The 288358-nt window shown below is 44.3% G+C and overlaps 1 protein-coding gene across 2 annotated transcripts; it reads right to left on the bottom strand.

Moving 5' to 3' along the window:
• Positions 1-128968: 128968 nt before the first annotated feature.
• On the bottom strand, positions 128969-260584 carry LOC146799534 (carbohydrate sulfotransferase 8-like). 2 transcript variants are annotated; one of them, XM_085627110.1, is made up of 3 exons: positions 260242-260403; positions 190964-191109; positions 128969-132072 (listed from the first exon to the last, which is right to left on the bottom strand). In XM_085627110.1, the coding sequence occupies exons 2-3, from the start codon at positions 191064-191066 to the stop codon at positions 131225-131227; spliced, it is 951 nt and encodes a 316-aa protein (XP_085483236.1). In that variant the 5' UTR covers positions 191067-191109; positions 260242-260403; the 3' UTR covers positions 128969-131224. The 2 variants fall into 2 exon arrangements, with proteins under 2 accessions (XP_085483236.1, XP_085483235.1); XM_085627109.1 differs by lacking the exon at positions 260242-260403 and adding an exon at positions 260425-260584 and having other exon boundaries at positions 130384-132072.
• Positions 260585-288358: the final 27774 nt, after the last annotated feature.

Below are 288358 nucleotides of genomic sequence, written 5' to 3'. Positions count from 1 at the left end.
ATTAAACAACGTTATAATTCATAAAAAAATATTTATACCAGCTTCTTAAGGCAGCTATAGTCAAGTCATAGTCAAGGACCTGCTCATATATATAAAACCTTGCAAACACTTAAAAGGAATCAAATGGTACACAGCCTATGCCTCCCTCTCTAAGGTGCTAAATACATCATACATCTACCAAATTGTATTGATTAGGCATAAGTTATATTGGTCTATGTCTGTTACAAATGTTAATAAACTTGATGTTCCTCCGAGGTTTTTCAATTGTTTGCCGCTTCGCTTTTATCAGACAATTTCTATAGTATCGGCCTTATATTAAAAGTTCATCAATCCCACTATGACCAATGTCAGCTTCACTTTGAGATGAAATTGTTATCACACACAGGCCCATCGAAAGGGTACCGACATTACATAGTGTTTATCAAAAACTTAAAATCACTTTTTACTCTATTTGGGTAAGATCACTGTAGTGCCATCTTTACATTATGTTCATCAGACCTTTTGCAATTAGAAGCTGCTCTGCTTTGAGATAAAATGTTGTGGAGGCTGCTATTATTTGTGGAGACTCCCCTTTCATATAGAATAGTAAAGCGTGCCGACATGAGCTGATACTATACATGTTAAAATTTATTTTCAATAAAAATTCTTCTTGCTATTAATAAAATCAGGCAGATCAATAGAACATGAGTCAGACTTTCTTCGTGTAGTTGTTAGAGTCTGTGTTTGGCATAAACCAAAACATAAGTGAAGTAACTTCTTTTTATGAAATGATCTAAGCAATGTCGTAAAATATTTCTGAGGATGAAGCTCTCTTGATCCAGCGGAAAGGGGCGACATTTTTTACAGATCCTCCCTGCATCACAGATCCGTCACCGCACTTACTCATTCACACACGCATTCATTGGTAGGGCCCATAACACCAACACTCGCACGTCTCACTCAGAATCTGCACACAGGAGGGCGATGTATCCGCTGGACATGTGGGGGGGTACCTTATTACCTATAGGGAAGGAAATATGTTATCATATTTTACATATATACATCAATACCCATAGAATCCTAACCTTAACATCAAGGCACTCCACCACTTGGTCGATGGACCAATTAGTTGGACTGGTTGATGGCGATTTAGAAACAGCTAAAACACATTAAAGCTTCGGAATTCAGATAGCAATTAGTCCCACGTGTAATTTGTGTTTATCAAAAATGCACTTTGTTGATTAATAAATCACAGCACTCAGTTAATTCAAATCAATATATAAATTGAATATGTCATTAGTATTTTTATGCAAAATAGAGAAGGTATACAAAATTTTGTTTTACCTGCTCCATCACTCTCTATAAAAGTCAATCGTTATCCAGGCGTGCCTTCTTTTTCTAAACTCTTCTTTATCTTCAAGCCATGCCAGCCTCCTCCTTTGTTTATTGATAACTTTGTTAAAAGATTCATGCGGATGCGTCATGTCCCATAACTCTTTGTCTTTCAGTTTTGATAATGCTGTAATTAAAGCTCGGGCCCAATTGTTCGAATTTTGATGTGTGTTATTTTGGATTTCATTCCATATCAGAGCTCGCAGTGTGTTTTCATAGGAGGATCTTATTAGTGACATATATTTAATCAGTGCACCTGTTTGTGCTAGTTTTTGATTTATTAGCCCAAATTCTAATTGGATCTGAGAAGGAGATGCACTCTGAGGAAGCTGAAATAAAAGTCTAAAAACCTTATTTTGTGCTGAATTAAGAAAAGTCTCGAACTTACCGGGAAAGCTTCAGTGCCATAGCAGAGTGTGGGAATAAACTTGGCTTGTATTGCAGCTCATAATGGCTGAAAGGTCGGGCTTTGCAATTTTCGGTGTATTCTCTGAAATGCTGAGATCAGGAAAGCAATTCATTGGTTTCAGTGCATTCTGGTGTACATAATGTGACTACTGGTCTTGTAGCTAGACGCGTGCGTCGAAGAATTGGTTCCCCCCCTCAGCAACAAGCTTCCTTTCTTATTTATTTTTCTGCCAAAATCACTACCTGTGTTTTGGTAAGATTAATGGCCATTTCATTCTCAATTCAGTACATGTTTAATTGGTTAAGTAGCCTTTGATGATCCTTCCCAGTTAGATTCATAAGGACAAGATCGTCAGCGTATTGTAGTGAGGCCACTCTTTTGGTTGCCAGTCTTGGTGTGTGAGAGATAGATGTTTCGAAGTAAACACAAAGATCCACCAGAAACAGATTAAAAGCACTGGCGCCAAAGTGCAGCTTTGCTTCAGGCCTCTCTTTATTGCTTTTTTTTCTGTCAAGTTGTTGTTTTGACCGAGTTTAACCTGGGTCCAGTTGCTAGTATACAAGAGTTGAATTGCGTGTAATACATTTGTGGGGATTTCCCAATTGGGTTGCTTTTTCCATAGTAAGTTGTGGTTGACATGGTCAAAAGCTTTTGAGAAATCCATAATACATCAGAATTTCCACTGTGTAGGATTTACAGGAGGTACCATGAGGGCTACTTGGCCCCCAAGGTTCCTCAGGAGTAAAGTGGACTTCACCTCCCAACCAGTAATGCGCCAAGAGCCATGTTTGCAGAGAGGGGATCTGGACTCCCAACACCTCTTAGCAATCCTGCTGTGTGGGACTCATTGAGGGTGGTGGCCAACTATCCAACACTCTACCAATGCACCCCCTGTCGCACTACTAGTTGGGGGATGAAGTCCCCTTGCCTCCTCAGGGTCCTTGGGGGCCAATTGGCCTTCCTGTTACCTCCAGTAAGACCCATACAGCTGCATTGCTGAGAGATCATCAGAGAACATGCCCCCTTTCTCCACCACTCTGCAGACGCAGCTCCTGGCACACTACTGCTTCGGGGATGAAGTCCACTTTAGTCCTGAGGCCCTCAGGAGACAAAGGGGCCTTATCCCCCCACCAGCAGTGCGTGAGAAGAGCGTTTGCAGGGTGGTGGAGGAAGGGGTCGTGGCCTCCGACCACCTCAATTCAAATGTGTGAGGCCTACTGGAGGTAACAGGTGGTCTTCTTGGCTCCTAAGGACCTTCAGCAGTCAAGGGGGCTTCATCCTCCAACCAGGAGTGCACCAGGAGACGGATTTGCAGAGTAGTGCAGAAAGGGGGTGAAGCCTCTGGCCAGTTGCTGGCTTTTTGTTTTTATATTTATTTTTTAGGAAGAAGAACATTCGGCCCCCCTTCCCTGGACCAATTTGGGCTCCGGGATTCCCATCCCCGGGGCCTGACCCATTTTTATTTGTTTAATTTGAAAAACGGGAGGGGGGCCAGGCCTTTATATATTTTTTTATAAAAAGGTGAAGGGGCCGCGTGGACCCCCTACTCAGGCCAACTTAGGCCCTGGGGACCCCATCCTGTGGGGCGAGGCCTTTTCTTCTTTTTAATAATCCATAAAGGAAGGTGGGCAGAGCTGCCCCCCTCCAGGGCCATTTTTGGCTCTGGGAACCCCATCCCCGGGGAATGGCCACCTCGTTGGGAATCGCGGAGGAACTTGAATGCCCCCGTGGTCCCGACAGGCTCCTGCCTCTTGCGGGAGCCTACATTGCTTTTTACACCCAGTTAAATGCCGACATGCAACTCCCTGTGTGTAAAAAGCAAAGTGTGCTCCGCTTTGAGTAAGCAAGAGCATAATGGTCTCGCTTGCTCAAAGTGGAGCATACTGTTGGCAATGACATGGCAGAAGAAGTGCAATGTCCTAGGGATGGGCACCCCGGGGCATTGCTGGAGTCGGCCCTGGGGGGTGGTAGGCCCCATGGCCATGGAGGGCCCCCCTCCTTTATTCAAATTTGCCCCAGGGAGGTGATGGTCCCCGTGGTTAGGGGTCCAAAATGGACCCCCTTAATTATTGTATGTGTGCCCCGAGGAGGTGGCAATCCCCGGGGCAGGGGGTCCACAAGGCCCCCTCATATTGTTTTAATTAGCCCCGTGGAGGTGGCAGTCCCTGAGGCAGGGGGGTCCACGAGGCCCTCTCCAAATAATTGGAAATAGCCCTGGAAAGGTTTTGGTCCTCGAGGCTGCAGGCAAGCCCAATGGGCCCGGCCGCATTATAATGTAAAGTGCCCCTGGGAGCTGGCATTCCCCGGGGCTTTGACAAGCCCTAGAAGGTGTAAGAAAGTACCCTCTTTTTGCATTGTTGCCCCCACTTTTTGCTAAACTTCTGATGTACTTTGACTTAGTGGGCCTCGGGCTCCTGCCAAACAGGTACCCAGGGACTATGTCCTTTCCCTAAATTGCATTAAAGACAAAATCCAATTGGCACTCTATGGCCACAGGGCAGTCCCTTGTAAATTATACTACAGGTACCAAGGGCACTGTGGCCAGGGAAGACCTCTAAGGGCTGCAGCACTTCTTGTGCCACCCTTAGAGGCCCTGTGCCTTTACACACACACACATACACACTACCTTTGCAGGCTGCGTGTTTTGGTGCAGAACAAAGGGAAGAGTCGACATGGCACACAGTGTGCCATGCCCACAACCCACTGCCCTGGCATAGGTCAGCCACTCCTATCTCCCAGCGAAGCCTGCAGCCTCTTTCTTGAGGATCCCACCGACAGCGACAGGAGCTGGTAAGAGAACCCCGATGCCTAAAGTCACCCCTGTACCAGAAGTCCCACGGCCCTGGGTGGCCCAACCTATGGTGTCTCAGCATCCCACCTTACCTCTCTGATTGGTGGTCACTTCCAGAAGATCTTAGTCCCCAAGCCTGCAGTCTTTGTTGAAACCAGAGAATCCCCATTGAAATCAACAGGGCACCCGCCCCCAAACCAGCACCCTGCACCCAGCCGCCCCTGCGCCACTGCAGGTGCACTCTGTGTGCTAAACAAGATCCCCCTTTGCCCTGAGCCTAACACTAGGAGCTTTGCTCCCATAACCCAGTGGCCTGCTCATAAGCAGCCACCAACCGGAGGCCCCCTATCCCCATTGGATAACATTGGGCCTCAGCACTCTGCACCCGTCCACCCTAGTGCCGCTGAGGGTGTTTTGATTGTGCATCCTTGACCCTGAGGAACTCGTTTCTAACCCCAGAAACTCAACACCAAAGACTGAGTACTTACCTGGTAACCGATAACTTCACTTTTCTCCATAGGATTACGTTGACTGTTTTTGTCTGAAAAATGTTCCAAGTGTGAAGTTGATTTGTATGGAAACTTGAGAAACTACAACTGTGCAAAACTGTTTTTACTTGCCTTTTCTCTAGGAAATGTCCCAGTGTGATATCTAGGCACATCACACTGAGTAGAAAAAATAACTTAAAAAGTAACCTGAAAAGTAACTAAAAAGTAATTTGAACAGTAACTTCGGTATTTCAATCAACCTGCATTTGGACCTGCATACAATTGTAAACAACGCATAAGATTTTGCAAAGCATTTATTTCACTTACCTGTGCCAGGCTTGGCTTGTTTCTTGAAATAAAATAACTTAATAATATTTTTATACAAACAAAATTGGTCTGAGTTCAGTCTTTGAGTGTGTGACATCATTTGCTGACTGAGGGCCCGATTCACAGAACTAACTTAAGACAAAATCCTAAACTTACTACCATTTTGGTATTCACAGAAGGCACTTACTCATTTCGGTATTCACAGAAGTTAGGAGTCCTAACTTTAGCACTCCTAAATGCCTTCTGTGAATACCAAAAGTCTTAAAGTTAGGATTTTTCTCAGTTTAGTAGTAGTAAAGTTAGGACTCCTAACTTTAGGACTCCTAAATGCCTTCTGTGAACCCGAAAGTCTTAAAGTTAGGATTTTACTCAGTTTAGGAGTCCTAACACACTTTAACTAATAAATGACAGAGGTTTTAGACCAAGTAGCCCCACTCAAACTCAAACAAATGAGGCGAACCAAATCTAAACCCTGGTTTAAGGTGGATCTTAATAACGAAAGACGTCAACTCAGACAAACGGAAAGGTCTTGGAGACTAAACTCCTCAACCTTGCACATAGCGCAACTTAGATCTGCTCGGCTGGCATACAAAAAACTAACTTTTAGTGAAAAGTTGTCTTTCTTCCGCAGCCAACTAGATCTGGTGAAAAACAGACCGAGATAACTCTTCAACATTGTCAAAAGCCAAACAAACTGCACTCCCTCTCACAAAATCAAAGCCACCAAAGAGCGATGTGAAGAAATTGCCACTAATAAAGTCTCAAAAATTGATCAATCCTTCATCCAAACCACAAACCCTCCTTCCTTCTTAACCTGCCCCCCTTTATCCACCCTTGACCAATCAGAAAGAGTTCTTACCAAGGACAATCAGGTCTGCCTCCAGATAAAAAACAATGCGCATTGGTCAGACTTTGAGATAATGTCGGAAAACGAGCTCTTCAGTATAATTTCTAACCTAAAACCTTCTTCCCACACTATGGACCCCCTCCCATCCACAATTATAAAAGAACTCAACCACACCATTTTCCCGTTCTGGACAAAAATCATCAACGCCTCTCTCATCTGAGGCTGTGTCCCAGACTCCCTTCAACTAGGAGAAATCACACCCATTCTCAAGAAACCAGGGGACGCCCCTAATGTTCTTAACAACCTCAGACCTATCTCCAACCTCCTGCTCCTTGCAAAAACATTGGAGAAATGCGTTCTCCTCCAACTCAACAAACACACTGATGAGTTCAGCCTCCTCGGCACCTTTCAATCAGGATTCAAAAAGGCAATATTCACAAGGCTTTAGATGAAGGTGATGCCTGCCTACTCATTCTTATTGACCTATCTGCGGCATTCAACACAGTAAATCATCCAGCTCTTCTGAAGACCTTGTTGAAGGGCTTCGGCATTAATGGCAGAGTACTAAAATGGTTCACCTCCTTCCTTCAACACCGCTTGCAACAAATTAAAATCAACTCCTGTCTCTCGAAGCAAACAAAAGTCACACTTGGGGTCCCGCAAGGCTCGATCCTCTCCCCGTCCCTCTTCAACCTCTTCATGGAGCCCCTCACAATCATCTTGAAAAAAGCTGGAGTGAATTACCACCTTTACGCTGATGACACCCAAATCTATTCAAAATCAAGTCTCCCAGCGACATCCGACACCTCAATGTCACTCTAACCAAGATCCAAACTTGGTTCAACGCTAATCATTTAAAGCTCAACCCAGATAAAACAGAACTAATCCTATTCTCTCCAAAAAGCAACCACCGACCAATCCAAGAGTGGCTCAAGAATCTGGTTGCCCTAAACTGCCCCCTCGTCCTATCACACTCTAGGCATCACCCTTGACAAGAACTTATCAATGGAGGCCCACATCAAAAACTCTGCAAAAGGTGCTCTTTTCTCACTAAAACACCTCAAGAAATTGAAACCTTTTCTTCCCCATGATGACCTCAAGACAGTAGTTCAATCCCTAGTTCTCTCTAAAATCGACTACGGGGACGCCATCTTAACAGGGACTCCAAAATCTCACCTAACCCCACTAAGGGCAGTGTTGAACATAGTCGCTCGACTCATATCTGGAGTAAAAAGATTTGAACACATCCCTCCAGCTCTCAACTCCCTCAACTGCCTTCCCATGGAAGGGAGGTGTATTTACAAGCTGGCCTGCATCACACATATAACCTTTTACTCTCCGGCCCCCAACTACCTGAACAACAAACTGGTAAGAGCAGGTCAATCCAGAACTCTGAGAAGCTCCAACTCACTCCTTCTTATCCCTCCGAAACTGAAAAAGGAAACCACCCAGTATCGATCATTGTCTGGCAACGCTCCCAGGACGTGGAACGCTCTCCCTAGAGTCCTCAGATGCAACCCCTCCTTCTCCTGTTTCAAAAGGGACCTTAAACTCCATCTCCATAACAAATACTTTCCTGACCAACGTCAACCAACCTAGACTTCATTATCCGAGCTGACTCCTCTCTCTCTTGACATTCAAGGATAGTTGGTGACCGGACTGTGTTGGCCACCTTTGTTTGTTTTCTCTCCCTCCCCTGCACTGTTTAACTATTTTTCATGTTGTACTTTTATATCTCTGTTTTGCTTCCATGCTGCCTTCCTACTATGTAATGCAATTTCCTTCTGTTATTACAGTGTGTATGTAAAGCGCTCTGATACCTACGGGTCAAGCTAGCGCTATATAAAACTTTAAAAAGAAAATAAAATAAATAAAATTGTAGGAGATTGAAAGCTATGCTCGACTTGTTAAAATATTTATTTTTCTTTCCATTTGAGGGCCCCTTTAAATTGCCAATTTGTAATATAGTTATACAAAAAAAACAATGCAGGTGTTTTAGAACAGAGTAACAAATTCCCTAATAATCCCAGCACTTTATCGTAGGTGTAATGTCAACAAATATTTTGGATGGCATCTTAAAATAAGCCCTAAACGCTTGCGATCAACACATACACATTGGGAAAGCAGAATAAAAGAAGCTGCCCTCTGTAAAGAGGAAACTGTCACCTGGAAACATGGTTTGGGGCAAAAGTATGACTTAACGGCTAAGCCGGCAACCTTTGTAGCAGAGGAACGAAGTTCGAGTCTGGCAGTAGACTCACACATCCAGTCATTCTGCACAAATAACAAACTCCCTGTGCCTAAAAATGAATATGTCCCTCTGTAATGCAACTGGTGCTCGTGTGAAGCAAGCTAATACATTCAGGTCAATTTTGCGCTATATAAACTGTAAAACAAATAATTACAAACATCTCCCATGAGCCTCCTACTCAGTGCCGCTGCAGCATAAGACCGTGACGTTATCAGCTGCGGCCAGAAGGCACCAGTGAAACGACCCTGAGTAAAATGTCTCAGCCTGTTTGGCAGCATCAGCGCTTAATTTGTAAAATATGAGGTGCAGGTGCTTCAATTTTTTTAGGAGGCCACACCCACTTCTCTCAGCTCCACCCACTTCCACCAGTGGCTCCACCCACTTACTCTAGTTGCGCCACCCCAGTGCTTAATTTGTAAATAAAAATAAGTGACAGGGCCCTTTTCGGGAGATCACGACAGCCTACACCACCCATTACCCCTGCCAGTGCTGCCAGTGATAGTACCAGCACAACTACATACAATCTCAGTCCTAAAAGTGATACAATTAAGACTATTTTTATGTATTTTGACTTATTAAACACAGTTGTTGTGCTCTTGTGGGCAATATTTTACAGGCATGGTTAGGATTTTAATGTCGAGGTAAATAAAAATTAAGTGAAAAAAAAAAAAAAAACTACGGAGGAAATCATACAAAACCGGCGTTTTCCCTTTTGTAACATACACTTTAAAAAATATATATATGTACAGAAATTATACAATTCAAATCTGTTTTAGACCCATCTCATCTATCCATAAATGATTAGTAACACAAATAAAGACAGAACAAAAGGTGATACAGAGGACTGTAAACAAGTTCGTATTGAACCTTCCAGAATTACAAATTAAGATCAAGTGAAGAAATATTTATTCCACTGAGTAAGGGGCAGCCCTGGCCTCAGAAATAGCAAGAGAGGGGAGGAATAGGGAGAAAGAAGAGGGGAGAAATGACTGGAAAAGTACGACGGAGAATAGAGCACCTGCAAGAGTGAGAAATATGAACAGAAGTGGCGCAAGGTGCAGAAAGAGGAATGGGGGAAATTAAGCAACCTTGCCACGCGGCTGCGCCAACAGGCCCCAGAAATCCTCGAGGCCCCTGCGCTTAAAATCTTACAAGATAAGCATTGAGTACAATGCACCTCAATCGAGTCCAGCAGCAAAACATGGCACCCACGCACAGCTTCTATGCTAATGCACCTCAACAGCAAACTTGCTTTACACTTGCTTTACTCTGGTAACGAAAGCATAGAACTCCCACAGTTAATGCAGGGCAAAATACAACGGTAAAGAAACATAACAACGATGCGAAAACCACCACTCACGCAGTATGGCAGCATTATACTTCATCAATCTAATGAAAAACATCTAATTCACCTGGGCCTTGTAGTGTTAGGTGATAGGTGCGAGGCTGGGGCCCGTCCGCCTGGGATTTGCTGTGGTAAAATATGGTTGTGACTGCAAGGCCTACTGGGGGCCCCTACTATCATGGGACCTGCAAGAGTAGACCTTGGCATTGTACTGGCACATGGACGGCGCCGGATGCATAATTGCTTAGGGCAGGCCAGGGACTCGCATGAAGTGAACTGTGAAGTCCACTGTCCAAGGCCTGCCCTAAGCATTCATGCCTCCGTAGTCGGCACTGTCCGTGTGCAAGTACAATGCCATAGTAGGGGTCCCCAGTAGGCCGCACAGCCATGTTTTATGGCACTGCTGCAAGCCTAGGGGAGGTGACCCACTGCTGCCCGGAAGGACCACTGGCCCAGGTGAGGGAAACACGCAGAAACCTACTCTACTGACTGCCAGTGCCAGGAGAAGGCTGGTCTGCTGGATGAAGGGCAGCAGGGCAGGTGCAGCCTGCAGGGCCTTTAAAGTTAACCCTGGAGGGCTAGACTTCATCACGCCCGTGGGAGCCGGAGCTAGCCTACGCCTACAACGCCCATGACCGTCGGTCGCAGACAGTGTCACTCCACCCACCACGCTCCAAAATAAAAATAAAAAGCATCCAGCGTTGCTACTTACGGTTTGCTGGTGGTGGTGGGTGGCCGGGCACTGGCTGGGTTGCCTGCCTTTTTTCAATAGGCGGCATAGGTCTGCTGCAGCCTGCACTCGCCGTCGGGCTAACCCTCTGCCTGTGAACCCTGGTAATGGCGAGGACAGGCGTGTGCGTAGGTGTGCTGAGGCGTGGCATACTGAAAAAAATACACGCACGCGCTGCCTGCCGCAAAACCAAACTCAGCCCACTGCCCAATCAGTGTCCCGGAGCCGCGGCCCGCCCATTGACAGCAACACTAAAGGGCCACAGTCCATCCGCTGTGGCGCCGCGCAGCTTATAGCAAATTTGAAATGCCGTGCGTCATCATTGGAATTAATAAAATAAGTCGGACCGACGGTCTGTGGAGTCAGTAATATGACTCATATGTGAGGCGCGCCGCGCCTGAGGTAATTTAATTTTATATACTGCCTAACATTCACATTGCCTACCATATGACCAATTATATGATGTGCAGAGTCAGAGTTGCAGATTCGTGGTGGTAGACCCGGCCCTGTCAAATAGGTGCCGGTGCTAAGCACCGGCAAGCACCAGCACAAATTAAGCACTGGGCAGCATACGAAAATCTGCGGAGGCAGACGCGGAGAAAGCGGCCGAAGACACCCTCTGTTAAAAAACACAGCACCTTACAGGAGCAAAACTTTTCAATGCAGGGAGGTCTGTTTGCCAAGAGTGAATGTCAGTGGTAATTGCACTCCTAAATAGAAATGCCTCTTTGTTTATTCAAGAGAGTGCATGTATTTTCACTTCTTTGATAATATCAGCTTCTAGAGGAGCTGGGAGGCTAGCTCATTTTTTGAATTTGTTTTTGCATATTATATAGCGCAAACTCGACCCAAAGGTATTGGAGCACTTTATATAGCACCGTATTTACATTACACATTCAGGCACGGGGAGATTAAGTGATTTGCCCAGAATCACAGGATGTGGACGTGACCTCGAGGCTCGAACCCTAGTTTCCTGCACCAGAGGTGGCAGCGCAGCCGACGGACTCATAGCTGTGCCTGGCACTAGAGGAGCATGGCTCGGGAATGAGCTCATCATGGTTTCAAATTCCTGGATTGCGCTGGGCTGCAGCATTGTCGGGTACGGGTGGCTTCGCACTTGTGAGTGTCCCCTTTAACAAAATATAATTATCATAAAAGAAAGTAAAAAGCGCTCTTTGCAATCCTGAAAGATAAAACGCGAAAAGATAAACCGCGGTATATTCTCTTTCAAAATTCAACAGAATGCTGCACTAATATGCATGTAAATAACAGAGTTCCCTTGAAAAGATAATTATTATTTAAACAAGCATTTGCAATGCAAATAGGTCTCGCATTTGTGAGTTCGAGCTATTGACGTTGTAAATGGCAATGTTTTTTACCTACATGTTTTATTTTTGGAGTGAATGTACGTAGTGTGCAAAATCCCTTGGGAAGGTCCTGCACTTCGTAATAAATATATTGAAAAAGACGCAAAGTGTGGATTGTGTCAACAATAGCTTGGCACATACCTCATGGGTGAAGTGTCGCCACACATGCACACCGTGGTGCTTTAATAATGCGAAACTCATTAATAAAAGTAGTGCTTACAGACTAATCAACGCGAACGGGATCGGAGCATGGGACCGAATCCCGGTTTCTCTCATTTTCTAGACTATTTGACTCACTCTCCTGCGTCTTGGTTATCCCCCAAACACTGGGAGGCAATGAAGTTTGACAATGGCGCGGAGAGCAGGGGCGCTTCGGGGGTACATGAAAATTTATTCATTGCCTAGTTGTCAAAGGTCGCCTGGTGCTATTAGTTAAAAGTTTGCAGATTTCATTAAGATATTAAGAGTACTTTATTCGCATCTATGAGAAAATCAACATTAACTAAACAAAATGCCAGAATGCATGTCAGTTTTCACAGTGTTTTAGACAGTACTGGTTGCTTAGTTTCATTGCATTAATTTTTGTATTTATTCTTTCACACGGCATCCAAAGTAGGTTACCTAACCCCAAAGCCCCGAGTTGTTAAATGACCCATAGAAGGGAGTGTTTTACAGTTGAGCAAATGTGTCAAATGTAATTTTGGTGGTGCCATGGAATGATCAGCCAATGAGGTACTCGATGAGCAGGTATTTAACTACACGTTCAAAACGTACAGTATTGTGGCTGTTGTTTGTTTGTACACAAGCACCTCTCTGAATATGTTTATTAACACAGAGCTCCATCTACCAGATAGTGCTCACAGAGGGGCGACTAAAGCACAGAGCAAAATGTATTTATTTATCCTGAGTGTGAAGGCACCCGGAAGGCTTAGGTGCCCGCCAGGAGAGGCTAGGGATCCCAGTGCTTCAACAGACTCTGCCGTGCTCCTCTGCACCAGGAGGGCACAGCTCATAATCTGCCGCTTCTGCTAAGAATAGGTGAGGGGGATGAGGTTGGGGCATGCAGGAGTTGCCGGCAGATTTCCAGGTTATTGAAAGTGATGATTCTGACGTGAGGCAATGGAGACTGACTTTGTCTGTTTGTCTGCACCATTCTATTTCTCTACCATCTACCAGGCTCACTGTCATGTATCCATTCATCTCTCTTTGTTAGAGGTGCGCGAGCCAATATATTAATTAGCAGGTAGAGCCAGCCGGAGACGAGCCAAGCGTATACGAGCCAGTGGGCGAGCCGTGAAAATGATCGGCATGTTAATCATACAGTAAACATGATGTAAATGAGCGATAATGTCTCTTCAGAATTCAAAAGAGTGCATTTCTTTAGCGCCTCACCTCAGTACACAAGATTATAGCACTGAATTGAGAGGAAGTTATTAAAAGTGCTCGTTTTAAGCTTGCGTTAATACACTGCCGCTCCTCCCGCCCGACAACAATGCCATTTGTGAACCAAGAGGCGTCAGTTGCCATGCATACCCCTGGAGTCTTATTATATTTAGAGTGAAATTAAAATCTTGTTAATTAAACACAAGATGTTTTTGTACAGCACGCATCTTGAACTCGCATAGTTCAAGGTGGCAATAATAAAGATGAAAACGGAGTGCCGGCAGGCAAGAAAACACGAACGGGAGTGGGGGGCGGGGGAGGTTGAGAAGTCATAGACTGAGGAAGGGGGCGGTGGGGTGGGGAGACAGGGAAGAAAATAGTGTTAGGAGTAAAGGGGCAATAGCCATGGGAAGATAAAAATGATGAATGAGGAGGGACTATCAACCCTCAAACCAATCGAAAGGCAGTATTTAAGACAAAAGTCAATGGGAAGAGAGTGGGCAGAGCTTCCACGAAGCTTCCACACTACAGTATATACTGCATGCCTCGCAAAGCGATGGCAACGCATTCGTGCTGCAACGCTAGGCAAGACCTAAAAATGTAAAGCGCTGTTTCCTGATACCATGGTAAAAGAAAACCACAGTATATTCTGTTTAAAACATAATCCAAAATGCAATGCCATGTCAATATCGAAATTTCCTTTACATCGTTTGATACAGGCAGACCACGAGGAAGTGACCGAGGCCAGGAAGACTTGGAGCCTGGCAGCATCAAAGCAAACTGAAACACAAGTGGAAGGGCATTGTAAATGTGACCAACATAGTATGTTATACATGCCCTGTTTACAGAAACAGCATTGCAGAGAAGCTCAGCTCAGAGCAACAATGCTCTGCAAATGAAAAGGGAATATACCAAACACTAGCAAGAAGCCCAGAAAAAAAATCCCTTAAGAAAGGGTAAAGACGACAAAGTGTAATGATACTGTAGTTAGTCCATGCTGCTGGGAGGAACAAAACAGAAAAGGAGGGAGAAAGAGGCAGTACTGACCTTTTGCAAGCAATTATTTGTAAAGGACACTGCAACAAACAAATCAAAGGCAGGGGGTGGCTTTAACCTCACAAGAGAAGCATACTAAAGTATACATGAGGTTGTACGTTTACACTAGAAACAAATGCCAAGCCAGTCCATGTGATGACAAGCCTGATTCAGATGTTACACAAACACAGTCGCTAACTTTATTTAGCATACTTTATTTTGCATGGGATTTTATTTTATATATTGTGCCCTAAAATGGAACCATTATCTTTTCTATTTTGACCTTGTATAAAGTGTGACAGATTACAAAAACGCCCGGTATTGTTTCTCCAGGGTTATGGGCGGTGTTTCTGGTTTCAGCAGCGGTGTTTACACAAAATATCACGGTGCTTCATGTTACCCCTGCTGGATCCTTGCCACCTCTGGTTTGATGTCATGGGTGGAGGGAGGTGGGGAGGTCGGGAAGAGCTGCCTTTTGCTCCCTAATCTCATTTTAAGTAATTACTGTCTGAGAACAAAGTCCAGTACTTGTTACACTGGCACTTAGATATATATCGGAACATGTAATTGAGACAGGGCACAGCGGGCATTGAAGTGCCATTCATAATGTGTTTTATAGTTGCAGGCTGACACAGGGTGTTGTTTTGATCCACTACTAGAATGAGTCACCGTCCATTAAATCGGAGCACAGGTAGCCGTTTTAATAAACACCACACATAACCTTCATTCTGTTGAAGAGCAGGTGGTGCTTCTACTAAACAGAGGGGCTTACTTACAAAGATTTAACACAGCGTGGTGCCGCAAACCATTTGGCTGTGCTGCGTTAATTTCGAAGCACAGGGATGCGTCATATCTACAACGATATGATGGATACTGTGCTGTCCTCCCCAATTAGCTGCCATGTGCCGATGCAGGCACCCTTGCACCCTGGTGCAAGGAGGCCTGTCTCACCGGATGATTGTTTATGTGCAGGAAGGGACACCTTCCTGCACATAAACAATCAGAAATGGCGTTTTACAACTTCTAAGTGTGCTACATTAGCACCCATAGAACTTGAAAAATGCCATTATTTTTAATGATTATTTATGTGCAGGAAGGGACACCTTCCTGCACATAAACAATGACAAGAGGTGATTTCCTCGTTGTATGTGTGCTGCAGAATGCAGCATGCATAGAAAGAGCAAAGAAACAAGGTGAAATGAATACATTTCTCCTCTTTGCGCATCCCTACACCTCTCCTGGGGAGGAATAGCATTCAGGCGGATTTCCAGGTTTACAATTTCTCGTAAATCTGGAACTGTGTCATGTTCCATGCATGTTGCGTGGAAACACCCACAGCAACATCCATGGAATACCCCTTTCATGCATAGTCAAGTGTGAAGGGGACATATTTACAAAGACAGGAAAAGCCTTTCAGGGTGTCTTTTTGTGTCCTTGTGAATATGGGGCAGGAAAATGTGCCACCGGTGCGTCACAAAAAGTGACACACTGGTGGCGCAAGAGTGTTTTTGTTCATTCTACTGAAATGATGCCAGTCGTTTTAATAAACATAGCCCTCCATTATTTCTATTGAATAGTTGACTCTATCTTTTTTTAACACATTGTGAGATGTGAAAATCAGGCACATGCGTCTGCCCTCCCATTTGAAATTACTGAGTGCAGAAGGCGGCCCGAGCAGAATTTTTAATCTTGCTCAATGAATTGGAGGAATTTGGGGGTTTTGCATTATACATTGATACAGAGATATGGCCAATTTCTGCTAATTGCCACATGATGGAATTTCTTTCCCATTTGACCGATGCGATGACAATGGGAACAATGCAAGCCTCCAGCAAGCAAGCGACATCCCCTTCCATGATTTCAGGTCACTAGGAAGCCTTCTGATGCGATTTTCTAATGTGAGCGGTCGAAATAGTTTTTCAAGTTGGTATTCTACCCAAATGTATGGTTCCGGTAGTTGCTTCAGCGAGAAACTAATTTTTTTTCGTTTAATTTATTTTGCAACAGGAAATGCCACAAAGACTCTAACTCCCTCTTCCTCTTCTGTGCCAGAAGGCTCCTTCCACTGCTTTGTCCATCCCTTGGTCACTTTTCATTTAGATTTGTAGGGGACAGAATCACTCTCTTCTTTGTATGCAATCTCTGCCACACAGACCATTGGATTTTAAGGATTTCTTTGTGTGACAAATCAAATAAGTTAAAGTGCTTTTGTTTAGGTTTGTTGTTTGATGGAGGGCATTTTTGAAATTGTATTGTGCATTCACTTACCTAGTTTCTTTCTCCATTTTCGTGTATGTTGTTTGTTAACTTTTGATGCCTTGGGATGTTAGTGGTTGGGGAATTTTTAAAGCTGGCCAATTGGTCATTTTCATGTGGCTAGTGTGTGCGGGTTTGCCATAGGCCACCTTTTTGTCTTTGTTCTAGGCCTACTTTGTGCTCCAAGCCATGTGGCCAGGTGGTCATTTAGTATAGTCATTGTCCTTTTGCCATTGGCCTTCATGTATTCTTGGTTATCCATACCTTCTTGCTTGTTGTTGTCACCATATGGCCGGTGGACTTTTTGTGTAATCAGTGTGCTTTTACCATAGGCCTGCATGTGTTCTATTGTTGTCTATGCCTTCGCCCTTGTTGGCCATGTGGCAGGGCAGCCATTTTGTGTTGCCAGTGTGCTTTGCTTTTGTTGTAGGCCTGCATGTGTTCTTAGTTGTCCATGCCTTTGCCCTTGGCGGCCTTGTGGCAGGGTGGTCAATTTGTGAAGCCAGTGTGCTTTTGTCCTAGGCCTTTATGTGTCTTTCTCCTTTGCCGAGACCCAGGGCCCACCTCCACCCTCCAGCAACAACTACATCACACCCCAAACCCTGCAATGCATCCTCCTCAACCTCCGCTCCCTCCACAGGCACGCTGCGGAAATCTGGCACCTCCTCGACAGCACCACTGCTGATGACGCCTTCCTTACCGAAATCTGGACGAATGCCGCCTCAGGACCTGACATCAAGATCGCCATCTCCGAAGGCTATAAGATCACCCAGAAGGTTCGCCCTAACCACCCGGAGGTGGCATCACCATTGCTCAAAAGTCCAACCTCCGACTGAGCACCTGTTCTGCTCGATTTTCCCGGCCTTCTTGTGTTAGCAAGTGATTGAATGTGACTTCAGTCTCTTACCATTCAAGCCTAAGGGTTAGAGTAGTGAATGGAGCCTATTTACTAGGCACTTCGACATGATTCTGTGCTCTTCCCCATAGATCAGGGCTTGTACACATAGCCTAGGGGATAGATTTGTAAGTATTAGGGATAACCTGTCCTGTAGTGAGGGTATTTCATGGAGCTGTGCTGAATTCAGGCCTGGTAGGCCTCAAACGGGAGAGACTCCATCTTTCTTTCTGCTCCGGCAGCTTGGGATTCTTCTAGGTCAAGAGTAATGTTTTAGTTATGAGGTGTTATTCGCTTGGAGAGAACCGGTTCAGGCCGGCCCTTATCGAAGGATTGTATTTTTCTTCATGCCGAAGACACTACATCAGGCCGGCCGGCTGGGAACGTGTCCTTGGTACGGGGAGGTACAAGAATTTGGTGGGCGGCAGGTTACGGGCCGGAATTTTCCATGAGGAAATGCACCTCTATATTAGTGAAAGTCTGAGGCAGTTACATGTTCAGTCCGTAGGCGGCATCTAGCCGTTAGCAGTAAAGCTACTACTTATTCCAGGGAAGACAGACGCCATCTTGAAGGCGGAGAAGAACTGAGAGAAAGATGCTTTCCTAACAGAATAGCCAGAGAGGAGAGAGTAGCCGATAAGGAAGAGGTCCCAGTGACTCGGAGAAGGGTGATTCCAGGCGAGCCGAGGCACAGACGAGAAGGGAGCCTAGATGACCACTGAGTGCAGGCTACATACTACTAAGGTGATGTCGACCCTTTCTTATTAGAGTGTACAACTTAATCTTTCACTTTTCTTTGCAGGTTATGTGTCATATCGTAATGTTATGTGATTGTGTATGCAATGAGTAATAAAGTATCCAGTTTGTAGTGAACCAACATGTGCTGCGTGTTCTTGTATAAGAGGGTAGCCTATTCTTCTAGTCAGCTGTGGCTACATGAACAGATGTTAACCCTGATCAGGTAAGTGGTAACTGAATAAGGGAAAGAGGAGCCCCTCAAACCTGAGAACAGGCTATGCCCGAACTGGCAATCCTTGTGTGATCTGATGAATAGTGAGACTGATTCCCTTTTGTATGTTATGATGATCATAGGATGAACTGTCGTATGAGACTGCCGTCTAGGTAGAGAGGTCTGGATTCGTAGGGGATCGCGAGGCCGCCGATTGTGCTGATACTGTCGTATGGGCAGAGAGGTCTGGATTCGTAGGGGATCGCGAGGCCGCCGATTGTGCTGATACTGTCGTATGGGCAGAGAGGTCTGGGTTCGTATGGGACCGCGAGGCCGCCGATTGTGCTGATACTGTCGTATGGGCAGAGAGGTCTGGGTTCGTATGGGACCGCGAGGACGCCACTTGTGATACTGTCGTATGGGCAGAGAGGTCTGGATTCGTAGGGGATCGCGAGGCCGCCGATTGTGCTGATACTGTCGTATGGGCAGAGAGGTCTGGGTTCGTATGGGACCGCGAGGCCGCCACTTGTGATACTGTCGTATGGGCAGAGAGGTCTGGATTCGTAGGGGATCGCGAGGCCGCCGATTGTGCTGATACTGTCGTATGGGCAGAGAGGTCTGGGTTCGTATGGGACCGCGAGGCCGCCACTTGTGATACTGTCGTAGGGGCAGAGAGGTCTGGATTCGTAGGGGATCGCGAGGCCGCCGATTGTGCTGATACTGTCGTATGGGCAGAGAGGTCTGGGTTCGTATGGGACCGCGAGGCCGCCACTTGTGATACTGTCGTATGGGCAGAGAGGTCTGGATTCGTAGGGGATCGCGAGGCCGCCGATTGTGCTGATACTGTCGTATGGGCAGAGAGGTCTGGGTTCGTATGGGACCGCGAGGCCGCCACTTGTGATACTGTCGTATGGGCAGAAATGTCTGGATCTGTATGGGATCGCGAGGCCGCCGATTGTGAGATCTTGGTATGCATAGTAGGAATCCCCTGTCCTTAGGTGATAGATATATGTGGTTGTAGGATTGTAAATAGGTTCTAGGGAGGGGTTAACGTTCTGGCTGGGTTAGTGAGGCTCTGATGAGCGGGTTCTATCTGATCCGAAAACCCAAGCAGAACATTTGGCGTCACGAACCGTTTACGAAACCTGTGTGCGTTGTGGTTGTATTGTGTTTGCCTTCGGCGCGTGCGTGGTTTTGTTTGTATATTATTTGTATCTACCTGCGTGTAGTTTTCTTTTCTCTTTCTTCTTTTTCTTTTTCTCTTTTTCTTTCTTTTCAAAAATGTTTTCTAGAAAGTCGAAATCTACTTTTAAGTTGCCCGTTGATATTCCCGGCTGGGATTCAACGCCTTATGAAGCCTTAGCCCGTGAGTGGGCTGATTCTACTGGTTTGAGTGAGAATTGGAATTCTTTTTAGGAGCTGGCGGAGCCGGCTAATGTGATTACTTGTTTACAGAAGGCGCCGGTATCTAAGGGTGATGAGCTTCCCGTTTTAGGGCGCAGAGGTTGGATTGTTCTGTCTGCGTACAGGATTCTCCATGAGAGGTTGTTGAAGTTGCAGAACTTGCATAAGGATTTGGAAGCGAACTTTGTTGAGATTCAGAATGCTCATACTTTGTTGCGGTGTCAAAATAAGTTGCTTGCTGACAAACTTGAGACGTACCAAACTATTGCCGAGAGGGCGGCTGTGCGAATTGCTCGTTATAAATACAAGAATCGGCGTGGTCGGGTTTCGACACGGAAGGTGCGTCTGGTCGTGGCGAAAGCCGGACTGGATTGGAATCCTGATGAATGGGATGGTAATATCTGGAACTCAAGTGATTCTCCTTCCTCGGGTGAGGAGTCTGCCAAGCGCGAGTCCTCTCGCTCCGGCCGTGCTTGTAAATCTGCTTCTTGCGCCTCTGATGGTGCACCCCGTGATTGCGCTCGTCCTTCGAGCGGGGTCGTTGCTTCTTCCACTGATTGTTCCTCTACGTGTACTGGTCGAGCTCCTTGTGATGCTCATCCCGCGGTCTCGGCGCATCCAGTTTTTCGACGGAAGGTACAGCAGGCTCCCGGTGCTCCGAATGGTATTGCTTTAGACTCTTTGGAGGATTTTACTCAACAAGAAATTAGTGATATTTTGCAGCGATTTCGACAGCGAGTTGGTGAGCCCTTGCTCACATGGATGGTGCGCCTTTATGAACTGGGCGCTGCTGGCATTATGCTGGATGCTGGCGATTGTTTGAAGTTTTGTTCCTTGAGTTCGGATTCTACTGTACAGGATCATTTTCGTAACTTTAATGGTGGTGGTCAAATTTCTTTGCTTCAATTGGCAACTGAGGGTTGTAATCAAAAATATCCTACTGAGTCTGACTGGCCTCTGAATGACAAACCGTGGTATACTTTGCGCGATGCTGCGCAACGTCTCAAAGAGGAGGTGATGAAAACGGCAATTTTTCTGAATACTGCTGACCGGTTGCTTGATGGTTTCTTAACATCTTCTGTGCGGAATCGTATTATTCGTTCTTCCCCTGTTGCTTATAAGCAGGTCATGATGACTTTATTGATTAATCAGACTGGTAACATGTTATCTGTGGTGCTGGAATCGGTACGCCAACTCGGTGAGTTGGGTGAGTGGTTTAAACCTGAACGGCAGTCCCGGCCTGACACTCGTACTCCTGGTGACAATAAACTTACTAGACGTGATATGTTTTTTGGTCTTATGGCCGATGGTGTGCGGAAGGAGGACATTGATGGTGAGACTACTTCTCGTTTGTGGGAAATGTTTCGCAAACGTGGCTTGGATCGAAAGGAGGGTGCCCGGCGTGTTCGGACAACTGAGTATGATCGTGGTTTTTCTGACGGTAGCGGTGATGACGACCGCCGTGGGCGCTCTGATCGTCGTGATGATCGACGTTATGCGCGTGATTTGTCCCCCCGTCGTGAGAGAGACAGGGAGAGAGAGGGGGAAAGAGAGAGGGGGAGAGATGATTATGTTAACAGCAGACGTAGAGATGATAGGGATCAATCCCCTGAGTTGAGAAGGAGAGAGGATCGACACATATTGGCCGATCGAAACCCGCAGTACAATGCAGGGAACAGTAATCCATTTCGTAATGGAGATGGATATGAACAGGAGGTATCGATACCTAGGAACCGTGAGAGTCTTTATCCTGATTTATCCTGGTACACAGAACACAATAAAAAGGACTAGGAAATAGGTCAAGCTCCAGTACACAGATGGGCTCACAGAGATAATAGACCCTATGTAGATATTGATATTTATTGGAGACATCGTAATATCCAAAGGGCCCGAGCATTGGTAGATACAGGAGCGGAGGCCACTCTTATTCATGGAAAATCAAAGAAGTTTAAAGGTCAGCCTTTTACAATTACCGGATTTGGTGGAAAGGAAACTCCCGCAGTTCAAACCTTACTTGAAATGAGAATAGGTAGAATTCCTAGAAAAGAATACTCTGTATTAGTGGTGCCACTCTTAGAATTCATAATTGGAATTGATATTTTGAAAGGAATGACTTTGCACTTAGATGATGGATGTTATCAATTTGGAACTAAACATTATATATCGTCCAGGCCTGTACGGGTTGGTCGTTTAAGAATGCCCCCCATAAAAGTCCCCCAGGCGACAAAAGTGGTTCATCAGAAGCAGTATCGTATTCCAGGTGGTCATGAAGAGATTAGTACCACTATTCAGGAGTTGGTGGATGCAGGAGTTATAACCCCAGTTACTTCTGCTTGGAATAATCCTGTTTGGCCTGTACGTAAGAGTGATAATTCTTGGCGCATGACTGTTGATTATCGAGAATTGAATAGACACACACCCCCTTTGACTGTTGCAGTACCGGATGTTATTACCCTAATTGAAAGAATCCAGAAACATCCAGGTACATGGTATGCGTCCATTGATATTGCTAATGCTTTCGTTTCGATTCCGATTGCCCCTGAGTGTCAGGAACAATTCAGTTTTACGTGGAACGGGCGTCAGATGACGTTTAGAAGTCTTCCTCAGGGCTATGTGCATAGTCCTACGATATGTCACCGGCTGGTGGCAGAGCATCTGGCTGAGGTACCAGTTCATCCACAAATTCAGATATGTCACTATATTGATGATATTTTGATCCAAGGTGAATCACAAGAGGAAGTTCAGACCCAATTGGATAGAGTCATTGAGTGCTTGCGTGAGAAAGGTTGGGAAATCAACCCGGATAAATTACAAGGTCCGTCCCAGGCTGTGAAATTTTTGGGTATTAATTGGCATGAGGGGCACCGAGAAGTGATCCCTCAGGTTAAACAGAAAATTCTTGATTTTGCAGTTCCGAGAAATAGGAAAGAAGCCCAAAGCTTCATTGGTTTGTTTGGATTTGGCGCCAGCATATTCCTCATTTGAGTCAAATATTGGCCCCTTTGTACCAGGTCACTCGTAAAAAGAATGCATTTGAATGGGGTAAACCACAGCAAGATGCGTTCAGTCTGGCAAAAGAAGCAATTCAGCATGCTCTGGATTTATGGCCTGTATGTGATGGTGATGTGGATTTGAATGTGTCTGCACAAGGCCTTTATGCGAATTGGAGTTTGTGGCAGAAACAAGGCAAGAGTAGAGTACCGTTAGGTTTCTGGACCAAAACGTTACCTGATGCTGGTGAGCGTTATACACCTTTTGAGAAACAGTTACTTGCATGTTATTGGGCTCTGGTGGATACCGAGCAATTGACTTTGGGACATGATATAGTTTTGCGACCTGAAATTCCTATCATGCAGTGGGTTATGAGTTCGCCGAAAACTCACCGGATTGGACACGCTCAAGAGGCAAGTGTGATTAAATGGAAATGGTATATACAAGACAGGGCACGTGTGGGACAAAAAGGAGTTGCATCTTTGCATGAGCAGGTGGCACGGGCGCCATCAACTGAAACTGAGAGTGAATGTTCCGTACCTTTAGTACAGGAATCTCCTGTTAAGTGGGGTAAACCTTTTGATGATCTGTCCGCAGAGGACAGAAACCATGTCTGGTTTACGGATGGTTCAGCAAGGTTCATAGGGACGAAACGGCATTGGAAGGCAGTGTCCTATAATCCGATCACACAAAAATTGCTGAGTACAACTGGTGAGGGTAAGAGCAGTCAATTTGCTGAACTCTATGCTGTTTATCAAGTTCTGAAACAAGAGTTACCTGGCACATGTCATATTTTTACCGATTCTTGGTCTACTGCCAATGGACTGGCAGTTTGGTTACCGACTTGGCATTCCCATAGTTGGAAAATCCATTCCAAAGAATTGTGGGGAAAAGAATTATGGCAGGAGATTTGGGAAATGCTCCCACAGAGTACTGTTACAATCTTCCATGTGGATGCTCATACCCCGATAGACTCTCTTGACAAATTCTTTCATAACATTGCAGATGAGAAATCTAAAATTGCTGAGGCAGTGGTGGACACGCAAGATTCTGATATTGCGGGATTGGCGAAATGGGCCCACCAGAAAGCAGGACACTTTGGAGAAAAAGCCACTAGCAGGTGGGCTGCTGATCGAGGAATTTATATTCCCCTAGATTTAATTAAAAATGTTATTCTACATTGTCCCATTTGTCAGCATATCAGGCAGCGCAAAGTGCCCCAAATTGTTAAAGGTCATTTACATCGCGGGAAATTGCCCGCTCAAATTTGGCAGATTGATTACATTGGTCCACTTCCTATGAGTAGGAATTGTCAATATGTTTGCACTATTGTTGATACATACAGTGGCCTGTTGGTGGCCCTTCCCTGTAAGCAAGCTACCCAATTGAATACTATTAAAACATTGGAATTGATTATGATGTATTATGGTGTGCCATTCCAAATTCAATCTGATAATGCATCCCATTTTCGTGGAAGATTGGTACAGGAATTCTGTGTGGAAAACAATATTGAATGGGTATTTCATATACCATATTATCCACAGGCCTCGGGTCTTGTGGAGAGGTTGAATGGCCTGCTAAAAGACCAACTGCGCAAATTAACAGATGACAAGTATAAGAATTGGCGAGATTTTTTGCCTCAAGCGCTATTGATTTTGAATAACCGTCCTTTTCTAAATGCTGAATCCCCACTTATGCGTTTGTTTCCTCCGAATGTTGAAGCTAAGCCCAATAAGATCAGAGAGACTGTGATGTACTGGAAGATTACTCCCGGAGCTTTGGCTCCATGCAGAGCGACCCCAGGGTCGGCAGGTTTAGACTTGCATGCCATGAATGACACCATTATAAAAAGTAAAGATCGAGTCATCCTTGAAACAGGTGTTGGTGTTCAGATACCACCTGGAAATTTCGGATTAATTGCCCCTAGATCGGGGCTGGCTGTAAAAGGCATTCAGGTGCTTGGAGGAATCATTGATAGTGATTATCAGGGAGAGATTAAGGTGCTCCTGCTGAATAGCAGTGAGGTTGACTTACTGATACATAAAACTGACCGAGTGGCTCAATTGCTAATAATGCCTGTGTTCAGCGGTGAGATCACAAAAGGCACTGCCCCAACGTTGCTAACGGTACGAGGCCAGAAAGGTTTTGGCTCCACAGATAATCCTGGGGCCAGAGTTTGGGTGCAGTCGCCTAAGAATCCCCCTGAACAAGCAGAAGTGATTGCAACCGGTCAAGACAACACCATTTTAGTTATGAGACCAGGGAAAGATAGCTGGGAAGCAGTCCCGGCTGACAAATGTTACTTACGAGAATGAATAATGCCTGTATTTGATTCTTTTTCAGATCATCCTTTGGACTGTTGCTGCAGGATGTGTCGGCATTGGACTCCTTTTGGGATGGTACGACGAGAGAAGAGGGATCCCATCAAACCGGGCTGAGTTGAGAACCCGAGTGTCGCGTTCCTTCGCTGCGTGGGATTCGTCGCCAAACTTTTGGGTTACATTGGCCAAGCAAGTGACAAAGACCCCTCATTTCTGCTTGACACCGATGAGATCGGTAACTGATATATTGGCAACTTGTTTGGTTGCTGTCCCTGCTTCATTGGAGACCCTGACTCATATTTTTAATATAACAAATGCTCGTCCCAATGTTCTAATGGGCGATTTCGCTGCCCATGAGTATTGCCCCTTGTGTACTGTACTGTCAGACCCGATACCGCCTGTCCAGTCCCAAATAGTTACCTATAATATCACACAAGGTGATTTATGTTTTTTCCTTACTTGTGATCCTAGTGCGATTTCTGAATGTATGCGTTTAAAATTGAAAGGTGCCACCTCATTCACCGCTCATGAACGAACTTTGTGCTTTCAAAGGACACCGAAAACATGTACTTCTGTTCAGAACAACATGACTTGCAAGAGTATGGTAGTTACCCCCAGTCACTATCGCACGATGTTACTACCTGCCGGATGGCTTTTCTCATGTGGTAATACTTCCTGGCCATATATCCCCGCAAATATTTCTGGAGGCCCTTGTGCCATTACTAGACTGAGCCTACTCATGTTCTCGTCACATCCGAATGCCAACTCTCGTGTGATCCGAGATACAGTGAGGTTACAGGAGGATTGTGACTCATCTTTGCATTTATATTCCAAGTCTGAATACCTTAGCCTGGCTGTTTCAATTGTTGGTGTTCCTGCTTTGGCAGTTTACAATGCCAAATCTATTGGGAAAATGGCCTGCTGGATGGTAAAATCCATCAATCATACTTCTACAATCCTGTCTGACATGCTATTAGACGCCCAGGGTGAACGAAGGGCTATCTTACAAAATAGAGCGGCCATTGATTATCTTTTGCTTAAACATGGACACGATTGTTCTGATTTTGAGGGTCTTTGTTGTTTTAACTTGTCTGATCATACAAAATCCATTCAGGTTCACATTGACAAATTACATGACTTGACAGAAGAAGTTAGAAAACACATTGACCAGGGCTGGTTTGACTGGCTCTTTAATTGGTTACCTGATTTGCATTTGTTACGTCAAATATTAGGAGGTATTCTGATTGCTATCGGTTTTTTGATTTCTATCTGTTGCTTTATTCAGTGTATTCCTTCACTACTTCAATTCTGCACACCTGGTACTAGACATAGATCAGTTAGTCTTGTTTCATATTATTCTTCCACAGATATTAGTTCTGTTTAATGAATGTATAATAGACTGAAGTCAAGGGTGAAATGTTCTGCTCGATTTTCCCGGCCTTCTTGTGTTAACAAGTGATTGAATGTGACTTCAGTCTCTTACCATTCAAGCCTAAGGGTTAGAGTAGTGAATGGAGCCTATTTACTAGGCACTTCGACATGATTCTGTGCTCTTCCCCATAGATCAGGGCTTGTACACATAGCCTAGGGGATAGATTTGTTAGTATTAGGGATAACCTGTCCTGTAGTGAGGGTATTTCATGGAGCTGTGCTGAATTCAGGCCTGGTAGGCCTCAAACGGGAGAGACTCCATCTTTCTTTCTGCTCCGGCAGCTTGGGATTCTTCTAGGTCAAGAGTAATGTTTTAGTTATGAGGTGTTATTCGCTTGGAGAGAACCGGTTCAGGCCGGCCCTTATCGAAGGATTGTATTTTTCTTCATGCCGAAGACACTACATCAGGCCGGCCGGCTGGGAACGTGTCCTTGGTACGGGGAGGTACAAGAATTTGGTGGGCGGCAGGTTACGGGCCGGAATTTTCCATGAGGAAATGCACCTCTATATTAGTGAAAGTCTGAGGCAGTTACATGTTCAGTCCGTAGGCGGCATCTAGCCGTTAGCAGTAAAGCTACTACTTATTCCAGGGAAGACAGACGCCATCTTGAAGGCGGAGAAGAACTGAGAGAAAGATGCTTTCCTAACAGAATAGCCAGAGAGGAGAGAGTAGCCGATAAGGAAGAGGTCCCAGTGACTCGGAGAAGGGTGATTCCAGGCGAGCCGAGGCACAGACGAGAAGGGAGCCTAGATGACCACTGAGTGCAGGCTACATACTACTAAGGTGATGTCGACCCTTTCTTATTAGAGTGTACAACTTAATCTTTCACTTTTCTTTGCAGGTTATGTGTCATATCGTAATGTTATGTGATTGTGTATGCAATGAGTAATAAAGTATCCAGTTTGTAGTGAACCAACATGTGCTGCGTGTTCTTGTATAAGAGGGTAGCCTATTCTTCTAGTCAGCTGTGGCTACATGAACAGATGTTAACCCTGATCAGGTAAGTGGTAACTGAATAAGGGAAAGAGGAGCCCCTCAAACCTGAGAACAGGCTATGCCCGAACTGGCAATCCTTGTGTGATCTGATGAATAGTGAGACTGATTCCCTTTTGTATGGTATGATGATCATAGGATGAACTGTCGTATGAGACTGCCGTCTAGGTAGAGAGGTCTGGATTCGTAGGGGATCGCGAGGCCGCCGATTGTGCTGATACTGTCGTATGGGCAGAGAGGTCTGGGTTCGTATGGGACCGCGAGGCCGTCGATTGTGCTGATACTGTCGTATGGGCAGAGAGGTCTGGGTTCGTATGGGACCGCGAGGCCGCCACTTGTGATACTGTCGTATGGGCAGAGAGGTCTGGATTCGTAGGGGATCGCGAGGCCGCCGATTGTGCTGATACTGTCGTATGGGCAGAGAGGTCTGGGTTCGTATGGGACCGCGAGGCCGCCACTTGTGATACTGTCGTATGGGCAGAGAGGTCTGGATTCGTAGGGGATCGCGAGGCCGCCGATTGTGCTGATACTGTCGTATGGGCAGAGAGGTCTGGGTTCGTATGGGACCGCGAGGCCGCCACTTGTGATACTGTCGTAGGGGCAGAGAGGTCTGGATTCGTAGGGGATCGCGAGGCCGCCGATTGTGCTGATACTGTCGTATGGGCAGAGAGGTCTGGGTTCGTATGGGACCGCGAGGCCGCCACTTGTGATACTGTCGTATGGGCAGAGAGGTCTGGATTCGTAGGGGATCGCGAGGCCGCCGATTGTGCTGATACTGTCGTATGGGCAGAGAGGTCTGGGTTCGTATGGGACCGCGAGGCCGCCACTTGTGATACTGTCGTATGGGCAGAAAGGTCTGGATCCGTATGGGATCGCGAGGCCGCCGATTGTGAGATCTTGGTATGCATAGTAGGAATCCCCTGTCCTTAGATGATAGATATATGTGGTTGTAGGATTGTAAATAGGTTCTAGGGAGGGGGTAACGTTCTGGCTGGGTTAGTGAGGCTCTGATGAGCGGGTTCTATCTGATCCGAAAACCCAAGCAGAACAGCACCTACACCGACGGGCCCTAAGAACTGATGGAACACCTCCACTTCAAGATACAAACCAACCTGACCACCACCCTCTGAGGAACCCTCACCTACAGACCCCCCAGACCCCACACACCTTTCTCTGACTCCATCACCGACATCATCCCCCTGCAAGCCATGACCTTCACCGACTACACTTTGCTGGGAGATCTCAACTTCCACCTCGACAACCTCCAAGACCCCAACACCACCTACCTCCTGGACAACTTCCTCAATATCTGACTCAAACAGATCGTACTAGAACCCACGCACTCAGCAGGAGACCCCCTTGACCCCATCTTCATAGCAGGAAACTCAAACACCTTCAGCCACACCTCAGAACTTCCATAGACAGACCATTGCTATGTTCACTTCACCTTCAAAACAAACATCACCCGCAAACGTCCCCACCAGCTCTAGTGCAGGAATTGGAACAAGATCTCCATCGACCTGCTCACCGCCTCCCTCTGCAGCTCCGTCCCACCACCTCAGACGACGACCCAACCACCGCCGCTCGTACCCTACTCAACTGGATCACCGACTGTGCCAACAACATCAGACCCATCAAGAAAACTTTCAACCCACATGCCAAGAGAGCCAGCTGGTTCACCACTGAACTCCGAGAATCTAGACAAACCTACAGACAGCTCAAAAAGTTATAGAGGAACTACAAAACCACAACTTCAAAGCAGCTACTGATGCAGATTGGGGTGAACAAAATCTCCCTACTTCCACGGATAGAGTAATTTCACAGTTACACGCACATACACTCACCAAACACTAGGGCCCATTTCACTAACATACACTCAAATACTCCACCAGCATTGAACCTGTGGAAAGAAAACCTCCTAAACACCCCACATCTACACTGAGGTCGATAAGACCTAGTTATTGTAATTGTCCTGAGTCATAATCTAAACAATCTATACAACAATAATCAAATAGAGTACTCAATAATTGACAAGAAATAATCACCAACACTGTATTTAAAATTATGATTCTTTATCTAAAATTAGTCAAAAGAAATTAATCAAAATAAATCATTTTCTCATAATTACCTATTCTAGCTAAATGTCAGAATGGGTCATCAGGACAAGTCTCTCAGTAGAAGTCTCCCGAGTCACCGTCCTCACAGCATCGATCCTCACCAACGCAGGTTTGGGAAGAAGTGGCAAAGTGGCCTCCCACCCTCTCTAGGCTAACAATATTGATAATGAAACTTGCAATATTATAGAAACATTAAATGTTCTACACGTCCGCCGAACCGCTGAGCAGAGCGAGCAGGAAAGGATGTAGCATCGCTACATTTGGAAAATCTCCGCTCAGGAAAAATCACAAAAATAAAAAGACAGAACAGGAACTAAAAAAATGTATCCTTTAACATCCACATTTCCTCACAGCTAACACGATGACTTCAGAGTCCATTCAGTTCATTCTTTATGGCTCCTTTGTCCTCCAAGGCTATTCAAACATTTCTTGGTTCTTGGAGACTTGCCCAGCACTGCTACTGTCCTCACGGAAAGTTTTAACCAGGCGAAGACTGTGGTCAGATGATTCAACCATATTCAGCAAGGCCCTCTCATCACAAATCTTTCACTCGAGGCCAGGCTGCAAACGGCGGACATTTTATGCTAGGCCAAAATGGACCATCTTAATTAAAAGAGACAAAAACAACGTTACCACAGCATAGTGATTAAACAGTGTTAACCCCACTAATACCCTTATGTGTATGTAATTATCTAGCTTTTGCAACACAGAAAAGCATTAATTCAAAAGCGTTTCGTGCTTTAAAATAAACAGCACTCAGCAACGTTTATTTAATAAAACATGCACATTTATTAAATAGCAATACGAAAGCATTCCCTCGTGTTGGTTTTCTTTTCATTAGTTCACGTTGATAAGTTTAAACATATACACAAAACAAATAATTAATAATTTAATAATTAGTAATTTTAATTATGACAAATAGACAAATCAGAGCTTAAAAACCCAATAGATTTTCATCAGAAAATCCTGCTCCAGCAATCCCCCCTTTGGTGATTTTATCACCAAATAACCCCAAAAAAAAATTTAGTGAAATTTAGTCCCATTTTAGGAGAAATTGGAAATGTCTTTTTCCTCCTTACACAACACTACACACCAGACACTCTTTCATCACCCCTCTTTGTTTCTAAATAAACACTCTCCCTTAATTCTTCTAATTCAATTTCTTGTGGTTCTCTTTTCAACCTTTTATTTCTCTTTTTATTGTTTCTTTTAATTAATTTCTTTTTCCCTCCCCTGTTTTTACAACACAAACACACCAATCTCAATATCAATAAAGCAACAATTATACAAGTTAAAGGAAACAATATCTTACCTATAATAGTACTACCTATTTTTGCAATAAAACTCTTAACAGCAACTATTTTATTAGCTATTTTAGTCCAAATACTTTCAGCTTCAAGTGGTACTAATTCTTCATGCAAATCAGTAATATTTTTGATATAGACCTTCAGGTCTTTGCTTTCGTCTGGAATGTAAGTGCAACAATGTTGTACTTTCAGCATTCCACAAACTCCACCCTCCTTAGCCAATAGAATATCAAGAGCAAGTCTATTTTGCATAGACATGGCACGTACGGCAATTAGTTCCGTATTCACCAAAAGAAACCCTCCAGCGGTATTTGTCGATAAGCGATCCACCACTGTTGACAGTTTCCGAATCCCATAGGCATTTAAAGAAATTCCCACTGCTGGAATTAAAGCTCCAAAAATGTCACCCACTATTTCAGACCAAGTTTCCCTCTTGAAGCGCATTAGTAAATTAATATGTTCTACATCTTCTATTCTATCTATATGAAAGATCTTTGGAAAAACCAGGCCCACATAACACGTGCCATACCAATGGTCAGGCAACTTGTAATAAGCCTTGTTCCCACAAACATAATACACTCCTGGAAAAATTATATCTTCTCCACCTCTGAAACCCCATCCTGTTGCAATGAAGTATGTATCATGACATTCACTAGTCCCAACAAAATATGTATCATATTGGGATTTCCCTCTTGTAATGCACAGCTTACCCTTCTGTGGTGCATCTAAAGCTAAAGTTGGACTAACCCCATTTCTCAATTCTTTTCCCATCTCAATGTCCCAAATCGTCTCACTCACTTTATATTTCCCTGCCTTTTCATTCATACTCAATCTCCTTTCCTCCACCATGTTTAGGAAAGCTTTCTCCTCTTCTTCCAAACTACAAGTTAAATTATTCTTAAAAATGTAATCTAATGATAATTCTTCTTTCTCAATAAAAATCTCACCAAAAATGTTAGCTTCTTTAGCTGGATTCAGCTCTTTGTTCATTGGCAAGTGCCCAAAAATACTATCTTTGTTAGACATCTTATAATCTATTTTCCCTAACAGATAAAAAACACTACTTAATACACTACAAGAAATTCCATACGTAGCTGGTAAATGGTGATAAGTAACACCCTCTGAAACGGATGCAGGTAATTGCATACAAACATAGCAATCCCTAACTTCCATTGTTTTCACATATTCGTATAGCAACTTTGAAAAAACATTACTAGAAAAATCATTAATTGACCTATCTTTATGCATGTAAGTATTACTAATTCTAGTTGGAACTACTTTTTGCGAACTCTTCTCTGCATTTGTCTCATTCTCAGTATGTATTTCAAATGTACCTATTGAAACTCTAAATGTAACTAAAAAAGCTAAAACACCCCATAGTAGCATTAATAATCCAGTACAGCAGCAGCACATTCTACACCATCTTCTTAAGAAGGCACATCTACTTTGATTATTCTCTATGTTAGCCATTTTACTACTTTGACCTTGTCTTTTGACTTAGCCTCTACTACTCCACTACTGAAATTTCTCGAACTTTGGATTACTTCAGACAGCTGAATTTCAGACTTTCTCCTTTTCACTTTCTCCAAGTGATTTCTTCAGTTCACTCAATTTGGATATTCATCACTTTTCACTCCTTCTTCTTCAGCAACATCAAATTGTATCAGATCATCAACAACATCCTGTGCATCCGACTCTTCTCCAATGTCAGTCAGGATAACTTTTAAGATTCCAACAGATTCTTCCTTTTCCTCAACCACTTTTCTCAAGATCCCCTCCGGATTGTCTCGATTCACTGTTTCTTCTTCTCCTTCTTCAGACAGTGCCACATAAGACCATTCTGGTGATCTGTACTTTTGGTTGGGTCTTCTAATTCTCTTTATCTCCTCAGGTTCTCTTGACTCCTTTTGCTCCTTCCTCTTTACTTCGTTTTGACTCGACACTTCATTCACTTGTTCAGCTTTCGATGTATTTCCTCTTATCAGTCTGTATCTCAGCCTCTTTACTCTGTTGTTAGGCCAAAAATCTCCTCTTACGACCTTTTTCGGTCTTGTTTCTGTATTATTTCTTTCTCCAATCCAAGTTCTCTTTCTCAGAACTCGACCCTCTGATTTTCCATTCTCACTTTCATCCGATTCTGTTTCAAATGCCTCTTGTTCTTCAGCAGTTTTCTTTCGCTCCACAGTCTTTTTCACCACTATTTGAGACTTCCCTACTTCTGTCCCTCCTCGGGTCTCCGACACGCAATCTTCTTGCTGTCTACTTGTCCCTTCACCTAGCTTGTCAAGAATGTTCCCTACACCTCCTCGGGGGTCTTCCGCAATCTGTCCCTCTCTATCTTCTTCTGACCCTACTTCTTCAGATATAATCTCAAGTGGTTCTTCAATCTCCTCCTCTTCTGATTCAGGAGTAATTTCTGTGGAACTGCTCTTTTCTTTTCTTTTTCCTCCACTGCTTTTTGGAACTTCAGGCTCTCTTTCAGAATCTGATCTCCTTTCTGAGATTTTCAATTGTTCTCTTGAAGCCTTTTCTGCTTCTTTTCCTGAACTTTGATTTTTTCTCACTGGTTCTGGGTCTTCATCATCACTGGAATCTGACTCTTCAAAATACTCTCTACCAGTCCCATCTTTTGGGTTTGGAACTCTCAGAGTATGACTCGCATGCACCCAGTTTTTCACACCAGCACACTTCACTGCAGTTGTCGTAGTTAGAATGACTTGTCTTGGTCTTCCCCACCTTGGAACCAAGCAAATTCTTCTTCTGTGAACTTTAATCCTCACCCAGTCTCCTGGACTCAGATCATGAGGTTGCTTCTTCTCAAGTGTGGTAGCTTCTTCTCCAATCTGGTGAAACACAGAATGAACTGCGTCAGCCAGGCCTTTACAGTAATCCAAAATCATGTCATCAGTTATTGTCATCAACTTATTGACAGGTACATATGCATGTCGCATTGCACGTCCCATTATGATTTCGTGCGGACTTAAACCAGTAGTTCTATCTGGAGTAGATCTAATAGTCATTAACACTAGAGGCAAGACATCCGGCCATTTCATACCAGTGGCTAAACACATCTTACAAATCCTGTTCTTGATTGTGCCATTTATCTGCTCAACAACACCAGAAGCCTCTGGTCTGTATGCACAATGTAGCTTCTGCTGTATGCTCAATGCTTCACAAATCAAACTCATGAGTTCATTATAGAAGTGTCCACCTCTATCAGACTCAATCGTTACCGGAAATCCGTACCTAGGAATCAACTCTCTTAACAGTAACTTTGCCATTGTTACTCCATCATTCCTCCTAGTCGGATAGGCCTCAACCCATCTTGAAAACAAACAGACTACCACTAGTACATACCTCAGTCTGTTCACTTGGGGCATTTCAATGAAATCAATCTGCATTCTTGTAAAAGGACCTTCTTCTCTGCCTATTGTTCCCAGACTCACCACTGTCTTTTTCCCAGTGTTAAATTGCTGGCAAATCAAACATCTTTGACAGATACTTTCTGCAATTGTCCTGAACTTTGCATTGTACCAGGTTTGCTTAAAAGACCTAATCATCGAATCCCTTCCCAAATGTCCCTGGCCATGATACATCCTTGCCATTGCTGACAGCATGGAGTTCGGCATTACTGGTCTGCCATCTCTATAGACCCAAACATGGTCTGTCTCTCTTGGGGCACAACCTGCCTTAATCCAATCTTTCTTTTCTTCCTCCTCTGCCTCATCCTGCAACTGTTTTACTTCATCCCACGTCTCTAAGACATTAGTAAACATCACAGAACAAAAAGACATTTCACCTTCTCGTTCCCGATTAATGGACTGGTTATTCTTGGCGCAATATTGAGCAATGTCATTTGCATAACGGTTGCCCACTGTCACAAAATCATCTCCTTGTCCATGAGCAGCACATTTTACAACTGCTAATTCTTTAGGCAGCTGTATCGCCTCAAGTAATTTCCCAATCACTTCAGCATTCTTTATTGGAGTCCCACTCGACGTCAAGAAACCTCTTTGTAGCCAAAGTTGGCCAAAGTCATGCACAACTCAAAATCCATACTGACTATCAGCCATCACAGTCACTCTCAAATCTTTCCCAATTTCACAAGCTTTTGTCAATGCCACTAATTCTGCAACTTGTGCAGATTTCACTCCTTTCAATGATGATGCTTCCATTACTGAAACCTTACACACTGCATATGCTGCACACAGCACACCCTCATCATTCCTCAGACATGATCCATCCACAAACAACACATGATCACTCTCATGCAAGGGAAGATCCCTTATGTCTGGTCTCGGTTTTGTACAGTAATCAAGCACATCCAAACAATTGTGATCATCTTCTGTTTTCACACCCACATTTTCAATATCCGGCAACAATGTCGCTGGATTCACATTCACACATCTCTCAAGAGTCACATTTGATGCTCCCAGAATGACTTTCTCATATTTAGTCAACCGACTATGTGACATGTACTGAGTTCTGCTTCTTGTCAAAAGAATTGCCACATTATGAGGTACGAATACCCTTACAGGATATCCCATTATGATTCCCTCACTTTGTTCTAGGCTTCTGCATGTTGCAGCCACAGATTTCAGACAACCTGGTAAACCCACAGCTACAGGGTCAAGTGTCGATGAGAAGTACGCAATAGGCCTTCTCAGTAATCCATGCTTCTGAATTAACACTGAAAGTGCACATCCATTTCTCTCACTGCAGTACAATTCAAATTCTTTTTCATAATCTGGCATACCCAAAGCAGGGGCTTCACACATTCTGCTTTTCAACTCTTCAAATGCTGCCATTTGTTCTCCATCTAGTTCCAATGGGTCTGTCATCTCATTTTTAGTCAGCTTAATCAGTGGCTTTGCTATCAGCAAAAAATTAATTATCCACTGACGACAGTAACCCAACATTCCCAGGAACATTCTCACTTCTCTCTGGGTCTTTGGGGCCTTCATTTCCCTGATAATTTTGATCCTGTCATCAGTCACTTTTCTCAGACCTTTTTCAATATTGTGTCCAAGATAATGCACCTCTTTCTTGCAGAATTGCAATTTGGCTGGAGATACTTTTAACCCTCCATCTGCCAGATGATTCAGTAAAGCTATAGTATCTACTTCACAAGCTTCACGTGTCTTTGATGCCACAAGTAGGTCATCAATATACTGCACTAGTACTGAGTTTTCAGGCATGATCAAACTCTCCAATGACTTTTTCAATAACTGATTGAATATCGAAGGACTCTCTGTATACCCCTGTGGGATACGACACCATGCTAAAATACGCTGGCCAAATCTAAATGCAAAAATCGGCTGGCTGTCATGATGCAATGGAATTGAAAAGAAAGCATGACACAAATCAATCACTGTATACCACTCAGCATCATGTGGAATCTGATACAAAATCACTGATGGATTTGGCACAATAGGACAACATGCCACCACAATTTGATTAACTTTTCTCAAATCCTGTACAATCCTGAACTTCCCATTAGGCTTTTTTAGCCCCATTATCGGTGAATTACACGGACTACTCAGTAGTTCTCTCAGAACTCCCTGCTGAATCATTTTCTCAATTATAGGAGTTATTCCCTCAATTATTTCTGGTGTCATTTTTAGTCAGCTTAATCAGTGGCTTTGCTATCAGCAAAAAATTAATTATCCACTGACGACAGTAACCCAACATTCCCAGGAACATTCTCACTTCTCTCTGGGTCTTTGGGGCCTTCATTTCCCTGATAATTTTGATCCTGTCATCAGTCACTTTTCTCAGACCTTTTTCAATATTGTGTCCAAGATAATGCACCTCTTTCTTGCAGAATTGCAATTTGGCTGGAGATACTTTTAACCCTCCATCTGCCAGATGATTCAGTAAAGCTATAGTATCTACTTCACAAGCTTCACGTGTCTTTGATGCCACAAGTAGGTCATCAATATACTGCACTAGTACTGAGTTTTCAGGCATGATCAAACTCTCCAATGACTTTTTCAATAACTGATTGAATATCGAAGGACTCTCTGTATACCCCTGTGGGATACGACACCATGCTAAAATACGCTGGCCAAATCTAAATGCAAAAATCGGCTGGCTGTCATGATGCAATGGAATTGAAAAGAAAGCATGACACAAATCAATCACTGTATACCACTCAGCATCATGTGGAATCTGATACAAAATCACTGATGGATTTGGCACAATAGGACAACATGCCACCACAATTTGATTAACTTTTCTCAAATCCTGTACAATCCTGAACTTCCCATTAGGCTTTTTTAGCCCCATTATCGGTGAATTACACGGACTACTCAGTAGTTCTCTCAGAACTCCCTGCTGAATCATTTTCTCAATTATAGGAGTTATTCCCTCAATTATTTCTGGTGTCATTTTGTACTGAGGAATATTAGGATAAGTAATTCCCTCTTTCACTGAAATTTTCACTGGATCTACATTATTCATCAATCCCACATCCTCTCCAGTAAAATCCCAAACTGTCCTTTTCACTGTGTCTCTTAGCTCTTGAGGCAAATCCTCTGGATCAAACACAGCATATGCACCAATTAACTCACTCTCTCTATTTTCTAGAGTCATTCGGTACAAAACATCCTCATCTGGTGTTTCAAAAGCTATTCCATCCGGTGTACAAAAAATTGTACAATTCATTTTACAAAGTAGATTCCTACCTAACAGGTTCACTGGACTTGTGTCACAGACGATAAATCTGTGCATGTCTGAAAATTTCCCTATTTGTACTCTTACTGGTTCAGTAAGACGTGTCCTTATTTGTGTATTGGCTACACCAACTACTTGGATTGCTTCATCCGAGAGAGGAAGATTTCTAATATCTGTTGACCTGACAGTTGATCTTGTCGCACCTGTGTCTACCAAAAAAGTAACACCTTCTTCATTTATTTTTCCATCCACAAATGGTCCTGCCTGGTCTATTTCTAGAGTTGCACCAAGTATGCACTCTTCCTCCTCTCTTCGGCACCGTCAATAATCACCCTCAGACTCACTCCCTTCATTCTTTAACAAGTACTGTTGTACCTGGTTAGAACGCCTTGGTTTGTTTACCTGCTCATCATTGTAGAATCCCGAATCCGGATTATACTTTTGTGATCCTCTATTCTGCGGCAAGGGCGGTTTAGGGCTCTTGACTCTGCTGTCTCACAACTTTCTGTTGTTGCTGCTGTTGATTATTCCCCTCGTTCTATACCTGTTGATTTAAGGATTTTCCCTCATTATTCACTAATGGTGGATTGGTACACTCAGATCTCCAATGTCCCAGTTGGCCACAATTGTGACATGGGAACTTTTTTTTAGCTTCCTCAAGATTCCCCTTTCCTTTCCCTGCATACCTAGGTCTATTCCCTGCATTATTTCCTGCATTATTCGCCTGTTCCACCAACTGTGCTTCCTGTCTTTCCGCAACTTTCACTTGTGCCCACATTGCTTTCTCTTTCAGCTTTCTCTGTTTTGCTTCAATTTCATCACTGAAGTATTTTGCATGTCTCAGAATCTCATCTATTTTCTTACTCTGCCAATCCACAGTATGCTCACGAATTCTTTCACTAATCTCAGGTCTCAGGCCATATACAAATCTGTATACAAAATGACTCAAATCCTTGTCACCCAGGTGTTCATCTCCACTGAATTGTTTAAACGCCAGTATCAGCCTCTCGTAAAAAGCATGAACTGATTCTTTTGCTTCCTGATGTGTTCGATCTATTTTAACCCAGTCTGTCTCTTTTGGAGGTACTTTATTTTTCAGGTATACGATCACCTGCTCATATTTTCTCATTACTTCTGGATCTGGTGCTCCTGTTCTCTGATCTCTTGGATATTTCTCAGTAGGCCAACTCACAACTATTTTACACTCAGCCCACAAGTCTGCTGGAACAATTATATCAAACAGACTATTCAGGTCAATCCACAGCACTTTTGACAATTTCACAAACCTGTCTACCTGCCTATACCACTCGACGGGCTTTTCTCTCAATCGAGGGAAATCATTTGTAAATGATAAAATATCCTGTCTGGTCCATGGAACATGTACATATCCTCCTCCAGGTATTTCTCTCATAGGATAAGTATCTACTGGTTTCTCTTTTTCTCTCACAGGAAATGCTGAATAAGTCCTATCCCCTGATTCTTCTCTCTTTTTGTACCACCTATCCTTCCACTTCTCAACATCACCCCATTTTCGCAATAAAGCAATCATCTCTTTAATCTGTCCTGTTCTACCAGTACCATTCAAATTTTCAATATCTTTATCTGTGAAATCCATCCTGTAAGACTTCTGCAAAACTTTCACTTTATCAATGTCCACTCCATAGTCATTTGCTATTGCTCTTAATCTGTCATGTGTATTTCTTGCTCTCCAGGTGATATTCTTACACATAAATAACAATTCACCATCATGATGATTTTTTAGAATTTCTGTTGGAACTGTCCCTGCAACAAGCTCTTCTAATTCTACACGTAACCTAGCAACATCAATTGCTTGTGAATCTTTATCCCTCTTTTGAAGAACTTTCATCCATTCATTCAAATCTTCAGCTGTTATTTCAGTAGATTTTCTCACTGGAACCACTTTCTTCTGCGGTTCTAAAATTGGCATTCCTGAACAACTAGCTTCACCAGCATCCAGTCCTGAATTAGACTGTACCTCTAATCCTTCACTACATGTGTCATGTCTGAATTTTCCTGCCCTTTTTCCTGAATCTCCTGAAGGACCAGCCAAACTTGTCAATCTATTCCCAATATATGGAATAACCAAACCATTCTCACCCGTCCTCTGCTTATCAAAAACAGGCATAACCGGACCTATGGTTACGGGTACCGTAAAAGCGTCTAGATTCTTTGTCAGTTCTTTGATCTTTTCAGTCAACTCCGATGTAGTTCTGGCTAGTTCTCTCGTATTTTCGCCACTGCTTCTATTCACTCTTTCCCTGAAAGGATTACCACTTCTTAACTCAGGTGTCACATTTTCTGTCTCAATAATACGCACTGTATCTCTTATCGGAGAAACAACTGGTGTACTCTCTTCTGGTTCCGGTCTATATGGAGGTGGTCTTTTGTAAATCATGTCATTTAAAACCTCATCCTCATATTCATTAACTCCATATCTTCTCACTTCTACCTCAGTAACCCTTTCTGTTCCCTCTTCAACTGTTCTCATAGGATATAATCCCTCTGACATACTAGCATCTCGCCATCTCGTCATTCGATCACGATGAGTTTCACGACCATGTCTCCTCCCGAACATGTACCTATAGTTGCCTCCAGACCTCTGTTTCTCTCGCTCATGCACTTCCTCTTCCCATTCCACTAAAGCCTCGAACTGTGTCGGCCTTGGTCTTGGGTCAAGACATAACATCTTTTCCCGTAAATTTTTCAACACGGCCAGATTAAATGAACCATGTTCTGGAAATGCTAAAACTCCATCTTCCTTGGTATACCTAACCCAATTTTCCAACCATATCCAAGTATGATACCCATATCTCGCAGCCATGAAGGATGCAGGCGTTTTCGATGGAGGTAACAATTCACCCTCTCTCGTTTTAACATCTTTATCCTTGTCGAACCAATTTTTAATCTTTCTGAACAAAGATTTTTTCTTTTTCTCTTCTTGGTAATACAATTTAACGTTTACCAAAACTCTCTAATCCCTTCCGTAATACAACTGCACAATATGATTTTTTTAACCAATAACAGCGCGACTCACACTAACGCACCAATCCTGAAGCGTTTACGTCACTAGAATAGCTCTTCCAATCCTTGCGCGGCTCACACCAACGCACCAATCTCAGCGCGAGCACTATTCTGATCTAATATCCAATCAGAGCGCGGTCTGTCTGACGTCAGCAGTCGCTGCAGTCGCTTCTGTCTCCTGTCTCTTGTCACTCGTCTACCCCTCCTTTACAAAATTTCTCAGTAGACTCCGTGTCAAATTTCTACAAAATCTATTAGTTACAACATATAAACATCTCCATTGTCTGCTTCGCTAACCACAGAATAGTAAAGAAAATCTATTTCACAAGAATCCCGTTGACACAGTAGCACATCCCTCTACTCTGCCCTTCTAACATACATTCATTAATTGTTTCCTCTAGGACTTGTCCAAAGAGTCTTACAATCAACTAAATATATGAGCATTCACGCACATTCATACAAGAAAATATAGTACATACACACAGAATCCTGCTTTTCCCGAGAACAGCAAACAATCTGCTCCACTACAGAATTATATCACACATTAACCAAGCAGTTTACCTCTACCCAGTTTCTCAAACAAGCTCAGAGAATACCTATTACTTCTCCCGCGATAAGCTTTAACGGCGAACCTTACGGATCCCTGGGACTTAAGACCAGAGTTTCACAGATAACCTTCGCTACCATACGCACTCCTTATATACCAGAAATATTTCTAATAGTAACATACGACAATGTCACTGATTCCGAACCCAGACAATGTGACGCGCAACTTCAATTGTCACACGTTTTCTTTTCCCTGCATACATACAGGACCAACAATCCCGTCTTTCCCGAGAGCAGGATATACTTTCCTCTGCCCTTCTACGGAACTGCTACTAGCTCCCTAGTTCCAGAAGCACTACATATAACTCAACATGACGACTCCAACATATAGTATTAGTACATATACCAACATCAATCAATAATCAATAATCAATAAGCTAATGTACAAGCAATCTAATCAGATCAAGACAATCATCAATAACCATCCTCACTCTGCTACCAGGAAATTGATGCAGATTGGGGTGAACAAAATCTCCCTACTTCCACGGATAGAGTAATTTCACAGTTACACGCACATACACTCACCAAACACTAGGGCCCATTTCACTAACATACACTCAAATACTCCACCAGCATTGAACCTGTGGAAAGAAAACCTCCTAAACACCCCACATCTACACTGAGGTCGATAAGACCTAGTTATTGTAATTGTCCTGAGTCATAATCTAAACAATCTATACAACAATAATCAAATAGAGTACTCAATAATTGACAAGAAATAATCACCAACACTGTATTTAAAATTATGATTCTTTATCTAAAATTAGTCAAAAGAAATTAATCAGAATAAATAATTTTCTCATAATTACCTATTCTAGCTAAATGTCAGAATGGGTCATCAGGACAAGTCTCTCAGTAGAAGTCTCCCGAGTCACCGTCCTCACAGCATCGATCCTCACCAACGCAGGTTTGGGAAGAAGTGGCAAAGTGGCCTCCCACCCTCTCTAGGCTAACAATATTTATAATGAAACTTGCAATATTATAGAAACATTAAATGTTCTACACGTCCGCCGAACCGCTGAGCAGAGCGAGCAGGAAAGGATGTAGCATCGCTACATTTGGAAAATCTCCGCTCAGGAAAAATCACAAAAATAAAAAGACAGAACAGGAACTAAAAAAATGTATCCTTTAACATCCACATTTCCTCACAGCTAAGACGATGACTTCAGAGTCCATTCAGTTCATTCTTTATGGCTCCTTTGTCCTCCAAGGGTATTCAAACATTTCTTGGTTCTTGGAGACTTGCCCAGCACTGCTACTGTCCTCACGGAAAGTTTTAACCAGGCGAAGACTGTGGTCAGATGATTCAACCATATTCAGCAAGGCCCTCTCATCACAAATCTTTCACTCGTGGCCAGGCTGCAAACGGCGGACATTTTATGCTAGGCCAAAATGGACCATCTTAATTAAAAGAGACAAAAACAATGTTACCACAGCATAGTGATTAAACAGTGTTAACCCCACTAATACCCTTATGTGTATGTAATTATCTAGCTTTTGCAACACAGAAAAGCATTAATTCAAAAGCGTTTCGTGCTTTAAAATAAACAGCACTCAGCAACGTTTATTTAATAAAACATGCACATTTATTAAATAGCAATACGAAAGCATTCCCTCGTGTTGGTTTTCTTTTCATTAGTTCACGTTGATAAGTTTAAACATATACACAAAACAAATAATTAATAATTTAATAATTAGTAATTTTAATTATGACAAATAGACAAATCAGAGCTTAAAAACCCAATAGATTTTCATCAGAAAATCCTGCTCCAGCACTACCACCACCCACCACAAGCTCATCAGATACTCAAGCAAGAAAGCACTCCAGGACAGAATCTCCACCATGCACACAACAGCAAGGAACTCTTCGGCATCATCAAAGAGTTCGCCCAACCCAATGGGGAGACAAACGACATCCTTCCCTTCCAGCTCCTCTGCCACAGACTCAGCACCATCTTCCATCACAAAATCAAGACCATCTATGACAACTTCGACAACCTACACATTCCCTACACCACGTAGTCGACACTTGACAGCTGGACCGCCCTCACCATCGAAGCGCCCTGAAGACTATGAAGTCAACCGACTCCGGGGCCCCCACGGACCCCTACCCCCACCACATATACCACAGAGTCACAGACATCATCGCCCGAGCTTCGATGAATCATCAACGGCTCCTCCGAGACCGCCTACTTCTCCGCTGACTGCAAACATGCCTAGATCAACCCTCTCCGGAAAAACCCTCGGCGGACTCCACCGACCTCAAGAACTTCAGACAAATCTCCTTACTCTCATATCCGGTGAACGTCACTGAAAAGCTGTAACAGTCAACTCGCCTCCTTCATAGAAGAAAACAACATCCTCGACTCCTCCCAATCAGAATCACAGCACCGTAACCGCCCTTCTCGCCGCGACAGACGACATCCACTCCCTCCTCGACAGAGGAGAGACTGTGGCCCTCATCCTCCTGAACCTCTCTGCTGCATTCGATACAGTCTCACACCACACCCTAGTCCCCAGACTCCATGACGCAGAAATACAGAACAAGGCCCTCAACTGTATCCGCTCATTCCTCTCCGGCAGAACGCAGCTGGTCATACTCCCTACTCTCCTCTCGGAACCCACACAGACAACCTGCCTAGTCCCCCAAGGATCCTCCATCAGCTCCACCATGTTCAACGTCTACGTGGCCCCATTCACATCCATCGTCAAATCACACAGACTCAACATCATATTGTACGCAGACAACACCCAACTCTTCCTCTCCCTATCCAATGCACCCAACATCTCCATACACAACTTTCAAAAAGGAATGGAAGCAGTCGCCAGGTGGATGAAGAACAGCTGCCTACAACTTAAGATAGACAAAACTGAAATACTCATCATGGGCCCACACCCCAATGCTTGGAACAACACCTGGTGGCACCCCGCCCTCGGGAACCTTCTCTCCCCCACGGACCATGCACACAACCTCGGAATCATCCTGGACTCCAAAACTCAAAATGGACCGCCAGATCAACTCTATCGCCTCTACCTGCTACCACACCCTCTGCCTCTTCCGAAAGACCTTCAACTGGATTCCCCTCGAACACAGGAAAACCGTCACCTATGCCCAACACCCTTTACACTGGGATCAACAAGAACCTCACCCGCAAACTCCAGAACATCCGGACCGTTACCGCCAGACTAGTCTTCAACCTACCGTGCCACTGACACATCAGCCAAAACCTACAGACACTATGCTGGCTCCCTGTAGAGAAGATAATCACATTCAAGATTCTCACCCACACCCACAAAGCTCTCCTTAACACCGGACCCCCTACGTGAACCACCGCCTCTCGTTCCTCGCACCCCATAGATCTCTCCGCTCAGCCCAGCTCTCTCTTGCGAAGGTACCACTCATCAAAAGACCAGAATAGGAGGATGCTCCTTCTCCTTCCTCGCAGCCAAGGCATGGAACACCCTCTCTCTCCACCTCTGACAGACACCAGCACTCTCCAACTTCTTGAAGGACCTCAAGACCTGGCTAGTCGGCAAATCACTGTGAACTTCCAAGAGTTGTGTGTCCCCCCCCCCCCACCTCAGCACCTTGCAACCCTTTCAGGTGAGTAGCTGCACTTTAAAAAAAACCTGATTCATTGATTGATAGCCATTTTGTGAAGCCAGTGTTCTTTGCTTTGGTCATAGGCCTGCATGTATTCTTTTCTGTCCATGCCTTCACCTTTGGTGGCCATATGGCAGGGCAGCCATTATGTGTAGCTAGTGTGCTTTGCTTTTGCCATAGGCCTGCAAGTGTTTTTTGTTGTTCATGCATTCTTGCTTGTTGTTCTGAACATGTGGCCAGCAGACATTTTGCGTAGTCAGTGTGTACTGTAAATCAATTTTCTTCCACTTTTCAAAGCTTTTTTCTAGGGACATTGAGTCCTATGCCTTTTAGTTTTTTGTTAATTTTTCCTTTTCTCCCTAATCTGGGTTCAGTGTGCTTCAGGATGAATGTAGTACTGTGCTCACTTGCCTCTCAGAGGATTTCTCATAGTCCCTCGGAAGACACCAGCAATTTCTTATTTTCAATTATTTGATTCTTCCCTGTATCCCCTGCCTGCCACAGGTATCTCATAAGCCATAGGCGTACACTAGGGGTGGGCGGAATTTGCGGAATTAACCTTCGCAAATTATCGCGAGAATGTTTAAAATTATCGCAAACAAGCAGAAATATCGCGAAGATGCGGAAGTTTTTTTCCGGCATGTTCGCGCGATTTTCTGCATGGTTGCGGGTCGCCAACTTACCCATGTGGCTGCTTGCGGGCGCGGCCATCTTGTTTTGAGTTGTTCTCGCGGTGCATGATCGCGAGAAGAAAGACGTGATCGCGCGACGCATGACGTCACTGCGGGCGCGAACTGTCGCGAGACAGCGCAAATGGCTAAAAACAATACAACATCTCATGGAGAACGCGACCGGATCAAGAAAACTTGTCGGCGAACGCAGGGATTCAGGTAAGGCGATCGCGCGCGCGCGAGAATGTATCATTTTACAGCGCGAGCAAGAAACAAATTATCGCCAAGCTGCGGAAACCGGAATTTTTGACATTTTCGCGCTCTCCGCGGAACGCAAAAATGTCAAAATATCGCAATTTCCGCGAACGGAACGAAATTTTTGCCCAGGCCTAGCGTACACCAGCAATAATTTTGTAAGAATGATTCAATTTTCCCCTGCAACCCCTGTCTGCCATAAGTGTCTCATAGGGCATAGATGCCCACCAGCAGTAATTTTTTTAAGGATTATTCCATTAACCCCTGCGCTCCCTGCCTGACATAGGTGTATAGTCTCATAGGCTATGAGAGCAAACCAGCAAAAATTTTGTAAGAATTATTCAATTTTCTCCTGCCTGCCATAGATGTCTAGTCTCATAGGCCATAGGCGCAAACAAGCAATACTTTTGTAAGAACTATTACATTTTCGCCTGCACCCCATGCCTTCCGTAGGTGTCTCATGGGCCAGATGCACACACGGGCAATACATTTTTCAATAGTGATTCCATTTTCACCTACACTCCCTGCCTGCCATAGGTATCTTGTAGGTGCATACTAGCAACACATTTTTTAAGGATTATTCAATTTTCTAGCCATAGGTGTCTCATGGGCATACACCAGCAATAATGTATTTAAGGATTGTTCCATTTTCCCCCACAACCCCTACTTGCCATAGGTATCTCATATGGGCACACCAGCAATAATTTTTTAAGGGTTATTCCATTTTTTCTTGCACCCCTGCCTCCCTTAGGTGTCTCATAGGCACCCACCAGCAATGATTTATTTAAGGATTATTCCATTTTCTCCTGCACCCACTGACTGCCATAGGTGTCTCATAGGCTCACACCAGTAATTATTCTTTTAAAGAATGATTCAATTTTCCTCTGCCATAGGTGTCTTATAGGCCATAGGCGCACACCAGCAATATATATTTCAAAGAAAAATTCAAAATTTTTCCTGCACCTCTAGCCTGCCACAGGTGTTTCTTAGGCCTTGGAGGCCTATGAGATTCCTTTTCAATCTGTATGTTATTGAAATATTAATTTTATGTATGGTTTGGAATAGATACACTTTTGTTAATTATTTGTGATGACCTGATTAAATGTTATTGTCTGCAGATTCATACTGCAAATGTCACGTTTCACTGAATGTTTTTCTTGTTTGTTTGCTTTTAGGTGCACAAGAGACATCACACACAGTACTGCCAAACATAAGGCCAGCAGTGACATCACCTGAGTCCTCCTCTGTTTCTGTGTGTGCGGCAAAGTAGCAACTGCCAGAGCTAAGAAAGAACTTGAAGATGGCCCCAATGAAAGGTGTACCTGTCAAAAAAGTGACCAGAGAGGAGGAGAACAAGAAGATGCCATCCACCACTATTTTCAGGAAACGTGGTGTACCCGCCGTACCTTCCTCTGGGTAGCAAAAGACTGGGAGCAGCACTCCAGCATCAACTGCTCCACCTCAACCTTAGGCTAAGCCCAAACCCAAGACAAGATAAAAAGGAAGTTCCTGAGAGCCTTAGAGTAATGAAAAGTGACGGCGATGATGACGAACTAGTGATTGTCAGTATGGAGGCAGCTCAGAGGACTCTGTGTTGACCCCTCCCATTTAACCTGCTCAGAGGGATGTGTTACCACCATCACCTCCAGCTTCAATATTTGTAAGACCCCCGTCAAGACTTGCATCCGCCACTACCATAGCAAAATTATGTCCTACAGGGATGCAAGCAACACAGCCACCTAACTTCAGTTCTTCAGGCATTGGCAGTGGCACACTAAAAACTTTCTCCTCCCCAGCTTGGGACATGATTATGATTAGCAGGCCAGAGGATAACATTGCAATAAGCTCCATTTGCCATGCAAGAATTCACCAAGGTAAGCCAGGTTAGCATTTCGGTTCTGGAGGTCAAACATCCCATCTTAGAAAACAATCCAGTGGGAGGAACACCGTAAAAAGATAGCTAGTGGTAAAGGTGATGAGAGAGGGGAAGCAGCTCAATTCGCAGTGATAGAAGAAGAAGGTGGTCATGAGGAAGAAGAGGATCATGTCATTACACAAAGCAGACCTGTCCCCTGTAGTGTGCTAGCATCATCTGCATCGGCAGCATCGAGATGGCACAATATTCAGATGTAGAAATCGCCATATACATTGATTCCCAAAAGACCCACATTCAGTCTTCCACCTGCTGGTGCTCTCTGAAAGTTACCTGAGTCAGAAGCACCACAAAAGGGAAAAAATCCAAACTACAATTATGGGTATGTTTAGGCAGGAAGGGCCCCATACACGCAACCACCCAATAGACAAGTTTATACAGTGGGAAGCTGGCTAAAATGTTGGCATTGGACCTCCTGCTATTTTCTTTTGTGGAAGGTGTGGGATTTGTAGAATTTGATGCAGCCAGCTACCCAAAATGGAAGGTTCCCATCCAGATGTTTTTGCCAGAGTTGCTGTTCCAGCACTTGATGATGATGTGCTGCAATTGGTTGGCTAAGCTACGCAGTGATGTTCAGACTATCCACCTGATGTCACACATGTGGACCAGTTGTCAAGCAACTGATTATATGTGTATTACTACACAATGGGTCTCTTCTGTGGGGTAAGGCAACATCTATCAATCTGCAGGTCTGAGCACTAAAGAAAGTTTTCAGGTCATTAAGCGACATGCAACAGTAGCAATGTTTGCCATGGAGAAATTGTATGGAACTGTAAACATCTTAGAAGAGCAAGGTGTTTGAATGGAATCGACACAGAGGTCCCAGAACTGGACTTGTGGTCATGGACAATTGCAGTAATATATTCAAAGCCATGGCAAATGGTGGATATTTCAGGGTCCTGTGTTTGGCACATTGAATCAACCTGATTGTGCAAGACTTTCTCAGAAAAGAAAACACAGTCAGCAACATTCTGGCTACTGGCCACCTGCCAAAGAATCTGCACTCATTCCAGTCTAAAGCTGGGAAGCTGCTGAAGATCATTCAGCATGCTAATAAAGTACCGGCTAAAGCCCTCATACAGGACATGCCAACCCATTGGAACTTGGCCTACTACATGCTGCAACATCTGTTTGAGTAGTACAGACCAATCACCGACTATGTCCTTCAAAGAGGAGAGGACTCAACTAAGAAAAGCATGACTAAGGAGGTGGACAAATGGGGGGTAGTCAAGGGCCTGACACAAATCCTACTTCCTTTTGAGGTTTTCACTCCAGAAGTCAGCAAGGAGGATAGTATGATGAGTAAAGCACTCCTGTAGTTAAATCTGCTACAAGACCAGTTGAAAAAGGTGGCACAAAGGTTTGCCAGTGTGAACGAAGAAGCATATGAGTTGGTGCAGAGCTTAATCCTTCTTTTGGCTGTTAATCCAAGGTTGCAAAGAGTGATCATGTCCGCAAAGAGTACATATGTGCCATGATACTTGATCCACAGTACAAAAGAGTATTCCTTCCCCCAAACTCTAAATGAGGCCCTTAGTCCCACATTACACCCTGGTCTCCACTGCAAATTATTTTCAACAAATTCCTTCCAGTGACAGTAGAGAGTTAGTCTATGGGAAGGCAAATTATAGAGACAGGGTTAGGTAGAGGTTTAGCTATGTAATGGTTGGGTGTCACTAATCATGTACTATGCTTTTGCTTACTCACACTGAATGATGGAAGGAACAAAATTAGAACTGTAAATCCATAATGGAAGCCATAAAATTTGTACCACACTGTTAACTGAAGCAGATCCACATTTTACCGCCTACACTGTAGCACTGTGTTTCAGTTTTAGGTGGCAAAATGCCTTGGGCGGGGGAGTGATGGGCTTAACACATACAGTATTGAAAATAAGAAAGCAAGGTGACTCACTACTTGTCCCCGTCACCAATGGGATTGCTCCCCCTCCCTCGACATCCTGGGTCTCCCCCACCGTCCCTGGCTGGAAGTGGCGGGGGCACTGTTGAACTGCGCACTGCGACAAAAGCATAATGCATCCATTTTATATATCAATTTAAATTTAAGTTTATTGTTTAGTTAATTGAATTAAAAGCATCACAATGTTATGTTTTTTTTAAACCAGATTTTATTGAATTTTCGTGTATTCATATCTTACATTTCATGCATACAGTATTGTACACATAGTGCTGTAATCATACATTCTGGTTCCATCCAACAACATAAAACTATTCTCCCTCACCCCTACCCCCCTTGAGTTGTACTCGCTTCTGGTTAAATGTCTGCTCGTCAGGTGTTCACAAGGTGTTGACATTTCCTATTTCCTGGCACTATCTGTTCTCATATAGTAGGGTTAGTGTCATCTGGGAGGCCTTTCTTTATCCTGTGTCGCCTCGTCCCTCCTCTCCCCGGTTAGGTGTTGAGGGCTATGCGGGTTCTGCTCTCTCTTCCTCATGCCCATTGACTGCTAATACTTCCATTAGTCGTTCCCATACTCTAGCCCTGTCTATTGTGCTGATGCTTCGTCTCTCTTCTCTAAGTCGTAGTGCATAACAATGTTATGTTATATAAGGATAATTGTAAGTCCTTGTCGGGGTGTAAATTAAATTACTGTTGAACTCACCCATCAGGATTAACTCCCATGAAGGATTCTCATGACTGATTTCCTGTACCTTAGAGATGAACATTACATAGAGAGCCTGCTTTTCCTTTGGATTGGGATGCGCATACACATTGAGCAGCAAAACTGGGTTTGTCACTTGACTACTCTATGTTTTGAACTTGGCCATTTGGAGGCCTGGGTCTGGCGATGGAATCTGTTCAGACTTGATATCTAAGGCCATTGACACATAAATTGCGAGACCGACATTTGAGTCTCCCAGGACTATGTATGTTGTCTTTACATAATGTTGCAGGTAATCTTCCACTGGCAAAGGTTGAGAAGCCCATGATTCCTGTACTGTGATAATTTCATATTTTTTCCAATTCCTTGGAAGTGGTCCATCTTGGAGTATGAATCTTGCCACTCCTATATTCCAAGAGACCAGATGCCTTTTTACAGCCTCAGGAGTCCTCAGTTGTTGCGATCGGAGTAATACCTTTTTTTGCGACATTCAGCTCCACTGGACTGGGGTTGAAATTGGATTTGATTTCATTACCCGATGGCACTGTATTAATATGATTGAAGGGCACCAAGCACCCCTTAGCACTGAGTACGTGGGTACTTTTTTTAATTTATGATCATCCGGATCAGGGGAATCGGATACTGTGGCTTTGTGTTCTGTTCGCCATGTGGTGAGTGTGTATTCTGCCTGGCTACGATAGTTGTTGGGAATAAATTTCACAATCGCCAGAGTGGAGAAGTACTAGACCAGGGATTTCTGCAAAAAGTCTCATTAAATTCCCGATGTTTCAAATGTCTTTCGGCCCTCTTGAGTTGTATTCAGGTTTTAGGAGAATTTGCTGCTCTGTCATCTTCTTTGTGGGTGCGTTGCTCTTACTCTTATATTGATCTGAGGCTTTTTATTTTGGTTGAGTTATTTATTAGTTGTTCTGGTTTATCTTTTCTGTTCTCTTTGGTATTTGGTGCCATGATTCCTGATATAGACCCGTAGTTGTATGGCCTCCAATGTGCCATTTGGCTGATCACCCCCCCCCCCTTCTTGCAGGGGAGATGCTGTTTCATTCATTTGTTGTCTAATGGACATTGAGTCAGCCTCTTGAGTATTTATTACAGTTGACACTAACACATTTTCAAGCCTCATAGTCTTGGGGATTGGTTTGCTCATTGACACCTGGTCCTAGACGTGAGCTCTGTTAGTGGCAGCAGTCCTTGTGCTGTCTGAGTGGTGCCTTGCATGATTATTTGTATTCCAAAAGTTGGTGCAGGCCCAGTCTTGCTTGTGCCAGTTGCTCAAACAGTCTGTAGTATATGTTGCGAGTTGTTTCATGGTTGTATTTCACCACCCATGGCAACTGTGATTACAGTAGGCTGTTATAAAGTTACAGTCTCGGGAGAGCGCGCGGCCCTTTTATCGGCAGCATTTACACACGGAAACGACGGATTCTATCATCAAGAATGGCCGGGCATATTCGGGCAAGTTTTAAGAACTAAATGCGGTCTTTTGGACATTCTGCTCGCTGAATTTGTTTCCTCTGACAACCTGCCGCCATTTTGTGTATTCCCCTACGCAGCGTATTTCTTTTATCTCTTGCTGCAATGTTGTTCTTTGCTGTGCCTTCATAACCACTACTTCTTTCCATTGCTGACGATGCTTGTTTCCTTTACTCATGTCATGCTGGAATAGTGATTTTTCCAACATACCTCCGTTTATGCTTTTCCAATTACCTCAGTACTCCATTTACAAGCAATGGCTTTAAATACCAATTACGCAAGGAAGAAAGAAGTGTGAGTACATTCTCTACACAGCATTCTCTGTTTACGCAGGTCATATCGTCTAACAGTTGGTTTTTCTGATATTTGATTGTTCTTTTAATATGCTCTTTCAGTGCCCTACATTTCAATCCCTTCTATCACTGCATTGTGCGGAATATTTGATATTCTCTGGACAAGCAGGGTGCTGTTTTACTTCAAACTTTCTCTTGGCTCCTCCTCTTCATTTACACCAGAATTGTTTCCTTCTCCGCCTTTAATTCTGCTCCTTGCTGCTACTTTCTTGTGATATTATATTCAATATGGATTCCTCACATTCTATCAAATCTCATGGGACTTCTTCCGGAGGTCGTAAAGAGCCACCTGCATCTTCTGGTAAACGCACCAAGAAGGATCCACCTTCCCTGTCAAAATCACTGCTTCCTCTCACACTGGAGGATATCATGGAGGAATTGCGCCTCATTCGTCCTTTTATGACTGACACGGTCGCTACTCTTCAGAGGTTGGACGATAAATGGTCTAGCCTTGATATGAGACTTACTGATGTAGAACAAAAGGTTAGTGATGCTCAGGATGTTGTTGCTAAAGTCGATAGCCTTACTAAAGAAGTCAGCCAGCTTAAAAAGGTCACAGAAGATTTGGAAAATCGCAATAGGCGCAACAACCTTCACATTTATGGTATTCCGGAAGGTTTTGAAGGGTCTGACATGATTCAATTTCTGAAAACTCAAGTCCTTCAAATTGCTGGTCTCCCAAAACCCACGGATTTCAACATACAAAGAGCTCATCGTTAGGGACCAAAGAATACATCTTCTACATCTAAACCTAGAGGCATAATTGCTTAATTTCTCCTATATTCAGACCTTATGATGATTATCAATGCAGCTAAACAACATAAGCAGATGCTTTGGTCGGGCCACAGAGTCTTCTTCACCCAAGATGTTTCTAAACCAACTGCCAATCGACCGAAAGAATTCCTAGACCTTCGACCTGCGTTGAAATCAATGAATGCGCGCTACGACTTAATCCATCCCTGCTTTTTCAAAATAACCTATAAAGAAAGATGTTTTAGCTTTGAAGATACTGCTGACCTTCGAAAGTGCATTCATACTCACAAAGGAGAACTTATGGAACTGAGCAAACCCTAATTGTTCCGCTAATGACTCATTGCTTTGCTCTGTTAGTTTTATTTCAATATGTAACTCGTAAATTATAATGGTTTTTTTGTTTTTCCTTTCCCCTGTTTCACAGGTCTCCCCTTTGCAGTTTCATTGTAAAATGTTTTCATCTGTGTTGTCCTGACGTCTGTAATGTGCAATCCAATCTGCTGCTGTTTCCCTTAAATGTTTGGTAAGTCCCCTTCATTTTGTCTCATTTGGTCACCTTCCGTTTTCAGACTTCTCTTTTCAGTTTGTTTTTTATTATTGCACGGTGACCTGTTCTTCTTTTATCGGTGTCTCTTGTGCATGTGGTTGTCTTGTTCCCTGCCGCCCCCCTCCCACATTAATGTCTTTTGGTGATTTGTTCTTTATGGCTAAAGCCTTCTAGCTTTCTGTCATCCTCTTTTCGATGTCTTCTTTTGGGGTACTATGTTCCCCTCTTTCTTCCTCTTTCTTCTCCTTTCCTTTTTCTTCCTTTTTTCCCTCTCTCCTTCTCTTCTTTTCACTGCTCCCTTCTTTCCTGTCCCTTTTTCCCCCTCTCTCTGGCAACATTTATATCATTTATTCTATTCTCCATCTCCCTTTTCTTCTTCTCAACGTATGATTCTCTACTGTTCCCTTAACCTGCTCTGGCTTATATTTTTGTGGTGGTCATATGGTTCAATCTCTTCTCTTTTTGCTTTTCCTTACTATTTATATCTCTCTATCCTCTTTTTATCCTTATTTTTTATCCATCTAGTCTTCTTTGACTTCTCTTTACTCTTCAGTCTACTCTTACTTAACTTCCAGGGATGAGTGGTCTTCGCATAATCTCTTGGAATGTTAAAGGTATTCGCAATCCTGTTAAAAAACAACGCGGTTTATCTCATTTAGCGAGATTGAAATGTCAAGTTGCATTGTTACAAGAAACACACCTTAGTTTCCAAGATCTGTCTTCACTGCGTAAACAATGGGTAGGAGAAGCCGTCTGCTCTCCGGCAGTGAACAGCAAAAATGGTGTTATCATTTTGTTTCATAAGTTATTGTCCGTTCAGTTACATAACGAGTTTCATGATACCAATGGTAGATGGTTGTTTTTAGATATTACTGTTAACAACACACGACTTTCCTTTCGTAATGTATATGGCCCTAATGGCATTGATTTATGCTTTTGGAAAGACTTTTCCATGCTTCTTTCTTCACATGCGACTGATGATTTAATTGTGGGCGGGGATTGCAACCAACTCATGGATCCCTTTTTATACTGGAAATCACGAACCAGATATGTTCCCAACAAGATGCAAAAAGCCTTTCGTGGAGCCATTTCTTCCAGAGGCCTCATAGATTCCTGGAGAATCTCTCACCCTGACACCCTTGAGTTCTCTTTCTTTTTGCCAGTACATGCATCACACTACCGTATTGATTATATTTTTCTCACCCAACACGCCTTTTAATTCATGACTAACTCGGAAATAGGCTCTATTCTTATTTCAGATCATGCACCCGTCATTTTAGATATGGACTACCCTTCACCTACTACCATCACTTGGCGCTGTCGCTTTAATAACTCTCTTCTCTTAGATCCCCAGTTTAAAGAACATTTTCTGCTTTTCATGGAAGAATTCTTTCATAATAATCTTCTTTCCATTTCTCAATTTCATTTTATTTGGGATGCCTTCAAGGCCGCTGCTAGAGGATTCATTATTGACTTTGTATCTCGAAAGAGGAAGAAAGCCCTTTCACAGTCGTGCCTCATCCTTAAACAAATTAAAGAACTTGAACATACTTATTTCACCACGAATTCCTCTGACACACTCTCTTCTCTTATCAAAGCGAAAATCCAATATAACAAGCACTCTTGGGATTCCGCATGTAATAATCTTCTCAAATCTAACGCTAAAATGTATGGAGGGCGAAATAAAGCAGGCAAATCCCTTGCAAACTACTTCAAAATTAAAAAACAAAAATCCAAGATCATAGCTATTAATAATATCCATGGAGATCTTCAGTCCACTGATGACAAAATCCTTGATTGCTTTGTCCAATATTACTCTTCTCTTTACACTCCGGAATCCACTCCTTCTTCCGCACAAATTGACTCCTTTTTTCAATCTATTCCCAAATCCCCTGATAATCTTACAGATCTTTCCTCCCTAGATATTCCTATCTCGGAAAAAGAAATACTCAGTGCAATTACTCTTCTACCCAAGGACAAAACACCTGGTCCCAACGGCTTCACTGTTCGTTTTGATATCCACTTTAAGAACATTCTAATACCACATCTGCTTTCCCTGATTAGTCATTTTGTCGCCAAAGGAGAATCCAAAGGTTCCTTTACACAGGCAATGTTATGCCTGATCCCCAAAAAAGATAAGGACCCCTCCCTGTGCAAAAATTATCGGCCCATTTCCTTAATCAATACTGATTGTAAAATTTACGCAAAAATTTTAGCCATTCGTATTAACAAAGTAATTCCCGACCTTACTAATATTTATCAATCTGGGTTCATCAAGGGTAGATCCATTGCAGATAATTCGAGAACTCTCCTCAACATCATCCACCTTGCCTCAATGATGGACTCCCCTGTCGCAGCTATCACATTAGATGCCGAAAAAGGGTTTGATAGGTCAGCTCGGACTTTATGTTTGGAGCACTGAGGTGGCATGGCTTTAGCCCCACCATTATTCAATATATTCAATTGTTGTATACTGCCCCCTCTACATCTATTTGGGTTAATGGTTCTCAATCCAATTATTTATCTCTCCATAGAGGCACCAGGCAAGGTTGTCCCCTTTCCCCTCTTCTTTTCATTCTTGTTTTAGAACCCTTCTTGGAGAAAATTCGACGTTTACCATCCTATACCGGTTTCACTTTTCAAAACATTGATATTAAATTCACTGCTTATGCAGACGACATTCTACTTCATATTTCTAAACCAACCACTTTACCTTCACTTTTCACTACAAGAATACTCCTCAGTTTCTGGATACAAATTGAATATAGATAAGTCTGAAGTCCTACCTCTTAACAAATTTTGCCTTTCCCATATGTTCCATGGCTCTGGCTTTGAATAGAATCCTAGTAATATTAAGTGTTTAGGAATTATTTATGCTGATACTATCAGAGAAACTATTAAACTAAATCATAAAGACATCCTTAAAAAGCTTTCTTCGCTCATAGACGGTTGGTCTCCCCTTTTGCTATCTTGGTGGGGAAGGTTAGCAACTTTCAAAATGATGCTTCTTCCTATCGTCAACTTTTATCTCTCAATGCTTCCTATTTCTCTCCCACTCTATTTCTTTAAAACCATAAACCGCACCCTCACGAAATTCTTATGGAATAACCGTAAAGCTAGAATTTCTCTCTCTCGTCTTCAACAACCCAAAGACTTAGATGGAGTCAACTTTCCCAACCTTACTCGATTTTACCCAGTTTTCACTTTAAAACAAATTTGGCCTTTTTTAACAGATTTGTCTGCTCCTCCCTTAACAGCCTGGAGTGCAATAGAACTTACGCAACTCACACCTTTTTCATTTCTTACAGCTACTCGCTTATCTCAACCTCCAAAGCGATTTCTCACTACTATATTCAAACATTCCAAAGCACTTGCTCTCTCACTGTTCCGTTCCTTTCTTTCACAAGCTGATCTTCACCTCCTAACTCCGATTTGGTACAATAAATTCTTAAAGATTAACAACAGAGCGCTTTTCTGGAAGGAATGGATTGACAAAGGTATCATCACTTACGATAATTTACTTAAAGACAATTCCCTGAGGGATTTAACAGACATTCGTGATTCTTTTCTTCTTTCCAATAAATATTCCTCCCAGTATCCTTTGCTTAAAAATACCCTAACCTCCCTTAACTCTCAAATTAGTTCCCTGACTACTGCTGTCTCCATCCTCTCCCCCACACCAGACTTTTCTATTCCTCTCAAAGCTGCTGCCATTTATAAACTACTTTCCCATCCCTCTGCTGATAGGTCCAAATCTAAACTTGAGCTCACATGGGAAAGGGACTTAGCCCAGGAATTTTCCCTGCAGGTTTGGGACTCTATATGGTCTAAAATACATACCGTTTCATGCTCTGCCAGCACCACACAGACTTTATACTTCTTTTACAACAGACTTTTCTTTACTCCTTCTGATTTTCATAAATTCAAATTACTTAACTCTACAAAATGCTGGTCCTGCTCATGTGTTGACAGCGCCTTTCTTCATATGTTTTTTCATTGCCTGTTGGTTAAATCCCTCTTGTCTCATATCTGGTCAAAATTAAATGATATTTTAGCTATAGATCCCCCTTTTGAGATTGTTCATATTTTTCTGGGTGGTTCCTCACCCATTTGGAATGTTCAATGTAATGTTCATAAATGTATAGATCTATATATAGCCATTTCCTTTCAGATAATCACAACTAATTGGAAAGATACCCCAAATATTTCGTTTAGTGCATGGTGGAACCTGTTATGTCACCATCATAGGCTTGATCGTGCCTTTGCTACCACTGTACCTTTATTGATCAAAAAAGATTTGTTATGGTTGCCTTTAACTAATTTCCTTTCCATACAGGTTTTTTGATTTTTACCTTTTACCCTTTTCCTGTTCTCCCTGTATGTATTGCTTAGCATTTCACTTTTACTTGATAATGTCAATTTATGATGTTAAAAATGTATTTTAGGTTGCCTTTCTTTACACCCTCCCAACCCCCTCTTTTTTTCTCCCCCCCCCCCCCACAAAACAAAATACTCTTTAAAAAGCTTGTTTTATTGTACAGTCCCTATGTCCTTTTTGGGACTGCATTGTATATTGTTGAACTGTATTATTCTTTTGCCTTATTTCATTGCCATTTGTTTTGTATTGATGTGTTACTTGGCCTATCTTATTTAATAAAGCTTTCTAAACTGAAAAAAAATGTTACAGTCTCTCCAAGTAGTGGTGTAAATATTTATTCCAGGCGCAGAACACAACACCAACTGTACAGCAGGAAGGTCCGGTCAGAATGCCCCAACAACCCTAGCATGCATCACAGCATTCTGTGACATAGTAAGATTCCAGGCATGACATAGCAGCTTCCAAGATCACAACACATCCCCCTTCGAAAAAAGAGAGAACAAAAACATTTGCAGATAAAAAGAAAAAATCATGTAAAGACTAAGCAATATAAGTAATAAGAAAACATTGCAGAGCAATAGCAACATTCAAAATCCTGCAAGAAAACAAAAAGTTAAAAATACAAGAAAAACAAAATACTAAAATCTTACCATCAGAATAGAACATAATCCTTAAACTTGACAGGTACGTTTTTACGTCTTCCAGAGGAAAAACTATCTTTGCAGCTGACATTCATATCTGAGGAGACATGATCATCAGAAGAATCATCCATAGGAGGCACACATAAACTTGGAGATGAATCTGAAAATCTTCTAGTATACCTCACAAGTCTAGACATGCTCCATATACAACCTGTGTCAACCTTCACCACATTCTTCCTAATGGCAACTATGGTAAAGGGACCAATGAAACCAGATTTCCCTTTTAAGGTGTGTCTGGGATTTTTCACCATGACTTTTTCACCAAGGTGCCATTTCTTCCACTTCACACACATCTTAGAGTCATAACTGGATTTGTATTTTTCCTGATATTCAGAAATTCTGTCACGTCTTGTCTCAACCGAAATGCCTCCTTCAACACAAACTGGTAGCCAAACAGGATTCAACTTTGAAACAACTTTCCACCCCCTCAAGGCTTCAAAAGGTGACTTTTACGTGACTACATTGGGTTTGGTGCGGTGTGCCCACCATGTATCCCTCAAAACGCTATTGAAAGGCAACTCAGATTCTAGAGCACGCTGGGCACAACTTTTGACAACACGGTTCATCCTCTCAGTCAAACCATTAGCTTGAGGCGTATATAAAGCTGTTTTCTGATGAATGATGTTATGATCTTTCAGAAACTTACACATTTCATGGGAAACAAACTGCACCCCATTATCTGTAACTAAGAATTTGGGCACACCTTCTGTGGCAAAGACATCTCTAAGAAAATCAATCACATTCTTGGTGCTCACAGTGGACACACATTTGGTAGTTACCCATTTTGAAGTGTAGTCCACTAAAAAAATAAAAAAACGTTCATGAGAAGGCAAGAGCTCAAACGGGCCAGCAATATCCAACCCCAGTTTTGTCCACACATCATCAGGAACCTCCACAGGGGACAAAGGTGCAAGGCTGGGAAAGCGAGACTTATCACTAGAAGCACACAACACACAGTCCTTGACCACCTCTTCCATCATGTGATCCATCCCAGGCCACCAGTATCTTTCTCTCACTCGGGCCTTGGTGAGACTCCATCCCAAGTGTCCCTCATGCGCTATATTAATTATTCTGTTCCTGAACTCCACAGGAGGAATTACTCTCACCTCTCATAAGGTTTACTCCATAAAATGATAACTCGTCTCTCACGGACCAATACGACTTCAATTCTTGGTCCAAAGTCTTATAGTCAGGCCAGCCTTGACGCGTCCATAACCTGAGGGAAGAAAGAATCTTATCTTTCTTTACGCCATCCAACCACTCTTCACCAGACAAAGTTGACGCAGCCACCAAACAAACATTCTCAATATCAGACTCACTATGCTCACACTCGACTGGTAGGCGTGAAAGGCAGTCAGCAGATTTGTTACTCTCTCCAGGTATATGCTGCACACGGAAGTTATATTCCTGAAGACCCTCACTTCAGCGTTTTAATCTGGGCGTGATATGCTCACTCTGGCGGCATGAAAAAATTTGAATCAAAGGACGATGGTCTGTCCTAACCAAGAATGGAATGCTCCAAAGATAGAACTTAAAATGCTGAATAGCCCAAAATACACTCAGAGCTTCCCTCTCAATACACGAATAGTTGGCTTCTGCATCCCTAAGGGCCCTGGAGGCAAAAGCGACTGTTTTCTCCTCTCCATCCACAATTTGGGACAGTACCGCCCCCAACCCCTTGAGGCTGGCATCAGTGGTTAGTACAGTCTTCTGGTTGACATCAAAGAGCCCTAAAGTTGGTAACTTTCCAATTTCAGTCTTAATGTCAACAAAAGCTCTTTGACAATCATCTGTCCACAAGAAATGTGTGCCTTTCTTAAGAAAAGCCCTGATGGGTTCAGTAACACTGGCAAAACCCTTCACAAACTTAGAATAGAACTCAGCCAGTCCCAAAAATGACCTGACTTGATCTTTATCTTGGGGTGCAGGAGCCTTTACAATACTTTCTGCCAGTTCTAATTTGGGTTGGATCCCATCACCAGAGATTACATGTCCCAAATAAGTAACTGACTTTAACCCCAAACAACATTTCTGTTTCTTTACAGTAAGTCCCTTCTCTCTCAACTTCTCCAAAACAGACGTGAGAGTCACGCTGTGTTCAACCTGGTTCTTCCCATAGACTAAAATGTCACCCTGAAAGAACATGATGTTTGGTATTCCCTTCAAGACCATCTTCTTTACTCTCTGGAAGCATGCCGCTGCCGATGCTAACCCGAAAGGCATTCTCAGGAAGCGGTAAGCTCCCAGAGGAGTCACAAAAGACGTAAGGTGCCTAGAGTCTTTGTGAAGGAGAACCTGGTGGTAGGCGGACGACAAGTCCAACACACTAAAGACCTGGGCCCCCTTATGCACGCTAAGTGATTCAGAAATGTTAGGCAGGGGTTGGCGATCCACCCATATCCATTCGTTTAGGCCCCTCAAGTCCACACACATCCTCACGCTGGTACCACTATCCTTGGGGGCCAAAACGATGGGGGCCAACCACTCCGAGCCTTCAATTTCTTCAATAATCCCCAAATCCAAGAGTCTTTTGAGTTCAGACTCTAATGGTGCCATCATCATATTGGGCACCCTTCTGACCTTATGTACGCAGGGCACAGCTCTTTCTTTGAGGACAATCCGGTGCTCAAACCCCTTAAGGCATCCCAAGGTGTCTGTGAAAACTTCTGGGAACTTCTTGAACTTACCTGAAACCAGATCCACATTTTCACAGTCTACTAACATAACTTGGTCTTTGGGATCTCGCGCACTGGGATTACGTATGATGCCCAGGTCACGTTGATGTCTACAACCCAAAAGATTATCCCCTCTCACAGCCGCATAAACTTTACCAACCGTACATCTCCCTTTAAAACAAATGTTGGCTTCAACATATCCTAAAACATCAGTTTTTGCGCCACCATAACTGACTGGGTTTATATCAGGTGGCATTAACGTCACATTATCCAACCCCACAATCTCATCCCATTGCTTATTGCCAATCATGGTGAATGGTGAGCCTGAATCTGCAAGAACTACAAAGTCATAGCCATCCACTGAAATGTCACATTCTGGCATCACTATCTTTCCAGCATCAACTTCTCCATTGTTTTGTTCAACATTCATCGCTATTTCCTCAGCATCAACTTCATCCTTGCCATGACCGATGCTCAGTATCACAGTACGCACAGTGTCAGTACCTTTCTCAGGGTTGCGAGTTTTGAAAGAAGAAGATGATGATTTACAAACTCTGGCATAATGCCCTTTAACACCACATTTGTTGCAAATCGACTCCCTGGCAAAGCAGTGGGGATAATTTGAGAAGTGCTAAAAACTGCCACACCTAAAACATTTGGGTTTAGGAAATCCACCAGAGGTTTTATCATTGGCATTACTACTACTGGCATTCGGAGGACGATTCTCACAGTCTGGTTTAGTTGGTAACCCTCTGGGAGAACCACGTGGCCGTGCATCTTTATTTGAGACCTTATGTTTCTCATTAGGCGAGACCTTAGCGACACTATCACAACACTCCAAGGTTTCACAGTCGGTTACTGCATGGACATCACTTTGCACCTTTTTTTTGTCCTCTCGGTTTTTCCTCATCTCCTTTACCCAAGTAGAAGTGTTCTCCATACCTTCTACAATGGCAACAGCTTCAATTAATGATGGTTTTTTTTACAATAATTCTTCTTGAACTCGAATGCTATTACTGCATCTCACGAGCTGATCTCTGACAAGTGAGTCCGAGAGTTCACCAAACTCACAAGTTCTTGCTAAAGTCTTAATAGAAACTTATGTCTTTCTAAAACCACATTGATGCGTGGAGCAAAATATTTCTCTAACATGGTCATGGACATTTCATAAACGTCAGCTGGCTCTCCATCCCCACTACCAGTAGGGATAAGATCCATGCTATCGTAAATGTTTCTTCCCTCCACTCCTAAATCATGAAGAAGAATGGCTTGTTTTCTGAACGCTGAGAATTTCTCCCCTCCTATTCCTACAATATAGGAGTCAAATAAATTCCTCCATCTTTTCCAAGGGAGAATCGGTTCACCTTCCTCAGACAAAAATGGTGGTGGTTGGGACATACTAGAGGAGGTAGCCATGACCAGTGATATAAAGTGGTATAGAAAGATAAATGCAAAACAATTCTCACAGCAAGACGAAAATATTAAAATAAGTCCTTCTTCAATGTTAATGTCTAAAATCTCCCTGTCAGTGTAATGTCGCTGCAGTACTAAACCAAAAATATTAAAAACATTGCCTTGTCTCACCATACATGTCTTTGCGTGGGATCGATAACATTTGATGACAGACAGACCTCTTCAGAGTGTGCCGGTAAGTAATGTGCAGTCAGCCGAGTGAATAAAGGAATTCAAAAAGGCTGCATTACGTAACAACTAGACGTAATAGTAATCACATCTGAAATGCGGCGTGCGTTTCACTGATGCGTTTCACTGACAAACAGGCACGCCGCGTAGTCACAGCGTTGATATGCTGGAGTGCGGCGTGCAGCGTGCGTTCCAACGAAGACAACAATGGAGGAGAGTGCGTGAGGAAGTTGGAAGATGGCTCGCGTCGCGGCAGTTAACGGTGAGCCAGAGTCAAACAGCATATCGCATTACGCGCCTCTAAACGTGGCGATAAATTTCCAAAACATCGTACTTAGAGTACACCCATAGAGCAGGAATGACCTCTAGTGGTTGATGAGGGCAATAAAAGGAAAATCCAAAAACGGAAAGTCGAGATGAACAGGGGAGCTGGTGTTGAAGGTTGCCTGTCCCCAATCAGGCTAAAATAGCTCGTCGTCAGTGTTAAAAAGTTACAGTCTCTCCAAGTAGTGGTGTAAATATTTATTCCAGGCGCAGAACACAACACCAAATGTACAGCAGGAAGGTCCGGTCAGAATGCCTCAACAACCCTGGCATGCATCACAGTATTCTGTGACATAGTAAGATTCCAGGCATGACATAGTAGCTTCCAAGATCACAACATAGGCTTTACCTGCTGTATTGCAGTAGTACCAATCTCTTTAATTGGGCCCATTGTGTCTAGTAATTTGAAGACATCAGATTTCTCCTCTGTTGCAGTACTTAGATGCAGGTCAGTTGGCGCACCTGTATTGATAGCTTAGGATCTGGTCTGCTGTTTTGAGAAGAGCAGATACATTCTAGTGATCTCATCCTTTGCCAGGAACTGATATTTATTTCTGACCTTCCTGGCCCGTTTTTTCAGCCTTTTGGTTTGTATGCCTTCTCTGAGCTTTTTCAAATCAGATTTACTTGATGATTGCTGCGTAGCTTCCATTACTCCCTATATAGTCTCTTTTGCTATGCCTACCATTTTCATTGCCTGTTGCGTTGGTTGCCTTATTTCTTCCTCTCTTGTTTGAATTTGTTGAAGCGTGTGGACTCCCCTTGGTGGCAAGCCTGCACTGGGAGGCCGATGTTAGAATCTTGTCTCATCAGAGGGTATTATTTCTTCGTTTCCATTATACTGATTAGAATCTCAGGGATGGAGCTGAGTTTATCGATTATTGGGCCGCAAGTGCAGATAGATTGATGCATCAGATGGATTGCTTGAGCTCTAGATCAGTTCGTTTTTACATCTTTTTATGGATTCCGGAGATGTTGGAGTCCATAGATTCATGAGCTCTGTTTGAATGTCTACCTTGTCAGACTTCATATTGAGGGCCACAATCGAGGCACAAAGTAACATAAGGGACCAGGGGATTTTCATTATTTTCATCACTTTGGCTTGCAATCCTAAGTGGCTGTGTTTTTTTTCTGTATCGAGTGTAGAGGTTGGTAGCCTTATTTCTTTGGTTTGGCTAATGTACGATACGTTTATTTTGATTATTCCTACATATGTCCATTGATGTGTTATTGAGGCCTTTGGCACCCAAGCAGTAGTGTCGCAATCTGTGTGTGGCATTGCTGTATTGTTGTTTGGGGGTTTTTACTGGACCGGCCAAATTTATTGTTTTTACTTCCATCACTTGCACCCGGTCGGCATTGCTTGATATTGAGATTGAAGGTATCCAGGAGGTATCTGGCTCCTCTACTGATCCCACTGCATTGCTGTTGGTTCTTTGCGTGATGCTCTGATCTTGACGGATCTGGGGTTTGAGTGAGGATGGTTTGAAGCATGTACTCCGGCTTGTATTGTAACTGCCTTTAAGCCTTTTTATAGTTGGCTTATTCTCTGGAAGCGGTTCAGGACTGAACAACATTTTTCAGGTGTCAATGACGTTTGCAGGTCTGCTAGGGTCACAGATAATGAGTAAATTGCTGCTGCAGGATCTTTGAGAAAAGTAAATTTATGATTTTGGACCTTGTTTCCAAAAAACAATTCTGTCAATTTCAAATGGTTGTCTGGAATGTCCCTTGAGTTTAGTGTTGTGGTTGTATTGACAGGCCTTGAATTTCTAGGGTTCCTTTTTTGATGTGTACGTTTCTGTTTCTTAACAGGCTGCTGCCTAACTTTTCCTGATCTCATTTTCCCCAGGACTCTTGTTTGGCGAGCTGGGAATTTCAACCCCTAATGGTAGGTTTTTCTTAGGGGAATGTTGCAAATGGTCCGGAGCAGTGAAGTACCAGCAGTTGTTATGGCAAAACAATAACGATCCGTGCTAGTCAACCTAGCGGAAGTAATCAAGGCTCAGTCCTGCCTGGTATCAGTAAAACTCCAGTGAGTTAGTTGCAGAGGCAGCAACACCATCCTCACAAATGGCACCCCGGCCTAGCAGGGTGTCTCCATAATACTACATGGCATAGTTTTAATAATACTTACATCTTGCTGTTTTTGGCATTATTTAATGTGTAAAATATCTGTTTCTATATGATTTCCTTCTCTTAACCGGTTTAGAAATTCTGCAAATGGTAGGTCATTTAGTTGTCTCATGATCTTTGTAAGTTCATATATTTTGAAAATGTGTTACCCATAAGTTAGTACTTAATAGTCCATATGAATGTTTTGAATTGTCAAATATGTATGTGTCAAAAAATGTTTTTAATTGATAAAAAGTCTCCTTTAGCTAAAATGGAGATGCCTCCAAACGGCTGATTTGATGCTTTTATTTCTCGTAAACTATTTCGTATAAAATTGAACATATTTATCCCAAGCATTGACATTTCATCAATTGTTAGTACTTTCAGATGCTTTATTTGACTTTGTAGAGTATTCTTGTTTTCATGACTTAGTGGCTTATAAGTGAAATTGTGCGACACAGGGATTTTGAATGTGCTATGTAGTGTTTTCCCATTAATATTATGTGCTGCTTTGCCAGTTGGTGCTATACGCAAATGTAATCAATAAATATTGCCTGGCTTTTCACCTGCTTTAGTATTGTAATAACATAAGATTGTTTGATGAAGTGCTGTAATGAGAAAGCTTTTTCCAACTCTTGCCCTAACTGTACAGAATGCATAGCATGGTGTCTCTTTAGTTTTGATCCAATGTAAATGATGGTAAAAAAAGTTTAGATGTTCAGCTGTTAAATTTTGCATAATTTTATAGTATTTGTCATTTGGTAAGATAGAATTAGTTATGGTTTCTTCTTCAGTATTTTCCCTAATACCTAAATCTAATGACAAGCCATATAAAATCTGGTGTTCAGGATATTGCTTTTTACATTTTTTAGTAGAATGGTGTCTGTATATTAAGTACAGCCTCGACAGAGGCCTCATCCACATTCAAGTCCCAGCAACTGACTGAGCTTGAAGTACAACACAGTCCAACATAGAAACCACCCAAAATTCTAGATCCCTACATCACCCCTTAGATACAGAACACCCCATCACCTCCCTTATCCAATACCACAAAAGAGGGGAACATCAACCTCGGAGAAGTATAAAATAAAGTGAACAAAGGAAACTGAAGAATAAACAAGAATGAAGTTCTACCCCAAAACAAAGTACATACAACAGCAAGACATCTTACTTCACACAATCTTGGAACCGGAGAGGTACATTTTTTACACGTTGAGGCCTACTGACACCTATATGTTCATTTTGTGCTTTCCAAAGAGTTGGTACATCTTCGACAGTCTGGAAGTACTTAGCCACCCTGTTGAAGTTCCAAACTCTGTAATCTTTCGTTTTTATTGTATTCTTTCAAAAAAAATCTTTTTATTTTGTTCTAAAAAAAACAGCATTACAAACTTTGGTTACATGCCGATCTTGCCCTTTTCGATAGCAACCCTTCATTTCCCGGTATTCTATGTTAAGTTTATATAATATCCTTGGTCATTCCAAACCCATGACCCACCCTGGAGGGCCCTGAAACAAGAGAGGACCTAGAGTCTTTGCACTAGGGCCACTCCTCATTGTGTGTCCTAAGTGTCCCCTGATAATTGTGAGGCGTGTCTTGTGGCGCGTCATTCCCTAGATCAAACCCAAAGTACAGTCTCCACAGCCCCCAAGTTTTGTAGAATTTTTTGGGCAACCCCTGCCGAAATATGTGGTGCATTTGGCTGCCATGTAAAGGTCCATTCCATTTGTCCACTCCTGGACTGTCAGGATCTCTGTCACTCCCCACTTTCTAGCCACATCTTTCTTAGCCACCACTAGTCATAGTGAGGCGAAGATCAATTTTTCCTCGTAATGTCCGCCTCACTCTGAATTCCTGATAATGCAAATTTCGGTTTGATTGGCCGCGTGGTTCCCAGTATTTCCCACAAGGTCCCTAATATAGCTTCCCAGTAGGTCTGCCCATAGTGCGTGGAAGAAATCCCCTTTAACTGTTTTGCAGGTGTGGCAGTAAGGTGATTCAGGCCTCCCCATCTTGTGCAATTTGCCCTTATTGTAGTCAATTCTATGTAGCACCTTGCATTGTATAAGGCGTAGTCTCGCCTTGATGGCAACTTCTCTGGGGTGCATTAAGTCTGCTTCCCAATCAGTGTCTTCTAAGGGTCCTATCTTCTTTTCCCACTTTGTCCGCAACCCCCTCAATCTGTCCGACATGTTGTTATTGATTGTTTTGTTTGTGAGGGAGACCGTCTTCTCCACTAATTCTTCCTGTAATAGTTGCCCCTCTAATGGGGCATAGTCCGGGAGGTGCGCTTCATGATTGCACTCCGCATGACATGCATGGCCAAACTGCATACTTCATGAACTGGGATATATTTAGATCACATTCCTGACTAAGTTGTGCTCAAGTTTTGAGTTCTCTTTCGCAAAGTATGGGGCAGATTTACAAGCCCCTTACGCTGCCTGTATGTCACTTTTTGTGGCGCACTGGCAGCGCAATACACTCTCCCATATTTACAAGGACAGGAAAAGCCACCTTGCTGGCTTTTCCTTTCCTTGTAAATATGGCCCCTTAACACGCAGCACTTTGCGTGAAAGGGGCGTTCCATTGGTGTTGCTGTGGTTGTTCCCACGCAACACCCTGTTGTGTTTCGATTTAGATGTCCGTATATAGGTTTTTCTAAATCATGTCCTTATAAGGCACAATTCGTATTGCCCTTATTTAGGCATAGAATCCCAGTCCTTATTTAGGCATTAGCCATGCTATCCAAATACAGGCATGGTCACCTACATCAGTCCAACACAACGAGTTCTTAGAAGCCAGACCCTTAAGCCTTTGGGACTTTCCCTAGCTAGGATTATTGATTTCTTAAAGAACTCATCTATGCGCTTCACTTTGACAGAAAAAAGTCTGACAGCAGTTCAAACTGCAGTAGCAAAAGAAAGAGCTCCAGCTCAGGGGAAACGCATTATTGTCGGGACTCAGGTACCAGCATTAGAGGCAGTTACAAAAGCGAGCATTCCAAATGCAAAAGCTTTACATCCAAGATGGATACAATGGGTTAATTCTCTTGCTGCAATGGATGTTGAATATGTTTTTGATCCTTATTTAAAAACACAAGCATTCCTGCAATATGAACATGAATGTACTCCGCCTATTGTGATTCTCCCTCTTGATCAGTACGAATTTATAATTTATACTGACGGATCAGCACAACACGCTACGGAAAGTAAGCAAGCTTACAGTGCAGCGTGCGCAATCGTCAACCGTCGCATGCGCGATGGTAAATTCCGACCAATGGTCACTAAAACACAATCTCTAGGAGATTGTACAGCTCAGCGAGCTGAACTACAAGCATTCAAATCCGCCCTTGAAAGACAGATCGCAAATTCCCCACACTTATAGTGTGCGATTCTTTTTACTGTGTTCAATCATAAAATGAATATTTACAGAATTGGCTTCAAAATGGTTTCAAAGATGCAAAAGGTGGCACAATCAAGCATGAAACGCTTTGGGAACAAGTAGTTCAGTTGGGAAATGGACTACAAAACACTCACGTGATACACACGCTGAGTCATCAACGTGATTGGCTGACGAAGCCGCGAAGGTGGCTGTGCAAACGGCTTCCGTAGCTGCGATCACTCGTTCAAAAATTAGAATAGGCAGTGAGATATTGTTGGCTGTCAATGCATCGAGCAAAGGCTGTGGTGCAGCGTTACCTAAACAATTTCCACTCAAATACTCGTATATAATTGATGCGAACAACGTTCCGTTTGCTCGAATCCCTGGAGTGGGGGATAGGGTAATTCGAAACATGGAACGTAGAGCAGCTTTGATTTATGAAGCACATCTAGGAGAGGGTCTGTCACATCAGGGGATCACTAAAACCATATTAACGTTAAAAGAGATGTACTGGTGGCCTGGAATGAATACACTGATTCACATCATCAATAACTGCATAGACTGCAATAGAGATCGCAGTGCAGAACGCCACCAGATACCAGACTGCGAAGTAGCCTACCCAGTTTAGACACCATTGTTAGACAGCATTAAACTATCTACACGCAGGCGTCCTTTTGGACAAATACAATCCCATAAACACTAAGTCAAGGTTCCATATGGATGTGGCCTCAGCGCTCGGCTGACGCTCGAACTGTTATAAAAGATTTGCGAGTCTTTATCAACACATACGCAATTGGCACACTACATTCTGACCAGGGCCCTGCATTTAGCTCTCGGGCTTACAAAGAAGCCATGGCCAGTTTGGGCGTTGCATTGCGGTACTCCTATCCATTCCATCCTGAGGGAAATTCCGTTGTGGAAAGGAAAAACCGGGACATAAAGCAGTCTATAACAGCTAGGGTATTAGGTTCGGGGGATGGGTGGGTGAAACATCTTTTTGGGGTCCAACGCTCATTAAACAATTTTCCAAGAAGTTCTCTAGGGGGACCTATTTGGGACAAGAATGTGGGTTCCAGATCTCGAATGTAAAGGCACAGTGGTGGAAAATAAACTGTTTGATATCAAAGATTGTTTGGCTGTTTTACAGGACTTAAATGTACCAAGATCGAAACAAAGCAACGTATTCCTGAAGCCAACCACCACTGGGGAAATTCCAGCTATCCCAGCAAGGCCTGTCTGGATCCCAAAGCTTGGGGATCTAATCAGAGAGAAGATCGCGGACAAGAAGGAATTTGGGCCTTCTTACAGACAACCAGTACCTATCCTAGCCATCCACGGAACAGGAACAGTACTTCTGCCGCCCCTTGCTGGAAAAAAGGAGAAAAGATTTGTGTCAATCAACCTCATCAAACCACACTATGTGGGAAATACTAAGCAGTAGGCCTTGTGGACTCCGACCAAGTAGCAGATGCACTCCTCTAGCCATCATCCAAGAGGTTCAAACTGAAAGACTCATCACCAACGAGCATTCAGCAGTAAGAAATTAAGGACTAAGCAACAATGCTATGGACCTCGTTCCTCTTGAAACCCAAATAACAGTTCGTCCTGATTTACCTGTCTACACAAACGTAACACGTGATCAACTGGTGGCAGCGATTTTAATGAATCCTGATACAATTTCAACCATTGACAGAACTGCCTCTGGCTATTTCATTAACTTTGATAAGTTTTCTGAGGATCCAAGAGAACCAGAAACGATGCCAGCCAAAAGAGCTTTCAAAGAACGAGCACAAGACTTTTTTCATCTCCTGGAAAAGACTTATCTGGTTTCACCATGGATTGAACTATGGATTATTTCCGGAATACTTTTCTTTCTGCGTTGGCTAGCTTTAGTAATGACTCTGAGCATGCTGATAAATGAAAGATATATTCACTTGGACACAGAAAGTGAAAATGTGAACTTACTTTTGAAACAACACAAATCATCCCATCGTGAAGCAAGAGACTTGTCAGCAATGAATATCACAGCCGTTCCTATACAAGATGGTATAGTTTGGGACAAAACGGATTATGATATATTCGGCCCGTCTGAACTTTTGAGGATTCCACACTTATTTAGGATTTCATTAAATGTCTTTATTACCTCCAGTACCTATTCTGATGATTGGGACTTTGAGACTGTTAATAACATGATGTCTGATCTAGAAAGGTCTGCTGCATTCTCTAACCATGAATACTTAGAAGGTTCAACAGACTATAAACAGCTTTATTGTTACAACCACAACGGTCATCATTTCTTGCATAGATCTGCAACACCTAGAAATGTATTTATGTACAGGCAATGGGAACCTTGTCCTACACCACCAAGGGGTAGCTCAAAAACATTTGCAATTAAGTTTCCATATTTTTCAGGGTACAATACATCCAATCCGGAAACGTTTTACTTTAAAAATGTGAACAAAACAGGCATGAAAAATATGTTAACTAATACAAAACATATTTATTCTGCAGCTTTTATTGCCCAACTGTCTAGACAGGGTTTCGACTTTTGGAAAGACACAATTGACACAAAATCTGTCTGGGGTACAAAAGATTGGCAAGTGCAGGGAATAGAAGCTTTGTTTAGAGCCTGCATTATCCCACAGCAAATGATGTTTTTGAATGACACTGTCCAACAAACGTCTTGCCTTGGGTTAGCCAAGATCAAAGACATGAACACACCATCCATACCTACACCTGCAAGTAATAGCACTACACAGGGGGAGGTCGTCATACATACTATTTTACAAAACAATAGATCAGATCTTGAATGGGATAAATGGTTGCTCTGGTCCACAGACACAAACATCTGTCAAGAAAGATTCCTGAACAGAATACAGGGTTTTACAATCAATAGGCCAGACACACGTTATGTTCAAAGGCGGTATCCAGGGGTAGTAACAACAGACAATGTAGGAAAATTAGGCCTTGATTGGCTACAGAAATTTACACTAAAGGATGTGAAACAACACTTATCTTTACTTAAAGAAGACGCAGACCGTAGGGATTTCTTGCTAGGTCCAAGAAAACCGCGTCAAAAACGTATCATATATGCCGCCGGCATTTATGCTGCTTATAATGAAATATGGAAGGCTACCGAAGCAGATGCCGCAGAAAGAATGCGAGAAATTGATTAATTTAGAGAAATCTCTCGCTATGGTCGACAATGGGTTAACGACTCTGTCATCCACGATATATTCACTGGGCAACATTGTATCCTCTGCTATAGACATTATGGAACAAGATTTGGTCCTGCTGCAACAAGGCCAGTCTCAATTACGTTTTATTCTGTTATTAGGCTGGACCCTACAAAACTTGCGTGCAGACTATGTGCCTTGGCGTTTCATCAACACGTCGTCTCTGTTTTCACAATACAATCTCACTGATAAACAGATTGAACTGGCACAAAGGGAAGCAAAGTATACAGTGCTGAGCATTGAAAAACTGGAAAAATTGCCATTTTCAGTAGCAGAAAAACCAGCTACAGAATGGATCATTCATGGCAAAATAACTCTGTCTGTTACAACTTTCCATTTTCAGTATTGCCTCAAACAAATGCAAGCACGCAAATATAAAAGGTTGGGTAAAGAATACATCAAGACATCCTGGGATTTACCTTACACACACAGATGTTGAAGTGGGGGGCATGAAGTGTTTCTTAGCAGTACACACGGTGAAAATACACTGAGCGGTTCACTCATATGTCGGGATATTAGTTTACAAGGGGCCTGTAGCGGTTCTACTGCAAATTTATCCTGCCACCTGCAAGGATCACCGGCCGCTGTGATTAATCCAACGTTTGGCCAACTTTCAAATGGGAGTTACCTCATGTTGAATGATCAGAGCTGTTGTGGCATGTTGCCAGGCATCCCATATCTGGTAACGGTTGGCTCCAGGGTCACTTGCTGTAGCAAGTTTTGTTCCCCCAAATAGACACAGTCAGGGAGTCGCCTTGATGGCCTTCACTGAACATCTCTTCTATACAAATTGATACTTTAAGCAGAATGAAAGCCATTCTTTTACAACAAACCGTGCCTTTGACCTCGGCCAAAGAAACCTACGATCTACAAATTGCAAGGACTTCGGCTGAGATACAGGCTCTGTTACGTACAAACTGCCCTACACATTTCACAGAAATGTTGGGACATATCTTAAACATGTCTGATACGAGCGGTGTTGTGCATGTATTTAAGACCATATGTTCAGGGCTGTTAACACCTTTTCAAGCAGTCCTCGGAATCATTCCAAACTTCGTGCACTCAGTGTTTGGTGGTCTGCCGCTAATTCTAGCACTCGTTGCAGGAATCCTGTTTTTAATCCTACGACTACGCTATGGCAAGCCAATCCACCAGCGTCACTCCCATCACCTTGGAGAAAGCTCTCCTGGAAAGGAAGTGTCGTGAGTGCATAGTACAACTTTTGAGCTTACCTCATCTACGAGAATTAAATACCACATGGTTTCTGTCATTCAGACCAATCTGGCAAGATTGCATCTTACTTGTTCTACGCTGCCTGCTTTGCGGTGAAGAATGCGTGCCAGACATCTGTCTAACACTCCCATCAGTCATGCCAACGGATATCGATACTCTGCTGGACCCAATAACGGCCCATGCTCTGTGTTGTCCCCAGAGGCTACCAATCCTGATGACGACATTCATTGCGATCTCACAGACGCAACATGCTACTGCTGAGATACAAGATGGATCAACGGGCACACAGGTAACATCAGAAAGGAACATTGCTACTGGCGATGCTTCACATCTATGTGCAGTTAATCTTCTAAACAACCTATTCCAACTATTACCGACATCGGTAGACAATCTTTTGTCTACAGGAATAGATGATTTCATGTTTTCACCAGTCCCTTACACTGACTTTTGATTAGGCTCACAGTGTACCGGGAAAACTATGAATTTGGCCTTCATTTTTCAAAACAAAGACAAAACGTTGGAACTTTTTCATACAATTTATATATTTTTTCTAAATTTGAATTTTTCTTTTTATGGCAAAGTAATATGCTTAAAGTAGAACTATTCATAGAGAACAGACTTCTTTGAACACTTCCAGGGACACATTGTCACCATTATTCACAACAATTTCATTTATGTAATATGACATGAAATGGCTTTGATCTTTTCATCTGTAATTATGAGCCATTTCATCATATGTGTATATATTTCTGTTCATTCACTTAGGATTCACTGTGAACATATGCCTAGAATGAAACAATGCTTTAATATGTACAGCACCTTTGCATTTCCTGTCTAGCAAACGTTTTTTAACATAAACGTTTTTTAATATTTTTTTACAAATGTTTTTAGCAAACATGCGGTACCCAGTTTTAAATGTTTAGCATTTCATGTTTAGCATTTAGTATTATCGTTCATTCGAAAGTGGAGTGGGTGCTGTGTTTCGCTTTAGATGTCTTTATATAGGTTTTCCTAAATCATGTCCTTATATAGGCACAATTCGTATTGCCCTTATTTAGGCATAGAATCCCAGTCCTTATTTAGGCATTAGCCATGCTATCCAAATACAGGCATGGTCACCTACATCCATCTATCCCAACGTCACAACGAGTTCTTAGAAACCAGACCCTTAAGCCTTTGGGACTTTTCCTAGCCAGGATTATTGATTTCACCAAGAACTCATCTATTATGCATGAACTACTATTCCTTAGGGGTTCATTCATGATGTCTTCCTCTGCCCGACTTTACGTCAATGCCAAAATTCCTAAGCACTTTCCAGGTATAAATATACCTTCCCTTACCATGGCAAACCACGGCTCAGCTGCACAGCTCAATACGGCTCACAACGGCAAGTTCGGAAGGAATTCGAGTTCCCGCCTGACGCACTGACCAGAAACTGTCATCCTTGCTCGCAGAGAATCCAGCTTCTGACTCCCTTCGTGGGGTGTTAGAGTTTCAGACCCGGAAAGAGATTCCCACCTCTCTCATTCTAAGGTATGGAGCTGACTAGAACCTAGAGGGACTCTTGGCATATGCAAAACTATAGCTTACCATACTATAGAATACAGCACCTACTTCTTACCTTGTACTACACTTAGGTTAGGTACACAGGGGTAGAACTATTTAGAAGCATCAAACGAGTATCCACTTTTTAGTTTATGGTATTTATGTATGTGTATTTGAATATCTGTCATAGCTAGAAGACAATGCTATTGCAGTATTATTTCTTCTTACTGCTTACGCTGTAGGTATTATATCTCGCATACTGTCTTGCGATTGCAACAGCTCATATCTCTTACACAAGAAACAAGACTGTTCAATAAATCATCTATCTATTTCTGTGTAACTCCGAAGAAACTAAGCATGCACGATTGACTGAGTGAAACTGTTATCTGTTGCTTCCACAATTCTGAGACATGTTCCGATTCTAAGGGAAACAAAGTTATCATGTTTATGCGGTTGCCAGAAACTACTCCCTTCTTGTTTATTCAAGGAGTTTCTAGTGGCCTCTGAGTTAGCTGGCACACAAAGTAATTAAGTTTAATTTACTCGATAGAGGCATACTGGCCTTAGTCCGATGCCAAACCTATAGTGTATATTATTCTAATGCGCAGAGCCTACAGCCCATGGAAAGAGACCCATTTCCAGATTTACGAGGAATCGTAAATCTGGAAATGCGTGTGAATGCTACACCTCCCCAGGCAGGGATGGGCAATGAGGAGAAATGTATTCATTTCTCCTCGTTTTTGTTTCCTCTTTCCATGCGTGCTGCATTCTGCAGCACACATTAAAGGAGGAAATCACCTTGGATGATTGTTTTTGTTCAGGAAGGTTTCCCTTCCTGCAAATAAACAATCATTGAAAGAATGCTGTTTTTCAACTTCTATGTGTGCTAATGCCGCACACATATAAGTTTAAAAACGGCATTCCAGATTGTTTTTGTGCAGGAAGGGAACCCTTCCTAAACAAAAACAATCGCCCCATGATGCAGGCAACTTTGCACCATGGTAGGGAGATCCCCCCATTATATGGGTTCCGCTGAAGCGTTTTAAGTGCTATTCTTGGGTGCCCTCCCTGCTATAGTAACGATCGAACCCCACTTTCCAATTCTGTAAAAACTTCCCTTGGGAGCGGATGATATGTGTTTTGTAGTGCATATAACAGTTGGGGCAGTGCGATCATTTAAAAAATAGCTGCTCTTCCGAACAGGGTGAAAGGGAGGTTCCTCCACCGCTCTATGTCTTTCTTAAAATTCCAGAGGGCCTTTCCATGGTTATGGTCTCTACATTTCTCCAGATGTAGGGAAATAAAAATTCTTAATTATTGAAATCCCTTCTGTACAATTCTCAGTTCTCCAGGGATCGGCCAACTTATCTGTGAGATGTTGGGACAATACAGTGTAGATTTTTTCCAGTTTATTTTGTACCCGGAGTAAGTGCGATACTCCCTTATAGTATCAATTAATAACAGGATTGTCATGTCGGGGCTTGAGATGTAGAGGAGGATGTCATCAGCATAAAGGGAAATTTTTTCCTCCTTTTTGTCAGTGTCGCTAATTTGGAAACCTCTGATTCCAGGGTGCTCTTGGATTTTGCAAGCAAGGGATTCAAGGGTTAATGCGAAAAGCAGTGGAGAAAGGGGGCATGCATGTCTTGTCCCTCTCTCTATAGAGAATGGTGTCGAGCTTGTCCCATTCACCTGCACTGTAGCCATGGGTTTGTTGTAGAGTGGTGTTACCCAGCTCCAAAAATTCGGGCCTATCCTTAATTTAGTTAGCGTGCAGTTCAGAAAAGGCCAATGAACCGCATTGAATGCCTTTTCTGCATCCAGCGACAAAAATATGTGTCTTGTTTCGCTCTTTTATCCTCATCAGCCAGTGGTGTGTCTGTCTTAGGTTTAAATGAGTGGCTCAGCTCAGCATGAACCCCGACTGGTTGTCTTGTATTAGGGAAGTAATGTACTTGAGCAGTCGGGTTGCCAGGATTGTGGCCAGCATTTTCACTTCAGTGTTTAGCAGTAAAATAGGTCTGTATGAACTACATTGGTCTTTGGGTTTTTCCTCTTTCTTTATTACCACTATGATTCCCATTCTTAGGTCAGGGGGGAGTGTACCTTCATCGTGTGCGTCCACAAAGAGCCAGAGTAGCTTTGACACTGCCTCCTGGATTTCAGTGAAGGACAGGTCAGCCTCTAGTTCCTGCGACTCCTCCATCCCAGTGTCAGGGTCTTATTTGGAGCTAGGTATTCTACTATCTCGGTGTCTGACCTTGCAGGCAGTATAGAATTCTCTATAGTAGACCGCAAACGCCTTCGCCACTTCTTCATCTGAGCTGTGAGTAACCCCTCGTGTGTCCACTATCTCTTTGACCCACCTGGCCTGTAACTCTTCCTTGCTTATCCAGGCGAGTAGTTTCCCAGCCGTCTAGCCCACCTCCTATAATCTTTTTGCAATGCATTCAACTTACGGGATAGTATGGGGCTTTTCCCTCGAATGACTTGGCTCTCTAGCTCCAGTAGTTTGTGTTCCGTTTCTCCTAGGTATTTACTTCTCTCTTTTTTTCCCCAAGCTATATGGCTCTGGGCTCTATGCCGTAGTACCGTTTTGTATGTTTCCCATACTGTCACCACTGATGGGACTGAATTAATATTTTCTTAGAAACATATTTCTGTGTTGGCCGGAACACCCTTCAGTACTCTGCTTGTCTGTAAGTCACATGCATTGAGATGCACCCTCGCTCGTTGCCTTGTCTCCTCACTCCCAATGTGACGAGGAGCGGTGAGTGGTCAGAGTGGCCTCTCGCCACATAGTCCGTTCATTTTATCTCGCCCATTTCGTCAGCTGGGATGAAAACATAGTCTAGTCTAGAATATGTATTACGTGCGCCTGAATAATGAAAGAATTGTTTAGTGTGTGGATATTTGAGTCTCACGGCATCTGTAGGTCTCATTGTATTAGCAAACCTTGACAAGGAGGTGATCTTATTGGGTTTATCCCCTCCTCCTGAGCGGTCTGGGTCGAGTACATCATTAAAATCCCCACCCACTATATGCAGGGCGGAGGGAGTCTTGAGTATGAAATCTACTACTTTGCTCATTGTAGGTGCCTGGAGCATTGGTGATGCATAGACACAAATCAAGGTCACCTCCTTCCGCCAATAACCATCAGAAGGTGCAAAGTCCATAGAAACAAGAATAGCTAACCAATAATTGCTATAAGGGAGTGCATGAGATCCTACAGGTAATCGGGACACCACCTAACAGGAGGTAAGAGTCCATCAGCCCACCCTTATTGGCGGAGCATCGTCATCTGGAACTCTAAGGAATCACGGTCTGAGCCCAGAATCGTGGGTCACAGAAGACTCTGCTTGGTGCACAGGCCAGTGATACCCAAACGAGAAACAAACTCCTGAAGTACTGGGTATTTTAGACCCAGCGGTGCAGGGGCACACACCCTATGACTTCTGGGTTCACCCTGTTCCAGACCTACAGAAACACAGAGTCTTCTGGGTGAAGTCAAAGATTCGTTTATTGGCTGCAGACCAATTACAGGTATCCTAGAAGTACAACAGCGTGTATGTTCTCAGGAGACTGCTGAAAATCATAGGAACGGGTTTCTCCTTAAGTACAAAATATCATGCTCCAGGCACACATTCCTTGGTTTACGATATGGCCATATAAGTATACATTACAAACGAAAAAGCAGAGTCATGATGACCATCCCACATTCCAGTTCGGCCAGCCCACAATGATTTACACAGTAAGGTTCAGATCCCACATTTGATGTCAATAGACCCCCCAATAAACATGAGCATCTCCTGTTTTGGGAAACAAGTCATAAAGCAGGAACAAGCCAGGTGTGGAAGAGATTAGCCGGGGGATTGTATAGAATGAAAGGGTTTTATGACGGGTCAAGCCCTGATGCTAATCACAGGTAGACGGAGGAAGGGGAGCTCGTGAGACCGGTTTGACCTTGGGCAGCAGAGCCAGCTGCCCAGGTCACAGAGAAGTCAGAGGAGAAGCCCATGTACTGTGAGGCCCGTATTTACTCCATTATAGCCTATGTGAGGGCAATGACAAGATGGCCACTGCTTCCAAAATGGAACCCGCGTAGTGAAGCAAAATAACGTGTACACAGTGCATTCATAGCTAGAACGATATATAAAGCACTCGTACATGCCGCATTTACCATTTGCGGTTTGCTAATACCAAGATAGACAGGGGTAGGGCCCTGTCCCCTACGCGGTCCCGAATATTAAAGTACGACAGACCCTCCTTTTGCCCTTACATAGGCAATCACTATACTCATCTTAATCCGAGTCTAGGTCAATGTTCACAAAGTCATGGAGATGTTGCTGTAGCATCATCCTATTACTTAGCTCGTCCCTCGATACAGGTTTCCTTACACATAAGGTAGCACAGAGACCACATATCGCAGGAGCACAATGTATACACAGACAGAACAGGAAAAGAATGGCTAAGATCATTCCAATGACCATCAGAACTTTCCAACCCCAGGCAGATATCAATTCCCAGAACCACCCCACCAGTGACCAATCTCCCTTATCCACGTGTATGGATTCAGATATTTTATGGAGTTTGGAGATGGCTTGATACACTGTTGGAGCATTATCTGGTATGAAAATGCAGCAACTGGATTGGATGACCTTGCATACCCCACCGCGGTCTGCAAGAATAACGTCTAGAACCATGCGGTTCTGCAGAGTCATAAGGCGATCCGCTTGGAGCTCAGCCGTCAGATTACTAAGGGCACCAGCCGTTACATTGACAGTGGATTCAACCACACGAGTCAGCTGTCTCAGGTTCCTACTATTGACCATAGGTCCCCAAAACGGCAGGAAACCCAAGAAGAAGTCTCCTGCTTCCTGACCCGCAGTATCCTCCTTACTAATCACACCTCTCACAACTCTGGTCTTGTGATAGTCAGAGGCAGCAGTAAATGTCGGCGGTAGCAAGTTCGCAATATAACATGTGCCCGAGAAATCAGGGGGCAGCCATGTATATGCTCGGTCATTACAGATGAAATATGTGCCCTTGGCAGCCAAAAACGCAGGGGAAAACTGTGACGGGAAAGTGTACGTTTCAGTACAGTCACTTCTTCCCAGTTGAGCTCTAGGATTCTGACCATTACCCTGTAAGCAGAACCGACCCATGTGGGGTACGACCCAGATTGGAGATGAGATTTTTCGCTGTCTTTCACCCAGACTAATACTATACCCCGTCGCGTTCCATCCTACATAAGGTCTCAACTCTTCTTTGGGAATGGATGAGTATGCATCGATATCTCTACTCATATCGGCAACTCCTTTTATCAAAGCCTTATTATTGGTGATAGGTCTGATGGAACGCGGTTGGCGAGGGGAGTATGTATCTAGAGCATAGAGAAACATGGTCTGGAATGCCCATGACGATCCATTGTAACTATACGGCAGCACCAGGTAGGGAATACCTTTGTTAATGGTATGTGGCATTAACCCACACACCCAGCAATTGGTCGTATTCATTACTAGTTGGTGCTGGTGCAAGAGTTGGATAAACGAGTTATTTACGAACTCCGATCGTCTGGTCTGTTCGTGCTCAGGCAAAGGGTGAAAAGAGTGAGAGGAGGCAGTAGAAAGAGGTATAGGCTGTTCAGTGGGTTCAATGGGCTTTTGAGCGGAGAAAAACACAAATCCTACAATAAACATTATGATACTACACAGTGTAAAAAGGCCCAAAAAGACAAAACATTTACTTTTTACAATTCTACACATCCTTGTGTTAAAGTTCATTTCCTCAATCGGTCTCTCCATCTTAAAAAACTCCATCCTCTACTCGGGCCGCTCGCGGTGGATGAGTTTCTTCTGCTAAGGAGTACGCCTGTCAGTCCAGGGAAATGCCCTAGACCAACCAGAACCGTTGACCTAACGTCTTCGGCCTGTACCCCAAAGTCTTGGCACCGCGACCCTGCGGCAGAACCCGGATGGTGGTTCGAAAAACAAAAATCAAGAAAGTCCTTCAGATGGGAGAGCAAAAAATGTTAAAAAGGAAATAGTGAGGAAATCTTTATTTGTCCATGGGCCTAGGTCTCAAATTATAGCGGAGACGGCCAGGTGCTGTTTGGTCTTGAAACAAAAGTTCAGGCTCAGTGGTGTCCAGTCGATTTGATGGTGGCACAGCTTCCTGCAGAATATTGTCACTCTCTTGGTCTGAAACTGTGTCTCTTATGCGTGCATCACTGAATGGTACAAAACGAGGTACAGTGTCTGTCTCAGAGTCGGCGATACCCTCCTTGACCCACTGGTCATATGGCAGAGGCAAGGGGACTACTTTACAGTGGGTACCATGGATCCAGTGTTTCTTCCCTTTTACTCGCACTGCTGATCTTGTCGAAAGAAGAACAAGATGAGGGCCGATCCAGCGAGGCTCGTCGTTGCTCTTGCGCTGGAAATTTCGGACTAGCACCCACGTACCAGGGTTGATAGGGTGTCCAGGAGGTTCAGAGGCTTGAGGGAGAGTATCATGTACCTGTTGGTGCAAAACACGCAGTTTAACAGTCAAATCATACAGGTAATCGAGCTGTACTGGATGCTCTATCTCACTGAACTTCGTAGGCCTCGGTACACCCCATACGTTGGCCGGACGGCCAAAAACAACCTCGTAAGGGCTAAGTCCCACTCGTGAGTGTATGGTCATTCTGGTGGACAGGAGTGCTAAAGGCAGAGCGTCAGGCCATTTAAGACCGGTGCTCGCCTGAATTTTGGCCAGCTTGAGCTTTAAGGCTCCATTGTAGCGTTCTACTAATCCAGCTGATTGGGGGTGATTTGCAGCATGGAACTTCTGCTTTATCCCTAGCCCTTCACATACATTCTTCATCACTTTACCCACAAACTCACTTCCGTTATCACACCACACCATTCTTGGCATCCCAAACCTAGGGAAAAATTCCTTCACAAGGGCTTTGGCTGTGGATAGGGCAGTGTTATCTTTCAGAGGATAAGCCTCTATCCATTTTGAGAAAGCACAAACAACCACCAGTACATATTTCAGGTTGTTACATCTTTCCATGTGAATAAAGTCCAGCTGCAAAACTTCAAATGGACATGATGGGGGTGCAAAGTGACCAGCTGGAGTTGGGGTTCCCCTACCAGGGTTGTACTTCAAGCATACTATGCAATTCTTGACCACATTCTCTGCACACTTGGGAATCCCAGCATTCTGCCATACTGGAGCCAACAACTTGCATATACCTTTCGTACTGATATGTGCCATTCCATGTGCCATAGTAACCACTGGAAGCACATATGCATCAGGCAACAACCATCGCCTATGTTCTGTCAGATCCATCCAACAACCATTCTCATCCAACTTACCCATACTTTCTCTCCACTTGCTTAACTCTTCCTCTGTGGCTTCAGCTTGAAGCGACTTCACACTCTCTATTGTGTTTTCACACATTCCCACATCATTAACCCATCTTGCGGGGCCTGCAACATACATTCTAGTCTTTACATTCTGTGCTGTTTCTCTCGCGGTCTCATCAGCAAACGCATTCCCACGTCCAACATCATCTGTGACTTTCCTGTGCGCACTGCATTTCATGATCGCAACTTGCAGCGGTAGGGTCAGTGACTCAAGGAGATCATTCACCAACTTGCCATTCTGAATTTTAGCTCCATGCGACGTCAGGAACCCACGTTCCTTCCACAGTCGCCCAAAATTATGAGCCACGCCAAAGGCGTACTGGCTATCTGTGTATATGTTTACTCTCATTCCTTCAGACAACACGCATGCTCTCGTGAGAGCGATTAATTCTGCTGCTTGGGCCGAATTATGTGGCACTCGTGCAGTTTCCACGACCGTGTGCAAAGTCGTGATAGCATATGCAGCAGTCGTGTCACCATTAGGGAGCTTGAAACATGAACCATCTACCCATAAAGTGCCATCACACTCAGTCAGGGGAGTATCCTTTAGATCTACTCTCCCTTTCGTCTCTTCTTCTGTTCTGAACAGACAGTCATGTTGCTCAATCTCATCTGAGTCTGCTGGAATTGGCAACAATGTGGCTGGATTCAGCGTATTGCATCTTTTTATGTGTATGTGATTTGCTAACAGTGTAAGTTCATAACCTGATAATCGCGCACTAGTCAAGTGTTGTGTCTTAGTCCTATTTAATAATGTGTCTACAGCGTGTGGAACCATAACAATCAATGTATTGTCCATTACCAAACCAGCAGATTGTCGGATAGACATCGCTGCAGCAGCTGTCGCTCTCAGACAGCTTGGCAATGCCCTCGCTACAGGGTCCAAGGTTGATGAAAAATATGCGCATGGGCGCGGTCTGTCGCCAAAAGGCTGTGTTAACACTGACAACGCACAACCATCTTTCTCGTGAACATACAATGTAAAAGGCTTACTGTAGTCAGGGGTACCCAACACAGGTGCTGAACATAATGCATTACGCAATTCCACAAAACTTTTCTGGCACTCTTCAGACCATGGGATAGGATTCGGTGTGTCTTTGCATGTTAAGGCTAACAAAGGTTTTGCCAACAAAGAAAAACTAGGGATCCAATGCCTACAGTATGAAGTGATGCCCAAGAAAGCACGCACTTCTCTCTGTGTTTTTGGCACACTCAACTGTGCAATGGCTTGAATTCTTTCTGGGGTCAGTTTCCTTCCCTCCTTCGATAAGAGATGACCTAAGTAGGTCACTTCTTGTCGACAATATTGCAGCTTAGAGAGAGACACTTTGTGATGGAAAGCAGATAAATGGCGCAACAGTGACAATGTGGCTTCTTTACAGATCTTCTCAGTATCCGCGGCAATTAGTAAATCATCCACGTACTGAATCAGGATAGCGCCACTAGGTAAAACAAGTGCATCAAGCTGCGCTTTCAAAGCCTGACTGTATATGGATGGACTCTCACAGTAGCCCTGGGGAGCGCGTTTGAAGCGGAAGCTTCGGCCTCCCAGACTAAAACCAAAAATGTCTCTACTCTCTTCTGCAATTGGGATACTAAAGAAAGCATTCTTTAAATCAATCACTGAAAACCATGCAGCAGAGGCTGGAATCATCGTTAACAAGGCGGTTATATCGGGGACAACCGGAAACTGTGGCACAACAATCTTATTAACCTCTCTAAGATCAATCACAAATCTGTAAACAGGTGGCTGTGAAGGGTCCGTTCGTTTTAAGACAGGTAAAATCGGACTATTGCAAACGTTGCCTCTTGTCTCTTCAATCACACCCTTATTAATCAAGTCGCTGACAATGTCTAACAATGCTTTCTGCCCTTCATTAGAGATCTTGTACTGGGGAATACGTGGCAGTCTGACATTAGCCTTTAAAGTCACCACATATGGCGGTATCTCCAAGAGGCCCACATCATTGGGACCAGTAGCCCAAAGGGCATCCGGAAGGGATGACAATTCAGGCGGCATTGTATTCTTAGACAAGTACATTGGGGAAATCACTTTCTTGCCTAATGTAAGTTGTACTCCTGAAGGAGAACAATACAGTGTAGCATGCAATCTTTTCAACAAATCTAATCCCAGCAAATTCTCACCACAACCTGTTGTCAGAATCAGGGGTGCTTTCAGCTCGCAAGGTCCAACAGAAAGTGACATGGGACTAGAAATCGGGTTCCTAACTGGGGCGCCAGAAAAACCTACTGAAACATTTATATCGCCAGACAAAGGTGCGCCAGGGAGTTTTGAATGCATGATTGAACTCTTTGCAGCACCAGTGTCTAACAGAAAAGGCTCCGTTACATTTGCTGTAGTCACCTCAACATACGGTCCACTCTGATCCACTGGCACTGAAACAACTCCCTCTCTCTGTCTATGGCTGTCCTAGTAATCATTATTTTCTGCATCACCGTCCTCTGCATAATAATCATTATTATAATACTGGGCCGTATTACTAATCGCGTTAGCTTGCTGATCAAAGCTATTGATGGTATTTTGAGGCGGCAGAGGACGCGCATTCTGGGGAGCATTTCCACGCCCTCTGCCTCTAGGAGCTTGCTGACCACCCCTACCTCTGGCGCCATACATATTGCCGTTACGCTGCATCAATTTAGGGCAACTGTATTTAAAATGACCTTCCTCTTTGCAGTATGAACATTGGTTGGGACCTACAGGGACACGTGGTTGGTAATACCCATTCATTTGCTGATTGTTTTGAAACTGTTGAGGTTGGTGATAGACACCTTGGGGTTGCCTATAATTATTCTGACCACCACGTGGCGGATAGGCCTGCTGTAAAAGGACCTTTGTCTTTAGTTCCTTCGTTTTCTTTTCTGTTCTATCTTTCTCGTCTTTATCTCTATTCTCATAATACTGTGCAGTAGCCAGTATTTGCGCTGAAGAAGAAACAGCCCAAGAACTTTCTGAATCTTTTAACTTTTTACACAGGTCAGGAAGTAAATTCTGCACAAACTTATCCACAAATAACCGTTGGCCACCCTCAGTACTCATATCCTGCCCACTGTGGTCAATAAATGTTTCTTCAAACCTAGTAAAGAAGTCTGACACTGTCTCATCTTTCTTCTGCTTGCATGCAGATAACTTGTCCCAATTTACGCGCATCGCAGGCATTATTGTCTTCATATACGTGATGATTCTACCAGGCAGTTCAGCTACTAAAGGTTCTGGTTTCGCACCACCAGTTTGTCTAGCATCAGCAGCAACAATGTTAGCCCATGTATCCCCTAGTTCTGCATTGTGATCTACATTACGAATTGACCCCCATAGAGGCTGTGGAACAACATTACCAAACAACATGTCTATGTCGGCCAGATTCATAATGCATGACCCTGCCGTCTGTGACAACTCTTTATAATAACCTGCTGGGTTTTTACGGGGATCAGGCAAGGACTGCTTAAGCGCTAACACCTCAGAGCGCTTCCATGGAACATGCACCCAAACACGCTGGAAATGCGCTGCCACAGCGGGGTTACCACCGGCAGCTGCAACCGCTTCCTTCCATACCGGGGGAACTTCTCTCATAGGGTATTGTCGCGCTTTTACCTTTTTCCCCACAAGGACATCTTGTTCAAACAATGACTGTTGGCAATCATCATTCCTAAAGGACAATACAACCGCAACTGCTTTATCTATAACACGGTCCACAATTATACCAGTTCCAAAATCGAACCTCACTCTACACAATTCCTGCGGGTTCGGATTTTTACCACTATCCTCCAATTCTTCACAGAGAATTTCGCACATTTTCTCAAACACATATCTCTGTTTCGGGGCATCCCATTGATGGAAAACGTTGACAACTGATTCCACATCATACAGTGAAGGAAAAACAATCCATCTACGCGCCATGTTATCTATTACCTTTTTCTCATCGGGGTTAGGCAATTGGCTACGCAATTGCTTACGCTGTAAACCAGGAGTCGCACCAGATGACTCAAAGAGAGGAGACATTAATGTAGTAACCACATTAGCTAAGCGCTGTCGCGCTGAAGGAGAAGCTGAGGCGAGAACAGGGGGAAAAACAGAGGGAAGAAAAGAGGATGTAGAGACAGGTACTGGAGTGGTGGAAGGAAGAGTGTCAGGGGAGGCAGCTGCTGTATTAGGCAAAGTCGCAGGAAGTGCGGGGACAGTTGGAAGCACAACCGGCGGTCTTTGAGAGGGCTGCGCTACAGGGATAGGAACCGGCTGCAAAGCAGCTGGCGGTAGCGGCAAGGCTTGCAGTATATGCACTGGAGGTGGCATATTTACAAGCTGGGGAGGCGCCGTGGCATTTTGAGCATACGGGGGTGGCGAACTCAACAAATGTGACATCAGGGGATCTTTCTCCTTTTCTTCTAACTCATTCTGCTTAGAATATGGTAAAGCTGGGTAACATTTGTCAATCCCTAACTTGCGCTGCCTGTGCAATTGCTCACTCATCTGCTCCTCCTCATTGTCTTTAAATTGTACAGCTGCTTGCATTACTGTCATACCTTTCTCTCTCTTATTCTTTTTCGCTAACTTAATTTCCTTTTGTTTGGCTTCCTTTCGCCATAAGCGGAAAGAGTCAAACATCGCCGGCCGGGCTTTCTTCTTAAACAATTTAATTTCCAAATTATCTAAAATATCGGTATCAAAACTACCATTTTGGGGCCATTTTAAAACACCATCTTTCCTGGTGTAGTGGATCCACACTTCGTTATATGCAATGGGGCCTACGCCATGTTTTACATAGAGCTCATAAGTTGGAGTTCCAACCGGAGGAACCGGACATGATTCCTCTAGCTGGAAATCTTTTCCACAACCCAAACAGAATAATCTACCAAATAGTCCAGAACCAGGCATCTTTGCTCACTAGTCTAGATCCAAACGTCAGAGGATTATCGATTACGATATTCTCGTGAATACACGAGTCCTCTGGCTTTGGCGTTTGCAAACTCCAAAGTACCAAATTACCAAATCAAACGATCCCGAAGGATACCAAAAACAAATAGGAGACGCTCCACTTATACTTAACTGAATATTGTTGATCGATGGCGTCACCAGAAGACTCTCTCGATTGTTTCGCTCTCTCAAAACTCGTCAAGGGTCCAAAACAGGTCGATTAATCAGGGCAGCAGTCCTTCGTAGCCGTCGGGACGCGGAGAACCTCGCAGAAAAGACTTTCGGACCACGTCGACATGCAGGGGTCGATGAAGTGGCGGCCTTCCTCCGGAATTTCCACACGAAGCTCCTCACGAACCTCTGGCTTGGACTGGTACCGCTGAAATCGTCCCGAGTTGGGCGCCAAACTGAAGTACTGGGTATTTTAGACCCAGCGGTGCAGGGGCACACACCCTATGACTTCTGGGTTCACCCTGTTCCAGACCTACAGAAACACAGAGTCTTCTGGGTGAAGTCAAAGATTCGTTTATTGGCTGCAGACCAATTACAGGTATCCTAGAAGTACAACAGCGTGTATGTTCTCAGGAGACTGCTGAAAATCATAGGAACGGGTTTCTCCTTAAGTACAAAATATCATGCTCCAGGCACACATTCCTTGGTTTACGATATGGCCATTATAAGTATACATTACAAACGAAAAAGCAGAGTCATGATGACCATCCCACATTCCAGTTCGGCCAGCCCACAATGATTTACACAGTAAGGTTCAGATCCCACATTTGATGTCAATAGACCCCCCAATAAACATGAGCATCTCCTGTTTTGGGAAACAAGTCATAAAGCAGGAACAAGCAGGTGTGGAAGAGATTAGCCGGGGATTGTATAGAATGAAAGGGTTTTATGACGGGTCAAGCCCTGATGCTAATCACAGGTGGACGGAGGAAGGGGAGCTCGTGAGACCGGTTTGACCTGGGGCAGCAGAGCCAGCTGCCCAGGTGTACTGCTCGATTTTCCCGGCTCTCTTGTGATTAAGGGGACTAATGTGACTTCAGTCTCTTTCCATCCAAGTCTAAGGGTTAGAGTAGTGTATAGAGCCTATTTATTAGGCACTTCGACATGATCCTGTGTTCTTCCCCATAGATTAGGGTTTGCACATATATCCTAGAGGATAGATCCGTTAGTATTAGGGGTAATCTGTTCTATAGTGAGGGTATTTCATGGAGTCGTGCTGAATCCAGGCCTGGTAGGCCTTAAACGGGAGAGACTCCATCTTTCTTTCCTCTCCGACAGCTTGGAAAGTTTCTAGGTCGAGGGTGATGTTTTAGTTACGAGGTGTTATTCGCTTGGAGAGAACCGGTTCAGGCCGGCCCTTATCGAAGGATTGTATTTTTCTTCATGCCGAAGACACTACATCAGGCCGGCCGGCTGGGAACGTGTCCTTGGTACGGGGAGGTACAAGAATTTGGTGGGCGGCAGGTTACGGGCTGGAATTTTCCATGAGAAAATGCACCTCTATATTAGTGAAAGTCTGAGGCAGATACTGGCACTTGCTTTTTAGTCCGTAGGCGGCACCTGGCCGTTAAGCAGTAAAGCTACTACTTATTCCAGGGAAGACAGATGACAAACCTGAAGGTGGAGAAAAACCGAGAGATAGATATTCTTCTAACAGAATAGCCAAAGAAAAGAGAGTAGCCGATGAGGAAGAGGTCCCAGTGATTCGGAGAAGGAGAAGGGAGTAGATCCGTGACTGCGGAGGTGTGACTTCCAGGCGAAGCCGAGGCACAGACGAGAAGGGAACCTAGATGACCATTGAGTGCAGGCTACATACGACCAAGGTGATGTCAACCCCTTTATTATTAGAGTGTACAACTTAATCTATCACCTTTCTTTGCAGGTCATATGTGATATGTATTATGTTCTGTGAGCGTGTATGTAGTGACTAAATAAAGTATCCAGTTTGTAGTGAATCAACATGTGCTGCGTGTTCTTGTATAAGAGGGTAGCCTATTCTTCTAGTCAGCTGTGACTTGATATGAACAGATGTTAATCCTGATCAGGTAAGTGGTAGCTGAATAAGGGAGAAAGGAGCCCCTCGAACTGGGGAACAGGTTGTGCTCAACTAGCAGTCTTTGTGTGATCTGATACATAGTAACACTGGTTCCCTTGGTGTATGTCGTGGTAATTATAGGATGAACTTGTGCTAAGGCTGCCGTCTGGGCAGGAAGTCCTGGGTCCGTTTGGGACCGCGAGGCTAAGGCTGCCGTCTGGGCAGGAAGTCCTGGGTCCGTTTGGGACCGCGAGGCTGAGGGTGCCGTCTGGGTAGGAAGTCCTGGGTCCGTTTGGGACCGCGAGGCTGAGGCTGCCATCTGGGTAGGAAGTCCTGGGTCCGTTTGGGACCGCGAGGCTAAGGCTGCCGTCTGGGCAGGAAGTCCTGGGTCCGTTTGGGACCGCGAGGCTGAGGCTGCCGTCTGGGTAGGAAGTCCTGGGTCCGTTTGGGACCGCGAGGCTAAGGCTGCCGTCTGGGCAGGAAGTCCTGGGTCCGTTTGGGACCGCGAGGCTGAGGCTACCATCTGGGTAGGAAGTCCTGGGTCCGTTTGGGACCGCGAGGCTGAGGCTGCCGTCTGGGCAGGAAGTCCTGGGTCCATTTGGGACCGCGAGGCAGCCACTTGTATTATAAGAGGTCTTGATATATATATATATATATATATATATATGAGTAGGAATTCCCTGTCCTTAGGTGGTATGTATATATGTGGTTTCTTAGGTGTGAATAGGCTCTAGGGAGGGGGTAACGTTCTGGATGGGTTAGAGAGGCTCTGTTGAGCGGGTTCTATCTGATCCGAAAACCCAAGCAGAACACCAGGTCACAGAGAAGTCAGAGGAGAAGCCCATGTACTGTGAGGCCCGTATTTACTCCATTATAGCCTATGTGAGGGCAATGACAAGATGGCCACTGCTTCCAAAATGGAACCCGCGTAGTGAAGCAAAATAACGTGTACACAGTGCATTCATAGCTAGAACGATATATAAAGCACTCGTACATGCCGCATTTACCATTTGCGGTTTGCTAATACCAAGATAGACAGGGGTAGGGCCCTGTCCCCTACGCGGTCCCGAATATTAAAGTACGACACTCCTGCCAGGGTTTGTACCCAAGACTTGAGGACTCAAGTGATGTGCAGTGCTTATATGTGATGTGAGATTAAAAATGAATACTTGGTCAAAAAATATGTTTAATGAGGATTAACCAGGTTTCATATCTAAAAGAACCTATAGTCTTTTTAAAAAAAAATTCATAGACTAATTCTTGGTTCGATTATAGTGTGGTCGACATGTTTCAGCCGGAGTGGTCACTTGACCCGGCTTTCTTCAGGACCGAAAAACAAAACACAACTAAGATGCTACTGCTGAAGTAATAATATGTGAAAAAAGTGAAAATCAAAACCCATGCAATCCAAACGTGAATGTTGGGTAAGATAGTGGCAGATGCCACCCTACCAGACAAGCAGTCTCGTGCTTGAGCGCAAGAACAATGTCTCCATTCCCAGCTTTTTGTGGGAGAACTACCTCACCTCACCCGGCTGACTGCTCGGAGAAGGAGGCACCGCTCTGTCCGTCGATACCTCAGACTGGCCAACGAGCTGTCTGACAGAGCGGTGCCTCCTTCTCCGAGCAGTCAGCCGGGTGAGGTGAGGTAGTTCTCCCACAAAAAGCTGGGAATGGAGACATTGTTCTTGCGCTCAAGCACGAGACTGCTTGTCTGGTAGGGTGGCATCTGCCACTATCTTACCCAACATTCACGTTTGGATTGCATGGGTTTTGATTTTCACTTTTTTCACATATTATTACTTCAGCAGTAGCATCTTAGTTGTGTTTTGTTTTTCGGTCCTGAAGAAAGCCGGGTCAAGTGACCACTCCGGCTGAAACATGTCGACCACACTATAATGGAACCAAGAATTAGTCTATGAAAATTTTTTAAAAAAGACTATAGGTTCTTTTAGATATGAAACCTGGTTAATCCTCATTAAACATATTTTTTGACCAAGTATTCATTTTTAATCTCACATCACATATAAGCACTGCACATCACTTGAGTCCTCAAGTCTTGGGTACAAACCCTGGCAAGAGTTTGTTTCTCGTTTGGGTATCACTGGCCTGTGCACCAAGCAGAGTCTTCTGTGACCCACGATTCTGGGCTCAGACCGTGATTCCTTAGAGTTCCAGATGACGATGCTCCGCCAATAAGGGTGGGCTGATGGACTCTTACCTCCTGTTAGGTGGTGTCCCGATTACCTGTAGGATCTCATGCACTCCCTTATAGCAATTATTGGTTAGCTATTCTTGTTTCTATGGACTTTGCACCTTCTGATGGTTATTTGTAGTATTTTGATGGGATTGGAGGTGTTGTAGTCCTAAAACTAAGTGTCCCTCTTTGACCCCCTTATAAAGTAGGTTTTTGGTCACCTCCTTCCGCCCCCATTGGCCAGTCACTCCCATGTATCTGCCCATAGGATCATGCCAGAGTCTTGTGGTTTGGAAAGGGATCGTTTTCCAAATCATTATTGCCACCCCTCTCACCCCTGTAGTGTAGCCAGAGTGTGCTAGGACTGTGTACGCTCCTCTGCCAATTTATTTACATTGTGTTCCCTTAAGCTGAGTCTTTTGAAGCATCACGATATCTGGGTGGAGTCTTTTAATGAATTGCGTCACTTATCCCCTTTTTATTTTATTTCCAAGTCTGTTGACATTCCACGTCAAAATTGTGAACTTTGTGTGTTTATCTGTCATATGTTTGATTCTTGGGCATTATCTGCTTCCCTCAGCCCATGGCAGAAATGTCTTACTATGCTTTTGGGTATGTTATATGGGTTCCATCTCCTGGAGGTTTCAGTGACCAATGAACAATAAAATGAATAACCAACCCCAAACTTATTTTCGAACCTTTGACCCCCCCATTCCACCTCCTGCGATCCCCCAAGCATCTTTCCCCCTCATCAAACAAAGTGGCTCTCAGCCAGAGAAGAATGGACAGTCTGTTGTCCCCCCCACCACTCTAAAGTAAATGAATTCCCCAACTTTGGTAACTTTAAGTTCAGTATGCTATGGTACCTATCACCTTCTGGGGGGCAGTGTGGCTTCTGAGTGTCCTCCTTCAAGTGCCTGTACCCACGTTCGTCAGCTCCGGGCCGGGTGGATTCTATTCTTTCAGCTGTCCATCTACCTCTTTTTCTCTCTCTAAGGCCTGTATCTCCGCCGCCAATGGGTGCAGTGATTCTGCACCCATGGGACACCTCAGCATCATCAGAGTCTATATGCGGGTCTGGGGATTTAGCTCCCTGTATCATCTCTTTTCCCATTCCGGGCCTGGTGTTTTCTGTTTGGGTTTGGCGTCTTTGGTCCTGTGTTGCTTTTATGATGGCATATGGAGTTTCACCTTCGATTCTTCTTGCTTGTCTTTCGGTAAGGTGTTTGGTGTCTCAATCCCGTACTCCGTTTGTTAGACCTGTCAGCCCTAGGGTGGTCTTACCTCGTTTTTTCGTCCTTGTCGGCTCATTTTTGCCACCATCTTTTTGTTGGGCCTAGGTCTCTGGGCACCTTACAACTGCCAAACAGTGCTGAGGTGCAGGTGCTCTCTCCTAAGAACATGGCTGCCACAGGCCCCTGCTACTGCGGAGTGGCCATTGAATACCCGCGCTAGTGGTTAGGGACATCTTGATACAGTATCTTTGCCATCCCATGAACCTTGCGATCCCACTCACTTTTGTACTCCTCTACCGCCCCCCTCAACCTTTGCTTCACTTCATTCCAGCCATACAGGACTTACTGGCTACTTTGGTGGTCAACAACTCCGCGGTCCTTTTATTGGGTGACTTTAACTTCTGGCCGGGTGTTCCACGTGAAGACACCATGTCCAAAGAGTTTTCCGACACCCTCACTGTCTTAACTTTATCCCTCACATTTTTTTTCCTACCCATGCTCAGGGGCATACCCTTGATCAAGTTTGGTCTGCTAATCTGTCTATTTCTTCGCCCACGATATCCCCCTGTGCCTGGTCTGATCACTTCTTGATCACCTTTTCCGCTCCATTGGGGGAGATTAACACCCCCCCTCTCCCAAAAAATACCCATGCTCCTAACTGGAATAGGGTGGACTTGACCGCCTTAGGCCATTCTTTAGCCTCCTCCGCCCCTACTTTGACAGATTTGTCTCCCAATCGACAGGTAGCCACCATCGATACCAGGCTCTTAGAGGCCTGTAACCATGTTGCACCTCTCAGACGAGTCAGAACGCGCCGCTCTCACGATGCCAACAGATGGTTTCCTAGTGCTTTAAAGAACCAGAAGTTGGCACTTCGACAGGCTGAGCGTCAGTGGCGCCGCAGATACTGCCCTGACCTTAAGTTCCTTTATTTGACACTACTTAGAGCTTATAAAAAAGCCATACTCGCCGCTAAGCTAGAATATTTTTCCCAGAAAGTTCATCAGGCAGCAAACAAACCCATGGAGCTATTTGCGATCGTCCACGAGCTTGCTGCCTCCGACAGAGTTGCTGCTAGACCCATTCCTTCCCAATCCCTCTGCAACTCCCTCAATGACTTTTTCATTGAGAAGATTGCTACTATCAAGCAGAATATTCCCATGGCCCCTCCTTCTTTTTCTTGTCCCCCTTTACCCCTGTCCCCCTCCTCTCTTGACCAATTCCCCTTGATTTCAGAAGAGGCCTTTTGTACTTTCCCCCGGAAAAGTCAAAACTGGTTCCCCTGCTGACGTTTGCCCGGCACACATCCTTAGGGAGATTTTCTCCTACTGCCCAGTCCCCCCCATTACCTTGCTTAACACCCCTATTACCTCAGGAATTGTACCTGATGTTTTCAAAGCAGCTACGGTAATCCCTATTATAAAAAAAGCGGCGCTAATCCTACTGCCCCTTCCAATTTTAGACCGATCTCGCTTCTCCCACTCCTGGGCAAGATCCTAGAGAGCCATATCACCTCCTCACTTTCCACCTACATTGAGGCCCATCATCTCCTGGCCGACCACCAGGCCGGCTTTCGGCCTGCACATTCTACGGAATCTGTTGTCCTTTCGGTGGTTGATGAGCTCAGACGCGGCGCCGACACCAATTCCCCCCAGGCCTTAGTCCTTCTCGATCTCTCGGCCGCCTTTGACACGGTCGACCATTCCATTTTTCTCGACCGTGTCAGGGGCGCCGGCCTACGGGGGTCGGCCTTGACCTGGCTCACCTCTTTTTTAGCAGGCCGTACTCAGGCTGTTCGTTTGGAAGGCTTTCTTGCCCCCACCCACTCTGTTTCTTGTGGGGTTCCCCAAGGCTCTTCTCTCTCCGCCCTTTTATTCAATCTTTACATCCATCCCCTCATTATTGCTTTACAGGAGTTTGAGGTCACGGCGTTCAATTACGCTGATGACCTCCAGCTCATTTTCAACCTTTCTTCCTCTCCTGACTCAGTTTCCAGGGTCCACTCTACCCTTACTTTCATTTTCAACTGGATGAACCTCAATCAATTAAAATCGAATCCCGATAAGACGGAGCTGGTTCTCATTGGTGGTCCCTCTAATCCTTGGTCCCCCGCTTTTTGGCCCCCCATTTTTGGCTCTCCCCCGTCTCCCTTGGCAGCTGTTAAAACCCTGGGCATTAAAGTCAGCCAGGACCTCTCTCTGCGTCCCCAGATTAGCTCAGCTGTTTCTTCTTGCTTTCTGGCCCTAAGAACCATCCGGAAAGTCTCACGCTACTTCACGGTCGAAGCCCTTAAACTCATTGTCTTGGCAATGATCTTATCCCGCCTAGACTATGGCAACGCCCTGTATGTGGGCATTCCCACCTACAAGGGCCGTCGCCTGCAACTTATTCAAAATCAAGCGGCTCGCCTTATTTACAGGCTCTCCAAGTCTAATCACATTACTCCCTTGCTTAAGACTCTCCATTGGCTCCCCATTAGGGAGCGCTCGCTCTTCAAGATGGGCTGTCTGATTTTTATGTCTCTAGCTGGCACTGCCCCCGCATTCATTAGATCCAAGATCAATGTATATGTCCCCGTTAGAAATCTTCGCTCTTCCACCCAGTTCCTTCTCCTTGTCCCCCGATTCCGCAAAAAGAAATCGGGTGGCTCCAGGTTTTCGACACTCGCTCCCCTCTTCTGGAACTCACTTCCTCAGGCAATTAGGTCTATTTCTTCCTACTTGGACTTTCGAGCAGCTCTGAAAACTTATCTTTTCTCCTCTGTCTTTTCTTCTTAATTCCCACCTTTCTCCTTGCTTCAGTGTTAGTTTCCTTCCTCAGCGCCATGAAACCGTTTGGTAATAGAGCGCTTTACAAAACCCTTTCAACTTCAACTTCATCCCGCCTTTTTGTCCCATAGACAGATATGTGGAAGCTCCTGGAGCCTTCCAGCCCTGGGAGGGATTATGCTTTGCCGCCTTTTCAGGAGGGTCACCTGACCTAGGGGTATAAGAGGAAAGGAGGGAAACTGAACTAGTCAGTTGGGGCACCACTGGACCTGGGGAACCTCTGCCGGAGCGTAGGCGGTTGGGCCTAGGGGAGGAACCTACACTACTGGGACTGACTGAGTTTAGGCCCTGCTGTACCCAAGTTAGATGAGGGACTCTGCCTGCCTATTGATCTTGCCCAGTGAGGGGGAAACCCAGGGGACCACCTCCAGTGTGCCGCAGGGACCCACCCTGCCTCTGATGCCTTCCAACTCAACCCCCTTCTCCTCCTCAAAAGCCTGCAACTGAGAACTGCCATCTTCCTTAACCCTGAGATAAGCGCTACCCTGAAGACATGGGCTGATTGTTGTGAGCCACTGGAGGATCCACAGGTAAAGCGCTGGTCTGCCAGAACCAAGCCACCTAGCGCTGCACTGCCAGAACTGTGCCCCCTCACTAGCGCTATGTTGCGGGAACTGTTCCCCCGGAGGAATAATCCCACCATGCTACCAAGCGCTAGATCACCCAAATCACCGCCGCCGCCCAGGGCTGGTTCGAACTAATGCTGGGCCTCTGCCTGCCGTGACCCCCAAGAGCTTTATCACCCCCAGTGAGGTCTTCCCTTTGCTCTGGGCCAACGGCGCGCAAAACGGACCAAATACACCCCCCTGGTGAGCGTTGAGCCAGCGCGCTCACGTAGGGCCCCTCGGCACTGAGGAATCGAGCACGGGTTGCCCATGATCACTGCCGCTGCCCGGGTACCTTAGGGTGGCGCTGGGACTGCTTGGTGTGCTATCACCGGAGGCGCTGTGGCTGAATCTATCCCCGCGGTCCCGGGACTGCCACCGACGAAGATGCGGTGGTCCGGTTCGCCTCTGCGGCCCCCGTAGGCTGGGGAGGGCCGCCGTGGCATCAGAGAAGGCCGAGGGCGCGAAGAGTGCGCGTTGCGTGGATACCAGGGCACCGGCCGCGTCATAGGCCACACCCCCGGAACGCCGCGCCCCCATTGGTTGCTGCCCCAGGAGCTGAGGAAGGAGTCCGGAGCCCGGCCGGGCCTCGGCGAAGGCCGCATGGTGAAGAGCGGTGCCCGGACCGGCCCGGACCGGGCCCCCTGAGTGAATACCGCCAAGCGAGAGGCTGCCTCCACCAGTCTGGGCCCCAAGCGTCATGAGGAGCGAACTGGTGAGGAGGGGGCGGCCTCCCTCCATCAGGACCAACACCGCTGCGGGGCCTACCCCCCTCAGACTTCCACCGATGGAGCGGTGAGTGCGGGGATGCTGGGGGCATGCCTGGGTGCCCCCCCTGTGGTAAATAAGCACTGCAATCGCCTCTCTGCCTGGGTGGAGGAGGGGGGGTTATGTACTGTGATTGGACCTTGCCAACCCCCCTTCACATTAGACTGGGCCACACGAGTCAAGCTGCAGTACTGGCATTCCCATTGCGCCTAAGAAGTACTTCCCCCTCTAGGGGAGATGGGCCCAAGTGTTAACAGCTGGGTTAATACCCCCTGAGGAATGGTGCCTTTGTTGTGTCTCCGCCAGGAGAGTGGGCTGATGTTCTTTTCATGCCAGACTTACTTGAATGCATTAATTGTTGCCCTGAAAATTACCTGCACTAGTTACCTGAATGAATTAACTGTTACCATGAGATTGTTGGAATTATACCCTTGAATGAATTTATGCCTGTTTTGTGCCGCAACAATGAATTCCAAGTTGCCCTGAAATTCACTGCTTCATTACTTGGATGAACTGATTGTTGCCCTGCGATTATCTGTTTTAGCTACTCGAATGAATTGACGGCTGTCTTGAAATTATCTGCATTATTGCTGAAATGAATTAATTCGCCATGACTTGCATTAGATAAAGGATCTTGTTTTATCAATCAACCTGGTGTGGTGTCCTTCATTGTGTGCGCATTATTGAATCCATGTGGGGTCCTTCTCCCACCGCGCCGCCAAGACCTGGAACACCCTCCCCCTCAACCTACGACAAACCGAAGACCTGCTGACTTTCAGGAGACGACTCAAGACCTGGCTTTTCGACCAGTAGCAGCAGCACCGCTGCTACTGGTGCTACACAACTGCTTTACACATTGCCTTCAGGTGCCTTCCTACCTCGCGCCAAGCTACCACATCGGAATTGGTGACCCCAGTTCTAACACCGTTGTTTTGGCTTGTCCCCTGTCTCCATTCCCATGGCCGGAAGGTTTGGTCTCTCCTCTATCCAGGTCCCTGCCTCCTCTTGGGTCTGGAAGAAGCCTGATTTACCGAGGTAGTTCACTTTGAGCTTGGCGGGGAATAGCAGCATGTACTGGATTTGCAGGGCCCTGAGTCTTGCTTTAACACAGTCCAACGTTCTGTGCTGTCTTTGCACTTCGCGACTATAGCCTGGGAAGGTCATTATCTTTGCGTTCTCATATCGGACCTCTCCCTTGTGGCGCGTTTCGTGTAGGATCATGTCCCTGTCCATGAAATTGAGTATTTTTGCAATGATTGGTCTTGGCGCCACTCCAGGGGGAGGTCTTAGTGCACGGTGCGCTCTTTCTATTTCAAAGCAGGTGGAGAAATGTTCTGCTGGGATTACATCTCTGAGCCGGGTCATCAGGAATGCTATTGTGTTCGCCCCTTATGTTTTTTCTCCGCAAATCCCACAAAGTGGAGGTTTTTTCTCCGGGCCCGGTTTTCTGCATCTTCAATTCGCCACATCATATCTGCAGTCACATTAGGCATTTCTTTCATCACTTTCTGGAGGTCTTTCACTGTGTCTGCAACTTCTGAGACTCGAGTCTCTGCCTCCGTCACCCTTTCAGAGAATTCAGGTAGGTCCTGGCGAAGAAGCGACAACTCCGAGCAAACCTACCCAATCCTACCCTTGAGGACTTCTCTCGAGTCCTGTATAGCTTGAAGGATTACTACTGTATCAGATGGAGGCTGCGATTGCTCTGCTGACTCGACTTGCGGCTGCAGTGGTTTTGTGTATCGGTCCATCTTCCCTTGCTTCGAGGTTTTGGGCTCTTTGTCCTTTGCCAACAACCTGTATAGCTCTCTCCCTATCATTTGTCTAGATGGGGCTCACCAAAACTCTTCAGTTCCTGCCGTCTTTAGTTCTTTTGACTTGTGAGAGAGGTGCGGGGGGGCCCACAGGTGGGGAGGGCCGCCAGGCACAGGTCGTTTATTCTGGGCCCCTCTTTCCAGCTCGTTGCCTCTCTGGATTAGCCCACGGGAGTTCAGGGGGGTGCCCTGCCATCCTGTCACCTTCCCAATCCCCATGCGTATTGTGGCATCCTTGGGTCCCTCCCTCCCCCGTCTCTACAGTCCCTTCTCTGTTGGTCAGGTTTATCGCTGCTTTCTCCCCCTTCTGGGTGCTACCTCCGGTCCTCAATGTGGAATTGATATGTCGTTTTCGAGTGAGTCTGCCAATTTGTCTTGTGACGGTCTTCCCCGTGGCTCTCCTCACCTCTACAGTGTCTCTGTGTGGTTTTGCGCGAGGCGTCTTGTGGTTGGCACTCCCATATGCAACAGATAAGAAGGGGGGGCCCCAGAGCACTGCCTTCTCCGGGGCGTTGGTTTATTTCCGCCCGGTTTCTCTGGCTGCATCCCGTTTTGCCTGTGAGGTTTTGCTCAAGCGCTTCAAACGGGCTGCTGGGTAAGCTCTTTGTAGCCTGGGTCTGCTTTCCTGCATTCGCGCCAGGCAAAGTTTGCCCCTATCAGGTCTGCATCTCGCCGCAGGGATCGACACCCAGTGGGCTCCCTGTCATCTCTTCCCCCCTGACCTCTGCATCTCTGTTCCCAGGGAGAGGGCAGGGAGGCCCAGTTCTGCCCTCCTCCCTCTGCCCGCGGCGTCTCTGATGAGGATCATGGCAGCCCAAGGGCGTTCCACACTTTCACCTCTCATTGTCCTTCCCCCAGTCTCTCCTGCAACAGGCACTCGCCCCGGAGGGACACAGACCAACCGTCTCAGGAGGGGTCTCTCTCCACCCCTCCGTCTGTATGTCATTCACTTTCCACCAGACGAAGCAGGCTCATGTTATGTTGTGGTGGTGGGAGGGGGATATCTACCTCTCCCTGACGGCAGCAGTGTCCGGTGATTTTGCAGGCATTCCGGTCTCACTCCTTCACTTCCCTTCGGCCGGGTGAGGCTCCGGCATATCAGGTCACCACTTTGAGTTATGACCGGTGATTTTTCGTCTGGTATGTTTTCACTGTAATTTCATTCCCTGACACTTATTTCTCATTCTGGAGCAATGCAGTGTGGTTCTTTCACTTCCGGACACTCGTCAAGACCAATTTTAAAGCAGGATTTCATAGGATTTGACCAAGGATGGTTAACTCCGGCAGGACCTCTTTTAGGCAGCATCTTACTTGACCATCAGTCAGGCCACGCCCCTGTTCAAGATATTGTTGATCACTTAATGTTGCATCATATGGTATAGCGTTGTTAGTGATATTAGTTATTGGTGTTAATAAAGGTGTCAATACTGTTTAATTATTGATGGTAATATTTAATAACAAATAAGTTTAATTTGTTTATTATATTTTTCATGATTTTTATTAACAATGTCTTTAACATGAATATATCTTTGGAAAATTATTTGGCTTTCTTCTCTTCAGGCAAAGTATAGCATTAATAGTTCTCTATAATGATTCACTGTTTTTGTTAAATCTGGAGTAACATATAACTTCCTTTTGTTTGCATTTATTTATGGTATTGGTTCTTTCCATATGCACATTGTCTTGTTCATTTGCATTGTCATTTCGAGTTTTTGTTTGCTTACTTGTGCTTTTATGATTATACATCAAAGCATAATCTGCTAGTATACATTGTTCTAATGCTTGTGGCCGCTTGCTATATTTTTATGTTAGTTGATGTCTCTGGCAATGAATTTATAGTATTTAGGTCACACATTTTCTGGGGGCTTAGTAGTAATAAATACAACGGCATAGAACTTTTGCACAATGGAATTTGAAGAATGAGGTACGCATCTTCTTAAGCACTTCTTTCTGTACAGTTTCAAAATGTGTTGCCTATATGCTTTAGTTGTTCTTTTATATTGGCATTGTAATATATTTCTTTAGCTGCTTGTGCAATTATTTTGCTCATTCCTCTTTGTGATTTACTGATATATGAATATATGATATATGAAAATATACACACAGCACAAGCTTCAGCATCTAATATAATCTGTAAGTTTATGTTTGCTTTCCAGTATTGTAAAATAATGGAATTATAGTTATTAATAAAGATTTCTGCTAGTGTTCTTCTATTAAAAAAATAATTCTAACATTGATCTTATTCATGTAATATATTGTTCTCCATTCAAATGTATTATTTGTAAAAATTGTACAAAACTGAACGTATTGAAATCTAGTGTATTCATAGTTTCATTAAAAAAAATTAATTTGTTCTTGCAACTGTTTATCTTATTTGTCTATCATTAAAGGTTCAAGCAAGTGGCATTGGAAATTTGCGAAATTTATGTTTGCATGTTCTTTTGTTTTTTTGGTGGCATTTTTTTGTGTGTCCATGCCTTTGTATTGGTAATAAAGGTTCTAGTTCTGGCTCTTGTGATTTAGCACATGTGATATATTTATCAATAAATTGAATGACTTCTTCCAGGTTCGTTTTTCCATACTGTGAAGCATTTTCAATCCGTAATAAAGCATGTATATGTGGTGAACCTCTTTGGTGTAAATCTAAGCTATAAAAGTAGTCTACTAATTTGTCAAATGGGTTACTGTCATGCAAAAGAATGCAATTAAATAATATCCGAAGTTGAAAGTCAAAGTGTCTTGCACGTGTAATTGGAACTTCTTGCATTAATTTACACTTTGGTTCCATATTTTCAAACTCTTCTTGTGTGTATTCATTTAGTTTTTGTATTCTTAGTAGTATATTTATTAAATGGTGCCATTTTGCTTCTGCTGCTGATGAACTTAGGAAACATGTAGGTATTCCAAGTTATTGTACCATAGTAAAAATATATTTTTTGCAATGTTCTCAATATGATACGGAACTGTGAATAGTTTTTAATATTTTGTAACCTTCTTTGTATTGTAATATATTTTCTTAAATGTATTTTATTTCTTTAGCAGTAATACATTTTCCAGTGTTAAAATGTTTTCGTATTGATTTGTTAATTTTAACTTGAATTTGTTTTAAATGTCATTTGTTTAACTTAAAGAAAATATTTGTGATAGATTCTACCACTCTTCTGTCACAGCTCCTTAATTCCAATTGACATATTGTACTGTAATGTACAGATAAGTATCTATCTTTATTATTGGGTCTTCGTTCTCCACAAAAAACTGTTGGAAAAGCCAAAAATTCAGAATCTTTGTCTTCATATAAACCTTTTGATGTATTATAATCTGCAGGTGCTAAACTTACAATATTAACACAATCAGTGGTAATACTTTCATTTGTTAACATGTTATCTAAATTTCCTGCTGCTGTATTGTCTGAAGTGTCTGATAAATCATTTGTTTCTCACGTTTCACTGCAGTCATTTAATTGTTGTGGTATATACTTCCAATCTGGATTAACAGTCATTCCCATATTCTTTGAACATGTTACTGTTTATTACTAACCAAAGTGCTGCTAGTTTGACTCTATTGGGTCTAACATTTTTAAAATATGTATCAGATGTATAAGCTAATTTTCTTTTTAATTTAATAGGAATTGGCATGTCATCAGCAATTTGCCTTAATAATATTGTAACTGTTGGTACATCAGCAGGTACAATAACTACAGCACCTGATAATGATTTTTGAAAGCCACGTGGCAATGTTCTAATTTGGCAGAAGAGAATTCTCTTTGAATCTCTTTTCTTCCAAATTATGCTAATATGATTGGGTTAGAAACTTCATCCCATTAATAAATGAACATGGTGGTATTTTATTGCTGCTAATGTGTGCATCGCAAGTGCATTTCAAGTGCTGCATATATAGTAATTTGTATTTGGTGTTATTTTACATTGTATAAATGTAGCATCTGTGCTAATGTTGTAAACTTTTTTTAATGATCGTTTTTGCCAGAATTGATTACAAATAGCACAAATGTATTCTGGACTATAACAGATTTATCTGTGGAAGTTGCTACTGATGTTATTTGTTGTTTGTGTGTTTGTTCATTAGACTCATTGTTTGTGTGTTGTATATGCTGTTATTGTGCATATGTAATTTTTGTTAGGGAGGTTAATAGTTCTGATGGTGAACTATTTCATTTTCTTTTTAGTGCATGTGCTAATGTGTTAGTTTCTGAATTAGAAAATGGAATTGTTGCTAAGTTGAAGTTTGTAATCCTATTAAATTAAATATTGGTATGTATAGTATTTTCTGTATGTGTATTAGGAATTACTGCATTTTTACTTGTATCTATATATTTATGTGCCTTATCTGCAAATAATATTTTGGTTACTATTTGTTTCAGATTTTCTTTTGTATTTTAGGTTTGCAGCTTGAAGTGCTTGCTTTTAATTGTATTTGTAGTTATGGGAGTTACTTCAGATGCTGCAGGATTTTTTTTGGAACTTTAATACTGTATGCAAGTTGATAAATATATTGTATTACTTCTTCAAAACTCATTATTTGAAAAGTATGGCATGTTCTAATTGGCAAACCTGGGATATTCCGGCTTTGTGAATCAAAAATGAAGTAAGTATAAGCATTTGTGAAAATTGAAATAGTACATAAATTCATGCAGAATATTATGCCTGAATTCAAATGTACTGTTAAATGTTATGTACTTTTAAAAGCAGGATATAAAGGATCAATATGCTGTAGTATGTCACCATAATAAGATATCCCTAGTTTAAGTGAATATATTGTGTTATTGTGCTGCATATAACTAGGTAATACTTCGGTATCCATATGTGTTTGATTAGTAATGGAATACATTTCAGTATATAAATTATCTCCTAGATCCATAATATAGTGTAAATCATTGTGACCCCAAGTTTGTGCAGGTTGACACTAGTCATGTAAAATTGCAAGAGTACTATTTGGTAAGCATTGTTTGCTCCTTGAATGAATAATAAATAGTTGATTGTCTTAAGGATAATATGATTGTGTATTTTGTTATTCATAGTAACTTTTTTGTAATTTGAAAAATGTTATGTTTTGTTTTGGAAGTATGTATTTATTTTGAAGAGCTATTGGTGTTTGTAATTTGTTTTATGTATGTTGTATATTATTGCAGTGGTTGTTGAAAATAGTTAAAAGGGTTTGGTAGTTTCTATTGTAGTGTCTATTGTGTTACATGTATTGCTTTTTTATATGTTATGTGTGCTAATTTTATGTAAGTTAGTTACCCTGTAGTGCTTATGTTTTAATTTTTAATAAATGTGGTAATTACTTTTTTGGAGCTCTTCTGTTCCAGAAAGAGAATAATAAGAATATAAAGTTGTTTGTAGTAGTGTAAGTGTATTAAGTGTGTTGAATTGAGTGGGGGTGATTTGGGGTGGGTTGTCGTGAAATGTATTGTAGTGGGGTGTATTGGAATGGGGTTGAGTAGTTTGGATTATAGTGCTGTTGTTTAAAATTGGGTGTATTGGAATAGGGGTGGGGAATGAGAAATTTTGCATTTAGAAATGGAAAGGTAGTATGGATGTAGGATTATGTATATTAATGCAGTATGGTAATGTTTATGGATTATAGTGTAGTTGGAAAGAAAAATATATATGTGACACATAAGAAAACAAATGGAAAATATTTTATTGTGACAGATAACCAAAAGGAAAAATTGGCAGCTAAGATAATAACATGTTAGTTTGTAGTTAGCACCAGTCCGGAACACTATAGAACTATTATTTTGCTGCAATGTTTGTGGAATATAACTTACTGAACTACAAGTTAGCTGTATTTAATCTTTTTTATGCGTTAAAAGATTGGTGAGCCAATTACATTAAACAGAGATACTAATAGTAAACAGCCTTCTCTATGCAGTGGGTACTATAAATGAGTATTTGCCAATTAATGTATGTATTTCATCACATTAGCCTGCTACCAAGATGTTCTTTTGTGTTTTGTGGCTGGCGTAGGTGTAGGCATGCACTTTTGAGCTGAATGACTTCATATAGAAAGAGCGAAGTGTAGAGTAGCTGTAGTGTGACAGCCCTGGGGCATGAGGTTTCGCCATTTCTTCCTGACGGACGCGAGCTACTGGATATTATCACAGCATCTAAAGCCTGTATGCAGGGGTGTTCATCTAGTAAGAAGCTTCGTCTTGCCACTCCCCCTTGCATCTACACCGAGAGTCAGCAGACATACAACCGAGAATACACTATCTTTACAGTTGGAGATATTGTTTCTGACATGAATCTTTTTAAGACTGGTCGACATATAGATCAGTCTCTTCAGCTCACCATCGAGCTGAGTGGAGTTTCCAGTCCCATTTGGGTTTCTACATTACCTAGGAAACATATGAAAAACATATAAACTTGAATTGTTTGCATTCTGTGCTTCTCTGTGTAAATTTTCAGTTGGAACTATCAGAGCTTTATAGCTCAAATAACTCAGCTCCCTATGCGTGAAGTCCACCCAATTTATCATCCAGAAATGCCTGCATTGACAGATCAGCATGGTGCGATTACTAGACCAGCCGTGGCTGCCCGTTTCCAGGAACAATGGGTTTATACTCCATGGAAAAGAAGTTAGGTTTTAGCCCTTAAGGCTACTCTTCCCAATCCTAGGAAAAAGCCTACAGCCTATTATAAGGAATTAACAGAAGCTGCCTCTTCAACTGTAATGACTCCTGTTGATATTGAAATGTTTTTTGGTCTTATTGTTCCGGTTGATATTTGGCATCAGGTGCATACTCAAGATAATTTTACTGAGTTGGATGTGAATAAGGGATGGGATCAAGAAAGGAACCCAGGAGACAAGCTGCGTGCTGAGATTCTTGCTTTGCCTGGTCATATTATTAGATATATGCATATACTTATTCCACCTGAGAAAGTAAGCTGGGCTAGATTGGCGGCCTGTCGACAGAAGAAGGATGAGAGTGCATCTGATTTTTTTACTAGGTTTGAAGATACGTTTTTGGATAATAGTAGGCAGGATATGTCCACGGAGGGAGGAGTTTGTTTGTTCGACGACAGGTTTGTTACTAATCTTCTTCCTGAAATAAGGACTCATTGGCAGGCGTCTGAAAGTACTTGGTCTACGTCTTCTCCCTCTGTTATTTTGAATATGGCTAAATATTATGAGCATAAAGATCAGGAGGAAAAGGATAAAACTGATCAATAAGTATAAGGATTTAAAGACAAAAGTGTTGTTGCAACAGGCATTTTGGGGTAATACCAGAAGACGGGAAGGTCCTTCCCAACAACTCCCACTTCCTAGGCAGCCTTCTGTGACAACTTTGGGACAGAATCAGTGTGTGTATTCTAAGGAGGAAGGACATTGGCGTAGCCAGTGTCCTGTGCTTTTACAGAAGGTTTCGTCCCCTAAAGGACACGGTTCGGGTGGTAGAGGCTGTGGGACTGACAGAAATCAGAATGCTGTGGCTCCTGTGGGCCACTCTGACAACAATTATTTTGATGACCCCAGAGATGGACAGTGTTATTATGATGACTATGATATTGATGATGTGACAGGTATGTCTTACAGCTAGGACTGCCAGGGACAGGGTGAGGGACCAGTTCAGATACTTGTAGATCAGCATGGTCCTTATGTCACAGTGGATTTGCAAGGCTCGACTAAGGAATTTCTGGTGGAAACAGGAGTGACAAAAAGTTCTGTTTCTCGACATATGGTCCCTGGGGTGGCTCTGTACGGCCAAAATAATGTTTCAGTAGGTATTTCCGGTGTACCGGTTGTCAGCCCCATTTCACGCCCCATGCACTTACTGTTGGTCCTTTCACTGTGGAGTCTCCATTCTTGTTAACATCTCATTGTGGTTAAAGTTTGATGGGTTTGGACTTGTTGAAGAAGTTGCATGCTACTATTTATTGTTCTCCTGATGGTGTCTATATTACTATGGGTCTGGATGTGAGTACTATACAGCGATTGTCTCAGGATGCGCCCCTGCCAGATGAGTTTGCACAGCTGCCACCCACATTATGGTCCAAAGGCGATACAGACGTGGGACTGTTGCATATACCACCAGTTTCTGTAAAAGTAGAAAGATAATGCTATTCTGCTCAGTATTCCTCAATATAAAATACCGCAGGCAGGGGAACGGGCCCTTTTTCAGATTATTCAGGATTTGATACGAAAGGGAGTAGTTGAAGAAACATCTGTTCCTATTCCAGCGGTGTCGCCATACTTGCAGCGCTTGTCTGTGGAAGCTCTGTGTTTTTAATGACCCGTTTTTGTCTTTTACTTTAGTTTGTGTTTGGACACTTATCCCCTGTTTTTAAGCCTGGCCTCGCATACTCGCAGTGCAGACATCTAACCTGCACTATAATTGCCTGAAAAACACCGCACTTTGCGGGTCCTTTGCCCCCGACTCGTGGAGGCCATATTGGGTGTGGGTGATCCTTCGCGCGCTCTAGTCCCCTTTCTATTTCGCTAGGCGTGCTTATAGGTAGCCATGCTGACGCGCAGCGGTCATGCGCAGCGGTCACGCCGGACTGACGCCGGAGTTACGCCAGAGTTCAGCCCGTCTGTGCCCGTCCGGGCCCAGACGGGCATAGGGCCGGTCCCCCTGCCCGACTCACGGATGCCATCTCCGGCTTTCATCAGGTACACGAGGGATGAGCTCATGCTTTGGCGGCCACCGAAACTCGCCGCATGTAGGTATGTTCACGAGGGAAGGCAACCGTTCCTGCCCTGCGGGGCCTGTAATACGGGTCTGGTAACGGCCAAAGACAATTGTTTGTTGTCAATGGCCCTGTTGAACTGTCGGTCCCTCCCTAGTCATGCGACAGAAATTAATTCCCTCATTCTCGACCACAAGTTGGACGTCTTGTTTTTAACAGAAACCTGGATCTCTTCCAGCTCCGGCCCGGATATGGTCAGAGCACTTCCACCAGGCTTTCTTATATCTCACCTAGATAGACCAGTAGGGCGGGGAGGTGGAATTGCCATCCTTTACAGGGATACGTTAACCTGTAAGGTCCAGGATGGAGGGATGAGCGACTGTGAGAGCTGTCAATTCTCTCTACGGTTGTCGCATACCGCTTCCTTGGCAGGCCTCCTTGTCTATCGCCCACCTGGGACCATGGGCAACTTCCTCAACTCTTTTCTTGAAACGGTCGCGCTTCTTGCCTCTTCCACAGTCAACTTTGTGGCACTAGGTGACTTTAACATCCATTTTGATGACCCCTCTGACTCTCTGGCAGTAGATCTTCAGGGTGATCTGAAAGCATTCGAGATTAACCTGGTCAATTCAGGTGCAACGCACGGGAAGGGACACTTGCTCGACCCCATTTTTTCGAACTCGGAACGCCTTAAAGTACTGCCCGCGCTGGTTCTGCCCTGGACAGATCATTTTATGGTTCCGGCCCTGTGGCAGTTTGATGTCCCAGTGGTACCTACACCTAGAGTATACACGGTGGAAAGAGCCTGGTCTAGGCTCCCAGTGGACACCTATTCAGTACACTTGGAGGCGACACGTCCCCCCCCGGGCCTGACCCGCTAGTCGCTGATGCGAACTTAAACACCTGGTTGACCAACTCGCTCGATGCTATCCTCCCTAAGAAAAGACTACTCACCAGGGGTAAGAGAGTGGGCTCAGCTCCCTGGTACACGCCAGACCTCAGAGCTTTGAGGAAGGGTTGCAAGAGGCAGGAGCGGATCTGGAGGAGGGACTGGGGCGAAGTGAGCCGGAGAGAATACCGGGCAGCACTTAACATCTACAAATCTGCCATCCGGGCAGCGAAATTCAAGTTCTTTGAGGAGAGAATAGGACTCTCATCTTATTCCTCGAAAGAGTCGTTTAAGGTCATCAGAGAACTTCTGCAAACCCCCGAACCTCCGGTCACTCATGACAACCCGCGTGAAAAATGCTCAGAATTAGCCACGTTCTTTAAATCTAAGATAGAAAACATCTTGGCGTCCCTCCCTCGGTTAGCGCAGGAGCAATCCTCCGAATGCAACCCTGGGTCTCAGCCTGGGGTGAGGACAGCAGAGCTGGACTCCTTTGGTCCAGTCACTGTGGACGAGGCTCTTGGGGTCTTGGTGACCCTGAAGAGTGGGTCTCCGAGAGATCCGGTACCGATGAAATACCTGAAGCAGGTAGCTTCTATCATCGGCGGCCCAGTGACGGACCTTTTGAACCTATCCTTCACCCAAGGAGTTGTGCCTCCCAGCTGGAAAGGAGCGGTAGTTAAGGCCCTCCTGAAGAAGCCCAGCCTGGACCCCGCTGACCTTGCTAATTTTAGGCCTATCTCCCCGCTCCCCGGCCTTAGCAAGGTGGCGGAGAAACTTGTGAATAGGCGCCTTTCGGGTTTTCTGGAATCCAACTCTCTCTTGGGTGACTCCCAAATGGGATTTCGCCCTGGCCAGGGGACGGACACTGCCCTGCTGGCAGTCGTGGAGAATGCCAGGAGCATTTTGGATTCAGGGGGATCGGTGGCAGTGATCCTCCTGGACCTTAGTGCGGCATTTGACACCGTAGACCATCAGGTGTTACTCCAGCGGCTGTCGGGGGTGGGGGTCTCCGGGTTGGCCCTGAAATGGCTCGCGTCCTTCTTAGAAGATCGGACGTTTGAGGTCTGGGAAGGCCACGAGAAGTCAACATCGGTTCCCCTCCAGTGTGGTGTGCCACAGGGCTCATCGCTGAGCCCCACACTATTTAATATCTATATGGCCCCACTGGAGAGTGTGGTACTGCCACTGGGTATCAAGATCATCAGCTATGCGGATGATACCCAGTTGGTGGTTGGGCTTCCCCAGCCGGCGAACCAACCCGACCTGCTGCATACATGTTTAGCCAGGGTCTTCACCTGGATGTGCAACTCAGCACTTAAACTTAACGGTTCAAAAACCGAACTGATGATGCTGGGGAACTCCCCTCCCTCCTTGTCCCCTAGTAGCTGGCCTAGCTGTCTGGGAGCGCCACCTACCCCAAAACAGGAGATTAAGAGCTTGGGGGTGTGGCTGGAGCAGGACCTATCCTTCAAGACACACGCAAAAAAGACCGCAGGCGTGTGTTTCGGCCTGCTCCGGTCAGCCCGGAAGATCCTACCCCTCCTCCCGATGGCCACTAGGAGGTTACTAATCCAGGGTCTCATCATTTCACGGCTGGACTACAGCAATGCGCTGTTTCTGGGGGCTCCAGAATCAACTCTAAACAAGTGCAAAATGCTGCCGCCAGGCTTTTGACGGACCTTCCCAGGCGGCTGTCAGCCCGACCTGCGCTGAAGGCGCTCCACTGGCTCCCTGTGAGAGAGAGGGTGAAGTTTAAAGCACTCTGCATGGCTCACAAAATCTTGCAAGGAAAAGGGCCCCCTATCCTGCGGAGTATGGTCTAACCTTATAAGGCCTCTCGCGCTCTCCGCTCAGACCACCAACATCTCTTGCAAGTCGCGAAAGTAAAAAAAGCCAGGACTGGCGGTAGAAGATTTTCCGTCAACGTGGCAGCATTATGGAACTCCCTTCTGCATGCCCTTCGCTCCGAAACTGGCACCTTGCGATTTCGCAAACTTTTAAAGACTCATCTGTTCCCTGCTTAGTGCTCTGCTGGTTTGGTGTGTACTCTGGACGAGCGCTGGGATGCCCAAGGGTAACTACGCGCTATACAAGACTCAATAATAATAATAATAATAATAATAATCTGCCAACATTTGCAATAGTCCTATTCTTCCGGTCCTTAAGAGGACACCATCGGGTACCTCTGATGCTATTGATAATGTCTATCGCTTTGTGATTGATTTGCGAGAGGTTAATAAAATAGTAGTTCCGCAATTTCCGGTGGTTCCTGATATTACTACGCTTTTAATAATGCTCCCATCTATTGCTAAGTTCTTTTCTGTTATCGATTTGAAAAATGCATTCTTCAGTATTCCTATACATCTGGACAGTAGGTATTTGTTTGGGTTTACACTGGCCGGCAGAAGCTTTGGATTCTGTCCTCAAGGCTATACAGAGATAACTAGTATTTATAGTCAAGCATTAAAAAGTCAGTTGGATTCACTATCGCTTTCCCTAGGTAATTTATTTGTGCATTATGTCGATGACCTATTAATTTCTTCTAATTCGGAACAAGGTTGCAAGGACAGTACAGTGAAGGTATTGTTGCATTTGACACATCACAGACATACGGTCTGTCTTTTGAAATTTTAGTATTGTTGACAGGAGGTTACCTATTTAGCTCGCATGCTGTCAAAGGAGGGAGGATAGGAGGTTGACCCCTGAGCGTATTAGTACCATTATTAAGATGCACATTCCACAAACTCAAAAAGATGTACTTGCTTTTATAGGTATCACTTCCTACTGTTGCCAGTGGATCCTGAATTATTCTTTACTAATCAAACCTTTGCTTGCATTAACAACGAAAGCAGTGCATGAGCCTTTGCCTTGGACACAAGAATGTCAGCAATCTCTTGAGCAATTAAAAACTGCGCTTTGCTCTGCTCCGGTGCTTGGCACACCTAACTATAGGAAACCGTTTGTGCTTTGTGTTCATGAGATGGCCGGTTGCGCAGTTTCTGTCTTAACACAGAAATTTGGGGATAAACAGAGGCAGTTTGCTTATTTATCTGCTGTGCTTGACCCTGTTGCTAGGGCCCTTCTGAGTTGTCTGAGAGCGTTTGCGGCTGTGGCCACTTCTATTCGACAATTGGCTGGACTCGTACTTGATACTGACCTCACAGTTAGGGTACCCCATGCTGTGGATACATGCCTGAATAAGACACAGCACCTCACCAGTGCACATCTTGCTGGTTATGAATTGACATTGTTTGCTAAACATATTACGATCAAAAGATGTGCCACTCTGAATCCAGTCACGTTACTACCCCTCCCTTCTGAAAATGATGCAGTTGACAAACATGACTGCATTTTCCGGACAGAAGAAGAGATTAAAGGATGGATAGACCTGACTGATGCTCCCTTATCTGACCGCCAAGGAGAACTATATGTAGATGGCTCCTGTTTTAAATTACCAGATCACACTACCACTGCAGCTTGTGCTATTACTACATTGCGGATGGTGGTAGAGTCATCATGTGTCCTCTATCAGTCGGCTCAAGCCGCTGAGCTCGCTGCCCTTATCTGAGCTTGTGAATTGAGTGAAGGGTTGGTTGTTAATGTTTATACAGATAGTCGGTACGCGTTCGGGGTTGCTAATAATTTTGGTCAACTGTGGGCGGAGAGAGGGTTCCTTACTTCTCATGGTACTAGGATACAGCATGGACACCTCATATTGCGATTGCTTTCGGCATTAACGCTCTCCAATAAATTGGCAATAAATAAATGCAGCGCTCATAGGAAGGTTACTGATGATGTGGGTAGAGGAAATGCATTTGTAGATCAGGTAGCCAAGGAGACGGCCCGAAGTAAAATGAAAAGAATGTTTGTTGCCGGTCTAGCTAGGTGGGTTCCTGAGGTTGCTATGTTTGAAAATATCATTGAGAGTGTAAAGGAGATACAAAGCAAAGCCACAATAGAGGAATTAGCTAAATGGAAGGAGAGTACAGTACAGTTAAATGAGGAAGGATGTTGGTTTGATAAATTAGAAGACCAGAAACGGATGTTGCCCGATGCATATGTCCTTTCTGTGGTTATATGGCCCATGGTCCAGACCATATGAGTGTGAAAGACATTTTTAAATTGTTAGCCCCTGTTTGGCATTATGATAACATATGTAAGACAGCTGAACATTTGGTGAAACATTGAATGATCTGTATGAAACATAATCCAGGGATAGGTACCAATACACCACCTGGTAATTTTGCACCACCCACTTTCCCGTTTAAAGTCCTCCAAATGGATTTCATTGAATTAGAACGATGCAATAATCTTAAGTATGTTTTATTGGTCATACGTGCATTCAGAAAATGGGTTGAGGCTTACCCCACTAAGGACAATACGGCCATTACAACTGCAAAAGTACTCCTTAAAGAGACTTCTTCTCAGTTTGGTTTGCCTCAAATTATCTGGAGTGACAACGGGTCTCTTTTTAATGGGAAAGTGATTACATTGATTTGTGAGGGTCTGCACCACATTAAACAGAAATGTCATGCTGCCAATCACCCTCAATCAGCTGGCCTTGTTGAGAAGTACAACGGTACTCTCAAACTGAAATTGGCAAAAATCCAAGAAATGACAGGGTTGCAATGGTCAGATGCTCTTCCATTAGCCATTTTGCCAACTAGAACAACAGCACACTCTAGAACTGGGTTATCAACATTTGAGGTGGTTTTTGGGCACCCAGCGAATATTTGGGGTGTTCCCCGACCTAAACGTTTCTCAGAGATTGAATATCCTATGTTGCTTGATTATCTTGGCCAGTAAACAGAAAGTTTGCATTCTAATCACCAGCAGGTATGTGAATCACTACCTCCTATACCAGAGGGGCTCGGCCACAATATTCAGCCTTTTGATTATATTTTGTCTAAGAACTTCCAGGGGAAGAAAAGTCTGGAGCCCCGCTGGAACGGCCCTGGGCAGGTCCTGTTGGTGACACGGATGGCTGTAAAGGTTGCTGGTCAAAAGATCTCGGTGCATGACACCCATTGCCGGAGGATTCCTTTGCCGTGCCATACGACCAGTGGGTCAAGGAGGATATTGGCGACACCGAATATGAGCAAGTGCCCACGTTTGTACCCTTCAGCGATGCTCAACTGACCTGGACACAAACAGACAAGGAGAATGACAAGGTTTTAAACGAGGCTGTCCCACTAGAAATACGACCTACTCAGGAGCCTTTGTTCATTGATCACACAGTGCCTGGGGCCACCAGGTACAATTTGTGTCCTTGGCTGAAGGCTACTGAATCTAAGGAGAAAAAAGATTAGGGATGGACTGCACAAGATAGGTAGTACTGAATAATAGTACCAACAAATAACGAAAATAAGTGAAAATTCTGTATTTGCTTTGCCTTTGTTGTTTGAACATTAGTCAGGGAAGAAAGTATACTTAAAAGTATACCACCTTTATCGACGTGGGATAAAAGAGCTTAGGACAGAGCAAGCTCCATCGCTGGTGCTCAGACCACCAACTTTTTGATGAACGATAGGAGCCTGTACCAGTGAGGCTCTAACGGACACTGGGAACTTATATATTTTCTCGTATTTTCACGATGCATCCTTTCGGCTGGAATGTTGCCGAGGAGGAGCATCCAAAGTTTACTGCACAACGTAATATGATGTGATCAAGGAAAAGTAAAATAACATGCGTTGTTCTTTTGATATTGGTGATAATATTACTGTGTGGGGTGTCATGGGTTTTAGAAGATGCTCAGAGCATGCCTCTACGCAGTAAGGGTAAGGTTATTTTCCCGAGATGAAATAAAGGAACTGCCTCAAGTGATGTCTTCTTGGAAACACATAAGAGGTTCCTTGGTGAAGGGACAGCCTGTTACCCCACCCCATCTGTCACTAGTCTGTGGACTGCATATCCATTGTCACTCGTAAATTACACAAATACTCGGCCACCTCAGTTTACAGAAGTGAAAGGAGTGTTTGGTTTTGTTTATCCAGGGCCATGTCTATACCATTGAAAGCCACTGGGAGAGGGTTATCCAGGTTTTGATAACAATCCAGTTAACTGTTCTATTGGGGTGTCATTAGTTATAGGATATATCTGGCGCCTGTAAATTTGTGTCCGTAAGAAAAAATAGTGATTCCAGCGGTGCTAAAGGCGAGGGAAAACACCCTAGACCCTCAAATATTCCGACCCTGAGGTCTTTTTCAAAGTAATTCTTATCCTTTACACATGCACATATCTAGTACAAAATGAACATGACTTTGTTATGAAACAGTAAAGGGAGTAGTTTGTTATGATCTTTTCTTTGTCTTTAATTCGAAACGCCCAGCCAACACGTGTTTCGTGATAGGGGAAGACCCCACGACTTCTTCAGGGCTGTCAGGCTTTCTTTCCTCTTATTACTTCTATCCTCTCTGAGAGACATTTAGATGGTGAGTTTTCAAAGTGCTGGTGGCTGGCCTAGCGCTTGCGTTCACGCGCGTGTGCACGTGCGCAGCCGGCAGCTTTGCAATATTTACAGCCGCGATCACTTTCACTTTGGCGCGCGCAGCCTACTTTCATTGTTCCCATCGCGAGCGCGTGCACCACTCGCGTACACTTTTTGCTCGCGCTTCTTGTTTTTGTTTTTCTAACCACACGGTGTTTATAAAGTTGATTTGCCCTTTTCTACAAGCCTTATGCCCTCTGTGTTTCTTACATCTTGTCTCGGCGTCCCTTAGGCCTAGTAATTTTGTTTGCTCTGTACTGGAAATGTCATCGCTCACACTCCAATTGAGGTGGAAAGAGAACACTAGGTCGAGGTCAGGGGCTAATCGCCAAAAATTAAAAGGGCCATTAATTGGAACGCAAGAGTTTATCGAAGTAATTGTTTGTCAGCAGTCTGTAAATTTTCCAAGGGACAGGGGACGGGACCTGCCCCTCACCCCGCCTCTATTTTAAATCTGGTTTCCTTGCATCCATGCCTCAGAAATAATAAAAATTGTTCAATTACGAAGTGCACTCTCGGGCGGCCTGAAGGTTGTTAATTTTCTAGTATTTGTTAGCTACGGCGGAGTTAATTATATTAGTCAGTGCTGACGCCTGAGCAACATCTTGAAGTGGATCATGAAAGTAGCAGGGTGTCATAAATCTAGGATTATAGGGCCCCCTGCCCCCACCGACACGCACGTGCCATAGGCTACGTTTAGCCTTAATCTCAGCCCCCTTTGCACGATCGATGGGTCATGGTTATATATATTTCGCCCCCCCGGACCACGAGTTTCTGGATAGTACCAGGCATTGGCCCATTATTAAACTGTTTGCTGTCCGAGGGCAGGCTCTGTGTGAGTATGGATGGGCTCCTGCAGGTCCAGTTTTCATATAAATACTTTGGTGGGTTATTGATCTAGCAAAGACGGTTGTAATCAATAGACGACATATTTGAACGCAGTGCAGGCCGAGTCAGGCTAACAATCCCAATACTTTCAGTAACAGTTTGTGTCTGGTAATACGTATGATCAAAGTCTTACAACATAAAGCTTGTTGGATAAACGTGCTGTTAATGAAGCTAACTATTATTCTCTAGTGACTTTAATTTTAACCACAGCCACACATTTCAAGGCGCTTCTTCCATTTTAGGAGAATGAGTCCAGAAACCTATAGCATGGCACAGAGCCACAGCGTGTTTCTGCTTGCTTACTACTTTTATTCACCTGAATCGGATTATGGCAGAAACGCCTCTGAATTGGTTATAGTATGACAAATCAAGCAGTTATTTTTAGGCCTGACGTTAAGCAAGACCTTTTGAGTTTGCTAAAATTATATGTATATTATGCTAACGTATTAGGATCTTCTAGCTTGGCCTGTTAATTCATTGATCTGTTTTTGTCGTTCACATTTTTCTTCTGCGCGCGGCAGCATGGGGCAGTGGTCAGTACGCTCAACTATTGCCTAACTTTACTGTGAGTGACGTCATTCAGCCCTTTCACAAGGAGCACATCCACGCATAAAGTGTCTCTCTTATGTGCCAGGGGCTAAAATGGTAGTGGCTGCTTATTGAGACCAACATTGTTGTGGGCCTGTCAGCTACCCAGACAATATTTTCCCAAAAAATGTCAAAAGAATTTGACCGAGCAAAAAGGCTGACGGCCAATGCAAGACATGGTGACCTTGCCATGCATGTTGAGTTTGTGACAGAGCTGAGTATTGATAAGGCCGGATTCTTGCCAACCTGGTTATCTCCAAGAATCCTCACAGGTCGCCAGGATCTTTTTATCTGCCAAATAGCATAAAGGGGATAAACACAATTATCAAAATATATCTACCACAATTAGACTTCATTTGGAAAGGACCACTGACTCTGAATCTAAAAATTTTAAGATTTTATTACAATCAAAAACATCTGAACATACAAACACCTCAATACACGGTGCATAAGGTAAATGGGCACTAATACAAAAGCGAGCCTAAGCAAAATTCTCATTCGACTTAAAACGAAAAGAAGTACAGATTCTAAAAGTATCAAAAATATAATGGTCAAGCTGATGTCTATTTTAGGAATCATTAGTCAAAGAAAAACATTTCTATCCCTACACTATCTCTAAGGTGACATCCCTACTTAGCATTCCCATCCCAGGCAAGAGAATCGAGAAAAAGGTGTCAGAAGTGAAGACTTCCTAAGAAGTACATTCACTTAGTCAGAGCTCGATCTAAGATACTCCTTCTAGCTTCCCACCCAAGTCTCATCTGTTCAACCCATGGGGCACTGACGGAAAGGCCTGAACTCACGAGAGGAGTGGGAATCTCTGTTAGCAAGGTGATTTCTTACATCTCAGCCTGGTAATTAATGGTTTATCCTGTTATCATCCTGTTTTTTGGCACTGCTCATTCTCTGTGTTCCTGTGTCTAAGGCTCTCTTACTATTCATTTTAACTTTTCCTTTGTAAATTGCAATGATGACTTGAGTGATGCCAATAATTTAAGAAGAGCGCTCTTCACTGATAGCTAACCCTTTGAATTAGTTTAGTCATATTATTGGCACATAAAAATTAAATAGGCGGGGATAATTATTGCTGTGATGACTATCTGTCTGGCCTTCATTTCCCTTATTGATTGTGTCTAGACTTACAAGGATATACGAAAAACTCAATATTCAATTGGGACAATGAGATACCTATTAATTAAATTAATGTATTCGCTTATTTTTCTCCCGTTATAGTATTTATGGAAGTCTCTCGGCTAAGCCATCCCTTTTTTGTTCTCGGGTCGTAACGCATATGCATTCACGCGTTAGTCGCTGTGATATTTGATCCATTCTTTCGAGTACAGTGTAGAAGACTAATGTCTGTCTATGTTATAGAACGAATTGAGACAGCATTATCTCCAGTATGTAAGAAAAAACGGGCTCTAATACAGGATTGCACTAGTATTGAGACAGTGCTAAGATGGCGGCTACGGTCGTCTAACATATGAGCTGGCATTTTGTATTTTTGTGCCCCGGAAGTAAAAAAAAAAATTCAGTTCCGTTGTTGGCATTTCCCAGATGACATTTAAGCCGGAGAGGTTACGGGTTCCGTGTTCAACATACTTGAAGGAATCCATCTTGCGGACAGCATTGAGCCCTACTAAGGTATGTGAATAGAGAGCGTTAGAAAATATTTCGTATTCACGCTGAATACGGGGTTTGTAACATTACTCTAGCTCTGTGTCTTTCCTCTGTAGGGACGTACTGGATCTGAGTTTTTATCTCCACCACGCCGAAAGGGTTTTTGAATAATTAAAGGTACCTATAAACATGGATGATATTTACTAGTGTAGAGAGGAATGCCGTGTGTACAACAGTTTTTCTGGGAGTTAGAGTAGTAATCTATATGCTCCTTGTCTTTCCTCTGTAGGGACGGATTGTATCTGAGGTTCTATCCCCATCACGCCGGAAGGGTGTTCGAATTGTCAAAGGTACCTATAGGTACGGAGGATTTTTACTAATGTAGAGAGGAAGGCAGTCTGTACAACTCTGAGAATTAGAGTAGTAATCTGTATGCCCGCAATGCTGCATTGTAGTCTGTAAAAGTTGATTAGCAAGATAGGATCCGTTTTTTACGAACAGTTACGTACAGCAGGGCCTTTATGTGGCCGCCTATGGTAGTAATATTCATGAAAGTATAGCTTTGTCTATCCAATAGATTATATATTAAAAAAAATAATTTTTAGCCTATCAAGACAGAGGCTTAGTAACATAAACGTGAAAGAATTGTGATACCATGGTTAGTTACAGATCTCTGTGCCTTTCTCTGTTTTAGATACTTCATAGGATAACGACCTACGATTCCTTCAAAATTAGAATACCTTAGTCGAGGAAGTGTATATATACAACCTGGCTGTTTTAAGGATATAATCGGTAAATATAGGACCTAATGATTGCAACAATCGTGATCGGACTAATTAGATATGGAGCCTAGCCTGTGGGTGGGTGAAAATTTAAAACATACATCTGTCTGTTATTGGTATTTTTAATAGGTAACAGACTTTCATGAGAATATTGTCCATGAGTCTACCGATGGAACACTAGCCCTATGGTGCTACGACATATGCAAGCCAAAAGAACTAATAAAGAAAGGAACCTATAAGGTAACACCCAGGAACATTGATATATTCCAAGAAATGATATATAGTGAACACTCGATTTTAATATCTGTACATAGTGAAATAAAGCACTTTTGTGCTGAGCAGTACTGTATAAATTGATGAAAATAATCGTGCTATAGTGATTACGGAATGGCAAATTTAAATATTGGTAAGCCATTTTTTGTCTAACATGAGAGACTTATTTTAGAGAGAGAGTATATCCTCCTAAAAGCTACTTAGCTCATATTACCTTGAACGAGTAGCTGAACGAATATATTTCTTGGGGGCAAAAGAATTCTCTTAAACCCTTTTTTCTGTGGAAAAAAATATATATTATATTTGTAGAGTGTTGTGTGAAAGATTATATGTGTGTTTATCCCAAAATCTCTATAGCAGGGGCTGAGTCGGGGTCACTGAAGCATATTGAATAAATGTCCCAGATATGTAATATGGGGAGTCACTCATGCTAGTTTGTTGTACATGTTTTTCAGATTTTAACATAATTAAATTGGGATCAGCAAAATATCCTGAGGAAGGTGTTGGCTTTAACCTGTGGCCTACCAAAACGCGTCGATGCTCTAACAAAAAGGGAATCTATGACAATATGGGTTGTGTCGTATATGTAATGTAATTGTAATTCCATTGGGATCACAACCAATTAGTCTTTGATTAAGCGATTTTCTTTCTTGAGTAGGAATAATTTCCCTCTTTGTTCCCCTTTTTCCCAATTTCTTTGTTTTTATGAATTGTTCAACTATGTACTGACATTGATTACTATTGTTGGTGCTTTGTTACACTATGTGTCATTTATTCATATGTAAATTCCCAATGATTTTAATTTGCTTACATGTTTGAGAAATTGTTTTTCAATTGTTTTTTAACCGATGTGTACAACTGCTCGCTTTGTGGGATACCATTGTGACTAATTTTAATAAATTCACTATTTTGTAGCTTGTTTGCTTCGTTGATGCCAATTCGTACCCTGCTATTTGTTTAAAGTTTTGTGTGTTTGAATGATTGTTGGCATAGGTCTTGCTTGGCACCCCTCTCCCTTGGTGTAGGGGTCCCTCTCTCTTTGTTTGAAACTTTGAGTACAGCCCTTGGGCACTGTCCCTAATACAAAACCCCTAAATTGTAGAATACGCCCTCGGCACACCTCTTCGGCCAGGTCTTCCTTCGGTAGTTTTCCATCGAAGTTGTCTGTCGTCCAACGTCCGTTAGCTTGACCTTGGGTCCCAGGCACCTTGCTCGGCAAAAGTAACTATTTCACATTCCAATGCACTCCCCTGTTGGCTTCTCACATCATCCTAACTCCTAAAACAAATATCTATTCTCACTAATGAGCTAAATGTCCTTGCACCTGCAACAGAAACATGGGAACGAGAAGAAACACTTCACGTCTTTAAGATTTTACATTTCTCTGCAACCCAAAGCCTTTACCAAGGGAATCATTTTCGGACCTACAACATTAGCTAACATAAGAAAATTAACAGACTCTTCTCTTCTAACATATATGCGATCAGGCCTCTACATAATGAAACACACTATTAAACCACACTCTTAGCGTTAGTTCATTATTTTCATATGCGTGGGTGAGCAACCTACACGTAGAACTTTAACATGGCACACGTTTAACCTAACACATTCCATTGTACAAAAACGAATGATTATTTTTTAATGAACACATTCATGATAACTTGCAACGTTGATCCTCGCAAAAGCGTTATTACTTTTCGAATCACCTCTATGTTAAATGATTACAGCAATACATTTCTATGACACTTCTAAACATACATTGATTAATATGCGGGTGCTGACTAACAGTGAATATGATGCACCCCTACAAATTTCTGAATCTCATGACGCTCTATCAGTATTTAATCTCCGAAGGCCCCTGGTATGTATTATTTTTGGAGGGGTAGGGGGGCGGCAAATGACTACAGCTTTAGAAAGGAGATGTAATCAGAAAGGGACGAGTCATGAGGGAAGGGTGGCAGTCGGCTTATAGTTTTGCCACAGCATGTGCATATCATTTACAAACTTTACACTTAAAGACATTGGAAAGGAAACGTGCTAGTAAAACTTTTCTGTTTAAGGTATTGGTAACCAAGAGATTACATTTTAGTATAGTTTAGGGTGTTGAGACTCATGCTGGAGATAGGAGACCTCTTTGTGTATCCAGGAAGCCTCAGCATAGATTAGCCGTAGGAAAGCACAGATGATAAACCCATTTGCTGCGGGGATCTATCTCTTTGTAATCTACTGGTGAGAGATTGTAATCATCATAAAATATTGGAGTGTTAATATGCTGCTGCGGGGATCTATCTCTTTGTAATCTACTGGTGAGAGATTTTAATCATCATAAAATATTGGAGTGTTAATATGCTGCTCACAGGTGTGTATCCAGGCAAAACAGCTTACTGCTTTAATTCATTTGTAGCAGGGAATCCTGGAGGTCACAGTTCTGATCCTTGTAAAATAATTCAGTGAGTTATCCGTGCCCTACAGACAGCTGCATGTAAACTCGAGGAATATGTTCAAACCTGGCAATTCACAGCTCAATCTTTAACACATCTAAGGTTGATAAAATAGGTACCACTGAGTTGGTTAGTAATTAATACCCAAAATGCAGTTTGGCACGTGTGATGCGCTCATAGTCCATATTACTTTAAGTTCAAGCATAGACCTATATACACAAACTTAGAGCAAACTTATACGTACACCCCTTACATTTACACAGCGATTCAGAAAGTAAAACGCTCCTATACTGTTCTTAATCTGTTGACTCTTTTGAAGAGGCGCTCAGAGTGTCTTCGTGGGGGCCAGTAGAGGCAGTGTCAAGCTGCTTGATTTCTGACACATGCTCACTACCGAAACACCAGCATTGTCGACACCAGTGGGTCTGGCATTGCCTGCCATCTTTTGGAGCTTTGTTGATGTTTAGTTTTTATAACACTTCATTGTTGGGGAAGTTCTTCCATCTTAAATAGCTAAAAGCAAAAATATTTTTGGACTCAAAGCAACAATTTGCCACAGTCGTTTCTGGTCCTGAAGGGAGCTGATATGCAGGTGGATGATCTGCTGATGAAAGCAGTCACTCATAGTGAAGTTAGGCAGTCACTCATAGGGAAGTTAGGCAGTCACTCATAGTGAAGTTAGGCAGTCACTCATAGGGAAGTTAGGCAGTCACTCAGAAGTTAGGCAGTCACTCATAGGGAAGTTAGGCAGTCACTCATAGGGAAGTTAGGCAGTCACTCATAGGGAACTTAGGTAGTCACTCATAGGGAAATTATGCAGTCACTCATAGGGAAGGTATGCAGTCACTCATAGGGAAGTTAGGCCGTCACTCATAGGGAACTTAGGTAGTCACTCATAGGGAAATTATGCAGTCACTCATAGGGAAGGTATGCAGTCACTCATAGGGAAGTTAGGCAGTCACTCATAGGGAACTTAGGTAGTCACTCATAGGGAAATTATGCAGTCACTCATAGGGAAGGTATGCAGTCACTCATAGGGAAGTTAGGCAGTCACTCATAGGGAACTTAGGTAGTCACTCATAGGGAAATTATGCAGTCACTCATAGGGAAGGTATGCAGTCACTCATAGGGAAGTTAGGCAGTGGCTGAAGTGAGCTGACCTACGCCCGCCCCCATGCTGTACGCTGTACTTGGGGAAATTAAAAATGCAAATGAGGCAATACTAGACCAATGGGTGAAATTGAGCGGATGGATTGCTGAAAGCTTCTACGAGTGAGTATATTATACAAATCATTTTAGTCAAATTTAAAAGGTCTTGGGTAACACCAGACCTTTAAAAAAAATCCTAGATGTAAGGCATTTGGATCCTGGGGTACTGGCAGGGAAATTAAAGCCTCTGATTCTCTAGCCTCCCTGTGCACACTGAAGCTCAGCAAATTACATGTGTGTATAGGTGCTGCTACTGTGTTTGCCTTTACTTGTCTGAGTCAAAAGACTGCTCTCGAACACACTTGGAATGAAATGTCAGGGCTGCAAGAACCAGAATCCCAGCCTTTGCCACTCTGCCAGCACGGACCTGTTTCTTCCCATGTGTCTGACCTATTGAGGCTTTGCCAATAGTGGAGTTCTGCCCACTTTAGATTACAATGTTTTCTCTCTGTACTACGCCATCCTCGTGATTCCTACCTGACTTTCAAGACAAGTCCATTTTCTACGACAAGGCAGAGGTTGAGCAGACTACTTGAAAACCAAATGTTCTTTTATTTTTCCAGCTGCACTGTGAGAGTGACTCCTTCAGGGAACTTCCCTGAGCTTTTCCTGCCTTCCTTTGAGGAGGGTAGCAGGGCAGCCCAGGTAGCTTTGATCATCCTCCGTACAGATCAAGCATTTTCTCCTAGGATTCTGAGCACAAAAAGTATCAAAGAATGCACGCGCTGAACAGTTTGATTTGAACATGTAGAAGGTAAACTTTACACCAGAATTGTTGAATGGTTTGTTGAAATGCATTTACTACATTCATTGTTTGAGCTCAGCTAAGATCCCTATTGGGAAACTTGGAAGACAAGAACATTTACCATTTTAATATATTCCTAATTGTCAATACTCCAAGCCTGTTTTATGTCTCCTAGAGGCATGGGAATATATATATATATATATATATATTGGAGTTAACAGATGAGGATTGGCAAAATGCTCTCATGTGCCCACGTAAAGTTATTGTATCTGCCCGTTTCCGCCTCATCCGGCTTAAATACCTTCATAGGGTATACAACAAAAGGCACTGGCTGTACTAAATGGGCGGAACATCATCCCCAACAAGCCTGAGACGTCCTCTGGATTTTGCAAAATTGCTATACACTGTTTGGAATTGCCTTAGGCACCTGGCCTTCGGGGGGCGGAGGGGAGGTTGGGGTGAAGAGGTATGTGGTACTTGACACATCGACTCCATATTTACTATTCTATACATCCTCGAAGACATAGATGCCGATTGCTCTGCCAGACTTGATTACACCAGGGTTTGGTGCTTGCCCAATGAGACATTGCCCAGCTCTGGTTGGGCACTGCTCCTTCCTTTATAGTGAGATGGATATAAGGCATGAACAGATGAGTTCTTGAAACGCCCATTTTATGAAGCCAGGGGTTCCTTCGTAAGCATGTTCACACCTGCAATTCTTGGAAAGAGACTTTTCACTTGGACAGATTCTACTGAGGTATTCGTAATTGCAAGTATATACACTTTTAATTCTGCATATTTATACTTAGACTGATTTTTTCTCTCCTTACAACATAGATGAGCAAAAGTTTTGTGTCCTTTTTAGGTCTCGCCTAGCGAAAGCAGTGCATGCGCTGCACTTGCTATTACGAGTACCTTTTGTAATCAATTCTGCGGAGGGCTTGCATGCACGGGCCTGCATGGACAAACATGGCTGCTCTCGCCATGTGTCCATAGCAGACAGCATGCACGTGCCCGTCGGACTGTGGACAGCCCGACGCCATCCTGAGATGCTTTCGTTGTCATAGAAACAAAAAAGCGATCGCTTTTACTGCTGCTTGTTAATTTGGTAACAGCACGTTCCTCTGTCGTCTTGTTTATTTATGTTTTGAAATCACCATGGCGTGGTGACAGCACGTTTCTGGCTTCTTGTTCCCTTTAATGTGTTGACAGCGTTAAGAAAACACTTTTGATTTTCATTTTCGGCTTAATGCATTTTACTATTGCCGAGAGGACAGGGGTCTCGCACTGTGCAGCGTCGCTATGTCCAGCTCAGGTTATTTATTAGATGATTCATTTGTTCACTGTTTTTAATCACGTTCATGACTTTTCTGTTTCTATGTGTTGGCAGCGTTTAGAAAATAGTTAGTTTCACTTTCGGTTTAATGCCTTTTACAATTGCCGAGAGGACAGGGATCTGGAACTGTGCAGCGTCGCTATGTCCTGCTCAGGTAGTTTATCAGAGGGTTCACTTATTCACCGTTTGTTCTTGCCTTTTCCGCTTCTATGTGTTGGCAGTGTTTACAAAACGCTTCTGATTTTTGCTTTCGGTTTAATGCCTTTGTCTATTGGACAGACTCTGCCACAGGTAGTTAAAGGACTACCAAAGGGAGGGGTTTATTCCACTTCTGCCCTCTTCAGTGATGCGGTGATCAATGTCCTTTGTTGAAAGAGGGAGAGACAGACATGTGTTGGGGATTTCCGTGCGTCCTCAAAATACCGTGTTTTTGGGACGTAAAATAAAAGGTCAGCATCGTCGTTTTTGGCATTTCAGCTATGAACAAGGTGACTTGAGGACACCACCCCCCCCCCCCAGATGCTGTTAGAGGGCGGGCGGGGGCACCTCGTAAAGTCTTTGCGTCCTGAGGATTTTTGGGCACATGTCCGAGTGCAGAGAGGAGACCAGAGGAATGGCCCAGCTACCGACGGGTGACGGCGGAATACGTCAGATGTCTGGCTCGCTTCAACTGGTTAGAAGCATCGACAACTCCTGTCTTTAAAGTTACTGTCCTCTCTCCCTTTAGCCGCCAAATGATCATGTGACACTGTAAGTCGCTCACGGTTTTTTAGACAACAGTGCTCTGAGCGCATTGTTGTGTGAGCTGACCTTGCTGTGCTAGAAGCAAAACTACAAGTCCCAGAATGCAAGGGTTGTTGATGAAATTGCAAGAAGTGGATGAATGTGTCAAAGATCACCCTGGTGTCATTTGGCAGATATTAGACTTGTCTTCCTCCTTTAGTCTGCACTTCGAATTATAAATACAATGCTCCAGTAGTAGTTGTTTTTAAAGAGTGATTGCCCCCCTATTCCCCTCGTCCTAATACACACACAGACTGCATCACAGAAGTAAGTGTTTGAGTCGAACTGGTAGAAAAATAATGTATACAATATATCTGAAATACTCATTAAGTGGCAATCCTGAATGCACGTGGGGGATGTATAATACTGCCCCTTCTCATCAGGTTACGTCATGTTTGGGCAGGTCTGTATTTCTAGCTGAGAGAAGTGTGCTTTCGTTGACCCATTGCTTCACGTTTTCTAATATAAGCTGAATCCGAAGTGATGATGGTCAAAATGTCAGGGTATTGAAGAGGTAAAACACAAGGGTGATGAGTAGCACACCGGTAGGAATCTCAGCCGCTGCAATTTCTTGGGACTGCACTCCACTCCAACGTTTTTTGCCCTCTGTCACTTCCTATGTGGGTCATCTTGTTCTGCTCTAATAGCACCATGCAGCCTGAACTGCACTCCAGTCCATTGTTTTTTGCCCTCTGTCACTTCTTATGGTCCATCTTTGGTGCTGGAAACCAGGGTTCGAGCCTTGGGGTCGCGTCCACATCCTGTGATTCGGGGCAAATCACTTAATCTCCCCGTGCCTGAATGTGTAATGTAACCGGTGCTCATGTAAAGCGCTCCAATACCTTGGCGTCGAGTTCGCGCTATATACAATCTGCAAAAATACATAAATAAAAAATTGGGGGTCCCCTTGTTCTGCCCTAATAGTACCATGCAGCATTAAATGGACTCCAGTCCATCCTTTTTAGGTCTCGCCTAGGCAGCGCGCATGCGTTGCTCTAGGAGGGCCTTTAGCCATTGGTCTTCACTTTTCAAGCACTGCACTAGTGCTTGTGGCGGCATCCACCTTGCGGGAGCGAGCAGCGGCGCGCCACAAGCATGAGTGCAGTGCTTGAAAAGTGAAGACTGCGCATGCATGCACCACTCCCAGGCTTACTCTAGCTCTTGTGTTTTTCCCCACACCCATCCCACTCTCTGCGTGCCCTCTCCTTCCAGGCTCCTAACTAGTCCCGTGTACTTTTATCCCCAGACCTCGTGTTGCTATGTCTCTTGTTTCCTTCTCCTACCATGTTGCTGTCTTACAAGTGCCCCTACGTCAACTCCTACTCTCCATTGTTCCCCACTCAACACCTGCTGTTAACTAGTCCGTGTACTTTTCCCCAAGACCTCGTGTTGCTATGTCTCTGGTTTCCTTCTCCCACTATGTTGCTGTCTCCCTAGTGCCCCTACGCCAACTCCTACTCTCCATTGTTCCCCACGCAACACCCACTGTTTTTTTGTTTCTATATTTTTTGCGCACAAAAGTGTTTGGCGCTCTTACAATTTCTTTTTAATTGACTGATGTATGTTGGAGGGATATTGCACGTGCTTACCGGGTAACATTGCAGGGAGAAGCGGATGGAACCCATACCTGTTAAATGCTCCTGGGCAACTGTGGCATTTTACTAGTGAGTATTGGTATTACTGGCGAGTTTTCGAGTGATAAGATCCATGCAATAGGTTTGCATTAAGCTGTGCAGCTAAGTTGTGTTTGTGGGTCCGTGAGAGGGGTGTGGCTATAACTTTTATTGCAACTCCTATTAGCGTGCTTAAAACTTTCTTTACAATAGCAGACAAAGCTGCAGCTTTCTGTAACTACCAGTGGTATCCCTGTATTCGCTCACGTGTCAGTGGCGGTGCCCATATAGTTTAGGGACAGTGGTAGCATACATGTAACACATATTTGCATATTGATGACCCCCTCCCCCCGAATGTGATGAGGAGCTCTTAGTGTCCCATGTTTCACAATATTGGCCTCGTGCTCAACGAAGACCTGCTGCATCGTTAGGGGCCCGGCTCTGCAGGGTCTGCAGGGGGATGCGTTACGCCCCGGCACTTATTGTTGGTCGGTGTTTATCTCCTCCAGTCTCAATGTTCTGATAATGGCCATTCTTTCTGCGACCCACCCTTATTGTGTATATCCGTGGGCTCAGAATAATATTTGAATGCATGGATAAATGTCGTACACATGGGACCTCAACATATCATGTTGTACAAAAAAAAAATACAGCCATGTAACAAACCAATCCGCGAGGTTAGAATTTGCAGCGTTGCACGATAAAAACGTCAAAAAGAGAGCTTTGCACACCAAATCCGAATCATTCAATATTATATTCGCAAATCACCATAGTGTCTCAGACCTACTGTAGGGAACGTGGGCGGGAGGCACCTCGGCTTCTCAAACTAAAGAAAACTATTTGGCGTGAGTTAGCTATGCTGCTTCTACACAAAGGGTCGCTTGTACGCATTTGGCTCTCCCAATGTTTAAGTTCACTTTACACTGAAATAGAAAATATGAAAATATTTGCTGCGTCGTACATTAGTTTGTAGTAAGTGAACGTTCTGCTTGTAGGGACATTTTTTCTGACCAGTGAATGCTACTTCATGTTGCTTTTGGCTGATTTGCGTCGAGCCTATTGTGGGCTTACCAAGAAGGGATTTACAGCCTGCCCAGTACCTACCACTGGCTGGCTTAATTGTCTTTCTCATTTGTTTGCTTCTTTATCCATGTCTTTCCTTGTTCCAGCTTGTCTATCCTGCGTTTGTTCCCGCTGTGCAGACTCCCGATCCAGGGCACAACTTGAGGGTACATGCAGGTAGACGCTGTCTACCCACTCTTTTCACAGGGTGGACGCCGTCTAACCTGTCAAGAGGCATTGATCTTGATTCACCAAAATGCTAAGGGTAGCACAAGTTACACCATATGTCCCTTAGATGACATCAAATGACCTTTGACCCCAGATCACCACTATGAAATGATGTCACTTTACGTTTCACCGTGTTGGAATTACCAGTAGTAGTTAAAAAAAACAAAACAATAAATGATAATGAAAAAAGCATACTAAAGTACATAAAACAGCATTTTGGTTATCACCCATATACTGGAGTAGGTTGCTGTCATGTTATACCAAGTGTGCCTCCTCAAAGAGTACAACAATCTTGGACCAGGGAAAATCATTCATAGGTCAACCACAGTCATCATATTCCTAAATATAATTTCAAATTCCATAGCCAGTAGGTCTTGCTTTTGGGACCTTATAAGTATTTAGTTATGCAGCACAATATCCTTGGTGCAACAATTTCAACTGTTGCATGGCTAAACACTTATAAGGTCCCAAAGGCGAGACCTATTGGCTATGCCAATGCTTGTCTCTAATGTTGTCACATTTAAATACAGGGTCGACTAAACAAAATATCATAGGTACCTATTTAAAACATTCTGTTGAAAAGGTTCATAAAGGATACATTATTGGTCACTCAACTACTGGAGTAGGTTTCTAACACACCAAATATGGGGGTCATCTTCCTGATCTAGGTTCTATTCATAGATAAGGTGGGAGCACTCTTTTAGGAATGAGAGTATTTTGCTGGTGTCACTCAAGGGAAAAATATGCACAGATTTTTATTGCAACATCTTGAGTCGATCAGCTTCAATGATTACACAGACACAGACCATTTATCCTCACTGGGTGAGATAGTTTGAATCCTCTCCTGTTTCCTCACAACACCATGAAATATGGTTAAGAGTTTTAAATCACCACTGCATTTATACATAATCAAAGCGGTAATACACACTTTGATTTATTAAAAGATGTAACATCCCAAAGGAAAGGGTGAAGTCTCTGGTGAAATTTCCAGTTAGCCAGTTAGAATAGTCTCTATCGATTCATTTGCTAGATTTTGAGTTTATGATGAGCTGTAATGAAAGGAATTGATATTCATTAAATCTACATTGGGGAATGGGTGTCTTATGGCGTTCAATGTTTTCATCTGGTACCCAGCCACATTTCCTTGGTTTTGTCCACCTCACAGTCATAGTCCAGTATACAAAAGACAATAAAACACAAAGGATGGAATTTCTTGTTTTGGTCCACAGGACACATACAATTACATTTTACTAACACATGGTCTACACACTAGCACACTAAGAAATGTTATGACAAATGTTGTACTGTGCAAATAAAGATCTTAATACTAAAGCCCATATGCCCCAAGTGGATTAAGCTGAAACCACTGATGGTCAACTTGATTTCTCATCAGTGTAGGGTGTTTCTAAAACTAAGGGCCTGATTATGATGGCGGTAATCGCCACGGGAAAGAGCCCGCCCAACAATCAGTTGGGGGTCTCATCTGCCCCATCATGATGAGACTCCCGTGCAGGCGGTCTGGAAGTGTTTTTTTCTACTGCAGCCACAGCATAAGCCACAGTAGTAAAAGGCAAATTGTACACATCCATGCACCATGTGCCACGCACTATGTGGTGCCTGGCACATGGTGCATGGATATGTCAGGGGGCACTACATGTGTCCCCAAGGCCACATAGCAGTGGGCCATGGCGGTCCTGCTTGGGGCACTCAAAGTCCCTTTCTGGCTGCCTTTCCATGGCAGTGGGACAACCATGAAAAGGCAGTCAGAAAGGGACATTCTAATCCCTACGGCGGTGCCTGCACAGGCACCGCCCTCCTGGTGGGAATAGGAGTCTGACCTCCGTCCCAACTGGATCCTTGATCCTGTTGGATCTGGCGGTCAGTCCCCCAGACTGCTGCGGTTCAACTGCCTGCATCGCAATGCTGCAGTGGGACCGAATGCCTGGATGTCGGTGGGACTGCCACCGACGGCCTTCTGGTATCGGTCATACCGACATCCAAATGAGGCCCTATTTATTTTTTCTCTCAAACCTTCAGGTAAAGAGCGGGCAAGAAGACAAAGTCGCTGTAGGTGTTGAAGACAGTAACCTCATCAAATGTGGTGCACAACTATAATACTGAAATAAAGCATTGCCTGAATAAACCTTTTGCCAGATCTAAACCTTCCTTTTTAATGCATAAAGTCACCACTGCCGTAGGCCCTAAACATTTCATATTGGTAGGATGTAATGCATTCAAAAAGTGGATTATGTGTTTTTAAGTTTTACTACTGCGGGGAACAGATCAGAATATCAAGTTTGGACTCAAATTAATAGTAAGTTAAAATGTTCTTTAAAACATGTAGCCATTAAAATACACTGCTATACCCATGTAAGAAAAAAACAACTTTCATATTATGCAGATTTTACTATAAATATTGTACATCGAACATTTACATGCAAGTAAAATTTGCTAAATTGAATGGAATGCCAAGAAAAGCAGACTTTGAAAAATTATTGAATCAAACATTTTGCAATGGCCAGCACAACCTGGATCAGCAAGGTTCCTGGGCGGCTTCCTTTTCCCGGAAATTTCCCTTTCCAATCTGGAAGAATGTCTCATTTATTTTCACCTGTTAAGCATTTTAACCTTTTATGATGCCGTAGAGTTAAATGAAGAATTGAAATGAATTATATTTTGATGCTACAGATCAATAGTATCGTTTACAAGCGTACACGTTGAAACCAGTCAGCCAACACCTTTCATGGGATTCATTTACCACTTCTTTAAGAAAGAAATAGCAACCACTGAGTAGCAACTACATTTCCTCAAAGTTTTAACACCTGATATGAATATATCCACATTGTTGTACTTGCTTTCCTATATAAAATGGCTGTCACTTGTGGCAAATTATGTTTTTCCTCCTAGCTTATGATACATGATGACAACATAGTATAACATGCTTCCATAACACTGTTTGCAGTCAGTCTCTTGTCCAAAACTAAAAGTGCCTCCAACTATGTAATATCTTGGAAAGTGTTGTTTGTGATGTAACTGGGGTAGTTAAACAAGATATAATCCAGATGATAATAGTCCTGTAGGGGCTGGAAATAATCACTGCTTAGATTTCGAAAATATTGTTGGATCATTCTCTTATTGGTTTCAATTTCATTGGGATGTTGCTTGATATTAGGGAAGTGCAGGTGCTTGGGAGCACCGATAATCCTCAGAACATGCTCAGCATCGTCCCTCATTGTCTCGAACTTCCCCAGTATATCATAGTGAATGGAGCAGGGGCTGCAGATACGCGATGCTGCATCCCAGTGGGTGTCCCTGATTGTTGGGTGTTCATTGAGGGCATAGCGTACAAATTCTTGGAAGGTCACAACACCGCTGGAATTTGTGGAATTTCTATACATTTTCTTAATAATGCCTGCAATTAGACTACTATAGTATTCTGTTTTCTCTTTGTGGAGGAACTTGTTTTTGAAAGCAGAAGTAAGCCTTTCTAAAGGGTGCCTTGAGAACATAACTTTTGTATAGTTGTTAAGCATCTCCATTTGTTCTTGATGCGGGTAGTCGATAAGCCTACGCAGGTTGCTAGTGTTATGAACAAATTCATGAGCAATCTCGCCGGGTTCTTTTGTGACGTTGCTCTGGAGGAGAAAAAGAATCCTCTTCCAATTGGAGCAGCCTGTCTTGGGCACCTCACAGTAGATGACTTTGTGGTTGTGCTCCACATATAACTGTGCGGCAAGACTGCGGCTCAGGACTAAGGTTGAATTTGAGATGTTATATCTGGCGCACATGGACTTTAGAATATTCTTGCGGTGAAGCTGGATAACTTGCCAGTCCTGAATGGGACCTGGAACAGAGGAAGCAGAAACACAGGTGAAATCTCATGAAATATGACATGGCAAACACACTTTCAGGGTGGGGTTTTATATTTTATTTTGAATCGGTAATGTAGCCATGGTCAGGCTTGAATGCCCTAATCGTAATGTTACCAATAAACAGTTACTACAACAGCTTTTTTGTTTCTCTATGCTGTAGATAATAGTTATTATTAGGATCCAAATATAATAGTAAAGCAATTTACCACAATAAGAAATACGTTCACAGGAACAAATTTACCCACTATTTCTCTGGCCCACAATATTTGATCTTGCACCATTTTGTGGTTACAGAATGTGCCTATGCCAATTGTTTCCCACCGTATTAATTCCTCACACCTGGACTTGCCGCCGTTTGCATGCATGATGTGCAGCAAATTTTGGCCATGGGCTGCAATTAGTGCCTGAGTTAAAATCCCAATTCAGGTGCAAACAAGCATTTGAATGGTGATTGCGACTGCAAGCCATTAATCACAGAGTTTTTAGAAAATTTTGTATGATTATTCTCATTTGAAAAGTGGAGGAATTTGTTTTACCCATTTCTTTTAACATAAGCAAAACAATATTTAGGGCCAGATTTTCGAAAAATGCACGCAATGCAGCGCAGCCACCAAAGAGGCTGCGCTGTGTTGCGTGACAGGGAGGGAGGAGGAGAGCGCCATATCTACAGAGATCGGGCTCTCTCCTCCCCGAGCCCTAGCACCAGGGTTGTCATGTGCCACGCACACACCTTAACGGCACAGCGCTAGGTAGCGTGCCTGAGTCTAGCATAGGTTTTGTGCAGGAAGGGTACCATTCCGGTACAAAATACCATGCCTAAACAAGTTTAAAAGCTTTTCCAACTTGGTATGTGTGCTGCACAGTGCAACATCCAAGCAAATTCGTAAAAGAAAGGAGAAATAAAAACATTTCTCCTGTTTGCACCTCCTTTGAAGTGACATTAATTTTTGGCGCTAAACTCTGTCTACAATTCTTTGTAGAGAGAGTTTTACTTCAAAAGGCCCGGGTGGTTCCATAGGAACGCCCATATAGCACCCATGTAATGCCTCCTTGGCACCGAGTAATACTAAGCAATGCTTTGCGCTACTTTTAGGGTTCCAGTTTTGTTCTGGAAAGTAACTTGGTAAAAAAACATTATATACGGATTAGCGTCACAACCCAGCGCAAAATGTTTGAGAATCTACCCCTCAGTGCTTTATTTGAGCTGGAGCCTAACAGGACTCTTTTTTGGAGACCAGCACTTATTTTTCGCAGTAGACATTTACCGTGAGTGTTGGAGGTGAAAACACAAGTGGAAAGATGGAGGAAGAGCGAAACGCAAAGGAAAAGCTGTTACAATGGGAGAAAGCAGTACTGGAAGAGTGAAATAAAGGTGCAGGGAGTGCCTGGTATTGGATTAAAGTTGCATGAGGTGGAATCACGGCTGCACAGCCTTGGTATTCGGCTCGCTGACATGTAGTGCCACCTGCCACGGGCTTCTGAGCTTTTGGGCACCGGCACTCATTCTTTTGACAAATGAACACTGACAATATTAGTAAGAAATGTCTTTGGTTCCCTTCTGTTAAATTAGCAATTCATTAAGAGACTTTACCAAAGAAAAAGCTTGTATAAAAAATGGTTTTTGAAATGAACGCATACTAGAGAATATGGATTTGTTTTTTAATATTTCAGGTTGCCAATTTAGGGAAGGGTTGTTGTCTATTTTTGATACAGTGATTATGATAAAAGAGTATATGAACCACTGAATAAGCATGTTTGTAATAAATAATGCACAATTGCTGTACCATTTAATCTATTTGTCAGTGGTTTTTAAATGATCTTGGACAAACATTTTTTCATAAAATAAAAAGTTTTTATGGGAAAAATACCTATTTTTCTCTTTATTGACTCAAAAAAATTGAAGGGTACCAGATATGTTTCAAGATAGATTGTGAACAATGTAAACTGATAGTAGGTTTCTTTTCTTATCATATTTTAGAAGTGGCAATGATGAGAGGGATGTGATATACAGAATATTAAAACTGGAAGTTGCAATCCGTGGCCTTTGGCCCATTAATGACATCACAGGACATCATACTAAATGCTACGGAACATGAAAGGGATCACATGGTTTCTGCCTAAAATGCCATCATAAAAAATACACATCATGAGGTAAATTATTGTAACTGTGCGCTATGGCTACTTGTTACCTCGCCCCCTCACCTCAGCATCATCAAACACACCTGCCTGGGCCAGTGTCTGCAATAATCTGCGAAGGATGCACTTCAAAACACTCAACTTTAATTTTTAATTGACTTGTTGGTAATTCGCTCCCTAGTAATGGACTAGTATTGGAGTCACTTTAATTCCAAGATATTTTCACACTCGCTTTGCCAAAAATGGTAGTCTTCCTAAATCTGTTGAGTTGGTGTAAGATATTGGGTTATTGATTGAGGGCATGAAGCCCTACTCATGCAACAACCACAATCCATGTTAAGGTGAGCCACAAAAGTCACTAAAATATCCTGTTTTTTAGCTTGGCAAAAAATCTGTCAGTTAACTTAGATGCACTGTGTAAAGTATTTATTCAGCACACAAACAGTAGTAAAGTGAAAATACAACATAAGAAGAATCCCAAACCAATTTAGACAAACAGTATTTTAATACATAAAATGACACAAATACAAATAAAATCAAATGAGTGTTTCAAATTTTTAGTGAAATCTAGTGCCTAAAAGATCAAAGCGCCACCCACGGGTATCTGGTTGCACAAGACCACGGCAAAGTCAAAAGTTGTGGTTGACCACGATGGACAGCGGGTCGGATAAACAAGGTGGATTGGGCCCGGTCTTGGCTTACCTTCGAACATAGGCATTTTGTAGAGTTCAGCAGGGCAAGACATCGGACTGCGGCCAAGGAGGCATTGGCGCTGTCGGAAGGCCTCTAGATGAAGTCTTGGTGAACCCATAGACGATGGTGAGAAAAAGCTCAGAGAGTAAAAAGCTGGCTCTCCCAGCCAAGGAGGTCCTTGTTGTTGAAGAAGAGCCTATCACCGTGGAGCACACGGGAGATTTTTGCCTTCGGACTTAGACAACTTCTTGGAAGTCAAAAACCTCAAGTATACTAAAGCTGCAAGCCGTAGCCATGGAAGGCTCCATGAGGCCAGATACCATCGCTCAGTGGTCCCGCTGAACAGGATTTGCGGCTCTGGTGAAGGAGATAGCATAAGCTATGGCTAAGTAAAGCCAACCAGTGAAGCGCCAGCCAACTAGCCCTTGGAGTCATTCTTGTAGTTCTGGGTTTAGGAGAGAGTCATGCCTGAAGGAGCAAGGCAACCATCTGGTAGCAGCAGGGCAGAATTCTATGGAACAAGGCAGGCCTCAAGCAGCAGGGCAATCATCTTGGTGTCCAGGCAATTCTTCCTAAGTCTTCCATAGGGGCTGAAGTGTACTGAAGAGTGGTTCAGTAGGTCCAATATTTATCCCTGGTGCCAGCCTTTGAAGTGTGGGGAACATCCTGGCCATCCCAACATCTGGCTCTGGAAAGTTCTTGCCATCGCCTGTCAACAATCCAAAAAGTCTGGGGTGACAAATACTAGTGTCAGTTTCCTTTGAGTGTGTGCTAGAGGCAGACCTTTGAAGTGTAAATGGTCAGGAAAAAGCTCCGTCCCCAACCATCTTAGCATAATGACCCAACCTGCCAACACGTATTCCCCATTTGTCTCACTGTCTGTGGGAATACACAAAGCCCAACAGATAAGCTATTCAGTCATTGTGGCTTAAAATCTAACTTTACCATTAAGGAGGATTTAAAATTACAATTCATGTGAGCCCAAACTTGACATCCCTATCTGTTCCCAATCAAAACTTAGCACATATTAAATCTAATAAGCTAACTCAATTGTATCCAATGGGTGAGATAGGTCCTACAGTAATTAAAAGATATGTAGGAGTTTTTCACTGCCAGGACATGCAAAACTTAAAAACACATCCCACTTTCTAAATCCATTGCACACTGCCCTCTGACCTTGTTAGGGCCTATGTTAGGGGTATAATTATAAGTAAGGTAAAGGCCTGGCAAATGTTTATTTTACTAGCTTGAATTGGCAGCTTAACCCCTTCAGTGCCCCGCCCTTTCCCCCTCCTGTGCCGGCCGTTACATTAGCGGGCGGGGTTCATGACGAGATAGTCTCGTCATGGGCACAGCGCAACCGTGCTCCATGACGAGACTATCTCGTCATGGGCACAGAAGAGGTTAAAACTGCACTACAAGCTGCAAAGGCAGGCCTGAGACTTGTTTTAAAGTGCTACTTGAGTGGGTGGCACAATGAATGCTGGGGGCTCACTAGTAGCATTTAATTTACAGGCCTGGGTACATATAGTATTAATTTACTAGGCACTTCCAAGTAAATCAAATGTGATAACAAGATGTAGGCCAATTGTATGATGTTTTAGGGAAAGAGCACAATTACTTTGTCACTGGTTAGCAGTGGAAAAGTGCTAATGCCAACAAAAATATCAGTAAACAGGAAAGGTGAAGGCAAAGATTTGGGGAAAGACCACACCAAAGATGTCAGAACTAACAGTTGGGATATAGGCATTATAGGTTGCATTATCATTACTGCAACCATAGCACAAAAGTACATTTTTGGAGTTTTTGCTGTGTGGACATGGGAATGTATGTAACTATTTCAACATCGGCATTAAGATGCAGGACATAAACGATGCAGCCATTAGTATGCAGGTAAGTGAAACACATGGCATACTCCGGTGCTTTAAAATGTGGGACTTTACTACACCAGTGTTTTTTAATAATACAAAATAATAGAGTTAAGGAGAAGTGAGGGCTGTAAGTGGTTTTAAGGGTTCAGAGATGAGTACGGGTAAGTGGTGGTAGGAGTTTTTAAGGGTTTTGGGAATGGTAATAAGTAGTGAGAGATGTAAGGGTCTATCAGGGTTCAGGGATGGTTAATGTTATGCAGTAGTAAACAGTTTTTATGGGTTTTAGGGGATGTTTAAGGGTATGAGTTAGTAAGAGGTTTGGGGGAGTTTCTGATTCAGAAATGGTAAGGGTAGAGAGTAGTAAGGGGTTTTTAGGGTTCTGTTGTTGCAGGGCTTCTGCACAAACACAGAACTATGCACAGGATTATAGGACCTTGGTGTATAGGGACTGGATCTTCCTACCACCTTAGTACCCACAAGCCCAGGACCGACTAGCTATATTGTCTCACTTACTCTCCTACTCACTCACAAAGAAACAAATGATTAGACACCCCAGAACACAACACTCCTAGATCTCTCAGGAATTGCGGTAACAAGACACACCATTTCGCTGGCACTCTTGTACTTGTCCACAATAAGATCTGACAGAGACAAGAAACAGTTTAAAATATGTATTTAACTAACGTGCCCTAACATACAATACACGTGCCACAACAAGAAGGAAAATGCATAATTCAAATACAGTCAGCATAGCAACTTGTCCATAAATCATGAAGGAAGATGTCATCATGGAAAGACAATAGAGCCTAACCTCCCTCCCCTTATTAAGAAGAAGTAATATTATATAATAGAAGATCTCTGGGCTTTGTCAACAGACACCATACCTTAGCCAATAGATGATAGATCTACATCATAGGTGCTCTTATCCCTGGAAAAGCCCAGCTCCAAGTGTGTGCTACCTACTCGTGTATGCCACTAAAAAACACAAAGTATGTTGTCCAAACAACAGCTGCATCTGTATGTTTTGTCTAAGGGCTAAGGTCTGGCCAGAACAAAATAACAAGGGGCATTGTCGTTCGACTTAGCACATAATGTTCAGTCAAAATCCCAGGAACATGTAAAGAGTGAACCCACCGATGAATTCTCATGTGAAAGCAGTCATTGACATTACTGCAAAAATGAAGACGAGTAGTAGTACTGTGTGCCAAAGCAACAGGCAAGCTGCAACGTGCTCATGCTAACCTAGTGAAAAACGACAATGTGCCTATGGGCCATATTTTAGGAATGATAATAAGTAGTGAGAGATGTAAGGGGTTATCAGGGTTCAGGGATGGTCAATGTTATGCAGTAGTAAAGAGTTTTTATGGGTTTTAGGGGATGTTTAAGGGTATGAGTTAGTAAGAGGTTTGGGGGAGTTTCTGATTCAGAAATGGTAAGGGTTGTAAGGGGTTTTTAGGGTTCTAGGTATAGGTAGAAAGGGTTTTCTTGGGTTCAGGGATGGGTAAGGGTAGGGGGAGTAAGTGGTTTAAGGGGTTGTTAGGGTTTAAGGATGCTAAGGGTATAGGGTAGTAAGGGATTTTTATAGTTTGGGATAGGAAGGTTATAGGGTGGTAAGGGTTTTTTAGGGTTCAGCAATGGGTAAGGTTACGGGGTTCTAAAGATTAGTAGGCTTCAGGGATGGGCATGATTATAGGGTAGCAAAGAGTTTTCAGGACTGTAGGAGTTCAGGGAAGGATAAGGGTGTGGGGTAGTCAGAGATTTTGAAGGGTAGTAGATCTGGGAGAGGGATGCCAAGGTCAGCACGTTGTATTACGTGCATTGTAAGGATATGTGCGGTTAATTCACATGTGTGGAAACAACTGATATTTTTTGGGTATTACAATTGTAGCCTTCGAAATCTTTTTGTAATAGAGAATGTGCAGCTACGTTTCCTGTTGCTACAGACTCAAAAGACAGCCGTATTTGTCTTGATGCAAATGAGAGAATCAATATTGTTCCTGTTCCCAAATAGCAACTTATGATCATGCTGATTGCCTGGCAGTCAGCAAATGGTGGGCAATATGCATGTGGAGGAGGATGCAATCCTTACATTTTAGTTACTCTATATAGCCCCTTGCATGGGGGGTGCAGTCATGTCCTGTATCCGCTCATGTTGGTGACGGCGAGTCTTGTTTTCCATTCATAGTGTGACTAGGATGTCCCTGTGTGTATAGACGAGGTAAGCAAACAGGATCCGAACATTTGTGGCCTGTATTGTGGACATTCAGGAGACCTGGGGTATCCAAGTGAAAATGCAATCTGGCACTGCATGGAACTTTGTGGGGGCTTTCTAATTCAATGAAGGGGACCGAAACCGCCTAAAGTCAACACTCAGAGCAGCAGGTAAGCACGTAACTACATGATTGTAAACTTGTAAGCACGTAACTACATGATTGTAAACTTAACTCTTGTGCTTGAAAGCTCACATGGGCAGCATGCCTTTGAATAGGAGACTGCACTCTTACTTTTGCAATCCAGAACATACCTCCAGTGTTGTGCTCATAGATGTGTCAAAATTCATTGCATGCTAGTTTAATCTTAATACAAGCTGTATGTACTTTTTTTGCTACATATTATGGTAGTGTTGTTCTATAGTACAATTGAGAAAACCTCGCAAAGTGTACTTGGACACCAGAACTAGGTGGCATAAAAGATCCCTGCCTCTTAATGTGCTGTTTCATTGTTGAAATAGTTTTGTTTTTTAATGGAAGACATTGACTTCTCAGTTTCCTAGATGTTAACTGAGCTTGTGGCCAGGCTAATGATCCTGACTCTGCGGGGGCCTGGAGGTCCTCTGGTTTAGCACAGAGGACATCATTACGAGGTCCCTCCTAGTATCACGTTAACTCCGCCCCAGTAGTTACTGATTTTGGGGTACTGGTAAACCCAGAGGGTGCATTTACCAGGAATTTCAAGTGAGACTTTGAATTTCTTTTGAGAAGGGAGGAATTACTGGAGGAATACGGAAAGGGTTGAACTTCCCCTCCTGTTCCTTTACTGAGGTTGCTCAGGGACTGATCTTGGACTGGACAAACCTAGTTGAGATTATGTGGAAGCTGATAACATAGGAAGGTAAACACCTGCCCGCGGTAGCACAGGGCTCTGCCTCCCTCACCTTTGATGTAGTTCCAGCAGATTTCAGAGGCAGTCGATAAAGTTGTTGCTTTGGTTTTGCAGTAGGGTCAGGGTGGGGGTCCTTGCCTGGAGATGTAGCATCACCCGCCAATGCTAAAGACCAACATGGAGAGCAGCAGCAGGAATGCTCAAGACGCAGGAAGGGCAAGTCGGTAGCAGTAACCAGTGCCGGACTGGGTACCCAAAAGCAATCCTGGCAGAAATGTTCAAGCCATCCTCCACTCCACTTCTTTTCTTCTCGGGCACTCCTCGCTATCCTCTCCCTCTAACACAAAGCTGGAGAAAACTGGACAAAGTGACAGAGGCGCCGGCAGCGCCCCCTGCCCTATTTACCAGCCTCCAAAGGATCCATCCACTGGGGAAATGCCCAGTGGCACAAACAGGCAGTCCGGGCCTGGCAGTAAACGGAAGTGGGAGCAGACAGCTCGTCTAGCTACAGGCCCCAGCAAGTAAATTCTTTATTTACATAATTAATAAAAACCATTACAACATTCTCTAATTCAACATATTAAAAACATTAGAAAATGACTTACATAACAAGCATTGGTAAATGCATTAGGTTTTGCCTATGAGATTAATAATAGGCTGTTTTTTGTTGTAAGCTGCAGTTTGCTGAGTGGTTGTACAATATAAGTTACAGAAAGTCTGTTATGACTTGAATATGTACAAGAAAGCAATATATTATGCGGCCACTAGTGGTATAGTGTGGGTAAGTAACAGCAACATTTTGAAAAATGAAATGAAAGAGGGAAATACTGTTGTAATAGAAATAGTATGTGTTTAGAGGAGTTCTGACAACGTTTAGGCCCAGTGCCACTGCACCTGATGCACCGTTCAAATCATGACCCTATTGCTTGTAAGGTAACTGCACTTGTGACTGCCTGTTTAGTAATAAAATATTGCAATATTTGGTGTTTAGAGGGGATTGTAAAGCTTTGGACCCCGGTGTCACTGCACCTGCTGCACCATTGAAATCCTGGCCCTAGTGCTTGCAAGGCAACTGCACTTGTGACTGTTTATTTAGTAGTTAAATATAGCAATATTTTATGTTTAGAGGATTTCTGACAACTTATGGAGCAGGTGCCAATGCACCTGCTGCACCTTTCAAAATATGACCCTCTTACCGCTAAGGTAGCTCACTTACCTCTGCCTTTTCATCCTTCCAGGGTTCATAATTTCCATGCTATTGAAACGGGGGTAATAATAACAGAGGGGGAGGGGTCGAACAACACGAGGGGGAAGTGTCTGGGGAATCATGTGCTGTCTGCTCCCACTTCCGGTTACTGCCAGGCCTGGACTGCCTGTTTGTGCCACTGGGCATTTCCCCAGTGTCTGGGGAAGCACACAAGGAAGTCACCTGGAATAAATATGCAGTGCTTAAGGAAGAAGAAACGAGAGAGAGCAGTGCGAGGTGGACGAGAGACCGACACAGAGCAGTAGAGGGGAAAGAAGCGCGCATGAGGGAGATAACTGGAAAAAACACGCACTCACGGGGAGTTCTTAAGCCGAGAGAACACACAGCGATTCCCTTGTGGAAGCGAGCCTTGGGCATCATCTGTTTGGAAGTTAATTACTAACAGATGTTGCCAAAGCTCGCTCTCGCAAGGCAATCTCCAAACGTGCACGCGTTGCCATTGAAAGCAATGCAACGTGTGCACATTTTTGGGGACCAAAGCGGATCGATTCCAACAGGTCCCCCCTATGCAGCGCATGCGCTGCGTAGGCGAGACCTAAAAATCAAGCATTCCAACATGCTGTTAGAAGCTATCTGCCTTGTCCATGGGAAGAGATCTTATCTTGACAGGGAATGGCAATTAAACAGTGTGAACAGCTTTTGTAGAAGTATCCTAAATGTGTGCAGCCAGAGGAAGTTAAGGAAAAAAGCTGCACACAAAAGCAAATGAGCACAGTAATTCATCGATGGGAACAGATAAGAGTCCCCTTTTGAGATATATTAAATACAAGAGATTTCACAAGCACAGAGCAGGCGAAACCTAAAAAGGACATAAATGTTAGAACATACTTATTTAAAATATTTAGTATTATTTAAAACATACAATTCAGAGCATACGTATCCAGTCATACACCTCACTAAAAAAGTAGATGGGGCCTTAAAGTGCATAAATTGATTGAGTGGTGGCGAATGATGCTATGGCTGAAAGAAAAAGTGGCATATCAGATTACTGTATTTTCCAGCCACTCTTGCTTTTAAATGTACATTGTATCTCAATTCAATTAAAAACAGGCAAGTTAGTGATGCTAGGGTTCTCAGTGCCTCACTAGAGCGATGTTGAAGCCCCTAAAAGTGCATGTAATGTGTAAAGTGCTGTCTTGCAGGATACCTTATGAATCACAAGCACTTTTTATGGGCCTCACTGATTACAGGTTGAAACCCCCATCTCCTCCCCAGATGTGTCGCCAATTATTAAAGTGATGCCTTTACTGTGGCATTGTGGGGCGCAGGCACAAAAACCTGGCTGAGGTGAAGTTAAACCCCAAAATGTGCATGCAATGCATGGAGTTCTGTATAGGCTACAGATTTGCGAATCTCTGGCACATTTGATAGCACTTTCTATTAATGCAGAAGGTAAATAAAGTGCTGTCAGCAGGGTCTGAATGGGAACCCAGTGCAGCCCTGGCAATTTTGTAGGACCATCCCCCGGTTGGGTGGGTGTGGAAGGGGTTGGATGTGGGGGCGGTGGGGGCAGTTCAAGTGTGAAGCACTGCTGGTTTTGGTACTGAGCACCACTGAAAAACAGGCCCTCAGTAAAAGAAAACTTGCCCCCACTTCTGCAAAGCCAGCCGTCACCCTTCCAGCCTCCTGGGAAAACACCTGATGCCTGCTTCAGCCAGTCTGGCTCTGGCTGTCGGAATGGCTACATTGCAAGTCACGTACACATGATACTAGTTTCTCTAAAACAACGTGAAAACCCCCAGTGTGCATGCAGTAGATAGAGCACTCTCCAGACTGCAGGTTTGCTGATCACAAATGCGAGCCTCACTAAATAGAAATAGTAGGTAGATCATAGACTGCTGCATTGCTGATCGCGAACACGAGCCTCACTAAAACAAAGCAAAAGGGTTGAACTCCCCGGTGTTCGTGCAAAGAGTTGGGTGCTTTCTAGATTGCTGCACTGTGAATCACAGGCACATTTCATGATGCCTAGTGCAGTACATAAGACCACTTAGGAAGTGAACCACAGCGCAGAGAGCCCGGACCCCCTAGGATGTCCCCCGCCCCAACCTCATGAAATCCCGCAATCAAAAATTGCTAATCCAAGAGTGTGGGTGAAAAACTGCCATGTTTAATAACAATCAACATACATAAACATGACAAAATGCAGTTATAAAATTCACATTTACAAATTCAATATTTACACTTTTAATATCTACAATCTTAATCACAGATCATAACCACCGGTTATGCAATATTTACTTGCTCCAGCACCAAGGGGCCCTCTGGCTCGCATCTCCTAAACTGAGAACCACAAAAGGCGCAACCCACCTGCGTCCTTGAGCGGTGAGCCCCAGCCCTAAGGTCCTTGTCCGCCATTCATGGGGCCCACCCCTCTACCACCAGGCTGCCAAGGAGGCTTGCAGGGAATTACCAGGGGCCGCTGCCCCATGCCCTAGATCGTGACCTGGCGCCTTTGCCTCCCCAGCCGGTGCCCCCATTCTCCTTGTGGAGAGCTTACCGTCTCTCCCCTCAGTGCTGGCCTAGGGAGTATGTAAGAAGGCCTCTCGTTAACCCTGCAAATCAATGTACTGTGGCCTCTTTTCCGCCACTCTCCCCTCCTATCCTTCCCCAAATCACTAATCTCAGGGACGGGTGGGTAGTAGATTGATAAAACCCCGTAATATCCTGGGGCCTGGCACAGGAAAAAGAGGACGTTCCAGGTGGACCCCAGGTCTAAATATCCCCCCCCCCCCCCCTGCGCCTGCTCCGGCCGGAAACACGTCACGGCCGACCCGGAAGTAATTGATATGGCCGGTAGCCAATCAGGCTACACGGCCGGACTATGGGGGTGTGGCGTGGGGCCCGGGGCCCGGCCCTCAGTGCGCACTCGTTGAATCTCACGCTTTTCATAGAGCCCGGAACCCCTAGGATGTCTCCCGCCCCAACCTCATAAAATCCCACAATCAAAACTTGCTAATCCAAGAGTGTGGGTAAAAAACGGCTATGTTTAATAACAATCAACATACATAAACATGAGAAAATGCAGGGGTGGCGCTACAACTGGCACTACTTCTGGCACTATGGGAATTGGGGGATTGGGGATTGGGGGCTGGCGTCAAGGCCTTCAAAACCCCTCTAATCTCGGCCAATATCGTGCCCACATCATCCCGCCCCTCCACTGGTGGCACACTTACTGGCTGCTTGGGTACATAAGGAGTGGGTTGAGGAGCAAGGTTGGGCACTGGTGCTGCAGGTACACTAGGTACTGGGAGCACAGGTTCTGGCAAGTTGGGCATTGGCGCTGGGGGCGCACTAGGCAGTGGGACCACTGGCTGTGGAGGCCTTTCAGGGGAAGCCGGTGCAGGAGGTTGCTCTTCCAGTTCCCTGCACCCTTTTCCCTTCTTACTCACCCTGGGCCTCTTCACTAAAGGGGGAAATGCCGATTTAGGCGGGACTATGGATATGCGAGGGCGGGCCCTATTTGCTGGCTCAGAGACCTCTTCACTATCTGACACCGGAGCCTCACCCCCTTGCTCCTCCTCACTATCTTCATCCCTGCTCAGTTTCGCTAACACTAGCTTCAATAGCTGTGCTATTTCGGGGTCGCCCTCCTTCCTCTTCTGGTTGCGCTCCTTAGCTGGCATTCTGTGTCTCTCCAACAACTGATGAGCCGCCTTATCAAACACGCTTGCAGCCACCCACCTTTAAAAGGATGCCTAACCAGAGAAATGCCTGCGTTGCTGCGTGCGCACCACAACCCACGAGCGCACTCCTTTCACTCGCGAGTCTCGCGAAGGTGCTTTAATTCGTGTAGGCAAATGTACCAGCGTTTGATCCACACAAGCAAACAAACAGCTGATTTAACCGCCCGCGCATGCGTGCAGTCAGTTCCCCGTTTAGCGTTTCAGGTGCAGCCTATTTTTAAATCTCACGCCACTCCTGACCCGCCCTGCAACAAAAAGACCAGTGCAGCGTACCTTGAATCCCGCGCTACTCCCAACCCGCTGCTCTCGCGCTCTAGAATCAAGATACCGGAGCAGCGTACTATGAATCCCGCGCTACCCCTGATGCGCTGATAATGGCTCGCTCACCGCAGCTTTGCAAAATTGCCGCTGCCGCCTCAACCGCTAGACCACCCTGCTTCCCGCCAATAACCCACGCGTCCACAATCCGGGACTAACTCCCTCGGCGAGACGGACCCCGGATCCCCGGAGGAAGGTGTCCCGATACCAGCGCCCAGCAACAGCGAGCTGAATGCTGAGGGAGGCTCCGGGCAGCCACAGGCATCCTGCGGGGGCCAAATTCCCTAACTTGTCAGTACAATCCCTGATCACCGCACACCGGCCACCCACGGCTGTCCTGCGCTCCCCAAAGCCCCCGACACCTTACCTCCGGATCCGCGATGCCCGATCTCAAGACGCCTCGAGTGCTACCGAGCTCGACTCGTAACCCGCTACCACGAACAGCAATCGTGAGTCCACGCCGACGACCGCGATTCGAAGATTGATAAACCAGATAGATAAAACCCCGTAAGATCCTGGAGCCTGGCACGGGAAAAAGAGGACATTCCAGGTGGACCCAAGGTCTGAATAGCCCCCCCCTGGCTCGACCCCTCCCCGCGCCTGCACCGGCCGGAAACACGTCATGGCCGACCTGGAAGTAATTGATATGGCCGGTAGCCAATCGGGCTACACGACCGGACTATGAGGGTGTGGCGTGGGTCCAGGGGCTGGGCCACAAGGGTGCGCTCGTTGAATCTCGCGCTTTTCAGTCTATTTGGGGCGTGTTCAACCAGCCACAGACTGGAGAAGAGGTGTGCAGTCAGAAAGTTCCTAATAAATTCTTCAATCAAGATGGACTAAGTTGTTCAATGTTCTCTCAACTGCATAAATATATTTCATGAAGGTTTAGTAAGGCATGGCAACTGAAGAACACATCAAAAATGTGTATGTAGCTTTTGCTTGCCTCGCTGCCTACATCTGAAACTGGCTCGGCATAATCACACCTTAGCAGTGGCAGCCCCTCCACAATGGAGTGTTGCCCCACTTGCTCAGAGCCAGCAGCTGAAAAATAAAAAGATATTTTCTTTTTTTTCCAGCTCCTGGCTGAGCCAGTGTGTGCAGGAAGGGGAGGGGCCAGGCCATGGGAGGGAGGAGGAGGAGTTGTAGATGTGCACTTTTAAGTATGCATGTCAGTTTGTCTGGCCACATTTAGGTTTCTCCAACCTAGCTGTATTGCAGCTGGGTTGTAGAAACAGCAAAGACTCCCTGTCAAAAATGTGTATGTAGCTTTTGCTTGCCTCGCTGCCTACATCTGAAACTGGCTCGGCATAATTACACCTTAGCAGTGGCAGCCCCTCCACAATGGAGTGTTGCCCCACTTGCTCAGAGCCAGCAGCTGAAAAATAAAAATATATTTTATTTTTTTTCCAGCTCCTGGCTGAGCCAGCGTGTGCAGGAAGGGGGGGGGGGGGGCAGGCCATGGGAGGGAGGAGGAGGAGTTCTAGATGTGCACTTTTAAGTATGCATGTCAGTTTGTCTGGCCACATTTAGGTTTCTCCAACCTAGCTGTATTGCAGCTAGGTTGTAGAAACAGCAAAGACTCCCTGTCAAAAATGTGTATGTAGCTTTTGCTTGCCTCGCTGCCTACATCTGAAACTGGCTCGGCATAATTACACCTTAGCAGTGGCAGCCCCTCCACAATGGAGTGTTGCCCCACTTGCTCAGAGCCAGCAGCTGAAAATAAAAATATATTTTCTTTTTTTTCCATCTCCTGGCTGAGCCAGCGTGTGCAGGAAGGGGAGGGGCCAGGCCATGGGAGGGAGGAGGAGGAGTTGTAGATGTGCACTTTTAAGTATGCATGTCAGTTTGTCTGGCCACATTTAGGTTTCTCCAACCTAGCTGTATTGCAGCTGGGTTGTAGAAACAGCAAAGACTCCCTGTGTGTGAGCTAGTGTTAATCTAGCATGCGCAGGCCAATCATCACGCTGCTCTCATGCTTGATGGGGAGTCCATGATGCTGTCCCAGGCACTGGCAGCAGAGGAGCGTGAGGCGGCTGGCATTACCAGGTACGTGTTTTACATTTTTTTGTTTTATTAAAACCTGCACCCCGCCCATCTCCAAATGTGCTCTTTCAGCCGGCCCCACTATCTCCCCCGCACCTCCTCCACCAACCCCGCCGTTATTTATGTGTGTCGCCAGCCACTGCACCTTAATCGGTGCGCATGTGGCCTACCACCAACTCCAGTTGGACCACTCGCCTTTCTGTGTATTACACAGGGTGTACTGCATTTAAATACCAGCACTCTAACTACTGAGTTGCTAGCTGTGTGAGTCTGGCAAGGGCAACATTACGGGAAGAAGTTGGGCAACAGGCACCGGCAAAGCATGTTAAGCGGAGAAGTGAACGTCCGTCTTGCCGGCATTGTTTACTTAATCACCCTCTCACAGAGCAGGTCAGGGGAGGAAACAGAGGCTATTGGCAGGGCTGGGCCCTTGCTACTTTTGGTGTGTGTGCATGAAACACTGGGAACCAGCTCAGGTTTGAATCCCTGGGCCCAGCTCCATGTTATGTCCGGATGTCCATATGATTATTATGGCTGAATTGTACTGTACAAAATCGGGGAATCTAGGGTCAATCCTGACTTCCCTGCTAGACCAAGTTGTGTGATCATAGGCAAAGATGGTAACCACTGTCAGTGCTGGCCCTTGCTGTAATATAAGTGTGTTTGCAAAATAAAGTGCAAGGTAGTCTGTGTTTGTTGTGAAGTGCTTGTCAGTCTTTGGTCAGGGGGGCTCACCAAATGTAAAACTTCAAAAGCTTAAATGTATATGCTGCCTATCACTACTCCTTTAACCTCATCTCTCATGAATTAAGGACCAAATGTCAACCCTTGATGTCAGAAAGATATGCCCATCTAATCATTATGGCTGAATTGTACAGTGCAAAACTGGAGAAATATTCTGACTCATGCCGGCTTCCCTGCTAGACCAAATCATGTGATCATAGGCAAAGACGGAGACCACTGTCGGAGCTGGGACCTTGGTGTGTCTTGCTATAGAGGTGGGTGAGCAGCTGAAATCTCGAGGTCCTCTTTGAACCTCAAGTAAAAACCGAGATGAGAATACATGAGAGGCGAAGGCAATGTGGCCTAGGGACTGCAGCTGCCAACCATGAGACACAGGGAAGCAAGTTAGAAACCTTAGGCTCAGCAGCACCCTTAGAATTCCTGCAAATCCGGATGTGCCAGGAAAAAGTGTAATGTAGTCTGTGACTGTCTGTTGTGAAGCAGTTGTGTAACAAAGGCCCCCGCAGTGTGGGGGGCCGGAGCGCCAGGGGGCCTCCTCAGCACAAGACCCTGGCGTGACAGCTCCTGACTGAGTCCAGAGGAGACCATTTGATGTCGTTTGCAGGGACTCCCCCTCAAGTTTCATTACGCTAGTGTTGTGAAGTGCATGTCAGTCTGTCCTTGGTCAGGATTTGAGCCATGAAAAACTTTTTAAAAAACAAGCATTTGCAATGCAATAGGTCTCGCATTTACACAAGTTTGATCTATCTGCATTGTAAATGACAATGCCTTTTTTATTTTATGTTTTGGTTTTTAAAACGTAAACAATAGGCATTGTCATTTCCAATGCCAATAGCTTAAAATAGCGTAAATGCGAGACCTATTGCATTACAAATGTTTATTTTTAATTGGTGGAAGACATATGGGGTGCTTTGTGGCAGCCCTTTCAGACTTCCCTTTAGGTTCTGAAAACATGAGGAAGAAGACCATGAATGAAAGGTACAGTCAATACGAAGACATAGCTGAGTACCATCAATTTAGTTGCACAGTGGTGTGATGTCACAAAAGTGGATACAAATGTGACGGATTTATAATGGCAGACATCAGGAACAAGAAAAAAACTAATTTATGGATCTTGGATATGCACATGTATTGAGAACGTAAAATGTCATTTGACACATTTCATGAATAATGAAAGGGTCGCTCTCGCCCTTGTCCGAGGCTTCCTAAAATGTCATTTTCTGTAAACATCCATAAAAGTTGTATAACGGTAGGGATTATTAATACTTAATGGAGGGATCCAGTGCTTAATTTGTGCCAGTCTTTGACGGTGCTTGGCACCGGCAGGGATTGTGTTTTTAACACCGGCCCAAAATTATCCCAGTCCCCAACACGGTGGCGATGTCTGCTGTTTAGCCAACAGAGCACATCAGCAGAGCGTTTACTAAGGTTTAAGTGTACACTTTTAAAAAAACTTATCAGTGCTAGAATGTCTAGGCCCTTTTTATATTGTCACGTATGGAGAGGATGGTTAATAGGTAGCGCTGGAACAGCCATTTGAAACGGTGGTAGGGACTGCGTGTGGGGAAGCTGCTTTGGCCCCTCGAGAATTATGGGGGCCCCTGGCACTTACGTTTTTACAGGTTAAGCACTGGATGTTCTTTATGATCAGATGAGCTGTAATGGCTTTCCACTTGTACACATGGGTCTAAGAAACAACAGACCATTACTCACCTCCTCTGATTCATGTTGGGACATCCCCCTTCTGATTTTCATAGTATTTTTCCAGGTGAATGCGCGGCTTCTGAGCTGTGATTACTTGGAAGATGAAGACCCAGGGGCAAACAGACCTCTCATAGGGACCTTCCGATGCAGGTGCCACCCAAGCACACATATTGTTTTTAATAATATTACTACAAACAGAACAGCTCATGTAGCCAGCGTCTTTTGCATCCATGGGATTATAATTCATCTTTGCCATATACTGAGCAGGCTGAGACACTACATCCTAGTACTGAACTGACAGAAATGCATTGAGCAGGCTCGAAAGTTGTACGCTATTCACAGGTTCATTCTCTGATGTGATAGCTCCCTCCACTGGTTGATGCATGTATTGTCACACATTTCGTTGAACTTGAAAACTGACTTTCCGTGGCATTTTGTTCTCTGGGGATGATAATGCCAGCACACATGGGATTACCAACTCTGATCATGACCAGTGTCTACACATGCGTCAATTATTTTGTTATAGAGTCTAGCGTTTGAACTTGTGCCGTGACATGACTGTGGGACATTCGTGGGCTCTCGTGCGTAACCAACCGCAGCCTTCCGACCACTTCATTACTCAGACCTGGGCCTCAAGATGGCAACTGGTCACCCTGGCAAGAATTCGATTTTTGACGGTTCTTCACAATTGTGGTGTGCTGGCAGCACCCTGTTCGTCTTTTGCTGATCACTATGTGCCTCTCAATTAATTGCCCTAGATCCTGATGTCGCCAGGGAACAGACGCCGCTCATGCACATCTCTTGTCGGAACGCGCGAAAGTGCTGAGATCGCCAGAGAAGAGAAGAGACGACGCGCGTGCACATCTCTAGTCCGACGCGTGCACGTCTCCTGCCCCCTTTGGACGCAAAACCCACAACAGATCTCGCCAAGGCGCCCCCCTTCGGACGCAAAACCCACACAACAGATCTCGCCAAGACGCGCAACGCATGCGCTGCTTCGCTAGGCGAGACCTAAAAATGTGGATTTTGTTACTCCTGCACTAATCTCATGCCCCATTAATTAAGGTCAAAGTCTTAATCTTTCACGTCAGGAAGAAATATGCATCTAGTCATTAGGGGTGAATTGCACAGTGTGAAATTGGAGAGCTGGCATCAGTCCCGGCTTCCCTGCTTGAACAAATTGTGTCATCATAGGCAAATACTTTATTTACTCAAGCAAAACACCTTTTTGTTCATTGTCACATATGAGAGCACCTTCAAATACACAAGTTCAAGATGTGCTCTTCACAAAACCCCACTTGTATTTGATTTAATAGCCTATAATGTTGCTCGATCAATGTAATCTAGGCCACAATATAGAGTACATATCATTGGAGCCAATAGTGGAAGGGGTGAAGCCTACGGCAGTGTGTGGTGGCCTCTAAAAAAATTCATTTGGCACCTGCACTTATTATTTTACAAATTAGGTACTGGGTGCACCATTTTGGCGGTTATCCTTTTGAAGTTAACAAAGGAGGTGGGGTTGGCCACAGTACGGCAAGCCTGTAGGTTCTTGACCAATTGTTCTAGATAAGCCTGGGCTGCGGAGTGGCTGGCAGTTTTAGATATCTCTGCCCATAGTTGGTTCCCTAATGTACCAGTGCCTGCTGTGCGAAGCTTGAAACATATTTTCAGGAAGGCAGCTTGTCTTTCCAGGACTTGACTATACAGGCCAAATTCAAGCCAGGTTTGTTTTGGAGAGGCATGTGTTGGTAGGCTGAAGACCTTTTTATAAAAACTCACGAGTAGTTTGTCCAGTAGGAGGGAGCCACTTCTGTACATGACCTCTGAACCATAAGCTACGATGGGCACTAGCTTGGCACGTATCAACTTCATTAGAGGGTAAAGTGAGAGTCTGTAAAGATTTTTGGAGAGCTTGAGGACTGCATGTAACAGCGTGGCCGATTTCAATTTTAGGGCCTCGTTGTGTAGGGGAATGGCTCCACGGTTGTCCACGATCATGCCCAGATACTTGTGTTCCACAGTGGTGCTGACAGCCAGAGCATTTAGATGCCACTGGCCTGGTTTGTTTTTCTGTCTGCCTATGTTCACTATACTTGTTTTTATCAAGGATGACAATGAGCCTATTTTGAATTGTGTAGGAGTGGAGCAAGTCCAAAACTCGCTGAAGCCCCACTCTGGTCCTGGATAGTAGGACGGCGTCATCATCATAGAGTAGGCGAGGGATTGATTTGTCTCCCAATTTGGCGGAGTGGGCGTTCAGTTCCCCAAGGGCTAAAGAAAGATCCACAAGGAAAATGTTGAAAAGAAGGGGAGTGAGAATGCAGCCTTGTTTGAGCCATGTCGAAGTCTGTATTTGTCTTGACCGGGATCTGTCGTCCCCCCAGTTTTACTTCAAGCCAGGTGTTTGTGTAGAGGTTAATGATGCTTCTTAATAGATAGGGCAGAATGTTCCTTGCCGCAAGCTTCTGCTATAATAATTTGCATGAAACTGAATTGAAAGTCACTTTGAAGTCCATGAAGCAAGAATATAAAAATGATTTGTTTTCGGATGTTTTATCTGCTAGTGATATCAGTGCAAGAGGTTTGCAGTGGTTTCGAACCCCTTTCTAAACTTTGCTTGGTGGGGGGGAATGATTTTATTTCCATCCGTCCATGTTTCCAATTCTCCTATCAGGAGACCTGCATAGTGTTTGGCCTCATTGACCAACAGGACGTTTGTCAATAATTTTCAAAGTTCAGGTGGCTTCCCTTCTTTGTATATGCATGGTGTGAATTATCGCTCCTCACCATGACTCAGGAATTTGTTCTGTGGTAATGCAGTGAGTAAATAATGGGGTTAGTAGGGAGGCTTAATATTCCGGGTTATCTTTAAACAGTTGTTGAGGTACGCTTTTTGATCCTGGGGTACCTTCTCATCTGCCCCTGGTGAGAGCATCTAGAACCTGATTGCAGGAGTGACATATCAATTCTGTGAGTGACGGGGAGGGGCACAGGAAACTGTACTCTGATGATTTGGTCATCCCGGTTCTGCACCAGTTTCAACCCCAGCGATTCCTGCTGCTATATACTCTGTTCTTTGTGCGGTTGGATGAACCATTTCTGTTGAGGTTTCAACATCAATGATTCCCTCTGCTGGGAGACTTTGATAAGCCATTGCATGCATACTTTGGGCCAAGGTGATAAAGTCTTCCCATTGGTGCGCAGCGATGTTTGCAGTGTTTACCACTTGCTGAACTTGATGGCAAATGTTCACGATCTCCCAGGGCCGCCCAGAAGTTGTCATGTGCAGTGCGTTGGAGTGCTCATATTTCCTTCTCGTATAGCTTCGTGCTGGCTGAGTTGGGTTGCTTCTAAGGGTTTTGAAAAGAATGCTTTTTAATGGCCCATACATGAGGTGGAAGCCTTTATAGAATTTTGTTGTTTCATGTGAGAGTGCAGGCTCTCTGTGACTGGGAGGGGAGCTTCCCAATCAAATGTGGCTGGGAGGGGAGCTTTCCAATCACATTTTTAGCTAACAGTTCCCAGGCTGTACTCGCGCTCAGACCACTTGAGACCACATTTTTGATGAGCTGTTGGCAATGCTCCTCTCAAACCTTCGCAGAGATGCCTTTTCAAATGTAGTCTCTTTAGTGTTAGTGGCTAGTGTTGCAGAGCCCCAGTCAAGGCTTTTGATTAGCGGAGGGCATTTATTAGTGAATTGCAGAATTTGTGGGTTACGATCGCTTTCTGGGTGAGAATCGAATCTAAAGTGCACCAAGTATCCAAACAAGGGGAGGCTCATAAAGGTGTGATCTATAATGAAGCATGAATTCAAGGCAATTTAAGTTGCTGCCGGAGGCTGATCCTCACATGTTCTTCCATTCAGTGATCTAAGGCCGGGTTGCAAGAATACGCCCAAAATCTTTATCCCAAAACAGTCACGTCTCTTGGCGGAAGGGATCACTCCGTGGGGTATGTGGCAGAGGTTGTCTTGTACCAGTGTGGTATCCTCTCCTTGACTGTTTATTAATAAGCTTGAGTTAAAATCACCAGTGAGGGTGATGTGCTCCCTACCATCTATTTGGCTTAATTTTGTTATTATTGACTCCAGCTTGGGTATGATCTCCCGTTTGGAGTGAGGGGAATTTAAATTTTTGTTAATGTGGAGTGTCTGTAGGTCACACGCCCATTTGTGCCCAAGTACAGCCATGATTCATGGTTCTCAAAGGTTGATTTCTTCAGTTGCAACTTCCAAGTCTAAGGCAATGTAAATAGCCAGGCTGCCTTTGGGTCTGCCTTTTTCATTCGTTTTGATTGCCACAGTGTAGAACTCAGGGTACCCAATCGGGGGAATTGAAGTGGTGCTTCATGTTTCCTGCAGCATAATTAGTTTACATTTTTGCAATCACATTTTCTGCTTCGTCGATTATGCTACTCATACCCCTTGCATTACAGGAGGATGTTTTTAACCCAGTGTGTGAATCAAGGGGTCTACACAAGTGCGGGGTAGATGATTATTTTCCTGTTTGTTTGGGTTAGACCATGGGCAGCCATGACCAGTCTGGTACAGTGTTTAAGGCTTGGTCCTGCCTATGAGGTCTGCCTGGCATAATTTCTAGTCTTTTGGGTCCTTCTTTGGGCTGGCTGCTACCGCCTATACCATTTCTCAGGATCAAGAACGTTTCCTTTGAGAGACCTCTGTTATCATTAGCTGTTGTAACGGGATCGCAGAACTGTGGTGGAAAAGCTTCAGTCCCATATCTTGTTAGCTTTATTCCCCAGTTTTTAAAATGGCCCTTTTCATGCCATATTTGGTTGCTTGTTCAGACGTGGACAGAGTTATTAAGGTAGATTGCTTTTCTCTCAGTGGAAGGAACACTGTTGATATTAGGTCCATGCTAGTAAAATGTGCCAGGGGTGCATTACTTCCAGGTAGGCTTAAGATGTTTCCCATGTTTAAAATGTGTAGAGAGCCTCTTGACTAATATTTAGGATACATGAGGATCTTGTTACCTGATTTGTGAGTTGGTCATGCACACTGGACAGTTGCAGTGCCCAGTAACATCTTATTAAATGCATCTAAGATAGGGGGGCGTGGTTTGCCGAGCTGCGGAATGGCCGCTCTGTGAGCGAGCTCTATCGGCCAAGAAATAATCCTTCAACATATCCGCACAAAAAAGGAGCCTTTCCTAGAGCGACGCGGCTGTAGATGCGCAACTAACTCCACAGCGACTGTCCTATTTTGTGCACCGAAGTGCGCTCGAGCCTGATCCTGATCTTGCCCTACTGGCCTACCTTTGCCGGGCACTACGGAGAACTGGGACCACATTGCATAAGCGACAAGCCTAGCGAGGAGTGTGGTTCACGGTGAAGGCCTTGGCTGAACTGGGTGCTGCTATCCCTCTTTTGCGTCTGGGCGACTCCCCGGAGCCAAACTGCCACGTGGTGGTGGAGGATCGGTGTGTGCAGAGGGCATGGTGTTCATACTGCCATTGTGGTGTCGATCTCCTTGGCAGTCATGGGGAAACAGGACGCCAAACAGCCTAAAATAAACTTTGAACAAAGGAGGATGACCTGACTTACTGAATCCGACCCAGAGACTGGTGCCGGAGAGTCCACCGAGAGTCTATCGGGTGATCGGAAGAGGACATTCGTACGCTCATGCTTGAAATGAGATCCATTTATGCCAAACTGGACACACTGACGACTCAGATGGAATCTGTTAAATCTCAGGTTGGAGTTCATGAACATAGATTGGATGCATTAGAAAACAAACAAACAGACTTCCACGAGTTTCAAGTGGAGACGAGACGAAAGAGCAGTTGTTGCAAATGGACAAGTTATTAGGAGTGATATGTGCCATGAACGAAGATTTGGAGGCGAGGTCCCGCCGCAACAACTTACGCATTACTGGCATCCCGGAGACCACAGCCATTGTTAAAATGGAGTCCTTCGTGTCGGACCTGTTGCGAGAACTCTTTGAGTGCTTCTATCACCTGTTTTTGCGGTAGAAAGAGCTCATCGCCCCTTGGGTCCTAAACCACAGATCGGGGCAACCCCCCGGCCAATCTTGGCAAAACTCCTTAATTACCAAGACCAGAATATAATATTGCGGCAGGCGCGTGAGATGGGGAAAATCATGCACAAGGGGAACCAGATCTTCTTTTATCCGGACTTTACTCCAGCGGTCCAGTCGGCGAGGCGCAAATTCTTACCTGCCAAGAGGATCTTCATGCAAGGGCACATTCCATAGTCGCTGCTACACCCTGCTAAACTTAAGGTGTCACATGATGGTTCTACCCACTTCTTTACTGACGCCATGTCTGCACTTAAATTTGCAAAACTTGTAGGAGGTAGAGGGGCACAGCGGAGCACTAGACTGGAGGCCTCGGCGGACACCCAGCTAAGTGACAATGATTGAGGGCACATGTGACTTAATATGCATGATAGTTCGGTCCTCTCTTATTTTACTATGACACTTTCTAACGCATGTTATTTGAAGTCTAGTTTGCTGTAATGATCTCGATTGGCTCCTATTGGTTGAAGTTAGAGTATCATTTAGATTCATATGACCTTTTAGAGGTGAATACATATATCTTGGAGAAAGCGCATGGTTTGATATGGGGATGTGTCAGTTTATTTGCCATCTACCTGAGGAATGTTATTCTATTATTCCTGATGTGTGGGTATGCTGGGTTGGGCGGGGTTGGACTGCCGTGCAAACAGCTCATGATTTTAAACCACTGTCATATTATTTAGAAGCATTGCAAGCCTAACTCTCTGTAGTTTCTTGGCCACCCTGACTAGGTAGGGAAGTACGCCGCTGCTTTTACACCCCCATGGGAAGTTTCCCATATCTCAGTTGTTATTATTTCTGTTCTAGGGTGGGTTTACTCCAACCTGTTTGGGGGGTTGGAGTGGGAGGTGGGTGGCGGGGTGGGACTGTTGATGTATGGTTTGGCCATGTACCAGAATACTATCGGACTATATGCACAACCACAGTTGCGATGATGAAGTGTTGCCATGGGATCTGTGATCTACTGTTTATTGAATTATTGTACATCACGCTAACAGCCTGAACCTTATTACTTGGAACATTAGAGGTTTAAATGACGGACAAAAGTCTAGACTGGTGCACGCCTATCTGACCAGACACAATATAGACGTATGCCTCCTGCAGGAGACTCACCTCAATACCAAACCCTCCCGAAGCTTAAACATAATAGATGGGGATATGTTTAATCATCGGTATACTCCCAACTATGCCCACGGTGTGGCAGCACTGGTTAAAAGAGGCCTAGATTGGAGGGAACGGGAGGCATACACAGATCCAGAGGGCAGATACATTATACTATCGGGGTCACTGGGTGGTGTCGCCATTGTGTTAGTAGTGGTATACGGTCCGAATATAGACTCCCCAATGTTTATTCAAGATATATGGGCCAAAATTAGAGCAACCGGATGCAGTACGGTTCTGTGGGGGGGAGATTTTAACGCTGTGTTAAATGACGATATGGACAGACAAGGGACGGCACAGACTCTCCATCCCGCTGCCGGCGCAGCTTTACATGCCATACTTCAGGATGGTAACTTAGTTGACATCTGGCGTCTGGGCACTTGCTTCTCAGAGCATCACAGAGCTTGGTCCCAGCTGGACTTTTGGTTGGTATCTAAGGACATGGCCAGTTGGGTCATAGATGTATCACACTTGCCGCAAACCTTATCAGATCACGCACCGTGCTATCTGCGTTTGGCTCTCCCGGACTCCATTCCGCGTGCATTCTTTTGGAAACTCCCCCGCATGCTTTATTGGACGAGGCATTTAAGGGAGAGATAAAATCTGATATAACTGACTACTTTACACTCAATGCAGGCTCGGTCGACACTGAAGCCTCATTGTGGGAGGTATTCAAGGTAGTCATTAGAGGCCAATGTATCGCCCGTCAGGCAGGGGTGCTGAAATCAATCAGAGGTATACTGGCCTCACTTGAATCCCAAATAAAAGACCTTGAGGCACGATTCTACGCCATGATGACTCTGAAACCATAGCCCTCCTGAAAAGGAAATTGCTAGACTATGCTGAGGAAGCACAGCGAGAGGTGAAGTTTCTTGGGAAGCATGCAGAAGCGCGCAGATATGGAGAGGGTAATAGGCCGGGAAGGACTCTTGCTGGTATGATTAGTGCCCCACAGTTCACAAGACGCACATGGTGAAACAGTCAGGGGCCAAATGGATATTCTCAAGGAGTTCTCTACCTTCTACTCTACGCTGTATACCGCCACTCAAGATAGCTGCCAGGAGGGCATGCAAGCATTCCTAGACTCCTTAGAATTAATTTTGTTTAATAATAATCACAGGGAATATATGGACTTCCCATTTACTACTGAGGACGTGGCTCAGGTGATAAAAAGTTTGCCCCCGGACAAGGCTCCGGGATCTGATGGCCTGATGACCACTTTTTATAAAACGTATGTGACAGAGCTTGCGCCTCGTCTGCTGGCGGTATACGAGGAGGCCCAGGAGTTGGGCATATTGCCCCAAACAATGCGGGAGGCGATCATTGTCACTTTGTTAAAACCTGAGAAACCCGACATGAAGATAGATTCGTATGATTAACGTGGAAGTCAAGATTCTAGCTAAGTTCTAGCTAAGTTGATAGCCAATAGATTGCAACCTCTGCTCCCCCTTATTGCCTGCCAGTCAGGGTTTATCCCCAGTAGGTCTACATCTCATAATCTCTGGACATCTCATAATCTCCGGACAATTTTCTCGGTACTACACTACCTACACCCGAATGTGCAAGCTGCGGTGGTATTCCTAGATGCCACTAAAGCTTTTGATACACTGGAATGGCCATATCTCTTTGCGATATTAGGCCGCATGGGATTCATCAGTCCCCTTTTTATTAATCTGATCCGATTATTATACACTGAGCCAACTGCTCGGATTAGGGTCAATGGTATCCTGTCGGAACCTTTCCCAATCTCACGAGGTACACGGCAGGGTTGCCCTTTGTCCCCCTTGCTTTACGCAATAGCGATGGAACCCCTGGCTGCACGTATACGACAACATCATACAGCCAGGGAGATAGGATTTTGCACCAGAAGCCTTCTTATCTTGCTTTACGCGGATTATGTCACTTTGTACCTTATAGACCCTGAGATAAATCTGGGCCCCATTCTCAGAGAATTTATTAAATTTGGAGGGCTAGCCGGAATATACGTCAATTGGGCCAAATCAGTCATATTTCCCCCTAACAGTTAACACTAAAGCTCTCACTTCTGAATTTCTGCTAAAATGGGAGGCTGAGAAGGTTAAATATCTGGGAATCTGGATCAGTCGTAACTTGCAGGAGGTCTGGAGGTTAAATTATGGCCGTGCCATAGATTGGCTTTAGGGAAAGGTTGCTATATGGTCAAAGTTACCACTATCGCTGGCAGGGAAGATTGCCCTGGCTGAAATGGTGATACTAACCAAATTTTTATATATTTTTTGTTAATCTGCCGATCATACTCACAAATGCCTTTTTTTAAACATTGCGCTCCCTACTGATATCCCTGGCGTGGGCCGACAGGCAGGCTCGAGAGACATGGGAATTGCTGACCCTTCTGTTAACACAGGGGGGTATGGTCACTCCCGATATGAAACTGTACGCACTCTGCGCACAAGCGCAGTTTTTACATTTCTGGGTTCAGCCAACACCATTTCAACCTCATGTGGCAGTGGAGGCTGACGCGGTAGCGTCTATCGCACTACAGGTGGCGCTACATCAGCCCTATAGGCGCCCTAAACACGACATCGACACCACAGAAACACTACGTTGGGGCTGGGATGAGTTACGTAGATGGGCTGGTGCCTGGGTACTATATGCCCCCTCTAGTCCATTAGCACACAACCCCATGTTACCAAACGTTAAGGATGAGATAAGTACGAGAATAGCGCAGAAGCTGTCACTGAACACGTTTGCTGACCTTTATCCAGTATAATGCTTTCAGGTGCCCCCCGGCTGAGGTCGAGGGACAGGGAGTGCCTTTTGCTGAAATGTTTCTCTACCATAAATTACGGGCCGCCTGTCGTGATTTACATGATGACTTCCCGGCTCCTCCACCAACCCTCTCCGCCCTAGAAAATTTGCTGCATTCACGGTCGCCACGCAAACTTGTCACACGCAAAACACTGCTCCAGTGATACGACCCAGGGGACTACAGGGGTGGAACGACAAGCTCCCCATCCCGTTACCCGAGGAACAATGGTCATATTGCTGCTGTCAACTCACTGAACTATCCCCTAACTATAGGCTTCATTTGGTACATTTTAAATTTCTTCATAGGTATTACAGAACACCTATAGGTCTGTGCCGTATGGGGCTAAGGGAAGATGAGAGCTGTTGGCGTTGTGGATTTGCTCCTGCCTCTTTCCTACACATGGCCTGGGACTGCACAACTCTTGCCCCATTCTGGTCCGCGATTTTCACATCAATAAATCAGATTGTTGGTGTGTCCCTGCCACCATCCCCCCTGCTCGGGCTGCTGGGCTATGTCAAAGATATTATCACTAGAGGCAACTGTTGTTTTACTGTTTATCCCAAAGGGTATGCAGTATTCCAGAGTCAGTTCCTTACCAGGTGATCCTTCAAACAACTGGTATGTCCTGTAACCACTTGAATATGGTGGAATATCCAAAGATATTGGAGGAGAGGCCTCACTCACTAAATAGTGACATGCTTCATCATAGGCGTCTTTCCACACTCAGGTAAGATGGTACTACCTGGGCGGACTCAATCAAAGATGTTCTGGGAGTTCTTATATAAGGTAACACTGGTTAAGCAGGGAACCAGAAAGGTGATATATAAAAGTACCTCCAGGTATACCCAAAATCTATGTTTTATTCCTAGGGTACCTGTGGTATAGGATAAAAAAGTGAAATCAATGTTTTTTTTTAAATAATTGTTTCAAATGTGCCCTCTTTATACTGCCAACATGTTTCGCCCCTCGATAGCAGCCCTACCAGGTCTGGGGCCTTCTTCAGGGCTAGAATATCTACTCTTGAAAGTCCCTGCCTAATGTTAAGCAAAAAATGTCATGCTTAACACAAATGAGGCCTATTGCACTCACCTAGATTTCTTATGTGTCCAGTAGTTTTTCTAAAAGACAAAAAGGAACAGGGATATATACATAACTTGGTCAGTGTTTCAGGATCTAGTCGTACTATGGTGAACATGTGTTATTCACATAGTAATTTTTAATGTGCAACAAGTCTGGGTGATTTTAGGGTAGTTAATATATTGTGAGATCGCACAACTCCACCAGTGCTCCTACCTCTAAAAAATATTATTCTATTTTCCATTTAAAAATTTCCGTGAACATACTAAGTGAAATTAACATCAAGTAGGGTAAGGTGTTGTGCTCGCTACTCTCACCACCTGATGTCACATACCTTTTCTCGTTCTCTTCAAAACATATATATCAGTCTTTTACAGGGCATGCCCGATAGTCCACTCACTCGTGTCCCCAATAGAGCATGCACCCCTGGTGATGATCTAGATCTCGTGTCATGCAAAGATAGGTGCCTGTTAGCGTTTTCACAATGTTAATCTCACCTACTGTATGATGCTACTAAGCATCATGCGGGTCTCGTGTGTTATGGTGCCGTCTGCTACTAAGCATCATGCGGGTCTCGTGTGTTATGGTGCCGTCTTGTAGTCACACACTAGAGATAAGGAAAGCAGGACTCTCTTATTGTAAAATGTTTGTTTTTACATGTTCAATTTTTCATCTGGGACGTTATTTGGTTTGATTCGTTACATCGCAAAAGGGTAAATTCTACTGTTTCTAACATCCACCCAGGTTTTGTTCGTTTGTATCACTCGGTAGAACACCTAATCTAAATGTCATTTTTTGCCGCGAGAAATCATTGTCCAAGGTTCTTCACTGGCACACATCATTCAGAATTGTTACACCCGTTCGTGATTTTTTGAAAAACGGATTTCAACAAATTTAAATAGTAATCGTGCTGTGGTTTGTTCCGGCACTGTATTTTAAAACCTTTCATTACATAAAGGCCCATCCAAAGTGTACATCTTTTATTCAATCATTGTAATAAAAACCGGGGGACCCTGGGTTATTAAGTATAACTCGTTTCCTTTGCGTTTCTATATGCACAATCATTCTCATGTGACCCGATTACGTTCTTTAGAAAGGCGTGTTCTCTTGACAAACCAAACTCTCAAAGTTATGTCTGTGCTGTTAGCTCAAATCACGCAGCCACACTGCTCAAGCACAGACATGGCGCAATGACATGACCCTTTCATTCTTTTCACCCACATAACTTACTTCATCAAAGATCGGACACCATTTGGCCAACTATTTCCTGCACACCGCCCGCCGCCGAGTAACCAACATGGGGGCATATCAACAAGGGCTTTATCTCTGCTTTTTTGGCTTTAAAAGCCAAAAAAGCAGAGATAAGACTAGCACCCTATCAACAACACGGTGCTAACATGTAAATTTGCATGTTAGCACCCTTTTACTCTACGCTTCTCCTTGCATCTCTAATGAGATGCAAAGGGGGCGTTCCAGAGTAAAATAATAGGAGAAATGTCGCTAAGCGACATTTCTCCTATTATCAAGAATATCGCTAACCCTGTTAGAGACAAAAAAAGCAGCGCTAACCGCGGTTAACGCTGCTTTTTTACGTCTGGTATTTTTCTGACTTAGCCGTGATATCCTATGGAAGGAGGATATCATGGCTAAATTTGTCTGTCCCTATCAACAAGCTAACATGAGATTATCGCTGGGTTTCCAGCGATAATCTCACGTTAGCCACTTAGCGTGAGGATTTTTATCGCTATTGAGATAAGCGTTGCTAATAGCACGCTATCTCAGCGATAAAAATCAACGCTAGCCGGCGATAATTATCCTAGCGCTAAGTGCGCTTAGCGATAATTATCGCCGGTTGTTGTTGGTATGCCCCATGGCTTGGCGGCGTTTTAAATACTTTCTTCTATTCCTCAGATTCGTGCGTGCAGGAGGGCATGATTCGAGCCTCGCGACCTAATTGGTTCGAATTGTTTCTCCGGTGCCGGTCCCTTCTCGATGCCTGCTGGAAGCTATTGCTCATGGGAAATGTAGTACCAGTTTCATTGCGTGAGGAAAAAGGCATCCCACGTGGTCTATATTATCGGAAATAAATCATTTGCGTATTAATCTAAAAGGACAGTGGCATGAAGTCTAGAAGGATAGTGACATGAAGTTTCAGTCTATTAAACCTTAATTATCTTAACCAACCATCGTCCTAAAGAGGAACTGCATAATATTTATATATCGATGTATGACCAATAAAGTTATAATTGAATTCGGGAAACCGGGCATCTCCTTTGGTATGAAAGTTCCCACTGCTTTATTTTAAAATTTATTCTTTAGCTATATCTTTCCGCTTAGTACTGTGATTTCTGAAGCCTTAGACAAAGTCTGATCTTAAAACCTTGTGCTTATAAGAGTGGTTACAACCAATTCCATGCAATTTATTCTCTTTCCATCTTCTCCATACATTATGTATAGGCTGGACTCCCTGCGGGGAAGCTGGTGTTCTGGTCCCTACACTTAGGTATAATCCAGAAGGGTAAGGGTGTTACAGATAAAACTTCATGGATATTTATCAGTTGTGTGTCTTTTACCCTACTGTTATCGCAATCAAGTGGGACAGGGGTTAATGATGGTTCTTTTTTTTATCATATTACCTCAGCATCATCCATGGGATTTCCTCATTTAACCCATTTGCTACGCTTGACAACCGATAAATCCATCTCTGTTCAAGTGTCAGAAGTTGCTTTTCGCTACAAGTATTAGGTAATCTTTCGATCACTGTCCATGTGAAGTCATTTTCAGTATGACCAGATGTTTGAAAGTGTCGCATCATTTTTGTGACCAGCTTTCCACATCTGAACGTACTTCCATGTTCATTCAATCGTATTTTCACTTTCCGAGTGGTCATTCCAATGTATTTTAGATGCCATGTACAGATCATGATGTACACGACATCCTGGCTATTACAGTTTGAAAATTTCCTCTGTTCCCAGGGAGTTTTTAGACCCAGATTGATGTCTTTGCTAGCTTTTGTTAGACAACATACATTGCATGTGCCGCATGGGAAATGTCTCACCACTTCAGGGAGGTTCCACAATGTGTTGGTCTGTTGTCTAATGCCTCCTCCTTTGTTTGGGCGAGTGTGAACAATCGTGTCCTGCAGCGATTTGCCTCTTTTAAAAGCAAACATTGGTTTTTCCAGTTTTAGCGTTCCTGAATTCAGGGTTTTCCAATGCCGCAAAATTATTCCTTTCACCCTATTGGATTCTGTCCCATATGTGGTTACACATACTAGTCTGTTGTTTTCTGGTTTTGAATGTATCTCTAACAGCTTTTCGCTGGGGTTATTTTTTGCCCTTTTGTAAGCTTGTGTTATCAGTTTTTTTAGGTAGAGCTTGGTTTCTAGTTTCTTCGAGAGTCTTTTAGCATGGACTTCATAGTTTTTTTTGTCTGAACAGTTCCTACGTAGTCTTAGGAACTGTCCTACCGGTAAATTATCTATTATGTCAAAGATACACCTATTAAGAAACGCAAACTACATGCACTACTTCTGTAATTTGCCAAGCTCCAAATAGCCATACACTGGGGGAGGGTGCCCTCGATTAAGGAATGGATCAAAGATATAACATATGAACACTCACAGTTAAGCACGTTCTGGGATTTAATGCCAGTCACTTCCATGGCATGCGACATCTGGGAACCCTCTATTTCTTGGGCCAGGGAGCGGGGCGGTGAGGATGGTGTCGCATTGGAAAATAATGGCTCTAATGAGGGAAAGGCATGATCTGATGTGGGGTTCTGATTTCTTCTTTGCAGGGGTCATGTTGGAGGGGAACTGGGCTGGATTCCTTTGTTCCTAAAACTGTAAACCTCATGTACGTTGCTGTATAATTAACTGTTCATGGTGTTGCTGAGATGTAAGGTTCCATAGGGCGAACACTACTTTACACTTGTAAGGAACAATATGTACAATTGACTGATCCGAGTCATGTACAACTGGTATACTGGTCTGTTGTATTGAATGTATGTTGTATTCTTTTGTAAATGCCAACTAATTTTTTTTTTAAAAAGCATCTAAGATTAGAGATTGTGCATTCGCACATGCGCTCTTGTATCCTGGGAGAGGGGATGTGCTACACAGAAGTTGGAGTTGGCTGCCCAGTTGTTGCTGAGATGCAGGTCTAGCAGCTTCCTAAAACTTACAGTGGTCATTAACCACTGTACATTTTGGAGATCGTATGTTGTGAAAGGGGTTTTCTGCTGCAGTTATGGAACTCCTCAATTTAGGGTGATGGGTTATGGCTGCAAGCTCTTCGTTTGATACATGGGCATGCCAGTCGCTTTGGAGGTTAGAGTTGTGTCAGTATTGGGGGTATGGAGTTGTCATTTCCTGCTGTGGAGGTAACATTGATGACGGCTGCCTGGGCCTTTTGCCATTCTGAAGAAGGGTTACTGCTTTCCGAGGTCAAAGCAACTTTAGTTTGTGGGCAAGCCATGCTGGTGGAGACGTGTGCCTGAGCACCCTGCCATATATCCTTTGCAATTGTGGAGGAGAGATTAAGCATTGTGGAATATTTTCACCTGTAGAGGCAGCAGCTTCGAGTGTGCCTTTAGGTGCTTTATTCCATTTCTCAAAGACTGGGTATGTATTGTTTGTTTTGTTAATCAATGACTGGAGGTTGCCTGATTATCTGTTTGTTCCTTCCTTGCCGCGCTTTTTACACTCTCGCTTTGTGGGCCATGATTGTTAATGCTAATGTTGAAGAGCTTTCCCCAGTGGGCTACCTTGTACTATAAGCTCAGTGCTCTCCACCTTATCTGAGATTTTAGTGGTTGTTACTTCCAGGGTTGCTGCTGCCATGCACTTGCTCTTGTTGGCGGTGCACCTGTACTCGTTTTCTGCATGTATCTTCTCTATTTGAACCGCACGTTACACGCAATAATTGAAGCGAGTTCTATGGTTTGGAGCTCTAAGTGCCCTTTGAGGTGATTGAAAACATTGAAGCTGATGGGGGCCTGTTTTGAGACCCCTGCTTGATGTTTTGACAGTCGACAGTCAAAGATGCAGTAAAGCATGGCGAAGAAGAGATGTTGATGGCTGGTTTAGTGGCCTTTTCCACAGACTTGCTTCAGTCGCTACTGCTGCACCCTGATGATGGTATTGTCGAGTTGATTGAGACTTAAGGTCCGTAATGAAAGATGCAAGATCTTCCAGCAAAGTTGACAATTTATTAAGGATTAATGAGCAGACGCATTCTCCGAGCTCAGGAGGCACCAAGGGGTCCGGAGCCAGTGATGACGCTTGCGCTTGCATGATCAGGTTGTTGAGCTTGTCCAACTTTTCATCTATCTTGGAAACAAACACCGCCAGGCTGTTCAAGAGATCCATTGGAACTTCTAGTTTTTCGGTGTGAAATTTAAGCGATTGCATGATGGAATGGAGTGTTGTCAACAGTGCAGGTCGGCATGCTGGTGGCAGAGATGTGGGGTTTGTGACAGAAGTTGGTTGTGTCCTCGGTGCCCAAATGGTGAGAAGCAACAATGGGGTCAGCAAGGAGTTTTTCACGCTCGTACTCTGCCCATCTCAGCTGCTTGAGTGCTGATCTAGTGCAGGGCCCCCTTTGCACACTAAGGAGTTAAGCCTCCCAATTTAAGATTTGATCACACTGACCACCAGACTTATGGAGACGCGGCAGTGGTGGTCTCCAGACCGCCCTATCACAATTAGGTCAGTTGGACTATCACTGCCCCAACACAGATACCAGGGAACCACTATGTCCTGGCGGTGGTGTGCCGATGTAGAGGCAGTAATATGCTAGATGGGACCGCCTCCATGAAAACCATGGTGGAGAGAACACAATGAGGGCCCTACTGGGTCACCTGGTGTCTCATACCATGTGAATGCACTCAGGGGGGCACAACTTATGACCCCCTGTGTGCATGCACCCCGCAGTTCCTGTACGGCATTGGCTTTTCAGGCCATGCCGTGCAGGAACTGTTTTTGGTGTTCCCAATGTAGTGCCCATTTTCAGAGGCACCGCTGGGGGAACGTAAAAAGAAAGCCCAGCAGACACAAGATACACTCGTAATCTGGAGGGAGGCCCAACCACAGGCTTTGCGGTATAGCGATAGGGAAGACCAGGTGCCGCACCGTCAAACTTGTAATTAGGCGCTCAATCAACTTCAACTTGATTAGGGTAGACGTTGTACTTGACTGTGCTAGAGGCACCATTTCTCCTAACTCCACCCCCTGTACCTGTGTATGCCTTGTCTAGCAGCACACACAACCCAAGAATATATTTCATTCTTAAATTTTGCTAGAATTTGTCCCATTTCTTAGATTCCAGCATGTGCGTCAATAAACAGGATGCACCTTTAGCCTTGGCACATGACTGGTTCTCAAAAGCATGCACAGCTTGTTTTAGGCCCCTCTGTCTCATTGCTGAGTCTTACTCTCTCAGTGGCACTTAGCTGAATCTGCACGTTTAATTGACAAAGTGTCTAATATGAATCAACATTAAAAAGGCAAAAGGTGAACAGCCACTTTAGGTTTTTTATTTTTAGAAATCTTGGCTGCTTTGAATAGAAATGGAGACCAGTGCCATCTAAAGGAGTTTGGGGTACCCAGCAAGACATAATTTGGGGCCACTGTTCGGAACTACTATGAATTTATTCTCGGTTTTCAGATAATTCCAGCTCGTGTTATGCCAAATAATGCTGAAATATACCTTAAGCTTCCAGAAACATGTGCATGCAAAAACAGCCAAAAGCTCACACAACAGAAAGCTTGAACATGCATTGATAAAACTATTTCTTATTGTGATTGGAGTGAGAGAGATATCTTTGTCTTGCAACAGACACATTTTACGTGTAATTTAGGGGCCTTATTATGAGTTTGGCGGTCCAACAGACCTTCAAACTCATGGTGGAGGTGCATGTTGGTCGGGGACTGCCGCACCAGTGGTGCGACCGCCGTATTACAAATACAGCTTTCAGACCGCAATAGGGCTGCTGCAACCACCAAGGATCCACGATCCCTGGCAGCGGTGCGGCAGTCTGAGGCTGCAATATGCTTGGCCATGCCAATATGGTACCACCAAGCATATTACGAGTTGTCTCACTGCCAGCAGTCACATGGAGGTGCTGACACTCTGAAAATGCTGGCAGTGAGGAAACAGGGGGCCCTATAGGGCTCCCTGTTCCCTCATGGCCTTGGGATGCAAGCAAGGGTGCACATGGTCTCCACAGTTTATGACGTGCAGGAATGGGCTTTGTTATTCTCATTGCAGAGCCTTTTTAATAGGCACTGCTGTAGGAACACCAAAAGACCGCCCGACAGACCACGAGAAAACTCCTAATCTGGCGAGTGGCCAGCAGTGAGGTTTGGGGGTGTGGGGGAGGGGCGGTGGCATGCCAGGTGGATGGAAATTCTTTCAGTGATCAGCAGGTCATGTTATTTTCCTTTTTTCCCCACAGAAATCGCAAGGCTTTGGATGAGAACTGCTAAAAATGGTGGCACTAAACCTTGGTTAGCTATCTGCCTCTCCATCTCCTACTTCTTTCTAAGGCTTGCCCATCGCAGTCGCCAGAGGATCAAGGAAAAATGTCACCTCTGGTCAAAGGCTCCTTCAGATCTGCCATGGCCCTTTGACAGGTAGAGATGACCAGGGAGGGAACACCGGAACAGCATGACCTTTTTTCCATAAAAGACTTTGCTGGATGGTCGCTCCCCAATGACATTGAAATGTCATTCACCCTCAGCTCCAGAATGCTTGAGGAGGGTCAGCTTAACAGAAGAGAATGAGCCACCAGTATGCCATTTCTCACCCAGGGTTCTTCTTTCTGGCAGCAGAGATGCTGCTCTCCAGCTTAACCTTTGAGGGCCCTCACTAAATTCAGCACTATTTGTGAAAAGAGCGGAAGACAGAGCTCTTTTTCCTCTCCATGCCTGCCAATACATCACTCTCTCCTCCAGGGGATTACACATAATCTGCACTCTTCTCTCTCAGACACACCAAAGCCTTTTCTTTGTTAAATCTCCCCTAATGCTGTTTGAGAATTACATATTGCTGATCTCTTGTAGGTGCCGGATATAACTCGCAAGCACAATTTAAAATGATGATAGAGTAAATTAAGTGAAATAAACTGGACTCCTTTGTTGTATAACCCTTTGTACACTTCTCAAGAAGGGGGCCTTGTATCACAATACACATCTTTACATTGTGCCAGAACTGAGAAACACAGTCTTGAAGTGGTGTCATTCTTCGGTCTTGTCTGGTCCACCCAGCATAACAAAAACCAGAGAAATATGCCTCCGATGGTTCTGGTGGGAAATATGAGGCATGACATAAGGCATTTGCATCCTCTTGTCCCATCTGCACCACCAACAAAACCTTGCACGCCCCTCCAGCAGGTCTACTGCAACCTCCTTTTCCATGGCATACCATTAGTATGGACCTTGTTACAGACCTTCTGAAAGATTAAGGTCACGCAACGATTTTTTTTGTAATGGATTTATTCTCTAAAACGGGCCATTTTGTCACGTTTACCAAGATACCTATGGCCAAAGAGTTTGCACACACATTTATACAGCACGCAATAAGGCTACAAGGTATACCATCAGATATACCTTCAGACAGAGACGCGCAGTTTGTGTCAATGTTTTGGTGGGAGCTGTGCAAAGCACTACACATGGAACTACGTTTGTTCTCAGCTTACCACTCACAAAGTGATGGACAAACTGGACACGCTACCCAGTCAATGGAACAATACCTCCGGTGTCTTTTATCCATTCTAACCAGTAGCTGGGTTACTGTCCTACCAGTGGCCGAATATGCATATAACAGAAGTCAACACTAGTAATGTCACCTTTTTTTGTTCCATGATTTTTCACTCTAAAGCTAAGCCCATACAACCCACTGAGGGTGTTTAGCCAAAATATCGAGTTTTAAATTTCGACCTACAATAATATCGTGTTTTTAATATCGTAGGTACAGAATATCGAAGTCAAGAATATCGATGGACAGAATATCGATCCCAAGGTAAGTAATATCGAAGTTAATAATATCGAAGTAATTAATATCGATGTAAGTAATATCGTAAGTAAAAATTTTGATGTCAATAATATCGATATTTATTTAGTGTAATGTCATTTAATATGTATTTTATTTGTATGTTAAAGATTATTGTAATGTATTTTAATACATTTAAAAATAAATGTTTAGAGATTTATAATTATTTTACATTTAATTTAGCGTTTTAGTATCAGAGCGGGTTGTGGGTTTATAGGGGAATAGGGTGGGAAGTAATTTAATTATAATTAATGAATTAATATGTATTGTTTAATTGGTATTTATGATTAATTAATTCGTAATTAATTAATAATTGGTAATTAATTGATTAATTAATTGTTAATTAATTATTAATTGTGCAATTATTGTATTAATTGGTTAATTATATACATTATAATTAGTTTATTATTAATATTTATTTATTGTTATTGTTAATTAATTAATTGTTAATTAGTAATTAATTGGTGATTTAATTTTATTAAGTGATTAATTGATAATTAAATTAATTATGTGAATTTTTATGTGTAGTGGGTTGTGGGTTTATAGGGGAATAGGGTGGGAAGTAATGTAATTATAATTAATGAATTAATATGTATTGTTTCATTGGTATTTATGACTAATTAATTGGTAATCAATTAATAATTGGTAATTAATTTGATTAATAGATTAATTAATTTTTAATTAATTATTAATTGTAAAATTAATTTATTATTTGGTTAATTATATAAATTATAATTAGTTTATTAATAATATTTCTTTATTGTTATAGTTAATTAATTAATTGTTAATTAGTAATTAATTGGTGATTTAATTTTATTAAGTGATTAATTCATAATTAAATTAATTATGTGAATTTTTATGTGTAGTGGGTTGTGGGTTTATAGGGGAATAGGGTTGGATGTAATTAAAATAAAATAAATAATGATATATTTTATTTATTTGTAATTATTATTAATTAATTGTTATTAGTTAGTTAAATATAGTAAATATAAATAATTGATTATTGTATTTTATTTGTTGTTATTGCTAATTAATGTATTGTTAATTAATAATTAATAGGTGAATATTTGTAATTTCGTAGTTAATATGTATTAATTAGTGAATTAATAACTATATTAATTATAAAGAATGTATTATTAATTGTAAATAAGAGATAAATTGATATTTAAATCTATTGTGTACTTTGTATGTGTAGTGTGTTGTGTGTTAAAGGGGGAATAGTGTGGGATGTAATTTAAATTTATTTATTTAAATATTTATTTTACATAATTGGTATTTAATAATAATTTTTTTTTGTAAAACATTGTTAACATGCAATTTTTTTATAAGAAATTATTGAATTGGTTATAATGTTAATAGAATCACTATGCTATCTAGTGCTTTCCCAACTGTTTTACTATCTGGAGTGGGAATAGTAATTTTTACCCCTACGCTATCCAGCGCTTTCCCTACTGTTGCACTCTCTGGAGTTGGAATAGTAATTTTTACCCCTACGCTATCCAGCGCTTTCCCTACTGTTGCACTCTTTGGAGTTGGAATAGTAATTTTTACCCCTACGCTATCCAACCTTTTCTCTACTGTTGCACTGTCTGGAGTGGGAATAGTGAATTTTACCCTTACGCTATCCAACACTTTCCCTACTATTGCACTCTCTGGAGTTGGAATAGTAATTTTTACCCTTACGCTATCCAACACTTTCCCTACTATTGCATTCTCTGGAGTGGGAATAGTAAATTTTACCCTTACGCTATCCAACACTTTCCCTACTATTGCACTCTCTGGAGTTGGAATAGTAATTTTTACCCCTACGCTATCCAATGTTTTCCCTACTGTTGCACTCTTTGGAGTTGGAATAGTTATTTTTACCCCTACGCTATCCAACGTTTTCTATACTGTTGCACTCTCTGGAGTGGGAATAGTAAATTTTACCCTAACGCTATCCAACACTTTCCCTACTATTGCACTCTCTGGAGTGGGAATAGTAAATTTTACCCTTACGCTATCCAACACTTTCCCTACTATTGCACTCTCTGGAGTTGGAATAGTAATTTTTACCCCTACGCTATCCAACGTTTTCCCTACTGTTGCACTCTTTGGAGTTGGAATAGTTATTTGTACCCCTACGCTATCCAACGTTTTCCCTACTGTTGCACTGTCTGGAGTGGGAATAGTAATTTTTACCCTTACGCTATCCAACACTTTCCCTACTATTGCACTCTCTGGAGTGGGAATAGTAATTTTTACCATTACGCTATCCAACACTTTCCCTACTATTGCACTCTCTGGAGTTGGAATAGTAATTTTTACCCCTACGCTATCCAACGCTTTCCCTACTGTTGCACTCTTTGGAGTTGGAATAGTAATTTTTACCCCTACGCTATCCAATGTTTTCCCTACTGTTGCACTCTCGGGAGTTGGAATAGATATTTTTACCCCTACGCTATCCAACATTTTCCTTACTGTTGTTTTTGTTGAAGTTGGACTAGTAGTTTTATTGTGTCTGATATTAAATATGTTTTGTAATATTTTAGCTATTGTAATATATAATTAATAATAAAAATTATTCAAATTAAAATTATTGATTATTATTTGCTATATGTAATTATTTAATATGTATTAATGTTATTGTTTTATGTGTATAGATGTATTGGTAATTTAAATAAATATTTAATAATTTATATGTTACAGAAATTATTATTAAAAGTAATTATTAAGTAAGTGTATATATTATATATTATATATATGTTTAATTAAAGTTTCATTTAATTATATATATTTATTATAAATTTTACATATTATACAATATATTTAATTATGTTTCTTTGATTTATAAGTATTATTTGGTTTATTTTACATATATTTTTAAACTAAAAAAAAAACGATATTTTTGAATTACGATAATTTTGACATCGATATTAAATTATCGATATTTTTGTACTTACCATGTTGTAGATAGGATGTCGATATTCTTGACCACGATATTTTTGTTGCGATATTTTTGTAGGTCGAATTTTTGTCTTTTGAAATTATGTCATACAATCCCACTGAGAGAGAACAAGCAGCAGACACATTGTGTTCCATCTTGACAAAAATCTGGAAAAAGGCTCAGGTACATTTGCAGGCTTCAAAAGAGAGCATATAAAACAAGCAGATAAACATCAGCGCTCTGCACCATCTTATGCCTGGATGATTTGGTATTAATGGCATTCAAAAACCTACATTTGGGGTGGTCCTAGAAACTCCAGCCTAGGTATGTGGGGCCTTTTAAGATTATACATAAAATAAACCCTGTAGTCATAAAACTGGAGCTTCTTACTGAGTATTATATCCATCCTGTCTTTCATACCTCTTTGCTCAAACCTTATTTTTCTATCACACAAACTATTCCACCACCACCCCTGCTTGTTATTGATGGTCAAGAAGAATATGAGGTGAACTGTATCCTCGATTCTAGGCAACGCCAGGCTTAGTTGTTTTATCTGGTGGACTGTGAAGGGTATCACTCGAACGTACCTGGGAGCCTGCCTTAGATATGCATGCTCCTCATCAGGATCGTCTATTCCATGCCCACAACCCTCCTAAACCAGATGGCAGTTCTTCTAAACTAGTTCTTGGTTAATGCAGTGTTTTTTTTCCGGGTTTGCTCCTCCCTTGTCGTTCTGTGAAACCCTTTCCCTCCTCGGACCACGGGACGGGCTGTTCCCTTTTCGAATACTGTTTCTATTCCACTTCCCTGCCTAATCTGTGCTTCCCTCCTCGAACTGCTGGTTTTATTTCCAATTTCGTAGCAGTCGCCAGGACAAGTAAGACTGCTCCTCAACCATTACATTGTGTTCCTTCATACCCTATGTTTATGTTTTTTGATTCAGTGAAAAGTGTCCAAGAGTTTTTTGGAACATTTTTGGTTAAAGGCTTGCCTCTTTAGACATACTCAGTGGATTCCCGGCTACTTCTTCCGTCTTGACTCGTTGCTTCTCATTTCAGATATGCCAATTTTCTTCACCCCAAAGGAGGGGCACTTCATTTTACTTCAATTGTTTCATTGTTTCCTATGAGTATAATAGAAAAACCTGTTTGGACTCGCTCCTATGGATTACTAAGAGCCCCTTTTTCTGCCGTGGGTAAGCATTGTATACGGATATATATGTTTGTTCTGCATGTGGATTTTGAACACTACTAGTCGCTATTAATGTTGTTTTACCTTTTTTCTTAAAGGAGGTAATGCAGTAGCACCTTCCCTGAAGAAAGGGATGCCAGCTAGGGTCAGAAATCCTATCCTGGGAACCTACCCAAGAGCAGGCCACTTCCCTGCTTGGAGAATTCTGCCTTGGTTCCCTGTTTTTTCCCCATTTCCCTGGTGTTTTACCGCCCACTTCTCGTTTCCAGTCAGTGTGGAGGGTTAACCACTTAGTGAGAGGACAGACTATCTCCATTCCCGCTATATATGGTCTTCAGGTGAGTGGGACTCTAACAATAGTGCATCTGATTTAATTAACCTACACCAAAATGGGTTAATATCTTCTAGACTGTTCACAAACACACATTTTGTTGCAGAGGCTTTAAATGTTTTCTCTTCAGAGCAGACTCTAGCAACTATATTTTTCTGGCCTGTTAAACTTCCTTTTTGTGGGTTAGGATAGACTGCATTTTTTGACCAGCTCCCGGGGGCAAATTCAGTTGCCTACGCCACTGTCAGAATAGTGATAAATCCAGGCCAGTCTGTACTATAGCTTTTCCCCAGCACCTGCTTGTATTGTTAACAGAGCCATTGGTCATACCTATAAGAGGAGTGTATGGACAAGACCTCCAATATCAGACTCACTGAAACTAATATTAAACAAGCCTTTGCTTCATTTCATCATTATTCAACTCTGGGAGACTAGAAGGGCAATGCAGCACAACCTGAAGTTCTGACATTTAATATGGACCCTCAAGTACCTTCAACTCTGCTGCAAGATGTTTGCAACTAAAAGTCTCAGAGGTAATTAGGAGTAAATGCTTCAAATATCAAATACATTCTAATGATATCTATGAATTGAATTATAGCCCCCAATGAAAAAGGTAAAGGCACTGCTCGAAAGATGGAAGCCACTGTTGTTCTTTTTAATTGACAGCGTTTTTACAATTAATATCAATGTATTTCCTCTTTCTCTTTTTCACGTTTGCCCTGTTGATGACTTATTTTCTGACTTTCTCTTAGATAATAATCAGGTTGTAAATAGTTTAAAGGCAGTAGCGGCTGGTGACATTTGAAAGTGGTGAGGCGTAAAGTTATCATGGTACTGCACTGAGGCGAGCGAGCGAGCCCTAACAACTCCTCCGAGAAAAGTTTGAAAAAAGAGTGGATAAATGGAGCATTTTCAAGCAAATTTGAGGGAGCAGGAAGGTTGTTAAAGCACTTGCGAAAGTATTATGACAGGATCTGTAATAACATCCTTATATCCATCAACTTTACCCCAACACAAGTACAAACACACACTCATACAATACATGGGGCCCTATTCACTTGTGTTGGAGGCCCTGCAGTTGTGGTGGGGTGTGTGTGTGGGAAGTGGAGGGGGAGGTTGGAGAGGGGGTGACGCACATGTTGCTGGATCTTCGCAGTGAGAGCCTGCGACGAGTGCGGGGTCACCCGCCGCACGACTGCGTTTCAAACAACCTCTGATTCCTCACTGTGTAAAACGTGCAGAGTGAAATTGATGGGAACACTTAGAGAAGAAAATAAAAAATCGAGTGCCCTGGATCTAAGAGCAAGATTTCAGAGTAAAATATGTGATACAACATTTGGGACTATTTGAATCTATTGTTTTTGTGTTTATACTTTGAACTCGATTAGATAACATGTAACAATCGATTGCTATTCCTAATTTGAAAAAGGCAGTGTACCATCAGAAGTTCCCATGCCCGTTATCCCAACCAAGACAATCAGATTGGCCACAACTAAGACACCAAGCAGCCTCAATAAGTCGGACACAGTGAAACAACCTACTACATATATGTCTATCTCACTTCTTAAGATATTACCAGCAACATCTGATACACAATAATATAGGAAAGCGGTTCCTCCCTTCCCCACTCTGCCTACAGTGGTGGCTACAGGAAACCATGGTAGCAAACGGACAGACTCTCCTCTCTGGCCTCGGTCGCTGGTCTTTTTGCTGGGTTATGTACCTGCTGTGAGTTTATGAACTCTGTCCCTATACCCATAGCACATTAGATGGCATCACGATGCGTCGTTGCGGACATTCCCACTTGTCCTACAGAGGGTCATTGGTTCTCAAGTACGGACGCTCAGTCATGTCTGACCTTCAAGCACCACTGACTCAAACAAGGAGTCTGCCTTTTAAGTAAATCTTTTCATTTCACTGCCATCCTCTGCTGAGCTCTCTACTGGGTATATGGCGGCGTCATGTCATTTATTAAGAATAACTCGTTTTTTCTCCTCATAATACCATCGTTTTTGCCAATAAATAACTGACGACGTTACTCAGTATGAAAGTTTTCAAGTTATTGTTCTTGGGAACATGAGTCCTTCGGCCTTCCCCCACATCGCCTGCACCTGCCCCCTGCTTACGTTTTATTGCCCCAGGGTGCTATCAGTAGTTGTGTCAGTCAGTCACTACTCGCAATACTAGCTGGGGAGGCCGTTAAATTAAATGTATGACTGAACTCCGGCTGTCTGAGAGGCATTCATTTCTTACAGAGGACACCAGGAAAATGCAGCTCATAACGTCGCACTCAAGTTACATTGCCAAGGTCTATCGAAATAACGCATTGTACGGCTCAACATAAAACATTTCTTCGCAGTGATTTAAGGCTGCTTGCTATTATTGTGAGGTACATTAAATCTGCCATGCATGGCTAAATCTAAAGCAAGCACGCGCCTCCTCGTGTTCTCAGCGACATAAGCGCCTGAGACATGAATTCTCTGAACATAAATCCCTCACTTGTGTCTGTAAGGAGTGCGCCACACGGATAAGCTCTCCTCTAGTTTATTTATTCATGATTAACGGCCCCTCTTGGGTTTGCTTCGTGTGTTAACGATGTCATAATAATTCAAGTTTGGCTGAACCCTGCGTATCAGGTTACAATCTTGAGCACAGCGTTGCGAGGTAAGGCACAACCGATGAGAGGGTTCTTTGTTTTGCGTACATCACAGACATTTCAAGCTGACAAGCAGTTTTCCAACATTAGAAAGGCAGGCAGAACAGCGCTTGAATGAAAATGAGCAGTTGGCACCAGACTCGACAGGATAGGGAAAGCGAACATTCGCACAGGGATTCACAAACGAGCAGCAGACACATCTGAAAAGCGCAGCAGCTTCGACTATGCAGGGACAAACCTGCAAGTCCTCAAGGACCGGGCACGGAGAATACGTAACTCTTACATGGTTCTGTCTCAGAGTGTCTGTCCATTGTCTACTGAATTATCAGGGGAGGAGGTCGCCGGGGGTGGGGGGGGGGGGGGGTGAATTACAATTTAAAAAAGAAAGCTTACCAGACCAGGTCCGCGCGGCGCCTCTCTGCTTCTCGGCCGGGTCCCGTTGGTGCCTCTTCCAAGGAACAGCACTGGTTGGCAACCCCTCTAAGCCAATACTGACGCTGCTCCAGCAGGATGACTCACCGCCCGCCTGCCCATTAGGAGACCAAGGTTTGAGCCTTTGCTCAACCCTCGCTCTCCTAATGGGCATGCGCCAGCCACAGCAGACAGTAGTGCGCATGACTAGGCACGGAGCGAAAATTCGCCTCCTTCACCCAGCATGCGCACTGCTGCCTGCTGTGAGCTCTGCGCCACCCCTGGTCTGCTGCATGTCAGTCACTCAGCAGCATGACGTCGGACCGCCCTCCCTCTTCAGACTCTGAAGGGGGTGGGCAGTCCGAGTTCATGCTGACTGTGACTGACATGATTGTCAGAAAATTCTCCCTCGACGCCGAGGAAGCTGCCGGTGCGGGTGGCTTGTGGGGCAACGCCCCAGCGCCCTTAATGGACGCACCGCCACTGTACAGGGTTATAGCTTGCTAAAAACAGGGGGGGTGGAGGGGAGGGGGACAGAAGGGGTGGCATTTCCAGATATTGAATCCTAATATGCATGAGCACATGCATCAAATAATTCTATTTCTGTGGAATAAAATGCAAGTATGCTTTGATAATGTTCATTAACCACATTTCAAAAATAAAATCTGCAGCCCAAAATTGATTCAGTATCAAACCTTAGAAGGCTTTCTGGCCTGTTAACCTTGCTTTTTTTTAAACAGTTGAGAATCTCTGGAAGCCATGAGGAACGTAAGTTGAGCGAATGCTTCTCCATAGCTGCATGTCGCTCTCACGGAGATGCTAGATAGGCTAAATTTGGATTAAGAAAGTGCGGGACTGGTTTATCCAAGGTACTATTATAACTTGGAAATCAGTAATGGCAAGAGTTAGAGGGCATAATGGATGATATGGTTGGGCTTGACATCAGTTATGAGAGAATCATTAGGAAAGGGGCTTTGGCTTCTCCCACTTGTTGAGAGCTAGGAGTTCATATTTGTATTGGGCACCTGGGTGCTTCCTCAAAATAAAGTGCTTCCCTCCACACAGCTGTAATCCTTTGTTTATTTATCCAGCTGCCAGAGCTTGAAATTTCAGGAGCACACACATGACACAGCAATGCTATTAAAGTGTCTTAGATAGCTAAGTAATTTATGTTGTTTTTCTCTGGAAGCAGCACTGATGGCAGGAGGGCAGAAATGGATTTTTAAAGTCAGGTTTCATTTGACCTTTTAACATACACCATTATTACTCTATAGTTCTTTGCTTCCACAAAAATACATACCCATTTCCATGCTATTTACTTCACATTACCATACAACCTTCATTTAAAGCTCACCTATTAGCATTGCCAATGCTTGTTTAGTCTTCTTATTGACCGATTGCTAGCACACTTTCTTATTGCAAGCTTTAGAACTTATGACTTTGGTTAGTAGGTTGTTTGCCGATAAATTTCAATTTAAGGGTGCATGACAATGGACAAAGTTTCTTAGGAACCTACAAGATCCACCTGAGATTTGGAAAGAGGTTGGTGGGCACAATGCAACTGTTCTTAGAAGGACTAATCACCCCAGGGTGCAAATCTTGGGTGGTTTATTATACGTGGGCTTATCTCCATATGCTCCATATGCTTTATCATAAGTAGGCATGTTTGTTTAATGGAATTTATTTATTAGACATTTCCGTCTATAATTTTCCGAATTAATTTTTATCAGTTAATCCATATTTATTTCACAATTTGCGGAAAAATAAAGCTACAAAATATTTATTTCCACATGTATTTAACCAATAGAGTACATTCTCACTTGTAAGTTTGAATAATGTTGGTGCTTAAGATGCACTATTTAACGCATCTCCAATATGCAATGCAATGATTGACTCCTATCACTCCCATCTCTCCTCTGCAATGCAATGATTGACTCCTATCACTCCCATCTCTCCTCTGCAATGCAATGATTGACTCCTATCACTCCCATCTCTCCTCTGCAATGCAATGATTGACTCCTATCACTCCCATCTCTCCTCTGCAATGCAATGATTGACTCCTATCACTCCCATCTCTCCTCTGCAATGCAATGATTGACTCCTATCACTCCCATCTCTCCTCTGCAATGCAATGATTGACTCCTATCACTCCCATCTCTCCTCTGCAATGCAATGATTGACTCCTATCACTCCCATCTCTCCTCTGCAATGCAATGATTGGCTCTATCGCACAGGCTTCATGCAGATGCCTTGTCCTGTTGGTTTCCTCTTCTGCCTGGCATTCTGCGCAGCTATTGGTCTGACAGTCATTCTTGACAGCATCGAGAATCGCTCAAAAGAAGTTATATTTTTGTGTTATTCCATATTTAGAAATGAATACAGACAGTAAACTGGATGGTGTTCTGTCTATATTTAGCAGTAAAATCAGTAAAAAATGTAAAACCGAGAGCCTTAATCATAACATATCTCATCAATTATCTTGGTGTCAAGATTTGAAGTATGTGATGACGCCTTGCCTCAAAATAAAAAAAAAATACAAGCATTCGTAAATGCATTAGGTTTCACCTATGTGCTTAATAATAAGCTGTTTGTGCCGGCGAAACCTAAAAACAAAGATATCCGAGTTGACTACTGGTACTCGGTTCAGTACATGAGCAAAAAAAAACATGAAGAGAAAATGTATGCAAGAGCAATTTTTATATTCAATTGATACATAAGAAATAAATGGCAGTGGTGTCCAGTTCTTCTAATATGGGGAGAGAGAGTGGTGTGAGATCTTCAGGCAGGCACACTAATATAACTGCCCAAAACAGAGTCATGAAATCAAATTCAAGAACTTAAGACCACATAAAATGAATGTAGCCCACATAAAATGTAGAGTGAGATCAAATGAATACTCCTCGGTGGCTTCACAATGAAAAGATGAGGAATGTAACACAGCGGTTTCAATGCATGCAGCCAGGGAAAGTAAACAAAACAAAAGTTCCACATAACAGCAGGTGGACACTGTAATCCGGGAACGGGAACTGATAAGAGCCCCCTTTTAAGATATATTAAATACAAGAGAATTGTGCTGTGTAGACGAAACCTGAAAATGAGGGCCATTTGTAACTATTGAAAGCAAATGTTTGTGGAAGATACTCTGCTCAGAACTGCGTCCATTGTTAATGGGTATTACTAGACATGTTAGTGCGCATGAAGCACGTACAGCTATGTCGATAGGCAGATCCTTATGGACATCGCACAAAGGACCTACATTTGAAAGGCGGTTTGCAAAAATGAAACACATTTTTAAAATTAGAAAAAAACATTTGCATTAAGATATAGAGCTCAAAATAAATGTGAAACAATGTGGGGACTGTTCACCCAGTATAATAACCATGGATGAAGAGAATTATTTCAAGCATGCATTTTTTTCTGGGGGCATTTATATTTTTCAAACTTGGGTTTTAAGGTTATAACTTATGTGTAAGATACTATGTTTGTAAAGATTTTTTTTTTTATTTGGGTATGATTTTTTGTTCTACTGCCTAGGAATCAATAAAAACAGCGCACGTGATCTGTGTTTGGGGCAGAATGTTGGCTGTGCTAGAAATGGTGAAAGTGTTGGCAAGAAAGCATGCAAACAAGATTAAGACATGAAAATATGACAAATAACAGACCAGAAATATACCCAAGGAAAGCGAAACGTGGCTGCTGCCTTCCAAACTTGCCACCTTCTTGCCAACAGCCGTATAATCTGTATAAGAGGGCGTTATATTATGTTAACGGGGATTTCTATAGAACCTTCAACTGTTGATGGACGTCTGTGTGAGAAGTGCCTTGTTAAACATTAGACGAATGACCCCAACTAACAGTGTGACATCACAAAACACGTGTGTCATGTTGGACTCCAAGGTCTAACGTGCTATTCAATACAATAAGGCTCTATTGTACAGAACCTCAGTGTATCAAACAATGATGGAAAGTAGAGTCTTAATGCTTTTTGTATGATGGGAGGAAGGGCACTGTATGTTATTATGTATCATTTCTTCAGAATAAAAGATGGAGGGCCTGTGGAACTTTATTTTGTAACAACCAATAGGATATGTGGATGTACACTCTGCAGGAACCCTGCAAGGCAGAGTGGCCTGACTGCTGGAGCTGTGTCCACCATTCCTGCCCTTGGGCTCTGCTTCTCCACATCCTCCATTGTAGCAATAATGCTGCTATGCCAGGTGGGTGAGTGAGTACCTGATAAGTGTAACTGACCACTTCGCAGGAACCGGGGTGTAGCTTCAGGGGGAGTTTTTGAGGTGTGACACCCCACATATAAATGCATTTTTGGCCTGGTAGTTGGATCGGGAGGCCCTGAGTCGTGTTTGCTGTGTCTGTGTCAGTTTCCTCCTCATGCACCAAACATAAAAGACTAAAGTGTGACCTTTGATGCAAAACAGGAGAGGCAGAGATATATATCTGGCAGCTGAATTTCAAAAAGTGAAAGCAGATAAACTGGAATCAATACAGCTTCTCTGCTTGTCCAAACTATGTGATCCTAGGAAAACATTTTACTTCACAGAGCCTTCTTTTTCTTTATTATCCGATATGAGAGCACTTTGAAGTACTTGAGTTCAGGATGTGTGTTGTACAAGCAACTTGAGTGTTTGGTTTAATATAGCCTTATAGCCCGCCGTTGCGGGCTATACCGGCTATTAAAGGCCCGCTGCATTGTTACAGACCCGAGCCGAAGGCGAGGGACTTTAACAAGACAGCGGGACTTTAATAGCAGCAGTACCACTCTTCACTGCCTTTGATGCATCTTTAAAGGGACTCATTACAGTATCTTATGCAACTAATAAACATTGACAAAGCCAGTAGTCCTGGCTTGCTATAGGTGTAATGCTACTTGTTGTATTATATATCTGGATGCAAAGACAGAAAGAAGCACCAAAATAAGAGCCGAGAGGCACAATATCTAATCAGAGATTTCAAACTAACGTGTTACCTAAAAGAAATGCAAGTGGATTGCTGTAGGTGTAATGTTGCTTGTTGTGTTACATATTTGGATGCACAGACAGAAAAAAGCAGCACAAATACAACCAATGACAAAGCCAATAGTCCTGGCTTGCCGTAGGAGTAATGTTACTTGTATTATATATCTGGATGCATTGACAGAAGCAGCAAAATGCCAGTCAGGCAGCACACTATGCTAAGCAAAGAATTTCATTTAACGTGTTTTTAAGCCGCACCCTTAATTACATCGGTCACACCCCTTTAAGAGACCCCCCAGTTTTTTCACCACACTTAAAGACCTGTTTATAAGATTCTTGGGTAGTTACTGTAAATATAAAAGAGCATATATAGAAGTTCTAACATTATGGGGTTGGGCTAAATGTAATAAAAATATTTTTCTAGGTTCCTCGTAAAGCATCTATTTTTGAGGATAACACCTCACGATCCTGCAAAGGGGCTTTATCTTTTATCCTATCAGATTATCAAAAATCCGTCAATGGCCCGTTAAGCCTTCAATTAAATATATCCTCTCTGACACCTTCCTCCCACCACCCCATCCTCCTCCCACCTGTGTCTTTCATTAGCAATCAACTGTATTTGTCCCCAGGCCCCTTTTGTTCCTTTGCTATGGCGGGATGTGTTGCATTGGCTTCTGGCCCTGACACAGGTCGGTAATTGCGACATACAGATGTTCAGTGACATGATATTATGACTTTGCATGAGAAGGTTATTGGAGCTGAAAGGTGTGTGAACATGTTTATTGAGGTCTCTCGGGGTCGCTCTGAAGCCCATCATAGGGCTGGAAAGAATAAGTACTAAGTAGGCAGCTATATAATGCCTTTTTATCCCAATATCTTACCCCAAGTCATATTTCTTTGCACTGCAGCTGTGGATGCTCTTGGTACAATATGGAGATGTGCAGATTTAGACCCTCATTACGAGTGGCCTAATTATCGCACGCGATAAAAACTAAGACTGATGTGTACACAGATGTGTGCAACGCCCATAGGGCTCAAAGGGATTCAGGCCCCCCGTCGTGTGTGTTAGCCCAGGCTGAGACAGCTTCCCGGGCACACACCCGAGTACTTCACAGGTCTTTAAAAGACCATTTACTTGTTAACGAGGCTCTGCTGTTTTTTCACCCCTTCCTAGAGCCCCGCATCTCCACTCTGCCTATTGCTGGAAGAATTAGCCCCGCCCCACCCCCCCACCCCCCACCGAAATTTGGCTCTAGCTGCGCCTCTGTGTGTACACAATTGATTGTGTTATAATTATGATATGTGGTGACAGGAGTTAAAGGGACCATTGTTAATGAGGAGCAAAGTGTTCTTCACGCATCCTCAAGTCACCTTTTGCAACCGCACTTTCTTGCCTTGATTCATAACAAGATTCCTTTTTCTTTTAAAAACGGAAAAAAGCATGCTGAATAGCATTAATAGGAAGAACACCAAAAAATAAAAATCAGTGAGCATAATGATGAGGCGCAAAGTACAATGAAAATAAAGTGCTGGGTTCCCTGAAGAAACCTTTCATGCAAACCCCAAAAATGCAAGCGCAAGCCAGTTGTTTGCAATTATTTCTAACCTGATATTTACATTGATCGGAAGTAGCTGTAAGATGCGGTAAACAACGTTTACCTCGAAACTTTTTCAACGAAGGGAATCACAACGCTGTTGTTACAACGACCGCGTTGTGATTCCGCATACCATTACTCCGCAAGTCGGAACAACGACTTGTGGGGTGGGAGGGGGGGGCGGTGGAGGTGTTGGATTTAAAAACCAACACCTTCCCTAGTGTCCGCACAGACTGGAGTTGGAATAGTAAATTATACTATTCCAACATCCAGCGCCCCCCTCCGCAAGTCGTTGTTCCGACTTGCGGGGTAATGGTATGCGGAATCACAACGCGGTCGTTGTAACGACCGCGTTGTGATTCCAAGCGGGGAAAAGGGCGGCGGAATAACTTCGTAGATTCGTAGGATGCACCTAAAGCTTTATAGAACTCGCAAAAAAGATAAATCACGAGTTTTACAAAAGTGCAAATTGTTCTGTTAATATCCAAGGGGCAGATGTAGGCATCCATACAGAACAAGGGACTGTGAATTGGAGCGGTGCACTCATTTTATTTGTATCAAAAATCGGACAGGGATGCACTGCAGCAATAGACTGGCCCATTCACGTCCACTAATTGCTACTGCATGTGCCATGCTCAAGCACACAAAGTTAATCTGGAAACGTGTGCGCTTGACATACCCACTCGTCCAGCTTGAGAATAACTCTATAAAATGTATATTTGGACAAATAAAGGGGGCCAATTATCTGATAGAGACCAATTAGCACAGGCCATGGTGAAAAGGTTGGAAATCTGCAACTGAACGATTACGCATTCATGTGGAATTAATTTCTGATTTATGGTATTCACAAAGAATCCCTGGAGTATTACTTGGAAAGTGGTAGTTTTCCTGCTTAGATAAAGTGCCACCGGCTGCTATTTCGGGGATTCTCTCCGTCTCTGCATCCAGGTATGTAATACAACAAGTGACGTGCCAGATGCCACCCGCATCAAGTCCAAAAGCACGATGTGTAAAGCACACCTTGTGCTTTGGACTTGATCCATTTCTTTTCTTAATAGAGTGCAGCTGCGGGCTGATTGCGGGTATTCGGGAAAGTATTCCTGTTAATCGCAGTAAAGTCATGCGCTTCAATTAACATGACTATTTCCACAATGGCCCACAATCAGCCCGCAGCCACGCTCCATTAAGAAAATAAATGCAGCAAGTGCCGGAGCCACTTGCTGGTGAACACGTGCAAAGGCTGCCGTGTAAAAGTACACTTATCTGCCGCTGCCTCGTGTCCTCCGTGTTCTCCTCTTCCACAGTGGTAACACCGCTTACCGCAACCAGGAAATGACACAGGGTGTGCTGTGTGTGTGCGTGCTTCACACAGAACACTGCGCGCTCGGGGTCACAGAGGTGCGCGCATGAACACTGGCACAAACACAGGCCTGCACCGGCATGGCCTGACCCGGAAGTTAGAATACAGGGGAAGCCGGTATACCCGCAATGGCAGGCTGGGCCCCTATCCAACATGGCATAGGTGCCGGGGCACATCCTTCAGCCTGCCACAGCAGGTGGGTCATGTATCCGAAACAACATCAGGGCTGATGCGCACACCCCGGTCTGCGTTGGCAGACGAAACCATGTTCCAGAACAGCACGTCAGTGCCTCTTCCTAACCTGTGCAGGAAGGCGCAAGCACTTCCCACTTCTTTGACAGTGAGGATATGTGGAGGCCCTGAGGCCACTCCAGAGATTCAGTAACTCCCTGGAGTATCCACGGGAAAGCAGGGAAAGCTCTATTGGGGGGTCGATCACTACTCGGGCAGGAAACACTCATATGTGACCACCCCGCCTTCAGTTTACCACCCCCCCCGGTGCCTGTCAGGGCTCCCCTGGGGGTTACCCTAATGATATGGTGTGACTCACTCCAGGTTGACCGAGGCATAAGTGATGCCAACCTAGGCAGGGGCGCGATGTCGCCCCACAGACCTGCCACGACAACCCGATATAGGGTTGAATGCTATCCCATGGGTGGCACACTCTGTGCTATGCCCGACTACTTAGCCCGTGCAGTACCACCACAGGTATAAGGTGTACCTGTTTACAGAGCTCAAGGAGGTAGGGCACCAAAACCCCATTGTATCCGCACTTCCAGCTCAATGCGGGCGAGGTGGGCAAACGCACCTTCCGTCTGCCACACAGGGGGAAGGTGCCCAATTTCCTAAGGTTATGCAGAAAGCATCTGCAAAGATTAGGAGCAAAAAGTGAAACATTTTGGGGTAATTTTCCCTAAGGAGGCCATGTCCAACACAGGTTTACCAAACAAAATGGTAAATCGTCATCGATAGAAGTATTCCTTGATTGGGTGAAAATTTACAACTTTCTGGAACACACAAACATTGGCAGTAGTGATCTTGGTAAGCTGCGCCAGTCTCAGGTTTCCAAGTATACTACTGGCAATCAAAACACCCAAAGGTTGATGATGTTAATGCTTGCAAATAGTCTAACCAGTTTCAATTGCTCCAGTGTCATTTCATCCCGTTGTTTTCGCCCACTATGCCACTCTAGAGAGAGGCCAGCCTAATGGAAACAGTCCATCCTGAACCTTAGTCATCTCACCCCACCACCCTGCAGCCCACAGCTTTTTTAGTTGACAAATTTGAGATTCACCCCCCACCTCAACCTCCAAATCTTTTTGACTATGCTACTCCCTTAATCAGGCATTCAGTGTCCCACCATGCAGTGGGTGAAAATGCAGGTTATAATGGGTTGCGCTGATGGAGGAGGCGTGACAGGCAGTGGTTTCCGGTGAAGGCAATGCATAGTGGCACAGTGAATGCCTTATGAGCAGCACTGGTTGATCTTTAGGCATTCATTGTTCCATTATGCAACAGGTGGTGCCAATGGTGTGGAAGGGCAGCATGAGCAGAGAACACCAGTTACAGAGTGCAGTGCTGGTGGAGTGGAGCGGAAGGGCAGAGAATACCAAAGACACCATGTGGTGCAAATAGAGAGGGTGGATTGAGAAGTGGGCCAGCAACCTACATTTCTACACATCACCAATGGGAAGTGTACAAGTAATAATGCAAGCATTTGTAGAATGTGATGGACTGCAGCCGTGGCTCGTTAGGTTCCAGCTGTAGGGCGGTGGGACCGGGTTGGGGGATTTCGATAAACGAGGGAAAATTAAATAAATAATTAATTTTCCTTCGTGGTCGTCTGTCGAAATATCCCCCACCTGGCCTCACCACCCCTCTGCTCTTACCTGCAAGAGCCGCGGCTGATGGACTGGTTCCAAAACATGACGGATAACTATACAAGCCAATGCTTAATGGAGGCTCAATTAAACACACAAATAGAGGACGAAGACTTACCCATAGCCCCTTTCTGCATGTTATATGTTGCGTGTGTCATGTGGTATATTGTATTTGTTGAGCTATTATGAGGCTTATGAATTTTTTAATGGTTAAATAAAAATAGAACCAACCCGAGGCAACTAATCATGCTAGATCAGTACAAAGGTAAGTTTTAAGGCCAACCCGCAAAGGAGCATAGGTTCGTTAAAAGGACCAGGATGTTCCTGGTCGAAGAGTTTCCTTCAGGCTCAGAAATTTTCTGAGAAGGTAGAATCTTCAACAGGCATAGCTGCAGGCTAGATCTGTAATGGGCTTGTCATTGATGGGTTAACAGAGGACAAAGCCTCGGTGAAGCTGTCAATGAAGGCCTGATGAGCTCTGAGTAAGAAAAGTCTGGAGTTGGTGCATAGGAAGCCACTTACTTTAATCTGTCGCTGTTCAGTATAGACTTCTACCTTCGGACTTAGACTAGTTTCTAGAAGTTGAGTTTCCTCAGCTGGGCAAGGCTGCAGGATATAGCAGGAGAGAATTCCACATCATTGAATGTTGGGCCACATCGGGCTCGCTGATTTGGATTTGCTGCTGTGGAGAGGGAGGTATGGAAAAGTCAGGCCCACACTTGGCAGAACCGCTTGGCAGATTGGTCCCAGTCCTCTTTCAGTGCTCCAAGCAAAAATTCTTGAGAACGTTTCTAACTCCAAGGTTTTTTTGTCAGGCAGGAGAAGCACACTTTGACACCTGTCAATGGTTCCAGGACCTCAGGAACAGCACTTGTGGGTAAGGACTCACTCCAAAGAAGCCACCATCAATGTCCAGTGCAGGTCCAGTTGAAACTGTCCAACTTCGCTCCTTCAACAATGGGCTTCTTGCAGCTTTAGTGTCCCTGTAGCTTAGCAGGAGGTCAGTCAACTGAACTTTGGAGTCCACTTCTTTGTGCTGGCTACAAGCAGGAGCAGGTCCTGCCCTTGTAGTTCACCTCACAGGTCACAACAACAGTTGCAGTCCTTCTTCTATCTTCCAAAGGTTCACTAGTGTTCTGAGGAGGGTTCCCAAGGATCCAATATTGATGCCTGGAACTAGCCTGTGGGTGGGGGTCTCTCTTGGCCCCTCTCTGACCAATAGGGAAACTGTTTCCAGGGTTAACCCTACCCACTTTGCAGCAAGACCTGTGTGCCTTTACTACAAACAATCCCACACTGCCTCTCACTATCTAAAACTAAGATGGCAGAACGTTTCTTCCCTTGTGTGGAGGTCCCGTGCCCACACTAGAGGTCTGGCCAGGGAAATGATCAAACCCTTCTATGTGGTCAGTCTAAACTGGTTCTGAGGGCAGCTCTTCTCCCTAGCCTGTCTGGCTAGTTAAACAAATGGGAAGCAGATGTAGCTGTGAGCTACATCTGCCAGTGACAGGTTAGGTACCTTTTGAAAATATGCAATGGGCTGGACACTGCCCCTAGGCTTTCATGTCGGGGTAAGTTCAACTTATCTCCAAAAGCCTTTGTCTCAACTCTGGAAACCAATTCACACCTAATCAAGCAACTGTTCAGCTCCTGGGTGACAGTTTGAAGCTCAAGTAAATGGGCTTCTTGAAGCTTTAGGCAGGCTAAAAGTAACTTTTTAAAAGTACTTTTTGTAAAACATTTATTACAAATCTGTCTTTACCAATTAATTAAATTTGTGATACATATTTTATTATGTCCAAGAATTAACTTTTTATCTGGTGCCTACACTGAGATAACTTTATGCACTTTAAGAAATCGTCCTAATGTGTTCCTAGGGAACAGCTTACCCTGCTACAGCGAAAATAGCTTTTAGGGCATCATCATGCAAAGACATGTTTAACATTGCACCCTGCTTAATGGTCTTTTAAGGTTGCCTTAGGGGCTACGTAATACTACTTAAAAGGAGGGTTTAGGCTTGTCAAAAGGGATTATTTTAATAGCTCGAATTCGAAGATTAAACTTGCATAGCCACTTTACTGGTGGCAGGCCTGGAGTCATGTTTTGCATTGTCACTTTAGTGGTGGTACAACATGTGGTGCAGTCCACTAGTGACATTTGACTTACAGGCCATGTGTACTCGTTGTACCACATACCAGGGCTTTAAAGATAAGTAAAATGTGCCAATTAGGAGTGTAGCCATTTTCAACATGTTTTAGGAGTCAGAGTACATGCGTTGGGGCCTGGTCAGCAGAGTCCCAGTGCACAGATTAAAAAATCAGCAGCATCAGTCCAAAGAAATGTGGGTGATCATGCAAATAGGGGCATTTTTCTATACAAGTCAGTCAGTCAGTAACTAACGACAAAATGATGCTTGAATTAAAAAGCTCAAGTGACATGAAGATTGTATTATAGTGATTGTGTTTTGATGCATTTTTTTAAATATGAGCAGCAAGCTCAACTGTGCTTTTAATTGGCTTAGATCAAATAATTGGTATGTATTCAAATTGTTGAAAGTTGAGTATATAAGCATTCGGTGGTATTATGTGAGGATGCTAAACTGCCATGGTTTGGACTGTTTTCGGATAGAAATGGCCCCTGAATGGTGTACAGTTGTGTTCCTCTGTCCGTAGTGCCCTACTGTGAGTATCTGGTACCCCTTTGTTAACATTTGGCCCTGGAGTGTGTGCATGAAGACCCTGGCTTGTCCTTTGACATGAGTGAACATCTGGACCTGTCCTGGATCAGAAGGGATGCAGGAAGTGCTCCATTATTTGTGTGACAGTGGATTATCATTCTTATCAAAGGTTTAGCATGTAGAGTGGTTTTGGCAGTCTACTGTGTTTGGTTTCGTTAATCAGTTGTTGTGACTAGACCTGTTTATCTGTGTCACCGGAGTGAAGGCTTATAGGTCCCCTCACTTTTAGTTCTGCTTCTAGGTGCTAACCCAGATCCTAGTGTTAACATCTCAAGTGAATGTTATGTGTGTATGTATGTTTATGTATCCTGTGAGGTACATGCATTGTGTGTGTGAGTGAAAGTTATGTTCCATTTTGGAAGCCCCTGACCTGTTCCTGTGCACACAATGGAGGTGATGTTGCTTTCCGAAATCATGGAAATGTATTGTAGATATTCCTGGTGGTGGACGGAAGAACCTAGACCTTGAAGTGGAGGAAAGAAAATAAAGGGTTCCTTTACATTTTTTAACAGTTCCTTTTGCTGAGAACTGCTGCTAATTAGTTCTCCTGAGCACTGCCATTTGATAGATGGTGGAGGCGAAGGCTGCGACTGCAGTCTGTTGTTCAGAATTATAAAGGTCAGCCTCTAGTTTCTCGCCTGATCAGTGTTTAGTGTGATTGTTGATAGCCAGGTGCAGAAATTTCACATCTCTTTGTGGCTCTTTTGAGAGGACTCTAGTCCGGAGACTACCCTGCTCCGAGGAACATCATAGGTTTTCAAAAGACCAGACAGTATTTGAGTAGACAAGCTAGTCGGCTTCTCCCACTACTACTAAAGAGGACACCCAATATAAATTGTGAAGATTACCTGAGGATGTTTGGATGTTCGCATGTGAACAAGATATGGGTGGCATAGACAAAGAAAGTACTTCAAACCCAACAAGTTAATTGCAATGCTAAGCAAATATGGGGAAGGGTGTACAGAAGAACAAAGACAGAATAACACTGTGGATTCCCAGAAGAAGATGGAAAAGAAGATGTTTGGCATGGAACTAAAAAAACAGAGAATAATCGTTCAACAAGATAAAGGTAAAGTCAGACTCAATAAGGTTTTCATCTACTTACTTATGTTCCAGGTGTACCATGAAATCTGAAGCACAGAAAGAAATCCTAGTAGTGCAGATGAAGGAATGATAAGAAAGATCCATTTCCATCTTGTTCTTCTCATCGTTTGTTTTTTTAATCTGAATGATGGCGGGTAAAATGGATTTCTGAAAATGTTGATTGAAAAAAGATACAATTAGAATTAAAAAATATATTATCTCTTTAATGTTAGTCCTAGTGCATTTTACTAGATCTTTTGAGGGTCGAAGCTACATCATGCAACTATTACATCAGGATACTTGCTATGTAAACCTGGCATGGACATAGGGTTGTCACTTAGCTCCATGTTGCTACCTAGCGCCATGTCATCAGGCTAACTTGTTGCCAGTGTTGGGATTTTTCATTGCAAATTATTGTCCTCAAACCCATTACTACAATAATGAACACATTCTTTCCAAATTTTTGCTGATGATGCCCTTATCTATGTCTGATTACAAGAGAGACATTTACAGAACAACATCACCTCAAGCCTCATTTCCATTCCACGTTGGATAAGATTAAGTCATTTTTACCTTATCAGATCTAAAACTGATGTTCTAATCTTTGATAAAATAGACCCGAGAACCCGTCTTCCCGACACAATGCAAGAAACTTGAGTATGGTCTCTGATTGTGAAATACCTTTTAATTCCCAAGGGAATGAAGTGAAAAGGAGCTCAAGCTTCCACCTCAATGTACTCAGCAAAGTGTCACTATTGTTAAACTTCTATCACAAGGCAGACCTCATATGTGCATTGGTATGCCTGTCTTAACTACTGTAATAGTACATATGTTGGGCTTCACCAAAAGGATCTACTATTTCTTCTATTAGTCCAGTACCACTGCAAGACTAGTAACATGTCCTAAAAAATCATAGCACATTACTCAACCCTTCGCAATCCTTTTTGGCTTCCCATTAAACAAATGGCAACCTACAAGTTGTTCTGCGCCAGGCAATATAGTTTACTGACCCCAGAGCCCAAAATATTTCAGTAAACTCCTCTCAAGCTACAAGCCTATACACCTGCTTAGATTTTCCCAGGGCAACAGGATTACTATGGCACCTTTCATCAATAATACCTGGAAGAAAAATACGGAGCATTTGTGGAGCATCGTCATTTCGCTGAACCCAGGTTTTAGAAGGACTACTTCAAATTTAGGAAGAAACTGAAAAGGATTCCTTATTGAGGCCCCCATTGGGGATGTACTCTAAGACCTATCCGAATCCTCTGTCAGAGCCCTTGATCTCATTGTCCCATGTTTTCCATCCCTTGCTCATTCTGCTGGCTTCTTGAATCCTCCTTTGATTGTAAGGACTTTTCTCCGTCTTTCATCCTTTCCGGTTCTGGGATGTCCTGATGGACTGTGGGTCGAACACGACCCTGGTTACATGTCTGATCTTGGCTGTGGTTCCTTGCATATCTCCTTTCTCTCCTTTGCCTCTTGGCTCTCCTTCCCCTACAACCGCACCCCCCCACCACCACCCCCTCAGCAGTTTGAAGAATCTCAGTGGCATACACTGCTTTACAAAGCACATTTAAAAAAATAGAAATAGAACTCAAGGGGCTGCACGGTGCATGACACTAAACTTAGGCTGGTAATATTGAACTACAATAACATTGCATTCACTCTATTGACCTACTTCTATATTGTAATATAATTAGTTAAGTACAAGTAGAATTATGAAAAGTAAAAATAAACGAATCTTACAACACAGTGGTAGGTATATATATATATATTCACTGAAAAAACCATAGGTTTCACACATGTTATAGTTAGCTGGACATTTTACTGATAAAAAACCAATGAAATTCCCCCGTTATAGTTACTGTAGGCAACTATAACTCACGCGACCGCAATCCTCTGCTGATGCTAATACTGTATTTAGACACTTATTTGCCCATGTCTTCTTCCATTAAATTTTAGCTATACATATATTACAAATATTTTTTTTTCATAAAGACACATATGTCATCAGCAGAGGATTACGGTCGCGTGAGTTATAGTTGCCTACAGTAACTATAACGGGGGAATTTCATTGGTTTTTTATCAGTAAAATGTCCAGCTAACTATAACATGTGTGAAACCTATGGTTTTTTCAGTGAATTTGCAAGGTTTTTTAAATGCTAATTCCTAACTATAACGTGTGTGAAACCTATGGTTTTTTCAGTGAATTTGTACGTTTTTTTAAATGCTAAGTTACTTTACGCCATTTGTGGCGTGCGCGCCCACTTAACGCAGTTCGTTCCGTGCGTGCACGGTGCGCTTCGCGCACCGTGCGCGCACAGTGAGCACGCGGTGCGCTTCGCGCACCGCGTGCCCACGTTACGCTACATGGGCCATGAACGCACGATGCGCTTCGCGCACCGTGCGCACATGGAGGACATATGATGAGCATCGTTGTGACAGGTAAAATATATGTTTGATTTAGCTCTTATAAGGCATGCACAAAAGGTGCACCTTTTGCGCACGGGGTGGGGAGAATGTGGATATTTCTTTTTTTTTTTTTTTTAATTTCTTACCGTATGCGTACGGTAAGCGTAATCAGCGAAATTTTCGAAAAAATTAAATTTGCCTTTTTTCACTTGGGGGATCGTTGGGGACTCCCTCAACATGGCTAGGTGCTTGGGAGCTGTCTAAACAGCCCCTTTACATGTTTTTGGACTTTGTTTTTCAACCCCCTGTCAGAGTGCGAGAGAGAAAATGGCGGCCGCCATTTCCTGGTTTCGACCGATTCGAATGTTTACTAAGATCTAACAGCCAATCAGAATCGCGCTCGCGCACGGCACCGTACGCGTACGGTAAGCTTACCATAAGCGCACGGTAAGCGCACCGTAAGCTGCCACAGATATATATATTGGTTTAAAGGCTATTTTCTCAGGATCTACTGAACAGATTTACACCAAACCTACAAAAGGCACTTCCTTGACCTGAGGACTACCTCTCTGCCAAATTTCAAGTAATTCTGTTCAGCCGTTCGGGCTGTAGCTGTGTCTAAAGGTCCTATGGAAAAATGCATGGGAAAAACGCGTTTTGGGACCCCCCTTTTATCTCAGCCCCCGCTTGACGAATCCCCCCGAGACTTTCAGGGTAGGAGCGGAGCGTAGCGCCCCACCTATTTTGAAAAATTCGCGAGGATTCGTCAACCGGCGCCAAAGTTATTCAAAATAGAATGTTGCGGATTTCCTATGGAAACGTGGTCCTAACTATAACTATCTACTGGCGACCGCCAGTAGATAATATATATATATATATATATATATATATATATATATATATATATATATATATATATATATATATATATATATATATATATATATATATATATATATATATATATATATATATATATATATATTATCTACTGGCGGTCGCCAGTAGATAGTTATAGTTAGGACCGTGTTTCCATAGGAAATCCGCAACATTCTATTTGGAATAACTTTGGCGCCGGTTGACGAATCCTCGCGAATTTTTCAAAACTAATGGGGCGCTACGCTCCGCTCCTACCCTGAAAGTCTCGGGGGGATTCGTCAAGCGGGGGCTGAGAAAAAAGGGGGGTCCCAAAACGCGTTTTCCCCATGCATTTTCCCGTAGGACCTTTAGTCCGAGCTACAGCCCGAACGGCTGAACAGAATTACTTGAAATTGGGCAGAGAGGTAGTCCTCAGGTCAGGGATGTGCCTTTTGCAGGTCTGGTGTAAATCTGTTCAGTAGGTCCTGAGAAAATAGTATTTAAATCAATATATATATCTGTAAGCGCGCTCCGTGCGCTTACGGTAAGCTTACCGTACGCGTACGGTGCCGTGCGCGAGCTCAATTCTGATTGGTGGTTACATGACTGTAAACATTCGAATCGGTCGAAATCAGAAAGTATCGGCCACCATTTTCTGTCTCTCGCACTGAAAAACAAAGGTTGATAACATGAAAAGGGGGCAACGAAGAGAGTTGCAGACCCCCTAGCGTTCGTCAGGGGGTTCACGAAGGACCAAAAAGTATGAAAAATAAATTTAATAATTTAAAAAAAAAATCGCGGAGTGCGCGTACGGTAAGCTTACCGTACGCGTACGGTAAAAAAAAAAAAAAAAAAAAAGAATTAACAATCACATTTAATATATAAATTTAAGGACCCCCAAGGGAGAAAAAAACAATTGATATTTTGTAAAAAATGGCGAGGCGTGCACGGTACGAAATGCGCAACGTGGGCGCTCGGTGCGCGAAGCGCTCCGAGTGCCCACAGCGCGCGCACGGTGCGCAACGCGCACCGTGCGCGCAAAAAGTTAAAAATAAATACATAACTTAGCATTTAAAAAACCGTACAAATTCACTGAAAAAACCATAGGTTTCACACATGTTATAGTTAGGAATTAGCATTTAAAAAACCTTGCAAATTCACTTAAAAAACCATAGGTTTCACACAAGTTATAGTTAGCTGTACATTTCACTCGTAAAAAACCAATGAAATTCCACGTTATAGTTAGATCAGGTAACTATAACTTGCGCGACCGCAATGCACAATGTGTCATTTCAGATGTCATCATTGATGTCATGAGTGATGTCACTGACCATGTCATAAGTGATGTAATATGTGACGTCATCAGCAGTGCATTGCGGGGGCGCGAGTTATAGTTACCTGATCTAACTATAACGTGGAATTTCATTGGTTTTTTACGAGTGAAATGTACAGCTAACTATAACTTGTGTGAAACCTATGTTTTTTTAAGTGAATTTGCAAGGTTTTTTAAATGCTAATTCCTAAGTATAACGTGTGTGAAACCTATGGTTTTTTCAGTGAATATATATATACATACAAACACACACAGGTATACATGCAAACGATATATCTTTAAAATCCTTAACTTCCCTCAAAACTGATCTGTGCAATGCATATAATCAGGATTACACAGAGTAAATGTGTCATGTCTAATAATATATTCTAGGTTGATGTAGTGGATGTTATGATATTACCAAATAAATATATTGCCCCCCCAAATATAGGCACTACTTAGCTTTTCATTAGTGCTGATCCAAGTCTATACTGGCTTTCACTGATGCACAGGTGACATTTGAAGCATTTGACTAGTGCAAAATAAATGTTTTTTGTTAAGTCATCAGTGAAAATGACATGCATGCACTCACGCAACCAATTGACTGTAAAACTGTCCAAACCTGTTAGTTAGTAATCCGTCCCTAGTTAAGATCTCATTAGGAATTTCTATTCCACTAGAATGTGAATAAATAGAGATTAATATCATATCCTTGTGAAAATTACTGATGCAACATGAGACCATAGAAATCTATCCTTGCCTCAAATATTTGGATGAAACAGTCTGCAAAACCTTTTTAAGCACAATCATGGACATCAGATAGGAGTTGTTACCTCTGGCTTGCCTTTTATCATCCTTGCAGTGCCCTTGCTATCCCTGAACTAAGGGTGTGTGTGTATTTGTATATGTATATATATATACATTCACTGAAAAAAACATAGGTTTCAGAGACGTTATAGTTAGAAATTAGCATTTAAAAAACCTTAGAAATTCACAGAAAAAAACCATAGGTTTCAGGGGTGTTATAGTTAGCTGGCCATTTCACTCGTACAAAACCATAGAAATTCCTCCGTTATAGTTAGTTCTGCTAACTATAACTCGCACGCCCACAATGCTCTGCTGATGATGTCACATATTGCATCATTCATGACATGGCCAGTGACATCACTGAAGACATCTCAAATGACATCACTGATGACATCATCCAGTGAATGTGGTTTAGTTTGAAATTTAAATATGTATTATATACATACCAATCTATATTGAAGATTGAGTGGATATATAACTGTCTGGATGGAGGATTTAGTAGCTGTCTGACTGTCTGTTTAAGTGAGTAATTAAAAGTGTCTCACTTAATACATGGATTAGTAACTAAACTATTTGAATGTGTGCAGCACTGTCTCTGTTGGTGTATAACATGCTGCATCAGTTGGTCACTAACTACATGAGTGTGTATATTAGTTATTGATTAGTTGGGTGAGTATTTGTATGGGACACTGAGTTTGTGTGTGGTTGGATGGGGTGTGTGTAACTATGCATAGATGTGTGAATGGTTCATTGACTAAGTGTATAGGTTTAAGAGTGCATGTGGAAACAGTTGTTTGGGTGACTGAGTGTATTTATTTGTGTGTTGGTGAGCGAATATATGTTTTAGTTGTACATCTTCAACAAAGTAAAATAACAAAAGGCATTGTATGTGAGAGTTGGTGTATATAAATAAGTATGTGTAAGAGTCAGTGATTGTGAGAGTAACTACATGAATGAGTGTATAATTGTAATGGTGATTTTTTAACATATTAACTATGAGTTACTATGTGTTTGAATAAATGAGTAGTTGGATAATTGTGTAAGTGTGTAAATGTAAGTGTGATACATTTTTTCATGAGTGAGTAGGATGACTGCATAACCGACTAAGATGACTGCTGATGTGTCAATGTCTATATATGTGTATAAGTGCATTTGATAGGGTTCTATTAATTAGTGACTGCATGTATAAATGATTCTGTTGTTGAATGGGTAGTTGTGTGTGTAGACTTAGGAATCAGTGAGTGGGTATGTAGTAACTGGTATTGGTGTGACAATGGTTTCAAATATGGTACTCTGTATTTTACAGTGAGTGATGAAAGGTTATAGTAGTGTATGATGAGGTGAATCAGATTGTCACGTGGATGATGTCATCAGTGATGTCATTTGAGATGTCATCAGTGATGTCATCAGTGATGTCACTGACCATGTCATGAATGATGCAATATGTGACATCATCAGCAGTGCATTGCGGGCGCGCGCTCGAGTTATAGTTTGCAGAACTAACTATAATGGAGGAATTTCTATGGTTTTGTACGAGTGAATTGGCCAGCTAACCGTAACACCCCTGAAACCTATGTTTTTTCTGTGAATTCCTAAGGTTTTTTAAATGCTAATTTCTAACTATAACATCTCTGAAACCTATGGTTTTTTCAGTGAATTTCAAAGCTTTTTTAAATGCTAATTTCTAACTATAACGTCTTTGAAACCTATGTTTTTTTTCAGTGAATTTCAAGGTTTTTTAAATGCTAATTTTTAAGTGTGATAGTAGTTATACCTATTTTTTTGTACTGATTTTCTACAGTTTAACTGTTTATTTATAAATATGTTATTCATTAAATAACATTATATATTTTTCTGAAAATTGCACAAAAAAATTACAAAAATTCAAACTGAAATATTGATTAATTTTCTTGTTTTCCTTTTTTATTTTAATATATGTATATTATTATTTTTATTTTTTTTTTAATCAATTTTTTTTCCGGAGCTGCGCACTCAAAGCTTACACATCACGGTGGGTGCGCGCATTCAAGCCACCATTTTAGAAAAGTCGTGAAGGATCCGCGTACGGTGTGCGACGGCTGCGTGTTTTTCAGTTACATCATATACATTTAATATTACGTGATGTGCGCGATTGGTATGCAACCAGTCAGCGACTCCTGCTTCCGTGCATTCACAACACATGCGCATTACGGTACGAGATGCTTGCGCGGTTACGGGTCCCGCGTGATGTCATATACATGCTGGGGCACGCTGGGTGCGTGACTACCGCAAAAAAAAATGTATGTTCCAAAATGATATGTATGTGTCTTTAATATACATATTAGGGCAAGAGATTAGCTAAGATATTCATAAAAATAATATATTTGTACTTATAATAAACATATATTATTTTTAAATATATTTTCGCGAAGTCAGGTGTGTGCATCGTGAGTGCAGAGAACCAGGTCAGCAGAGCTGTTGTAGAGCCAGAGAAACCAGGTCAGCAGAGCCGTTGTAGAGCCAGAGAACCAGGTCAGCAGGGTTGCTCTAGAGCCTAAGAAGCAGGTCAGCAGAGCTGCTCTACAACCAGAGACCCAGGTCAGCAGAGCTGCTCTAGAGCCAGAGACCCAGGTCAGCAGAGCTGCTCTAGCGGCCGAGAACCAGATCAGCAGAGCTGCTGTAGAGCCAGAGAAACCAGGTCAGCAGAGCTGCTTTAGAGCCATAGAACCAGGTCAGCAGAGCTGCTCTAGAGGCAGAGAACCAGGTCAGCAGAACTGCTTTAGAGCCAGAGAACCAGGTCAGCAGAGCTCTTTAGAGAGGGAGAACCAGGTCAGCAGAGCTGCTTTAGAGCCAGAGAACCAGGTCAGCAGAGCTGCTCTAGAGCCAGAGAACCAGGTCAGTAGAGCTGCTATAGAGCCATAGAACCAGGTCAGCAGAGCTGCTTTAGAGCCAGAGAACCAGGTCAGCAGAGTTGCTCTAGAGGTAGAGAACCATGTCAGCAGAGCTGCTTTAGAGGGCGAGAACCAGGTCAGCAGAGCTGCTTAAGAGCCAGAGAACCAGGTCAGCAGAGCTGCTCTAGAGCCAGAGAAACCAGGTCAGCAGAGCTGCTTTAGAGGGAGAGAAACAGGTCAGCAGAGCTGCTTTAGAGCCAGAGAACCAGGTCAGCAGAGCTGCTCTAGAGCCAGAGAACCAGGTCAGCAGAGCTGCTTTAGAGCCATAGAACCAGGTCAGCAGAGCTGCTCTAGAGGCAGAGAACCAGGTCAGTAGAGTTGATTTAAAGGGAGAGAAGTAGAGAGTGAGGAGTAGAGAGAGAGAGTACTACTCAGTGAGTAGTAGAGTGAGTAGTAGAGAGTAGTAAGAGAGAGTAGTAGATAGTGAGTAGTAGATGGTAGTAGAGAGTGAGTAGTAGAGAGTGAGTAGTAGAGTGAGTAGTTGAGTGAGTAGTAGAGAGTGAGTAGTAGAGAGTAGTGGAGAGTAGTAGAGAGAGAGTAGTAAAGAGTGAGTAGTAGAGAGTAGTAAAGAGTGAGTAGTAGAGAGTAGTAGAGAGTGAGCAGTAGAGAGTGAGCAGTAGAGAGTGAGTAGTAGAGAGTAGTAGAGAGTGAGTAGTAGAGAGAGAGTAGTAGGGAGTAGTAGAGAGTGAGTAGTAGAGAGTGAGTAGTAGAGAGTAGTGGAGTAGTAGAGAGTGAGTAGTAGAGAGTAGTAGAGAGTGAGTAGTAGAGAGTAGTGGAGAGTGAGTAGTAGAATGAGTACTAGAGAGTAGTAGAGAGTGAGTAGTAGAGAGCAAGTAGTAGAGAGTAGTTAGGAGTGAGTAGTAGAGAGTAGTAGAGAGTGAGTAGTAGAGAGAGTAGTAGAGAGTGAGAAGTAGAGAGAAAGAGAGAGTAGTAGAGTAGTAGAGAGTGAACAGTAGAGAGTAGTGGAGAGTGAGTAGTAGAGTGAGCAGTAGAGAGTAGTAGAGAGTGTAGGAGAGTAGGGTCTGCTTTCTATGTTCACCCCCACTTTTTGCTTTTGCTTTACTGGTTTTCGACTTAGATGTGGCTGTGGGCCTGCTGATCAGACCCACAGCCCTGCTGTTCTCTCTCTAAATTGATACTATGTACTTTAGGTGCATAACCCATTTGGATAGGGTCACCTTATTGGCCCCTGTACAGTGTACCTTAGGTACCCAGGGCATAGGTGTACCCTAGGCCTACCAGGGGCTGCAGCATGTATTATGCCACCCCTGGCTTGGCCTTCCATTATGACACAACTGGCTGATCACTCAGCTGGGGCAAGGTCGTGTAATCACCCCTTGCTTAGGTGTAGTATTCCTATACCTAACTTACATATAGACACATGTGTACCTATCAGCCACTCCTATGGCAGGCCTTAACAATCCTGGACGCAGAGTGCTTGGTAACATGTGAGATGGTGCTCTAGCATGAGCTGAGCCTGTCTGCAGCTTTCGGAACCATGTCCTTATAGCTGTTCTATGATATAGCCTACCATATACTCTTGAAGTGCCTTATAATCTTAAACGGTTATGGTAACTATGGTTTGGCTTTATCAAAACATGTCGTGTAAGGTGTCTAACACTTTGGAATAATACTCCCATCCCATTTCTGGGGATGAGGATATTATCCCTCCCTTCTAGAGGGAGAAGACATGTTGTAACCTAATTACCCGGTTAAAGTTAACCAGAGCCCCAGCATCACAAAATGGATGCTGCTGCCACAGACACGAGTCTGACCTCCTGCTGCTGGGAGTGATCCCGGCAAGGGAGGCTTGGACAATAGGTTTCCTGCCTTGGGAGGTGCGAGCACCACCCCAGACAGGCCTTAGTGTATTCGGGCAGGGAGGGATGAAAAGAATGAGACATGCCTGGGGCACACAAGGTGTCCCGTGCATAGTCCAGTTCAAACCGGTGCTGGGTCACTCCAGCCCCAGTCCTGGCGCGAAACTGGACAAAGGGAAGGGGGTGTAACCACCCCCCTCCCAGGTCCCACCCATAAGGCGTGACCTAGCAGGTAACCCAGCCCCCCAGATTAGTATAAGAGTGGTAGCTGGGCCCCAGGAGATTAGATTATCCTGAACCTGCAACTTGAACAGAAACTCTGGACATTCGACGAAAGAAGAAGACTGAAGAATCTCCCTTGTGGCCAAGGAGTGGCTACCCTGTGCAAACAGGCACCATCAAGAGACTACCCTTTGCTTTGCTGAAGTTCTACGAGGGACCGACTGCAGAGCCCGACCAGAGCCTTGACTTCCAGACTTCTCCGACCCTGATCCACATCCACAGCCGAGCTGAGATCCGTGGAGGCGACGAGAGACGTGGGACCGGCTACCTGGGAAAAGTGGCTAGTATCTTCCAGCGCAGCTTCTGAGGCACCCTCGAAGTTGTGCACCGGGGATTGAGAAGACCCAACCCCAAGCACCATCTGCACCGAAGATCAGCCCCCCACACTCCACGAGTCCTGCGTGGGGCCCTTCTGCATTTTCCTGCTTGCCGCGCCTGTCCGGTTGCTTGCCCGTTGGCTAGTGGCCTTTGTGACGACGCATCCCGAAATCTTCACTGCTGGTTTGGCTCCTCCAGACTGGCTCCCGCTTCCTTGCAAAAGAGAAGCACCCCAGACCTTCCTGGTCTGCACCAGAAGCAAGTCCTTTGTTCTTCGTGGGTTCCGCTTGCCAAGGCTTGGTGAGTCCTAGTCCAACTTCGACGCCGCCGACAGCAAGAGCCTTCGTGGGACAGCTTGCCTCCTGGTCCTGGTCGTCCTCGACATTCCCTGGTCCTCGTGGCTGCAGCGACAAGCTTCACCTTCACCTGCAATCTTCACGACATCGCCTGGTTCCTTCCTGGTTCCACGTGGTCACTGGCTAGTGACCTTGACTCTGTCCCTTCTGCTTGCAGGTCTCCTCTCTTCTTGATCCCAGCCTTGGGATCCACCGGACACTCTTCACTGACTGCCTGTCAGCAACTTTCCTTCAGGCATCCATAGAAGTCCACGACGAAACCCGACGCAAGTTCACACCTATGTACCCGCAGTCCGTGGGCTAGGTAACTTGGGTACTTCGGTGCTCACAAGGGTAGTGACTATCCTAGGGTCTAGTTTCCGAGTCTCGACTCTCTAGCTGCTTCAGAAGTGTCCTTAAACTGTTAATTGCTAACAACTACTATTTCTATCGACTTTTACGCATTACGCGTGAGTGTTTCCACTCTGCACCTGAATCCCGTGGGCCTCCCACTTTCTAACTGTTGCTAGTGCAGTGTAGCCCCAGCGATTCCCTAGGCCTAGGCCTATCCTATTTCCGTGACAGTGGTCCTTATACCACTTACTTAGTATATGGTTTGCGTGGCCCCTAGGGCCTAACTGTATTACTTACCTGTGTGACTTAATGTATGCTTAAATAGGACTGTGTTGTACTTACCTCTAATCTCATAAAGAGTGCTGAGGGTTTGACTAGAATAAATACACTTTATTTTATATATATATCTGTTGTGGTGTCCTTTCATTTGGTATTCAAGGGATTATATATGGTATCACAGCTGGCTTCACATGCCATTCAGAGTTTAGCCTAAGACTGCTCTTGTCCATGCTACCACTAGGATAGCTGGTCTATAAGGTTGACTTTACAACCAATCACCATAAGGGTTGTTTGGACTGATATAAGGTGTACACTAGAACTAGTGACATCATACATCAGGCCAACTTCTCACAGACAGTGAGTTGTAGAATGAGTACTAGAGAGTAGTAGAGAGCGAGTAGTAGAGAGCAAGTAGTAGAGAGTAGTAGGGAGTGAGTAGTAGAGAGTAGTTGAGAGCGAGTAGTAGAGAGTGAGTAGTGGAGAGTGAGCAGTAGAGAGTAGTAGAGAGTGAGTAGTAGAGAGTGAGTAGAAGAGAGTAATAGAGAGTGAGTAGTAGAGAGAGAGTACTACTCACTCTACTACTCTCTACCACTCACTCTCTATTACTCTACTACTCACTATCTACTACTCTCTACTACTCACTCTCTACTACTTTTTCTACTCTCTACTACTCACTCTCTTCTACTCTCTACTACTCACTTGCTAGTAGAGAGTGAGTAGTAGTGAGCAGTAGAGAGTGAGTAGTAGAGAGTGAGTTGTAGAGAGTAGTAGAGTAGTGAGTAGTAGAGAGTGAGTAGTAGAGAGTAGTAGAGTGAGAAGAAGAGAGTGAGTAGTAGAGAGTGAGTAGTAGAGAGTAGTAGATAGTGAGTAGTAGAGTAATAGTCAGTGTCAGTCAATCAGTGTCAGTCAGTGTCAATCAGTCAGTGTCAGTCAGTCAGTGTCAGTCAGTCAGTGTCAGCTAGAGCAGCTCTGCTACTACTCTCTACTCTCTCTACTACTCTCTACCACTCACTCTCTACTACTCTACTACTCACTCTCTGCTACTCTCTACTACACTCTCTCTACTACTCACTCTCTACTACTCACTCTACTACTCTCTACTACTCACTCTCTACTACTCACTCTCTACTACTCACTCTCTACTCACTCTCTACTACTCACTCTCTACTACTCACTCTCTACTACTCACTCTTTAATACTCACTCTCTACTACTCTCTACTACCCACTCTACTACTCTCTACTACACTCTCTCTACTACTCACTCTCTACTCACTCTACTACTCTCTACTACTCACTCTCTACTACTCACTCTCTACTACTCACTCTTTAATGCTCACTCTCTAATACTCTCTACTACTCACTCTACTACTCTCTACTACCCACTCTACTACTCTCTACTACTCACTCTCTGCTACTCTCTCTACTACTCTCTACTACTCACTCTCTACTCTCTATTACTCACTCTCTACTCTCTACCTCTCTACCTCTCTCTACCTCTACCTCTCTACCTCTATACCTCTACCTCTACACCTCTACCTCTACACCTCTACCTCTACACCTCTCTACCTCTCTCTACACGCACATATATGCACATATATATATATGCATATACATTTATATATATATGTGTATATATTACCTACTGGCGGTCGCCAGTAGGTAGTTATAGTTAGGACCACGTTTCCATAGGAAATCCGCAACATTCTATTTTGAATAACTTTGGCGCCGGTCGACGAATCCTCGCGAATTTTTCAAAATAGGTGGGGCGCTACGCTCCGCTCCTACCCTGAAAGTCTCGGGGGGATTCGTCAAGCGGGGGCTGAGATAAAAGGGGGGTCCCAAAACGCGTTTTTCCCATGCATTTTTCCATAGGACCTTTAGGCAGGGCTACAGCCCGAACGGCTGAACAGAATTTAATGAAATTTGGCAGAGAGGTAGTCCCCAGGTCAAGGAAGTGCCTTTTGTAGGTTTGGTGTAAATCTGTTCAGTAGATTCTGAGAAAATAGCCTTTAAATCAATATATATATCTGTGGCAGCTTACGGTGCGCTTACCGTAAGCTTACCGTACGCGTACGGTGGCGTGCGCGAGCGCGATTCTGATTGGCTGTTAGATCTTAGTAAACATTTGAATCGGTCGAAACCAGGAAGCGGCGGCCGCCATTTTCTCTCTCGCTTCCTGAGTTGGGCAGCAAAAACAAACCCCAAAAATGTGTAAAGAGGCAGTTTCATGAGATCCTAACCACCCAGCATTGATACAGGGGTCCCCAAACCACCCCCAAGCCCAAAAAAACCAAAACTTTTTTTTTCGGAAAATCGCCGATTACGCTTACCGTACGCGTACGGTAAAAAATTGTAAAAAAAAAAAAATTATCCACATTTTCCCACCCCGTGTGCAAATGGTGCCCGAAGGGCACCATTTGTGTATGGCATAAAACATGTAAGAAGTTAACAAAGAATACATTTCACAAAGATGCGCAAAATATGTCCCCCATGTGCGCACGGTGCGCGAAGCGCATCGTGCGTACATGGCCCATCCCGCTTAACGTGGGTGCGCGCAGCGCACCGCGTGACCACTGTGCGTGCACGGCACTAACTGCGTAAAGTGGGCGCGCGGTGCGCGAAGCGCACCGCGTGCTCACTGTGCGCGCACGGTGCGCGAAGCGCACCGTGCGCGCACGGAACGAACTGCGTTAACTGGGCGCGCACGCCACGAATGGCGTAAAGTAACTTAGCATTTAAAAAACCTTGCAAATTCACTGAAAAAACCATAGGTTTCACACATGTTATAGTTAGCTGGACATTTTACTGATAAAAAACCAATGAAATTCCCCCGTTATAGTTACTGCAGGCAACTATAACTCACGCGACCGCAATCTTCTGCTGATGACATATGTGTCTTTATGAAAAAAAAATATTTGTAATATATGTAAAGCTAAAATTTAATGGAAGAAGACATGGGCAAATAAGTGTCTAAATACGGTATTAGCATCAGCAGAGGATTGCGGTCGCGTGAGTTATAGTTGCCTGCAGTAACTATAACGGGGGAATTTTATTGGTTTTTTATCAGTAAAATGTCCAGCTAACTATAACATGTGTGAAACCTATGGTTTTTTCAGTGAATATATATATATATAAATACAAATATAAATGCATGCATACATATACATATACATATATGCATACATATGCATGTTATGTACATGAAAGTTTGAAAAACACTAATACAAGCAAAGCTAAAAAGCCACCTAATTACAAACAGAATTGCTTGTTTACTTTGGTTCCATCAAGAAGCCATTCAGATGTGTCACACATTTGCCATAAATTAGGAATGTTAGCACTCTAGCTGCTTATTAGATCACTGTAGTAAAGCTACTGCTCGCCAGGGAAGTCTGCTGCTGGTGTTGAAAGTGCATGTTTCAGTCTGCATGTCAGAATTTTTTAATGAAATAGAAGAGGATTTGAGAAGTCACTCAAAATGTGCCCTAATTTTTCTTTTTTCAGCACTAATCATAATTTCTATGGCAAAATGAACCCCTCATTGTGTTCCTTTTAAATTAAACTACTCACTCTCTACTACTCTCTACTACTCACTCTCTACTACTCTCTACTACTCTCTACTACTACTCTCTACTACTCACTCTCTACTACTCACTCTCTACTACTCTCTACTACTCACTCTACTACTCTCTACCACTCACTCTCTACTACTATACTACTCACTCTCTACTACTCTCTACAACTCTCTGTCTACTACTCCCTCTCTACTACTCACTGTACTACTCTCCACTACTCACTCTCTACTACTCACTCTCTACTACTCACTCTCTACTACTCTCAACTACTCACTCTCCACTACTCACTCTCTACTACTCACTCTCTACTACTCTCTACCACTCACTCTCTACTACTCTCTACTCCTACTCTCTACTACTCACTCTCTACTACTCTCTACTACTCACTCTGCTACTCTCTACCACTCAATCTCAACTACTCTACTACTCACACTCTACTACTCTCTGTCTACTACTCCCTCTCTACAACTCACTCTACTACTCTCCACTACTCACTCTCTACTACTCTCTCTCTACTACTCACTCTCTACTACTCACTCTCTACTACTCTCAACTACTCACTCTCCACTACTCACTCTCTACTACTCACTCTGTACTACTCTACTACTCTCTACTACTCTCTCTACTGCTCACTCTCTACTACTCTCTACTACTCACTCTACAACTTTCTACCACTCACTCTCTACTACTCTACTACTCACTCTCTACTACTCTCTCTCTACTATTCTCTCTACTACTCACTCTCTACTACTCTCTACTACTCACTCTACTACTCTCTACTACTCTCTACTACTCACTCTCTACTACACACGCTCTACTACTTGCTCTCTACTACTCCCAACTACTCACTCTACTACTCACTCTCTACTACTCACTCTCTACTACTCACTCTCTACTACTCTACTACTCCCTACTATTCTCTCTCTACTACTCACTCTCTACTCACTCTCTACTACTCACTCTCTACTACTCTCTACAACTCACTCTCTACTACTATCTCTTTACTACTCACTCTCTACTACTCTCTCTCTACTACTCTCTACTGCTCACTCTCCACTACTCACTCTCTACTACTCTCTCTACTACTCACTCTACTACTCTCTCTCTGCTACTCACTCTCTACTACTCACTCTCCTACTCTCTACTACTCACCCTCTACTACTCTCTACTACTCACTCTCTACTACTCTCTACTACTCACTCTACTACTCATGCTCTACTACTCTCTACTACTCACTCTTTATTACCCACTCTCTACTATTCACTCTCTACTATTCACTCTCTACTATTCACTCTCTACCACTCACTCTCTACTACTCACTCTACTACTCTCTACTACTCACTCTCATACTCTCTCTACTGCTCTCTACTCCTCTCTTCTACTCTCTAGTACTCACTCTCTACTATCTATTACTCATCCTCTACTCTCTACCTCTCTCTACCCCTCTCTCTACTACTCTCTACCTCTCTACCTCTACCTCTCTACCTCTACCTCTCTACCTCTCTCTATCTCTCTCTACACGCACACATATGCACATATATATATGCATATGCATTTATATATATGTATGTGTATATATACATACATATATAAACATATATATAATCTGCATATCTATATAAATACAAATATAAATGCATGCATACATATACATATACATATATGCATGCATATGCATGTTATGTACATGAAAGTTTGAAAAACACTAATAAAAGCAAAGCTAAAAAGCCACCTGATTACAAACAGAATTGCTTTAACTTAAACGAGGGCGAGACGTTTTGCATTTTTAGTGCTGGTTTACTTTGGTTCCATCAAGAAGGTATTCAGATGTGTCACACATTTGCCATAAATTCTGAATGGTAGCACTCTCGTTGCTCATTAGATCACTGTAGTAAAGCTACTGCTCACCATGGATGTCTGCTGCTGGTATTCAAAGTGCATGTTTCAGTCTGCATGTCAGAATTTTTTAATGAAATAGAAGAGGATTTGAGAAGTCACTCAAAATGTGCCCTAATTTTTCTTTTTTCAGCACTAATCATAATTTCTATGGCAAAATGAACCCCTCATTGTGTTCCTTTTAAATTAAACTACTCACTCTCTACTACTCTCTACTACTCACTCTCTACTACTCTCTACTACTCACTCTCTACTACTCACTCTCTACTACTCTCTACTACTCACTCTACTACTCTCTACCACTCACTCTCTACTACTATACTACTCACTCTCTACTACTCTCTACAACTCTCTGTCTACTACTCCCTCTCTACTACTCACTGTACTACTCTCCACTACTCACTCTCTACTACTCTCTTTCTACTACTCACTCTCTACTACTCTCAACTACTCACTCTCCACTACTCACTCTCTACTACTCACTCTCTACTACTCTACTACTCTCTACTACTCTCTCTACTACTCACTATCTACTACTCTCTACCACTCACTCTCTACTACTCTCTACTACTACTCTCTACAACTCACTCTACTACTCTCCACTACTCACTCTCTACTACTCTCTCTCTACTACTCACTCTCTACTACTCACTCTCTACTACTCTCAACTACTCACTCTCCACTACTCACTCTCTACTACTCACTCTGTACTACTCTACTACTCTCTACTACTCTCTCTACTGCTCACTCTCTACTACTCTCTACTACTCACTCTACAACTTTCTACCACTCACTCTCTACTACTCTACTACTCACTCTCTACTACTCTCTCTCTACTATTCTCTCTACTACTCACTCTCTACTACTCTCTACTACTCTCTACTACTCACTCTCTACTACTCTCTACTACTCACTCTACTACTCTCTACCACTCACTCCCTACTACTATACTACTCACTCTCTACTACTCTCTACAACTCTCTGTCTACTACTCCAACTCTACTACTCACTGTACTACTCTCCACTACTCACTCTCTACTACTCTCTCTCTACTACTCACTCTCTACTACTCTCAACTACTCACTCTCCACTACTCACTCTCTACTACTCACTCTCTACTACTCACTCTCTACTACTCTACTACTCTCTCTACTACTCACTATCTACTACTCTCTACCACTCACTCTCTACTACTCTCTACTACTACTCTCTACTACTCACTCTCTACTACTCTCTACTACTCACTCTGCTACTCTCTACCACTCAATCGCGACTACTCTACTACTCACACTCTACTACTCTCTGTCTACTACTCCCTCTCTACAACTCACTCTACTACTCTCCACTACTCACTCTCCACTACTCTCTCTCTACTACTCACTCTCTACTACTCACTCTCTACTACTCTCAACTACTCACTCTCCACTACTCACTCTCTACTACTCACTCTGTACTACTCTACTACTCTCTACTACTCTCTCTACTGCTCACTCTCTACTACTCTCTACTACTCACTCTACAACTTTCTACCACTCACTCTCTACTACTCTACTACTCACTCTCTACTATTCTCTCTCTACTATTCTCTCTACTACTCACTCTCTACTACTCACTCTACTACTCTCTACTACTCTCTACTACTCACTCTGTACTACACACGCTCTACTACTTGCTCTCTACTACTCCCAACTACTCACTCTACTACTCACTCTCTACTACTCACTCTCTACTACTCACTCTCTACTACTCTACTACTCCCTACTATTCTCTCTCTACTACTCACTCTCTACTCACTCTCTACTACTCACTCTCTAATACTCTCTACAACTCACTCTCTACTACTATCTCTTTACTACTCACTCTCTACTACTCACTCTCCACTACTCTCTACTGCTCACTCTCCACTACTCACTCTCTACTACTCTCTCTACTACTCTCTACTACTCACTCTACTACTCACTCTACTACTCTCTCTCTGCTACTCACTCTCTACTACTCACTCTCCTAATCTCTACTACTCACTCTCTACTACTCTCTACTACTCACTCTCTACTACTCTCTACTACTCACTCTACTACTCATGCTCTACTACTCTCTACTACTCACTCTCTATTACCCACTCTCTACTATTCACTCTCTACTACTCACTCTCTACCACTCACTCTCTACTACTCACTCTACTACTCTCTACTACTCACTCTCATACTCTCTCTACTGCTCTCTACTCCTCTCTTCTACTCTCTAGTACTCACTCTCTACTATCTATTACTCATCCTCTACTCTCTACCTCTCTCTACCTCTTTCTCTACTACTCTCTACCTCTCTACCTCTACCTCTCTACCTCTACCTCTCTCTATCTCTCTCTACACGCACACATATGCACATATATATATATGCATATGCATTTATATATATGTATGTGTATATAGACATACATATATAAACATATATATAATCTGCATATCTATATAAATACAAATATAAATGCATGCATACATATACATATACATATATGCATGCATATGCATGTTATGTACATGAAAGTTTGAAAAACACTAATAAAAGCAAAGCTAAAAAGCCACCTGATTACAAACAGAATTGCTTTAACTTAAACGAGGGCGAGACGTTTTGCATTTTTAGTGCTGGTTTACTTTGGTTCCATCAAGAAGGTATTCAGATGTGTCACACATTTGCCATAAATTCTGAATGGTAGCACTCTCGTTGCTCATTAGATCACTGTAGTAAAGCTACTGCTCACCATGGATGTCTGCTGCTGGTATTCAAAGTGCATGTTTCAGTCTGCATGTCAGAATTTTTTAATGAAATAGAAGAGGATTTGAGAAGTCACTTTCTTCTGCAGCACTAATCGTAATTTCTATGGCAAAATGAACCCCCTCATTTTGTTCCTTTGCAAATTAAATGTTTTAAGTGTTACCACTTTATTCCAATCAAGATGGCTTCAGGTGTGCCATACTTTTGTCATAAGGTAGACTGTTAGCGCTCTAGTTGTTCTTTAGAACACTCTGGGACATTCTGCCATTGGGCTATACTTGGGGTAGATCTGGGTGATATTTGTGCTACATTTGGGCTCTTTTGTCTCTGGTGGCCATCTTGGGAGACTTATTTGTTATGAAGTTTCCTAATTTCCTCATTTACTACAGTCTCCTCAGTAGGAATACTTTCAGTTTTTTACTTTGATTCCATCAAGAAGGCATTCAGATGTGTCACACATTTGCCATAAATTCAGAATGTTAGCACTCTAGTTGCTCATTAGATCACTGTAGTTAAGCTACTGCTCACCAGGGAAGTCTGCTGCTGGTATTGAAAGTGCATATTTCAGTCTGCATGTCAGAATTTTTTAATAAAATAGAAGGGGATTTGAGAAGTCACTCAAAATGTGCCGTAATTTTTCTTTCTGCAGCAGTAATCATACTTTCTATGGCAAAATTAACCCCCTCATTTTGTTCCTTTCTAAATTAAATGTTTTAAGAGTTACCACTTTATTCCAATCAAGATGGCTTCAGGTGTGCCATACGTTTGTCATAAGTAGGACTGTAAGCGCTCTAGTTGTTCTTTGGAACACTCTGGGAAGCTGCAGTAGAACACAAAGGAATCAACTGACAGTCTCTGCCCTTGTTGGATGTACATGTTTTACTGAGAATGTCAGACTTCATTCTCATATGACTGAGAAAGATAATGTGAATTTACAGAAAATATGCTCTGAGTTTAGCTTATAGATCACCTTCCAAACCTCTGTGGGAAAAGCATGAGAAAATAGTTTTCTCTCAAACATGATTCATGATATCCCAGCAGAATGCTTTTTCACATGGTAAAATCACCTTAGAACATACCACAATTCCTAAAATGAGTATGGCACCATCAACAAATGATTTATAATGTAACTAAAGTCTTAAAACCTTCTATTAAGTGCAATGCTTTTTAATGAGGTGCTATCATGTATATTGGTCCCAAGATGGCTGCCAACACTTCTTGGATGAAGTGCTGACAGCCAATCAGATATCACAATGAGATGTGTGGTTAGGCTCTGCCCAGATATATATGTGATTTTACTTTTGATTTTCTCAGGAACTACTGAACAGATTGACACCATATATGCAAAAGGCACTTCCTTGACCTTATGGCTACCTCTCTGCCAAATTTCAAGTAATTCTGTTCAGCCGTTCGGGCTGTAGCTGTGTCTAAAGGTCCTATGGAAAAATGCATGGGGAAAACGCGTTTTGGGACCCCCCTTTTTTCTCGGCCCCTGCTTGACGAATCACCCCGAGACTTTCAGGGTAGGAGCTGAACGGAGAGCCCCATTAGTTTTGAAAATTTCGCGAGGATTCGCCAACCGGCGCCAAAGTTATTCAAAATAGAATTTTGAGATTTCCTATGGAAACTAGGTTGTAACTATAACTATCTACTGGCGACCGCCAGTAGATAATATATATATATGCCGGTATTGCCAAATATGACTTATAAAAATGTATGTTTTCATGATTTTAATGAATAGCATGCAATCTTGTTACTTGGTATCTCGAACTCATTGCCAGTTTTGTTTTACATCTTCCTCTATGTCTATGACCATGTACCCATGTGATTCCCCCATGTGACCAGTAATAGCACTTTAAAATTGTGGCATCACGAGCAAAACGCTGTCATGTGAACAAGGCTCCACGGAGCCGAAACGTTATGGCCGTCGCTCTGGGCAATAAATGAAATTGGCACTATACCCTGGCTCGTGTACTTACTTCTGAAGCAGTTGAAGGACCTTCAAGGCTGGTGGGAGAAGTTCTTGGATATATATATACACACACACACACACGCACACACACACACACACACAAAACTATATGTTCCTGATGAATGATAGTGCAGTGAATGAAGCAAAGTTGAATGGTCAGTGGCTTCGGGTACTCAGCAGAAACAATGTCCTTTGTGCACACTGGTGGTGATGATACTGTGGAGAGCACAAACATGCACCTGCACATGCTTTGGCACGAGCTGTACATTCTTCAGACATAAGGTTTTCTTGAACTCTCTGTTCGGTGTTGGTCAGGCAAACACCGCCCATATTCTTTATTCAAGTTAATGGGGATACCACTCTACGGCTCAAAGGTTTTTTTTTAACACTAAAACAGGGGGGGGGGGGGTTTATCAGGGCTCCAATCAAAAGGACCTACTGCTCTGCCTTTATGTCAATACGTTTTGCTTTAAAGGTGTTGTTTGAAGAAGACTAATCATTGAATTCTGCCTCTTAACTTGTAGGGTGCATTATACGGGGCCTCTTTAGAATTAAATATGTTTGATTCACTGCTGTAACTCAATCATCATTCTGAGCAGACTTTATCCCGACTGTCTTGCCTGAATGCTTTTGTGTGTAACTTTTTCTCACCTAATTCAATAAAAGCAGATGTAATTCAACATATTCAGTCATATTTTGTTTTTCTCCATAAGTTACTTTTCCTACTCTGTTTTGCATCAACCCAGGCCTGTTCCATCCTCTCTTCTGATGACAAGAATCAGCCTTCTGTAGTATCAACAAGAGGAGCCGCTTTGTAACTAACTCTAAACTCTGTGAGTGACCTTTCGAAGCCTGGATTTGTTTCTAGCTTTATTGCTGAAATTCTAGATGAATTACAACCAACACTTGGAAAGATTTGCTCCATACAAACGACCCACCACTGGTAAGAAAATATGTTCCCTGCATAAACGCCGGTCAAGCAAAGGAGTACAGGTATTGTTTGGACTCCATCAACTGTGAAAGACCGGCTTCACTGATGCACTTTCCAAGCACGCTTCCAGCCAAGAATAAAAATGACCCAAAGTGCACGGCTCGGTTTCACGCAGCCACCCAGCGCATGAATAGTCATCGTTTGGTATTAAAAGCACGCCCTGTGTCAGTCTGCTCCAGATTCTGTGTACACTGCTCCCGCGCCTGTGACCCGAGTAACGTCAACAATGGACAGCCTCTGGAGGCTTGTTTGTATGAATGACATCTGTGCCCCTGGGTAGTTTATTTAAGGGTATTTCATCCATGAAAGGCATCCTTTTGATAATTCAGGGAAAGAATACAGGTAGAACAGGACGGAGAAGCTTAAAGATATGCATGGGGCATATTTACAAGGGCATAGCGCCACCAGAACGTCACTTTTACAAAGCGGTGTTAAGCCCCTCAGCGTGGCTTAACACCACCTTGTAAATAAGGCCCCTTTTCGCGCTTCACTTAGGGTGAAAAGAGCGTGCAATGGGTGTTGCAGAGGACGTTCCACCGCAACACCCATTGCTTTTTGAAGCTGCTCCATATCTACAAGGAAAGGGCAGCGCACAAAAATAATGTCAGGTAAAACCTGGTTGTAGGATTATTAATTTCTCCTCGTATTTTGCTCTTTCTATGTGTGCTGCAGAATAAGCAAGTCGCCTTTCGAGATTGTTAATGTGCAGGAACGTTTCACTTCCTGCACATAAGCAATCGCCCCTGCAGTGCAGGAACCCTTGCAACATGGCGCAAGGGTGCCTGCGCAGGCAGCTTTTTTAGCGCCAGCTCTAACGGAAACACATGGATGCGCCGTATTTTTGCAAATATGGCGCATCAGTGCGTTAAAAAAATGTTGGAGCACAGCGTTACCAATTTTAGCGTAACACAGTGCTCCGTCATTTTATTGTAAATATTCCCCATAGCATGTGTATCCGAACAAACATTGGTACAACTTGGTCCAAATCAGAGCTGCAGTTCTTAAATACTAATGGCCTTCTTTGGAGTTTGGTGGAGGTGGATCACTGCCAGGTTAGCAGCATAGGCCCCTGTAGCCCATGAAGGGGCCCAGCCCTACACGCACCCCCAAACCTTAAGGAGGGGGACCTCTTTCAGCTCCTGTCCAATGACTATCTGTGAGATATGGGAGACTTGGGGACCCCACATAAGATTCTGCAGTGCGGCCCCTTCATTTTGTGTTATGCCACAGAGCCCTGCTGTAAAGTGGTTATCCCTGCTCTAGAGTCAGGGTGAGAGATGTGCATTGGCTGTGCCTTGGCTGGCTCCGCCAGTGCAAACCACTGACCCGGCGACCTGTCCGCCAAAAAGTCACCAGGTCACAGTGAGGGTCATTCTGCCCTATTGAGAGCGGAGTGCTTACATTAATTTTCCCTGCTCTTGTTCACCATGCAATCCATGTGGAATGGACCAGAGAGCAGAGAGCAATACATTCTACATGGGGAAGAAACGTCCTGCACGCTGGGACCATGTACTTTTTTGTTCCTCTAAACAGAACAGTTTGCAGAGGGAGTGCTTTAAAATGGTGCCTGCTCAGCAAATCTTCATTGCCATTGCAGCCGCAACCTTCACAGCGGCAAACGGGGAGCATTAAATTGGGTCGGCAGCCCTCCATCATGGTGGTGGGGGCCACAGCCCAGTGGCATTACGCAAAATGATGCCCATGGGCCCCCAAACCTCCCATTTCTTACAGATATTCCTTGGCCTTAGGCTCATTGCCGCCCCCGGAAAGGGCACTCTGAGGGGTTGGGGGCCTGGCCCCCTGCTCTGAAATCATGCCTGCAAAACCCTATTGTGCATCGGGATGCAAATAACTCAATTGACTTAAGATGTACATGCACAAGCCAATATCAACACATGCATGTCACTCTATACATGCCCTAGTTCTGTTTGTGATGTTTGTCTTTTCAACAAAGTTACACCAGCACGAGTTGGGTAATTGATTTGCTAATCACACCCTATATTCTGGGTGATTGATCCAAAAAACGTCCTGCGTCCGCAGCTTTCGGACATCAAGCCATTCCTCAGGAACCATGGAAGCCTTTGTTTTATTGTTCAATGTCAAAGCGTCTATTAAAATATCAACATACATTCTGAAATACAGAGAGCAGGCCCATCACACCAGACGACATTGCTCCCCCATTTCCTCCGCTGTATAAAAAGTCTCATGAAAACGACTGAATATGTTCCTCTTTTAGGTGTCTACCACGTGCTCTCTCCCGTGTCATTTCTAATTTCGGCATTATATTCCTACTCTCGCTTAACCCTTATTTGACGCGCCAAATGGGAGCCCACCTTGCTAATCTGGTCATACCCTGTCCGTTGAAGGTGCAAAAGGGTAATTTCGGCCCGGTTAGGGTGAATAGCACCTAGCTCCCCCCTGACTGGCAGGTAATGGCAGAGTTGGATTTTCTTTGTGGGATTTCTTCACCGCTATAAGTTCCGTCTCTAGGGTCTGCCACTCCGTGGATCTCTGCTTATTCAAACACAAGTTCAGGGCTATACATTGCCCTCTCAGCACCGCCTTAAAGGCGTCCCAGGGGTTTGAGGGTGAGGTGTTGCCTGCGTTGTTGAGCTGGAAGTATTCCCTAATCGACTTTCACAAGTCATCTCGTAAGAGTCGATCCCTAATTAGAGATCCGTGGAAGAACCATTGACAATATCTGGGTGGAGGGTCTCCCAATCTATGGTTGTTTCCGTGGGGCGTGGTCTGACAGTGTGATGAGGTATAATATCATGGCATGTAGCGCCTGAACTAGAGTGTTGCTCAGAAAGACATAGTCTATGCGTGAATAGCTACGGTGTGAGTGTGAAAAAAAGGTGTAGTCCCTGCCATTTAGGTGTAATGCTCGTCAGGTGTCCACCAGCCCTAGGGCTCCAAATTTCTTCTTAAGTGCTCTGGAGAAACTGCCAGTGTTATGTCAGGATGGGTGGGTGCTATCCACATTGGGATCCCAAGTCAAATTAAAGGCACCCAACACCACACTGTCACCCTCCACGAAGACCCCCAGTATGTCCAAAAATGTCTACAAGAATGGAGTTTGATTAGTGTTGAGGGCGTAAAGTGTGGCAAAGGTGCAAAGACGTCCTCTGAGGCGACCCTTCACCATAAATGTCCTACCCTCTTTATCCGTTTTACAGCCCAAGGGATTAAACTGCAGCGACGTGCGAAAGAAAGCTGCTACCCCATAAGAGGTTGTGGAGGATTTGTACCTCACTGGATATGCTCTGCGTCGTAGTCTATTGTCTTCTGATCATTTCAAGTGGATTTCCTGGAGCGCCACTACATTGTGTCGCCCATGTGTTATATAGTTCCATATTCTATGGTGGTTCGCAGGCAAATTCAGGCCCTTCACGTTCCACGGCAGTGTGGTAATCACCATATTTTAGCCCTGTCGTGCAAGTGCCTATTAACCCACAAATCTCCCTCTTCCCTCCCTCTCCCCACTATAACCTTGGGATGAGAAATTATCTCCTGTCTCTCCCTCTTACCCTTCACTTCCAACCACAATGGTAGAATCCCATGTACCAGTAATAAACAAAAATCAAAACCCCAAACAGTAATCTGTAAAGGAAAAATTCCATACAAACTGAACATTTCCATTGTAGTATAACTACTATTCGGATATCGGGTCAGAACTGGCTAAGGCAATTCAACATTAGCCTATGAATATTGATTGGTAAAGTAATTGATTCAAAGGCATGTCTGAGGCAGCCGCGGCTGCTACAGGTAAAAGCGGTCTGGCGGTGCGGGGTATTTTGAGAGACGAACATGATGGAAAATTAAATAAATAATTAAATTTCCCTCGTGGTCGTCTCTCGAAATGTCCCCCCACCTGGCCCCACCACCCCACTGCTCCTACCTTCAGCGGCCGCTGCTGTCTCAGATTTGAGTGTGCAGTGACATCAATTCAATACTCGCCCGCTTGCGGAACTCGGCGGAGTTTTTCTGTAACTCCTCGGAATTCCACGGAGTTGAACTCCGCGAGCTCTGCACAGGCCTATAAAAAGCAGACCAATACCATGCAGAGTCTAATAGCAAATGTTCAGGCTTTAAAGGCAATCCTTTACTCAACTGGACACCAGTGACATCTGGGCAGGAACTCCTTAATGGAGATCCACAAAGAAAATCTGAGAAAAAGTCTGTCAGCTGTGTCTTGAATAACCTGAATAGGTGTCAAAGCACCTTGTTCCTGATCTGCCAGAGAGGGTCAGGGGAAGCAGACCAGCCGAGGATTTCACAAAAGATATGACCAAACGGATCACTCACTCTCCCGAATATCATACCTTATACCAGACAGTACAGTCCCACCGTCGATTTTTATTTTGATTCTGAGCAGGTAAAATACAAGGGTTAAATAAGAATAAATAGAATACAGTTCATCTTGTCCCACATAAACAAGTAATAAATAATTACATAATAGCAATTAGCTCCCCAAAAAAGCACAAATATATTCTTTGCCCCCCTTCTCGAGCAAAAAGCCATGCGATAATTCATTTAATTTACCCATGGTAAAATACATCATCTTTAATTCCGACATTATTTCATAAAACATTTTAAAAAATCCTAATTTGTATCACATGATTAGCTAGTTATAAAAAAAGAATGGAAAAGGCAGTAGACTGATACTTGACCCCCAAAATCGCCATTAGTTCATTCATTGGACCATAGTCGATCGTTTTTACCCTGGAGGTGCTAGACCCCTAAATACAGACAATTGACCTCGTCTGCTAAACCATCCTACCTTACCCTTCCCATAGTTTTGAAATTTTGGAAACCACCTCATTGCTTTAACCTGCTGCTTCTTTGATACCACTGCTCATGAGAAGGAACTTCTCTCGATTTCCATTTCTGAAGAATCAATGATTTGGCCACTAAGGTCGAAATTAAATATAGCTGTTTCTGATGAATAGTCAGATTTGGGGCTACATATCCCAAAGAGGACCCCCATTGGTTCTGGTGCAATTGTAGTCTGAAGCTGCGCCCCTACCCATTGACAAACGTTGCTCCAAAACATAAACAATACTGGCCAAGTAAAGCTTATATGAAGCCAATCCCCCTTGTCTGCCTCACATCTGAAGGATAATCCCAACTGAGTTGGAAACATCCTTTGGAGAGTTGGAGTTCATCAAAACCAACCACGTCCTGGACAACTCCCAATCCAGCTTCCGAAGCAATCACAGCACCAAGACACCCCTCCTCGCCGCCACTGACCAACATCCTCTCCCTACTCGACTGGGGCGAAACAGCAGCCCTCATCCTTCTAGACCTCTCGCCGCCTTGAACACGGTCTCCCACTGCACCCTAATCACAAGATTCCATGACGCTGGCATCCGCGACAATGCCCTGGACTGGAACCACTCCTTCCTCACCATTAGAAAACAGCGAGTCACACTACCACCATTCTTCTCAAAACCAACAGAGATGAGCTGTGGAGTGCCCCAGGGCACCTCCCTGAGCTCCCTCTGTTTAAAGTCTATATGGCCCTACTTACAGCCAACGTCAGGAACCACGGACTCAACATTGTCTCCTACGCTGACCCTCTCCCTCACCAACGAACCCACAGCCACCAGAATCAACTTCCACAGGGGGATGAAGGCTGTCGCCACCTGGATGAAGGACAGTTGCCTCAAACTCATCTTGGACAAGACCGATGTCCTCATCCTGGGTCCAACCCCCTCAGTGTGGGATGACTCCTGGTGGCCCGGTGCACTTGGAACCCTCCACACCCGCAGACCCTGCACGAAACCTTGGTATCACACTGGACTCCTCCCTCACAGTGAACCACCAGATCAACGCTGTCTGCTCATCATGCTTCCATAGGCTTCGCCTGCTTCTAAAGACCATCAGATGGATCCGAACCAAATCCAGAAAGGCGGCCACCCACACACTCATCAGCAGAAGACTCGAGTACGGCAACGCACCCTATGCCGGTGTCACCCAAAAACTCCTCAGGAAACTGCAGAATATTCAAAACTCCGCAGACAGACTGGTCCTCAACATTCCCTGCCACAGCCACATCACCGAACACCTTTGAGAACTCCACTGGCTCCCAGTCAGCAGAAGAATCACTTTCAAGCTCCTCACACAGGCCTACAAAGCCATCCACAATGCAGGTCCAGCATATCTAAACCATAGCCTCTCATTTCACATGCCCACCAGACACCTCTGCTCCATTCAACTGGCTCTGGCCACCGTTCCATGGATCTGCAGGACCAGAACCGGACAAAGATTCTTCTCATACCTCACCGCCAAGACCTGGAACACCCTCCCTCTCCACCTCAGGCAATCGCCGTCACTCACCTAATTTACGAAGGATCTCAAGACCTGGCTCTTTGACTGAACCACAGAGCCCAGACGGATCAGCAGCCCACCTTCCCCCCCCCCCTCAGTGCCTTGAGCCCCCCACGGGTGTGTAGCTGCATTTTACAAACCCTGATTGATTGATTGATTGGAGCTTATCTGGTGTATAATGTAATAGCCCTTTTGAAAAAACGCCATCCTCTTGAAATTTGCACCCCAAATGGGCTTATAGACCCATAGATTATACGTTTTCTGAGTTGAGGGTTCTATCTTACAACCAGTAGCGGACGCAATTTTCGCTAAGGCAACTGGCACCACCTTGGGATACAGTTGCAGACTGTCGCACCATTTACCAACTCCCACTTGTCCTGAAACATATAATTCATAGCTTAATGCCGAAGTTGGAGAATCCTAATAACTTGAGGTATCCCAACCTGTATGATGAAAGCTCAGCACTAAACTCTCGTGGCGTCAACCGCTAAGGCACGGGGAAGCAATTCCTTTTTGTTAACTAACCCTCACACACTCTAGTCGTGTCATGCTTCATCATTGGGTTCACCCTGACTCCTAAAGGTCAGGGTGGGCTTGGCCGAATTTCAGGGAACACTTGAGCGAGATAGGCCAGGGGGTCTAAAGATAAAAATCCTCCTCCGTCTCCAGGTATCCATTTATTAGTGGAGACGCAGGGAATATTAAAAAGTTATATGAAGGGGGTCGTCAGGAGTTTATGGTCCGATGACTCTAATGTCATGTCAACATGTTTCAGCCCTATTAAGTGGCCACTTGGTTCCTGGGCTTTCTTCAGGGCGAAAAAGTGGTTCCCTCCCTGGATATTTGAAGAGGTATTTTCCTAACTTTTAAAGTGAGGGTGCAGAAAGCTGCACTCTTGTGAAAACATGGAAGGTATATTTATCTCCCAACCAGTTCTGTGATGTTTTGTATCCGCCCTATTAAGGAGGATTTCATGAATCTCAAGGGGATGCGGTAGTGGGGGTAGCCTTGTAGTCAAACTTTTGTCAAAGGTCCTGCCCCTCTGTTCCACCTACAGGGGCCCTGCGTCTCCCGGCACTGGAGAATCCCCTGGGGGTTTATTGTCATAAACAAAATGCTGTATTTGAGAATGTGATAAAAACAGCCCATCAGAGATTGCCGGATTATCCTCTTTGAAGCTATCTCCAGGGCCTCATGGTTCCAGCTGTTAAAAAGTCCTTAAGCCTACAAATCTCAGCTTTCTCCCACTTCTGAATGCACCCTAATCCTAAGAGAAGGCCTAACAAATCACACTCTTGCAATAGAATATCGGAATGAAATTGAGGAAAGTTGTAGACCTCCTTTAGTTGGTTAAATCTCCGGACTACCACCAAGGAAAATTTGTACCTACACCATTTGGGGAGCTTGGGAATTTTGAGGCAGGAGAAGAGCTTAATATCTGCTTCTCTCAACATAAGGTTAAGATAAACATTCTTCATGGGATTTTGAGAGGTTGCTGCTGGAGCACACCAGTCTGAAAAAAGAGCTTCAGAATATTTATTGAAATGTGGTGTTGCTAGACTGCCATCTTCAATTGATTTCTGTAAAATTTGCAACTTTTTCCGAGGCCTTTTACCTGACCGAATGAAATGCTGCAGCATTTGATACATTTCTAAGAAGAATTTCTGGGAAACTTTTATAATAACATTGGAGAAAATAAAGAGAGGTAAAATCATCAATTTAATTAAAGCCATTCACCCAGTGATAGGGAGTGGATGTAGCTGCCATTGCGATAGTAATATCTGAGTTTTCGCCAATGTAGGTAAATAATTAAGTTGATAGAGGTCTGAAAAATCATGAGAGATAAAAAACACCTAAGTATCTAATAGGACGCAGGGCTAGGCATTTCACTAGGTAGTATGAAGATGGAGGTGCTAAATAACAAGATTTCCGATTTCAAGTGATTAATTTTATACCCCCCAGTTTGGAAAAGGCCTGAAATCTATAAAAAGTTCTTTTAATAATATATTCCTTAGCATTCAAGTAGAAGATCAAGTCATCTGTAAATAATTTAAGTTGTGGAGCACTGAAAACCGGGGGTTCAATTTGTGGATCTTGACGAAGAGAAAGAGCTAACAGTTCGATAAATATTGCAAAAATAACCTGAGAGATCGGACAACCCTAGCGAGTTCCCTGACTGATTGAGATTCTTCCTGCCGGATGTGAGTTTATCATAACCTTAGCATGGGCTTGATTGTATAAATTGCCCAAGCACTTCACCAGTTTCGATGGGAAGCCAACTCAAATCATGGTAGAAAAAAGTATCTCCCACTGCACTAAATCAAATGCTTTTTCAGCGTCTATCATAAAAATAGATGCCTTGATGTTGTAATTAGCAAAAACATCTATGGCTTGTAGGAGGAAAGTAGGTATTGTCCGAGATGTTCCTACCCGGAAGAAATCCTGATAGGTCCATATGGACTACTTCTTGTGCTATTCTAGTGGCAATTATTCTGGCTAAGATTTTATAATCTGGGATGGGAATTTCACAGCTTTCTAAAATCTCATTAAACAAAATAACCAGGAAGGGAGCCAGCTGAGGTCCAAAGATGTTATACATCTCTGTTGGTAAGCCATTGTTGTATGTATGTATGAATGTATGTATCCAGTATTTGTAAAGCCTGAACTAATCACCCTTAGGAGTCTCAAGGTGATGGGGGTCATCGTTCCTACATGCTTTCCCATTTGGGGAGCTCTTAATCACTTCTAGTATCTCTTTGGGAGTAATGGGAACAACTGCACTCTGCCGTGGTTCTCAACTAAAAATTGAAATGTCATTGCCATCAAGGTATTTGTTTAATACCTCTGGCCTGGCAACCGATGGGGACGTATACAAATGTGTGTAATGGGTTAGAAATACTTTTTCTATCTCCTCTGTTTGCTCTGGTTGAGATACCGTCTAGCCACTGGCTTCATCATAGATAGATTTAATAATGGAGTTGTTCTGTCTTTTTTTAACCGATCACGCAAGAAATCATCCGGCCTGTTAACTCTCTTTGTATAATTGCAAGCTGGAGTTCAGATTTAAAATTGTCTGGCCAAAATAGTATTCTTTCAGGGCTTGCCTAGCTTTGCTTAATTTTGCACCAGTCTTGCACACACCCCTAAGATGGACCCAAGTGGCATGATTGAGCTCTACCTGTAGATCTTTCTCCTTTTCCCTTTTCAGTGTTAGTACTTGAGCTTTGAAGACAATGGCCTCGCCCCGTATGCAAGACCTTACAGGCCTCCTAAACAGCAAAGGAGGAAGCCGACCCAATAGTCCTCTCAAAGAATTCTGCAAGATCCAAGTTCATGGCTACAACTCAACCTTTATTAGTCAACAATGATTTATCAAGAGACCACCTTGGTCTTTCTGGTTGCTCGAATTTGGTATTCAGTTCAATAAATGGAACTTAATGGTCTGAAAAAGGATTGGACCACATACCAGAATTCTTCCTGGTCCATCAAAATGATACCAAAAACAAAGTCAATTGTAGAGGCCGTATTATATCTTTTGGAGAAAAAGGTAAACTCTTGGGAGTAAGGATTGTCCAGTCCCCAAGGATCAACTATAGCTAGGTCCTTGGTCATTTTGGCTAGAAAACTCGATGCCTTAGGTTTGTTCTGGCCCTTGTTAGTACAGGATAAGCCCAATCTAACATCCTGCAGAATATTAAAATCTCCCCCTATCAAGAATAAGCCAGAGCAGACCCGCAATGCCTCATAGAGCTACTTTAATGCTACTATATCATCTTCAATAGGGCCATAGAAGATGGCTAAACGAAAACACTGAATTCCTAGTACCATCTTAAGAATAATCCATCTGGCTTTAGAATCTCTAAAAACCTATAAAATGCCAAATAGAGATTCTTTAACGGCAGACTCGTGGTTCCGCACCTCACGCTAGTTTCAAACAAATCGAAGGTCTTTGCACAACAAGCCCTGGCACCAGCCGTCACATGGTCCTCTGTGAAGCAGATCCTAAGCAGAGCAGGGGTTGGGCGTGCGCCAAGAAACGCAGTCCAGAAAGTCAATAATAATGGTATAAAAAGAGTATTTATTTTCAATTGGATTGCTCTCACTAGGTTGTAGTGTTATAGTAAGCCAACGTGTTTCGTTCTCAAAAAGAGAACTTCATCAGGGCTATATTTTAGAAAAGTCAGTGCTACACACGGTAGCTCGACAAAGTTGTGTTCTTCGCGCTTCTGGCGGGCACAGCGTAGTGTATGCTGTGGCCTAATATCAAAGCGGTCTCTATTGAAACACAGTTGCGCCCCCTAAGGTCTGGTGAGCGTTATGTAGGGTGTGCTGAGGCCCGGTGTGGCCTAAATTGAAGGTCTTTAAATTAGGAAGGTTAGTGCTATACACGGTAGCTGGAATCAGTTTGCGTTCTTCATGCTTCTGGTGGGCGCAACGTAGTGTGTGCTGAGGCCAAGTGCAGCCTATTATCAGGGAAGTCTATATTGAAGCACGTTAATGCACATGAGAAGTGAGGGTGGTTGTTCCAGGTAGTGACACTGGAAGCAGTGGGAAGTCCCCAGGCCTGGGTAGACCTAAAGTTCTGTATTCAGGAGCTATGTATCGCCGGTCGGTCCGAGTTGCCGAGTCGGTGTGTGGATTGGACAGCCCCAGCGAGTGCCCTGACAGATTAAGATTCTTCCTGTCAGATGTGAGTTTATCATAACCTCAGCATGGGCTTGATTGTATAAATTGCCCAAGCACTTCACCAGTTTCGATGGGAAGCCAACTCGAATCATGGTAGAAAAAAGTATCTCCCATTGCACTAAATCAAATGCTTTTTCAGCGTCTATCATAAAAATAGATGCCTTTATGTTGTTATTAGCAAAAACATCTATGGCTTGTAGGAGAAAGTTGGTATTGTCCGAGATGGTCCTTCCCGGAAGAAATCCTGATTGGTCCATATGGACTACTTCTTGTGCCAGAGGTATTATTCTAGCGGCAATTTTTCTGGCCAAGATTTTATAATCTGGGGGGGAGTTTCACAGCTTTCTAAAATCTCATTAAACAAAATAACCAGGAAGGAAGCCAATTTAGGTCTAAAGATTTTATACATCTCTGCTGGTAAGCCATTGTTGTATGTATGTATGAATGTATGTATCCAGTATTTGTAAAGCCTGAACTAATCACCCTTAGGAGTCTCAAGGTGATGGGGGCCGTCGTTCCTACATGCTTTCTCATTTGGGGAGCTGTTAATCACTTCTAGTATCTCTTTGGGCGTAATGGGAACAACTGCACTCTGCAGCGGTTCTCGACTAAAAATTGGAATGTCATTGCCATCAAGGCATTTGTTTATTACCTCTGACCTGGCAACCAAAGAGTACGTCTACACATGTGTGTAAGGGGTTAGAAATACTTTTTCTATCTCCTCTGTTTGCTCTGGTTGAGATACCGTCTAGCCACTGGCTTCATCATAGATAGATATAATAAAGGAGTTGTTCTGTCTCTTTTTAACCGACCACACAAGAAATCGTCTGGCCTGTTAACTCTCTTTGTATAATTGAAAGCTGGAGTTCTGATTTAAAATTGTCTGGCCAAAATAGTATTCTTTCAGGGCTTGCCTAGCTTTGCTTAATTTTGCACCAGAGTCTTGCACACCCCCCTAAGATGGACCCAAGTGGCATGTATGAGCTCTACCTGTAGATCTTGCTCCTTTTCCCTTTTCAGTTTTAGTACTTGAGCTTTGAAGACAATGGCCTCGCCCCATATGCAGGCCTTACAGGCCTCCTAAACAGCAAAGGAGGAAGCCGACCCAATGGTCCTCTCAAAGAATTCTGCAAGATTCAAGTTCATGGCTACAACCCAACCTTTATTAGTCAACAATGATTTATCAAGAGACCACCTTGGTCTTTCTGGTTGCTCGAATTTGGTATTCAGTTCAATAAATGGAACTTAATGGTCTGAAAAAGGATTGGACCACATACCAGAATTCTTCCTGGTCCATCAAAATGATACCAAAAACAAAGTCAATTGTAGAGGCCGTATTATATCTTTTGAAAAAAAAGGTAAACTCCTGGGAGTAAGGATTGTCCAGTCCCCAAGGATATCGCTCTTGCCTAGTGCGTAATTTGAATTGAGTCGCATCCAGTTGTTTATAGCATGTCAAATTGGATTGTAGTTGAAGGCAGTGTGAATTTCTCTCAGTGGGGCAGTATGGTGTTCAGTGAGGGAGTGGATGTAGCCCTGGGGGCAGAGCTGCTGAATTTAGAACTAGGGAACCAGGTTCAGCCTTCATGACCAGCCCACCAGACCACTCTCCTGACGGAGCACATTCCCATGCTAGACCTTAGAAGGCCCCGCAAAACCGGAAAAGCCCTGGTGTCTTAGCACCAGCAGGTGGACCCTAGCAGTGGCAAGTGTGGGTTCACCTTGAGGGCCTGCCCACCATAATCCATACTGAAGTTCACCTCCAGTCTTGTGGGCAGGCCTACGAAGTAGCAGACCCTAGAGCAACAGTGACTGTCACTGAGGTCACAGGACCCCTGAAAAGAGCTGGCTCCAGGGCGGTGCGACCGGTGTGATTGCAACGGATGTTGACTTTGAGTGGGGGCATTGTAAATTATGGTTTTAAAAGCACTTGCTGCCTCCTTCCTGGCCTACAACAATTTTCGGCAATAATAAAAATGTCATGATAACTCCGGTGAATAAACTTCTTACTAGAGAGAGATCAGAGTTTTGTCTAGTGGAAGTTTTGACTCATGGAAAGATAGCGCAGAGGGTTAATGTGCCTGCTGCAAAGAAAATGTACCATGCACATCGCAAAGTGCACATATTGTAAATAGGTCAGTGGGTTACTGCTTTTGTCAGCAAGATCCTTTTGTTACTTGCAGTTTAAAATCCTAACAAAGAACAGTGAGCTATTAATTTTCATCTAAGAGCTGCAAGCAAACTGCAAGGTATAAACTAGAGCTTTATGGTTTTTTCCCTAAGCCTTTGATTATCCTAATGTTGCAAAAAGTGTTCATTTGGATATAAATCAATAATGCTTATTAAAGAGAACCCCCAATCATGGTATTAAGCTTTAAATTCTGAGTTTGTGTTTCTCCAGATCAATCACTATTAAACTATACTGCCTACTAATATGGTTGTCATGTGACTCCTACACCTTGTAGTCCTTTGTCTTATGTTTCATTTCCTATACAGTGATTTACATACGTAAAATTGACTGTCTCTGTGTATATTGCTGATGACAGAAACTCCATGGCTCGGAAACAAATGGCTTGCGCTTCCATTTTTATGCATATTTGGGACATTCTGTGATTAGAAACATATCCCTCTTTGTGAATTTATTTTAATGTCAATAACTCATATTAATCGTTAAATAATCATGTGTATCCATTGGTTGAATTACATAACATAATAGACTTTAACTGGTCAGCGAAATGCCAAACAAATACTAAAAATTGGGATGTTTTGCCAATCCTGGCCACACCTCTAACTCCGCCCACTGACCCCATCCTCGGGTTATTCCCGCCCTCTGATTTTCCGCCCATGGTTCCCCTACTTTCTTTCCCCCACTTCGAACACTGGTAAAGATGATCTAATGAAAACTGTATGAGTACCAACATTCTAAATGACAACCGACTAAATCTAATTGATTGAAGAGGGGTAGGGTATTATACCATGAGGAGAAGGTATAAGAAGCAACGTGGATTGAATAAAACTAATTACAATATAGAAAGCAATAATGAAGAATATAGAACACAACACATTTCTTCCAATACAAAAAAAGAGAGAACAGGTAAAGAAAATTAAAGGAAAAGAGGTGTAATTAACTCAGGGTGTAATCATCATGCCGTCTGGTGAGAATAGTGTTCTCTTCCATTGTTTTCTTCAGATACAGTAGAATTTTCATCATGATCATCAGAAGACTTACATGTGAATTTGACAAGACTATCCGTGCTCCAGAATTGCCCACTGTCCATCTTCACTACATTGCGTTTAACCACAACAATGCACAGAGGTTTGGAAAATGTGCTTGCATTTTCTTTTTGAGTACCCAGCATGGGCATCCGCAGGGGGGGGGGGGGGGGGTGGAGGGGGGGAGGGACGCCCCACCTCCCTGGATCACCGGTCCGTCTGGCTGGTGCTGGCCCAGTGACAATGTGGTATTATCACTCAGGCAGCGCACGTTGCAGTAGCGGACGCCCCTGTGTTCTGAGCAGGGAGGCAGCCACCCACCTCCCTCCACCTAGGGTGAGCAACCGTCCGTAAATTTCACAGACCGTCCGTTATTTTTGTGGCCTGTCCGTTATCCGTCAACATTCCTTTTGCGAACGCCTTTGGTCCGTAATTATCAGGATTACAGCAGGCTGTGCTGTTCCTCTGCGAGAAGCCCCAGGAGTTTAAATATTCTCTCACTCGGGGCCTCTTGCACTTCTCTTTGAACTCTAGAGGCTGCAGCAGCCCCTCCCCGACCTCGAGCAGACTGTGGACAGGCCCATTGTCATTCTGTCTGCTGCTGATCATCACATCAACAATGGCCGTCTGCCTTTAACGTGCCTTGAAGGCCAGTGACTCGTTTGGAGCCAGTAGATTAGACCACCCACATCTGAGCAAAAAAAATCTACTATTACTATTGGATCCGTTTGCTTTTTTTTAGCCTTAACTGTTTAGCTCGTATTTATTTTTTATTTGTAAATATTAATCATTACTTCTGAATCGAGTTTCCCAGCCTCATGCAGTTTTGCACAACCAGACTACTGCAATGCAATATGTGAGAACATTTACATGTAAATGTTCTCACATATTGCATTGCAGTAGTCTAGTTGTGCAAAACTGCATGAGGCTGGGAAACTCGGTTCAGAAGTAATGTTTAACTCTTTAGTGAAAAATAAATACGAGTTTAAACAGTTAAAATAAAGCAAACGGAAATTAGACCCTCAAACACAGCAACCAGGTGTTAATTCTAGGGCTTCATTGAAACCTTTGCTAGACATCAATCGGAAAAATACTGCGTTTTCAAAATCCTCAATTTGGTTTGAACAATACTCTCTGCACATGACCACCAACATACAAGAAAGAACAAAGAAAACTGTTTGTACTCGAAGATAAATGCACACAAAGATCCCAGCTGGTCATCTTAAAGTTGATAAGGTCTTTTTCTTTTAGATTTGGCATTAGCCAAAACCTTAAGATTTTACTAAACGTCTGTGTATATAACATATTTACTCATAGCCCTCTTCCCTCACAGCCGTTTGTTGTGCCATTCGCATTATTTTTCTTTCACTTACTACCACATACAGCATGGAGAATTATGTAAGCACACTTCAGCCACCAGCTAATTTAATTATGAGTGACTGCATTCTACTGTTTCACACCGAGCGCTTCCACATACAAAGAAATCTCCTTCTGTGCAATGGACTACTACGGCAATGCATGCTTTTAGAGACCAAAAAAGATTTTGCTTTCAGCCAATATTTTTTAATATATATTTTCAAGGGACCACCAACTTTACCAACAATCTAGTTGTACAAAAATCACAAGAAAATAACATGCATTGGCAAAGCCAAAAGGCTAGCCACCAGCGCAGCCTACCTCATAACACCCCCTCCTCCCTTGCTCCATCTACAGTACTTTTTTACTCTCACCACATCACCTTTTTATTAAGTGACCTCAAAACACGGTTTCTTCCCTAGAATGGGCAAGGCCCCTGAATAACGTAAAATACAGCATCAAGCTCGTCCTCCATTTTCTTGTCCCCTACTCCTAGCTGAATGTAACTCCCAAGTCTCTCAGAACTCCATCTCACCAAACCCATGAACTCCATTCTGTCCATCCTTATTGTTTGCCTTGTGGTCTCTGCCTCTGTTCTAAAGCGGTGTGCATTAGAGGACATGTAGCCCTGCCACTTCCATGTTCAATGACTTGCACAGTACTCCTAAAACCTCCCCATTTATCAGTCCCCTGCTTTCCTTGTGTCAGTTTTCCTGCACCTGGCCTTTACTTCTGCACTGAGATCTCCCTCTCTTGCTTTTCCACAGACACTAAAGAGGAGGTAGGCATTCTTCTGTCCATGTTGAAACCTGGCTTCCCAATGACTCGTGCTGTGTGAGAATATTACAAGGAGCTTCTACTGCCAGTGTCTAGGAAATTGCCAATGTTATCAATGCATTGTTCACAGCTGGACTTGTTCCCAAAGTTTGGAAATACATTGTTGTTAGCCCTCTGCCTTCGAAAGATGGTTTGGATGTTCCAAATGTTTATAACTCTGATCTCATGGTGCTGTTACCCACTTTGGAAAAAATAGACAAAGCAAATAATGTCTGAACAACTTACCGACCATCTTGAAAAATCTGATGCTCTGGACACTCCTCTGTGAGTTTCTGTCCAAGTAGATAGATGGAATCAGTCATGGCTTTGGTACTTAATGAGTTGCTTCATTAATATTGTTTGAGACGATGTGGCTTAGCGAGGCTGATCCTACTAGCTCTTGAATTCGACACAATCGTCCACTGTATCATCATTGAAAGGTTTGATGATGTGGATCTCTCTAGAACCACATCAACCTGATTTAGAATTTTTTTGTTTTTTCCCGGCCATTTTTAGTTTTTCCTTCTGTTTCATTGTAGTTGCCAGGTCGTCTGCTGTGGCGCCTCACAAGATTTTTCTCTTCCTCTATGAGTTGCTTTGTTTATTTAAGCTCTTTGTCTTATTAGATTTTTTTTAAATGTATTTAACACTTGTGCTCAATCATGTCGGAGGATGGTGATGAAGTAAAAATGTTGCCCCCCCCGGAAACATTTCTGCGGACGCCCATGGTACCCAGACTTTTTACATTAACCCAATCACCTATCTTCAATTTACTTTTTTACATTTTTTAACTGCTTGTTTAGAGTGGTACCAGTTTTCGTACTTGGTTTTCCAATTTCTCCTTAAACATCTCCCTATCTACAGATAACGGTTTTCCACCTCCGAGCCAACCGGGACAGAATTTGGTGCTAGTTTTCCTGCGTGATAAATGTCATTTGTATACAATCTTTTAACAATTGGCTTGCTCTTTCTTGCAAACCATTTGCTGTAGGGCAGCACAATAATGTTTTCAAATGTTCAATAGATAATTTGGATAAGAATTCTTTCAAATCTTAAGAGGTAAATTGAACTCCATTATCGGTAATAAGTGTTGTTAGAATACTTTCTACACAAAAGCTGTCTTTTAAGAATCTAACCAAAGTATTGGTAGTGGTTTTGTTAATCATTTTGGTTACAATCCAATGTTATTAATAGTCAATTAAAACAAACATAAATCTCCTGTATGCATGGTTTATGAAACCCAGGATGTCTAAAGCTAGTTTGTCCCACGGCTTACCTGGAACGGAAACAGGGATAAAGGAACTTTACAGGTGTGATTATTTTTATCACTTGTGGAACAAATTCTTTACCTTTTGTTCAATGTATGAACCCATTCTAGGAAACCAATTGCAATACCTGGCTCTACTCTTAGTAATAATCCGACCAATGTGGCCTTAATAGGCAAGGTCAGCAATCTTTCTTCTCAGATTAAAAGGAGGTATCATTACGGAGAACCAGTTCATTGAAAGTATTCAATTTGTTTATAGCGGTCGCTCCCAGCTTCTTACAGACATACATAAAAACTGTTGTTTACACTTCTTCCCCTGGATCCCTTCTTCAGTTATTTACAAACACACATGAAACACGTTGTTAAAGGGTTACAGCGCAGCTGCAAGGTGACCTCTCCCCAGCCCATCAAACCACTCTGGAGCCTAAATAACTTGCAATCTGCAAAATATTTCACACATCCTCCCCTAGCGGTAGCTCCCAGCTACTTACAGGCATACATAAAAACTGTTGCTACAGGGTTAGACAGCAGGTGCAAAGTGACCTTTCCCCAGCCCATCTTAGCTGTTTCATGTAATGCAAAGTAAACAGTTGTACATGCGACCTATATTACTCCCTCTTTTAAAAATAACAACCTTGCCAGTGAGGAGCGATCCGGCTTTTTACAGATTGTTAGAGGCGCACACCACAAGCACCACCTCAGCATCGACAACGCACTTCTAAAGCACATCAACTCAACACCACGAAGAACCAGCTCAGCACCACCATGTCAGCATTATATTACTTAGCACCACCGCCAAGTCAGCATTACTCAGCACCACGTCAGCATTACTCAGCACCACTACCACGTTAGCATTGCTCAGCACTACCACCACCTCAGCATTGCTCAGCACCACCACCACCTCAGCATTGCTTAGCACCACTACCACCTCAGCATTGCTCAACACCACCACCACCACCTCAGCATTGCTCAGCACCACCACATTATAATCTTAACACTATACTACTACAAATACCATATACAACACTTTACTCTTCCCACTACACTCTAAAACACTATCAACTGCCACACAGCAACAGTGCACATAAATACACTCCTCATCATCACACAATTCCACACAGCAGAATTTCACTTAACGCCACACAATTCCATACACTATTAGAAATACATACATTTACATTCTAAAACACATAATTTGGCAATAAACCACATTAATAAAATGAACACCACAATTACACAACACGCTACATACATACTATCTACACCACAAAATACCACGTCATACAACAAAAATAAACACAACACATAATTGAACTACACAACAAACCACTACACAACACAAAATACCACTCCACATATGTACATTTAATAACACACAATCCCACTACACTATTCCAATACACTAAAAACAACATAATTACAATCCATATAATTCCACTATACAACATTCAACATAATTCCACTAGACACCACACAATTCAAGACTACACAATTCAACAGCTAACAATTCAAATACAACACACATAATTCTACTCTGCACCACATACATACATCTACTACACTACATAACACATAAATGACACACATTATCATTTACAACACCAATAGCTCCAACTCCCGCAAATGCGAGACCTATTGGCACAGCCAATGCTTGTTCTAGATGTGTCCATCTGGGTTGGTGGAAGTCGGCAAACTTCCCTCGATGGCTGTTGGAAAAGGCAGTCAGTTTTCAGCACACAAAAAAACTTGTAGTGAGAGAATATTTATGAACGTCCTGCGCAAAGTCTTTTTTTGTGTGTGTGTGAGTGGGGCGGGCGTCTCACGCAAATATGCTTCTAGAGAAAAATGAATCTCAGTGAGTGTTATTTTTAACTTGACAAACTTTGTGAACTCCACGTGGATAAAACAAAAAATCACACCATTCTTGAGTAAAAGAAAGCACCTCCGTGTCTAAGTTTCCAGGAACACCATGTCCTTTAGCAAACACTTTCTTCTTTTAATAAACACATCCTAAAGGTTTGTTGTTACAGCTGCGTCTTTCAAAGCCTCTTTCTATGCCACCCACGCCCCCTACACAAACAAACCATCATGGACTGCAATAACACGTCTGATACTTGCAGTGTGTGAATGCACGCAACCTTCTCAGCAGCCGGCCTGCCGGGTGCTCCACTGCACCCTGTGCATGCACACCAACAAGGGAAGGGTGGCTGCAGGGAGCGGACACAGCACGAAAGAAGAAGCCAGGATTCACAAACATGGAGGCCTCACCGCACGTGGGGCTGGGGGCCTGGGAGGGCGCAGGGTGGCTGTTATGTTGGGCGCCGGGCATAGTGCGTGACCGGCGATGACACCTAGAAGGGGGTCAATTATTATTAGGCCTCACGCTGTGGCAAATGACACTCGGGAGCTAGGTGGTTACTTTCTTTGGCCTCGCCGTCGTAGCCCTTTCTGGTGTACGTACATGCGCGACCCCTTTTTAGGGTTCGGTCACATGACCTTGCGTGTTGCGCCTGTTGCGTCACAGGCGTGACATAACATTCCTCCCCAACAACAACAAAACACAAAAACAGCAGGTACCCTTCCCACTTGACTTATGCTTTATCAACTAAGTAGTGCAAAACTTTTAGTAAATATATATAGGAACAGTCTTACATGAAGTAGTCCTTTAATCGACATGAGGGCACTGGGTTGCCCCTCAGTTGATGTTGGGACAGACCTCGGCTCTGGGTGCCCCAGGTTTCAGCTTCCGGTGTTATGTCGCAGCCCCGGGCCTCTGGATGATCACCTCTATCCTTCAGCAGTTCACTGGTGGGGACTCTTTGCTGTAGCACAGGGCCTGGCAATGCTCCACCACCTTCGGGGGCTGACGCGTCCGCCACCTCGCTTGGGTTGGTATCTCCCGAGGGTGTGCAGTCCAGACGGCTCTCAGGCCAGGTGGGCAAGGGTCCTCTTCCTTCTGGCTGGTACATTTTGAAATGAGATGCATTTCGGGTTACTGCTTCTCGGCCTCGGGTGGCCGTGATCCGGGTCCCCCTGACTCTGACTACAGTCCAAGGTCCCTTTTCATATGGCAACCTAAACTTCTCACTGGTAATGCGGTTTTTGAGTAATACCATGTCCCCTCGGACCAGCTGCGGGCTCCGGGCCCTGCGCCGGTGACTGACTTGGGCATAGGTTTTGCGGCGTCGGGCATCAATGTGATTGTCATCAGGCGTTTCCTGCCGCCATTGAGGGTGGTGAGGGATCGAGTCGGTGACTACCCGTCCCATGAGAAGATGTACGGGGGCTATGCCCGTCGTGGTGTAGGGCGTGTGCCGGTAGCTCCGTATGAATGTGAAAATGGCCAGCTCTGTGGATTGTCACTTGTGAGCGATTCGGATTACTTTATTTAAAGTCCGCATGAATCTCTCCACTTCTCCGTTCACTTGAGGCCACCGGGGAGTGATTCTTCGATGACGGATACCAAGGGAGCTCAGGGAGTTGGCAAAGTCCTGCCCTTGGAAAGGAGGCCCATTGTCCATCCTCAGCTCTTGTATCAGACCATGAGTGGCCATGATTTTCTCCAGTTTCGGAATCACTTCCGTGGCATTGGGAGCTGAGATGATCTCCACTTCCGGGTACTTGGAGTGGTCATCAATGGCCACAAACGTGTGTCGACCATCAGGAAGGCTCCCAAAGTCCAAGCTGACACAAGACCACGGGGTTTTCGGCCTTGCTTCCGCCTGGATTGGTGCAGGCCGGGGCGTTTCCTCGGTCACTTGGCAGGCGAGGCATGACCTGACAGTGGCTTCCACAAGTTTGTCCATTAGTGGGAACCACACTTTGGTGCGGAGGCGTGACTTAGTCTTAACCATGCCTTGATGGCCAATGTGTGCAAGTTGGATGACTTGGGCGGTCACCGATGTCGGAATCACCGGCCGGTGACCCCGCAGCAGACATCCCGTGGCATCCTCAGTGAGTTCATTTCTCACGGGATATAGACTGTCCACAATGCGCTATGCATCCGCCGTTAAAATGTTCAATTCCTGTGAGAAAGTGGCTCTGTATATACTGTTCCCAAATAGGTACAGGGTGTACAGAGTCCACAGTCCCCAGAGGCTTGGCAGAGGCTAAAGTTAGATATAACCTTACTCTCTAAAGTGGTACCTTGGTCGAGCAGTAAGGCAGTATCAGAGGACAGTGTAAAGCATTTGTTGTACACACTCAGTCAGAAAATGGCCTCACACACTCAATAACTGAACTCTAGGCCAATGGTTTATATATAAAAAAGATATGCTTGTTTTATTTTAGAACCAACAATTGGATTTAAAATATACTTTCTCAGAATGAGATGCTTTATATAAATACTTTTGCAATATGCAATTGACTTTTGTAAACAGTTACAAATGGTTGCAATATGCAACACTATTTTAAACACAATAATGCATTGAGCTCAATGGAAGTTTCATGGTTTTTGCCACAGATTACTTTTAGGATTACTTTTGGAATTCCAGGACTGGATCCTAGATTCAGTCCTGGGTCAGTACTTGAAATCAAGTGATAAAAGTCGACTTAATTACTGTGATGATTTTTAGACAATATTTTGCTATTTTAAAAGATGACACTTAGAAAATATTTCATAGAAAACAGTCAATGATTTCCTATGGCAGAAAATTCAAGTTGCAGGAATAGTATGTTCTCGTTACTTTTGTAATCCAGTACTGGGTGTCTAGACTCAGTAAAGGGACCTTTATCCAAAACAGGTAAGTAATTACGTTTTCAGATATTATACGATTTTTAAAGAATATTTAAAGATTGCAGAAATTGACAGAAGAAATTTCACAGAACAACAGTCAATGATTTCCTATGGAAGAAAATTGGGTTACTGGTAAGTACAGTTGTAAGTAGTTTTCAGAGTCAGTGCTGGGCACCAAGATTCAGCACTGGGAGCTCACCTAAGAGCAGGTGAGTATTTTCGTTTTCGTTACTCGGCTGATTTTGGTGAATATTTTAAGTTTTGAAAAGTCCACACTTGGAAGAAATTTCAGAAAAAGCCAGTCAATGTTACCCTATGGAGAAAATTGAGTTATCGGTTTAAAGGTAAGTACTCGACTGGCAGAGTTAGGGTTCTGGGCATAGACTCAGGGGTCTCCCAGGGTCAGGTAGGTACAGTTAGTTCACCCCCAGCGGCACAAGGGCGACCGGGTGCAGAGAGACTTAGGCCCAATGTTATCCTATTAGAGGTAGGGGGGCCTGGGTTGGTGGCTGCTGAGTAGCAGGCCACACGGCTGTGGGAGCTGGGCTCCTGGTCACTTACTCAGGGCAAGTGGGGAAGTAGATAGGTGTAGAGGTTGCACTGCCAGGGCCACTCGGGCGGCTGGGTGCAGGGTGCTTTTGAGCCTTCGGGCGCTCAATTGATTTCAATGGGAAATCTCAGGTTTAGAAAAAGACAGCAAGCCCGGGGACGAGGATTCTATAGGTGCCACCATCACTTCAAGAGGTAAGTGGGGTAGTTGGAGGATAGGTAGGTACCCCGGGATTGGGCACAGGGGGCCGCGGGGTGCCGGGTGCAGGGGTGCCTTTTGGTGTCGGGAAATCTTACCCTCTGTTGATCGTGGTTGGGGGGGCACCTTGTTCTGAGGCTGCAGGCTTCTTCAGGAGTGTCGAGGGAGGTCCTGGGGTGCCGGACTCGTAGTCACAGTCGCCGTGGGGTCGTCCTTGTGGTCTTTGTTCACTCCGGCACAGGCCAGGCTTGGCTGGTGCAGAGTGTGCTGGGTTTGCGGTTCCGGGCTGCTGCCAGGGATTAGAAATAGATTTTGAGTAGAGCCTCTACTCATGGGAGTCCCAGGGGCTTAGAGTCAAAAGGTAGCCAGGTCCTCCGGGGTTTGTGAGGTTGCTGGCCACAAGAGATGCCGAGTTGGAGCAGGAGCAGGTTCGAGGGTCGACAGGCCGGTAGGGCTGGGGCCAAAGCAGTTTGTGTCTTCTTCTTCTTAGCAGCTACAGGGCAGGTCTTCTTTCTTCTAGCTCTTCTTCGGATTTTGGAATCTGAAATCTGGGGAAGGAAGGTTCAGGGTGCCCCTAAATACTAGATTTAGGGGCGTTACAGGTAGCTGAAGGGCAGGGACCAATGGGTCCCTGTCCTGGGGTGGGTACACCCCCTATCCTGCCTCTCTCCTGTGGGAGGGGGGCAGTAGCCTGGTCCTGATAGGGTAGAGCTTCCCATCTTCAAGATGGCGAGAGCCCGGAGATGTGCTTCACCTCGCCTCCCCCACCTGAGGGGTGGGGTTGGCAGGCTGGCACATCCCCTGTCCTTATTTGGGGTTTCCGTCCAAGCTTCCCGCCAGAGTGGGGGGGGGTTGCAGTGGCCTGGGGAAGCTCACAGAGGCGGCATGCCTTTGAAGCTTCCCCCTGCCCATCCTGGGGGAGGAGATTTAGCACCTCGCCCAGGATGTGCATTGTTGCAGGCCCAGGAGAGCAGGGGCTCTCCTACCCAGGGGTCCAGCAACATGCCTGCTGTGTGGCAGCCTAGGCAGCCTCAGAACAGACATGGATTGTAGGTTAGGTTTTAGGGGGCATCTCTAAGATGCCCTCTGGGGTGCTAGGTACATTAAATCCCACACTGGCATCAGTGTGGGTTTAATGTGCTGAGAAGTTTGATACCAAACTTCTCAGTCTTCAGTGTTGCCATTATGGTGCTGTGGAGTTCGTGTTTGACGAGCTCTCAGCACCATGTACTCTTAAATGGCAGCACTGCACTTACAGTGCCCAGAAATGGACCTGGGTACTGTAGGGGCACAGGGCTACTGCTCCTGTGCCCACACCATTGGCATAGGGCACCCAGCCAGAGGGGTGGCTGATATATGCCATGGCAGTGTAGGTGATGGGCATGGCACACAGGGATGTGTGCCATGTAAACTCATTGTTTTGTCTTGCACCCAGACACTCAGCCTGCAAGGGCAGTGTGTGTGTGTGTAAGGGTACAGGGCCTCTAAAGGTGGTACAATGAGTGCTGCAGCCCTTAGAGGCCTTCCCTGGTCACAAGGCCCTGGGTACCTAGGGTACCATTTACCAGGGGCTGACATGTGGCCAGGGTTTGCCAATTTGAGTTTTGAGTGTTTAGGGAAGGAACATAGGCCCTGGGCACCTGATTGGCAGGAGTCCAGGGCACACTCAGTCAAAGTACATTCAGCAAAAAGTGGGGGCATACCATGCAAGAAAGATGGCACTTTCTCACAATTCCTCCTTGGCCTTGTGCCAATTGCCGCTTCGTAGAGCTGCCATGGCCCGTTGGAGACAGTCGTCCCCACTTGTGGCTTCTCTAAGCCTCTCCATGGAGAGGGGAAGGGGGCAGGAGCGAGCCGTGACACACCGGACATATTCTTCAGTGTCACCGGCATCTTCCATCTCCTGGATCGTGGCTGCCCAGGGGTGTCGAGACAGGTAGTCGGCAGGGTTCCGAGACCCAGGCTGATACTCCACCTTGCAGTTGTAATTTTGGAGCTGCAGCATCCACTTCTTGATTCGAGGTGGAGGCTTGGTGGACGTACCTGAGAATAAGGCTACCAAAGGCTTATGATCGGTTGCCATGACGAAGGGTTTGCCATAGACGTACAGGTGAAAGTGGCGGCACCCACAATGAATGGCGATGGCTTCTTTTTCGATTTGGGAGTACCGTTGCTCCGTGTCCGTAAGAGACCGGCTGGCGAATGCCACTGGAGCCCAATCTTCCTCCTGGTGCCGCCTTTGCAATAGCACCGCCCCCAGACCCACAGGCCCGGCATCGACTGCCACTAGTGTTAGTTTCCGGGGGTCGAAGAAAGCAATCGTAGTGGCTTCTGAAAGTGCTTCCTTGATTTCTTTGAACGCTTTGGCTTGCTCGGGGCCCCATTTCCATGGGGTGAAGTCTTTTGAGAGCTCCCTCAGGGGTAATGTCAGGTTGGCTAGATCTCGTATGAACCTCCCGCAATAATTTACCATACCGAGGAAGCTGCGGACCTCCGTGACATTTGCAGGAGCGACGGTGTCTTTTATGTCTTTGACCTTCTCCGGGTCGGGGTTTACTCCTTCTGTAGAGAAAGTGTAGCCGAAAAACTGTAATTTCCTTTTTAGGAATTCACATGTCTCCCTGTGGAGGGTGAGTCCTGCATCCCGCAGCCGGCGGAGTACTTGAGTGAGGCGAGTGTTGTATTCCGGGATGGTCTTTGCATGTATCATGATGTCGTCATTGACATTGATGACACCAGGGATGTCTGTGATCAACTCCTGTATTACGTTTTGGAATACTTCAGCCGCGCTGGACACCCCGAAACTCAGGCGGGTATACCTCCGGAAGACAGCGTGTGTTGAAAAGGTCGTCATGTTACGTGACTCCTCATCCAAAACCAGCTGATGGTAGCCGGACCTCAGATCTAGCTTGGAAAACCAGCAGGCCCCAGCCATCTCCCCTATTAGGTCGTCTATGGTGGGTGTGATATGGCGCTCCCTCTTGATGGTGGCATTGGGTAGCCTCATATCTACACAGATCCTCACCGCGCCAGGCTGTTTGGGCTTTCTGGTGACTACGATGGGGGAGACCCAGGGAGTGGGACCGGTCACTTTCTCAATTATGCCTGCAGATGCTAGCTTCTTGAGCTCTTCTAAAAGGGGCCGCAGGTGAAACGCTATTCGTCAATGTCGCAGAGCCACCGGTTGAATGGTAGGGTCAATGTGTAGGTGGACCTCTTTTCCTTTGAACCTTCCGATGCCCTTGAATACCTCTGCGAACTCGGTTAGGAGATGTTGGCCTGACTCCTGGTGTACCCCGAAGGCGAACGTCACCACGACTAAGTCTTCAGTCGCTCGGCACCCCAGCAACATACTTTGTCCGTCTTCCGTGGCACAGACGTTGGTGGTTATGGACTGGGTCCCATGTGAGATGGATGTTCGAAATCGGCCTTGTATTTTCAGAGGGGTGTCTTGGCCATAGGCGAACACGGTGATTGCCGAAGAGTGGAGAACCGGCTTCGGGTTCGTGGTCCGGTGAAGGGCGGAAGCCATGATGTTGATGGTGGCTCCGGTGTCAACTACTGCCGTGACCTCTTGGGAGCCTACGCGAATGCTGCACTGTGGGAGACGTCACGCTTTCTGGGTCGTGGTGCCGATCATGTGTACTTTGTGCACTACCCGCTCTTCTTCCTCATCGTCATCCATGTCACTCGGTCCTCTCTCTCCTTCCGGCAGGGCATTCACTACTTGTTGGGGTTTTCGGTATCTCTTGGACCTGCAGACTTTCTCGAAGTGGTTAAACCGTCCACAGCCTGAGCACCGCTTGCCTTTGGCGGGGCACTCAGTCGCCTGTGGTGGTGGTCTCCCGCAGTACCCGCAGTACCCACAAGTCTTGTTGGGCCCGGAGGCCGAAGTCCCTGGTCCTTTCTTGGCCCACCTCGCTGTGGGTTTGGTCGCCACCGCAATCACTGGTTCTGACTTCACCGGTACTTGGATGGCCGCTTCCATGTGCGCTGCCCGCACCTTCGACAGCTCCTTCGTGCGCCCCAAGGTCAGAATGTCAGCAAGCGACTTCCCTGACTCCTCCAATATCTGTTCCCAGAGCTTGGTGGACGCGCAGCCCTGGGTCACTTGCCCCCTAATTTCCTCCGTCTCGTCTGGAAATCCGCACGTGGACGCTAGGTTTTTTTGTCTGGCGTGATACGTGTCCAGTGATTCTTCAGGAAGCTGGCGAGCTTGTCTGAATATAAATCTTTCATAATCTTGGTTTGCCATTGGCTCAAAATGGCCGTTGAGTGAGTTTATCAGGGTGTGGTGACTCTTTGGCGTGACCTCTATGAGCGTTTTGGCGATGTTGTGTGTGTCCTTGCCTCCAAGGTGCAATAGCATGGCTCTCTTCTGGTCCTTATGGACCTTGGTAGCTTCGAAGAAGATGAGTAGGCGGTCCACACAGTCTTTCCACTTGGGTGCCAGTGACGAGGGCGATCCCTCCACCACAAAGGGCTCTATGGGAGGTATGGTGGACATGGTCGGGGCTTTGACTGGTGCATGTGTGTGTTCTGCTGCTGGGTCCCCACGTGCTCGCTGTCCCCCTTGGGTTGTCGCTGTGCTGTGGGTGACCGTGTCTCTTTGGCAGTGCTTGTTGTCTTCACTGGCTGCTGAGGACCATGGCATGCAGACATGCTGCTAACTATAGCTGTCCATTGGGTGAATGTGCGTTTGTTTTTATAAATGCTTGTTGTCTCTACCCACTGTTGAAGTGTGCAGCTCACTGATTGATTGTTGACCGGGCCTTGTCCCCATTCATGTGGGAAGCAGCAGTCCTCCTCCCTCCTTGCAGGGGCACCGCGTGGTGGTTGTCTCCCCCAAGGCCTGTGATGGACCGTCTCATTCAGGCACTCGATGTGGGCTTAGTCCCTGCACCCTCCCTCATTCCGGCTTTACAGGGGGCGCTCCCCGTCCGGGACCTACTCGCGGAGGGTAACTCATGGTGGGGATGCAGCACCGAGGCCCCGCTGGCAGTCGAGACAGCAGAGCGCCTTCGCGCGCTCACCGCAGGGTGGGGTACTACACGGCCGATGGGCTGAGACGACACACGCGCTCCTCAGCGTGTAGGGGCGCCGCATTGCACAGCCTCACCTGGCGGGCACACGTCGACTTCGGTCAGCCGTCACAGGAGACGCGCCGGGCTCCAGGCGAACCACGCAGGTTGCCGAACGCAGGGGCGCGATCCTCCGCACACCGGGGCACAAGCGCCGCGAGCCGATGGCAGCGCTCGCGGCCGCCTCACCGATGCGCCGAGGGCAGAGAGGGCACGACCACCCTCGTCGCCAAATTTCATGTTGGGCGCCGGGCGTAGTGCGCGACCGGGGATGACACATAGAAGGGGGTCAATTATTATTAGGCCTCAAGCTCGGGAGCCAGGTGGTAACTTTCTTTGGCCTCACCGTCGTAGCCCTTTCTGGCGTACATACATGCGCGACCCCTTTATTAGGGTTCGGTCACTTGACCTTGCGTGTTGCGCCTGTTGCGTCACAGGCGCGACATAACAGGTGGCATCAACTGGCACGGCTGGTGCACGTTCTCTATGGCTGGTAGCTCGGTGGGTCGAGATACTTCTGCGGCTGGCCGAGTGCACTGCGCATGTGAAGAGCTCCATGCCAGAGTGGCCCGCTCAGCTCTCCGTCCTTCCAAGGTCGATAACTCAAGTAAAGATGCCAAACAGTGCAGCAATTCAACAGGTTTCCACAGTTATAGTGGTGGAAAGGTTTTCCAGGAAAAGGCCAGTTGGTGTGATGGGGGGGCGGGGCTTGGGTTGGGGGATGGGTGGGATCGCCTTAGCTACATTCAATTCTGCAATGTTAGAAAACAGGACATTGGCTGCCTACACATTCTTGGCGTTAAACACCCAGACGACCCTCCCCTCTGCCTGCAGCCCAAACCACGGGCCCCCACTCTCTGTTACCGGTGGGGCGGAAGCTAGGGGTGTTTAAAGGAGGGGGCCCACCCTACCGGATACAGTGGGATTCGCCAATATTCGGGGAATCAGGTGATGTCCATTTACTCAAGCGGGTCTCTGGTTACAGCCGTCTGACCCCGGCGTCAGAATACACTCATTCGACTCATTTTGGCTGATAAATCCAATCTCTCTGAAAAGGGGGTGTGAACTCAACAAGTATGTGGTCAAACCTACTGGCCCATATGTTTTAAATGTCACCATTTGGCACAATATTCCCCATTCTATAACCTGCTCACCTCCCAGAACAAGCATTTGCAATGCAATAGGACTCGTATTTACGCTAGACCTATTGCATTGCAAACGGGCGGGCGGGCGGGCGGGGGGAAGTGGGGTGCGAAGGCACGAACAACAGGAGTGCTGGGAGGGGCGAGAAGGCATGGACTGCAGGAGGGGGGAGTAGGCATGGGGAGAAAATAGTACTGGAAGTAATGGGGCCAGTAGCCATGAAAGGATACAAATGACGACATGGCTGTTGTAGGGAGGGACTAACAGGCCTATAAACCAATGGAAGACAGCATTTAGTAACTGACAAAGACACAAGCCAATATAAAAGATGGGCGGGGAGTGGGTGTGGCTTCTCTCCCGTACTCAACTACCCTAGATCAACCCCAGTTCAGCGCTGGCTCAGGGCTCGACCTAAAACAGGGAAAATAAGGAGAAAGATAAACAAAAGAAAAATAGTGGGAGAAAGTAGGTATGAAGAAGAAACTGTGAGAGTGAGACAACGAGTCAGGAGTGTGTGGTGGTGGATTGAAGAGACATAAGATGGAATCAAGACACTTCCCTGGTATTCGGCAAGGTGATCTTCAATAGCGCTGTCAGTAGGCTTCTGAACAGAACTTTGGACACCGGCACAAATGTTCCCTCTAAATCGTTTCCTTTGTGTGCGGCAACGAAGGGTCTTTGAGCACTTCAGCCTGGGCTATGTGCACCAAAGACGTGAAGTATTACAATGCAAGTGAGTAGAGCGCATGAGGTACTAAAATCAGTGGTGTTTCTCACTCCAAAGATTTCTTTGAAAATCAAAGTAAAATGGTGCATTTTGGTTTAGTTTAGTTGCATGTAAAAGTTAAATGTGAGACACTTGTAATTTCATCACAAATCATTTCCCATCCAACATGATGCTAAAGAATCTGCAGCAATAGATCACTCTCCAATCTCTCAGTTATGGAAAAATGTGTGTTTGCACAAAATACCTGAGTATTTCGACATCTGATCAAAGATCTCCTTATTTTCTTCCGTCTTCAGGTTCCATGCATCCATTGTATTACACAGAATTTGTCTCCTAACGTTCACAAACATCTTATTAAATGAAGTCATAGGGACAATCCTCAGAGCAAGAAGGTACTCAACTTCTGGTAGGTTTTGGACCACAAACTCACATGTCACATCTAATCAATATTAGCTGTAAGCTTGTCAATTGGTAACTGCCTGACAACTATTACAGTAGTTTTTCTATCCCCCCAATTTTTGTCTATCTTACCAGAGACATTGGCCTATATACATTTAAAACATGTATTGAAATCAAAACAATGTCAGCACATCCCCTTTTCTACAAAGGCTCCAGCCAAACTACTAGATATTGTAATTTACCCAATGTACCAGATGTGCTATTATATACATTTTAGGTTTTGGAAGGCATGTTTTCCAGCAGACATACCATCACTGATGAAGGTGAAACACAGGGCTTTTGTATCTCAAAACAATATTGCTTTTGCCATTGCAAGAGTGCAAAACAATGCCCAATGAAACTACATTCAAGCTTGACTATTTAATATTTGTGTCTCCAATACCCAACTGTCAAAATTGTACTCCGTGAAGTTTCTTTAGTTGTATTCCTAGCACTTTTATTGCTGCCCCTGGGGGAGGATCAGTATGTGATGATTAGAGAATCTGAAAAGGAGGTTGAAGTAGATGTTTTGAAATGTGACTCAAGGAAGGCAGACATAATGGCTTTCAGTAGAAATTCTGCGGAAAAGAAAACACCTTCTCCTGAAATGCGTTTGTTTAAATCTTGTGCATGATTTAAACACATGCATATTTCAGGAGAAGGCATTTTTTTCAGATCTGGGCAGGTGAACGTTCCAGGAGAGACACTGGATAATGGAAAAAGGATGCTGTGCACGCACCTATGCGTGTAACTTGCGGGGAACATAGCCTGCCACTTATTCTTTTACAAATTAAGCCCTTGGCAGAGTATCCTATGGGTGATAACACAGCTGCACAGTTCAATGCGTGGCTTGTTGGTGGTCGATGCCAAGGAATTCACACTTAAGCGACCTCACATACTATCAGCGATGGCTCCTCCACTAAGTTGGAGGAGCGTCACCCTGCTGCTTTTCAGCAGTGCAAAAATGGAAAAATGATTGTAACATGTTGTTTTTATCACTTTATTCTTCCATGTTGAAACCTGTTTTGGGGCGGGGCTTGGCTGTCATCACAGCCAGCAGGGAGAGGAGGAAATATGTGCACTTAAGTGCGCTTGACAGTTCGGTCTGCTGTCTTGGGCCGGCTAAATAGTCATGTGCACTTAGCACAGCCTGGGTGGAGCACATGTACAGGCTCCCAGTCCCCGTCTGAGTGCAGCACAAAGCTGCTGTCATGCTAGTGACAGCAGCATTGTGATTGGCTTAGGGAAGCCTGTATGCTTCCTGGAGGAGAGAGGATGGAGAGACATCGGCGTGCAGAGGCAAGTGTTTTTTTACTTTTTCACCCCACCCGTTCCCCCCCACCTCAACACTCCTGTCTTGTACGAGTTGCCACTGCATACTATTGAACATTGTTAGAACCAAATCACTGACATTCAGGGGAGGGGGTGGGGGGAATTAAACACCTCACCCCCATGTCTGATCATTATGTTTCACCAGAAATAGACAACATCCTGCAAACACACCATGATGCCCTACAGCTCCTCATTTTATATAATTACTGAAGCAAATGTAGAACACAGCAGGGAGAGGTGAAAACATAACATTTATTTGTAAAGCGCATGTTCACCTGTGGGCATCTTGGCCCTGAATAACAGATGTTTATTGTTACCCAACTCGATAGTACTCATTTTCTCGACCTCAGATAAATGGAAAACTGAGTGGACCCACCGGGATTTCAATCTGTGACCAATAGGTCAAACACAGGTTCCTATAGTAGACGCATTAGTTCACTAACCCACCCGACCCAGAAAAGAAAAGTCCCAGCTTTAATGAGCTGCTTGAGAGTCAACTGTGGCTTGCTTCCTTACATGCATGCAACCATCTAACCAATTTTTGTTTTCCACATGCAGATCTGTGTTAAACATCTGAGTTATTGGACAATGTATTCACTTCCACCCTCCTTCACAAATGTTCTTCTTGGATGTAAAATTCAAAGTTTTTATTTTTAGGTCTCGCCTAGTGACGCAGCGCATGCGTTTCTCGCTTGTGAGATTTATTGTTGTCGATTTAGCTTCTGAAAGAGGACATGAGATGTGCACGCGTCCGGACAGGTGATGTGCAAGTGTACAGCTCGCGGTGTTTGAGCACAACACGTGCATGGTTGTGCTTTTACTTTCCCTCCCTCCCCCTGTCGGCTCCAGATCATCTCGGAAGCTCCCGGGGACCCTGCACGGCGTCAGCAGTAACGCGCGCATGGCACGCTGTCACTTTCCCTCCCTCCCCCCGTCGGCTCCAGATCAAGGTATTGCTTTGTTGCACATTTCTCAGACCTTAATCGTGTAGTGATCGGAACGAAAGGCAGGCTTTATTTAGAACTTTATTTACTTCAGGACGTGTTCCACATACCTTACTTACAGTTCACATTGGACAGCGTTAATGTATGCCAAACATACGTGCAGCTATTGTAATTAACAAACGCTTGTTTTCACTTGGTAAACTTGAGCAGGAGAACGGATCCGAAAACATCCCCCGGTACCTTTCTAGCCGTACAAGCTTTTACTATTGCACCCTTGTGTGCGGGGTAATAGTGAAACTATGAGACAGCTGATGGTGAACAGCTCAGCTACACCCTTGTGAGCTGGGTAATAGCGAAACTATGAGAAAGCTGATGGTGAACAGATGTTAGTGAGACTATGGGGCGGGCAGCCGATGGCGAACAGTGCAGCTGCCCTCGTGTGCCCCGTGGCCTACAATCACCTTGTGGTTTGGTTGGCATGGTTTGTTCATTCGTTCTGTCGCTTGTGACTGGAACTTGGTCGCTGCAGCTGGTGAACAGCACAGCTGCGCTCCCTACTGGCCGAAAAAATTGAAACTGTGAGCAGCTGATGGCGCGTAGTGTATGTTCACCAATTTCCATAAGCACTGTCTGTCGGGAATGTAGTGACTGGGGGTCGTGTAGTGCGAGGGGAGGGCAAAGAGTACAGCGGCGCTGATGTGATCTGAGATGCCACTGTCCTCCTGTGTTCTACTTCAGACACAAGCAGGTCTCGGTGGCAGCTGATAATGAACAGCATAGCAGCAGCACCCATGGGTCTTCATATGTAAGGAGCCAATGACTCTCGTGGCTTCAACCGAGGGAGTATTACTTTTGAGCTTTGAGGACATTAAAAGCACCTCTTTTCCATTGGGTGGTAGTTATCACTAACTGGTGACAAACAGAGTAGCTGCACCCCAGCCGTCAGGCTCAGTTTTCAGTGACTAAGACTTGATTTTTCTCGTCGTGTGAAGACAAAAATAAACACAAGGCGCCTTTGGTCTGGTTGCGCTTAAACCTCAAAGGTCAACGGCCAACACACTGCACAGCTGCGTGACAACGTCAAAGCATTGACATTTCTTCAAATTGTTACCCGAGCTTGGATCCTCGGGGGTTTAGAGCTCTATCACCATGTTTACACATAGAACTAAAAGTTCTGGGGTTGCCCAAGATCACAACTTGTTGCCGGGGCTACCAGAGTCTCGACCCTCGACACCACGAAATAGGAGCCCAGTTAGTGGTGTGATACGCGAGGAGTGAGTGACTTCTTTTAAGCGCCGTGAAGCCCCTCTCCATCCTCATATATGAGCTTCCAGGGCCCAGTACATATATCCATAGGATAAGGCTGCAGAGGGGCTCTAGAGACCACCTGAGGGGGAAGTATAGTGCCCTCGCTGCATCTCCCGCCAAAAGCTGGGTGCTGCCCTCCACCCACCACCCGCCCCTTGTAGACCGCTGTCACACTGGCAGCTCTACGGGCCACCGCGGTCGCGACACTCTCCACCCTCCCTTTCAGGAAGCGGCACTTTATTGTAGCACCTGGAAGCAGGTCGGTCCTCAGTACACATTCCCCATTAACTGCATGCGCAGTCCAGCTTTACTTTGAAAGGGGCACAAGGCATTTTTACCCAAAAAGATAAATAGTGACACTGCGGCGGCAGTGCTGTAACCATAAGAGATGTATTTACACAAGCTTAATGCCATCTTCAGTGTAAGTGCCGCATAAGCCTCCAGAAGAACCGGAATGAGCTGCTGCCTTGTGCTTTTCATCTCTAGTTGCAATCTGTGAAAGCAATGGAATGGGATTACACAGCAAGACAAGCATTGGCATAGCCAATAGGTCTCGCCTTTGGGACCTTATAAGTATTTAGTTATGAAACACAATATCCTTGGGGCAACAACATCAACTGTTGCATGGCTAAACACTTATAAGGTCCCAAAGGCGAGACCTATTGGCTATGCCAATGCTTGTTAATGATGCAATGAACACCGTCATGTTAGATGTCAAAAATCTAGTTAAAGGTTGCTAAAAGACCAGTAACATGCCCAGTACACTCAGGCATGCAAGACAGAATATTTCACCTGCACCCACCGCTCCACGCAGATGGAAAGATGAATTGACAGATATCTGGAAATCAAAATATCTCACATCGACCAATGAGGCAATTAGATATTTTCTTTTCATTCTTTACTTCACCCAAAACACCAACTCCATCAAACCACTGTAATCTACCACCAGCATACCATGAGACACAAATTTACACATTTATATCATGAATCACAGGCCCCAATGGCCCACTTCAGAACTGTTAACCTCATAAGTTTAATGTGAAGGAAAAGGAAAAAGAATCTTAGGTCTTTATAGATAATGTTCCCTTAACAATATACAATGCGAAAACTCAAAAGAAATATATTACGAACAACATAAGGGCGAGATCACAGCGCTAAGAGGCCACCATTTATGAACACCAAATAATCTCTTCCTACACATTATCTAGGCGTCCAAATAATCAGCACTTGAAAAATAAAAATGGTACCAAAGTCACATTTCAGATGCCATTTACCCTGTGGGCTTACTCATGAATGTCACATTTCAGGCAGATGTGCGCTTCTGTTTACAACAACCAAAAGAACTTTGCTTGCCTTTGGCGGGGCACTCAGTCGCCTGTGGTGGTGGTCCCCCGCAGTACCCGCAGTACCCACAGGTCTTGTTGGGCCCGGAGGCCGAAGTCCCTGGTCCTTTCTTGGCCCATCTCGCTGTGGGTTTGGTCGCCACCGCAATCACTGGTTCTGACTTCACCGGTACTTGGAGGGCCGCTTCTATGTGCGCTGCCCGCGCCTTCGACAGCTCCTTCGTGCGCCCCAAGGTCAGAATGTCAGCAAGCGACTTCCCTGACTCCTCCAATATCTGTTCCCAGAGCTTGGTGGACGCGCATCCCTGGATCACTTGCCCCCTAATTTCCTCCGTCTCGTCTGGAAATCCGCACGTGGATGCTAGGTTTTTTTGTCTGGCGTGATACGTGTCCAGTGATTCTTCGGGAAGCTGGCGAGCTTGTCTGAATATAAATCTTTCGTAATCTTGGTTTGCCATTGGCTCAAAATGGCTGTTGAGTGAGTTTATCAGGGTGTGGTGACTCTTTGGCGTGGCCTCTATGAGCGTTTTGGCGATGTTGTGTATGTCCTTGCCTCCAAGGTGCAATAGCATGGCTCTCTTCTGGTCATTATGGACCTTGGTAGCTTCGAAGAAGATGAGTAGGCGGTCCACCCAGTCTTTCCACTTGGGTGCCAGTGACGAGGGCGATCCCTCCACCACAAAGGGCTCTATGGGAGGTATGGTGGACATGGTCGGGGCTTTGACTGGTGCGTGTGTGTGTTCTGCTGCTGGGTCCCCACGTGCTCGCTGTCCCCCTTGGGTTGTAGCTGTGCTGTGGGTGACCGTGTCTCTGTGGCAGGGCTTGTTGTCTTCACTGGCTGCTGAGGACCATGGCATGCAGACATGCTGCTAACTATAGCTGTCCATTGGGTGAATGTGCGTTTGTTTTTATAAATGCTTGTTGTCTCTACCCACTGTTAAAGTGTGCAGCTCACTGATTGATTGTTGACCGGGCCTTGTCCCCATTCATGTGGGAAGCAGCAGTCCTCCTCCCTCCTTGCAGGGGCACCGCGTGGTGGTTGTTTCCCCCACGGCCTGTGATGGACCGTCTCATTCAGGCACTCGATGTGGGCTTAGTCCCTGCACCCTCCCTCATTCCGGCTTTACAGGTGGCGCTCCCCGTCCGGGACCTACTCGCGGAGGGTAACCCATGGTGGGGATGCAGCACCGAGGCCCCGCTGGCAGTCAAGACAGCAGAGCGCCTTCGCGCGCTCACCGCAGGGTGGGGTACTACACGGCCGATTGGCCGAGACGACACACGCGCTCCTCAGCGTGTAGGGGCGCCGCATTGCACAGCCTCACCTGGCGGGCACACGTCGACTTCGGTCAGCCGCCACAGCAGACGCGCCGGGCTCCAGGCGAACCACGCAGGTTGCCGAACGCAGGGGCGCGATCCTCCGCACACCGGGGCACGAGCGCCGCGAGCCGATGGCAGCGCTCGCGGCCGCCTCACCGATGCACCGAGGGCAGCGAGGGCACGACCACCCTCATCGCCAAATTTCATGTTGGGCGCCGGGCGTAGTGCACGACCGGGGATGACACATAGAAGGGGGTCAATTATTATTAGGCCTCAAGCTCGGGAGCCAGGTGGTAACTTTCTTTGGCCTCGCCGTTGTAGCCCTTTCTGGCGTACGTACATGCGCAACCCCTTTATTAGGGTTCGGTCACATGACCTTGCGTGTTACGCCAGTTGCGTCACAGGCGCGACATAACAGGTGGCATCAACTGGCACGGCTGGTGCACGTTCTCTATGGCTGGTAGCTTGGTGGGTCGAGATACTTCTGCGGCTGGCCGAGTGCACTGCGCATGTGAAGAGCTCCATGCCAGAGTGGCCCGCTCAGCTCTCCGTCCTTCCAAGGTCGATAACTCAAGTAAAGATGCCAAACTGTGCAGCAATTCAACAGTTCACAGTTATAGTGGTGGAAAGGTTTTCCAGGAAACGGACAGTTGGTGTGATGGGGGGGCGGGGCTTGGGTTGGGGGATGGGTGGGATCGCCTTAGCTACATTCAATTCTGCAATGTTAGAAAACAGGACATTGGCTGCCTACACATTCTTGGCGTTAAACACCCAGATGACCCTCCCCTCTGCCTGCAGCCCAAACCACGGGCCCCCACTCTCTGTTACCGGTGGGGCAGAAGCTAGGGGTGTTTAAAGGAGCGGGGCCCACCCTATCGGATACAGTGGGATTCGCCAATATTCGGGGAATCGGGTGATGTCCATTTACTCAAGTGGGTTTCTGGTTACAGCCGTCTGACCACGGCGTCAGAATACACTCATTCGACTCATTTTGGCTGATAAATCCAATCTCTCTGAAAAGGGGGTGTGAACTCAACAAGTATGTGGTCAAACCTACTGGCCCATATGTTTTAAATGTCACCATTTGGCAGAATATTCCCCATTCTATAACCTGCTCACCTCTCAGAACAAGCAATTGCAACGCAATAGGACTCGTATTTACGCTAGACCTATTGCATTGCAAACGGGCGGGCGGGCAGGGGGCAGTGGGGTGCGAAGGCACGAACATCAGGAGTGCTGGGAGGGGCGAGAAGGCATGGACTGCGGGAGGGGGGAGTAGGCATGGGGAGAAAATAGTACTGGAAGTAATGGGGCCAGTAGTCATGAAAGGATACAAATGACGACATGGCTGTTGTAGGGAGGGACTAACAGGCCTATAAACCAATGGAAGACAGCATTTAGTAAATGACAAAGACACAAGCCAATATAAAAGATGGGCGGGGAGTGGGCGTGGCTTCTCTCCCGTACTCAACTACCCTAGATCAACCCCAGTGCAGCGCTGGCTCAGGGCTCGACCTAAAACAGGGAAAATGAGGAGAAAGATAAACAAAAGAAAAATAGTGGGAGAAAGTAGGTATGAAGAAGAAACTGTGAGAGTGAGACAACGAGTCAGGAGTGTGTGGTGGTGGATTGAAGAGACATATAAGATGGAATCAAGACATTTCCCTGGTGTTCGGCAAGGTGATCTTCAATAGCGCTGTCAGTAGGCTTCTGAACAGAACTTTGGACACTGGCACAAATGTTCCCTCTAAATCGTTTCCTTTGTGTGCGGCAACGAAGGGTCTTTGAGCACTTCAGCCTGGGCTATGTGCACCAAAGACGTGAAGTATGACAATGCAAGTGAGTAGAGCGCATGAGGTACTAAAATCAGTGGTGTTTCTCACTCCAAAGATTTCTTTGAAAATCAAAGTAAAATGGTGCATTTTGGTTTAGTTTAATGTAAAAGTTAAATGTGAGACACTTGTAATTTCATCACAAATCATTTCCCATCTAACATGATGCTAAAGAATCTGCAGCAATAGATCACTTTCCGATCTCTCAGTTATGGAAAAATGTGGGTTTGCACAAAATACATGAGTATTTCGACATCTGATCAAAGATCTCCTTATTTTCTTCCGTCTTCAGGTTCCATGCATCCATTGTATTACACAGAATTTGTCTCCTAACGTTCACAAACATCTTCTTAAATGAAGTCATAGGGACAATCCTCAGAGCAAGAAGGTACTCAACTTCTGGTAGGTTGTGGACCACAAACTCACATGTCACATCTAATCAATATTAGCTGTAAGCTTGTCAATTGGTAACTGCCTGACAACTATTACAGTAGTTTTTCTATCCCCCCAATTTTTGTCTATCTTACCAGAGACATTGACCTATATACATTTAAAACATGTATTGAAATCAAAACAATGTCAGCACATCCCCTTTTCTACAAAGGCTCCAGCCAAACTACTAGATATTGTAATTTACCCAATGTATCAGATGTGCTATTATATACATTTTAGGTTTTGGAAGGCATGTTTTCCAGCAGACATACCATCACTGATGAAGGTGAAACACAGGGCTTTTGTATCTCAAAACAATATTGCTTTTGCCATTGCAAGAGTGCAAAACAATGCCCAATGAAACTACATTCAAGCTTGACTATTTAATATGAAGTCTGCTTTCTCATACACTGCCAAGAGAAACTACCTCTGTACAAAGCAGGGCCCCGGACAGGCCTCTTAAGACTTCTCCTGCACGCACTCTAAGCAAACCTGCATTAAAGGCTTTTACTGGGAACAGGCGATGCTATTTCGAACTCGTGGCTGGTCTCCTTGGCCTCCTCTGGCTGATGAAAAAGGATTCTACAATGTTTATTTTCCGGCCCGGATTGTTTACTATGGGTTTTTCTGTAGGAAGAGCACTTCCTTGAGGGAGCGCTGATTTACATCATACACACCGTGATACCAGTGGGCACAGGAGCCAACACTGTTTCAGCAGGCGTTTGAACTCATTCTGAACGCGCGAAGCAACAACAACCAAACAAGGGAGGGGAAGGAAGCACACTAGGTGGAAAGGGGGCAGGAGATATAACGAAAAAAGGAAGAACAAAAACGGAGGTTGGATGGGCAAAAGAAGAAAGAGGCGACACGCGAACTGGAATAAATAAAACTAAAAATGAGGAAACTAGCATTGGCCACGAAAGACATCGCGATCACAATCGCTGTGAAAGTGAAAGTGATCTCAGTGACGCGCTAAAACACGCAAGGGATGCGCACGCAAGCGCGCATGCTTGTTGCGCGTTCTAGTAAGCTGGCTAAAAAGCTGGGGGGAAAAATGCTACCGCCGGCCACAGCTTACGCGTACCCGCGCACATGCACTGCAAGCTGTAGCCGGCAGTGGCATTTTTTGAAGCCCTCACTTACTAAAGTCTCTCCGAGCAGCGCATGCACGCTGACTCAACGAGACCTAAAAAGGGGGCCAAGACCACTAAAGGAGGGACGAAAAAAACAAGGAAAAGGTGATTATACTGCTCTTTTTATATATAGAAACCCTTTCTTTTTACTCTACAGAGAAATCTGGTCTGCGCCAGCATATTTATGTAGGCGCACTTTATTTGTAAGGGTAATCAGCGGACCTGATGTTTTTTCTGGCGTTGTTATATATTGCCCTCTGGTGGGTTATCCATGCTTTGCTTAAACACGCAGTTTAAAAGCCATCTTATGCAAAGGCTGTAATTTCTTTTTTACAGAGCTTTAAGCTTTATTTAAACAAATACGGTACATCTCGAATTTATTATAGTGTTTGTTCACATGCTTGTTGAAGCGTTAACACTTAAGGAGTCATATACGTGGGGTGCATCTGGTAAACGCCCTCCCTAGTAAATTGCTTTTCTTTTGTGTGAACCTCCCATTTGAGGCATTATCCAGTGTGCTGTTTGTTGCTAATTCGTCCACTTGACTGGTGCCTTGTGCTCTCCAGTCTACATTGGCTTGGTGCATCCCCCTTGTATACATGAGTGAGAGATCAGGATTTGTTTCAGTTTATAAGAAAGGTTGTTGCTTCCCGTTAAGGGACAATGTGGTGAAGTGCGTTTTTTTGGGACTATACTATTGTTTTTTTTATTTATAGTTACATTGCTAACAAACAGCTATTGCGACCTGTCAAATGTCCAGCTGGCTTTCCTCTAATGAAGTATTTAGGCTCCCAAGACCAGGGTGTTCAGTACATAGAACTTTGTAGCTTATTGGTTTTTGTTGTCAGATAGAATCTGTAGGTCCTGGCTGATGATCGGTTTTCGGACACAATTTTGTTCACAGGAACTCTGCAATGTTTAAAGGGACATGTATTCGTAAATGTAGCTGGGAAGTTTTTATATAACAAGCCTTTCCAATGCAAATAGGTCTCAAACTTTCAAAACGTTGACCTATTGGTATTATAAATATCAATGTTTTTTATTATTGAAGGTTTTTTGAAACACATAATTAGAAGGCATTGTCATTTACAATGCCAATAGCTCAAAATCTCCCAAAGGCGAGACCTATTGCATTGCAAATGCTTGTTTGTTTCAGTGCCTATCTGGTCTCAGGGAGACAGTGTGGTAGCTCCATCTGTCACATCCCAAAGAGCTCCTGACTGAGGACATTTAGCAGAGGTACTTACACTTTGGGAAGCTTCCCTTTCTTTACTGCCACCTCCCTGTCCCCGACAGTGTTCAGCTAGTGGGATGATCCTGGGTGGCTGCTTAGCAGCTGGTCTGCAGGCCGTCACTTCTCCTCTTATATTTTATTGTATTGCAACATTTATATAGTACTTACTAACCCTTATGTGGGACACTGAAGCTTTACCTAGGTTGCACACAACACATGTAGGTTGTGTGGTTGGAAGGGTGTTGTCTTAAATCCTGTGGGACAAGTTACTTGAACCAGTCCAGAGACAGGACGCCATACACACGCACCCCAGATATTGATGTCGGGCCCATACTTGGGAGCCCCACCATGATACGCCTTCAGTTCTTATTATAATTAATGTTTGTTCCCACATATGGAACACAGGGGTTACAGCGTGGATTCTGTGTACTTGTACTTACCTACAACTCTCGCCACCCCATAATTGGACCATCTATCATCTGTATTTTTTAAGCCCTGATGAAGTTCATTGCCAATTGAACGAAACATGTTGGCTGGAAAATAAACACAAAGGAATATTTGTCTGTCTATATCTTTTGGAAAAGACAACCCAGTGGTGCACCTCTCCTTAATCACTCACTTCTTGATCTGCTTCGAGTTTGAACCCAACAGCGGCAGGTGCAGGAGTAATGTGTGCACACTTCTATAAACTACTCTTACAAATCACCACCGAAGGAACATAGCAGTGAAGTGCAGCTCTCGTAGTCCGCCGTTGGTCTGTCCTTTTGTTCTTTCTTATTCTGCACCCTGTTTTCACTCCCTCCTTCTGCATGTACTTCCTATGATCTCCCACACTTGACTAACCCCCACACACCAGTAAACACTATATTTTCCTTTACTATTGCTGAGTCAATATTTTAACATCCGCGTTCATCCTTCACACACTTCTGCATAATATTACAAATAGAACATGCCACCATGGCTATTGTGCTCTCAGACGGGCCAAGGATTGGGTGAGAATGTATTCTCAACACCTTTATGACCCTGTGTGAACCTCACACTGCCTTCAGCCTCAACTCCAGAGCTCTCAAACGTCCCGCATAATAAACTCCCACCCGCAACTTGATCTCGCACAGGCACCGACAGACAGGGCCGGCTCTAGGGCGGTGCGATCGGTGCCACGGCACCGGGCATTGACTTGGGGTGGGGGCGTCATTTTTGAAAATGTATACTTTCATTTTAGAAGCACCTGCTGCCGTGTTCCCGGCCTCCAGCAATTTTCAGACATCAATTAAAATGTCAAGCTGATTCTGGTGATTAATTGTCTTTCTGGAAAGAGACGGGAGGTTTGTCTTGGGGAAGTCTGACTCATACTAAGGCAGCGCAGAGCATAAAATGCCTGCTGCTAAGAACGTGTATTATGCAGATAACAAAGTTCATGTAATGTAAATAGGTCAGTGGGTCACTGCTTCTGTAAGAGAGCTCCTTTTGTAACTCGTCATTTATAAGTCAAAATCCTAATATAGAACATTGAGTTTTTAACTGTCATCAAAGAACTGCATGCAAACTGCAATGTATATGTTAGAGCTATATGTTTTTTTGGTCCAGTCTTTTGGCATCCTAATCTTGTGAAAAGGGTTCATGTGGGTTGAAAACAATTCTTATTATTAAAGAGAAGCCCTAACAATGATGTTACGTTTTAAATTCAGAATTTGTGCTTTTCCAGAATAAGGACTCAAACTATATTGCGTACCATGATAGATGACACTCCTACACGACACCTTGTAGTCCAGTCTGATCGAACATTTCCTATACACTGATTTACACATGCATGATTGTCCCTGTGCAATGTTTGTGTGAAGTAAAGTGCTGCAACGCCTTACACTGGTATGAGTGGCGCTATAAAACTAAATGAATCTGAGAGACAGTGGTTATGTAGACTTGAGGGGCACTGTTAAAGGGTGCTAGTGAGCTAATCCGTGGCAGAGGTGGTCATGGGGGGGGCGCCAACAGAGCTTGTCGCACAGGGTGCCACCAGCGCTAAAGCCGGCCCTGCTGACAGACGACCCAGTTCACAGTCCATACAATACAGGATTAATATGCTGCATGAAACAAATACAGAAAAAAACGTTCTGGAAGATGCAAATACTCTTATAGAACTAAAAAAAATGTAAGAGGCGAAGAGGAGCTACTTCCGTGATATGGATTACCTTGATGGTTTTTACAGTCATTGCTTAGATCTCCATGGCAATCGATCAGTGTTTTTCCTTTCGACAAAGTCCGTTTTTGAAATACTTCAGGGGAGACCCCCTTACATAAAGCCCTGACTTGCTCCACCCTATCCCTGTTCTAGAGCAGTGTTTCTGAATTTGGTTGAAAGACATCACTATTTCAGATAATTTCATTATTAGGTGTTAGTTAATAAGGAGCATTCTCAAGGACTCATCTTTTTTAGTATATTAATTGTGAGACTAAAGGTAGTTAGAAGATGGAAGGATTGTGGCCCTTCTGCATTCGAGAACTGCTTACAGGAGATGAGTGAATGATGCCTAAACACAGAGGCTACTGGCAGAGATTCAATCAGATTTGCACAGACTTTAACATATTTGCTACTTGTAACTAATTCATGATTGTGCATTTCTGTACATGGTGATTGACACTTTTTCGTTTCTCTTGGTTGCAATAATGGCTTTATTGATCTTTATAATGCTTTTATTTTGCCTATAAAAGGATGATTGGCCCCACTAAAGACAATGGTCTCGCTTGACCGCGTAGCTGTCCGCTACACGTATTGTTGCCAGTTCTTTAGAGTGGACATCGACTCCGCCCAGAGGAGTAACACTCTCTCACGCCTTGCTATTGGCTGTTGTGTGTATAATTCCGCCTTTCATGGAGTGCATACATTACAATGCAAGAAAGGCTATTTTACATCTAAAAAAATACACTCAATCATGCATCTCGTACATGCATTGTGCATACAGAAACTTTTTGTATGCATTTTGTCTGCAGTAGGCGTTTTTAAAATATGTCATCAGGACTCGAGGAAAGCTATGACCACCGCCAGTATTACTTTCACAATAATGCCACCACCTTTGCCACTACAACCATTCCCAACCCAGCAGTGTTTGTGCATATTTGTACTTGCATAATTTACCATCTAAAAGTCATACCTATTGGCTTTGCCAATGATTGCTCTAAGCAGTCCTTCAAAATGTACTTTTGCTGTTTTTAAGCACTTTCACCCTTAACCTATTTAAAGTTTTTCAGTGTACCACCTTCGGAAGGAAGGAAGGGTGAGCGGCCATGCCTGGGTTCAAACCCTGAACTAAAGCTCTAGCGTGACCTCAGCGTCCAGGGTTACTGGCATATCCACCCGCATTGCCAGCGTTTAGCCCTCACAAGCATTCACTGTACGCAGAGCCATTGAAATGATGCAATTCTGTGGTCACAGTGTTTTCCGCATAATTATGGATTGCCTGCATTTCTCACACAATATATCATCTGCTGCATAATCTGCAGACATAACGCAAAATAAATGTTTCTAGCTTAAACGGACCAAATGTTTCTAAAAAGTGGCAATGCGTGTTGCAGCGCAATGCCCCTTCGCAAATAGCGGGTGGTCGCTATTAAGTTGCTTAAAACAGAATGTGGGTGTTAATCCGGAAAATGGGGTGAGACGTTTGAGCAGACAGTGTTACAATGCATACAGATGAAAACAATAATGAAGTAATACTTTCAACAAGTGTGCCGCATCCATGCCACATATTTAGCTTTTTTTCTGCTGCCTATTTTAGTCAATTCTGCTGCCTAGTCTGTTCCTCTCCTGCCGCATAATCAAAGTGGCACAGCCTCTATGCCCTGTCGACCCTTGCATGCCATGCATTCCTCCGGGAACTGTCCCTTTCTTTTAAATCCCTGTCAAAGTCTTACCGGAGCAGAATAGATGATGCTTTTTTCAGAGGTTTGCCAAAGTCCCAGTTACGAGTCGCTTAAGGTCTTTTAAGTGGCAGTTCTAAAAATCAGGTGCTGAGACGGGTCCCTATCGGGCTTAAATTTCTGCCCTCACCCTCGATGTGAAAAACAGAAAAATCTTAACTCTGCAGCAGCAGCAGCGCCCTTCCCTGCCCTTGAGGGAACTTCAAAGAGACTCGTCATAGTCCTTTCACTGTCTCATCATTAAAGAACGGAAGCATTTTCAATATGATATACAACAAAGCCAGCGTTGTTGCTTATTAACCTTATGGAATGAACAGCCATTGGCAAAGCCAATACTAGCCCTGGCTTGTTGTAGGTGTAATGTTACTTGCTGTATTATTAGGGTGACCAGATCCTGAGAACCACAAATCCGGGACATTTTGGAAAAAAGAGAAGGAGAAACATTTTTCATCCACTGAATGGCGCAAAATGACAGCTATCATCAATATAGGATCACAGAAGATGCATTAAGAAAATAAATAAAATGTAATTTGTACCTATTAATTAAATTGCTTACTTGTAACATCTGCTAACTAGCACAGCTATAGAACACCCAAAAAAGTGCCTCTCACTGCTTTCAGTCGACCTCTCTAAACACCGGGACATGAGCCACCATTGCCCAAATCTGCAGGGAGAGCAGGTGGAAAACCGGTACTGTCCGGGCAAATCCGGGACGTCTGATCACCCTATGCCTCATATACCTGTCCTGGACGCTTTCACTGAATTAGCAAAACACCGGTCGGGCGGCACACTACGCTAAGCACAGATTTTCTGCTTACAGCGTTTTTAAGCCACGTCCTTAACTGCATCGGCCTCGCCCCCTTGAAACCCCCAGTTATATATATATATATATATATGATCCGGCTGTGCATGGTTCGTTACCAGAGAGAGTGCCGGTCCATTTAAAGCGCCGCCTCGCTGCACTTACATTACATTTTAAGCTACCATGTTCAGCAGCGGGGTGAGTGGCTCGGTAAAGACAAGCGACGCGCCAGTCACGCTTAAGGTACTCACAGAGATGATGGCCCTTCTCTTCCCTCCCGGTTGCCCAGAGCTGTGTTTTTCCGGTCCAGTTTTGTGCTCTTGTTTTCTGACGATGGATATTGGCGTGAAAGCCAGTGAAGTTTCCCGTCGCCGTTCCTTATCCCACACTGATGTGACTGTTGAGACCCGTGACGCGACGCACTTCGAGCTTACCTGTTCATCCTCAGAGGGGCCACGCCCCCTCCTGGTTCAGCCGGTTGCACGCGGCTGGGTGCAGCTTTGTTTCGACACTTCTGCAGGGCGGTGTGTTGATACAGACCCTCCGAAGGAACCCGCTATGAAAGGTGACGCGTCTTCTCTCGCTGTCTCTGCAAAAGAAAACAACGCTTGCCGAGCGCGCTTTTGTGTTGACTTCGTCCGCCAATCAAACCCCGAGCGAGGCTTGGCTTCACTGACAGTGCTCAATAGACAAAAGGCACATTCATCCTTTACATGCGTCACATGAAAAGTATTCACATTACACCCTGATCAAGAAAGCTTCGCCTACTCTTAATGCCAAAATACCTTTGCAGGCAGTGTGAGAAGGATACTACATAAATGCAGCCTTTTTTGAGAGTTCAGTTAGTTTTACATTATGACTGGGGAAACTGATATAATTGAAACGTTTGCCCCCTTCTGTCAATCCAAGTCCATTGTCATTTTTATCTCCCTTCAAACACCCCCTCTCCCCACCCCGCCGACTTTGCCCAGTTTCCTATAAATCCTCATGCTCTCCAAGAGGGGCGCGAGCTTGCTTATTAGATCATGCAATGTCTTCTTAAGGTCGTTGGGAGGCAGGGCAAGATATATTTTTGAGGCCCCTGTATGGAAAATATTCGGATTTTATTAACCCATTACCTGATAATTCATGCATTGCCCGTAATCCTTAAGAATACTAAATTAAATGTTACACTTTCACAGGCTCACACAACAGCAGTTAAAATATGTCTTGCCCGGGTACCCAACAAGCATTTGCAATTCAATAGGTCTCGCATTTGTAAGAGTTATGGCTATTGGCGTTGTAAATGACAATGTCTTTAATGACAATGTCTTTTACCCATGTGTATTGGTCTGGAGTGGATGTATGTGGTGTGGAATGATGTGGGTTGGATTGGGATTGTTAGTTGTGGAATTGTGTGTGGTGGAATTGTGTGGTATGGAGTGGATTTGTGTAGTTGAATTATGTAGCATGGTGTGCAGGGGAATTATGTGGATAGTCGTTATGTGGTATTGAGTGTATTGGAATCATGTGAACTGGGATTGTGTGTCATGGAGTGCAATTATGTGGAATGGTATTTTGTGTTGTGGAGTGGTATGTAATGAAGTTTAATTATATGGTATGCTGTTGAATCTTGTGGCATGATGTGAAATTCTGTGGTGTGGATTGAATGTATCTGGTGTGTTGTTTGATAGTGTTGTTTAGTTGAATTATGTGGTTTTTAGTTGAATTATGTGGTGTGAAATGGAAATGTGTAGAGTGGAATTGTGTGGTGTGGAAGTTCGTGGCGTTGAGTGAAATTATGTTGATTGGAATTATGTGGCATGTTATGGAGAGTATTTGTTTGGAATGTGTTACCAAGTTTAACAAGCCTTGGTATAGCCAATAGGTCTCGCTTTTGGGACCTTATAAGTATTTAGTTATGCAGTACAATATCCTTGGTGCAACAACATCAACTGTTGCATGGCTAAACACTTATAAGGTCCCAAAGGCGAGACCCATCGGCTATGCTAATGCTTGTTGAAATTGTTTCTTAGACTGCAGAATTTATTGCTGGTAAAAACAATAAAAGCAGATGCTCTGTACTGCTATACAAAGAGTTATCCAATGCAGATTGCATTGGAATGCATGTACATTTCACGCTCTCTTTACTGCCCTTCATCATTCGAGCACGCACTCTTCGGTTGTGGGGCCAGAGTGTGAAAAAGGAATTAGGGAAGGGGGTTGGGGCAGGCAGTGTTTGGCACTCTCATATGGAAGTGGCAGAGGTGATAAAATGTAAATGCATAGTTTGCATTGTGAACTGTCTACCCGTATTTAGGTTCTCATTAGCCATAAAGCGTACATTTTAAAACACTGCAGCATGGAACTTTTACGATGATTTGCTACATTTTTGCGTGCATTTTTGTAATTACGAGAGGACGTGCCAGAGAAATGTAAACAGGTGCCTGTCTCAAAGAAAATCCTTATTTCAGTAGCATGCCCAAAGTGTAGTTGGAGATAAAAAACAAGCGCGCACTTCGCGCTAAAAGTAACAAACAAAAAAAGTTTGAGGAGGAGGAGGCAGCAGGGGGAGGGGAGAGAGGAGGGGGCCTGCGCCTGTTTCCCTTGCGGGTGCGAGCAGGAACCATCTGTCAAATCTCGCTCCCGCAAGGGAATCGCCAAACATGCACGCCTTGCCATTGAAAGCAATGCAACGTGTGCAAGTTTTTGGGGAAAAAAGCGGATCGATTACAAGAGGTCCCCCCTATGCAGCGCATGCGTGTTGCGTAGGCAAGACCTAAAAATGATGAAACAATTACAAAGAGAGGAGGCCTTTCATTGTGCATAAATTCACAAAATTAGCTAGATGTCAAGGTTAAAAGACGCTAAGCACTGGTGAAAATAAATACTTTACTTTCACGAAGTTAATTTTGTAACTGCAGACCGAAGGCTGAAATCAAATAACCCAGAAAAATAAGTTGAAGAAATAAGTTATCAAAAGGCTTCAGTGCCTTGAAGAGATGTTGAATAAATGTTCTCTTTATTATAAAAGGCCTGGTCTACATTTTGTTGGTGCGTGCGCCATGAAATACTACAGCTTAAACATTAAAAAAATGGAAAACAATGTAAAATATATCATTTAGCACCAGCTCCAAAGAATAGTTTAAGATTTTGGAAATGAGGTATAATTGGGGCAAATTAATTACTTCTATTATATTGTGTATTCAACATTACTCTCTGGCATGCACATTCTCCTCCCACATAAGCAATTGCTTAACATGACCTACTAAAGGTAATTGTTGGACTTGTCCCTTCTTGGCAGGTTCACCCCTGCACTTTTTGCCTTAAGCTCTGACATGGTGGTAGTGATTATAGGCCTCTGGGCACTTTAGCTCTGTGGCCCAGTGTAAAGTGCCTACGCGCTCTGAGTGCGTGTGGTGGGATTGGCCTGCCCTCCCATAGGAATGAATTGGGGATATGTGTGTCCATGGTAATTCCTGGTATGAGAGGAGTGCAGGGTCGAGTTTAGTATGTGCGGACTCGTGAGAATAAATGCTGCGCAATGGTGTGCGCAGATTTATGGTGACTGGTGGAGAAGTGCCACTTTTAGAAGTTGGCATTTCTGTGTGCTATGAGTCTGCCTGCCTGATGTGGAGTGCATGTCTGGCTTGTGATTGACAGGAGCTGAGAGGGCTGGGGAATTCCAGGAGCCAGGGTGAGTCTACCCAGTGGTGAATAGAGAGATCTGCATGCAGATGGGAGGGAGGAGTTGCACCTGGGACCTGAATAGGGCTGTGCTTGGTTCTTGCGATTAGGAGGACGTTTTGCATACTATGGTTTATACTAGTGAGATTATGTTTCACTGTGTGATTTATGCCCCTAATGTGAGTTTTGCTTCGGAGGTTAGGGTCTAATGTGTTTAGACTTATGAGAGGATTGCATAATGTGTTTATGCTGGTGAGGTTGGCGCAGAATGTAATTCGCGCCTGATGTGATACTGTGCATAATGTAGTTTATGTCACAGGCTGAAGCTAAGTACAGTGATTACCAGTGGTTACTGGTTGTACGTTTATGATCTGTTTTACTTGTACTAAGTTCGCTTTGTGATGGTGCTGACCGTGGTCCAGTGGGCCCTGTCAGGTTTATATAATCCCTTGTAGATATGACCTGGTGCCAGGTGGCACCATGTGGCACCATGTATAATATGTGTTTACTATTCTAATGTGTTATGATAATACAAAGGCTATTTTTAGAACAGTGCAGCCCGAACTACCAAGCCATGTCTTCCCTGGACCGGAAACAAGCTTCCTAGGACCGGTTTCTGGCATTTCAGCCGTCTTCAGCCAGGCTTGCTTGAATACAGTGGCAAAGTGAGCAAGGGACTCACGTCTGAGCATACCCTGCCAACTTATGGCGAACAAAGCAAAAACCAAAGGAAATGATGGACGGAGTGTTGAACATTGCAAGCACTCACCCCCAGTCAACTGATCTGGGTTTAATCCACCACCGTTCTTGTTTCCGGTCCAGGGAAGACATGGCTTGGCAGTTCGGGCTGGACTGTTCCCTTGAGGCACAGGGTCAGACTGATTTGCATATGGCCATGTCTGAACTGGGGTGGAAAAGTGGGCTAAAGAACGGTGATGGATTAAACCCAGATCAGTAGACTTGGGGTGAGTGCTTGCAGTGTTCAACACTCCGTCCATCATTTCCTTTGGTTTTTGCTATTTTTATATATACCCTTGTGTGGAGTTCCTTTTGCAATGTGCCTTGGATGTTGTTGCTGTGTGCGTGTGCAAATGCTTCACACATTGCCACCGGGATAAGCCTTCACGCCTGGCTTCGTGGTGGAATGGACGCATCGCACCCTGGGCCCGCGCCCTAACCCAGGCTGCCCACCCAGACCCATCATTGCTTGAATTATGAACAATCGGGACAGAGACAATGCTCTGCGGCTGACCAGGGAGTGGGGAGACACAACATGGCAGGGGTCCAAGTTAGCCCTGTACCCGGACTTCACAGTTATGGTGCAGGAGGCTAGACATAAATACAACAGTGTTAAAGCCACCCTCAGGAACTTAGATCTCAGATATGGCATGTTGTACCCAGCACGGCTGTGTGTGGACATTAATGGCAGACCGCGCATCTTTGACTGACCCAATGATGCACAGGAATTCTGTCAGGCTTATAAAAACAAGGGTGGCCAGCAGAAAGTAGACGGAGCTGGGCCCTCCCCTCCACGAAGTGGCTCAAACGCTAGCATGGAGCTCTTCTCCACTGAATGACCAGGCACAAACATAACATAAATAACACTGCCCTATTTCTGGGATGTATGTTTATTGGGATGGTATCATACATATATCATGAATAGTTTCATAATGCTGGGCAACCGTCGGAGTGTTGCCTACCCCCTAGGTGTAAATCACTGAAATGTCAGTTTTGTACCTAGCGAACCGTTGCATTCACTTACTGTACTAATTCGAATGTTTCAGGGATATTTGGTATAGTTGTTTGATGGGTTTTGATCCTTGCGACAGGGTGCGCAAGGCTTGGTGGGGGGATTATGCTATGGTCATAATTGGTATTGTTTAGGTATTGCTATGCTCACTGTCACGTTACACTCCTTTTTTCAGATCACAAATGACATTTCGGTAATCAAACCACCCAGATGGCTAGGATAAGCAATGTTAGTGGCCCCTCAGAGCTGGCCCTAATGTCATGAAATGTCAAGGGGCTCAATGACAACAGGAAGCGGAAACATATTCTACACTATTTTCAGCGGCACAACATAGACATCACATTTCTACAAGAAACACACTTGCCCAAAGCAGATGCTACACGATTTTCTTCTGGCTGGGGACAGCACCGCTACTTCTCCAAGTTTAGTACCTATGCTAGGGGTACGGCAATACTAATACATAAATGGGTACCCTTTCACTTGTACACCATCCTATGTGACAGAGAAGGCCGTTACACAATAGCTACTGGGAAATTAATGGGGAACAACCTCACGTTAATCTGCATCTAATCACCTAACACGGACTGCCCTGACTTCTTTCATGAGTTGCACTCACAGATTGTCCGGCTGGACGCAGGTAACTTGATAATAGGCGGGGATTTGAATTTCATTCACAATCCCACATTATATTGTTCAAACACATCCACCAGCACTAAACCACGCGCACGACGGGCGCTCCTAGAAATCTGTGACTCCCTGACTTTAATTGATATATGGCGGCACCGTAATCCATCCACTACTGACTACACGCACTACGCAGCCCAATACGGCATGTGGACTAGACTAGACTATTGGTTACTCACATCAGGTATGTGCCAGTGGTATAAATCCATAACCACGCTCCCCAGGACTGATTCAGATCACTCCCCCGTGGTACTTCATCTCCGGGTTCCTAGACCAGACGGCTATGAGCACCAATGGCGGTTCTCAAGCTGGGCCCTGAATGACAACATATTTCTCTCTGAGGTGGGGGAGGCAGTAGAAGACTATTTCACCATCAACACTGGCTCGGTGGATACCTGGGCGGTGTTATTGTAGGCCTTTAAAGCCTACAACAGGGGGTCTGTATCACGATGCACGCCGGGGTCTTAAAGGATTTGAGGGCTACGTTGTCCCGGATAGAGCAGCAGCTGGTGGCGCTGGATAGGGAATATCTATCTCATCCCAGCATAGAGAAGACCATACACCGGATCACATTACTTACTGACTTTAGGGATTCAGCGGATCTGGAGTCCCACTTCTTGAGCAAATATGTGACTGCCCGTCGCTATGGGGAAGGTGAACGAGAGGAACAGGTTTCCCCCTACGCTTAGAGAAGCTGTCATCATCCTTCTCCCCAAGCCAGGCAAGGATCCCTTACTTTGTGCCTCATACAGACCGCTATCCCTACTCAATGTGGACTATAAGATCCTCGCTAAAATAATTTCCCTCCGCCTGGCCCTTTTGATGGACAAAATTATTGCCCCGGAGCAGTCAGGGTTTGTTCCTCAAAGGTGTACCTCGCTTAATCTCCGAACCCTGTTTGTGGTCCTTCATAGAATAAACCCTGAGGTCCCTGCGGCAGCCATTCTGTTAGACACCGAGAAAGCATTTGACTCCTTGGAGTGGATAATTTTTGTATCCGTAACGCTAAGGATGGGTATGCCCAAGGGATTGGTGACAAACATGGCGATGTTGTACAGCGGCCCCACTGCGAGACTGCTTTGAATGGCTCGCTATCTCGCCCCTTCTCATTTTCGTGAGGCACCAGGCAGGGCTGATCCTTGTCGCCGCTTTTATTTATACTTGCAATGGACCCGTTAGTCCGATACTTCCAAGAGAAACATCTACAAAGGGGACTTCAGTTTAATACTGGACCATTGCTAGTTTCTCTATACACAGACAATGTTATTCTATACGTTTGCAAACCTCAGGAGAATGTGGACACCATGGTACGAGAAATCTTCCGAGTCGGACAATTCTCGGGCCTGGGTATAAACTGGTGTAAATCCCTTAACATCCAGCACAGTACAATTGGAATGTGAGTTTACACTAGACAGGTGTGCAGACTCAACCAAATATTTGGGCATTCATATACATCTGGACACCGCTCAATTGCTTAGGCTCAATTATGGCCAAGCGGTTCACAATTTAGAGACGCAGATCGAAAAATGGATACGCCTCCCCCTCTCTCTCACGGGACGGGTAGCCCTGATTAAACTGATTGTGCTTCCGAAATTTCTATACCTTTTAATAACATTCCAATCCCATTACCGAATAGCTTATTTTTAACATTACGCTCTCACCTGATCGATCAGACTGACGTGGGGAGGTAAACGACCTCGAGGGCGGTGGCAGGTGTTGACCCTGCCATACGACAGGGGAGGGTTCAGTGTCCCAGACCTTCAGCTTTATTACTTGGTGACTCAGTGCAGTTATGCGTACACCTGGTTTCATCCCGACGCTAGGATTCCATATCTGCGGCCTGAAGCAGACTTGGTTTTACCTGACACCTTACAAACGGTGTTGCCCAAAGGCCTGGACAGAGATCATAAAGACATTCAAACAGTTTCCACCACTAGTTGGGCCTGGGACAAGCTGCGGTGCATCACTGGCTCCCCCTTATTATATTCCTCGGCTCTTCCGATCCCTAACAACCACTGGATACCGATCATGGGGGAGAAATTAGTACAGCGCACATTGGCCAAATTTGACATTATCACGTTCGGAGACCTGTTTCTGGGAGGGCATATATTCATGTTGACGGATGAGGAGCATTTCCACTCCACCACTTTTATGGATAGGCTCATCATGGGCCGGGTACGCTCGGCCTTAAGGGCGACTTTGCCTAGTTTCTCCCTGGAACCGGATTTGTTTGCCCCATTCACGATGACGGTAGAGTGCAAAGGAGGTACACCTTATTTCTAAACTATGTCACGCATGTTTAACTATAATCCCTGTCGAAGATGATAAAATCCATAGGGCCTGGGAGGAGGACCTGGGGCATCCCATTCTTGATGAACAGTGGGTTAAATGCTGTTCCCTGACGAAAACGGTTTCCCTTAACAGCCGCCATGAACTAATTAATTTCAAATTCTTACTGTTGTGAGCCGGAGTCCCGGTCCCGCACTACTGTCACCAAGTGCGAGATCCGGGGCTCCCCACTCAACGTTAGGCCAGGAAAGGACACCGTTTGAGATAGCCCTGCTCACCCCCTTAGTAGCTGGGCACGAGCAGCCAGGCCTATCTCCAAGGCACAAGTGTACAGTATGTGCAACCACGCTCACAGCAATCCCCTGGTGACACCACAAATAGACTCCACACAAGTTTGATTAAAACGAGTATAAACTTTATACAAAAAGATATACGATCAGACTACACGATACAAAAGCCAACATAGAATAAAGGGTAAATTCGTTCCGGCTGGCTGGTAGGTTCAAATCCCAACTACCGCTTTCCAAATGCTAAGCTGGTCGTAATGTTAGAATCACACACGTTGCAATGGACAAACCATAGTGCACTACTTAACAATACAATCCTGTGCTGGGCAAAGGAGAAATAATACAATGCGTAACGATACACCCTGGTACCTTGCAATGGGAGAAATAATGCAATGTGTACCACTACAATAATGTACTGCGCAATGAAGGAATAATGCAATGCGTCACACCCCAATCATGTACTTTGCAATGAAGAAATAATGCAAGGCAGGCTGCTACAATCATGTACTTTGCAATGAAGGAATAATGCAATGCGGGCCGCTACAATCCTGTACTTTGCAAGGGAAAAATAATAACGCTGATGCGACTCCTCTACGACTCCAATTGCACGCTCAACAGGCTCTCCTTCCTGCGCTCTCAGTTGGCACCAAGACACGCACACCGCGTTGCAGAGACTCACTTTCTTCCGGTGCACACGATGATCAGCCGATCACCTCCACAGTCCCAGGTTGCACCAAAGCACACATGCTGCTTTACTGAGACTTATTCTAACTCCGGTGACCCGATATCCAGGCGCTCTTCATCAACGCCTTCACCCGCACAACCACACGCTCACCATGTCCGAGCCTCACTTCTCCTCCGGTGCACACGCCGACCAGGCGCTCTCCTCCAACACCTCTGGTGCACCCCGACACGCACCCTGTGCGTCCGAGACTCACTCCACTTCCGATGCACACGTTGATCAGGTGCTCCTCGCTAACGCCTTTTGTGCACCATAGCACGCACCCTTGCGCATCCGAGACTCACTCCACCTCTGATACATGCGCCAACCAGGTGCTCTTCGCCAGTGCCTGCGGTGCCCCACGACACGCACTCTGAGCATCCGATTCTCACTTCAGCTTCAGCGCACATGCTGACCAGGCGCTCTTCACTAACACCTGCGGTGCACCATGACACGCTCCCAGCACGTCTGAGTCTCACTCCTCCTTCGTGTGTCCAAGATTACTGGGCACACCTTCCGAGGATCTCAAGCTGCCACAACACGCGCCCACCGCGTCGCTTGAAACTTCTCCGGAAACTTTTATGTTCCTGTGTTTCCAAACAGGGAGCCAGCTCACCTTGGGCCCTTGGGGTTACAAGACACAGCACAAAGAACAGTCTTTGTTAGGCAGGGGGACACAGCACACCCAGCACAGTCCCAACAGCTTCTTCCTTGGTTAGAACAGCAAACTGCAGACCAGCCCCAGATCACGAAGCAAGGGTTGGTCTTTCCCCAGCAGTCTCTTCAGTTGTTCCTTCCTTAGCAGAGGTTCCTCTTGACCACAAAATGGGCCCAAGCCTTTTCAGTCTCAATCCACTTCTGTTTCATTTCAATGTTCAGGGGTTTCAGTTCTCACAGATATACCCCTAAATGTCTTTGAAGTTTGTTGTGCTCAGGGGTCCCTGACCCCTGCCTAAATCAATTCTGGGTCCCTCCCTCCCAGTTTCATCTTTCTCCCTTTGATACTGGGGGTCTGGATCCTTAATCACTCCTCAGGAGACAGATCAATTGTTTTATAGCAGCAACTCAGGCCTCTTCACCTCCTGGGGGTTCTCCTCGAATACTCTCCAGATGCAGGTCAGCCTGGTGCCATCTCAACCCCTCCCTTGGGTCAAGACCTCCCCCAGCTCCTCCCACCTCTCAGATCCAGACAGAGAATCCACATTCAGCAAAGACACACAGAAATGCTTAAAGCACAAAACTCAGCCACTTTCTAAACGAGTGGTTTCTGAACACACAGTGACAAAAAAAATTCATAGAAAGATGTGTTATGACACTGTGAATTCATACATACTAAACTGCACCTCTCCATTATAAACTGATGGGAAACTAGGCTAACAAAACACAATACCCAGCCTCCCCCATTCTTTCCTGTGGGCAGAATGGCCTTTCACCAGTAAAAAACGAAATGGAGTGTTTTTCACTGTCAGGACATAGCACACAACTCAGTATATGTCCTGCCTTTTACCTACACTACACCCTGCCCAGGGGTTACCCGTGACCTACCACAGGGGTACCCAAGGTGTATGCAAAAGGGAAAGTAAGGCCTGACAACTGGTTGCACTTGTCAGGACAACATGCTAACTTAGCAAACTGCACACAGGACCTACACTGCAGGCCTGAGTTCCCTTCTCCGCGCGCCTTTGCATTACTAGCCCTGGCACACAGAGTGCACATCACTAGGGACTTTACTAGTAAGGCAAACATCCGAATCATGGCCAACCAATTACCATTACACTTTACATAGGGAACACTTGTACTTTAACACTAATCAGCAGTGGCAAAGTACCAAAAGCATCTAAATTGGCAACTCTATGTCAGGAAAACGGTCTAGGGGGAAAGCAAAAAAGTTTAGGGAACTTTAGCCCAAAAGGCCAAGTCCTACACTTACGTAGACTGTATGTGACTCCAGCGAAATCCCACAGGCTAGACCCGACCAGACCACACAACTGCTTAAAGTGCAGGGCCCCGCAGGCAGACTTTGCACACCTCACTTGGACTTGCACAAAGATATGAGCTTACTGGGAGGTAGTGCACAGGACAATCGGGGATATGGAGGATCTAGACGTGGTTCCCACGCCGGAGGTGGCCTTATTGGGTTATGTGGCCAATTTTTCTAAGAAATTTGTCGCCATCAGTCTACTGCTGGCGAAGAGAGAAATTGCCATTCATTGGGGACGTAAAGCTGCTCCTACAATTAAGAATTGGCTGAACAGCTTAACACACTGCAACACCAATAGTGATTTATATGCCAGTACTTTGCCACGCTCCTCACGTCCAAAAGACATCTGGGGCCCACTCAAGAGCTATGTGGCCACGGAGCGCTTGCCCCCCTGCCACACCAAATGAGCAGGGTAGCCTCCCTACCGGGGAGGGTTAATGACGCTGCTGGACTAGCCAGGATACCTTTGTTAGGACATCTGGCGGTGGATCTGCCGCTCTGCATACATGCGACATTCTGGATATGTTGTATTTTGGTATGGGGACTGGGGAGGTGTTGGGACAGCTGCAAGCACCTTCTGGGGTGGATTTCAGTACATATCTGTGATGTCTGTACATGCTGGGCAATGTTTTTGATTATATTTTATTTCCTTTCGGACTACTTTCATATTGTCATAACTGACAGTGTGCACTCATGTTTCTTGATATTGTATGCTGCAAAATGGTAAATAAAGTTTTTTTTTTTTAAAGTTCATTAATTGCAAGTCAGAGTTTGTTTGCTTTAATACATACGTTTCTCTATACTTTTGTGTGGATTTTTGGCAAAGTGTCATGGTGGATGGTTTGCTTTACTATCAGCAGCAGTGTTGTAGCTCCATTGGTGAATCAGGTGCAGTGGCACTGGGGCACCAAAGAGTGAGGGGCCCTAATTATTGCTGTATTTCACAGTTCAAACAGCAGCCAGGTTGCCCAGTTCCATTCTTGCACTAAGGTCCAGGACACGTTGACCTGCCACTACTCACTGGAATCCTAAATTTAATCTACCATAGAGGGCAGGCAGGTATGATGGCGCATGTGGGTGAAGGAGGTGGTATAGACACGAAAAAACAGAAACTGCAGGAACGGTCTTCTTTACAAAGTTTTGAAATAAATGTATAAAGCTTACAAATTATTTTAGGCTCGGTTCCATATGAGATGAAACTAAAAACCAGTGTGGAGTGCACACTTTACAGGGCTGCCAGAACGTGAACAGAGTTAATGTTGATGTTTTTGCCATCGTACAAAAAACAAACAAACTGTTTTCCCTATTTCCTAACATGCCTAATCCCTGTCAGTCCTCACTGTACAGTTGTGCGCAGGCTAGTAGTTGAAGGGGCGGAGTATCGGGAGGAAGGGGAAAAGGAGGAGCGACTGCTGAGGCGGGCAGTTAGAGTAGGGACGGCAAAGTGTGAGGATATATGCAATAAAGCTCCGTAGTTGATGACCACTGTGTCTGTCGTCATTGGGGGTAACACGACACGACAGCTGGCGACGAGGGTGGGATGAGCGGCATGCTCCCCTGAACCCTGAAGAAAACCGTGGTCTGTCCCCTGGGCGAGGCGCAAGAGAAGAAGTTGGAAAGCAGCGCTGTCCGCGCTGAAACAGGAGCCTGTGCCGGATCAAGTGCCCTAAGAGTGCAGGGCGAAAAGCGAGACCCTGGCCCCTGCCCTGACCCCTGCTGCGGGGACTAGGGTGCAGCGTCGGTCCCAGACGAAGAGCAGTTCGCCGAGTGGAAGTCAAGCCCCAGCGTGAAGCCAGAGCCACGTGCGTGCAAGAGAAGTGGCAGCAACAGCGCGCGCCTACCCTGTGGTGAATGAGGTCCCACGGAGCTGAGCCGGTGAGTGAGGCCGCCGATGTAGCGTGACTCATGTGGGGAGGAATCCGAGGAACTGCTGAGCCTCGTGTCAAGCCCCGTGTGTGGTGCCCGTCCGGCGGCCATCTTTAAACCAGGCGGCTGCTCTAGGACACCCCTTGTGAAACAAGTAAGCAGCCATTTTGAAGTCAGGCACCAAATAAGCACTGGCGAAGGCAAGAAACAAACCCAAGGCAACAAATCAACTAAACAAGCACGAGCAAAGGCAAGAAGAGAACTAAACAAGCACAAGCAAAGGCAAGAACAGAATTAAACAAACCCAAGCAAAGGCAAGGAAGGAACTAAACAAACCCAAGCCAAGGCAAAGAAAAAAAATTAAACAAGCACGAGCAAAGGCAAGAAGAGACTTAGACAAGCACAAGCAAAGGCAAGAAAAGAATTAAGCAAGCACAAGCAAAGGCAAAATATAAGAAAGCAATCAAGCCCAAGTAAAGACAGGAGAGCAAACACGAGAGGAGTTAAAACGAACGCAAGCGAAGCACGATGTCAAACCAAGGATCACCCGCACGTCAAGAGGTGAAACCCGTTGTGATGGGACTGTCGCACTTGCGTCCTCCAGAGCCTCTGGCGCTCGTGGTTGGGAGTAGCATGGGGCCTCGATGGGAGGAATGGATTGAAGATTTTGAAGACTACATCAAAGGCTCCAAGGTGCTTGGTGATGAAGACCAACTAATAGCGCTCCGCAACCTTGTGGGGAAAGACATCAGCAAAATGATCAAGGAAATTCCAGCTGCGGATGCAGGGACGTACGCCAAGGTACGAGAAGCGTTGGATAAGAAATTTCTACACAAGAAGAACGTAGACTACGAGAGGTATGTGTTCCAGCGGGCGCACCAAGGAAAAGATGAGATGATGAGTACATACATAACTCGACTACACCGGCTAGCACGTCACTGCAACTTTGAAGCGTTCTCGACGGACGACGCCATCCGGTTGCGCGTCATCGACGATTGCCAGTCTGAGACGCTCAGGAGAAAACTGTTGAAGAAAAGTCACACCCTTGACGAAATCGAAGAGATGACGAGAGTGCACGATCAGGCTGAGGAACACGCTAGGACCATGGAAGCAGGACGTACGGAACGCAGGGAACAGGTATGCCATGTGCGAACCAGTCGCTCCCGCCGAGGGTCCAGGGAGCGAGGGCGGCACTCCTGGTCATCGTCGCGCCGCCGTCATTCTGGACACCCTCGGCCGGAAGCAAGGCGGGGAAGCAAGCGCTATGATCATGTGAGAAAAGCACCAGCACGGAAATGCTACAGATGCGGGTATGATTTCCCGCATACCGGAGCATGCCCAGCTATGGGACAGCAGTGCCACAAGTGTGGGCGGAGCAACCATTTTGAGGCCATGTGCAGCGAGTAACGCCGGGAGAAGGACAAGAACACACACGGGACGTCGCGCGGCGACACTCGCCGACACCACGCGCGAGCGGTGCATGACCGCCCAAAGTCCTCGTCAAGATCCTCTCACTCCAGCCGGGAGTCACAGACATCGCGATGGTCAAGGAGGTCACCATCTCGGGATTCCAGATCACCATCAGACGAACGGGAATATTCGGTTGAATATGCCAACATGATCGCTGACCCAGATCAACTTAAGAAATATCCCCGACTGGATATCAGCGTCGGCGAACATAACACAAAATTTGTAATGGACAGTGGTGCGTCACTGAACTACATCCCCGTGACAGAGTATAACAAAATGAAACCTCGTCCTCGACTGAGTCCAGCACATGTCCGGGTCTACACCTGGATGTCCAGGAAACCACTTCCTTGTCTCGGGAAGTTCTCGACTATACTCAGACACCAAACAATATCAGTTCCTGCCGTGATACATGTCATAGAAGGGCCAGAGGCTGACTGTCTCCTTAGTTTGCCGACGGCCGAACGACTGCGGTTGGTAGAGATCTTGTATCGTCTTAGCAATGACTGCAACATTGTCCACAAGTTCCCAAAGCTGTTCATGGGACTTGGAAAAATGAACAGGGGCCAGATCCGTCTACACATTGATGACCAAATACGGCCGATTGCCCAGCATCCTCGGAAGGTACCGTTCCATCTCCAGCAGGCCTTGGAAGATGAACTGCAAGATCTGCTAACGGCCGACATCATCGAACGGACGGAAGGTCCCACTCCATGGGTGTCACCAGTGGTAATTGTTCCGAAGAAAGGGACTCCGGGAAAGGTGCGGTTGTGTGTGGACATGCGGATGCCCAACACCGCCATCGAGAGAGAGCGTCACCCAGGACCCCACCTGAGTGACATGATAGCCGCACTGAATGGTGCTCGAATGTTTTCCAAGCTCGACCTCAACAAAGGGTACCATCAGTTGGAACTTCACGAGAGCTCTCGGTACATCACAACATTTGCAACACATCTGGGGCTATACCGCTATAAAAGACTGAACTTCGGCATCGCCTCAGCCGCCGAAATTTTTCAAGAGGCCATTCGCCAGACAATCCATCACATCCCCAACACACTGAACTATAGTGACGACATCCTGGTGTATGGGGCGAATGTCCAGAACCATGACACTGCCTTGGACCGAGTCTGCCATGCCCTTCTGGAAGCAAACTTAACGCTTAACAGAGATAAATGCGAGTTTCACCAATCGAAGCTGAAGTTCTTTGGGCACGTCTTCTCGGGGGCCGGGATGAAGCCCGACCCTGACAAAGTGAGCACGCTGAATGACACCGAGAGCCCACGAGACGTCAGCGATGTGCGGTCCTTCCTGGGAATGGCGAGCTACTGCTCGAGGTACATCAAAGACTATGCCACTCTCAGCCACCCACTCCGAACACTGACCAAGCAAGGACAGCCATTCGAGCGGACTCGTGAGTGCGAGCACGCCTTCCAGGAGATTAAGCAGGCGGTAGGAGCAGCTGAGAGTCTGGCATACTTCAGCCCTGACCGAAAGACTGAAATAACGGTGGACGCAAGCCCTGTTGGCCTAGGTGCCATCCTAGCTCAATACGACAATGACACAGATCAACGCCACATAGTGGCTCATGCCAGCCGGAGTATCTCCGACACGGAGAAGGCATACTCCCAACCCGAAAAGGAGAGTCTGGCGGCAGTGTGGGCCTGTGAACTCTTTCACGTGTTCATATATGGGAAACACTTCACCATGGTGACGGACCACCAAGCGCTCGTCACCATCTTCGGGAATCCGTGCTCCAAAATGCCACCTCGCATTGAACGCTGGGGACTGCGCTTGCAAGAGTATACATACACCATTGTACATAAGCCGGGAAAGTCAGCTAACCCGGCAGACTACATGTCGCGACACCCCAGGGCATCCCAACTCTCCAGACCGTCTGTGGCCGAGGAGTATATTCACTTCGTGGTGGATCAAGCGCGACCACCTGCTGTTCGTCTGGAGGTCATTCAACAAGCCACGTCACAAGATGAGATGTTACAGGGGGTGATTCGCAGGGTGCAGACACCTCGATGGCGGCACGAAGAGCCTCAGGATGGGAGTGATCCGACGACGCGTCAGGAACTGCAGGCGTTCAGAAACGTGAGCGGAGAGCTGTCTGTCACCGCTGAGGGCCTGCTATTGAGAGTCCACCGAATTGTCATCCCCAGTCAACTGCGCCAAGGAGTCATTAACCTGGCTCACGAAAGTCATCGAGGTGTAGTTGCGACAAAGAGGGCTGTCCGAGAGCGGGTCTGGTTCCCGTTTCTTGACAGAATGGTGGAGCTCACTCTGAAGGATTGTCCGCAGTGCCAAGTGGTTGGGCACGGTGACCCTCCAGCCCCACTTCAGATGACGCCACTACCACCCGGGGTATGGCACGAATTAGCCATGGACTTCCACGGCCCAATGCACTCGGGCAAGTACGTTCTCGTAGTAATTGATGAATACTCACGATTCCCCATCGCCCAGTTCGTGCCATCCACCTGCGCTGCCGCCACCATTAAAGTGTTGGACGAAGTCTTTGCAGCCTGGGGTGTGCCCAAGGAATTGAAAACAGACAATGGTCCCCCTTTCAACGGACAGGAATTTAGCGACTTTGTGAAGTTAATGGATGTGCGACACCGGAGAATAACGCCCCTATGGCCGCAAGCCAATGGCACCGTTGAAAGGTTCATGGCCACCCTAAAGAAGACATTCCAGCAAGCCACGCTTGACAAACGAGACTTGCAAACGGCTCTCAATGATGTGCTTCGATCATATCGAACAACACCCCATGCCACCACTGGCAAATGTCCGGCCACACTCATGCTAGGGCGCCCCATTCGAACACGGATACCCACCTGGGAGGGAGCTTTACGATCAGTGTCCCCAAGCCGCATCCATCACGAAGTGGTGATCGCTGACAGAGCCGGCAAGGAAAACATGAAGGCATATGCTGACTGCAGGAGACGAGCCAGATCTCTCTCCTTTCAGGAAGGGGACTGTGTTGTGGTCAAGCAAGAACAAGGCCGAAAGACAGGCTGCAGGTTTAGAGCGGAGCCCTTAACAATCACTCGACGAAAAGGCACCATGCTGACTGCGGAATCAGAAAACCGGCGCATCACTCGGAACGTGTCTCACTTCCAAAAATGCAGTCCAGCCATGCAAGAAGCACTTGTGGCGAGGCCAACGACGACCGGAACTGAGCACTGTGAAGAACAAGGTGAGGCTACCACAAATCAGGAAGGGGATGATGGAGGCCCCTCCGGAACTGTGGCTGAAGGCCGGTCCCTCCGACCGCGCCAGACAATTCAACGGCCCAAGCGGTTAATAGAAGAACTATAAACTCATGTCACATTGTTTTGTTAACAAAGGGGGAGATGTACAGTTGTGCGCAGGCTAGTAGTTGAAGGGGCGGAGTATCGGGAGGAAGGGGAAAAGGAGGAGCGACTGCTGAGGCGGGCAGTTAGAGTAGGGACGGCAAAGTGTGAGGATATATGCAATAAAGCTCCGTAGTTGATGACCACGGTGTCTGTCGTCATTGGGGGTAACACGACACGACACTCACATTCAGGCACATAGGCAGAGAAAAATGAAACACCTGGAAATAACTTAACTCCACGAGGGCAAGCATAACATGACAACTACAAAAGCCACAAGGGAAATATTTGGGGGTTGCTGCCCCGCTCCTTCGACTACTGTTGAGCAGGTTTCAGGCTGAGACAAAAGTAGACGTGGAAAGAAGATACAGAGTGAGGAGTGAATGCATGCAGCAGGACACATTTCCACAAATGTGAAGTTAGTGTAAAATCACAATCAAATATTCAATTAGGTAAAGCTTTGTTACATAAAGAAATAAGTGTTAAAAAGTATAAAAAAAGATATTTAATGGAAAGCACAATTGTACGATTACAAAAAGAAATGGAAACGGCGCTGTGAAATTATGTAAAAAAAACAACACAATGCTTATAATCACGGGCCTTCTTATAATTGCTTGAGTCTCTCTTACTTTAAAACACACACTTTTAGGTTGAGGAGGGCTCACAGGGCGCTGTGTGGCAGACTGTATGTAAGGAGAATGTTGCTTCTGTGATGTTGGTAGTTCTGTTTCCTAGAAAACTGGGTGACCGGAAAGCACAGGCCCCGGTGAAGCCTTAACATCTGTTTCTTGCTCAGACTCTAATACCATTTCACATAATATTGGCTCTTCCATATTTGCCACATAATACATCATCTGCTGCATAGTCTGACAATTTTAAATAATACATTATTTATAGGTCAAACGGATCAAAAGTTACTGAAAAATGTGACTTGTGCTGCTGTGAAGTGGAGGGCCCTTTGCAAAGGTTGACTGGTCACCTTTCTCACTGCTGCAGTTGTATGTTCCACCAGTACTAATAAGGAAAAATCTTTGCAGAGACTGTTAGCATGTGTAAAAATGTCAAAATAATAAAGTATCAGAAAATTTACAGCACCACTAATACCAGTGTAGGGTGTCAGAGCACTTTACATCACACATATTAAACAGAGACAATCAATCATACGTGTGTAAATCACTACATAGGAAATGTTACATAAGACAAAGGACTACACGGTGGAGGTACCACATGACAACCATACTAGTAGGCAGCATAGTTTAATAGTGATTGGTCTGGAGAAACACAAACTCAGAATTTAAAACGTAATACCATGGTTGGGGTTCTCTTTAATAATCAGAATTGATTTCTACTCAAATGAAACCTTTTTTTGCAACATTAGGATAATCAAAGACTGTTGAAAAAACCATAACGCTCTAGTTTATACCCAGCACTTTGCATGCAGCTCTTACATGACAGTTAATAGCTCACTGTTCTATGTCAGGATTTTAACTTATTAACTGCAAGTAACAATAGCGTCTCTCTGACAAAAGCCGTAATCCTCTGACCTATTTACATTATGTGCACTTTATGATCTGCATGGTACATGTTCTTAGCAGCAGGCACATTAACCCTCTGCGCTTCCTTTTCATCAGTCAAAACATTCACTAGATAAAACACCATCTCGCTCTACTAAGAACATTAATCACTGGAGTTTTCATGACATTTTTATTGTTGCTGAAAATTGTTGGAGGTCAGGAAGGAGGCAGCAAGTGCTTTTAAAACCATATCATAATTGCAAACACGACTCCCCCACTTGAAGTCAGCGCCAGCCGAAGTCCGTTCAGGTAACAGTGGTGGGGCGGTGGGGACGGATAAGGGGGAATTTCGAGGGACGATGCCAAGGGAAAATGTATTATTTATTTAATTTTCCCTCTGCATCGTCCCTCAAAATCCCCCCTTACCTGGCCCCTCTGCCCCACCGCTGTTACCTGCACGGACTGCGGCTGGTCACGCCTGGTGCGGTCGCACTGCCGTAGAGCCACCCTGCTCAAGGGACCTGTGACCTCAGTGACAGAGTCACTGTCACTCTATGGTGTGCTGCTTCATAGACCTGCCTGCAAGACTGGAGGTGAGCTTTAGAATGAATTGTGGCGGACAGGCCTTCAAGGTTAACCCACACTTGCCACTGCTAGGGTCCACCTGCTGGTGCTAAGACACCAGGGCTTTTAAGATCTTGCGGGGCCTTCTAAGGTCTAGCATGGGAATGTGCTCCCTTAGGGGGAGTATTCTGGTGGACTGGTCATGAAGGCTGAACCTGGTTCCCCAGTTCCAAATTCAGCAGCTCTGACCATAGTGCCACATCCTCTCCCCCACTGAACACCATACTGCCCCACTGAGAGAAACTTGCACTGCACTGACCCGCTATAAACACCTGGATGTGACTCAGTCCGAATTACATACTAGACAAGAGCAATATGCTGCCTAAAAAGACATTAACAACATCCTAGAAAAAGCAAACACTCATAGAGAATGCAAGATTAAGTAAAGTATGTGAAATGTAAGCAGGAACAACATGGTTACCTTTTTCTTTTTACACTCATTATTCAGAAATTAGTGAGTGTGTTTGCCTGAAAAGTTAAGGCAATGACTACAGGGCCCAGAAGGGCCCCGTTTTAATGCCCATTGCTTATATCCTCACAAAACAAAAGCAGTATGGTTTAAAAATACCACATTCGTGAATGCACAGCCGCTGCACACATTTTGTTTTCCAATTCACACATCAAGCAGGTATTTCAGTACCTCGAGGAATAGTGCACTTTCCCACCCAGGGAAAGCAGTGTTGTTCAAAGAGAGACGAGTGAACAAAAGTAGTGCTTCACTGGCAAACACTGTAAAGTGGCGCTAATGTGTTTAGTTGTGAATAAATCAATCTGGCCACCTTGAAACCACTCTGTTTTGCTTTAGTTAGTTATTTTTCATATTTTGAATGTTTTATTACCCTCCACAGAGAGGCTGCACTTAGAAATTAAAAAATGTCAGTAAAAGACAAAGTTTCCAGCAAAAGTGTTTTTCTTTTTTGAATCTATTTCACAGGGGAGCAAATAAACGAAAGGAGAAAAGAGAAGGTTATACTTGTTTCTTGAAGTTTCGGTTTTCACTAAATGAGGAGGAGCGAGACGGAAAGAGAGGGAAGAGGGGGAACAAAGAGAGGGGGGGCGGGGGCAGCTGCCAGCAGCAGGAGAACTGGACACTGTCCTTGTTTTCTCTGGGGAGCAAGGAAAAGACCGAATCCTTTTTCTTCTCTGCCCGTTCCGCCCGTCCCCAAAAGCCAAGCCTTATCTATCGGCCTTGGCGATTTCTGCCCTCCGGGAGGCATGTTTAAAATAAGACAGTAGGGGCGTGGTCTCGCGCCGCGATAAGATGGCGGCGGTTCCGTGAGCTCCGCTCGAACGCGGAGGTTATATTTTGGTAACAGCCTGCTATTTGACACCTGAGGACTCACCGACGATGTTTTCGAAGCGCTGAAGGGTTGGTGCGGCGAATGTGGCCGTCCTGACCCGAGTTTCTGCATTCCTGAACCCGGTGACCGTGGTGGTGTTTTTTTTTTTACTTCAACAAATGACGAGCGGCGGCCGCCATTTTGTGCAGATCACTAGTGCCTTGCTAGAATCTCTGAGGTAAACCGGCGCTCTGACAAAGAACGCGCGGCAACGATTTTCTTTTTTCTCTCTTATTATTCATCCTGTGTTAAAATAGCAAATGACTGCTGCCAGATATCACCTAACATAGATAATGGTGATTATGCTCATCGCAACGTCTCCGCCTGTACTTGGTGCAGCATGTTGTTTTTTTTTTTGTTGTAATAATAACTCTTGAGGTGATGCCAGTTGCTCTATTTTCTTTTGTTTCTGGCTAATTGTCCTATTTTTTAGTGTGTGCTTATCTTACTTTTTGTTATACTTCCTAGCCTCTTGGTAATTTCTTCTTTGACTCCTTCTTAATTGACACGTTGTCTAGCTCACGAAGGTGGAATTTTACCAGAGTGCTGATGGAAGGTAGCATTCGCTATTTGCACATACTATCTCTTTTTTTCTTTTTGACTGTCTGCCTTCTTATTTTTTATTGGTATTTTTTGGGTCTCAGAAGACTAATTGAAGAGAGTGTTGCCATTTTTGTGGTGGATGGGCAGACAAAAGCCCTTATTGAGAATTACCTCTCGACCTTCATATCATTCCAAGATGGCTAGTGAAGTCTCACACGTGACTAAAACAGTTTCGTCTGGTACCAAGTCCAAGAGAGCCAAGAATGATTCTCCGTCACCTATTTTATCCTCTTAGAATCCTGTTCTAGATACTATTTTGGATGAAGTGCGGGGTCTTAAATCTTTCATGGCCACTACAAACGAGAAGCTTCAATTAATTGAGGATCGTTGGATTACTATGGAAGCCAAGGTGTTTGACATGGAACAACGTATTAGTGATGTTCAGGACATTTCTACTAAAATCCCGCTTTTGGAAGAAGAAATCCACCGTCTTAAACTTCATACTGAGGACCTTGAAAATCGAAATAGGCGCAACAACCTGCGCCTTTATGGTGTACCAGAAAATCTTGAGGGCTCTAATCTGCTTCTTTTTCTGAAGACATTTTTGTCTGAACTTTTAGGCATTGCCCCAGATCCTGCACTAAATATTCAACGTGCCCATCGGCTAGGTCGTTTTCAACCTAATGCTTCCAAACCCAGAGGTATCATCATGCTGTTTCTGGAGTTCACTGACCTTATGCGAGTTCTTTCAGCTGCCAAACTAAAACGTCACCTTACTTGGTCGGGCCACAACATCTTTATTTCACAAGACTTATCGAATGCTACTAATGCACGAAGAAAGGAATTTCTGGCACTCCGTCCTCAAATGAGACAGTTGAATATTCGCTATGGCATCCTCCATCCATGTTTGTGTAAAATCACGCATGAAGGCTCCACAGGTTCTTTTGATGACCCTCTTAAACTGAAAATGTTTCTTCAAAACCTATCTTCTTCTCCTTAAACTGGCCCTTCCTCCGTTCCTTAACGTCCTCTATTCCTCTTGCTCTTTTATCTTTTCTCATATGGCTGATTAGTAATTTTCTATTTTTTTTTTTATCTTGGTCTCTGCCGTCTAGTCTGTCGTTGGTGCTGTTACGCCCCATGCATTCCTTTTTATCTTTGTCTTTTAGGTCTGGATTTCTTTCCTTGATCTATCTTCTTTTACTTTACTTTCTGTCCCCCTTCTCTCGTTTTGCTTTGTTATTTTATACCCTTGCTCGCATTTTCACTCATTTGTTGTTAGGTTATTTCTTGCTTATTTCCTGTGGAATTGTGTATTATATAACTTTTTTTGTCTTTTATTCTGATCAATTAGGGTGTCTCTTTTTTTCTAGATGTCCCCCTGAAATGTATCATCTCCTTCCATATTGTACCCCTCCGATCCTCCATTATGTGTAAGTTTGTTACATGGAATGTCCGTGGTCTTGGCAACCCTGTCAAACGTCAGAAGGTACTTTCTCATTTATCCAAACTAAACTCTCAAATATCTTTCATTCAAGAAACTCATTGTAATGAAGAAGAATCTATAAAGTTGAAAAGGCAATGGGTTGGTCAAGTTGTACACTCCCCTGCCTCTAACAAGAAAGGGGGTGTTGCTATATTGTTTCACAAATCGTTATCCGTGCAAATTATTTCTACGCAACATGATGCTGATGGATGATGGGTAATGGCCAAGGTTGTTGTACAGGGCAAGGATTTGATCCTATTGAATATTTATGGTCCGGTTAAACCTGACCCCAAATTTTGGCATGATATTAAGGTTCTAATTTCTACTTTTGATTGTCCCAACACTATTATCGCAGGTGATTTTAATCAATGGATTGACCCCTTTTCTGATAGACAATCTAAGTCCAAATTCCAACCAGACAAGTCTCACAAGGCTTTTCAATCGGCCATTACCTCTCGTCCTTTATTTGATGTTTGGAAAACATGTAACCCTGACTCTCTTGAATTCACGTTTTTTTCTAATGTACACCTTACACGATCCAGGATTGATTATATTTTAGTTAGCAAATCCCTACTTCCTTCGATTCAATCCTCGGAAATTGGGTCAATTTTTATTTCTGATCATGCACCAGTCCTTATTGTCCTGGATCTCTCGTTAAGCCTTCAAAAATCTGGTCGTTGGAAACTAAATAACGCTCTGTTATCAGATACTACTTTCATTACAGAAGCTACTGCCTTTGTTCAAGAGTTTTTTATGTTTAATAATCCTTTAGCAACCTCTGTTTCTAATAATTGGGACGCTTTTAAGGCATTTACTATTTCTTATGTGTCTAAGAAAAAGAAAATTGCTAGGAATAAGTATTTAGCCTCTATTCAAAAGCTTAAGGTACTGGAGCATAATTATTTCACTTCCAAATCACCCTCGGCTCTGCATGAGCTCATTAAAGTGAAGTCTGAACTTAACAAACTGGCGACTGTGGAGGCTTGTAATATTCTTCTCAAAATTAAGTCTAAATATCATGGGGGTCAAAATAAAGCTGGCAAAATGTTAGCCAATTATTTAAAGGTCAAATCTGAACGTAAAAACATTGGTCCAATTTTAGAAGAATCTACCAACAAATTAGTATCCTCAGATGACGACATTGCAAATATCTTTCACGATTACTATGAAACCCTATATTCTGATGACACCAATCCTTCTAATCAAAATTTAGATACCTTCTTTTCTGCCCTACCTTCTCCCCCTTCCTTACCTTGTGAATTTGAGTCATTGGAAGTTGCAATTTCTGCACATGAAATCATTAATGCCATTAAATCTTTAAAAAAATCTAAGGCCCCTGGACCGGATGGCTTTCCGGTTGAATTTTACTCTTCCTTTACCTCACTTTTTGTCCCCAAGTTACTGACACTGTTTAATTCCTTTATTACTGATGCGAAGGCCTCTGGCTCATTTATGGATGCTCTAATAATCATCATTCCCAAACCTAACAAAGATCATTCCCTGTGCAAAAATTATCACCCTATTTCATTAATCAATTATGACTGTAAGATATTTGCAAAGATCCTTGCTAGTCGACTTGAGAGTCTTCTTCCTTTATTGGTTAAGACTGATCAAGTTGGTTTTATTAAGGGTAGATTAGCCGCAGATAATGCCCGAATGTTTGCTAATATTATATCTCATGCAAAAAAAGTTAAATCTCCTCTTGCAGCAATGTCTCTAGATGCCGAAAAGGCGTTTGACCGTATTAATTGGCAATTTATGTTTAGAACCCTCCAATGGTTTGGTTTTGGTCCTTCCTTTATTTCATATATTAAATTACTGTTCTCTTGTCCCCGAGCCAGTATTTTTGTAAATAATCACTTTTCTAAATCCTTTTCTTTGTCTCGTGGTACACGTCAGGGATGTCCTCTCTCCCCTTTGTTATTTGTCCTATGTCTTGAACCCTTCCTTGAGCATATTCGGGTCAATGCCCATATATCTGGCTTTACGTATAACTCAATAGAAATTAAATTATCCGCATATGCTGATGATATACTGGTATATATGGCTAATCCAATTACATCCCTTCCCCCCTTTATGGATGAGGTTCAGTTATACTCCAGCATTTCTGGTTATAAGTTGAATCTCTCTAAGACGGAAGTTTTACCCCTGAATTCGTTATGCTATCAATATATGTTTAACAATACTAACTTTACATGGTGTCCTATGAAAATTAAATACCTTGGAGTTTGGTTTTACGCGTCCCTACCTGCCACGATTAAATATACATTTGCTGCATTAATTACTAAGATACAATCTTTGCTTCTCACTTGGTCCCCATTATTCCTTTCCTGGTGGGGTAGATTAGACACTATAAAAATGATGATTGTACCTCATGTCCTTTATATATTGTCTATGTTGCCTATTCGCATTCCCACTTCATATCTGTCACAAATTAATTCCATTTGTGTGAAATTTTTATGGAATAAGAAACATCCGCGTATTTCCCTTATCAAACTTAAACGCCCCAAGTCTGAAGGTGGAGTACGTTTTCCCGATTTTAAGGCTTATCACTCAGCTTTTATAATCAAACAATCCTTTGCTCTATCCTTTGATTTTGCAGATACTCCTGTACCACGATGGATCGTTTTTGAGCGTTCTTCTTTAAAGGATTTTTCGTTTCAAAATGTGCTTTACATGTCTAATTGTTCTTTCATCTCTGCTAACCCTATTATAAAATATTCCCAAAATTTATTATACAATACATTCACTAAGGGTTTAACTCCGTTTCAATGCTTTTTATCCTCCACTATCTGGTATAATAAATTTCTTCGATACAAGGGTAAATCTTTTTATTACAAGCATTGGAAGGAGAAGGGCATTATTTTTGTTCATCAATTAATTTTTCAACACTCTATTATCCCCTTCTTGGATTTGCAAACACGATTTCACTTACCTGACACCTCTTTTACCGAATATCTTTTAGTTTCAGCTGCTATACAAACACAGTTAGCCTCGTTTGAATCTTATGCACCCACACCATCTCTTACTCCCCCAACACCATTATACAGTCTATTTTCTTTGCATAAGCCTAAAGCTGCTCTTGTCTATAAATTTTTGTTGTTACATAACACTGAGAGATCCAAATCCTCTACTGAGCTGGCATGGGAGGTAGATTTATCTCTTTCATTTACTATAGATGTATGGGATAAATTATGGTCCAAGTTATTTAAGGTCTCTGCGTCTGCTCGTATAACTCAATCCTTATATTTTATTTATAATAGAGCTGTTATTACTCCTGTTTGTATATCCAAGTTTTCACCGTCCGCGTCTCCACTTTGCTGGTCTTGTTCTGAACATGCCGGCACTTTGAGACATCTCATTTATGACTGTACTAATGTGTTGACCTTTTGGAAATCAGTTTGGTCAAAATGTATGATCATCTTTAACTGTAAGCTAAGTTTGTCATTTCACAATGTTTTTCTAGGTTCCTCATCGCCTGATTTGGATGAATCCACGCATGTTTCTTTGTTGTTTGATCTTTTTATTGCATTAGCATTCAAAGTTATTTTATCTTCCTGGAAAGACAATTCGAAAATATCTTCGTTAACATGGTGGAATTTTATTTGTGATGAACATCGAATTGCCAGTGTTTCTTCTTATGTCATTTCTCAAAAAATTAAAACTGATCTTCTCTGGCTTCCTTTCACATCTTTTCTCTCCTCACATGCTCCTCTTCCCTAATTTGGTTCTTCTTTTCTTTCTTTGATACTCTGCATGATTTTTGGACATTTGCTATTTTTTCTAATTCATGTTTTATGACTGATGAGCTTTATTGTCTTACATTTTATTTTATTCTATATATTTTTTTTTTAATTCTTCTCTCTCCTTTTACTTTTCTTCCTTTTCTTTTCTTAGTTCTATTCCTTTTTTTCTCTTTCACTATTGATTGATCATTCTATGGATATATTGTTTTTTATTAACTAGTTTGCTATAATTTGTACGTATGATATTGATTTCTTATTTGATTGTATCCTTTTTGTATTTCTCGTGTTTTATCCCTTTTTAAAACTCAATAAAAAATTTCTTAAACAAAAAGAAAAATAAGACAGTAGGGGAACGGACTCTATGACATTAAAAAAGTTGATGCACAACAAACAGTGATAAAGGGACACCTGAACTATGTTTACAGTCACCTCGTCCATCCCCACATCGCGATTGTGAGAGTGTAGAGGCCGGCTAAGGTGAAGAGCGAAGCAAGTACGCAGAGCTCCAGAATGACACAAAAAGTGCCCCAACGAAGGCTGCTGCGAAGACTGAATACTGTCTGTCAAAGAGATGACAGAAATCACGGAATAGCAAGTCTTGAGGGCGTTGGGGGAAGAAATATACTGCAACACAACTACAGTCATCCCCAAAATGCGACTTTTACCAATCTGCACAGGTAAAGCATCCAGGCCAAGCGACAGCATGGGCACACATTTAAAGTGCCAGGCAGGAAGCGTCGGTCCCCGGTAGAGAGTGGTGGAGAAAGGCGTCGGGTGAGGGCAGGAAGCTGGCAGATGTGCCAGCGGCGGCAGTTTGCAAACTTCTTCTGGGAATGCGAGCAGCAAAGAAAACAAGTTGTCCCTAAATAAAAATATAACAGCCAGCAGCGTAACTGAACTGTAGTTGGTCGGTGCTGCTTCCTGCAAAAACGGAAGTGACGTATCGGATCGCCAGCCAACAATAAGCAAGATAGGAAGAGCAGTGCCAGACTTAACCAATGGCAAGCGGCAAGAGAAATTACCCTCCATATTCTGTTTACTACAGGCC

This window comes from Triturus cristatus, chromosome 9 (genome assembly GCF_964204655.1).
Source record: "Triturus cristatus chromosome 9, aTriCri1.1, whole genome shotgun sequence".
In the NCBI taxonomy this organism is placed as follows: domain Eukaryota; kingdom Metazoa; phylum Chordata; class Amphibia; order Caudata; family Salamandridae; genus Triturus; species Triturus cristatus.
The sequence above is the reverse complement of the archived record's forward strand: the minus strand, read 5'-3'. Positions and strand labels throughout refer to the sequence as shown.

Coding starts and splice junctions, on each gene's coding strand:
- LOC146799534 (XM_085627109.1), bottom strand. Junction 132,073..190,963: donor ATGGTACACCTGGAACATAA/GTAAGTAGATGA, acceptor CCTCTGTTCCAG/GTCCCATTCAGGACTGGCAA.